We start from the raw sequence: 203,232 nt of genomic DNA on the forward strand, positions 1-203,232 counted from the left end.
CAGCTTTTAAACTGAGCTGGAATCTTGACTGAGCTCTGATTTCCCTGCAACTTAACTCGTTTAATTCAAGTGCAGTCGGTTTTCTACCCACACAAATCCACTGTGTTCACCATCCAATGTGTTCCTCCACATATGTTGTGCTGTTATGGACATCTTGTTTGTGTTCAGTGGCGCTTTCAACGAAACCTAGTTCATCTAAACCACTTCAGCGGTTGTCAGTTGAACGTCTGTGTGGTGGGTTAATTCCCCCCCAAGTTTCAGACAGGCCGTGAACGCAGCGCAGAGATAGCGCCGCTGCTCCCCCTGCTCTGACTGTTCCAGTCCGTATCCAGCCCGAGGTGTGCTCTCTCTCCCTCCGCGGAGCAGCACATGCCGGACTGGCTTTTGACAAGTTTTAAACTGGAACAGGCTTCGGTGGGCACCGGGGAAAGGCAGGACTTTGCTGCGAGTTGCTGGGTGTCGCTATGAATGGGATGAAACGAGGCGGAGGAGACGGCATTCCTGATTTTTTCCCCTCCTCCGAATAGCGACAGTAACTGACAGAAACCGCCGCCTGTCCGCCTTGTTGCCCCAGTGGAGCGAGCCTCTTCTTCCTTTTTTGTTTGGGGTGAAACTAAACTCGCTGTGAATGTGAGCCGTGGCGCGCTTTTTTTTTCTTTTCCTTTTTTTTTTAAATTATTCCTCGTTTTTGCCTCCCAGTCCGGAGACTTTCAGGGGAATATGCTCAGGCACTTTGCGCCTGTCGCGTTTTGGGCTAAGCCGTGATGACGAGGGACTTAAACAGCGGTGAAACGCCAGGCGGAGACAGCGAAAGCTAAACAGCTCATCACCCCACCAACAGCTCATCACCCCACGGCGGTAGAGCGACCGCAGCCCGGAGCGGACAATTCAAGGTACTCCGACCACGTTTCTCAACACCAGCCTCCCGCCGTGTGCTCTTGTCGTTCCTCTGTGACAAAATGATGCGAGAATCAGAGAGGAGTTAGCTAATGATACAGTGCACGTGCGTGTCAGGGAGGAACGGCCGAAGCCGGACTGGCTCGAGGGGAGGGAGGGGCTGTGGGGGGCTCCCGTTTCCCCAGAAACCAAAGAGAACGGCACACCGGTCCTCGGTTCAAAGGAGGATCGATTGACCGCTAATCGGCGCTTTTCTTTTAGCACAAGTTTATCCACGTGACGGTTGCAGGTGATGTTCAATGATTTCACTCTAAAATCTTGACTCGTCGTCCCAAACTAGTCGTGCCGCTTGCACAGGAGGTCGATTCTGGATGGGTTCACCGTGTCTTCGATCGTTTATCGTAACCGATTCTGATCCGTTTTGATGCATTTAAGGAGTGGGCGGGGTTGTCAATGTTTTTATGTTTGACCTGGGAGAACATTATGGCAAATCTGTGATCATCCACCTAGCCTAGCATCTCCAATCAACGCTTCAGGCGCACAGATATACTCATTCATTAGATTCGAATATTATCGAAAAGCACATTGACTTCAGGAACATTTGGTGAGTGAAACACAATCATATAGATTAATTACACCCAGATAGATGTTTGAAAGACTTTACTTTCAGCTAATAAGAACATAACACATAAAATAACATCAGACCAGTAGAAAAAAACCACAACCTTGTGCTTAGTGAAAAGTATGTTTGATGCCCGTTTAAAGGTTATTTTCGACATATACTTTTAATCTGACAAGACTCACCTGGATGTATATTCAAGTTTACCGTATATGACTGTACACCGACCTAGAACAGCAGGGAATTTTTCAGTTTTCCGACCGTGGTCCTCAATTCACACTGCCCCGCATGTTTTAGATGTTTTCCCAATCTCCAACTGATGAGTGATTAACATGTTGAACTGCAATCAGGATCAGATGTGTTACAGCAGGGAAACATCTGAAACACGCAGGGCGGTGTCCCTCAAGGACCAGTGATGGAGTGTGGAACTCGCAGTTAATACAATACCAAGGAAGAAATACAAAGGTATTACCTCCCTCTAGTGAGGGATAACAGATCATTTGTGAACCATTTGAAGGTCATCATTCAAGGAGATTTCCTTTTCAGATAAAAAGAAAAATAGTGGCTAATTTTTCTAGAAGTGAACCTCCTAGGAAATTAATCCCAAAATCAAAGTGCGTAACACTCCTTGAAATAATAATAATAGTAGTGAAAAAAAAAAGAAAACACCTCAGACTTTTCAGACCTCAGTTTGGATGTTAGATGTCAATTTATGTTAGGACACTTACAGGAAGCCTGAAGGAGTTTGACTTAATATGGAGGGGTAAAAAGAAAGCATGTCCCCTTAAGAAGAGCCATTTTCAGCTGTTTCTGTCAAATGCAATGAATCAGAGGATGCACTAAGTTCTTCTATTTTAGTTTCGTCTTTCTTCAGTCAATAATGACCGATGCATTTTGGATATTTGAGGCTGGATGAACTGCGAAAGGGGTCAGGCCATTTGCATAGCACCCACTTATAAAACCTATAGAGGGTGTACTTTCTTTCCTCCATACCTGTAAATAAAAACATTGTTTGGATTAACTGAGATTATTTACCTCCCAAGAGCTGGATCAGTCAGAAGTACCACGCTGATCTACTGGATCAGTTTGTTGTTCCGTTTCAAAATGATTTGATGTGAAGTGTTGGATTCCAGATGAGGTTTTAGCCACATGGGCGTGCCTGAAAGCTCTTTTCTTGTTATCTGAGCCACATTTCCCATGGTCTTTTAAAACCTGCCCTCCCTATATTGGTTTACATTGTAAGGATGCATGCATGGAAGGCTTAAATGCTTGTTTAACTACACAATCCGGCAGCTGACGGGGGAGAATATACACACACACAAGCTAGGTTTTTAGGTCAATGAGTGTTTATACTCAGACTCAACTGAAAACAGACTAGGCCCCAAAAAAAAAAATCTTTTACTGTCATTTGTTTTTACCAACTCTAAGCCACAATGCTCCCAGTTTAACTGATTGACTGCAGAGTTGTTGCAGGGTGGTCTGATGGTCCAGTCAAAGTCCAGTCCTCAACCTGGCAGGTGTTTTGGTGAAACTGAGGAGCTTTGGATAAGCATCTCAGCACTTGGGCCCAAGTTGCCTACTGAGCATCAGTTGCTGTGTTGCCATTTTGAGTGTGTGCAGATCTTTATCTGTATCCTGCCAATGGTAAAATAGACAATTTTGCACTTGAGGTGTTTCCATTAAATAAGAAACGCAATTAAAACCACAAATGAATGAACTTTTTCACGCGATAAGACACCAAACATAGCAGTGACGGATGTAAACAGAACATATAATTCAGCCATGGCGCTAGCACGCATCGTCTATCAGAAATCAGAGGAGTCTTATTCAGACGATGTAGTGACAAACTCCTTATTCTTGACAGCGGCTATGTATGACAGACTTGGGTTTGGGGGATTTTGTAGTCTGCAATTTTACAGAAGAGCCATGGATTCAACACTTTCGAATGACGCATAACTTCTTATGAACAGTGCAGTGCTGTGAGAGCTGAGGTGGAGACAGCTGCACATTGTCTGAAAAGAACAAAAACAAATCACCCTATTTACTAATTCGTCTTTGTCATTTCTGCCAGTAGTAACATTATCTAGCTGTTAATGTTGTGTGATGCAAAAAAAAAGTGTTTCCATTGCAGTTCTGGTGCGAGCACAAAAAACCTTTGAGTTTTTCTAAATTGACGTGTTTCCATTAAGTGAACTCACTTTCGTAATTCCAATCCACAGTTTTATGATTAATGGAACTAGTGAATGAATGTATCAGGGGTGCACTGATTGCAGTTTTCTGGCCAATCACTGATCTTAAAAAAGCCTAACTTGCCACGTCAATTTTTTGGGGGCCAATAGTGACTTTTTTTTTTTTGTCTGAAAAGTCCCTATAAATAGTGATAAAGTTGCAGCAGTGGGATTGACTGATAACTGCGCCGGAGCAGACATGATCTGGTGGGGAGTGAGCCCTCTCTCAGGGTGGAGATAAAGACAGTGACTGATTCTCAGACCTTTGCAGAGGCAGATAAAATCGGTTTGTTGTGTATCGGCTGATCACCACCCATAAATCGGGGCCGATTAATCGCTGCACCTTTAGAATGTTTACCTGTCTGTGAGTGAGATTAGGTGAATGTGGCTCAAAGTGTAAAATGCCTTCAGTGCAAAGTATGACTAAAAGCGCTATGCAGATTCAGTCCACTTACCGTTCAGAACTCAATGAAATTTCAACTGAATTTCTTTGACCAGCCAAGAAATAGTTTCTGAAGGCTGGGTTACAAGTTAGACACTTTCTACACTTCTTCTAATGCCATAACTACATGGTTTCCATCGGGTTCGCAGTGGGAACCGTGCACTTATTTCATCCATCATCCTCTAATCACTCAGAATGACTAGTTGGTTATTGTATAGACTCGTCTCTGGACCTGGAAGCCTGACAATATAGATCATCAACTATTTTTCCATCAGGGTCATAGGTCAGTTCTTGGTGGAACATGTGCCTGCATCAGGTTGTGTGTGTGCTTGTCTGGATTTGGAGAAACATCCCTAGCTTGCCTGCGTTTGTGCAACAGCCTCCACATTCCCAGCATGTTGTTGCTTGGTATGAGTCTCTACTCCAGCACTCTGCTCTCCAGATGAAGAAATAATGCAGCTGTTTTCTGCTTTTCTTCCTGCAACTTGTGCATTCATGATGCTCCACGGCAAACATTTACGGATCTCTGCAGGAACACTGCAGTGCAGTGTGTACGGACCTATTCTCTGCAATGTGATTCTTTGTAGCATCACTCAAGAAATCTGATAATCCTGAGTAATTTGACCGGAGGGGCTTTGGAAATGCTGATTTTTCTTTCTTTATCTGATGACAGATTTGTCTGTGCTGTGGATTATTCCCTCTCTGTTCGCATCCAGCAGAATAATCATGCCACATAAATAGTTTTATTTGTGGACAGGTAAAGTTGCAGCACAGTGCATGGAGTTGACACGGCGTCAGAAACATAATTGGCCTTCCTTGTTCTCGGATTATTCTGATTTCCGTCGGCTTGTTTATATCGGAGATAATCAAATGATGCATCTTGACGTTTTGTGTTTCTAGGTGTCACATCAGAACTGCTTCGACATTTTTGTGTGTTTTGACATTGAAACTTGTGTTCTGACTCCTGCAGAAGACATGAGGTGCACCAAAACATTTGCCCCAATTTCCTTCATTTTGGGAGCTTGACGATAGGTTGATACTTACAGGAGAAACTGATGTAATCAGCCACTGGCCCTTTTATTGAGCTCAAAGTCAGAAACCGTGTTGTTAATTTCAAGAGCTGAAAAATATTGTTAGCTCACAGGGTTTTTTTTTTCTTGTTTGCATTGAATAAAATAAAACCTAGTTTTCAGTTCCAGTGAGAGCTGAACAGGGAAGAGTCGACAGATTTGGATCTCTGCTGCTTCTCTGGAGTTTAGTTTGCCTAAAGTTAAACTTCGTATGGATTTTTTAAAAATCCCAGGTATTTTATTTTCTCCCTGCATTATATAAATTTTTTGGACTGTTGAAGAAATCTGGAGTACCAGGAAAGAAAGCTGCACATGCATGGAAAGAACATGCTGAGAGCTTGCAGAAAAAACACTAGCTTGAAATGCACTGATCTGATACTAATATCTGTGAATATATCTAAAAACATATATTCACAGGAATATTGCAGGTTAAAGTGAAAAACACATATCTAAAAACATTTCCAATGTTTTTAGATATGTGCATCGGAGGTGGAAAAAAGTGGAACACCTGGCCGGGGTTTGAACCAGGGACCTTGATGAACATATTTTCTCCTAAGAAAGGCAAAATTTCACCTCCACTTCCTCTGATGTTCAGGTCTTTTTTGGGGTTAACTGAGAGAATAAAATGCGTCCTCTGCAGTACAACTGACCTAATAACCACCCAGAGTGTAAACAGAGAACAATTGATCATACAGTGTGACAGCTCACCTTACCAGTCTAATTAATTCAGCATTTTGAATTTAAATCAGTGCGTGGATACACCGTCTGTGTTCAGCCCTCTGCTCTCATCTGTGCATAAAACATTAGTACTCTCAACAGTCTTTTTGTCTGTGTGCGTTTGCCAGTGACAAAGCCAGACACGACCTCTGACCTCTGCATCAGACACTGCCACATATATGTGAGGTTAGCCAGCCGTTGTTGTGTCTGCTTCTTGTCCCTTAATTCTGCCTGCCGGTTATCTCGCTGCTGCCGACTCCAGAAGCGCCTTGCTCCAGTCCCACTGCGGAGTCGCGGCGATGCCGCCGCGGCATTCCCAGAAGAGATTCCATTCCTGCGTAAACAATCCTGGCATTGACACCGCCGCCGATTAGCTGGTTGCCAGGGTATTTCCACTCCGACCTCACATCAGATCTGAGAAACGGGAGTTCTGTTTCAGGGTTGGTCTGGCGGCAGCTTTGTGTGAAGTCACTCTGGCGGATGTCAGGGAAACCAACGCTGTTGAACGCTGGGCTCGCTGCCTTGCCAAGACGAGTGGAAATTGAACTGGAGGTTTTCACAAGGCCGTGGAACTTCTGGAAACTGTCAGGATGGGGTTGAAATATTCCTCCCTCATGTTTTCATTCAGCAGTTTTACAGCGGTTGAAAAGTGTGTGTGCTGCCTCGGTTTTAGTTTTCCCCTTTTTATTGAATTGGATGAAAAATGTTAATGTCTCGATGCCTGAAGGGATCCTTCTTTCTTTGAATAATCAAGGAGGGAAAAAATCAGCGCCAAGAAGAGCCATTTCTCAACTATTAGAATAAAAGGCTTCAATAAAACCTAATGGATGGAAACGTTAAGAATGGAGCTGCGTTTAATCGGCTCATTTGCATTTTGCTAAAAGTTTTCAAAAGAAGAACCGAATGGGTCGTTCGAACACACACACACACACCATGACACACACTTCTGACCTGTGTGAATATGTGAACACAGAAACTGGACCAATAAAACCAGGTCACCATTTCTAATGATGCTGTGCCAGCACAGTGTGCTCCTTCTGATCAGCCGGTCTTCTACTCCCAACCCAAAGCAGCCAGATGCGTTCCTTTACAGAAACACATCTCCTTTGTGTGTCTGCTGTATGTGCTGGCTTATCGAAAAACACATTATTTGTGTCTGAAAGTAAAGAGATGCAATGGATTTTGTGGAACATAAACTCTGAAGAATGTGTCTCTCTTGCGCACCTCCTTTCTGAATAGTGACTGCACTGGGATCAGGGGTGTGCTTCATGGCAGGTGGAATAGTTTTGCACTGTGACTTCATCTTGTTTCCTTTTTTAAGAATCTGCTGATGGTGGCATTTCAGCGATAAGCGCGTAAAACATTCATATTTTGATGGCAAAAAAATGTTGTGTTCTACTTATGAAAGAGGAAAATGTGACAAATTATTTCTAATTATTTTTCTGTTGATTCTAATGTTTTTGTGATTAGTTAAAATTATAATACAAATTTTAGTAAATACTTGAGAGTTCCCCGTAAACCCGAGGTGTCCAAAGTGTGGCTGATTTTGTGCAGCTGCTGAATGAAAGAATAGATTCATTTTTATTTTTCAGTTTTCTTCAAGCGAGCCCAAAACAAATTAGTACAGTAGCTGGCATTTTTGTCAAAGGAAATATGAATAATCTAAAAAGATTTACATCCCTTTCCAGACTTTTTCATTTGTTTAGATGAAAATGTTTCATGCCAAGTTCATTGTTAAACTGGCCAAAAAAAAAAAAGTAATACTTTGTGATATTTGGCTTCTGGATGTTTTGAGAGAACTGGTTTAGGTTTCCACAGCTAGAAAAGCAGTTTGATGCCACATCTTCACTTTCATCCGGTAAATGTTTCAGGTTCTGTTGGATTCTCCATTTCTTACAGGATCATAGTTCAGTAAAATGAATTAAACGGAGTAATGAGATGTTTATATCAGTAGATTAGAATCTCCAGGCCTCAGCCATGTATCCAAAGGACAGAAACGATTGATCCGTCACCATCTCCTCTGTCTGGTGTAGGTACCGGTAACACATTTCCCTCTCAGCAAACATGTAGCCGTCTCAGTTTTAGAGGTCACCTAGTGATGACATCACTGCAGTCAATAATTGATACACTTGTAAAATGAGTATGTGTGCAGCTGGGATGTGCTGAGCTCAGGCCGGCGCTGACCTTTGTTACACGATAGCCCTGCGGCCCTCCGTCCAGCAGATGGGATGCAGGAGAGAAAATCGAAACACCAAAACGAGCTTTTTGGAGCTGGGATTTCAATTCTCACATGACATTTCACTAATCTCTGTTGCTTTTTCTTTTCGTTTCGTTTTTTTAAATCAGGTCTTCACCCAGCTGAAAAATGCTTTTTGTCTTTACCCAGTCATGGTGTTGTGCAGCCACGGTTTTAAATCCTAACTGTAACTCCCCTTAATAACACTTGGTACGGTTTTCAGTGCCATCATGGATTAGATATCAGTGCATGCAGCCCTACTCCAGGTCCTGGGGGGAGCCTGCTTAGTGGCCCCGTTTACAGCTACAAGACTCTTAAGCCTCGGGGCTCTTAGCGGCCCCCAGCTTCAGGTTGAATGGCAGGTCATACAAACCCACATTTCTTCACCTCCATGTTGTTAATTAGGTTGATGGATGCGATGTCTGTCTTCTTGCGTTTAGATCAAACACACCTGTCATGTCGTTGCTAAACTTCTGCCAGTCATTCTGCTTATGCATAAAAAAACGTTTTCTTGTTGTCACAGATTAATAGTCACAATCTTTAAGTCTTGTTACGCTGAGCACATTCAGACTGGAGGGACCGGCCTATCAGTGACATGGCTTCATCAGTACAGCCAATCACAGCTATGTTTAGCAGACTGACTCATCTGAGCAGCTGTTTAGCATTTATCTGCTCTATGTCCTCTGTGTGTTGATCTGAAGTGAATGTTTTCAACTTTTAAGAGTATTTGAAGTGGTAAAGCATGTTTCCTGATGCTAGGAATCTTTCAGCCTCAGTAAGAATGCTGTTACCTCTTGTTTAAAATCTTCCATACAAATTGTTTAGTTGAAGAAAAATATACTTTTAGTTTTTTTATTTACATTTTTTTTACTGGAACACATTAGATTTGCAGCAGGGTTTTATTTTTTTTGGCAGATTTAATGTGTGGACCGACTTTGTTTTCTGCTAAGGAATATTGGTAGTCGTGTCATGGTGGCTTCAAGGCGAGGGAAACGGCATTCATCACAATTACACTTTAAAAAACAGAAGTTGTTTTAAGAAAAGATGCACTCAGTGTGAGATTGAAATCAGAATGGTAATTAGCAAGCCAAATGTTTTGTTTTTCTCATAGTTAAATGTAGGGAATTTAAATACTCCTATTAGCATATTTGAGTTTTATAAATATTAGGAACATGTACATTGAGTTAATGGTGAGGGTCTTCTAAAGTGTTTTTTTTATTATTATTATTTTTATGAATTCAATACTCCTGCTCTCATCAAATAAGCTCAAGCACATTTCTCTCTAATGTGCTTGTATGTATTTGAATATTCCATTCAATGTATTATCTATTGATACTGATCATTGGTAATGTGATATGTATATCTATTGCTATTGATTTATTGTCAAGCCATTGGACTATTCCTTTGAAAATTAATTTATACGCTAAAGAATAAAGTTCCACATCCTATAGTTTTGGTGCTGATACAATTTGACAATGTCAGCAAAATCTTTTCCAAAGTGCGTGTTGTCAATATAGTTGTTAAAATGCTTCAGTGAGCAGCAGAGATTAAGTTACACTAAGAAACTCTCCAGTTTCTCAGTCAGAACTTGAGAGCTTTCGCCTCTCACACCGAACACTGCGTTGTGGCCGGGCTGTATTCATCTTATCAACAGAATTAACAAGGTCACTGCTGATGGCCGGTCCTCTGAGACTGGAGACAGGGGGCTTTGGAGAGGGCATCGAATGACTAGCATAACAAGGTAGATAAAAACACAACACTGAAGGAGAATCATAATGCCTGTGTCTCACTTTGATTATAGTCTCGAGTGGAACCTGCGACATCTAAGTGGCTCCTACTGAAACCAGCCGGCACGGACTGACGTGAACTGGATTTAAACACGCCTTCTCCAATGACCCGGGTCTTTTGTCCGCTTGAGTTATGGTTGAGAAATTGCTAGTATGAGTAAAGTAGCCTTCAATTCAGTTGATGTCTAATAGTATATGACCTTTCCTTTGCAGTCTGTTGGATTATACAACACAGCCCACATGATGTTAATGTCATTTAAACGGAGGCAGAACAAACTGCTTGGTCATGGCACCATTCTTGTTTTTGTTTTGTTTTTTTTCTTCATCAGCTCCCAATGAGTTTATGAAAAAAAAGCCCAACTGAAGTTGCTGGGGGTAGTGATTATACTACCAACCTCACTCCATGCAGGCTGGTTTACATTGACAACAACTAGAAAACTTCATGACATCATGAAATGGTTTCCAGAACAAACCCAGTAGGTGTTTATAGGTCATTCAGCAGGCAAGAAAGAAGACAAGTTGCGCTATCGTTTTATTATTTGTTACAGGACATTTATAGAATTGAAATGACTGATTTCATTTGCACCAGTAATGGTGGCAGAACTTTGGTTCTGTTATGATGGGGATGTACTGATGTACAATTTGGGCCGATATCAATCTCCAATATTAATATTGCTGTCATGGCCCATAACTGATATTTAATATATATATATATATATATAAATATAAGTATATATATAAATCAACCTGGCCTTATATATTCAACTAAGAGCGTAAATATGACTAATATCGGCTGCTGTTGACGCATATATTTTGTGCATCAGTAATCATGTTGGTTAAAGATGAAAAGCAGAGAGGAGGAATTTCTAACTGTAGCTGGGATTTGTAGACCATCAGAGATTCAAATGTTTGGCCAGTTACCTGATAATCAGGTGGTTCTCTGACGTGATCTAAATTTCTACTTGTATTCATAATTGCCACAAACAATTATTTATTGTTACTCCTAGGCAAAACCAGATTTGCACTGGCACAACAAAGCCATTTCTTCCATCAATCATATCCCCATCTCCAACGGCTCTCTGCCCGACTTTCTAGTCATGTGGCTGTACAGAGACTTGAAGATGAAACGCATCAAATGAGGTGGATTATCAGGATGATGCCATACAGTTCATGTTCCAGTGGAATATCTCTGCTGCTCAGACAGTGAGTTGTTAGAATGACATCATGGTTCTGAGAGCGCGATCCAGCAGTAATATTGAGTCAGTGGCTTCTTCAGGTTGATTGAAAGACTGACCTCTGTCAGAGATGCTTCCTGCCCACTGCATCACCATCCAACCTTGGCAAAAACCTTGAAGGCTAGACATACTACAGTAAAGTTACGCCATGGTGTTCTTTGCGCCTCTCTCTGATCGAATATACAGGGTGAGGAAATGATGGCAACCTTTTAGATATCTCGGAGATAAAGTGTTTCAGTTCTGTGGAGACTGATATTTAAAGTTGGTAATGCTAATCATGCTAATTCTGCTAATCCCGAAAGACGGTTTAAAATGTCAAGTCTGTTTTAATTTTATTTTAAAAGGGTAAAACTGTGTATCACATGGACTTTGCTCACACACATGGTGGGATGTTTCCTCTGCTCCTTGTATAAATAAGTAATGGCCACTCACAGCATGAAGACTTGAAAGAAATATTTTTGCAGGGTGTTAATTATAGTTCTAAAGAGAAACGTGAGTCAGTTTTGCAGGTCAAAGTTTTACTGCAGATTGTAACCGAGCCAAAAAATCTCTGGGTAAAATTAGAAATTTTGAGATCAGCTTCTTTACGTTTGAGAATAAATTACGGTTCAATAGCCGTGTTAGCTGAATGCAGTTAATCTCATTGAGGCTGCATGTTTTCTCCGGTGGAGAAGTGTAATCGGCAACAACACGTAACAAGTTGACTGTTGGAAATTAAGCAACCACATCAGTGATCATTTATTGGGCCTACAGCAGCACAAAGGTCTTTTTTCTGGTCTTTCAAGTCTCGTGTGCCAAAACCTCTTTCTTGCTGTGCGTGACTTGGTAAGTGTTAAATGCATTCCACAGGAAAACATGTAGTTTTGGACAATGCTGTGTCTGTAAAGGATAGTCATCAGTCTTAAAGTATTTTGGTGACAATGATCCAAATTAAATCAAATTAATGAGTGCTGTGCCGAAAGAGAGCTTCACAAAGACCATCTTATGCCCTGCGTGGCTGACACAATAGCTCATTGTGCACAGTAAAAGGAGTATAAAACGGATGGAAACCCACTTAAGTCATGGAATCTCAAAGATGGTTTGCTTGATTGAGGAACAATCTTTTCTTTTGCTTTGCCTCCAGAAACAGAAGTTAACAAGCTAAAGGCCACAAGCCAGAGGTAAACTTTGGGGGTAAAAGTGGGTTAATAGGTGCGTCTCTTGGCCAGCATATCTTTTGTCGGATGGAGTCCATTCTCTGAGCATTTGACCTGGTCAGTTTGAGATGATCTGAAAATGGAGAAACAAGGTTTAACTGAGAGCTGAATCAGTTAAACGGGGGTTTTTACCAACTTCTGTGCTGTTGGTACACATACTGTGTTCTATAGTTATAACGTTCGGTGGTGTGAAAAAGCCTTTACCGTTTTCCTGATTTCCTTTTTCATTGCATGTTTATCTCCCTTAAGAGTTTCAGAACATCAAACCAATTTAGATATCACTCAAAAACAACACAAGTTAACACAATACAATTTTTCAATAGTGTTTATGGGCCTGTGTTCTCTTTTGCTAAATGAAATCAGTTGCTTACGTGCCTCAAAACATAAATGAAAACAACTTTGTAAGACCTACATTTTCGGTTTGTATTCAGAGCTACTTAAAAGAAGAAGAAGAGGATCGGGTCAGATTTCAAAACTGGAGACCTGCATCGGTCAGGAAAAGCTGAGAAATCTTTAGTTTTTACAGGAAAACATTAAATTGAGGAACAACATGCTTTTCCTCTGTCGAACTGGAAGCTGTAGTTCATGAGAGCTAGGGACACCTTTCAGACTAAAACATGTTCAATTTGAAAAGCATGTTATTTACCTTGTTGAAGTAATTTTACAAAAGGTGCTCCAGATTCATTCAGTCTAGTTTCTTCTAGACCTTTGGCCAGGTTTAAACAAAGCAATCAGGTTTTACCAAACGAATACAGATGGATTTAGATTCACTTCATCTTACACAGAAGCTACAGTCAGGTCTTTAGAGGTATAAAGTGTTTGATGTTCTCCACATAACAGTTGATTATCACAGTGTGTATTCAGTCTGGCTCTGTCTATGGTAGAGACCGTGATATTCAACTTTAACACAACATCCATCTCATCTCTCTGATATTATTTACATCCGAACTGCACCACTAATAAATGTTTTGGTAATTGGTACTCCATTTCACCGTCCATGTATGGTCAGCTTCATTTAAACGACAGGAAGTTGTGAAGGCTTGTGTAATGAGTTTCCTGTCAGAGTGACTCAAGCTTTTGTTTGTTTAAACAGCTTTGGTGCCCTCAGTGATTTGCAAGATGTCCTGAGCTCTACCTGGATTTGTCCCGAAATCGTATTAAACAAATTAATACACAGTCGGCAGACACTGTACTTCTCTCAGTTCATGTTTTTCAGATTTTAAAAAGTTTGTGGAAACGAACCGCCTCGGGATGACTAACATACATATACATGGAAAATAGGCTATTTCCCTGTCCGTAGCTGACAGCCTGATGGTGTTGGACGTATGCTGGCAGCATGCAGCCCTCGTCATTAATCAGAGCCGCAAAAGGAAGTTAATGAAGCCGGTTTGTAGAGCGTCGGCATCCAGTCAGTGAACCATGAGTTGTCTCTTGCTTGTCTTTCAGTTTTAAATGCTGTCCAGGGTAACTGACAGGACAGATGCCTCATTTGGACAGAGGATTAGTTTCAGCTGAACCCACCCGCATTTTCAGCACAACTTTCTGGGAGATTTATGTCAAAGGTGCCCTGATAAATCACTTATTTATTAGTGAGTGTCAGTGTGAGTCAGCATGCTGTGCTGTGGGCCAGATGCAGTCGTGTCCTCTCCTCGGTGACACGGTGCTGGTGCCACGCCTCAGGAGAACACTTGTCACTCACCTGGAGTTATTCCCTGGAAGGCTGCTGCAGAAAGCGCCAACAATCTTTTTTTAGTGACAGCTGAATGATTTAATTAAGGGGAAAATTCTCGTTAAGAAAAATAAGTAGGTAAATCTGTAGGAATAGCTTATAAGAATCAAGTTGTGCTGACAAAATCAACATTTTTAGTTCGATAAGATGGAGTTTTCTTTACATTTTTAGAAAAATACTTTTAATACTTTTCTTTACATTTTTAGAAAAATACTTTTAATAAAATACTTTTCTCTTTTCGTTGCTCATACATCACTGTGTGTTTTATTTTCAGGTGTTTCAACATGCTTTGCTCAAAACATACCTGGGGTTTTGACTTGATTCTTTGCAAGTTTGAGAAATTCTTGAATTTCCCAGGGCAACCATTCAGGTGGGCAAAACGCCTGGGTGGACCGAGCTCGGGCGAAACTCCTCCGAGCTGCAGATCCCAGGTTTCTGAGTTTTCGCCCCACAGAGCAGCCCTCCTCCCACCCTCATCTCCTGCACACTAGCCAGCAACAGTCAGCAAACACCTGGTGGAACTGTGCACCTGCTCATTAAACAAGGTACTTATCAGCAGTTAAAATCATTGCTAAAAAGATTAATACAGCAGTGATGTCAGAAAGAGCATGAGCGTCTTCAAGAGACAGAGGTCCAATTTCAAGCCATTAATTTGCAAAGTTAGATTTTTTTTTTCTGCTGTTTGGCATGGACAGTATTTTTATAACAGGAAGTAACACAGTTCATTGACTGGACTATAAAATAGCACTATGCGGCTGGAAAATACATAATACTTCCCCATTAAAGTGAAACTATTTTAATTAACAATTTTCCTGGTAACTGCTGTGAATATATGACATTTGTAATAAATGATTTTACCCTGCATGCTCATTTATTATCCATAAATCTAAAATAATTTTTCACTTGGTTGTCTTTAGTATATATTTCACAGCATCTAGTTCAGTATTCATGAAACAGGGTGCAGTACTTCTAGACCCGTACAGTAATAACTTGTGAGTCTATTCATGTGATGCTAGTCTATTTTAAAGGCAGGTCTTATTGTCCAGCATAACTCTTGTATCTTCATCAGCTCAGATAAAATGGCTTCACAGAAACGGTGTTTGTGCCCAGTAGTGATTAGGGGGATTTGGTGGTCACTGTTGATGCTTCACACAGTGGATTGCAGATTTCTGGGCAATGGTTGATTTTTTTTATTTTTTTTAAGACCTCGTCCCAGAATAAGATCTGCTTCGGCTGATCACCGATCTCCCAGAATTAAGGAGAGTTCTGTTTCAGTGGTCAAGCATGTGGTCTGCTACTGTTGAGATTATTCAGTCTTGTTCATAAAATTCTCAGCTTAATATTAAGAGACGTGCACCAGCTCATAAAGCCAGCTGTTGTGACGAAAGGGCCATTCACACCAAGAACAGTGACTGTTACAATAAAATGATAATGATGGGAGCATTCAAACAGTTGAGTGCCAGCCTTTTGTAAGCTGTGATGGCAGCATCCTCTGCATGCTTCAGCTGTGCTGAGGCCTATAAAATGGGATTTAATGAGCATCTACTGCTGTTTGGTTGCACAGAGAAGGAGGAAAAAGTAGAGCAAGCCTCTTGAAAACTCACGCTGCGTAGGCTGACTGGAAATACAAATTAAACCATTAGTGCCTCACATAGCACTTGGTGTTTCCACAAGCAGTAAATTGTTTTTAGGGTTTCACAAGAACTAGGATTATTATTATTATTGTGGCCAGGGTCGGTAAGGCTAAAACTTGAGACAGTTCCAGTCACCAGCTAATTTTTTTATTTTATTTATTTTTTTGGTGCATTTCTTCTATTCACATGTACAACTTCATCATCTTTGGCGTTTTACTCTTTAGACCACTTCATTCTGATTCTCCACAACCATTTTCTGCTGTGGGTGACACTGACTGGTTGGATTGGGGTCACTCGGCCAGTCCATCAGCAGCCCACCGTGTTTTTGAGCAGACACAAAATGAATACATTTTGGGTGTGTGAGATGTAATTGCACGTGAGGTTGGGTTCACTGTTCACCAAAGTCTAAAAGCGTGACTATAACTCAGCCTTTATAGTGGCGCTCCCAGAGGTTTGCATTTACTGCACACAAGCCAGATTTTGTTTGGAAGTGAGACCCCCATTTCCCTTTATGAGAACAAATCCCACATTTTTTTTGTTTCATTTTTCTAAAATGACATAGTTCTCATTGGATTGTTCACCTTTTCTTCTCTGGATGATTTAGTTTCCAGATGTCCCACATAATTAGGAGGATTCATCAGGGAAAATAATTGTGCACCAGTCTTCTGCTGTCCGTCCTCGTACTTGATCATTTTTTTGTAATCTGTAGGCGAACTTTGTGATTTATGCATTGCAAATTACGAGGGGGATTTGTGCGTTTTGAAGACGCATTCCAGTACAAAACTAATCTGCACAACTATGAAGCTGTTAGCAGATGAGTTCAAGGTTGCTACCAGTGTTGATGCTGTACAAAGTGGGATTAGACAAAACTGGAGGAATGTTGAGTAGCTCCAGCCTCATTAAACACAACTCAGGGTGTCATTGTAAATGTCAGGGTCTCACAGAGCCATGGTCGAGCTGCAAGTAAGAATAAATTCAGGTGATTCCCCCACAATAGCCACAGAGGAGGGTTTCATCCAACTTAAACCGATAAATGTGCCTGAGAACATTTTTCTCAAAATGATTTATGAATAAGAATGAGGAGAAAATACTCTGACATGAGGAGCTATTACCAGCTATCCCTCCATTGTACTGCATACTGATCCAAGCAGGCTGCTCTCGCAGCGTTCCAATAAAATATAATTGCCTGTCCGGCTGGAATGATTGATGACTTAAAGGAGGAATGGGAGGGTTGTTGGTCTATGGCAGATATTTAAAAAGTCTCTTTGGATTGCAAAGTATATCTAACTGGTATGCACTGCCCATAAATGAATGAAAACAGAGATGGGATTGTAGTAGTATGAAAGTTGACACTAGAGGTACATCGATTGCAGGTTTCTAATCGATCGTAAAGAAGCCCGACCTGCTGGTTTTGATTTTGGCCAAGACCGAAGTTTTTTCCTGAAATGTCGATACATTTAGTGTTAAAGTCGCTAACTTGGGAGCAGTGGGATGACTATTGCTGGTGTGACGCCTGGGGGATTTGACATTTATCTCAAAGTAGGATTTAACGTATTGATACTCGCGAATGAGAAATTGATACTTTCTGAGGGGAAAATAATATTGATAAATTTTGTAGAATTGATCAAAATACGCAGCCCTAGTATTTTGCCATTTCACCAGAGAGCCTTTTTAAACTATCATTGCTATTACTGGTACTGTTTATGTATTAAAAAAAAACCCTATAATAAATAAACAAACAATGCTTAGCCTGGAGGGGGGCGCAAGCAAAGCCTGGTTGCCCGCCAGGCTCTGGGGGAAATCCTGCATTTTTTATTATGTCGTATAAGTTTTTTTTTTTTTTTCTCATGGCGGCTTTGGTGTGTGTTTTTATTTGAAACACCTTGATAATAATAAAAATATTCAGTAAGAATATTTAATGCTTCTGATGCTTTGTTCATCAGATTTTTCTTTTTGCATTTCTAACTAGCCATTCACCAGCCAGGGCCGATCGGGATGAAATTGCCTACTAGCTATTTTTATGCAAGTTTCTACCAGCAGAAAAACTGAGAATCGAACCCAATGCTGATCGTTTTGTTCTCTGGGTCCAATTTCCAAAGTGAAAGTCATTATTATAATATGATATTAATTCTTATCTCTTTTATTATAGAGCCTCAAGAGATGACTTTTAGGCAAGAATTTCTTCATATTGACAGTTTTGATCCAAAACCAAGAATTCCCTAAACATGCTCTCCCACCCTCAGTATGGAACCAGTGGGAGGAGTCCGTTTCTGGTTATCAGTTTTGAACTGGAATCCACTGTTCTGTTGCAATATGTTGCTTTATTTGCTGTAGAATGAACTTGTGCACAGAGTTGAGCTCACTGTCACATGTTGCCTGGTCATTATGAATCACTGACCTGGAAAATAAAGTTCAGCTTGTGGGCTTCTGTATGTCATTGTCAGGCTTTAGCCACAAAATCAGCAAAACCCCTGCATGACTTCACTTAAAGCTCGGGCTGCACATTTGAAAACAAGATATCTTTGTCAGATATAGTGAATGTGGCAAAGAAAGCAACTGTATTTTGTTGAACACAGTGGGGAAGCTGCTATGTGGGTTAATGCCTTTCAGTTTGGGGTTCCACTATCCATGGATACCCGAACTCTCGCTAAGACTTCCAGAAACAATGCAGAAAGAAGCGGGAGAGTGAATGCTGTTGCTTGGTCCTTCAGGATCTGCTTGACAAGTGCCCAGGTTGACGTCACCAGCTGATTTGCACATCAATATGTCGAGGCAGAGAGGCTGCGCTCAACACTTGTTTTTCAGTCGGATTGTTGGTGAGTTCAGTCCAAAGATCTCCGACTTTGTTCCCACCAAGGATGAGGAGCAATGGCTGATCCAGCTGGTTAGATTACCCAAGGTGGACATGAGCGTTTGTGATATACATTCGCGAGGTATTTGCTTGCTATGCCACACTGAGCAACAGCTTGATAGGTTTTGTGTCTCTTTCTCCCCGGCTATTCACAGAAAGCTGGAGTCACATTTTAAACAAACCTTAATTGGGTTTCTGTGGGGGGCAACCCCTGTCTACCACCCCCCTGGGCTTCAAGAACAGATTACTGTAATTACCACTATACATGCGTGCTCCAAATTTAGCCACAGCTAACTTAACTAAGCAGATGTTGCATCTGATTACTCAGCTGCTGTCTATTCACTGAGTAGCAGGATAAACGAGGCATGGCTGGGATTGGGAGAGTTGCATCTAAGGCAGCCTGGTGTCTCATGTAATGACAGTAAGTGAAAATAGATGTATAATTAAATAATGCACTATTATACAAAAGTCCTGCTCCTGTTGGTTTAGGTATTTTTTTGCAAGTATATAAGTAACAGATGTTCTAAAAGTATAGAAATGGTACATATGGGTATCTGTTCCTGCTTCAGTATTGCTGATTTTTCAAGGTTTTTATTATTCATGTAGTAGATTCACCCTATTCATATGGATGGCATGTACAGAGACGCTAACTTTTGTTTTAGAGAATATACTTGTGACTCCTAATAAACAAGTTTTTTTTAAAAATTTTTATGAAAGCCGGACTTTTATTGCTGTGAACTGCTGTTGCGGCTGTAGACTGTACCAGCTTAGCTCTAAATCTGTCACCAGAATACTTCTGCTGTGTGCTTGTAGAGTTTTGAATTAATTGCTGAGCGTAAACATTCAGCCATATTTTAAAGAAAGTACTCGCTCAGTTCTGATGTTTTAGTGGTCCGGTTCTCTGTGCCAGTTTCTGAACTTATTTTCTATCTAATCATGCATTCTTCAGGGTTCCCATCGAGGGGTTACGAGGCACCCCACCAAGCTGAAACTAGGTTTATAGTTTACGCGTTGAGCTGAGCGTGTGTTCTGATGCAGCATCCAGACCAGTGTGCATTGACCTCTCACCTTCAAATTTTTGCCAGTCAATGTTTTGGGGTGCCCTGATCGCAGTTTTCTGGGGCTTATCACCAATCTTTAAAAAGCATGACTTGCTGATTCGACTTTGGCCGACACCAACCTTTTTATTTTTTACTTATTGTTGTCCAAAAAGTCACAGAGTCAAGTCCGCTCAAGTCACAAAGTTGGCAACAGTGGGGAAACAATTATCGGTGCACTTTTTTTTTTTTTTTTTTTTTACTGAGGTCCGTCTTAAATGAACTCTGACTCAAAGTATTACTGTCCAATACAAGTGCTCACGTTAGTAAACTACATGCCCTCGTTGCTCCGTGCAGTCATTGTTTATTGATCTATAACATCCTCCTTGACTTGGCTATTGTCCCCGATATGGATAACTTGCTTGGAAATATCAAAACAAAACTTTTTGATTTTTATTAAAATTTTTTCAACATCAATTACAATTTTTTTTTCTCTCTCTGCTTTGCTCACATCAGAACCCCAAAATTATTCTTAGTCAGAGAATAATCTGTGTCATCTTAACTTTGAGCAACTGTCACTTAAATGTGTGTTTTGTTTGTTGTTGATTGAAAATCAATAGGTTCTGTTAGCGTACATTTTACACCACTTAGTTATTCAGAAATTATCTTAGAGCATAAAGTAGAAGAAACAGAGTTGTGTGCCGGCTTCTAGCAAACCCTGCAATAACACCCTTGTCTCACTTAACATTGTTAAGTGAGACAAGGGTGTAAATATATCACCCCAGCGTCTCCTCCGCTGTGCTGCCATTGTGATGATGGGGAGGATTTTTCCCTCGTGTGTCAAGACTTTTCAGTCCTGACTTTTAATCTCCTCTGAGATGAGCTGAGGCTGTGTCCTTTCACAAGGTCGGCCATTTTCTGTGTTTTCTGCTGCATCAGGTGATCGTGGGAAGCTCGGCCTGCTTTGTGCCGCGCGCTCGGCGCACGCGCAAACACACACCTTCTGTCCCGACTAATTCGCACACCTTATTCCCTGTTCCGTGCGTCCTACTTACGCAGGCGGACACTGACGCGATAAAAACATGGAGTTATGTCAGTGTGAGCTCGGTGTGTGTTGGTGTGTTCTCAGAGTAGCAGTCCAGAGCTACTCTTAGCTCATGTTTCAAACCTTTCTAAACAAATGAAGTGCCATCTTGTGCAGCTTTGGTGGGACTGGACTTAATCACAGCAAAGATGATGCCTTCATTTGTGAAGATCACCTCCCTTCTTTCTCTCCTTTTGGTGTCTCTCCTGTAGGATTACTTAATCTGCCCAGATGAACATGTTGTTGTTTTGGGTAATTTCTCCGGCAACGCTGTTGACTATTTGACCTGGGAGAAGTCATGTTGTTTTTGGTATTCCAGGTAAGGTCTGATTCCAGGCATAAGGATGATGAGAGATTGAGGAAAGATGACTCCATCCTCCTGTTTAAGCCAAGTGACTTGAACTTAATTGAGTTAATAATTGTGTGAATATAGTGCTCACTTGTGGTAAAAAGAGCAGGCTGCAGGTGAGTTTGAGTTCCAGAAATGGTACAAGTTTTAAACACTTGAACGTTTGTTGTTTAGCCATCCTGTGTTGTTCTTAGTTACATGTCTAAGAATCAGATTGGATGTCTCAACCTGAATATGACAACAAAATGTTTTACTAATATAAAGAAAGAAATTAACTCCTTTTCAGGCTTCTTGTCATTACTTTTAAATGCCTCTCACATACAGAAAATGTATATTTTTATTATCCAACTTCCTGTTTTAAACTGACATAAATATATTAAATGATAAAGATACAGATATTGATACTGGATCGATGCATCGCTACACATTTTGAGCTGCTGTAAGAATTTAATGTGTGTCAACCAATAATATTTATTGTGGTTTAAAACTCTGGCAGGATCTTCCTGTCCGTTTTATAGGAGTGATTTTCAACTCTTTTACTATGATTGCACCTGTGCCTGATGTGCAATCTCTGGCATCCGAAATTTGCTTTTCGGATCCATGTGAACACGAAAGCAAATTTAGATCCGTCATCACTTGTTACTGTTTAACAAACACTCTAAGCCTGGCAGTGCTTCGCTCATCTCCATCAGCCGGGAGCTAGCTGGGACAAACATGGAACCTTCTTAATTGAAGAAAAGCCAGTCCAAACAGTGTCTGCTTCATGGGATTTAACATGACATGGAATAAACTGCACATCTTTGGAGGCTAAAATAACTATTCTTTGTTGGGTTTTTTTGTTTTGTTTTTGTTCCAGAAAATCTGTCTGGCGGTGACTCAGTGTCTCTTGTTTGAAGAAATTAAAACTTGGGTCATTGATGCTTTCTTTCAGATAAATATCTGAAAACCTGGGGATCATCCCGGTCTGTTACTTTCTCAATGTTTGTAACGGCAAGTTGTCGAGCTCAACAACGAGCTCAACTTGTCGATTGACAAGCAGAGAGTCGATTCGTTTATACTTCCAGTGACATTGTCACTGCATAAACTTTTACTCTGGGGTTTCTTTTACTTTTCCTCTGTAAAACTTCTGAAGTATTCAGTTTTAGGAAACAAGTTGAGAGGTTTCATCGTGTCCTGAGAGGAAACTTGGTCTTAAAGGTATAAATAAGTAAAGATGCGCCGATACAGTTTCTCATTAGTGCTCATTAATTATTCACAGAAGAGAGGAGTAAACGCAGCATGTGTGAGGGCTTTTGCTATAAAACTATAAAGGTCACTTTTACTAGTTTACAGCGAAGACAAACTGATTTCAATTTGACTTTTTCTATGAAATATGTTTGAGATGAAAATTTTACATCCAAAGGATCATCCATAGTATGAAAGACTGACAGATTTACTTCATGTTTTCAATGTTGGGGAGGATTTTTGACAGTTTAACAGTTCTCTGGCTGACAGTGGCATGATCTGCTGTTTTTTCTTGTGCCTCCTAGTGGAGCAGTGTAATCATTTCTTGTGTTTGTCTTGTTTCAAAATATTTCAGCTCAGTTGTGTATGCTGCCCAATTCTTGTCGGTCATTTTCTTTTTTAACAACTTTGTTTACCCTCATCTGTCCAATTACAACCATCTGAGTTCTGCCTTCTGCATTCCTAAAACAAGGTTTATAAATAAACTGCAAGATAAGTTTTGACATTCATTAAACATTTAAAATCATTCATGTTGGCATTTCAAAGCCTCCAAAATTAGATTTATCCCTCACCTCCAGTTGAAAGCTTAAAAGAATAAAACCGAGCAACTTTGTTGGAATAGATTCCGACTTCCTGGTATGTGCTGAAAGTCTTGCTCTCGCTCTATGTCTTGCAGCCAGAATTAAACATGTTGAAAATGCGATCCATTTAATAACTTCTCTGTGCTTCTTCCAACTTCATCTTCAAAAGCACCACACTGAAACTTAAAGTGGCCAACTCTGTCTGTGTCAACTTCGGCTCCAAAAACATTGTTGTCAGAGCAACCTGGCAGCCCTTAGTTCTTTCACTGACAGGAAAAATATTGGATTTTCCCATTTTTTACCTTGCTTATCACCAGACATGGCCAGTCAAGCAGAAAATGTGCTTAACTGCATCCATACTAATGTGCATTTCCTCCACAATGTTCCACAATTTTGCATTTGTTTAGATTTTTTAAATTTTTAAATTTTGTTTTTTTTTTTTTTGCAACCAAAATCACAGATTTTGTGGTGATACTTTAGAAATTTTCACAAGGAAGTTTGCAATATTTTTTTCCTCATTAAGTCATTTTATTGCAAGGCCTGTAAAACAATTCCACCCTCCTGTCATGGAGAGCAGAGGGAAACCATTTTTCTCGGCTCGGTTCTTTGTGCTTATTTATAACAGTGAATATGGCTTCACTCATCATGTTGAACTGGAAGTATAACTTCAAATGAAGTAAGGCTGATGCAGGAAGAATAACTCCCACCCGCAGGTGTGAGTTAGCAGTCACTGTGCAGTAAACTCCATTATTCATTGGTACGGAAAAAAAATTCTGGGAATGTGGGAATTTTTGTGAATTTACGCAACTGCAGAAGGGCGAGAAACTCTAATGGACGTGTCTAAGTATTGTTGTATGTTTGACCTTAAACTTCAGTTTAATTCATATGTATTATTTTTGGGTGCAAGGCTCATGATGCAACTAAAGTACATTTAAAAGCTTTTTGTAAGAAGCAATTAATCACATAAAAAATTAAAATGAGCTCGATAATTTGTAATCTGAATAGTTTTCTAAGGGAAATTTTGGTTACACAGACTTGATCACCCATTTTATTTCTGGTTTTATTGGAATGAAGTTTTTATTTCCCTTTTCTCTCTTGTTTTTCGTTGTTGTGTTTTAGTTTTGATATTTAAATTTCTTGCAATTCTGGGGTGAATTTATATTATTGTGCCATTATTTTACTTGAAAACGATCTCCAAACGACAATATTATCGTTTATCGCAATAACTTGTGGGACAATTTACCGTCCTGTAAAATGGGTTTTTGTGACAGGCTTCTGCATGTACGTAGATCCTGTAATTAATGCCAGCTGTCTGATGTAGTGCAGTTGTAGCTTTGTTGTTACCTTGAAGGTGAAGAGCCCAATCAGTCCAGTCTGGGTTGGGAAGGGAACTTGAGAGCAGAGGATGGCAGCATGGCCCGTGTTGGCGTTCAACTGTTGATTCACACACGGTGTGTGTGCCAGAACCTCCATGTGTTTACACTGTGCTGAAATCCTGCTCATGATTTTCATGATTATTTTTCTCCCTCCTTCCTTCCCTCTCTTCCTCTCTCTTTTCATGTTCTCCTCATTCTTTCCTCTACAACACTCGTCTTTCCCTCAGCTCTGGGTTCCCTCTGATTCTCCCCTCTCCTCCTCCCCTCAATCCCCTCGTCGTCATCTCTCTTGCCTCTACATGTGATTCCTTCTGTCTCATTTGTCTTTTGCCTTCCTGATCTACCTCTTCACATCCTCTCCCTCTCTCTCCCGCTCGTCCCTCCCGCCCTCCCTCTCCTCTGGCAGGCTGCTCATTGCAGTGAGTCAGTATCATGGAGGCAGGCAGCGGGGCTGCCGCAGCGGTGGGGAGTGCAGCACTGGGACTGCTGGGAGCCACAGCCACGTCCAGCCATGACATCCTGGACAGGTAAGCAGCTGGCACTCACCCCCACCCTCAACGTTGACTCTATGCATTGTGTGTGTGAGAGAGAGAGATAGGGGTAAAGGACCACACCTCAGGTAGGGTTTTAGTGAGCATGCTAGTTTGTTTATAGTTATTGAAGGAGTGTGTGTTGAGGATTTAATCTTTGTGTCCGCTTTTGTCATGACTCCATGTTCCTTGGGTAACTAGCCTGCTTTACGACTGTTAAAAGATTTGGCGTGTGTGTGTGTGTGTGTGTGCGCACATGTAAATGTTGATGGGTGAGTTCCTCAAGGAGAAATGACACCAAGGTATGCGCAAGCAAGGGAGGGAGGGGATGTGGGGGGGATGTATAGCTGTGCCTCACTGCGAGAGCCGAACTGATAGGGTGAGTTTGCACAGTCACCACCCCACCCTGTATAAAGTCCCCCCCTCCACTCACCTCCCCACGACTCTACTCCCAAACACAGCCTATCGGCCCCCATAGCAACTGGAAGACGGCCGTCCCTAATGGTCTCTGCTGGAAGCCTCCATTCACATCTCCAGCAGCCCTGGTCATTCAGCTCCACCAACACCATGCAGCTTTCAGCCAATGACGTCATCGTTCCAGCTGCACGCCCACACCAGCATGCTCGTGCAGTGTCATTACACACACACACATACACACACATCCTCAACCATGCGTTAAACGCCAACAAGCACACATATGGACCTGCATCTAAAATCCTGCTTCTAATGCTGGAGGCTGTTTTACCATAAACACACACGACACTCCGGCGCATGGCGGCTCGTCTTAGCAGCCAGCAGGTGCTGTGGGGGATGTCACTTATTTCCTCCACATCACAGTTGTTAATCTTCGTTGGGCTAATCCCAAGCACTTCCTGGGAATCTCTTCTGGCGCGTTGAGCGATGAGACAGACATTAAGGCAGTGACGTGTTCAGCTTCCTGTTTGCCTTGCTGCTGTGGTCACCGTCTTTAAATGATTTGTATTCAGAAGTATTCAACACCTTGCACTTTGCCATATTCTGACATTACAGCCACAAACTACTGCGTATTTTTGTCTGATTTTAAGTGACCAGCACAAAGTAGTACATAAGTGTTAATTTGAAGAAAAATTAGGCAAACTTTTATTTTGATATTTTGGGGTGCTGTTGTGGTAACAAAAATAGTGTCAATCAGAACTGCTCCTTTTATAGGTGTGGCAGTGACTGCATGACGCAGCAACCATAGCCCCACAAACACAGATAGTTGTATTTTAAGCCATTTGTAATATGCTTCCTAAGGACACCGTTCACACAAAGTGTGATTTCTGTCACTAAACTGCACACAATAAATTCATTTAGTCATGTTTTTTAATTGACTGATGAACATTGATGAACTTATTGAACCAGCAGTGGAGAAAATACTAAAACTATCAATCCCAACAATAAAGGGTTTTCTTAAGCATTAATTTGAATTTATTGTGACGATAAAGCTAAATTCATGATTATCATAAGAAATTTATTTATTTATTTTTAAATGATAAACAGCATGATAAATGCCCACATCTGTTTCTCACTTTAGGGACTGTTTTAGATCAAAAAAATCTTATACAGATTTGAATCGACAGGTCAAAACAGCAATCTGTCCACCTCTTTCTTGAAGTGCAGCCAGTTTCCTATTGTAGCCTTTTCTTCCAGTCCTGCCAAGGGAGCTGGATGGTGGTTATTCCTCTGCTGGATCAACATTATGTTATGTGTTTTGGTTTGTTTTTTAGGATTAGGGATGACCAATAAATCTGCTCAGGCCCTCCACCTGCCCTCAGTCCATCTCTGCTCCTGAACTAGGTCTAAATCCTGCTCTGAGGTTACCATGGCAGCAGCAGCTTAGCATATATTAGACAGTAGTCCAACATGGCAACTGACGACAGTGTGGAGGAGAAAAAGAAAAAAAAAAAGAGGGAGAGAAAGGAAGGGCATTTTGCCAAGGCTAGTGATTTATAAAATTTGTCCGAGAAATCCTGCTGGGTGAGGCTGGATCAGAGGATCAGCAGCTTGGGATCAGGAGGGGGGAGAGAAGCCGGGGACGGGTTCCCCGAGATGACACTGAGAAATGGAGCTAAAAAGCTTTAGAACTGCATTCTGTAGTGACTCTGAAATCCTGCTAGTTAGAAGATTACTGCAGAAACAAATTCTGCTTCAGGATACGTTAAAAACCACACTTCATTCCCTATTCATGTACATGCTCTGGGTGTTATATGTAATATTTTCTATGCGGTCTGCATTTGCTATCCCCTTTTATACAGTGACACACTCATCACGTTTGCACACTGTAAACTTTAATGGACACAAAACGTACAAAGCAAATCGTTGCTTGATTTGTTTGAAGGAAAGAAAAATGACTGTAGGCAAACACATTATTCATGTGGTGTAAATCTTCCCTGAACTTTGACTTTTCTACAAAAGTTACAATTTACTCTTCCTAACTGTTGTCACAATACTGTCATGAAATATTTCATTAGTTGATCCCTAATCGAAATTTGATTAATTGGACATAAAGTTGAAATGGCATCCTTTTTTGTCTGAAAGCTACAGCACATAACTTTTACAAAATGAGTATTTTTACATATTTATTAAGCGTCACCATGTTGTGTCAGTATAATATGAGACAGACACTCTGTGAAAAGGCTTATCTCCTCCATATCTTCCATTAGCTACTACTGATATCTGACAAAATGCAGCGATCTCGACCAAAAGCAACCAGAGTCAATCTGGTTGCTCTCAATCATCCTCATGTTCTTGCTGGAAAGTGCAAATGGTAGAGAAACAGCTTAACATTCTGTTTATCATTGGAGGCCATGCTAACTAGCCTGACCATTTATGGCAGCCTCTGTTATCGCTATGGGGAGGGTATGAGCAGTACCTACACAAGCATGATTGACATGATTGTCTGGGAGCAGCACATTTGTTCAGATAACAGCAGGAACACAGGAAGAAGGCAGAGGAGTTTGTACCGAACTGTCACCATGTAGTGACGGTTTTAATAAAATTGTGAAAAACATATATTTTTTTCATGAAAGTTATACATTGCTGCTTTAAAGCTAACGACTTAATTCTTCATTTTCCTTCAACTAAACTTGACACGCATGCCATCTACAGGCAGCGTAGAAGGCTGGCTGTTCCATCCACAGAACCACAGTTCTGAGTTCTCAGGATGTTTTCAGTATCAGGTTGACGACTTTTGTTTACTCTCTTAAGATGTTTGCGTTTCTGCCAGGCCTGTGAGCAATGATGTCTGTTAATAATTCAGAACCATCGAACCAAAGGCAGGCGAAAGCGCTTGGAAACGACCATCAAGTCTGTGATTCCTGTCTAAAAACGTCTCATCCTAACTGGTTATCACAGGATCCCTAATGTCCCCTAAACTCTCCTAAAGCTTCAGCATGCTGGTCACGCAGGGTTTGTTCCCACCAAACAATCCGGTACAATCCCAGTTTGAATGGGGGCCAAATGCGACATTTCCTCCTTTGTCAGCTGGTGCATTTTGCTTGCACAATCTGCTGTGCCAAACAAACCAAACCCAGTGAAAAACCAGTTTACTCACTCGTCTATGGTGGCACTGCACCAGGAACCACTAAAGGAAATTACATGAAAACCCCAAGAAGAAGAAATGAGTGTAACTTCCTACTTTGAAAAATGTAAACAAAAATTAGATTTTAGTGGTTGTAGAAATGATCCTTTGTCTTTGGCAAAACACCACGAGCCATTTTGTTTTGGTTGTATTTACCCAGAATTCCCTGCGCTATATTCCGCTTCCCAGAATGTTTTAAGGATGCTTACTGGTCCCCTGAAAACAGTGAAACCCCGGGCGTTATCATTGATCAATAAAATCTCCACAGGCCGAACTTGAAAATCGGACGTTATACCGCTAACACTTAGCTTTCGTGAACAACTCAGAGGCGGAAGTCAGAGCTCCGCGCAACGCAAATAATGTCCCGGCTAGAAACGTTGCGCTAAATGATAAAACATGAATTGATGAATCTTCAAAGCAGGTGAATAATCGAGGTACTCGAATCATTCGAGGAAACTGTGCTCACAATTGTGATTCTAATGAAAATGTTTAATTACACATGTGATTATGTTTATGGTCTGAACCAGGATAGTACTGAGCTGTAAAACAGTCCAATGACTCAAACAGTGCAGTGCGCCAAATCAGATGAGTTGGACAGTTTTGTTTTTCTTTCTTTCTTCTTCTGGAGAGTTATTTGTATGGACACGTCGTCTGTGATGCCATATGTAGGCCAGATAGTCCGCCTCAGTGGGATAGGAGCTAAACTCCTGGCCAACTGGACCGATTTCCAGTCTGTGGAGAAGCTCCAGATTGTGCATAAGGTGATAATTGCATGCGTTGCTCACTAATAGCTTCTGCTGATTCGTCCCTCTCTGTTTGTTGTTTTGTTATTATTTTTCTCTGGTACAGGAGAAGTTTCCTCTAGCTAGAACAAGCCGTATACTTTAAAGGAGCATCAGTGAGGAATTCTGACATGATTAAATGTGGAGGGAGAAAAAAAAACGGCACAGATTTAAAAGCTATTAAATGGATAGCGTACTTGGCACGGTTGAAATAAACGGATCCAAACGTCAGCTGTGACCTCAGGCTGGCTGTTCTGATGTGCGACCGTCTGAGCCAACATGGACCTCTCACGCCGATGGGACGGACACGTTCTGAGTCACTGAGTTCCAGCGAGAACACAGACACACTGATATGTTGTGTATAAACTGGGAACATGGTGAGAACTCTCGGTGCCCACTGGAGCTGAAGCTGTCTTATTAATATCACAACCAACTGCTTTATTTTGAACGGGAAAAATACACAGTGACAGGTCTGCTTTCATTCAGAGTTGAGGATTATGCTTACTAAAATGTTTATTTTCTGCAGCTAGTGGGAACTGCTGACTCTGTGTAAAAACTTGAAATGCAACTTTTGTGACAGTTGCTTGTGTAATATAGATCTGTGAATCTTGGCTGAACTCAACAATAGATTCAGGTACAATACTTCAGCTCAGTGTTTGATATGTGTTACATTACAACAATGCTTATTGTAGCTGGGGTCTGAATTTTAAATAAACGTATACATTAGAGCTAACATAGATTTTCACACATTAAAAATTTTAATGCAATTTTTAAAATTTTTTGTAAAGAGCTGAGCAAGAACCTCTGTATTCCCGTTTCTGTTTGTAGTCGCAATTTGCGTTTTGAATAACCGATAGCAGATTTAGACAAATATATTTATTATTGATGTTATATGATTATTTAATGAATTGGCAGCAAAACAAGTTTTGAATTGAAAATTTTGCTTACTTTTTGTAGTTCACCTCTAATAAAAAACATTTCTCGATTTCACAGATTCATTTTAGAAACAAAAAGAAATGCTAAAGACTCCTAAAGACTATATATATATATATATACAAATATATATATATATATATATATATATATATATATATATTATATATATATATGTGTGTATATATATATATATTTTTTTTTTTTTTAGTAGTTTTACGGTTTTGTTCTGCTGTTTGCTGGATTCGTACCTTTCAATTCAGAGAAATCTTTGCTTTTGCTGCTAAAAAAAATTTGACCAGCGCTGCGAAATAATGTAGCTTATGAATATATTCTAAATTAAATATTTTAACTTTAACAAAAGCAATAAAGTTGTTTATTTTGTATAACGAACCCATTAGAAAATGAAGGTGGATTGACGACATAAAGATATAAAACGAATACATTAGAGCTAAAACTATTTACATTCTTTATATTTTTAAAGGCCTTGTATTATTGGTGCCATTCTATTTCAGATATTCTTCTGTAAATAATGCATAAACACCATCCAGAAGTAGGACTGTCACCACAACACATATTCCTGGTTGATAAATTGTCTCGGACATTATTGCGATAAACGATAATATTGTTGTGTTGAGACCATTTTCAAGTGATACTAATGTAAGAATATGTTCTTACAGATCATCAAACTTTAAATTGTGATGAGCAGAATTTATTGTGAATTTTAAAAATCCACAATAAAAAAAAAACAAAACGGAAGCAAAAACTAAAATTAATCATGAAGTCTCTGTAAACTAAAGTCTCTAGTTGGGACCAAATCACCAGGCTGAAGACTATCATCCAGTTTTTGGCAGAAAAAGAGAAAAGCAATAAATTATGCAGGTGTAAATAATTGAGTTTGTTTTAATTTGTCATGCGATTAATTGATTTATGGATTATTGTGACAGGCCTGTCCACAAGAACTGCTAACCCCCCTTTCTGCTACTGTTGTGTTTTCAGTCATTGGCTGAATTGATTAAAATATGAATTACAATCTTTGAATGAAGTGGCTTATAATAAATTTTCTAATTGCATAGCTCATAAAATTTTAATGCTCAGTTTTAATGTGAATGTTATTTCGCCTGTCTGTTTAAACCAACATGTGAAGCTGTTCATTTGCAGTAGAGCTGAGCTTGATGTCCAAGGAGCTCCCTGCAGCATTGGCTTTCCTTTCATCGGCGCAGAACAGTAATGTTCTCTAGAGGCTTGTATTGGCAGTTCTAAAAGTGGCTTGTATCCACGTGTTTTCCGTTAAGGCTCGGAAAACATGCTCTGCTCCAAAGACTTGTAGATATAAACAGTGATCACGTCCATCCAAGCTGGCACACTTGTTGCTCCGACTCTTCTGTGCTCGCGTTCCTCACGGGATCCCTTATCATGTTTGTTATTGACAAATCAGATTTCATTCTGAGCCGTTTCTGACTTGTTCCTATGCAGATGTAGATGAAGATATGATTACGTGACGCCTTCAATCTTGATCGTCTTTAGAGCACATTCCACGCATTGCTGCTCTCCCTCAAACACATCACTTTTGTTCTTTTTCTTTAACATTCATGAATACCTCTGTATTGCAGTGTCGATATGGTTGGTGGTCTTTATTACAATGGTATTGTATTTTATTAATATTCCTGTTAAAGGGAGTTTTTCTCTCCACTGTCGCTGCATGCATGTTCAATGTCAGGGATTACTGGTGAACTGAACTTTGACCTTGATTTTAATTTTTTTTTCCTTCAAATTACTCCTTTGCATTCAAAACCATTATGTCAACATGTTTGTTTTAAACCGAAAATGATGGAAATAAAACAAAAGTGTCATGATAATAACAAGGACAAATCAGAATTTATGTCATTTACTGCACATCTGTTAAGTGCCTTCAGGTGATATTTGTTGTGAACTGATGCTTTTTAAACAAACTAAAATAAAATAAAAAAAATCTTTTGTTCAATATCTTTTAAAGTAAATGTATGTATGAACATAACTTCCAGAAAAAAATGTCCCTCTTGCTTTATGAATTTAGCACCTAGTGCTTGTAGCAGCACTTTTTGTTTTTCCCACAAAGAGTTGTTTGCTTTTTGAAAAAGAGCTGCAGCTGAACACACACACCCATGCACACAAACACACACACACAAACACACACACACACACACACACACACACACACACACACACACAGAGGGGGAGCTGCAGCCTGCTACCAGTTGAATAGGGTTATACTTTCACCAATCTTCGACTGTAAATGTCATTGTAGAACATCACAATGCTTGATTGTTGGTGAAAACATAGACCTATATATGTGTGTGTTTATCTTTATTTTTTTTACCAATAATTGTTACTTGAAACTGTGAAAATAAAAAAAAGGCCGCGATTTTTAGATAACATGGCTGGCTGACTAACGGTATGATTCCAAGAAAAAGACGACATTAACAATATTGGTGAGAAGATTAATGAAAAACATATAATGGTATAAGCATTTCATATCAGTCTATCAAATTTAATTATTGATTAATTTTTGTTTTAAATATCCAAAATACTGCCAAACTAGTGAGGAGAATTTCATTATCGGCCATTGGTAACTGAAGAGTGAGTGAGTTAGTTGAGGCCACCGACATTTCTTAGCTCTGTCTTTCCTCTGCCTACATCCCCCAGAATGCCACGGTTGTGGATCAAAGTTCTGTGAAGTTATCAAAATTTCAAGCTATATTTTCTTTTGACATGGATCACATGTCTAACGCCCAGGTTAGAGTGTAGCAACCTGACCAGTGTCCACACGTATTGCAGACAACAAGGTTTGGCTTCTTTGATTCAGCTGTCTTTCTTCATGCTTTGTTTACAGCAGCTGCTGTCTCTCCAAGCTTGACTTTACGTGATGATGGGAAAGTGTTGGATAAGCTGTAGATTGAGCCAGAAAGACATCACTCATAGAACTCCTCCCAGCAGAGAGACTTCAAATTTTTAAGAAGTGAAAAAGAACAAGCTGCATCTCAGAAGACGATCTTTTTCAAACTCCAAGAGTTTTCTATATTAGGTCATTGAAAGAGGCAAATTGCCTGAGTGTTTCACATTCGCTGGCTAGCTTTCCCACTGGCTGATGATATAATGAAATGACATGATTACCCCCTCCAACATATTTTCAGGCAGACATGCAGTGGCTCCAGTGGTGAGGAGCAGTGGTTGAACAGAAATGCCCGGAGAGATTCATGTCTTTCATTTCAGAGCAAAAATTGAGCCGTTGTTCTTGTTATTGACCAAAATTGAGGCAAATGGAAATGTGCAGTCAGGACTAAATCGTCTCACCATTTTAAATGTGTGATTTTGCTGGTTGTTTACTTACATAGTGGACCAGTTTGAACTAAAGGCTGTAGCACGAGAGACTCTTAGATAAATACTGTCACATTTTCCTCATGTTTAGCCTCAACAAATGTAGAAAGAGACAAGAAAAGGGGGATGGAAGTGAGATTTTTGAGCCTTGCTGTGAAACTGTGCTGCAGGGGCTGAAGGAGCACTTCCTGTTTGCTGACATGCCTCTTCATCAGGGAATGTTGAATTGTGGGTCTGCAGTGCAGCTCTGAGCTGAGAGGCTGAGTATGTTGTTGAAGCCGGTTCCCCTGCTAGGTGGTCCTTAAAGCTTCTTGGTATTTTTGATGTTTTTTCTTTAGAGAGGGATACACAACGACTTGAGCATGTTGGCCTAGAACTGTTGATTTTTTATTTTTTTTATTAACTATATTAACACCTACGAAAGTCTGTATTGGGGTGAACTGACTCAAAGTTTTCATGAACAACCGTGATCAACTTGTGGCTTTCTGCTTACTATATTAACAAGAGCTAACACCATTAGAACATATTTCTATGTAATGAATGGATGTTTAGTGAAAATCAAGCATCTTTAAATCTTTGTAACACAATATATTTGATCCCGATGCTTACAGTAAGTAGCTTGAGTTAGAAACTAGAGCTCTTCGCTCTCATTTTTGGGTAGCATTTCCAAGCCCAGCTTTTTTCATTTGGTTCCCCTTCTTACTTCTACATTGCCTTCTTTTTCAACATGGTGTGGTGTAAAGTGAAGTTTGCTAAAGTAGCTCTAAGTTACTTTAGGTAGCACCTCACATACTTCGTCTACCCAGGATACTGCAGGGTACACATGGCAATGGCAGTGTGACAATATTTAAGTTTATAAAAACTAAACAGTAGATGGAAAATAATCCAAGCAGCTCAAACATGGCATGCAAAAACATCCAGCTTAAAATTATTCCTCGACATACTTTTAGGGATTAAGTGCTGGATTTTCACATTTATATTAAAGACGGCTCAAAACATTTTTGGTAAACACTGTTGAAACAAATGGGATGTTATGGTTTTGTTTGAATCAGACTGATAACAAATCACTAAAAGAAGGGAGAAATGAAACAAAAGATTTTTTTTCATTTTAATTTTGCTTGGATTTTTTAACCCAAGTTTCAACATCAGAATGAAATGAAATGAAATTTGTCTCATCTTTGCGACAAATATACAGTTATCAGTCTGACTTACCTTTCTGCTCTGCGTGTTATCCAGTATACATTTGACCATGCGTGGTCCTGTGTGTGTTGGCTGCAGGAGCCTGAGGCCGGGACGCCACATAGAGGACGATAACATCGTGCCTGAACTCGCTCACATCCATCCCAGAGAGAGACCCGACTGGGAGGAGACCATCAGCGCCATGGTGAGACGCGCCGTCACTCTCTACATGCTCTCCTCCTCAAACAGCTGTTAATCAGTCAGACATGCTTTACTTCATAAAAAACCCCCAAAAAATTCATAAAACACATGTGAACGTTGCAGTCCAAACATCCTGTCGCAATGTTGAGCATGCACAACCTACTATTGGAAAGAAACCCAAGCTCAGTTCTAGAACATAAATAAAACAATGTTATTTCAGTGTATTTAAAAATGCATCATTTCAACATCGATGTTCTCTAACAAACCACTGAGGCTTCACAGAACAGCTGGACTTATTCTCAGGTTAAATGGCACACAGCTGGGCTCTAATTACTTGTTAGGTGCCTGTGGCTGTTCTGGATTTTAATTTGGAGGGTCAGAATAAAGAGGGACAAATATGCCACACAAATACGTGACCCACAAATCAAGTTTTATTTAATTTGCATGTCATATTTATGCACTACTTTGCTCTGTCTGTCGAGTAAAGTCTAAATGAATAAAAAATGGGGAAAAGTTTCAGTAGTTTGGAAGTGTTGGCCAGGTATTGTAGTCATTAAAAAGTAAATTATTTCAAACCCATTTTTCATTCAGCTCAGTTCAGTTCATTGGGAATAGTTTTTCTATGTGAAACCCAAAATGAATCTCTTCCATCATCTGGCCGTGTTTCCCGGTTCTGACTCTGGCTCCCTGCTTGCTGCCAGTCATGACCTCCTCAGCATCTGTTTATAAATCAGCAGGCCGACGAGTTTAACTTCCACTCCTGAAACAGCCCCTCAGGTTCCTGATCAGCCCGACTCCGAACCGCTTCTGACTCTCTGCCGTCTTCCTGCAGCCCAACTTCAGCCCAACTCCGGTGTTGGTTCCATTCAGCACGCAGCATCATTCATTATTTCCTTTCCTCCCCTGGTTTTACCGCGGGCCTTGCATTTCGCATCAACAGCACAGTGAAAATGAGGCCGTCTCCATGGTAACACGCTGGAGACGGCGCGTGGAAAGAGCTTTCTCGCAAGTGTTCGCTTCGATCCAGCAACAGACAGGGAGACCGACGCCAACCTCACCAAGCTGATGAATATTGATCAGAGAGGCGGGGCTTTTAATTCTTCGTGTTGGCTCGTCTCTGGTCAACATTTGAGAGCACAGCGGCTATGAACTGGGCTGGCATAAAATTCTGGACGTCTCCAGTGGCTCCAGGAGGTGACATTAAGCAACTTGGTGCAAGCTGTTACACCAACACCCTGTTGCACCGGGGAGCAGAGAAATGGAGCAAAATGCTCCCAAAGCCCAGTGGGCTAATGGTGCAGAGCTTTACACCGAACATGGCACAGGGTGCGGTACTTTGATCTGAGCTCGCTGACGCCAATAGAATCTGCGACTTTCAGGCAAGATGCAAGTTCGAACTCTTGCTACTTGTTTTTATCAAAGAGGAGCAGTTCAAAAATCAGATTGGCACAACTCACACAAATGATTGATCAGAAACCCAAAACTAGATTATAATGACTCACTAGAGTGAAGCTTAAAGGGGCAGCATTATGTATTTTCAAGTACTATGTTCAGTTATTATACAAATGCTATGCATCAAACACAATTTTAAAGAAATTTGACTACATAATTTAAAGCCTTGAAATTGGGCCTCTGTTTCTTTAAGAACTCCTGGTCTTTCTGAAACTCGACCTTCAGGAGGAAGTCGTCACATTGCACATTTTACCAATGTTTCCCTGAGAAGTAGCTCTCAAGAGCTCAGCAGATGCACAGTTTCACCAGTTGTTTGCTAATTGCTTCTTGCTAGTCTGAAGGAGCTGAGTGGGAGAGGAGGAGGGCGGGTTGCTTTGTGAGCTGGAATTTAGATCCGAGGTGGACCGTTCTCTTGAAGGCGGCACTCGGTCCACCCAGGTGTTTTGCATGGCTGAATGGTTGCCACAGGAGATTAAAGGATTTCTCAAACATAACATAAAGTTAAGCTCAAAAAAGTCAATTTTACACAACAGTGCACCCTTAAGGTAAAAGTGTGTTTAGCATGAGCTGATTAGCAAGATGGACAAAATTCTTAAATTAAGTAAATCCATAAATTTACAGAAAAATTAAGTAGTTGTAGAAACAGATAGAAAAGAGACGACACTGCATGTGTTGTTTCATCATGTCGCTGAACTGCAGCAGTTACTGTATTAGATCTAATAGATGTAAAAATCAACAGTACCACTATTGACATATGTCAACATGACATGTCACTGACTCGACGCCAAATTTGACACCAAGTCAAATGGTGCGACGACGATGTATTCGTCGCCGCAATATCAGTGTGTATAATATTCATATACACAAAGGGATGTTTGGATTACAATAATTGCAGGCTAATATATGAATTATTCTTTGATGAAATGGAAATTGTTGAAGATGTACGTGGGCTTAGCTTTTTGCAAAAGATTGTTTTGACCTTTTTAAGTCGTTCTGATTGCTGTTGTCGTGCCAGGCACCAGGTGTTATTTTGTACCATCTAATATGGTCAAAAAATAGAAGTTACTAAGTGAATTGAGAGGAGATTTCAGTTACATGTTAAAGGAACTGCACAATGAACTCACCTCAGTTTACACCTTTGAACAGACGTAGGAAACACCATGAAGGAGGACACTGGGACAGATTACCGAACAGCAGGCTGAGATAATTTACAACAGTTGGTTTGTTTGACATTGCCCATTGTCCTTAAAGGGACCTGGTTGTCCACTGAAGAACTTCAGGGTAATGCTATGTGTGGACAGAAAGACTAATTGCATGCTGAAAAACACTGCAGTGCTGAAAACAGCCTGTTGGCTCTGTCAGCTTCATGCTGTGAAGACCTTGGGTAGAGCAGGTGCAGAAAGTTCCAGCTGACTTCATCTGCATACCACCTTCACTGTCACGCCGTCTGGATGTCGGATCACAAGCTGCTTACAAGAAACTTTCCTAAATAACAATCTCTGCTTTTTTAAGAGCTCACATAACATCTAGGGCTCAGTTTTCAGCTTGTTTTTCAAAAGCAAAATAGGAGATTACTTTTTCTGTTTCTATTTGTATTTCTTGTGGGGTTTTTTTTGTCTGGCCATCAGCGACTAAAAATCAATCACTGTCAGTTACACGATAAAAATCTACTGATATTTCTTGACTATGTATTTAAAACACAACGTTATGAGGATCTGCTGTATAAATTGCACAGATTACACCCGATACGGCTGAGTGTCAATCTGATTGGGATTGAATGAAGTTATTTAGGTTGAATTGGGCAGAACATTAATATCATATTCTGTAGTTGATGTCTTTGCTTTTTCTATATCATTCATTCTGATTAGCCATGGTTTATGCTTCTGTTTTTTGGACTAACTGGCTGATAAATTTGCTTCAGTGTCATCATATATAGCTTGCTTTTACGTTTCAGATTGCAGGATGGCAGTATGAACAGGTTACAGTTAAAAGTCCAGTTAACATTTAATTAATTTCCCTTTGGGATCAATAAGAGATCCTAAAGAGGATAAAATAAACTTTTGATCTTGAAGAGTTTTATCCTGGTTAAATAAAGATTTAAGAAGAATAAAGTAGATTTGAATTTGAACATCACATCCATTGCTTGAACTTTTTCTGCCTTAAAGAAGGTCTTTGTGAAGAGAAAAAAAAATAAAGATCAATACATCACTTTGCAAAATATTTAATGCACCTTGAACTTTTTTCTAATTTTTTCATGTTACGATCCCGAAACTGCAAACTGTTTCAGATATATTTTATTTCGTAGACCACAAAAGAATAATTCAATCTGATTTCAGTTTGCATTATGTGGAAGACGTGTTTCACCTTGAGAAGGCAAAAGAGAAACCATTTGGCCTCTAAACTTTTAAAATGTGCAAAGCAGGCAGAACCTCCATGAGGACTGTAACAGGAGAGAGAGATGGTTCTACAAATTACACTACAATTTTCAAATTTTACTTCTACAAACAATCATGTAAAGTTGTCACACTAAAAAAAACATTAATAGACACTTAAACACCTAGTTTTGTTTTGGGATTATAAATACTTTTACAGGTCACTCTAAAACTTCCACGTGTTTTTCTCTGGATGTGCTTCACCAAACAGAACGATGCATTCTGCAAAAAGTAACTTTGTTCCTCTTCAGTCAGATGACGTAACTGCTTATTCAAGCAGCTTTGAGACAACATCATAGGATGTATTTCTTCAGAGTTTACAGAAGTAACTTCCACGGCCTCTACAGCTGACCTCTTGACCTCCTGTGTTAACTGAGCGTACATATGGAAGTAGCGGATGATCCGTGCCAACCGACTCCCTCAACAAATCATTGTTTCAATAATCTCATTGGATCTGAATCTGCACCTTGCACACAATTCACTAGAAAAGTGTAGACCGTGTCTCGCAGCTGTAGTATGTCTGTACCAGATAAATGTTCATGCACACATATCGCTAATATTTGTGCTTCTGCTAGTTTGAACTTTTTATTTTCTTTTTCAGGCTCGTAGTGCAGAGATTCCTGAGCTAAGGGCAGAGCCCCTCATGCGCTCCAGCAGCAGCAGTACGGCCAGCATGAAGGTCAAAAATGTCAAGAAGTGAGTAATCACACACCCACATGCACGGGTTATATATTTTCCTGGATGTGTGCTCTATTATATCTTTGTCCACCATCTGGAAAGAACTAATTTCTTGCATGGCTTTTTCACAATAAATTAAAAGTATAACTCATTTCTGTAAAAGAACCAGTGTTTTAATTTGAGTGTTTCAACAGATCTTTGATGCAACGCTCAGAAGAAAAGTTGAGTTCTACCAAGCTACTTAAAGATAAAATCAAATTGTACTGTTTGGACATTATAGCTTGGAAGACTACTAATTTCTCCCCAAGATTTCTGCCAGCTTAAAGTTGAGAAAATGGCTACAGTAAATTTTGTCATCAACAGAGAGATGTAAAGCTGTACCAGTAACACTGACTTATAAAAGAACTTGTGCCACTGGTACAGAGCCTTGAGGAACACCTCATCCCTTGTTACCATGGCCGTTCTGTATCTAAACAATCCGTATTTCTGTTGTGTTTCCAGACTTTCCTTCACCAAGGGACACTTCCCAAAACTGGCCGAGTGTGCCCACTTCCACTATGAAAATGTTGATTTTGGAACAATCCAGGTACAGTCCTAACACTTCCATTGGAATTTCTTCACCATGCTTGTGACTCTTCTGATTGCATATGTCCTTACTGATGAATAGTGGGTGTTACTCATGCTGGTTCTGTTTTGGTTTCTGGATTGTTGAGCGTTTCCGTCTGCTGTACACTGCTTCTTTTATCTCTGATTCTTTTGCTTCGTTAATGGGAAGTGACTCAAAAGGGTTTAAGTGTTTCTTATAACCTGGACATGAATGATATTGTGTTCTGGTGGTATCTGTTTTGTTCCTGGCCTTGGTTCTTCCAAGAAACACTTTCATCTGTTTAGTTTAGATCATTCTTCAGCTTTTAATGTTTCCTTGTGTATTATGGGCTATTATCTCTTTTTATTTTTCTGTTCTCCACTGTTTGTGCTGCAGCTCTGATGTCATATTTAGAGCTGTAAGAGGACATCCGTGATGCATTTGGAACGCTGCATGTAAAATAGGGCAGAATAGGATAACATCCGTTGTCGACTAATTCCATGTTAGCATTCAGGAGGTAAAAAAGGAACGGCTTAGTCTTTTAAAATTAGCTGTTGTTCTCCAGCCTTAACAAAGTGCATCCTGGGATTGTTTCTTTTTCCAGCTCTGACAGAGAAAGCCAAAAAAAAAACAAAAAAAACAGTGACAGATATTGAGAGCATGCCCTAGTTCTCTGTCCCAACGCCGCTCCTTTCAGTGTGAAAGTGTTTTCTTTTTATCTGAATCTATCAGCCATATACTGACTGATCACACCACTGAGATTCGAACCATTTCCTGCTGTATTGTCATTACTTTAACAAACCAGTAGGGGTCAGCAGTGGGCTAGATTATGTGCAGTAAAGCAGGAGAGGAAAGTGGCTGCAGGTCATTCATTGCTGTGTGAAGATGTTAGAGCTGCAGGGTGTAACTGGTGTTCCTGTTAGTGTCCCAGCTGTGGCTGCTGATTGGTCGTCTCCACACCAGCAAAACTGCTGTCATGTATCTGTGCGTCTTTGCTTTACTACGTTGTCAATTTGCCTCCCTGATGAGCAAACGGAAGCTCGAGTCTGTAAAAAAAGATTAAACACTCTGTCTTGTTGGTTAGTTTCTGTGTTTCATATCTAATATTTCTCCAACCAAACACATTAGCTTGGTTAAATGCCTGATAACTGAAGCTGTGTGTTTTTGGAGTGATGACATGACACGAACAGCTCAACTCCTCTGCTGGATAAAAACATGGCTGCTGATCAGCCTCCAGGACGCAGTGGTGAAGTTTGATTTTCAGGGTTCAGTTTCTTCCGCCAGCCGTCAAAGCTGAACGACTGAAAGAAAATAAATCATCCGAAAAGGCCAGAGTGGACTTTGGACATACTTTTCAGCTGTAAAATCCACTTTAGTATTTTCACTCTGAGTCAAGACTTTCAGACTTGATGTGAGATCTGTCCTGGACGGCGTTTAGACTTTACCTCAGCTTTGGGTTTTGGCCCCTTTGTTGGAAGATTTTTTTAAAAAAATATTATTTCTGTCTGAAAAAATAAGTAATCAGAAGAGCTATGAGTCAGAGCAATACTTCCATGGAAAGCTCTTTTTACATTCAACTTAGAACTTTGTTTTGGTTGCAGTTAAAGTGGCTTCAAAAGTATTCAACTTTTCCACATTTGGTTTCAGGTTGAAACCAAGAACATTAATGTTGTTCATATTCTAGTACAAAATGCCTCATAACTGGAAGGAACAAGTCCGTCGGGGTGAAGCGATTAATCAAATTTACTAAATTAGTAATTATGTACAGTAAGTATACAGACTTTAATAAAAAGGATATTTGCTGAAAAACAACATTCTCAAAGCAGTAATTGAGACAAAACTCAACAAAAAAATATATATTTAGCTTTTAAGATAAAAAATAAATAAATAAAAAATTGTAAATATGTTCTACCCATATCTACTCAGGTAACAGTTTTAACTTTGTTGGTTCAAACTATGCAAAAAAGCACACCAAAAAAACACCTGAAGTACCTTTTGCTTTCCAATTATTAATTGGCTAATGCAAAAATTAATCTGTAGATGACCAAATGTACACAATGTTGTATTTTTGGCAATAAAATCTTCTTGTTTAAAAACAAGAAGATTTTCAAAAGAAGCTGAATTATTTGTTTATTTACCTCTTCTAACAAATTTCTAATATTGTCTAAAAAGGCTTAAATTGTCACATAAAAAATCTTCAATATGTTCCTATTTGTTTCTCCAATTAATCAATGAATCATCTGAATAATTGATGGATTGTTTGTTGCAGATTTTTCAAAATACAAATCTGATGAAATCTGAGGTTTGCCTTTTGACAGAGTTGAATCCCCTTGAATCGATGCGTGGTGAAACCTCCTCCTACTGCAGTTCCAGCTGCTGGTCTTGTTTTTTTTTTGTTTCTGAAATACATGATGATTGCATGTAGCTCATAATACAGTTCTGTCATAAAACCCCAGTATAATAGAAACAACCTGTGGTTGTAACATGAGCTAATGTGGAAAGATTCAGAGTTGTGAATGCTTTTGCAGGTTTTTCTTGTGTTACTAAATACTAAGCAGTGCAACATTTTGTGGTATTCCCTCCTTCTCTGATCTACTGCTTTCAGCTTTGCTCAGTTTTTTTTTGTTATTATAAATTTTATTCTTCCTGTCGTGTAATCTTTTCTCCAGCTGCAGCAGTAATTGTAAAATCTTGAACTGATTGGAGCCGGTTTTCTCCAGTGTAATTTTTGCATTTACCTGCAGCTGCACTCCTGGAGTAAATTGCATACTGCAGTCCTGTCATCTTAGCAGGGCCCGCTCCCACTCCCAGTGTGGCCGCCTTATTGAGTTGTAAACATGTTATTTCACATGCGGTTGGAGGTAAAGTGCACTCTCACTCTCACTGCACATGTGTGTTGCATTGTGCAATTGTTAATGCTTCTAGACCGACAGTACATTGATGCTGCAGCTTAGTCTTGCAGCATGTCAGAGACCTAGTTAAAGTCTCCTAGCTTCTTTCTGAAAATAAATTCAACCAATGTATTAATATAAGAAAAACCTGTGTTGCGTGTGCGTCAGATTCACAGGCGTACCACAAAGATTCAGGCTGGAACATTTGGATGTAAGCGATGACAAAGGAGATTAATTGCATTACAATTTTTCATGCGGTAATATCTAAATGATTTATTACTGCAAAATTAACGTGTTTAGCAGAAACACTAAATAAATTTTCTCACCGGAAATGTTTTCTTCTTTAAGATTCTAAGAATATTATCCATAAACATGTCCTTTAGAGCTCCATAGGAATCCTCCCTGCTCTTGTTTCGTCGACCTGGAGCAGTGACAACACTCCGGCTAATATGCTCAGCTTCCTGTCACTCTTCCAGGCCTGGGACTGCATTAAACCTGCTGATAGGCCTCCTCACAATAACTTTATTGACTTCAGTAACATCTCTCCTTGCCAGTCGGCTCTGCTCTTCCACGCAGCAAATCTGCAGCCGGACATTTTTCCCGTCCTGTTGCCGATGGCACACAGAGCTCAAAGCTTTCAAACATTTTATTACTAATGGACGCTACCTTGTAATCTGGTCCATTCATTCACTGTTTGCTCTGCCGAGCCAGCCTGTAGTCCTGACTTGTCCACAGATGAGAATATTGAGAGAATTTTGCTTTGCATCCTCACTTTTATAAGATCCTGGGAGAAGAAATATGAACTACTTTACATTCACATTTTCTGAAATGAAATCAGTTCTGATCATTTGCAGTCCGGCCCATCAGTTTTTTTCTGACTGAGTCTGATTACTGATTTTCTTCCAGGGCTGAACAGCCAATTCCAATTTTCTTAAGAGCCACAACATAGACCATCAAATTTACTTAAAATAGCTTTTAAATCCATAGCTGAAGTTAACTGCTAACAAAAGGATAGGGTAAGTTCCTTGATGGACCCAAATCCTGTTTAAATTCAATAGAAAATAAAGCGGATAAAAAATTTTTCCCAATTATGCATTCATGCTTATGTACCTATTTTTTTAAATCATTATTTATGGACTTTGTTGAGCTGATGCCTTTAACAAGCCTGATGGATTTATTGAACAGAGACTTATCTGTCTAGCTTATTAAGGAAAATTGGCTATCGCTCACCGATATCCAATCAACTGTCGGATCACGAGTAAATGACATTGAACGTGTCTGCCGAAAAAATATAGAACTATTTATGGTATTTTTATTCATTACCTATTGTAATATTTAATGTTTCACAGACAATCTTAATAGGGACATTGCTCTGCCCCTATTAAGGGGCCTGACTCTCTAAAATATGAAGAAAGCTGTAAAGACCATGGTGTCATCAGTGGGAGATATTTTGACACTTATTAACAACCTCATGTGATTCCAAGAACATAATTGGCTGAGATATTAAATCTTTAATGCGTGAGAACAAAGGGGTTGGAATTCAAGCCGACAGAAAACAATAATTATGACGGAGTTAACAGCTGTGGTTGAGTTTCCCCTCATGTTGACCGCAGTGCAGCGGTCAGAACGGGTGTCGGTCAGCCAGAGCAGCAGGTTGCGTGTACAGAAGCAGCCATCCATGTAATGAAGACTGGCACTCACAACCCCCTCACTCTTCTTTTCATGTACAGCTAACATGTCTTCTACCTTCTGATTTGTAACATAAAGTCCATTTTATACATCTTCAGCCATTATTTGCATTTGTGGAAGACCCCCCCCTAGTGGGACCCCTTTCATTATGTTTAATACCTCTTCATAGCAAACAGATATCAGCCTTCAAAAAAAGAACGAAGAATCTGATTTTGCAGCTATAGATATTAATATCTGGAGTTATTGGTGGGATTTTGTTTCTTGAGAGCCTCGTTCTCTCATGTTGAACCACGTGTCACATGTCCATCCAGAGGCCTGGGAGTGACGTAACTATTAGTCATTCAGCTCTCAGTGGGGGAAAACAAAAGCTTGGCCAGAGCTCGTTCTTTGTGCCTCATAGTCATTGTTGAAAGGTTCTTAAAGCTCCACTGCGGACAAAGCAGCACAAAACCCAGCACTCATTAGGCACTGTTGTGGTCGATGAAAACGGGCTCAGCGTTGATGTTTTTCAGTTTATGACATCTGTTCTACACAAACCTCTGTTCCTGGGTTTTAGGAGTTTATTCCATGACGGTGTTTAGTCAATCAACAATAAGCATGAGCTGCTCACTCCATTCCGTTTGCTCTGTCTCCTTTGTAACGTTTGCAGCCTGAGTAGACTGATTTATTACCACCAGCTCCGGTGGGAAACGTGCTTAAATGTTGGAATGTTTTAACTGCTGAGCCGGCTGCTTGGAGGAACTGCACTTCAGGGGGCTGATAAGTCATCTGGAAGGCCGCTACTCTGCTTTACCTGACTCATCAACATGATTTGTGGGTCAAGAAAATTACATTTAAAGTTTTTATTTTTAATTTATTATTATTTTTTTTTTGTGCTTTATCTGACACAATAGGATAATAATGGATGGGTACAACAGTGTGCAGAATGGCCTGAATTATCAGGATGCACATATTGACTGTATACTCTTTGCACTTAGGTGGAAATCCATTTCAGCCCCACTCAGTTCCCTTTGCAACAAAGGTTAATCTGTGTTAGATTGTGCTCCAGCTATCCTTACACAGAGCTGTGTATGCACACCTCAGTAATCAGATTTATTTTGTGTCCCTGCTCCAAGCTATGATCTCACCCCGCTTTCAGCAACTTCGCTCCGCTTAGATTCCATTGCACTCCCGAGCCCTATACCCAATCCATTTTTATAGCTTAAGTAATGATTTTAGATATAGCCCCTTCACACTTCCTTCTGCAGCTCCCATTCACTGCAGCAAAGGCCTGCAGGCAGCCTGATTCTACCGCCGCCTGCTCTGCTCTTCTGCAATCTGACAAACTGCCACCATTATTCTCCGTACTGCAAACTGCCTTCCACACAGCGTTACACTCAAGCCCCATGGTGTGTTCACAAGAAATTTTTTGTAGTAAATATTTTCTAATTGACTTCTTCAACCCAAAGACAAACTTTTAATCTACATGCAGAAAAGTAGATTGCTTAAAGCTGATGTATGTAACTTTTATTAAAAAAAAAACATGTTTCACATATTTATTAAAATTGTCAGCATGTCGTAACGGTTTGCTATAAGACAGTCTGTGACAAGATTGATTTTGTCTCTGAATTTCTACTGTTGTCTGAAGAAATGCACTGCTGCTGAGTCAAGTTGGCCGAATGATGACTGGGAGGGCCTTACCTCTCCCAATCATCCTCATGTACTTGCTGCTAAATGTGTCAATGATGGAGAAGCTACTTACTGTTGCAGAAAAGCAGTTCATCGGTGGTCATGCTAACTAGTCTGAGCAATTTGACAAGCTGTGCTAGCTACTGTTCCTGCTGTCCACTGTGTGTCTGTGACCAGTAAGCTTTACTTGTTGTGACCATCAGACACTCCAGTACTTGTCTGTCAACCTGTTTCACTCAGAGCGCTACGGATGGGGAGAAACTGATATAAAAATGCCCTTAATTGTTTTGTTTTTCTTTTAGCCTTCCTGCTAAAAGGAGAGGTGACAACATATTTTTGTGTGTAAGGAGTTGCTGTAGACTTAACTGTTTTAAAACAGAGAGACGATTATGGATTTGATACTTTACACTGCTTTAAGAATTTTCAATTAACGGTGTTTGGTGTTATAAATCGTAAAAATCCATCTCCCCGTGAATCTATTGGAGACGAGGTAGAACCTCTCCTTCATTGAGATCTCCAGCAAGCTGCCAGAATTTCTAACCAGTCCTGAATCAAACTCCATAATTTTCCAGACTGCATAGGAACTTTTTGCTAAGAAAAAATGCATCACAAATCCCAACTTGGACTGTACTCTTAAAGGGTTCTTTGCAAGTAAATCCCAAATCAGTACAAACATTTGAGTGTTTTTTCTTGTAAAAGTTTAGAAAAGTAGATTTAGTTTTAAATGTGCATTCTTATCTCTAGTTAAGACAGTTTATTTTGCACCCATTAGCAGCTTGGGTATTAGGTTTCCTGGACATCATCAGAGCGCGTCCTCTCCAACCTGCCTTGTGCCTTGTGTTTATTCAGCAGTGGGCTGAATAAACTGGGTCATCACTGGATTATCATTTGATTTTCATAAGCAGACGTATAGTAGTGAGATTCAAAGCTGTGCCGGGGCAGCTGGGGTGAGCGAAATCTCAGCTAATGGTAATGCACAGCTTGTGTTGGCCCGGCAACAAGTGCTGTCACTATGCCTGTTTTCCACTGCACATGTTGGGTTGCAGGCGGAGATCTTGGGGTTTCAGAGACTGAAGTGCAGACCAGCTGGGATGGTTTGCTGGTGTAAATTTAAAATAAATTTCAGGACTAAAGTATGGAGCTTTAAAAATTCTTCTGGAGGAGATGAGAGTTTTCTTAGCATTCAGGCAGTTTACACAACCCGCTGTGTGTAGATGGATGAGCATACAGCGAAAGTAATGTCAGGATTGAGGCAGAAGTGTAAAGCCTCTTGAGCTGCTGCAGTGGAGACAAGTTGGTGAGCAGTATGCTACGGTTATGGTGGAGCTACTGGCGTCACACAATACAGTTTATTTATTGGAGGACAGTAAACCATCACTGAAACAAGCAGAAGACATTACTGAGTCACTTTGTCCTGGCTTTCGTATGATGCCACGTTAGACGGTTGAGTTAAAACCCGTTTGCACAATCAGAGTCCAGCTGGCAGTGGAAAAGTTCTCCTGAATACATCGGACCATAAATTATCGTACCGAGACCAATGCTGTGCCATTCATGTCAAACAAGGCTAATATTCCTCATCTAATTTTTTAAAAAGAAATTTTTTAAGAATGTTTTAAAAGTTTCTTGTGATTTAAGACTTTACTAAATGTTTTATGAAGACGAAAAGAACATTTAATTAAAGATGGTTTACCTGAAACTGTTCATTGGGAAATATAAACTAGATAAAAGCTCAGTTTATTTTTTCTTGTTTCTTCCAAAAAGTCTTTAATTATCAGTTAAATGAACCTAATCCTCTATTGAACTCCAATGGAAACGTTTGATCGCACGAGTTATGTGATCAACAACCAGATGTTACTACAGGTGGAAATGATGAAGAGGCTGTCAGGAAGTTGTTGGAGGATGTATGTTTTAATGACTTGTTGCGTGAATACAGATGTTCCTGTGTGATTTTAATCATAATCACATCCATTAATTAATGGAAACATTGCAATTGAGGTGGAATATCAACTCTTTGCACACATTTTGCATAAAAACGCAGCATTTGTATTGTCTTGGACTTAAAATTCATTTGGTTGTTGAATCTATCAATGTTTATCTTGATTAGTTGAATAATGAACTTTTGTTTATTTCTAAGTCTCGTCTCAATGTTTCTCATTTTCCCTGTTGGATTTTAAATCGCCATCTGTAGAGTGAATGGCAGAAAGTGTTCAAGATTTAGGATCACAAACATTGTATGTATCCATATTAGTATACAGTTATGGTGGGAATCTTTAGGCTCTTGGTGTGTTGGTTCGATTATGACTCAGAAGGTTAAGATGCGATTATAAATAAATTGTTGACACTGACACCGTATGACTCATCCTACCCACTGAATATGTAAAGTTATGATGACATAAGAACTCGTGGGAATGGCTTCCCATGCATCCTGTTTTAGAGCTATTTTGTTTGCCTATATTTTTTTAGCTCTACATTGGTCCTTTAGTAAAATAGCTCTGAGGTGAAATTTTACATCTAGATTTGGGTCGCAATATGAAAATGTGGACCATTGTCGATATCCGGTATTAACTGTATCGCCATTATGACTGACTGATATTTGCCAATATTTTATATATATTTCACTAGCCTTTTGACATCTTGAAAAAACTCCCCATAATTCTGTCCTGTATCACTGCCACATGATATAAACAAATACCACAAGACCAACCTCCTCCATTACCCCTCCAGAACCAAACAGCAACAAGGAAATAAATATCCGTTGTTTATTTCCGTCCAGTTTTATCATGTTTTACTATGACTAATATTGACTGATGCCACAGAGCAAAGAACACGGGTATCGTTTTGTATAACTTTGCCAAAACAAACCTACAAAAACTTCCTTCAGTGGACTCTAAGGATGTATCTAATGAGCCATTTAAGTCATCGTTTATTGTATCAGTTACTCTGACAATCGATTAATCAAATTGGCCACTCAAGCCTCTTTTGCATTATATATACATTAAAAGATGAAAATAATTTAACATTCCTTCAGTAAATGCTTCATCATTTGTAACAAAGGATGTGTGTGCAGCTAAACAAATACTTTGACCGTTGGGAAAAGCTCCGGTCTTTCTGCTTGACTTAACATCAGTACAGTGTAGGGCTGATCTGTCGATTATATTTTTTATTAATATAGCAAAATATCTGCTCAGAGTATGTTCTTTCTTTAAGCAAATGGCTTTTTTTTTAGTCTGTGTACTTCAGTTAATGATTAGTTGATTACCAAATCAGTTGAAGATTATCTTGATAATCAGTTATTGCGATTAATCGTTTCAACTTTACTGTGTTTGTGCCGTTACTGCAAAGATTCAGAATGCAGGCTCAAATCCAACAATCTACTCCATATTGCATCCAAGGAGTTCTTTGCTTACATTACCTGCTCTGATATCATGATGGTGATTATTCAGCTGCAAGTCTGCAGTTGCTCCTTGTGATCTTGCTTGTAATTGGTTGAGATGTTGGACTGTGACCAGAGCAAAGGGCTGCTGAGGTCATATATTCTGTGGATGTTTGTCTCCATGGTTATTTTTTGCAGCAGCCTGCTCTCTTGGAGTCTGCAAAGGCAGCTGAAACTGAGGTTATGTAAAGTCTCAGTAATTAAAAAGGTAGTCCCTGGTCTGCAGATGTGGAAGGACAGAAAGCACCCCCTCCCTTCATGTCCCCTGCTTCTTTTTGGAGTCTCTCGCTTTTTCTACCTCCATCGTTCTTTGTCCTGCGAACACACAAACCGGAGAAGGGTTGAAGGGGGAGGAGTGGGAGGGGTTAGCCAGCATGTCAGAGACATGGGGGGGGGGGGTAGAAAAAGCGAGTGAATTGCATGTGGCAGAGGGACACAGAAAGCAGACGGTCAGGTCAGCCGGGAACAAAACTAAACAAAAACATTTCCTCTTTCTTTTTTCTCTCGAGTACGTGTAACCTCTTCTTCGCTGCTGCCGAGCAGATTGGGTGTCAAACTTGTGCTGGGTGCGAGCCATCAGAGAGAGGACGCCAGCTAGAAGGTGAACGTTTAAAGAAAAAAATAAAAATGAGGATGGGGTACCACAATGGTTGGATGGAGAAGAGGGGAAAATGGAGTAGATGAAAGCTGTCCCACTGAGGAATCCAGCAAACCGCTCCACCGGCGGTCGCCCTCCAACACCAGCTGCTGTCTCTGAATCGCACGCTAGGAGAGCCTGCACTGTAACGGGAAAGAGAGCGCAGAGCTGACAGTCGGACCCTGCTGCGGGAAAACAAGGCTCCTTCATGTCCGTCCTCTCTGTAGAGAAAGACGCAGTGGGAATGGTGCTGGAGCGACAAGAGCGATCAAACCGAGTGTGAAAGTGTTGACTTTGAAGGGAATGAGCACCCGCTAGGACTGCAACCTGACTCGACCTGCAGTAAGTGTGGCAGATGTTTGTGTTTGCGGCTTTGCCCTTTGGTTGTTCATGCAGGTTATTGTCGGCCTGCAGAAAGTGTAGGAACCGCTTGGCTTTTTTTTCTTTTTTTTTCCCACTAAAAATCACATCAGAAAAATCCAAATTCTTTTCTTATTACACAAGTCTGATGCAATTCAGTGGGCTCTCTCATCTGTGAGGATAAAAAAGTGTGAAACTGTGAGGTGGAGAAATTTGGTGGCATTCTGCAGATCTTTGCTCAACAGAATAATAAACAGCTGTGTTTAGCTTTAAAACAACTTCATTAGCACTTTGAGCAGTCAGTTGTTCTTCATTACCATTTATGAACTTGGCTAAGATTTCATCTGCTGAAACAGATGAATTTAAATGGTATTTAAATTGATAAGTATTTAAATACTTATCAATTTCTTCTCGAAATGTAAACATTGATGAAAAGGTTTGAGAGAATATCCTGAGAAAGCAATAAGGATGTGAAGTTATTGTTAACCCAAAGAGGTTTGTGGTGATTTAATTCTGTTTCCAGATGTGCAACTTGAACTACCGGAGTCCACAGAGGCCATTAGCCTTCCTAAATGTTTCAGGAACTGTATTATTATAGTCATAGGATATTCTAATTGTCTCTGAACAGTTATTTTTGAAAACCACATTTTCTATCTTCTATTTTGTATGCTGTTTTTCTTCTTAGCATTCCATAACTAAAGCTGCTCGTTATTGATGTCCAGTTTTTGGAAACCTTTAACCTGCTGGGTTTCAGCTGATCCTTTAACAAACAAATAATATTGAAATTCTGGGGCTTTTTTTTTTTTTTACATTATCATTCATGCTAGACATAAAAAAATCAGGTTTGCCATTTCTGGTAACGTAGAGAGAAACGAGGATGAAAGGTTAGCATCTTATGCTAGCAGTTGGCATGTTAACTTTAGAAAGTCCCCAGAGACTGAAGACCTTTACTTCAACTGTAAGATCGCCAAAAGACTCAGAACATTTCCAAATTCTGAGTTTTCTGAGACAGAGTGATGTTGAAAGGTCAGAAGATAAAACATCAGTTTTGTGGCCTTATCCTCTGTTAGCTTGCTAATCAAGTAGCAGCCTGAATGAAATGCCGTCATGTCATCAATAGTTTCCTTTTCAAAAGCTAGCGTGCTTGTGCTTCCTCTGATAAAGTGTCTGGTTGCTGGTGTCAGATTTCTTCTGAACATGACTCCTGGCATTAATGTCAGTAAGTTCAACCTTTGTTCTATCAGACCGGAGAATTTTAATCCTAATAATGTGAGAATCCTGCAGCTGTCTTTTGGTAAAGTTACTCCACGGAGCAATTGTGGAGCTCGAACAGAATGACCATTGGGTTCTTGGTCATTTCCCTTTTTAAGACCTTTCTTCCCTTTTTGGTGAGTTTAGTTTATCTTGGTGGTTCCAAATGTCTTCCATTTACGAATGATGGAGGTCACTAGGACCTTCAAAGCTGCAGGACATTTCTGCAGGCTTCCTTGCAAAAATCTCTCTTAATGCTGTTTCAGCAGATGAAAATCGAAGACCTGGAGTTGGAAGTGTGTTTGCCTTGAGTTCAACGATATCTGCTGTAATTTGGACAGATGGTTGACTTATTTATTGGTGGGAAACAGTCCCAACAGTCTCTATTGATGGAGACTGTTGCCATTTTTGAAAACCACATTTTCAAAAATGGCTGGAGCTGTTGGCAAAATGGTTGATTTGCTGTTCATGTTTCTCTCTATGCAAATACCTAAATGTCCTAGAGATTCAAAATTATATTTTGCATTTTTGATGGTTAAAATTGCACTTCTTTAAAATAGCATTTATTTTTCCCCTAGAGTTTCTGCTTTCAAAAACTCTTGTCAGCATAGTTGACCTAAAAGTCAGAGATGATGTTCAAAATGCTTCTGAGCTTTCTCTGTTTAGGCTGCATGAAGCACTTCCATAGGTGGTTCATAAAGAATAAGCCAAACATGCACTAATCCAAATTTTCTTTTATGATCTCTGACGGTTTGTTTTTGTAGAGCATTGTTCTGCCAAGCCTGGCTTTTTTTAAATATTAGATTTAAGAACAGCACCAGGTCTTTTTGTTGTAAGCAGTCATTATTTACGGACGGTGGTGTTCCCTTTGTGAAAACAGAGACGCTATAAAACATGATTTTATTAATCTTTTAATGTTTCAGATCATCCTTTTATTCTGTGAGCTACACTTGGTCAGGATTCTGTGTAAATAACATGAACATCGAGTTGTAAAGTGTAAAGCAGGACTGCAGAGGGAGGGTGATGTGACACAAATCAAATGGAGGACAGTAGCTCAGAACCAAGGTCTTGTATCGACCCCCCACTGTCCGTCTGGTTGGAGAAATATGTGCATCAGCAGAATCTGTTGCTGAAGATGACCCACTGCATCTTTGTTCGTAGGTAAAACCCTGAATCCATTCATCCCGCCTGCCTGAATTGAGATCTGGACACATGCACTGTGTGTGCACCTTATGGAAGATCCCTTGGTGGAGGAATGCTACTTTGTTAGCCGCTAACCTCCTCAATCTCTGCTGGTCAGCTTCATTCAACGTGCAGTTAATGTTTATGGTGGAAACATTGTCTGAAAAGGATTAAAGATTAAATAATTCTGGAGCCTCTCTGCCAGCATTTCTGGACCCACTATCTTGTATACAATGTTCACACTGAGGACTGATTGGTTTTGGCAATCTGGTATCACCTATGAGACGTTCACGGAGTGGAGAAAGATATATTTTCAGCTTCTGGTCGTCCAGCCACAGCATAGGGGGTCCAAGAGGGTAACACAGAGGACTAACTTTAGGACTGGTACAGTGTTGGGTCTGTACCAGTCCTTACATGGGTGACAGTGGAACAGGGCCTCAAATATAGGCTATTGGTTGTCACTTAAGGTCTTTGATGCTCTTTTTATGCTTTTTAACTTTTATTTTCTGCATCTCGGTATGACAATCTTGTGTTTGTCCTCAGATTGGTCCAGGTGGGACATGATGTTTAGGTGGGTCAGTATAAGCTTCTGGAGAAGCAACGTAGCAGTGTCTCCACATCGCGATGACTTCTTCTCTTTATTTCCATTCAAACCCAACATTCATTCTGATGAAATTAAGGACAGATGTGGTCAGATTTTCTTAAATGTCTCACAACTATCGGGCCATTTCTGTTGCTGCTTCACTATTTTCTCTGAAAACAGGAAGACTTTCAGTCATGTATGTAAAACTGAGATAATTGGCTCATTGCTGTCATGCTATGGTGTCAGAAAGCAGAGAAAGACCACAGAAAGGACATTATTGTTGTTATGTGAAGGCTCTATTCATTGCACATCTACCATAGACAACTGCGTCTGATTGAGGTTTGCTCAAATGAGAGCACAAACACACAGATGTCTTTTTCCTTCACTCACTTTGGAACCTCTCCCGCTTCTACCCCCAGCACACACAAACACAGATTCACACAACGTTAATAGTAAATGGACTGCATTTAGATGCAGCTTGTCCAGTCGCATGCAGTCGTTCACGCGCGCACACACACACTGACATGCAGAGGATCTGGGTCAATTCAACCCCTCGCTAATATGTGCTTTCATTTCAAGCATTCACATTTTATTCATTTCATCCCCCTGTACTTCAAGCACTTTATGTTAGTTTATTTCATCAGGTAGTTTTCACAGATGAAGAGTTGTAATTAGTCACAGAAATGCTCCAATTTCACCATTTTATTAAACTGTATTTTCTCTCAAAACTTAGTTTTAAATCCTACTTACATTCATTGTGAATGTGAGTATTTTTTTAAAAAATTACACCTTATGATGATACAGTCGCAGCTCAGTTCACTCAATTTACACGATCAGTTTTGTAAATTTTTTGAGTTGGTCTGAAACATCCTGCACCAGACGGCTTTAGGATGTTTTGACTGGTGTGACAGTACAAAATAATTTAAACTAGAAAGGGCAAAGAGGCAAAATGATGAGCATCCACCAGCAGATTGGTGGACAACATGACGTTCAGTGTCCTGCCAATAAACTCCTGGACGCAGGGCTAACAGAGTATGAAAGAGTAGGACGGGAAAGTGGGATCAAACTCACAGACTTGCTACTGACCACCCAGTTACCCTTCAAAGTTTTCTTGTTTAGAAAAATTTGAAATTTATACTTCACTCATACATTACCAATTATAATAGTTTAAACATTATTTTGAAATTTTCTACCCAACTCTTTTGGGCACAAAGTGGAGCCGTCTGGCAGTATGATCTGTTGCCACCATATCAGCTGCTTTTAAGATTTGGAGCCATTTTCTAGGGTCCGCTAGCGTGCAGTATGATAATTTGGTTTTGCTTATATTTTGAGCAACTTTTCTGGCAAAAAAAAAATCGGTATCAGCCAAAATCGGCATGTCAGGCGTTTTGAAGATCAGAAAACTGATGACAAACTGAGACCAAACTATTTAAGTACAGCCTAAAGATCAGCGTAGTCTTCAACCAGTAGTGGTGTATCCTGAGATCAGCAGGTATTTCTTACCAGATAAACTGAAATACCATCACAAACACTGTAATAAGATCATTTACTGCCTTCTGTATATCGATTAAATCCAGGTTCGTAGTTTCAGATCTGTTGAACATTGTGTGGCTCTAAATGATCCAGTTCTTGTGATCTGAATCTTTATTGTTCAGATGGAGACGTGTAACGTTTCCACCTGTGTGCATGTCTGATCTTTCAGCTGACCCTGGGAGATGAGCAGTGTGAAGTGACACGGAACGGTTACGAGTCCAAAGAGCTGGTGTACTTGGTTCATATCTACTGCCAGGTAAGACTGCAGACCTGACACTAGCTGCGCTTCTACTGGATTGCACAATTTGACGTTTCAAGTAAATTCTCGGTTTTTGACAAAATGTTTTGCCGAAAGCATTTTATCGGCAAACTGTGATGCAGTTTTACAAGCCGCATGATCAGCAACCGGATATTGCCGCTGGTGCAAACCACGAAGAAGAAGACAACGACGACAGGAAGAAGTTGGAGGATTCTTTTTTTTAATGAACAAACTCATTCACTTGTGATTTTGATTCTGTTTCTCAATCGGAAACACAGAAATAGCTAAATAGTCATTTTGACAGCAGAATATTGGCCATGTTTTGTACACACATCCTACTAATTCACAAATGCGCTGGTGTTTATTCAGCTACTGATCGTCATCACATTCTGTTCAGGTATCATACATCATTCCTTATTTATTCAACTCCTTGCAGCCCTTGGAAAACCTGTAAATCTGCCCCAGTTCTATTTGGAAAAGAGGAGAAAACGTCCTGCATAAACATGGCCTTGAGTCGAGCACTCTGAGCCCTTAATAGAGGAAGTAGCGCAGAGAGACGGGTCGAGTGCCACAAACCCAAAAAAGGAGGAGTAAGCAGGAGCACCGTCTCAAAAGTGGAGCAGAAAAGCCCACAGAGTCCTCCCTGTGGCGTCTCTCCCTGCCAACATTTTTAAAACGGCACCAGGATCAGTCGGCTGGGCTGCGTTCTGCAGCTCCAGTCCCACAAGTTCTGGGTTCACTTCAAATAGATACTTCTTTAGCAAATCAAAGCAAGAGGACATTTTCTACCTCGAGTTTGCCTGCATGGGGGTTTGGGGTTCTTTGACAGGATCAAACGGAACAAATCTCTGAAATCCTGGTTTTGTTTTGCCTAGAAATAGGTTAAACTGAATGGAGGGGATTTGAGGAAGGAACTCTGGGTTTGCGCCTAATCTGAGCCACTCCTAATGTTCTTTATTTGTGAAGACAATTCCTGAATCCCAGTACAAACTTCCACTAGAGAGCGTGAGCTGTTTGAGGTATGAGACTTCTACAACAGAAAAGAACTGAATGGTGACAACGGTGTGGTTCTGTGGAGAGGCTGCGTCATCTTCAGATCCTTCTGTGACCAACCAGATCCTCCAATCTAGATGTTTTAGATCTACAGGGCCAAGTCCAGCAGTTGTTGTCTGACTAGCTGTAGCAGAGGTTGAATAGATAGACTATATATTGAGGATCAGCTGTTGCCGTATATTTGATAAAAATGGTTACTACTGCACAATGTAGATAAATTGTGTCTTCACTGCAATATCAGTGTGAGTGGTGCTGGTATCACAAGGTACTGCTTGGAAGTGAATACTTTTTACAAATTCTTTGTTTTTTCAGATAATTTACAGCTAATGAAAACCCACTTTATCTTCAGTAAAAGTTCAATATTTTGTAGGTTCGAGTTAAAAATGGTTTTTACAAGCATGTCAGTGGAAAATCAAGGACAAAGTGTAGCGGCTAAAGGTGCACTAGCAATAAGTATGACTGCAACCCTGATATGAGGTTGAAAGGTCGGTTCAAGAGTTTGGGGCAGAATCACGGCTGGAGTCGGGAGCCACTACACACACGGTGCGCAGCAATTTGAGACCAGAGGTCAAAGTTACAGTGATTGTCAACAGATTCTTTATTATTTTTAGATCCTGAAACACAAAATATTGTTGAACTCAGATTTTGCCTTGACTGTGTTTTTCTTGTAACGCCATGGATCATCGTCTTCATTAGCATAAGAACTGCTGTGTGTGCGTGCGTGTGTGTGTTCTGTTCCTGAAGGGCCGGAGCTGGATTGTGAAGCGCAGCTATGAGGATTTTCGTGTCCTGGACAAACACCTGCATCTCTGCATCTACGACCGGCGCTTCTCCCAGCTGCCTGAGCTGCCCCGATTGGACAGTCTGACTGACCAATCAGAGGTGAGCTCGTCGGATCCATCTTTCGGTTTGGTGTGGTGTTGTAGAAAAAGACGCGTGTTCAGGTTAAAAAACGAATGACTCCATGTCACAGCCCACTTCCTCCAATTGAAATGAACCCTGAAGTGAAAGTTAAACTCTTTTATACCTTCTTACTCTCACAAGTTCTTCATTTTTCTTCACGCATCTCAGCTCCACTTTGAGCCAGATTAGAACTTCTCAGATAAAACCTCTCTTACAACACATGTTCATGTGTGACTTCAATTTCTTTACAGCTAAAAACAACCCAGTCGCGACAGAGACAGTTTCTGTTGAACACACACTCACACCCTGAGTAGTCAGCTGCTCTACTGGAAGGCGAAATAAGCATTTCTGCACTGTCACAACAATCGTTTTCTTTCATGTTGTAGATAAGTAGATAAGTACATGTTGTTCCTTTATTCTTAGTTTATTCCCTTAATTATGTTTTTAAACTTTGCCTGCATCCTATTGGCGCTTGAAACCCAAAGTCAGATTCCTTGTTTCTGCACACAGTCTGAGCCAGTGACGCTGTTTGTGATTGTGTTGAATTCTGAGAAAAGCGTCTCATTTACAGCGTGCTGGGAACGGCCTCTGGTCAGGGAGACTCGTGCTTTTACATCAGCGTTTCACTGTAAATATAAAAGCGCCTGAACCTCCAATCTTTTCACAAAAAGAGTTGAAATTGCTACGCTGTAATGCTGCCGCTTAGCATCACACGTGCCTTAATCTCGCAGGTTCGCCTTTCAACAGACGTCATGAAACAGGAAATTAAATTAACAAAGAGGTCCGAGGGGATTGGTCAATATTCTGTTTCAGTGATTGGTCAGAGAAAAGGAAATACAAAAAAACTTGTAGATGATTGGTCATATTTGCATAAAAGTGAAAATTGCAAGTTCAAATGAGTGAATCTGCATTAATAGTTGCGATTGCAACTTGGCAACCTTCTGGTTAGAGACCTGTAGGACCAACAGTTTGCTGCACCTTGAGAGGAAGCACCTTTCGCACCGAGCCGGTCACCCATTTCAGCTGAAGCGTTTATCACGCAGTAGTGGTCGTTACCTAGGCGACAGGGACGGTGAAATAATCAGCTGTTCTCTTCCATCTCCAGTCGGTTTCCCAGATGTTGTTGGCGTACCTCTCCCGACTCTCGTCCATCGCTGACAACAAGATTAACTGTGGCCCTGCCCTCACATGGATGGAGGTAACTCTGCCTTGTCTTAAAGGTTTACCTTTAGATTGTTTCTGAAATGTTATTCCAGTCATGGCCAAAACCTTTCTGCTTTGGTTTGTGTGATGTCAACAAGGATTAGACTCTTATTTATTCATTACAAAGAGAACATTCTGTGTCCCTGTATATCGCTTTTATATAAGGGATATACAATGTGAAGCTGTATATCACAGTGTGAAGTGAAGCCAATGTGAAGCTGAGAAAGTCTTTTTGAAACCACATGGAAGGGCTCGACCTCTAAGAACGTGCCACTTCATAAAGTAGTTTCTATCATGAGAGGTTTAATTCACAGAAAGTTTCAGGATGCATCAGAAAACACCAGAGACCCTTTATGTCTGTGAACAGACATAAAGGACTGCAAATCTAGTTATTCCAATAAATTTGCCTTCTGATAATTTTGGAGATCTGGAAAATTGTTTTATCAACAGAAAAAAACAGATGGTGTAGTTTCCCTGCTGGGTCATTCAAGTGAACAATTCTGCCAGGAAAAAAAGAGTGGGATCAAAACATTGTTCAATAGCTACTTCTTCCACCACTTCAGGCACAGGTTGGCGATCAACTGATGCTGCTGCAGCCTGATGCTGCTGCAGCCTGATGCTACTGCAGCCTGATGTTATGGGGTCTCATAACCTCACTGAGAAGCTGGGATCAGCTTTTTAAAAGTAGATAGAGTAACAGAAACCACGATCACTATCTGTTAGTATCTGGCCCAGAAGTTGATATTCCTGATGATCTAGTGCACTGTAAATGTGAAAGTGAGCATAAATTTTAATTTCGACAGGCCTCAGGAATATATTTTAAAAATCTGTAACTGTTGAACCTAAAGAAAGGTGTGTGTGTGTTTTAACCAGGTGGATAATAAGGGGAATCATCTGCTGGTTCATGAAGAGTCCTCCATCAACGTGCCGGCTATCGCTGCAGCTCACGTCATTAAGCGCTACATCGCTCAGGCCTCAGATGAGCTGTCGTTTGAGGTGACGATCAAAATTATTCGTAAACCAACAGTTTGTTTTTCTTTATTACCTTTGTAGATATGCATTTTCTGTTATGTGTTTAAAGATGTATCTGTGTGGATGGTTGGTTGATGTTGATGGTGTATTGACTTTTGAGAGAATTGGTGAAATTATTTTCTTCAAGCTACTCCTTTTCATTCAAAAATTTTGTTTGCGAGTATGTAGCATGCAAAACTGTAAATGAATTAAATAAATAAATGATCAAAAAAAACTAACTGATAGCATCAGTAAACTAGTTCTACATCTAGTGTTCTGCTGATTTGATAAGATTGATTAAATATTTAAACACACGACTTGTCTTGAAGCTTCTGTTTCTGTGGACCTGCAGAATCTCAAGAAGAAATGCTTCTCTAACCCTGGATTTAGTTGAGCATGAGAACAGAGAGGGAAAGATGACAGCAAGCATTAATAGGAACTGAAAAGATGTTTATATCTTCACAGTGTTGATCCCCTTCTTGTCTGTTGCTCTGTGCAGGTTGGGGACATCGTCTCTGTGATTGACATGCCCCCGAAGGAGGACACCACCTGGTGGAGGGGCAAGCATGGCTTTCAGGTACTTCTCAGACCACATGGCAGAAATCAAAAGAATCCACATTCACTTTCAGTCTGTGCCTCAGGCTTAAAAGCTCGAGGATTTTGGGAGACAAGAAAGAAGCATTGCGTTTCAAAGTAAATTTTTGATTAAAAAGAAGAAGAAGAAGACAAAGCAAGAAACAAATCCGCCTTGTGTGAGGCTTTGGAGAGATTACCGGTGCACCTGTTTCTCCTGTGACAGTATCACCAAGCTCTCTGTTCATGTCTGAAATGCACTGAAACAGGTGTTGCTCCGGCCTGACTTACATGAACAATGACCTGCTGCATAATTGACTAGATAGTCACACCTGCAGTTTAACAAATCTAATGTAAACTGTGCTGCATGCTTTTGTAAACTCCCCAAAAAAATAAAAATATCAGTTTGAACAGGTTCAGGTTCCCATATATATATATATATAAAATTCCCTTCTCACCCACCGCGGGTGGTTCTTATCCTCTGAGCTCGGGTCCTCTACCAGAGGCCTGGGAGCTTGAGGGTCCTGCAGTATCTTGGCTGTGCCAAGGACTGCACATTTCTGGACTGAGATGTCTGATGTTGTTCCTGGGATCTGTTGTAGCCACTGCTCCAGTTTGGGGGTTACTGCCCGAGGGCCCCGATGACCACAGGCACCACTGTGGTCTTCACCTTCCAGGCCCTCTCCAGTTCTTCCCTGAGGCCCTGGTATTTCTCCAGTTTCTCGTGCTCCTTTTTCCTGATGTTGCAATCACTTGGTATTGCTACATCTACCACAACGGCTTTCCTCTGATGTTTATCCACTACGACAATGTCTGGTTGGTTCGCCATTACCATTCTGTCTGTCTGGATCTGGAAGTCCCACAGGATCTTAGCTCTGGCGTTCTCCACCACCTTGGGGGTGTTTTCCATTTTGATCTTGGGGTTTCCAGTCCATATTCTGCACAGATGTTTCTGTACTATGCCTGCCACTTGGTTATGTCGTTCCATGTACGCTTTCCCTGCCAGTATCTTGCACCCTGCTGTGATGTGCTGGACTGTCTCAGGGGCCTCCTTGCACAACCTACACCTTGGGTCTTGTCTGGTGTGGTAGATCTGGGCCTCTATTGCTCTGGTGTTTAGGGCCTGTTCCTGAGCGGCCAGGATGAGGGCCTCTGTGCTGTCCTTGAGTCCAGCTTTTTCCAGCCATTGGTAGGATTTACTGATATCAGCCACTTGGGTTATTTGCTGGTGGTACATCCCATGTAGGGGTTTGTCCTCCCATGATGGTATCTCTGGCACCTCAACCTCCGTTCCCTGTTGTCTGAGACATTCACTGAGCACATTGTCTGTTGAGGCTTTGTCCCTGATGTATTTATGGATCTTAGTTGTTTCGTCCTGGACAGTGGTTCTCACACTCACTAGTCCTCTGCCTCCGTCCTTGCGGCTCGTGTACAGTCTCAGGGTGCTGGATTTGGGATGGAACCCTCCATGCATGGTTAGTAGCTTTCTAGTCTTAATATCTGTGGCTTTTATCCTCCTTTGGCCAGCTAATTATTCCAGCAGGGTATCTGATTACTGGCAGGGCGTAGCTGTTTATCGCACGGATTTTGTTCTTGCCATTGAGCTGGCTTCTCAGGACTTGCCTTATTCGTTGGAGGTATTTAGCTGTGGCTCCTTTCCTTGTGGCCTCATCGAGGTTGCCATTTGCTTGTGGTATACCTAGGTATTTGTAACTGTCCTCTATGTCTGCTATTGTTCCTTGTGGGAGTGAGACCCCTTCTGTGTGGATGACCTTCCCCCTCTTTGTGATCAGCCGACCACACTTCTCTAGTCCGAATGACATCCCAATGTCAGTGCTGTAGATCCTGGTGGTGTGGATCAGTGAGTCGATGTCTCGCTCACTCTTGGCATACAGCTTGATGTCATCCATGTAGAGGAGGTGACTGATGTTGGCCCCATTTTTGAGTCGGTATCCGTAGCCAGTCTTGTTGATAATTGGCTGAGCGGGTTCAGGCCTATGCAGAACAGTAGCGGGACAGAGCATCTCCTTGGTATATGCCACATTTGATGGACACTTGTGCAAGTGGTTTGCAGTTGGCTTCAAGGGTGGTTTTCCACAGCCTCATCGAGTTTGCAATGAAGGCTCTCAGAATCCTGTTGATGGATTCTGATGTTGATGGATTCTATATATATATATATATATATATATATATATATATATATATATATATATATATATATATATATATATATATATATATACATACACTATTCTGAAAATGTAAAAAGTGATGATAAGAACAATTTCTTGTTCTGCTTCTCTTTGTTTTTTTCCTTTTTTTTGTCATATTCTTCTTTAGGACACTAGTCACATAAAGAAAATGTGATTTGTATCACTAAACTGCACACAGTAACTGTATTTAATTATATTTTCACATTTATTGACATTCGTTGATGTTGTCATGGAACATGAATTTTTAATAATTGGGATTTGTCGTGACAGGGATAGATCAAAATTCTTTAAACAATATTTTATCACGATAAATGATAAACAATGCGATAAATTAACAATACGTAAGAGCTTCCTGCAGCTCACTGATCAGAGCCGGTCAAGATAAAATGTCTGTTATTTTGATCATCTCTTCTCTTATGTAAAAACACATCTTTAAAATCTGGATCTAATGAAGTTTTTTTTTAACGTCAGACCTGATTGACGACAGATGGTTGAAGGGAAGCAACTTCCCTGTCCCACCTGTTAACAGTATGTCTTCTTTTGCACTGAATCATTATGATCTTATATGTTTACCGTGTAACACTCCGCCCACTAAACTTAAAAACCTGCAGATTACCAGAGTAACGGCTGATGACTGAATGGGAACTGATTGAAACAGATGAGCTGCCCATGAAATGAGTTCTCTTGTGTTTCCAGTCCTCATGTTCTCTATCTAACTCCAGCTCTCTCTTCGCTTCCCTCCCTTCAGGTTGGCTTCTTTCCCAGCGAGTGTGTGGAGCTCATAAACGATAAAGTGCCACAGTCCATGACCAACTCTGTGCCAAAACCAGGTACTGCCGCAGCTCTGCATCCGTTGTGGACTGGGGGCTTCAGGGAGGGCTTGAGGTTTCCTTAATAATAAATCGATCTCCACTGACAACATTATAGAGCATAAACAGCCGTCTTATCACATCAGAGTGACTCAGATGTAGGAAATCCGTGCAGATCGTTGTATCGAGAACAAACAGACCCACTGTCCTTGGCACTCCCCCCGACCCCACCATCAGCTGCAGCTGTTTAGCATTAGATCGACCTAAAATGGAAGAGAGCGCCATCAAAGTGCCAAACCCATTCATGATCAAAGCTCAGTGTGTTTTATAAATCTGCCTCCTACCTTCCAAATCCATGACTGTGACTCACTGTCACAACCATCCACTGGGCTTTATGGTGGGTGACTGAATCCAAACCACCACAGACCCTCTAAGACGTTAGGGAATGATGAAATGGAACTGAAAACACTCCAAGTTCTCCAGCTAATGAGGTTCGAGGAATATCATCAGTGGTTAACTGGCCTTCTAGAGGTTAGGTTATCTGGTTTTACTAACCTCATCCACTTCAACTAAACCGGACTGCTGCTTTGCTTTTTAGCCGTCGCCGTGCACACCCACAGCTCCCTTCTTTCCCTCCTTGGGTTCCTGCTTTTAACTGTTTCAGAACCTGTTTGATTTTTGCAATTGTTTTGCCATAAAATAGTCACAGGTCAGTTGCATCATTTGCATACTTTAAAAGTTGCTTTCATTTATTTATTTTTTTTTTCATTTTAGTCATAGCTTTATGTCCGAGATACAACAGAGTATTAGGCTAAGAAAAAAAATACGAGAATGAAGTCATATTACAAGAAATAAGTCATAATATAGGAAGAAAAAAGCCGTACGAGAATTAAGTTATAATATAACGGGAATAAAGTTATACAACAGTTGAAGTCAAAATAATATGAGAACAAAGTGATATTATGAGAATAAGCTCATTATGAGAGTAAAGCCGTAAGAATGAGAAAAATGTCGTAATAATGCAGGAAAAATATAATAATAATAATACAAGAAAAATGTTGTAATAATGTTAGAAAAAAAGTTGTAATAATGACAGAAAAGTTATGACATTATCAGAGTAGTGGTGATAATATGGGAAAAAGTTGTAATACGAGAAAAAGTCCTATTACCAGACTTGTCAAAATTACACAAAAAAAGTCATATAGGAGATTAAAGTTGTAATATTAAAATAAAGTTGTATTACCAGAGTAAAGTCATAATCATACAAGAAAAAAGTCATGTGACAATAAGGTTGTAATATTTGAATGTAGTAGTAATTTTAGGTCTCCTGCACAAAAAATAATGAAAGATTAAAATAAGGAATGTTGAGCATCTTTAGTGTCGTTTTAGGACATAATCTTTTAACACGGCAGTATCAAATCAGCAGCAGCAGCAGAACTTTTAAAACAACTTTTTTCTGGTAATTTTATGACTCTCTTAGTCTGACCCTCCTCCTCTGCTGTACCTACATGAACAGCTTACTGCAGATTCAGTGTGAAAGCACCCACTGATGTGTTGAATGTCGCACTGTTTGCTCGGCGCTGCTTCACTGCGTTGTTTATAATGTTTGCTGGTTTGTTTTGAGCATGACTTAATTTGCTGCCTTTGACTGTGACTCCTCTGCCTCAGCCTCCCCCTCCTCTGGCCTGCAGCCTGCTTCATGGAGTCTCTTCCCCCCCTGTGCGTGTTGGTATACACACCTCACCTGCCTGTCTGAATATTCACCCTCACTCACCTGCATATAAACACACAGTTGTTCAAAAATGACTTTATTTGAAAACGTAGATCAGATTCCACTCGTTAGATCCAGCTAGTTTTTCCTTCGTACACACGAAAACGTACACGGCTGGTTTGTTATCTGACTTAAAGTGCTTTTCTCCCTCTGATTCTCTCATGCCTCCATCGTCCCACCATGCATCCATCCATCCATTCATCCATCCAAATGTCTGTTGGTCCATCCGTCCATGGGATTGCATGCAGACTTGGAGATGGAGAGTGTAATGCCGGACAGTGCATGGGTGGCCGACCCGCTAAACCACTACAACCTAAGTTCAGGTAGACCAAATCTCCCCTTCCGGTGTGTTGTCCCACCACCTCCTAACAGCAACACACACACACAAAAAAATAACTAACTCCTTCCTCCTGACTGATGTGTTTGCACTGTGTGTCTCTTAACATTCTTATTGGTTGCGGTACTTAAACTGGGTTTGGGCTCAACTCTTCACTTACGGGAAGGTTTTTGTAGTCTTTTGATGTGTTTTATTTGAAGAGAACATGAAAATAAAGAGCAGCACACCCGTAACTTTGCCCTTTCTTTTCTTTTTCTTCCTTTCTCTTTCATCACCAAATGACTCTGGATTGTGGGAGGAAGTTGAACGTTTTTAAGCAGAAATGCGAGTCTCTCTAACAGAACTCTAGAACTGTTTGTACGACGCGCAGCTTGTGGTAGCGCTCACCTTTCTGTTCCTTCTGGTGAAGGAATATCCTGACGTCCCAAGGAATGAGGAGCTGAACTTGGTTTTGGTTTTCTTCTCTCAGTCCTTCTACATCCTGAAAGTGTCTGTTTATCGTTGATCTTCCTAAGTGTGCAATCCTTGGCTTTTACACACCTGTGCATGCATAATATGATTTAAAAAAAAAGGACCGGAGTAAATAAGTGATAAGAGTGTGAATCCTGGTCTTGGAGAACCACACAGAGCTGATGGTTGTGTGTGTGTGTGTGTGTGTGTGTGTGTGTGTGTGTGTGTGTGTGTGTGTGTGTGTGTGTGTGTGTGTGTGTGTGTGTGTGTGTGTGTGTGTGTGTGGTGTGTGTGTGTGTGTGTGTGTGTGTGTGTGTGTGTGGTGGAGGGGTGTGATGATGGCCATCTGTGTGTGTCTGGTTGAAGGTGAAAGGCCGCAGCAGGAATGCCATGGTGCTAGTCTCCACCAGTCTTGATTTATTTAATCCGTTCACAATGAAGGGCCCTGTAAACCCATCCAAGCGACGTTAAGGCTTTGTCCTGCAGGAGTTGGAGTCTCTGTCTCCTTCTCCATGGCGACTGAAAGAGCACATTCCTGCAGGGAACCACACGCTACTGGAAAAATCTCCTTGCTCTGCCTGGACCCACTCTCCCCCGCCACCAACCAATGCTGGATGGAAACTGTTAGCACGCAACTGTCTCAGTTAAAATCAACACCATACAAGCTCAAGGCTGCTGATCCATTATTCTGGATGCTGGGGTTGCTTTGCTCTGAAACCTGGGATTAGACTGTCCAGCCCTGAACAGTAGAAATGAAGCTTTTGCTCGTTTTGTTTTGTTTTACGTAAACACGAAACCAGAAAGTTGGGTAACTGTAGTTGAAATAAATATCCGTTAGACGTCTTTCCTCCGCACACAGCCCAGTAGACCTGACCCAGATGCAGAGCCGGCTCTCGTCTGCTCCCCTCTTCATCATGTGTGGGGACCAACAATCTAGGCAGCTGTGAGCAAGTTGGAGCCAAGACAGCTGGTTATGTGAGGCAGAGAGGAAAGGGAACAGGGAGAGAATGTGCGAGACAGGGTTTGATTTGTCCTCCCGTTCCCAAGGATTATGGATCATTTCCTGCTGCTGTGAAACTATGCAAGCTGCTTTGTGCACTATGCTAAGCCTCAGGAAGGTTTGGTTGCAGGAACTTTCTCATGATCAAAAACAACTTTTTGTTGGTTTCCACTTCTATTTTATTGCCGTTATACGCAAAACAACAACAGAGTTGTAAAACTGTCAATCAAAGATTTTTAAAGTGCAAATTTGAACATTGATGAGTGAAAGGATTAGAGTAGAGTTACAACTAAGTAGTTAGAGGCATCAAACCTCTGACCTTATCCTGAAATCAGAGTTGGACCTTTAAACATTGAGTCCTGATGTAAAACATCCCTTAGTTTATAATTAAACATATTCAATCTAAAACACTCATTCACACACATAGTAATAAAATAATAGCTGTTACTATACAGTCAAATCTCCAACTGCAAATCAAAGAAATTCAAAACCTAGTCAAGTCAAAATAATTCACAAGTGTTGTATGAATCACTTATACAGTCCTACTCTTAAGATTTTTGTTGCAAATAAGCCATTTCAACTCTTCATAGCTTTACAAAAGAAAAAAAATAATAGCAAACACAGAATCAACAATTAAATCCAGACAACAGGAGGAAAAAAGGATTAAAAAGCAGATAAATTGCCATCAAGAAGATTTCGATCAGATTTGAGGAATTAAAACATAATGAGAATTAAAACTCATTTTGTTTTAATCTTCTTAAACTGTCATGTTTTTACGTTGTTTAAGATTGTCAGGCAAACTACTCCACTGTTTAGCCCCAGCATCTTAGCTCATACGTCTTTTCTTCATCCATGAACTATTTTTGAATCGTTTTAGAGAACATATTATTTTTTGTTTTGCATATTATTTGTGCAGACTTACATTTTACTAGCTCTACAAACTTGAACACTCCCCACTGGCTTAGCGAAGCCTTAGTGTGTTTGTTATATAATATTTGATTTACTCTCTGTATGACTTTTTTGTGTTGCTTTTGCAGAACATAAATATTTCCCCATATCTTTATACAACATGACAAACAAGGTAGTACGATCGAACTCTACCTCTACCGTTTGGTGGGTGATGCTGTCCTGCTTTGTTCTGCGTTATTATGAAGAATTGTGATGCATAGAGAAGGTTTAACTCAGGCATTCCTGTGCAGACATTCCCTCATTTTCACAAGCTGACATTGATCTGTAACAAAATGTTTAAAAAAAATGACATAAAATATGATTGTGGGTATGAATAGGCATGCCACGATAACAACAATTATCTGGATGATAAGTTGTTCCAGAGGTTATTACGATAAAAGATAATATTGTTGTTTCAAGACAATTTTTAAGTAATATAATGATAGCGGCAAAAATAATAATTCAAGAACGCGTTCTAAAAGATCTGTAAACTTTAAATTCTAATGAATATTTCACACTGGAACTGGAAGACATTTTGAATATCCAAAATAAATAAAACAATGACTAAAATGAACTTTGGAGTCTTTGTAAACAAAACTCCTTCAAAATAAGGGCTGGTTGATACCAAATCACCAAACCTAGGACTTTTGTCATCCAGTTTTGGTAGAAAGAGAGAAAAAAAATACATAAATGATAAATCATGCCAATGGAAACTATTGAGTTTATTTTAGTTTATCATGTGATTAATTGATTTATTGATTATTGTGACAGGGTTAGGTATGAATACTTTAGCAAGGCACTCTACTAACAAGTCAGGCGTTATGAACAAGTGACTGTTGAACTATTGCTTGTTTCACAGTAGGTGAATAATTACAATGACTGCAGTCATGTAAAAACGGAAAGCAAACCATGCATCAGTTTTGAGGTGATATGCATCGGGTCATAAAGTGTTGACTCAATTTATTACGTCATAATGTGCTGTGTGGTTTCAATCATTTCACTCACATTTTAGGACCTTATTAGGTGAGTTTTATGTTCTAAAATGTCAAACTTTAGCACTGAAGGAAGTTGTTCCTAATTTGTATCCTGACTCCATTACACCAGACTGACCCTGAGCCTTTACATGCTCTGCTGCTCGTTGTATAAACAACATTCTCACGGTTCCCCTGCAGCTGTAAAACATTGCTGCTAGGAATCCAGCAGGTAGGAATTCATATTTATGTTTTTAACAGCTTTTCCTCTGCTGCATCAAACTGAAAGCATGTTTTCTGTCTTTTCCCCAAACTTCAATACATTAGCCATATGCAGGTTACTGCACTTAGCACACAGCGCTTAAGGTGTTATGGAAAATATTAGGACAGCTAGGACACGTTAAATATTAGATTCAGTCTGCAGCTTATCTTATGACAATAAGATACTTTTATTGTACTGCAGTTGCTACTTATTGCTGAGGTATTCATACATTTTTTTCTTTAACTGCCAACGAGGCCACTGGTTAATTATTTAAAGACAATATAAAGCTAAATCTGAAGAAGTCACAAGACAAATGAGGCGAGTCAAAAAGAGACAAACTCTTAAACATCAACAGGAAGGAGATACTCAGACTGTTGAGGAAGAATCTGATTCTTGTGTTCGGCTACAGTTTTCAAATCAAAACCATAGACAGGTTGGCAGCTTGAAGGCTTATCAAGGTTTGAAAAATGCACAGGTTGAAAAGCCCTCTGGTTTTCCACTTTACGGGTTTTTTTATTGATTAAAGTTATTTTAATGAAATCCAAAAAAACATCTTCCTTTTTTGTTCCTGCTGTATGGAGAGTGGGTGCTGCACACTTCCAGTCATCTGGCTAATACGCTCTTCCTTGGCTATTTTTTAAATATTTCTTCTGACAGCAATTAGTATACAAGCTGTTCTTTCTACGGTTTTCTGTAAGTCAGTATATCAATATCAAAGTAATCGAAAGTGAACATTGTAACTAATCATTGTTGAATTATTTTTACAAGTCAAAATACTGTTGCTTTTCTGATTTAGGTAAAGTGATTAGACTTTTTGTCACACTTTTTTTTTCTTTAAAAAATGTTTTTACTGAAGGTCATTATAATTTTTTTTATTATTATTATTTTTTATGGCTGTTAGTGACTTTTTAAAGCCAGGACTAGAGAAGTTTCCTCTCAACCACTGTATGCTGTTTGGCTTCTCCCAGCAGCCACCAAGAGTCAAAAGTCAGGCCACAGGAAACAACAGCCACCCAGCAAAGAATTAACCACAATTCACAGCAACCTACCCTGCAGATGGTAGGCGTTTTATTTGAAACAAATAGCACCTTGAATGTTGTCGCGAATGTTTTTAATTACAATTAAACCGCAGAGGAGAGCGGAGCAGCGCATAGCCCCAGGGGAGGTATTTACAGTGACATTTCTCATTAAGTTCAACGATGCCTTCAATTGCACTTGTAAATATTTGCTGGAAGTGGATTCAGAGGCGAGAAAGTGAGCAAATGGAGCATCGAGGAACGTCGTTGCACTAATAAAGCTGGGGTATGTCTGGTTCACAATCGATTGTGCTAAATGAGAATATCTCCTTTAAAAATGTAATAGTTTATTTTAGGTTCTACAAGTTGTAAATAAAATCGGGTTGTTGTCTTTTTTTTTTACATTTAAGTTACATTATAAACGCTTAGTTTAAACGCCAGTTGTAAAGCGGCAGCATTTTCTCTTACGTGGTGAACCGTTTGAAAGTAGCATTTCCGGGCGCCCTTGAACGTAGCATGCCGTGGAGCCTTTTGAAGTCGGGGAGGGCAGGAGTCTGCGGCGCGCGCTCTCTCCGACCTTTAAACCGGTGCGGCCCTGCAGTCAGGAGGCAGCTCGCGCAGATTTAGCGGAACTAAAGCCAGTTGTGCTTTGGACTCGAGCTGCTTTCGGAGAAGCGTGACGGAAAAACCCCACGGTATGGAGAAGAGGTAGGATTCTGAACAAGTCGGGACGTTTTGTTTGTTTGTTTTTTCTTTTTGTAAACATCTTGCGCTATTCTCCGAAGGGTTGCGTTGTTTTAGAGAATGTCCTTAACGCCAAAACTTGTTCAACTTATTTAATTTAAATTAGTCAAGTATATGTAATTACTTGGTATCTTGTGTCGGCCATTGTAAGTCCTTCAAAATGACATTTAAGATACTGCTGACTCACTTTTCCTGAATAAGCTTTTGTTCTCTGTTTAGTAGGGTGTAATAAAAGCAGAGATAAGTCCCGGTGGAAAAATTTGAATAGTCAGACAGAACCTTGTAAGGAACATGCAGGAAATGGTTTGCAATGTAAATATCTCTTCCACCTTAATAAAGCTTATCGTTTGAAGCCTCTCTGAGTAAGGAGGCGGCTCCCATTTATGTTTCCCCACAGCAATAAAATTACAGGAGATAACAGGGCGGCCTTTGTTTTGCATTTGATTGTGCTGATGGTGTCCTGTTGTCTGTGTTTCTTGCCCAGTTATTTATGTTCTCCTCCTCTGTGGAGGGTTGGAGTGAACATATGGAGCACCGACAGGCCCCATCTCTAGAACAGTTGCCTCTTTCTGGTGTCATCTATCCTCAGGGAGATGAAAGCGTCAGACGTTGAGCTGACCTCGTCATCAAACACTTTGAGCGTCCGTCTAAGCAGGGGTCACTGACAGTCATGACTGCCATTTTATTAGTTAGACTCCGCACTGCTGTTTACACACGTAGCAGTGTGCGGATGTCACCCTGTCAGCAGCTGTAAGGTTTAAACACTGCCTGGCTTGCTGTTAATTCTGTCAATAAACAGCGATATGTTTGGTAATTTTCTAGACGTTTTGTTGTAAAGCTTTACCAAAAGAAAAAAACAACAACTTTGACTCGCAGTGGGAAAACAAACGTTTTTAATTTTTCTGTTGAAGTTATGCTTAGGCTGCCAGAAATCATATAAAATAGACTTCCACATTCCTGTATTTCCTAGAGGCAACAGTGAGAAGAGTCTAAATTTCCTGTTCAGCAGTCTTAGATATGCTTGAAGACTCAACAGACTTGCTGTCGGCGCATCAGATATTCCAGTCTGAAGTAGAAATGTACCAAAAAGAGGGGGGGAAAAGTCGCTGCCGCTTCTTTGGAAGAAATAGTTTTGAATCAAGCCGAATATGAAGAAGCATGTCGGTTAACATTTTCTCATTCACTTCCTGATCAGAAGTAATAAAGGAAACTTTGTCCTATTCCAAGCTCTGGCCATTTCACTAGTGTATTTCCAGCTGAGCCGGCCCAAGCCATATGAGAGTTGAGTGGCTTCGTAGGACCCGTACACGTCCAAGGGGCTTTCAAGAGCACCGAGCTTACATGAAAAAATATACATATACATATTCATAGAATAAAAATAAAGAATAAGTACAAACTAAATGAACATAGAAAATGATTTCCATGTTATTTTCATAGTAGTTACATGAATAATAGGTTAAGAAGTTATTAGATAACAAACTGTTTATCAGCTGGTGCTAAATTCAAACAGTTTGATTAATGTGACACACCTAAATACCATTTGCATTTCAAAGTCCAAGTACTTTATTTTTTTTAGTTTTCTACTGTTATATGGTTAACATCAACAGCCATAATAACACTGGTATGACCTAAGTTAATTACAAATGACGCTAGCGATGGTTGGTACGCCACACACATAGATAAACATTCATCTTCAAGATCTGGTGTTACCCTGCTGGTATGAGGGACCCCTAAATGAAAATCTGCTTAGGGCCCCAAAAAGCTTTGGACCGGCCCTGACCTCTCCTCCGGCTCTGCTTGCTTTGGTCTGGTCTCTGTTTTACAGATGTTGAGTTGTCCTTTAGTCTGACCGCTGCAGACTTCCAGGTCGTATGACGTAGTGAAATTAGGTTCGGAAAGAACATTATCATTCAGTCGAGTTTCTTAAGAGATGCTGGTGAGTCATCGTAAATGCTGATTCAGCATGCAGTGAGCTAAGAGCTTCATGTGTAATCTGCTCAACTTCTTCAGATTTTATAATCAGCGCCTTGTGTTTGGCTTCGTCTTGAAGAAATGGGTTCAGGCTGCTGGCTACCATGTCTCTTTCTGTAAATAAGCAAGTCCCCCCGGTACCTTCTGGAGTGTCACATTGCCAAAGTGATTTTACGATGTTTGCAAACAATAACCACTCTGTCCCACCGGTTTGTAATAAACCTGTATTAGCAGGAGAAAAAAAAAATCCTGCTCATGTTCTATTCACGGTAGATTTACACAATAAGACTACTTAGAATCTGTTACTTTGTAATTTGTACATACAACCTAGCAGAAATACCCTGTGTGTAAACACTGCATGCTGTAATTAATTGTTGCTCCCAGCCTTTCACCCTGCTGCCGTCTTGGACCTTTTATGACTGTCATCCTGTGTGACAACAAGCAGATGGGAGTCTCAGTCCAGCTTCTGAGGCATGTCTGTCACTGAACTCATCTCCGTGTCGCCCTCTCAGCCAGTGACACGTCAGCGTGAGCCCGTACAGTTTGCACCATCGGCTTCTCCTCCTGCCATATGTGGCAGTGAAACTGAAAGCCCTTTCTGATGCCTCCACAGTGAGTAGAGTTAGCTGCATCAGCAGTCCCCGGCTCATCCAGTAGCACAGAAGGAATTTCTTCCAGGGGGGAAACTTGGAGCTCCACGCTTCCCTGATGTGGGAGATATTGTTGTTTTTGTGTGTGAGGATGGCTGAAGAGTAGGAGCCGACTCTACTGCTTCGCAACACAATCAGGAGTCCGGAGGTTTTTGCAGATGTTACTTTTCTCATTGTGAGAAGGAAAGGAATTATATACTTTTTGGTCAACAGTAATTACTTTAAACATTTCAAATATTCAATAACTGAAGATTTTGCAATCATTTAATGAATTTTGTGTTTAAAAAAAGTTTTTATTGTAGTAATTGAGCATTTTCTTGTCACGGCTGTGGGCTGTTATTTTCTTCCTGATTATTCAATCTTGACTAGTTTTTTTTTTTTTTTTTCCCAAAATGTATAGAGACAGCAGATTTTATACAGCTCAGAACTCCTGATTCTAATTTCAGCTGATTCCAGTGTCTCTTTCAGTGCTATGTATAAACATAAAATGTTTGTTTCTGATTTTGATCAATTCAGAATTGGAGTCCTTGCCAACAGAATGTGTATAAATAATACAATAGTTTCAGAAAAACCAGGTCAGATGGTTTCTCTCCAAATCCCTAAATATCCACAGATCTAGTACAATCATTAAACAGAACAAGTATCTAAAAGTAAAACCACTGCTAATACATGTATTCTTTTACATCCTATTTAACATGTTAAAAGGATGAAGCTCAGAATTACTAAACCAGAAATCTGCAGTTAAAGAATTTGACAAACGTTTCAAAATGGAGAAAGAAAATGATTAGAGGTCTCACATTAAGTTATGCTTAGTTTTCCATATGAAAAGGAGCAAAGCTCAGTTTTTTTTTCTTCACATCGACATAGAAGACTAAACTAATGTCATTTCAGTTATATTAGGATTACCAACATTTCCATTTGTTAAATGGCAGAACAAAGAAACTGAGTTTTACTTTAAATTCAGAATTTCCTTACTATTCAGTAGTTTTGGGTCAAATGGGACATTTAGTGAATAGAATCCACTTTGGTAATCCCAGCTGACCTGAAACAAGAGCAGTTTAGTCTGCAGACAGTGAATAAATATCCTTCAAATGTAACTCATCAGGTTTCGGCTAATCGTTGTGGCTGCCTGAGGAAACAGCTGGCAGCTTCTTGTTCTCTTTGTGGTTTCCACATACACCTCACTAATCCTCAAACTAGCAATAACCTCATTAGCAGCTTCCACACACTGTTGTTGTCTGTAGTTCACAGGGAAGTGGAGCTATCGGATTCCAGTTTCAAAAAAAGTTCAGATAACACTTGTGTTCTTGCGCTAACTTAAAGCTTCCAGCCTAAGATGAAGAGCAAATGCAAACTTTACTTACACAAAGTCCTGTTTATCTGGACTCCGATGCAGACAGCAAGAGGAACTCCCACAATAGTCGACTTTTACGCGACTAGATTCCTCTGAAATGACAGCACAAGCAGTTGCAGTTTTTCTCTTAAAGACAGGAAATGGTGGCCAAAACTTATACAGCAGTTTCAGAATTACTTAGAATGAACACGTAATTTAATAACTTCCAGAATCCAGATGTTATAATCCTTTAACAGAACAGTAGAATAACAAAGACGGGATGATATCCGACATGAATGCCCTCTCTGAAACAGTGGCAAGTTACGCCGCATAGAACGCTCAGGCCAAAACGATTCTGCAGTTCTGGGGTCAAACAAACAGAACCAGAGTTTGCTACTGTCCTCTCACTGGTGGCTAACTGGAAGGTTTTGAAACCGTCTTGAGAAGTGGACGGATTTTTTGTTTGCTTCTCTAATTGACGAACTTGATAGCCTTTCCCACATTTCTCCAGAGACGAAGAACGAGCTCATGATGTTCCTCCGACAGGCTATCTGGTTTTCAGGAAGGTGTTCTGTGTTGAAGGGGCGAGGACGATGCCGCTGTTGGATGTAGAAGATTCCTTTGTTGTTGCCTGGGAGGCGGGATCCGAGACCACAAACGCATAAAGAGCGACTTAGCATGAGAATGGAAACTCAAACACACAATAGGGCAGCTTGACCAGTTTGGGGTTTCTCTCTCCTGCATGGATTAATATGAGAGTCTGTGTACAGCCCACAATAAACAACCATTCTGATCACCCTTTGTCTTTTTCCATCTTCCTTCCTGCCTGTCTCAGTATCTAAGAAGCACGGGAAACTGATCACCTTCTTGCGCTCCTTCATGAAGTCCAGGCCCACCAAGCAAAAGCTGAAGCAGCGAGGGATCCTCCGGGAAAGGGTGTTTGGTTGTGACCTGGGAGAACACCTCCTCAACTCGGGACATGATGGTAATGTTGTTTTTAATCGAACACTTCCAGTTTTTGCATTTAAATGGGTATTTCTGTGTTTTGGTTAACACAGAGGCACTGAGTGAATCAGCAGAGAGTATCCGTTCAGCTTTCAGCTAACAGTTAGGGTTAAGGGAGGCTTAACTGCGCAAAAATGCTCCCTGGGGATGGAGATGTCAACGTGCAGTTAATATAATACACATCAGCTTTCCTGTCTCTTTCTGCTTCAGGAGAATCAATATTTACATTCATTGGGCACAGACTGTTTGAGCTTTCCTCAGGTGAGCCAAGGAGCAAAATGGAGTCCAGTCTCTACTCACGTCATCAGAGCCTGGTTTAGGTTTGCTTTAACCTAAATTTAGTCAGTTTTGTCTTTCCAAATTAGGGCTGAATCGATTAATCAGATTAATTGTGACTAATTCATTATTAAAATAATCGTCAACTCTTTTAGCAATCGATTAATCGATTACTCAGCCATTTGCTGAGAAAACAACTCACAGAGTAATCAAGCCAAAACTGTACACAAATGTGTACACTTTGCATGTAAGATTAAAAAACAAACTTCCTTTGTAAATAGGAGTCTAAAGTGTTTCTCAAACATCCCAAATTGCAAAACGAGTCTGAGAAGAACCCACCGCACCCAGAAGAACCTGCTTCTGGTGCCCTAGTGCCAAACACCCCAGAGCTGTTGTGTTTTTGATTTTCTTTATGTTGTTGTCGTCGTCGTCTTTCGGCGAATGAGCTGAGCCCGTCCAGCCTCTGAAGAAACTCTTCCTGCTTTCATGTTTGCTCTGCAGCTGTGTGGAGTCAATCAGAACAGCTGCTCCCCTCGACATCTCATTCTGTCTTCCTCTGACTGGTGTGTGTTGGTGGGAGGTCTGGAAACTCTGCTGCACACATACACATTCTTACTTTATGTCTTCTATAAACAGGGAGCACATGTAGAAAACTTAACATGTCAGTATGATTCACAGAAGCAGAATGGAGGAACTTTTGTTGAAGGTTTATTTGTTCCCAATATGCAGACACACACGCTTTAACGCTGCGTGTGTGTTGGATTGTCTCAGTCACAGGCGTCTTATCTTACCATGGAAACATGTAACATTACATTACATGAGGATATTTTTTCATTTAGAAAGTGCTCTCCCCTTTTCTTTTCAAACTGCGTTACGTTAAGAAAGCCTGCAGACGTTTTCCACCAGCCTGATGATTCCCTACTCAACCCTCAACTGCAGGGCTCTCTGTTCATGGAACTGTAGCGCTCAAATCAGACAAAACTGATTGGAAATAGATGACATGCTGGTCTTCTATTCTGTGTTGGCAGTGCCCCAAGTCCTCAAGAGCTGCACGGAGTTCATCGAGAAGCATGGCGTGGTGGACGGCATTTACCGCCTCTCTGGGATCGCTTCAAATATCCAGAAATTGCGGTAAGGAGGCATTTCCTGGTGAACGGAGTTTGAGCTCAGAAATCGTTGCGAAGACCTCCAGGCTGCTCCAGAAAAGTTGTCACTTTCTAATCGCTACATAGACGGTGGTGTAAAATCTGTCATGCTGATAGGAAGCAGAGTTTCATGTCATTAAGTTTCCAGGAGCAAAGCTTTGCATGTAGAATGGATTCCTGCTTTAAGTTTGATGGTCCAGCTGCCAACGTTCAGTAAACTCACTTTATACTGGTTCACTCCTTGGTGTTTCCTTCTTATTGGCATCAACTCAAGAGTAACAATTGGACTTGTCTGAACAGTGGCAAGTTTGCATGTGCTCTTGTTTAGATTTTCATTTCTAATGTTTGTTATTGGACTGCTGAAAGCATGAGTGGATCTCCTTTGATTTTGCTCATTTTGAACAAATCCTTGTGGTGTTTGTGTTTTAATTCATTGTCTCTTTCATTTCCTGATGCCATAAACCGCACCCATAAGTGACGAGTAATTTTTCATCTGTGAACTATTCACAGGGCTTCTGCACATTAAGGTCTGAGTCTGATTAAAACATTCCTACATGTTTTGTGTCAATCGTTGAGGCTTAATCTGAATTTTCAACAAACTTATTGGTAACATCAGTTTGTGAAACCTATTTATTTTAGGACACTATTTTTTCTCCCCAGATTTTTTTTTTTTTTATTGCTTTTTACAGGTGTAGAGCTTCCTAAATCACAGTATGGTTCTTAACCCAGAAACCCAGTTTTTAAGTTAACTATTAAAAATATCAAACATGTACAAACTGCTTTAAGGAGCTGCTTCTAACAAATCTAAGTAGATAATTAAGCAGAGCTAATTTAGATAAAAAATGAACTACATTAATAATTTTTTTTTTTTTTTTTTAATCACATTCCTGGATTGGAAGGCGAGCTTTGTATTGTGTCGTTTCAGGATCTGTAGAGCAACTAGATACATTTCTTTGCTCTCAAACATCCAGACTATGTTTGAAATTTAAATTTGGGAAAGCATGAAATTCTGAAAAGGAGAGTGTGTTGCACTTTTTTCCTCCACAGATCCTCCCAGATTCATAAATGATTCACAGTTGCATTTTTCTGTCGTATTAGCGCCTTGACTGCTGCTATGTTATATGTCTTCTTCACCAGGCATGAGTTTGACTCGGAGCAGATACCTGACCTGACCAAAGATGTTTACATCCAGGACATCCACTGCGTCGGCTCGCTGTGCAAGCTGTACTTCAGAGAGCTGCCCAACCCGCTGCTCACCTACCAGCTCTACGAGAAATTCTCTGTAAGCAAAATCCCCCACGTAGATCACATATGGGTGCTTGGAAAGTTTACCTCTTGGTGCAAAGTTTTCTTCATCCAGGGTGTAACAGGAATGTTTTGGGCACTCCCTCTTGTCAGACTCGCTGTAACTGTTCTTGCTGCACAATTGTTTGTAATTTTTCTTTTTTTTAAAAAGTGAAATTCTTCAAAAGTGATGGCAATATAAGTCAGAGAAAACCCCCAAATATTAGCATTTTACCTGACACGCCCTGTCGTTAGAAATGCGGCCAGCCACACTTTGTGACTTGGAATACAAACCTCCTCCAAGCACAACAGAGCCGACCCTGAGGCCGAGGTAAATGTTTTCTGGTTGCCAGGGCTGCACAGGGCAGGATGGGGGCTTCGCTAGTTGCTAACTCCACTCAGGGGCTTTTATACCAGCAAAGAGTAACAATGTGTTTAATATTGTTCCCTCCTGCCATTCATCTCTGGCCTTGGTTTCATTGTGAAGGAGGCTGTATCAGCAGCAACGGACGAAGAGCGACTCATCAAAATTCATGACGTCATTCAGCAGCTTCCTCCACCTCATTACAGGTCAGTGTGGTAGCACACTGCCATCTGCTGGCAGTTTAAGAAACCTTGGTTAAAGCTACTTTGGACTTGTTCATGTTTGCTGATGTTAAAACTTAAAACACACTAAAAGGGAGTAACTTAGTCCAATACAGTTGATCCCTCCTGTTGTTTGTGTGACACAAATAAAAGTTACTCAACATACTCCAAAGGATTTATGGACTTATTAGTCCCTAAATCTAGTAGGTACAGTGGCTAGGAAATGACTCTGCAGGGATCATTAGTTTTAACATTACCAGCTGAATCTCTGGCGATTATTATTGGATTTCCAGGACCCTGGAGTTCCTCATGAGACACCTGTCCCGTCTGGCAGCATTCAGCTACATTACCAACATGCACACAAAGAACCTGGCCATTGTCTGGGCGCCCAACCTGCTGCGGTAAGAGTCATCATGGTCAATACCTTCTTCAGTTTTTAATACTGTGCTATTTACATGACAACCTAAAGTTTTTTTTTCTTCAGTTTCTTTTTGAGGATATTTAGTAACAGCGTTCATTCAGAAATCTGTTGGCTGCGTATTCTGTAAAATAGAGGGGATCTTGTGCTATATTTAACCATTTGTTGATTTTCTTCTCCATTGTGATACATGTAGACAGACCGTAACAACTGTACCACTAAACTGAGCTATTTTGTGTTGCAGATCTGTAATTAAATGTTGCGGCAGCAACAGCACAATCTCTTTTGATTGTGTACCCCGTAACGTATTTGCCAAGTCAGCCAGGAGTTTCAGCTAACAGTAATCAATCCAAACGAGGCTCTAACACTACATCAGGTTTAATTAGTTGAAGCGGAATTTAAAACATTTCATCATTTCAATACAGAATACAGTAATTATTTATTGATCTGTGGACAGGTACAAAATGTTTTTGGGTAGAGTAAACTTCAGTTCATTTTGACTCATTAAATGTACAGGATAAATATTGATTAGATTGTGTATGTTTACATTCTTCTGTTTACATTGTTCTGCACTTCTGTCTTTCAAAAGGTAATGCATGTCATTTCAAGGCCAGTCATATATACATTCCAGTTTATCCTTTTTATCAAACAATGCAGTTAAGTGTATCATTCAAATTGGTTATAGTTTTCTATCTTAGGATCCCAGCAGACTGTATCAAGTCATTGACTTGCAGCATTTACTACTCCTGGATGAACACATAGCAACAATAAACAATTGCCTGCGTTATGTCCTTATGTCACAATACGTAGAACAAATGGATACTTTTGAAAGGATGTGCTCAGGCTTCTTTTACTGTAATTCTTTATTAAAACAAGCCTGTTCTGTATTTTGTTGATTCAGGTCAAAGCAGATTGAATCTGCCTGCTTCAGCGGCACAGCAGCCTTCATGGAAGTACGAATACAGTCCGTAGTGGTGGAGTTCATCCTCAACCACGTCGATGTGCTGTTCAGCGCCAAACTCAGCTCCCTGATCAGAGAGGGCACAGGTACACACAAACATCTCACTGCTGCATGTACTGCAGGCTCCATGTCTACATTACTGCCATTCATTTCCTGGAACTGCATCACCAGGACACAACTCTCTATCTCGACCCAAATCCCTGCTGGTTTCCTCACCTTCCACCAAACTTCTGAGCTTGGAGGAGGCCCAGGCCAGGACTCAGGCTCAGATCAACTCTCCTGTGACTGAAGACAGCAAGTACATCGAGGTGGGCGAGGGTCCAGCCGCCCTGCAGGGGAAGTTCCACACGGTCATCGAGTTCCCCACTGAGAGGTTTGTCATGTCAGTGCTTCATGAAACAGTCATAATTTGGAAGGAAGTGATTAAAATCCTGTACTCTGTCTCTCTCTGCTGGAAGCTTTCTGAGTATTTAACAGCCACATTTCAATCTGTACAACCAGATTGTTTAGTTTTTTACCTTTATTTAAAGAGGTTGTATTAAGTAATATTAACTTTTTTGTGCTTTACATCATGTTATAATGTTATATTCTAATCAAAAACATACCTGGAGTGTTTCCTTGATTCTGTCATGCCTGTTTGAGAAATCCTTTAATCCTTAGCAGTCCCATTAAGCTGTGCAGAACGCCTGGGTGGATCAAGCACCACTTTCGAGTCACACCTCCTTCTCAGACCTGTAATTTCCAAGCTTCCGAGCTTTTGCCTTATAGAGCCCTGCTCCCCTGCTAATTTCCCACCCAGCTCCTTCAGACTAGCCAAAAGCAATTAGCAAATACTTGGGGGAACGGCTCAGCTGCTGAGCTCATTATACAAACTGCTTCTCAGTGAAACACTGGTAAAAATGTTGTTCACGGATTAATGGAGAGGTGATGTTGTCATGACTTCCTGAAGACGAAGTTTCAAAAGATCAGGAGTTGTTAAAGAGACATAGGCCTAATTTCATGGCGCTAAATTACCAAGTCAGATTTATTTTAAGTCATATTTGATATAAAAAGCATTTTTATAACAATTGAAGGTAGCATATTTACTTAATTGTACTATAAAATGGCACTATTTGTGTGAAAAATACATAATCCTCCCCCTGTTAAAACATACCTCGGAATGGGTTCTTTAAAAATCTGCAATCTTCTAATGTTTAGTGATGCTCTACAGGAAAAGGCCACCTATCAAATCCAAAAAGTCCCCTGTGGGAAGCTGGCGCTCTTTCTTCAACCTCGGCAAATCATCTTCTCTGTCCAAGCGGAAGCTGCAACGCAACCCCAGTGAACCCAGTGAGTTGAAAGCCATGGCTCTCCCCGGTGAGTCTGTAGTGCTTTAACTAAACAGCAGCTGTCTGTAGGAACCCAGAAATGTGCATTTAGAAACCTGTGTGACGTTTCAGGAGGCCGAGGCGACACGGCCACATTAAGGTCAGCTAAAAGCGAGGAGTCACTGAGTTCACTGCACAATGTTGAAGGTAATAATTTATAAGCCCTCTGGTGCATTTTGACTCAGAATCCTTGTGCTTGCAGAGATGCAGAAAAGAATTGATTTTATGCAGAATTACAATTCCTCATCATGGGAATTCTGATCCAAAGCGCTCAAAAATCGATTTTAGTCTCCATAATTTTTTATGTTTTGAATAAATTTAATTTGATATATTTTTGATTAAGAAAGTCAAAGACAGGGAGCTAAGCTAACACAATGCTGGTTATTTAATATTTTACTTTAAATATGAATTGATGAAATGTTATTCAGTATCGAACCTTGAAGAATTGTTTTAAATTAACTTTCTATTTGTCCTTGTCGGTTCATAATTTAAGCGGGATTTCTAGATTGTCCGAATCAAAAAGTTGTTTCTGAATCAAATTATGACTCTAAAAATCAGAATCAAATAGCGAGACACTGAAAGACTGACGTCTCTAATGTCGTCTCACTGTAACGTCTTGTCCTCCTCTAGGGGAGTCAAAGGTGTACCGTCCTCGCCGTCCTCGCTCCAGCAGCGACGCTCTATCCGCCTCCTTCAACGGAGAACTGCTGGACAGCCGACAGCAATGCAACTCCTACGATAACCTGGGCACCACGGAGGACAGCGACGGAGACGACGGGCCCATCTGCGTCCCCGCCCTGATCTCGCCGCCCCGCTCGGCGGGTGAAGATGTGGACCTGAGCCCGCCAGACATTGGCATGGCCTCGTTAGACTTCGACCCCATGTCTTTTCAGTGCAGCGTGCCAGACACCACCTTTGCCTTCCCCTTGGGTGACTCCTCCACTGGCGCCGAAGGCTCCACGTTAAAGAGAAGCCCCAAGAGCAACGGCTCAGACTTCATCACCGCCTCTTTCCCAGGCAGCGTGACCTCCCCGCTGTTGTCTGCAGACTGCAGCATGGCTGCTGCAGAGAAGGCAGAAAGCAAGAAGCTGACCACGTCTTTCTCCTACACTGAGAAGCCCATGCAGGCCGTGTCACCTATTAAATGTGGGAAAGCCATCAGTTTGACTCCGTTTGCTAAGTTAGACCTTTTCTCCCCAGAGATTCCTGACAGAAACGGAGCTGGACTGCCCGTCTCTAAGCAACCTTTATCTCCTCCTCCAATGCCTAAGGAGTCTCCTCCTCTGATGGGCAGTGTGCTGCTTAGGGGGGCCGAGCCGTCACTCACTGAAGCTTTCCAGAAGGAGCTGCACTCTAAGCTGGCGACCTTTGACACGTTGGACAGTAAGGACCTTATAGGAGAGGAAGCAGTGGAGCAGGAACCGGTAACCACCAGCCAGGAGCATCAAGGTAAGAAGAAGAAAAAGGATCTCTGTAGTCAGATGCTTCTGCTTGTACTGTTTCATCTTGTGTTCAGACCGAAAGCAATTTGAGCGTCAAGGGCGTCTGTTTACATGCAACTTCCATCTGGTGTCTCATCTGGCGCCGCGTGTTTTAAGAGTTTAAGAGTGCATCCAATACTGGAGTTACAAACTATGAACTTTTACATCTTGATTCAATGAGACGTAGCGGCTTGCAGTTGGTGTCCTGACAGGAGATGGAGCCAACAATGTGGGTCAGCAGGTTGTCAAACTGGGTTTGGGTGAGCAGCGCGCAGATAAGTCATGAAATTCACAGCTCCTCTGAATTATCTGGTGAAATTAAACATGGCGCAGAGGTGCCGACAACAACGTTCTCCTGCTTTCTCTAAATAAAGCCAAGGCTCTCAATAATTCATACACCATTGTGCAAAGAGACCAGGAGAGGGAAAAAGAGGCAAAAGTTAAAAGTCTGGACTCCCTCCCCAGCTTTGGTTCTAGAGCCATTTTGAGGCTCCATATAAAGCAACCAACTTGAGGTGTTGGGCACGTTTTTGACATGCAAAATACATTCGGTCTGAACACAGTATTAGTGTTGTTTAGTGGTTTAACCAGAATCTCTCGCTACCTTACCAAAGCCCCATGCTCAACATCCCCCACCTCCTTCCTGCTGCCACCATCAAACTCTGTTCTCTTGCTTCTTGATCATTAAGCTGCACATCCCTTCTGTTCTTGTCTTCCTGGTAGGAGTCCCCACTCCAGATTCTTCAAAAGACCTCCCCCCTCGTTCCCTCAGCTCTACTGCTCCCCCTCCCCCTCCCCCCCTAAAAACGCTGCCCGCATGTTGGCCCTGGCTCTGGCCGAATCGGCCCAGCAAGTCTCCGCTCAGTCTCAGCCCCAGGCCTCTGGGCCCCCCGCGCTGGTGTCCTCTGTCCAGCCGCAGGCCTCACACGTTCCAGAATCGACCCGTCCACCAGCTCCACCAACCCACGCTGCATCTGAGGAAGGAGAGAGAGCAATAAGTTCTCCGCCACCAAGCGTTACTTCTGATGCTGTTATCACCAGCTTACATGATCGAGCCACTTCCAGCCCACCAACCAGCCCGCCGCCATCACAGTTCACCAGCACCACCACCAAGCCATCAGACAGTTCTCCTACAGCCCAGTGCAGAACTCAGCCAGAGACTGAATCCACCCCGCCAAGCACTCCGCTTTATAAATGTGCCCAAGTTCCCACAGCAACCAGCCTGACCTCTCCAACCAGGAAGAGTCCTGAAAGGCGGCAGCAGGTCCCTAGACAGGCCCCTGGTCCCGGCAGCTCATCTGGTGCTGCTGCAGCCACGGCCCCAAGAGGCAGCAGCAAAGATGAAAGCCTTCTACAGCAATCTGATTCTGAGGTAAATGTTAGTTCCCCATGGAGATCAGAGCTCTGTCGCTCTGTCATGATCCCAAACTACAGCATATATGATTGACGATGTTGCATAATAGAGACTTGCTAACCAAAAAATGTAATGTCAGATTGCCTAAACAATAACTGAAAATAGACTGGCAGTTGACAGATGTTTACAGCTGGTGTGTTGAAGGTACAATGGAAACTTTTAGCTGACTTAAGTTTATTTGCGTAGCGCATCTCGGAAGAAAAGGAAGTTCAAAGAACTTGATAAAAGCATAACACAATAAACTGCTCAGACAATATATTTAGTCAGCTTTTTTGTCCCAGTACAGCGGCAGCTTGAAGTGTTTGTACCTGCAACAGCAAGTAAGAAGGAAATATCTAGTGGACTCTGTTTTTGTGATCTTTGCATGTCAGGGTCTGCTGAAGGGAAATAAATACCACAACAGGGAATACACATTAAAAGTGATTCTCTTTTCTCTTGCAAACTTCAGTTGATCCATACATGCAGGACGTGTCAAGGATCTACCTTTTATAAATCAATGTTCTCAGCAGAACATTCAAGGCATCAATGCTTCTTACAAAATGAAATCTGAACAGTTCATCTGTAGCCCAGGTCCAGTTCATTTGCAGACTCTTACAGGTTTTTCTCCAGGATTGCCCTCTAGTTAGGTGACAACTCAGGGCAGTGCAGTATATTGATGAGGTTTGTTTGACTTTTCCCAACTGGAACAAATCCTAACTTGTCTTTGTTTTCTGTTCTTTGAATCGTCAGATGAAAGCTGAGGATTGTGTATCGGCTAAGATCCTTCCCAAGCCATCAGAGCAACCTCTTCCAACAGCTCAGAAACCCATTAGGCAGCCAGTCTCGCTTCCTCAGAATCAGCCTCAGGCTTTGCTCCACAACCAAGTTCACACACAGCCTCGTCTTCCACCGCAGTCTTACTCAGCTTCCCAGACCCACACCCATCCCCAGGCTCACCCGTCTAAAGCCAGTGCCAGAATAGCACCCACCTCAGCGGAGCCTGTTGAGAAGCCGTGGGAAGCCATTAAACCCGTACAGCCGTGTAAAGAACCAGCCAAACACAATGATTCTTATGGACCCACTCCTCCTGTTCCCCCAGTTCGCACCTTGGAGAGCAAACTGGCCACAGCAGCACTTAGTCAGAGTGAAACTTCCTACGAGATGTTCAGGGAAGGCCCTTCGGCTAGCCGCCTGACAGAGGGTCTTCCTCATCATCCTTTGTCTCCACGTAAACCCTCCTCTCACCAGCCAGCCTACATTTACCATGTGAAAGGAGAGCCCATCCTTATCGAAGCCCCAGGAGCGGCGTACTACCACCAGAGGCCTGTTCCTCATCATTACCGCCCGGACAGTGTCACCCCGCACTCCTACGTGTCCAAGTCCGAGCCTCAGATAACCTACAGCGCCCGAGCAGACAACAGATACAGCACCTTAGGTCCCAGGTCCTACCACCACTCCATAAAGCTGAGAGGAACCCCCAGGGGTGTGCATGTCTCCCCGGGGCCGGAGCATCAGGGCTACAGCCATGACAGAACCCATGGCTATCCCACCATCCGCAGAGTCCACTCCTTCCATGTCCCTCCCACCATTCGCTCTGTCCCCATCCAGAGAACGGAAGTACCTCCCGAAGACGACATGTTCTTCCATCACCGGCCCGTTTATCAGTGCAAGGCGTACCAGCAGCCTCCGCAGCAGTCATCCCAGACCGACTACCACGTCACCCAGCTGCAGCCTTACTTTGAGAACGGCAGGGTGCAGTACCGCTACAGCCCGTACTCTGGCTCTGTCCCGTTGGAGTCACCTTTCTATGACATAGACCCTTACGGCACAATCCGAGTTAGGCACTTTCACTCCTACGGAGGCCGGGACGCCGGAGCTGCCGGAGGCCGGCCTGGTGGGAAGGCGGCTGGTTACCACTATGTCTCTCGCCATGGACTGCCCCCTGGCAAAGAGCATGGCTTTGTCAGCAGAGACATGCCTCCTGGTCACGGGAGCAAGGAATCTGCCTTGTTCCTACCATGGGACCCGGAGGAGGCAGAGAGGCTTCGCATGCACTCGATCCGCAGGGAGAGCAGGGCCAGGCTGAAGCTGAGAGGCCCTGTCCTCTCGCAGTACGACAACGTTGGCCTCTTTACACCAGCAGATATGTCAGGGTATGAAACCTTGCACCTACGGAGTAAGTCTGACCCTGGTAAAGCTGTGCTGCTTCCAGTGGAGAGCAAAGACGGACGCTACCTTCCCAGACACATGGTGTCTGACCCCGATGGGCTCGTCTACATGGAGACAGACAAGCATGTCCAAAGCAGCGGAGTGGGAGACAAGTCAGACATTTCTAAGCAAGGCATTTCCAAGAAATGCCAGTCATCTCACTCTCTTCCCACGTCTCACCAGTCAGACAGCAACCGGCACGAGCTCAAACACGAGAGCGGAGAGGACAAGCTGGGTGGCGACAGTGGCAGGTCCAAACACCGGCAGGAGCATCCCACCAAGAAGCCCTTCCAGCTACGGTACGAGTGTCCCGATTCTGACCACCACCACCATGACAAGCTGAAGTCATCCGGTGGTTACCACGGTACTGACGAGCCTCCGCCCCGGGACCAACTGACACGTTGCAAACCGGAGCGTTCACACAGCGTCCGAGAAGAGCATCTCAACCAGAGCAAAGCAGACCTGGACAGGGACTACAGCTACCAGAAACACAGCAACAAACCCACCCAGTCCCACTACGACAACCTGGATGATTATCACCCGGTACCTCAGCCTCAGGCCCCGGTCCAAAAACACGCAGGCTCCGGCTCCAGCTCATTCCCTGCCAACCCCAGCAGCAGGGCGTACTCCACGGCTCTGGGCCAGGGAGCCTTCATCCAGACTGAACTGGGCCTGCAGAGGCCCGAGACGGAACTCCGTACCGAATGAAGCGTTTGGGTGGGAAGGGGAAAAAACTGTTGACGTATGGGTGAGCAGACTCTGCAGGACAGTGGACTGCTAGAACCCTCATATTTTTTGCTTTTTCTGTATTTTTTATGAATTGTAAAGAATATTGCAAGGCTTTTTACTGAGTCCTGAATGTAGCTGAAATTATTGTCCATTAGGTCACAGTACTGTGACTGACTGAGACTGTAGCCAATTATAAATGTATATAAGAAAGACGTAAGGTACTTTTAGCAGGAACCCCAAAAATGTAAAATATATACTATATATAGAGATATAGATATATAAATATATGTTCTACAAATAAAATCACTAGTAAAAAGGGATTTTTAGTTGACTTTTTTTAGGTGTGGAGCTGGGCATGAGAATCAACTGGAAGTGAGTTTTGCATTTTAGTAATTCATGATCAGTTGTGTGTAGATCTCTTGTTGTGTTCTGTCTGGATGTTACAGCACAACGTAAAAGGACATCCCGCCCCCAGCCCCGGTACCAACATAAGAAGACGGTTCTGTGTGTCCATGTTGGCTCTGATGAGTGGAAGATGTGACATGGAGCTACTTGGGTTGTCGCAGTGGTTATCAATGTCTTTCTCTCTCTGTTACTGTGCCATTGTTTAAGGAAACGTTACTCTAAACTGTTTTCAGTGGCTTTTTTTTTTTAATCTTCAGTACTTGTGTGTTTTCTGTTGGAAGAGGGACCAAAGACTTGGCACAGTTGTTGCACATATTGAGGTAAAGATGGGAAAGTGGATGAAAATTGTAGCTTTTGAAATTTACAATGGTGTTTGTTTTTATTGGTTGTACTTTCAGGTACTAGACTAATTGATTAAAGCTGAAACAATGTCTTCTCATACAACATGATGAAAATGTTGCTGCTGCTTTGTGGGAAAACCAACTTGTCAATGAGCCTTAAAATTTTGTTCCTGGAGAATCATACATTGTTTACTGATACTGTTAACGACAGAAATGATGTTCACCACTTTCAAGCAGGCTTAGTTTTTAAGACATTTTAGTTGGTTTGGAATTTTAAATGGTGAGGGAATGTTTTTGTTTCTACTTTTCTTTTCTTCAGATAGTGTGTGAGTCCATGGTTTTCAGGCTAGAGATAGATGTGTAGTACATCCATCCATTAGTCTAATACAAGGCCCTCTGGGCCAGCGTAATGGATGGCATACCGTATAAACCCAATACGTTTAAATCCAGGTGTACTCTGTAACAGTTTAACTTCTATATTGCTTGCAGGTTTCGCCCCTCTTGCCTTATCTAAAGCCTGTACCTTCTCAGATGGGCTGTTACAATAAGGCACTGTGTACTTGAATGTGAAAAAACTCATTTCAAACTGGAGGAGTCTAAAGTCAGATATCAAATAAATAAAGGTGTTCAGGAATTGCTCATCTGGATGTTTTTTTTTTAAATTATGATGCATTCTGTGCTGTCATTCATTCAGAAGGAGAGTTCTAGCAAAAGGACAAAAAGCTTCATCAACGGTTCTGTTGTTTTCCACTGTCTCCAGTTGGGTTGGGGGTCTATCGGGTCCTGTCACCTAATACTCACCCCTCTCTACTAACACACTTCAGCTCATTCTTGGCGATACCAAGATGTTTCCAGACCAGATCAAATATGTACAGGTACATCTGAAAAAAATGTATATTAAAGGTGAAATAGTACTTGCCAGACATCACAAACATATATTATCTTGAATCATCACAAATGGAGCAATATATTCTAAGCGTTTCTTGTAATTTTACTGATTATGGCCTATAGATGCATCCATTCAATCAAACACCTGCAAAGGTTTCCATAACCGTTCAATGGTGAGTCAACTGCTTCCATGAGGAAGACTTCTGACTGGACAGGTGTCCAGGAAACGGGTATGGACACCCCCGACCCTTCAAAAGTCACTTGCTGAAGAAGCTCGTTTGTCACAGAGTTCTGCATCCAAGCATATAGACAGAAAATTGAAATCATTTTCCCAGAGTCTGAGGGAAAAGGGGGAGAGCCACAGAATTTATTTAGGATCCTTTTAAACAATATTGTTTTTCGTCATATCACTTAATGTAGTGGATCAAAACTCTGTGAAGTGCTTTGGAAATCTTAAGTCTGGAAAGAGTTTTAAAAATAAAATGAAAATCAGAGTTAATCGCTTTAAAAACAACTGTGATTCTGTAAACACTCTCCAGCATTAGGCCTGGGTTTCAGCCTGCTCCTGACCCAGGAGGTCATTTCAACTAGCAGGAATCTTTCGCAAATGAAAAGCCTTCATCAGAACAGCCACAGTATGATGCTCTACTGAGATCAACATTAATGTTGTGCAATGCTAATCTTCAGAGTTAAGAGTTTAAAATCACACGTAGACCATATAAAAAAAAAATACGAAACCCTTGAGTTAAAGCCGAGTCATTATGAACATCTTGTTACTCTGTAGATTTATTGAATCGTTCAGCTGCTTTAAATACCAACGTGTTAAATATGGAGGCAACCATTATTTCCTATTCTGCGTTTTAATTTGAGGTTGTTTTTTTATTTCTCTCAAAATGTCACAGACAGTCTGAGACTAAACTGCAAAAAAAAAAAACTTTTTTAAAACCATTTTTAAACTATTAAACCTTAAAAATGCCCAACCCATTTATTTTTTTTTACAATAGACCTCATTTTACTCTACTTTTCACTAAAAAGTTTACAATCTACTTATTTATTATCCCCATACTGTTAATATTGTTTTTGTTTTTATGAGCCTTTTATGTACTTCCTGTTGGGACCACATTTGAAATTGTGAAAAACGTCAGTCACGTAAATAACCACGTTTATCTTCTAAATTAAGCTTACTCTATTGAATTGTAACCCTATTTCCGCCCCCCACCCTCTCCGCCACGCTTTGGGTGGAAAAAGTTCCAGTGTTTACAAACGTTGGCGTTGCATTGTGGGAGTCCGATGATTGACACCGGCGCCATTTTGCTCCTGCTCGCTCCGCTTCCATTGTGTGAGAGATAGTAAATATCTGACACTGCCACACAACCACAACACACCGGAACGCTGCGAAGCAAAAGCCGAGAATTCAGCCCCGGTATGTAAACGTTTCCACATACTTGTTGAACGTTAGGATATAAGCCGTTGTTTTGTGTTAGAATCGGACGGCCGGGTGTGTTTTGGGAGCTTTTAAAGCGTTTAAATTCGACGCCGAGGTGAGGGCGAGAAGCAGCTGCCTCGATGCCCGGACTCGGAGGAAAACGGCTCGGTGCTTCCGCCGCCGAGCTAGCTGCTCCACTTTCAGCGTTCCTCTCTAATAGCGCGTCGCGCCCACGACTCTGCTGAGGTTCTGATACCTATGTGTCTATCCTGTAATTTGGTGGTAGTTTAATGCGCCCGTGTTTGTAGTTTCGGTGGAAAATCATTCAAGTTTCCATCCTGTTCGTTGACTACATTGGTAGGCTGGTTCGTTTCAGTCTGCGGCCATAATCTTGCGGAATTGGGCGGGGCTATAACTGTTGGTCCCGCCTTGAAACCATGCAGTCTGAAAGGCTATTGGTCCACAAAGACGGCTGCGCCTCACCGGATTGGTGTGTTTTCTTGCGTTCGCCCGTTTCAAACTGTGATTGGCTGTAGGGGTTTGGGTTTTAGTGTTTTGATTGGTTGGGTACGACGTTTTTGGGTAATTGCCAAAAAATTGTGCACCGAGGCTTCCTAGGAGACGTCGGAACTGAAAGGAGAAACAAACAAAACAGCGGAATTGGAGGAAATAAAAACACTGATGAACATGGTTTCACTCTGAGCTGCAGCTGCGTAGGTAAACGGGGATTTGGCAAAAACGAAACGCTTTACATTTAGGATCCAGCAGAGGTAAACAACCCAGAGAAACAATCCTGAAAAGTGTCTCACTGAGCTTTTGTTACCAGCATCCTCGCACAAAGGCCCATCATTTGCAATGACTTAAGAGTCTTGAGAAGATGTAACAAAATGGCGTGACATAGAGGGGGGCAAAAAAGCAAGATGATGCTTTCAAAGCATGTTTTAGCTATGTCTGTTGCGTGGTCTTTAAAAATAAAGAGAAAACTGTGGTACATTTCAGTATTAAAATGGAGGAAAATCACATTTAGACAGGAGTGGAGGGATCTGTCTATATGGGATTGTGTTGACCAAGTCCAGCCCGAAATGGCACCAACAAAGAAAAGGTGAGAAATGTCCTACAATAAGCCTGGAGAATTTCCTGAATGAAGTTCAGACAAGACTTCAGGCTTTGTTCAAAACTAAATGGTCACCACACTCACTGGAATATAAACGGGGAGTGTGTGAACACTACAAATATATAGATGGACGTCAATGATTGCCCCTAAATATATGGTGAAATTAACTCTGATTTCAATAAATGCCTGGTGGTGCTAATTAGCATCATACTTAAATTTCCACTAGCTGATGATGCAATGTTCGATTGAATCATTTCTATTGAACAACTGATTAATGCCAAAAAGAAAAAAGTTATTTTTTTTGTTACTATTGGACACAAATTCAGGCATTAAGAGTTAATGATCTTGGTATAGAACAATATATACCGCAGATAATAAGTGATTGATTCCATTATCCTTTGCAGGTGAAACTTTGTCGTCATGGCCCGTACCAAGCAGACCGCTCGTAAGTCCACTGGAGGAAAAGCTCCTCGTAAGCAGCTGGCCACCAAGGCCGCCCGCAAGAGCGCCCCCTCTACCGGGGGCGTCAAGAAACCCCATCGTTACAGGTGTGTGTATTCGCCTACAGGAAGAGGACGGCTTCCCAAAACTGGTGGCAATCACTGTTTGGCAGCATGCACTGAACCAGCAATCACTGTTTGGCAGCATGCACTGAACCAGCTTCACTTGGTCCTTTTAAATGACTGCCAATAAGTGTAGGTGATTTAATAAAACATGCAATATATACAGCTTTTGATTATTGACTTGTTACTGAAATACAGGTTGTGTGCAGCTAATAGAAACCAGGTCAGAGATCTGCGGCTGATTTTTCATCTGTAGTTTTGTGAAGAGTTTAGCTAACTTTGAGTCTTTATCGGTAACAACGTCGACACCGAAGAGTAAGGCCCGACACCCAAATGCAGGGGTGTGGTGCATGACCAAAATAAAATCAGATTTTTTTTTATCATCAGCTACAGACTCATTGCTTGTCTACCTTGCCTCCGTCATTAAGATGTATTTGTGTAGTTTATTATTTAGTTAGAAGGTAAAAATAAAAAATAATAGGTTTTTGTTTTAATTAAGGAGAAAAACAAAAATGTTTGGAGACGACCACTCTAATTAGAATTAAGCGCTTTGCCTGGGAGGCAGAGTAATGAATAAAGTTATTGTTTATCAGTCATATTTAGCGGTGGGAGGTCCAGACCCAGGCTTGGTTCTGATGGAGAACCCAGAAGACCAGACTAAAAATAACAAAACCCAGAACAGACAACTGGTTCTGCCTTAACTCCCCCAAGAACCAGCCGACTCTTCCTGACAAGCCTGCGTTGTCGTTTCAGACCCGGTACCGTGGCTCTCAGGGAGATCCGTCGGTACCAGAAGTCCACAGAGCTGCTGATCCGTAAGCTGCCGTTCCAGCGCCTGGTGAGGGAGATCGCTCAGGACTTCAAGACCGACCTGCGCTTCCAGAGCGCCGCCATCGGAGCCCTACAGGTGAGGGAGGCGACGGCGATAAACGCTGCGCGGTGGAAGTTGAGCCGCTGACCCGCGCTCTGGTTCTGTGTTCCTGCAGGAGGCCAGCGAGGCCTACCTGGTGGGTCTGTTCGAGGACACCAACCTGTGCGCCATCCACGCCAAGCGGGTCACCATCATGCCCAAAGACATCCAGCTGGCCCGCCGTATCCGCGGAGAGCGCGCTTAGACACTTCTCTGCACTCCTGTTTTTCTGTCCTCACTGCTTCCTCCCTCCCCCAAGACCCCCACTCACCTTTGACCCTCCAGCCCCGCCCAACCTCTTAGTAGACTTTAGGTTGATCCTGATCATGAGCAGATAGAAACACGTCAAAGTCTGGTCTCTCTTAGAAGTTTTTCATCCTCATAAAATGTTTTTAGGGTACCTTTCTTTTTTCTCTCTCTCTCTTTTTTTTTTTTTGTGCATGTAAAAAGTTTTGTGGATCAGATGCGCATGTGCACACACATACTCAAATGTGTATCACTGGATTTTCCTGGTGCTTCTCAACACGGAGCCCGCCTCTGAGCTCACCTGTTCTGTTGGAGGTCAGCTGGTGCAGCTTGTGGAGCAAACAGAGTCGGAGCGCAGGGACCTGGCCGAGGGGCTAGTCTGCTTAAGGGGAGCTGCAACTTCCACAGCAGGGTGCTATTAAAACTAGCCCCGGGGCCCCCTGAACACCCCCCTCACACCGCCCCTGACCCCCAGCTTGGGGGAGAGGCTGGACTGCTGCTCTGTTTGCGTGAACCCGCCAGCCCTGACCTTCCACACCAACTGCACTCGACAAATGTCAATCTCTCTCGGTTCTTTCAAATTAAGGATTATTGTGGTGGGTGTGGTGTCTGTGGTTTGTTTTTGTTTTTCTTCACATAAAATTCATAATTTACAGAGTATGTCTTATTTTACCACTTTCTAAATTATCAAAAAATAAAAGAGAAAATTGAGTTTTCTGCAGTGATTTGATTCGCTGTAGGACTTTTTTGAGGAGCTTCTGTTTTCCCAGGAAACTTTTATTCCCATCTCAACCGCACGGGGGCGTTAGATCACCGGTTTTTTTTTTTTCAGTTTGTCACTGCAGGTCTGTAATCACACTTGATGCTCCTGGCGCCCCCTGCCTCCATAGATCAACATTAGATTTGACATAGTGAAAGTTCTCTGCATGTTTCAGGTCTTCGTCTTTCCTGCCAGCTCTGAGCGTATAAACTGTCCCTTTTCTTGAAATTTCTGATACAGAATATAACCTCATAATTGTTTTCTTTTATATTTTTCTTATTCCTTGAGATTTTCAGACGTATAAATAAGCTGATCTTTGTATTTTCCAAATTTCTCATATTATGGTGGTAATAAATAGATGTTAAAACAAGTTTCACAGAGAGTGTGTGTGTGTGTGTTGTGTCCTTTACAGTATTTCACAAATGCGCCTTCATACACATAAAGCATTGATGCCGATAGATCAGGGGTGTTCAGAGTGCAGCTTTGGGAGTAGCTTTGTGGCCCTGTGGACAGTTTACTTGCAATTAAAATGAGATTTTTGATCACATTTATGTCTTAAATAGTAAAGGTACAAAGCAGGTGTTAGTCTTTTATTTGCTACATTTTATTTTTGCTTTCATTTCAAAGTCACAATAAGCATGACCACAAAGTTTTCAGGAATCCCTCATACTGAGCATGCATGTAGCGACAGTGAGAAGGAAAAACTCCCCTTTAACAGGAAGAAGCCTCCAGCCTCTTCGTGGCGAATGATGCGTCTGTCGCTGCCCCAAACGTTTGGCTTTGTGATGCTTCAGTCTGCTAATGTCTCCATTAGCAGACCTGGCTTGGATACGGTTCCTCAACACTTCCTGTCTGAATGACATTCCACTGCTGTGCATCACCATGGTGTAAAGCTAAAAACAAAATTAATTTTATACTATATTATGCTTCCCCTCTAAAGCTTGTAGAACCATTGCATCCAGACGTTGTTGCAGTGTGTCCTGGAACATACGCATAACAACTGTCACCCTAATGAAAGTCTCATCTTTATTGTTTCTCAGGGTTTGTCTGATGGAGACGGCTCAGCAAGGAGGTAAACGGCTACAACTTAGGAGAGATTTGGGAGCCAGGAGTGTGTTGATTCCCAAGATGGAAGCATGTTTTATAATATAAATGACCGTTTCTGATTTGTGCTGCTACCATCCTCATCCTTCGCCTCTGATTGGGCAGGAATCACCATAGTTCACACTCAGCAGGTGTTGGTCTGATTGGAGGCCTTCTAGCATCCATGATGGCTGTGGACATGGCTGATGTTGCCATTGCGTAATTTTAAACTTTTTTTTTTTTTTTTTTCAAATGCGCCTCCTTTTTATTTCTCCTCGTGTTTCATTTAGAGAGGAAACCTATTTAGGCTAAATGGAATCCCTAAAATCTAATGGAACAGTAATTATACGTCTATCTGTCGACGTTTTTCGCATTTCTCGCATTGCGGCTCTGAATGTTGACGTTTTATGTAACAGACCAGCACAAAGTGGAGCGTGGCAGGGAAGTGTGGGAACATTTCTACATTTCTTTTGCCATCAAAACTCTGAAAAGCGAAGGTGAACCTGTGAATCAGCCTCTGACTGGGTTTCTTCCAGGATCACAGAGTCTTCAGCTCCATCCCGCTTCCCTCAACAATTTCCCCAGTACAGCGCTGCCACCGCCGTGTTTCAGATTGGCGTTAGTGCAGTTAGAGGGATTTGCCACATTTGTTGTTTGGCATGTAAGTTAAAGAGATATATCTTGATCTGATCCGAAGGCCTTTATTTCTGTATGACGCTCTTTCATGAACACAGCAGCATGTATGCGACTCTTTCATCATTTACGTTGGTAAAACCTTAAGGAAACCATTCAGTTCCTAAAGTAAAAGGAAGTCAATACAAATTCCTTTTCTGGGTAGAAATACAAACGTGTGTGTGTGTGTGTGTAAAACTTTAGTACTTGTCAGTTAAAAATTGCTCAGTCACACTTTTTCCCCTTCACCTGCTGGTAAAATACTCCCAACTCATGAGAATCTGACTCTGTGAAAGGATATGGAAACGTCCCTGATTTCCTTCTGCATGTAACAAACACATCACCTTCATCAAGGTCTGCCGGCCGCGCCCCATCCCCCATCACATCTGCTCCTCCCTGGGATTACAGTTTGTCTGAAACACCCAGTGCTGAGAGGGGAGATTATGGCTGTACTGGCCTCTCCGAAGGGGGGGCAGAGGGGGTTGACCAATCGGAACAGGCAGACGCAGGGATTAACCAATCGTGCCACAGAGAGGGAGGGCAGAAGGGATTAAACAGAGCACAGAGTGGGATTAGGTCAGAAAAGTGCTTTGAAATGTACTTTGTTAAACACTCACTTCTGCCATCACGCATCAGATTTCTGACAGTTCAGCAGAACTACAAGAAGCTGCATTTCTCCATGTGTAATAAGTAAATTCGTTTCTACTGTAGTCCTGATCTTCCACAGTCCCAATCAAATCCGTTCACTGATTTTGTCAACGGAGACTGGCTTTAAATTTAAAAACACAAATCGATCCACGGCTGTGGACTAAAACGTGCACTACTCCAAAATCCTTCGGCATATTCGATGTCACCATAGCTCTGTTTATGTGGTATTCAGGTCACCGGCGGATTACCAACTCGTCCAAAGAGCCGCGGAGCGTCGTGGAGGACGGGGGACGTGGGGAACCTCAGAGCACCCCGACGGAGACACGCCCAAGTTTAACTCCGCCGCTGACCTTTCGCACATTTTCCACGGCGGAAAAGCCAAGAGCCCAGAATGGAAAAAAGTTCAACAGAAGAGGTGGGGAGATAAAAGGAGCGAGCCGCAGGTGGAGGAGGGGGAAAAGGTTGAGGTGGGTGAGAGACAGAGGGGGATAGGGCAATAATCCCAACTAATTCACTTAGGGCATTGCTGAAGGGAGGCTAAGAGGATTGGGACACTCCCAGAATCAGATCACCTAAAATAACCAAGACGGAGCAGAGCGAGGTGGAGGCCGAACCGCCAACCCAACGTCGTCTGCAGACCGGACAGGTCCACCTGCAGCTTGACCCCGTGACCTGAGAAACAAGGCTTCCAACTATACAACTCACCTCAATGAGCTCCAGCGCGCACACACACACACACACACACACACACACACACACACACACACACACACACACACACACACGCGTAAAGAATAAACCACTTTAATACATCGACACAGCTAAAACAGAACATGTTTTTTCATCCTATGGAACAGACTGAAACGCTACACACCAACACTGATAAACATAAATGCCCCAAAAATGGATAAAAGCAAAGGACAGAGCTAAACGTAGCATAAAGTGATGATAATAGTAATAATAAGTAGTTGAGAAAAACCTTAAAGGAGGTGCAGCCTACAGTTCCTTCATCACAATGTGAGTTTAAAACACAGTGAGTGTTACGTGCATGTGACCTTTGACCCTGCGAGCATCTGAAAGGCTGCAGGTTTTATATGAGCGTGAAGAGGACAGACTGTTGGACTCCATTCAAAAATACTTAATTGACCCCAAAGGGAAATTAAATGTGAATCATATTCATTCAAATTCTTCTGTTACTGCAGATGTTGATGGCTGTTGGCAGGAGGAATCTCCTGTAGCAGTCTGTGTTACAGTGACTTTGAAGAAGCCGCTGACTAAAGACACTGTTTTCTCCAGCAGGCCTTCCAGTTCTGTCCCTCCCTACAACACTCACACCCAGACAAAAAAATTAAAATAAAGATACAAACAGCCTAACAAACAGGAAACAGCAGAAACCTGCTAAGTCACACACACGCACACGCGCCCACACACTCACACACTCATGAAGGGACGCCCCTCCTCGCCTCCTAGAGGACCTGGAACTTCCAGGAGTTCTGGTCCTTGTGGTCCAGGCAGTCCATGGTAGTGAAGCCCAGTTTCCAGGCCTGCTGGTCCTTGTAGTCCAGGCAGTCCACGGAGGTGAAGCCCAGGGAGGAGGCGGTGCTGTAACCCTGCGAGGACAGTGAGGCCGGGGACTGGCTCAGAGAGCCCCCCATGGAGGGCACGGTGATGGGGCTCAGCGCGCCCCCTGTGCCCGACAGCTGCGAGTGCATGGGGGACAGGTAGGCGCTGCAGTCCAGGCCCGTGAAGTAGGAGGTGGTGCTGGCGTAGCCCTGGGTGTAGGCCGAGGGCTGGCCGTAGCTCATGGGGTAGGGCGAGGGCCGCTGCATGCAAGGGGCGGAGGAGGCCAACGGGTCGGGCAGCGGGGAGATGGCCGGGCTCCAGATGGACACGGCTGTGTTTCCTGTGCTGGAGCTGGGGGCCAGGCTGGGCCCGGCGGACTGAGCCGAGGAGGGGCTGTAGGAACCAGACGGGTTGGGGACTGGGTCGGGAGCGCTGGGCTCCTGCGCTGGGGAGGCCTTTTTCTTGGGAGGCCGGGGCTTGGACTGACCACTGCTCTGCTGCTGCTGCTGGCGGCATTTGGCACGACGGTTCTTAAACCACACCTGGAGACAGAAAAAGAAAGAGAGAGAGAGACATATTAGAGACAAGTTCTGACTGGGAACAGAGAGCAGAAAGCGGAGCTGCGCGTACCTGCACCCGGGACTCGGGCAGGTTGATCTTCAGGGCCACCTCCTCCCGCATGAAGATGTCCGGGTACCGGGTCTTGGAGAACAGCGCCTCCAGGATGTCCAGCTGTGTCCGAGTGAAGGTGGTGCGCTCTCGGCGCTGCTTCCGCGGGGTGGCTGCCGAAAACGGGAGACGCACACGAAAACGTGTTAACATCACATGAGGAGAGATGTGGGATCGAATGGCATCATAACGCAACAAACCATTAAATTTTTTTAAATGGTTTTTAATCGCGTTAGTTTGTCTTTGTCACTCAGTGCGACAAAGACATGTAGGCTAATAGTGACAAAAATGCCATTTACCAGGACAAACGCATCAGGTTAGATACTTTTATCTAAGTGTTTCCAAATTGTCCACATTTTATGAGAGGACTACGTCAAACGTCAGAGGATTTGTATTTTAAAATCAGCCCGTTTTCCACACTGTAGACTCCTAAAAATCCCAAGCCGCCAAACTCACCGGTGAAAGGATGTTTAGTATTCCGAACTCCGTGTTTTTCCAAATACAGTAATAAACCTTCCGCCAACACAAACAAAAAAGCAACTGTTTCTTTTCTGCTTTTCATCCTCGTTTCGGCTGAAGCGTTACGCGCCAACCTGCGCGCTTTTACGCATCACTTGTAGCGCGTTTAACACAAAGTAATACGGACAAATAGTCTTTTTTTCCCCCCTAGACATTATGAAATGTTTTGACAAAATAAAACTTCCAGGTCGTACTCACGGGGATAAGCGACCGTGGTGTGGAGCACGTCCATCCCGGGACCGGGCAGGTTCAGCCCGTTCATGGTGTAATGAGGTTGTTTTATGTAGGACATCATCCTTCCGGCAGCTTTCCCAAGCCCTGTCACTGACTTGGAGGTCGGACGCGCAGCGCGGCAGCTGTGGGACCCTCGGAGCGCAGCGGCACCAACCCGGTCGGCGCGTCTGCCGGGATCCGCGCGCGGAGCGACGCGGGAACGCGCAGGGGAAACGTGAACAGGGATTTCTGTTTTTCTTTTTTTGTTTTTTTTAAAGCGCTCTTTGAGCCGAGGGTGGGCTCAGCGGCGGAGGACGAAGGGGCGCGCAGAGCATCCGGACTGACAGGCACCGCGCAGCTGAAGTGGCCCCTGGGATCCCTCTGCGCCTCGGACGCGTTGCGGCTCTGAGGTTCTTCTCCAGGACGCGCTGCTAATTAGAGGGAGCAAGTGACAGCAGCAGAAGCAAACCCCTCCCACACTACACGCACACACGGTGGCACACAGGCTGCAGAACTGGATCAAGTGTTTTTAAGTCCCCGGAACCCAAGAGTCAGATTCAGACTCAGATTTGATATGAATAATCGATTAACCGCTTCGATACAGAGCTGCAGGGTTACATTTGCCGGCATATTTCGCAATAAGGTTAAAAAAAGTATTTTAAATTTAAATGAATCCTATTGCATCATAGAATAGAAGTTTGGATTTTTAATTTTCTTAGTTTGTCTTTTTAAAGTTGCTTCTAAAAAAACCTTTTATTAGCAAAGTGCAACTTCCTGTTTCCCTGGGATGTGATGCTCATATTGACACCATGAATAGTAAACAGGATGGCGAGGGTGGTAAAAGAAAATCTCCAAAACTTTCAGAGATCTGCAGCAAAGGGAGGCACCTGGGGACCACCAGTTCTCCAGAGCAACCAGGAAAACTGGTTGTGATCAGGACAAAGTGCAAAAGAGGGTTGTGCAAAGTATTAACTGTAAAATCCAGAAATCCTGCTAATAATTTTTTTTGCTCCTGATAGGGATGAACAGTTATCGTATCGTTTATCATTTATCATAATATGCTTCGTGTCGTGATAGGAATAAATTCCACAATAATTTCCTAATCGCATTTAGAAAATACTCTAAAACTCTGTTATTTTATTTTATTTTTTTACAGTTTTCTCCACTGTTTTGTTCAATGAGAGCATCTTTAATACTTCTTTATGTGACTTGGGCCCTAAAGAACCATATTAGAAATGGATATGTTTTTCAAGAACTCTATTTGTTTTTGTGGGAATAAATGTTCTTATGGTCACATTTATTGCTAAATACTATAATAACATTTTGAGTAAATATTGCCCTCTCCTAGTTCATGAGGGTTTTTTTTCTACTACCTACAGTAAATGTCCTTAACATAAATGTTTCCTAAATGTTTCAGACGATGCTGCAATAAAATCGGAACTTATATCAAAGCTTTCATCTTTAGCAGAATGTGGGATGCTTGACGTGTCACAAATACATCCTTAGAAGTTCAAATGAATTTCGGCTTACATCAATAATTCGGGGGTCGACATGAATGATTTTATTTGTACATCTGCATAAATAATGATCCAGTAAACTTCACACACACCTCACCACCAATATGGATCTCCAAAACAGCTGGACGTGCTAAATTCCCGCCCTCCACACACACACACATACGCACACACACCTACACACACACGCACAAACACCCAGATGCACCAAAGTGATAAAGCCCATTTGATTTATCATAATATGCTTTATCTGAAAACTAAGTATCTTATCTCCAGATAATAGAGAGGAAAGACGGAGCAATCCGTTCAGTTGGGACGACGGCAGCACCGGGATAACGGACGGGTCGCAGTGGAGAACGAACGGGAGGAACCGGAGAGAAAACCTGACGAGAAGAAAAGGATGCGAGGATGGGAGGAGATGTGTACAAAGGATTCAGGGTGAGGAAATGAAACGGGACAGGATAACGAACAGCTCAAGAGTGAGAAAATATGGCATTCATGTAAGTTTACTGCGTGTGTGTGTGTGCGCGAGATCCATGCATGTTCACGAACCAGATGTGTGCGATACTGCGTGTTTTGGAAATGATCTGACATCAAGTGAATACATCGGTATCAGTATCGGTACTGATACCAATACTTTCTGTTTAAGTTCTGACCTCCAGGTGTGTTTTCCCTTAATTACTTTGTTCCAACTTGCAATGTTTAGATAAAGTTTACAGGTGTCTACAAAAAAAATTTAATACCATATTAACGTGATTTGTGCACAATTTTTCTAAATGAACAAAGTTCAAAATATTATTGTTCCAAAGCAAATAAAAACTACAACAAAAAATGAGAGAGAGTTGAGAAAGTAAAATACAAAAATTCCAGATGGAATGTTATCATGCTGGTATTGATCTGATATTGATATTGACTTGGTATAAATATTGTTAATATTTTTGGAAGGATCTGCCCACCTCTAGCATGTACTGTTTTAAGATAGCATTTATTTAAAATGTGAGAACAGGTTTGCAGCAAACCTGTTGCAATGGGATTCAAAGAGCTGAAACTTTCTGACTCATTTCAATGTGATAAAAAAAATTACCCTGCGCACTTTGACTATACCAGTGAAATCTGCTTGATAGATCCTAACAGCAAACGGGGAAGCAGTCGAGGGGACAGAGTGGATTTAATCCCTTCCCCCCAGGAAGCTGGACTCAAACGGACACAATCAGGGTGATGCGACCGAACGATTCAGTTTTTCAGACCAAACTGAGGGGCTGAAAACGTCCAGAACCGGGCGGCACCAGGAGAGGAGGGAGAGATGGAGGAAAAGCAGAGTATGGTAGGGGTGGGGAGTGTGTGTGTGTGTGTGTGTGTGTGTGTGTGTGTGTGTGTGTGTGTGTGTGTGTGTGTGTGTGTGTGTGTGTGTGTGTGTGTGTGTGTGTGTAGGGAGGGGGGACTCTGGCCCTCGTCCCCACTGACACACTGCTGCAGTTAATCCAGATTAGAGCGTCTAAAACAGGTCGGCTAAATCTGCAGGCCAGCCAGCAATACAGAGGCTGCTGTCAGCCCCAATCACTCACACACGCACACACACACACACACACACACACACACACACACACACACACACACACACACACACACACCACACACACACACACACACATACACACACACACACACACACACACACACACACTTCAATAATCTCTTCTGTACCAGCCAGGTGCCACCCACAGCCTGCCAGTCCCCCCAGCTCCCCATCCAGCCGCACCAGTCAGACCTACTGCAGCAACCAGCTTTTTAACTCAAGACAGACCTGAGAGTCACAGTGAGATGAAGTGGATGATGATGATGATGATGAATATGTCCCATTGCATGTCTAATCTGATGAGTCATCAGAAATCTCCACATGACCTGTAGATTCCCCTCCATCAAGTGATCTGCTCCCACGAGGGGAGAAGCTGAAGCGGCAGCCGACACTGAAACGCCCGGCCCAGTCCACCTCAGAGACGGAGAGTTATCCTCACTACATCAGCCCAGTCCACCGAGCTGCCCATTCATTCTCAATCAGAAAAGTGAGCTCAGTTAATGACTCAAAGTACTTTAAAAAGTTTTCTGTCTACGGAAGCCCAGCAGGTTGCGTGGAGCGTTCTCTCCTCCTGGATCAGGGGTGTCAAACTCCAGTCCTCGATGGCCGCTGTCCTACAGTTTTCAGATGTGCCACAAGTTCCGAACACTGGAATGAATTGGCTCAATCTCCTCCTTCTTGTGAAGATCAGTTCACAGAGCCTTAAAGACCTAATTATTCTATTCAGGTGGTGCAGCAGAGGCACATCTAAAAGTTGCAGGCCAGTGGCCCTGCAGGACTGGATGAACACGTAGCATAAGTCACTTGCATTGTGTCAGTGACTTTATAGCAGTTCCTCACAGCAAGCATGCATGCAGCGACAGCGGAGAGGAAAAACTCCTCTTTAACAGGAGGAAATCTCCAGCAGAACCAGAACCAGATGAGATTTATTCTTTAGTTTATTAAAGCAAAACCAAAAAATGCAGCACGAGAAACAAAATATGGAAAGTTTATATAGATTTGGGACCAGTTCATTTTCTCCGTCACATATGAACAAGGCTGAGGTCTGGAATTACTTCGTCTAAATGACTGTTCTTTTCTATTTAAGCCTGTTGTTCCCTTAAAATCCTCAGTCGTCTCTATAAAGACTGAAGCGGCATTCAGTATCATTTGTATGCAAAGTCTAAAAATCATGAATGTCAAACTCATTTTGGGTTACATCAAGATCAAGACCATACGCTCAGTCATGTTAAAATATCAATAAATATCTGCCAATGCATTCGATAACTTCTTAAAGTCAAATCATACTGAGCATATTTTCACGTCGATGTATTTTGGCAGCACAGAGATTAAAATCGACTTGGATTTGACTGAAAATAATATTTAAGCACACAACTGTTATATTAATGCTTCCATTTATTTGCCCCTCGTGAGTGTAACGCCGGGGTCTGCAACTGCTACAGTCCAAAACACCATTCAATTAATTAGAACCATTTATAATTAGAACTGGAGAAATACACAGGAAATACAGCTATGTTTAATGAACCGCTTTTTTTTTTTTCTAATTTGAGGCTTTGCTTTTTGAACCAATTTGAATAACAAACAGTGAAACATGGTGGTGGCAGCATCATGCTGAGAAGAGACTTTTCCTCAATAGAGATGTAGCTATAAATCTGTCTCCAGCCGAAGCCTGGAGTTGTAACTGCATCAAACAGATCACATTTTTTAACACAATTTGTGGAAAGGAGAGATTTTTCCTTTCATTTTGCAGATTTTCTGTTAAAATAGAGTTTTCTTTTCCTAGCCTATACCTAAACTCAGGCGTTTTTCCACCTGAGTTTGTCCTTCGAGCCTGTTTGTCACATGTGACGGTTTTCCCACTCAGTCATGTTTTCTGTTTTTATTCTCCCTCCACTGCTTTCTGTAACTACGTTTTATAAGACAGGTTCTTCAGGAGCTTCTCCTGGTCAGAGCGTTAGCTGCCCTGATCGTATGGCGACCGCGCCGACACTGAGGCGGACGTTCTTCTTCAGACTGGCTGAGTTTTCCAAAGAACTCACAATGCCATTCCTGGGTCCAGATGGATCGCTCCGACACAGACGGCAGATTGAAACCAGTCCAGGTTCCTCAGTGGTGCATCTGTCCAAATCATTCCAGCTAGTATTCCACGAACACCCAATTCCACTATCAAAAGGGTTTTTGGCTTTCACGTTTCTTCTTTCATGTTTTTTGTCTATGAATATGTGCTTCATAGTCTGTAAAGGTTGGTAAAACCACTCACACCTGGTACAGTTGTTTAACTACGAACTGTGATGGATTCCTTGTATGAACCAACGCACAATAAACTTCTTCTGCGAGGTATTCTTGTGTATCAGTGTGTGTGTGCGTAATGACTCAGGGGCTGCACCGTGAGGTGAGGTGTGTCAGTATGGAGGATGACTGATTACAGTAGACAGTAATCCTGCAGATGGATTAGCAGGTGGAATTAGGAGAAGTGGGGGTGTAGCACACTGCCACCTTTGAACTGTAACAATATGGAGCAGCAGCGCACAGGGCCTGGCCTCCGTCTGCATCACCCCCCGGCCACACATGCACGAAGCGGGGTGACCCACGGCGTCGGAGGCCCCCAACCGGCACGGTACACGGGTTCTTATGATGACATTACCCCAGGTCTCGACTGTCAGAAGGTGACGTGACGAGTCCGCCAAGCGAGTTCCCACCATCGAGACTCGCAGACAAGAGAAAACGTGTCCAATGGAGAGAACGGTCCTGAAGTGTGACGTCAGACTCTGTGTTTTATTGAGATTAACTGCTTTTTCACTTCCTCATGTATTTGTAACTCGGTTCAATTCAAAAAATACTTTATTGATAAGCCTGAGGAATCATCAGCTCAGGCTGATGTTTTCAGTGATTCTGAGGAAAAACATCTGCTCTTAAAGCAACCCCAGAGCAAGGAGCTGCCACCCAGAACATCCCGAAACATTGGGACCTTACTCCAGTAGAGACACAACTCTACTTTCAAATTGTGCGGTTTTTTTTTTTTTTTTTTTGTACTGGGCTGTTTTTGTTGTATGGAACCTGGGAAAAGGATGAAAAACTAACTAATCTCGTTGTTTGTCTGTTGCATCGCGGCTTTAAACATCCTCTCATCCTCTCATGTTCAAAGTTCTCCACTCCTAAGCTTTTATGTTCCTCCTATTTTCATTTTTTTTTACAGTCATTAGCATCTACCTACATTTTCTCCAGTTTACAAATCCCCCAAAAAATAAATGTATACATCTATTGACGCCTCACCAAAAGTTAAATGAAACTTAAAATATGTTTGAGTAATGAATCTAATTTAAGTTAAATACTATACAATATATATCTATATATATATTTTCTCTTGTTGTGTTTATTTCTATATGCTACATATAATTAAATAAGATGTTGCTCCAGACAAGGCTTGCATTTGGCTGATAAGTACAGAATAATAAACAATATTTCATGTTGGAGTGATGCTTCCTTTAACAAGTAAATATAAGTGAAAAGTTTTTTTGCTGATTCTAAACATGTAAATATGCTCCATCCCCATCAGGGAAATAAAGATGTTTTTAATCCGACCTTGTTTTCCTAATTCTGAAGGTGAACAACGACCTTCTCCTTCTTCTCTGGTCAATTAAACGTTAAGAGTAGGTCACTGCTGACCCCTAGCGGACAAGCGTCAGATGACAGGATTGTAAGCAATGAAATGTGATTTCATCAGGAAACCCATTTATATTATTTCACATCTTAGTAACAGCTTTAACAGATAATCGGTTTCAAACGAATTAAAAAAAATTATAATAGAAGCCATGTTGGTCTTTAGCAATGAAAATTTAATAATGAAGATGTTAAAAAACAGGACACTTCTCTGCCTGAAGATCATGATCAGGAAGATTCCTTAAAGGAGATTTGCAAAGAGGAACCTGTGATCTCTACAGCACAACTGGTCACCGAAAAGATAAACATCTTCAAACCGCAGGAGACACTGGATAAAAAAGGGGAGAAATGTCCATCTATGGGTAAACCCAAGGACACCCAAACACAGAATTTAACTGAGGTTCCTGTTAGTCAAGCAGCAGAAAAGACAACAAGTCCAGCAAAGTGTGCGTGTCTTGCCAAATTTAAGGAGGCTGAATTGGAACATATCAAAGTACAGAAGTACTTTATGAAGCAACTAGATGAGATGTTCGATGTAAATCATAAACTAAATGCTGAACTTAAACAGCAGAAGGCTCTGGTGAGGAAACTACTCTCAGAGAGAAGACGAAGCCAGAATTCAAAGGTTTCTGTCCAAATTCAGACGGATTCACAAGACCACAGAAAACAGAAAACAGTCAGTTATCAATCTGCTTCAGTACAAACAGAGAAGGATCTACAGGAAACCAGCCATCAATTAAAGCCAGACCGTCGAACAACTTCAGCACAAACTGAGATGGATGTGCAGGGAACCAGATCTGACTTGAAACCAGTTTATCAAACACCTTCAACTAAAACTGGGTCCTTTTTAGTGCTAAGAAAAAAGCTCTCTGAAACACAACAGATTGGGCATCAGGAATGGCAGATCAAGCTATTCGAGACCTTTACAGGTAAGAACGAGAGAGAGTCAGCAATCAAAGCTTCCTCTGAATTGGACACCCTCAGAAATGAAAAGGTTTCTGGAGGTAACAGTAAACAAGACATTTCAGTGCCAGAAGAAATTGGGGATCAGACAGCTACCATTCAAAATGAGAATCACACAAATGAAACATTCATCGTTCAACCACAGCAGGCGCTCAAAAAAGAAACGGACTCCACAACACAACAAAATGGAGACAATGAAGGTGAAAAAAAGCAGTCAAGGACGTCTAAACGTAAGAACAAGAGAAAGGCAGCAAAAAAAGCTGCATCAGATTTGAAAAGTCTCAACAATAATAAAGTTTCTGTTGAAAATGCTGAACTAGAAGAAGTTTCTAAATCAGAATCAGTCAGGGATCAGTCAGCCACCATCATAACGGAGATTCAAAGAAATGTAACAATGATTGGAAAACCACAGCAGGCGACTGAAGACACGAAAAAGGCATTGACTAAATCTAAACGCAAGAACAAGAGAAAGATGGCAATCAAAGCTCAACTGGAAACTATTGTAAACCCAACAGAGACTGATCACAACTTGATCCAAAACACCAAGGGACCAAAAACTGGTGTAGAAATAATAGCAGAGATCCCACAGTCAGCTGTTGAGCAAACAGAGACCAAACCTTGCCAAGTTTCAGGAGACATAACAGGTAAGGCTCCTGTGGTTTCCACACAAGGGGAGAGTAATCTAATGGAAGAACAGAGAACATCCCCTCCACAGATAAAGGTTTCATTCAACAAAGATGTCATCCAAACAACACCTCAGGAACCAGAAACTCCAGCAGCTGAAGAGTTTCAGCAGAACAATGTCTCTGAACAGTTATGGTAGTTGTGTTACCACCCGTAGGCCACTAGAGGGAGCAGCAGGCCAGAAAAGTTGCGACTTAAGAGCAGATTTAGAAGTACCCAAAAGCTGCAGAACTTGTTAAAAACTGTGAACTGTTCTGAAATAAATAAAAAGGGGAAGTCCGAATACATGCTGAGAGCGAAAATCCTTCCTAAAGATGAATATTTATCACAGATTTAAAAAGAAAAGTAAAACGGGAGACCGCGGATGTCAGAGGAATTAGCGCCCCCTTCACTTCCGGAGTGCAATGACTCTGTGATTGTACTTGAGTTGTGTGAGGAAACGGCTGAAACATAAACAGCCGAGCCCCGTCAACCCCATGTTTTAGCATCGGAAGGGCTTGTTTTGGACCCGCGTGATGCTCCGGGAGTCCTACCCCTTCGTGGAAGACAGCTTCAGCCGCTTCCCGTCGCAGAGCAACATTTACGGGCTGTGTCAGGCCGGGGAGCAGGAGCTGCTCGCGGCCACTCTCAAAGGGAAGGTGGTCTGCTTCAGGTACCAGGAGCTGCAGCATAAAGTCCGCCCGGTGGCCAAGGAGGTCCAGTTCACCTACATACCAGGTACTGGTGACGACTAAAGAAGCATGAGTGTCCTACCAATGGCTGCTCGATGCTGCAGACTGAGTCCTCCCTTCTTTCTGCAGTCGATGCAGAAATCGTATCAATTGATGCATTCAACAAGTCTTCACCCAAAAGAGGCCTGGTGGTGGGGATCACCTTCATAAAGGTATGAAATGTTGGTATGCATCTTTCTCCCGGAGCAAGATGTATTGCTTTGTGTTCAGAATACAGTTTGTTCTCTAATAAACATCTGAGGACTTCAAAAAACATCCGTGTCTTTGAATTGAGATTCAGGATCACAATTCAGTTATTTCTGCAATAAAGTGACTTCTGAAGCATTTTTTATTGATTTGTGTTGTATTAATTGTGTCTCAGTTCAAAAGATTTTAATATTACTATGACGAATTAGGGCCATTGTAATTTTCATACAAAAACAAACAAAAAAAAAAGTCAGATTTTGAGATTATACTCGGAAATATTCTAGTGAAAACAATGACTTGGCTTCGTAAGTCCAAATTTTTTCTGTGAAAACTCAGAAATCTTCTAGGAAAAAAAAAAAGTGGAAAACTGAGTAATATTTTCAACTTTTAATCTCAAAATTATTTTAGTTTTTTTTTTTTTTCTAAAATTCTACTTTGGAAGTTTACAAATGTATTTGTTACTAGAATATTTCTGATATTTATGTAAAAATTTCTGCGTCTTTCACTAGAAACCTACTCCTCCTTTTTATTTTTTTATTTATAGTGCCCCTAAAACAGCGTCGCAAAATACACTTTCCATATTTTTATTTGTAATTTAAAAAAATGATGCAACTAAATGTTGGCTTGTCACATCACCTCTTAAGAAAGCCTTCTGAAGTTTGTAGTCGTCATGTCAGAAAACGTTCCAGTGGTTCGAACAGTTCCTGTATCTGATCTACCGCAGGACTCCGGAGACAAAGCCACGCCCTTCCTGAACATCTACTGCGACTATGAGCCCGGCTCCGAGTTCAACCTGGAGTCCATTGCGCGTGAGTGAAGCTGCGAACGTATGAAAGCGACACTCGTCCTGACGGTGCTGTGAACTTATGTGAACGTGTTCCTCTGATCAGAAAGCTGTCTGAATCTGGAGCTGCAGTTCACCCCATTCCAGCTCTACCACACAGAGTGAGTATATATATATATATATATATATATATATATATATATATATATATATAAGCTAAAGGCAGGATTATGTATTCACACCTAACAACATTTTTCTGTCCATGAATTGAACTAAATAGAAATTTGCTATCAGTTTGTGCTCTGTGATTGGGTGTCTGATGCTGAGTGTGTTTTTCTCTCTCTGTCAGAGTGCAGTGTCCTGATGAAGGCCCAGAGACAGTTTTTCTACTCAGCGGTCATGACCAGAGGATCCACCTGTACAAGGAGGTTGGCGCACATTTCATATCAAACTGGAAAACTTTTGCTTAGTGGTCCAATTTGACCCATTTCTTGAAAGAGGATGCATCTTACGATGCATTTCAGATAAATCCAAAGCAATTCACAAATAAAGGTTTTTTTAATTGATAAATTTTTTTATGGAGCCTGATAGCGAAAGCTGCAATACTCCCATTTGTGAAAGTAAAACTGTTTTGCTTCTCTTTGGCACTTGGACAATAAATTCAGTTGCCAAGGAGAATATTACACCAGACCAATTATAAAAACAGTTTTCATACTAAAGTGTAGGCTTAATGAAAAGTATGTGTGATACCTACTTTTAGGATGTTATTTTCTGACAAACGTGCCTCATCTGAACATGTATTCTAATGCAGTTATTGAGTGTGACTGTACGTGTTGAAGCCTGACTCCTGGTTCCTCCACAGAATGCCTCCCTGCACCAGTTTGAAGAGCAACCAGTAGAGAAACTGTTCCCTGAACTACAGCAGCTGCCCAGCAAGTTGGTTATTCTGAGCCTCTTCACCTCCAATACTACCTATGTCACGTTGCTTATTGTGTATATAATGCATGCACTGCTGCTGATCTATTCAGATTTCAGATATCTAGTTTATTTTATTCACTATTTGATAATTACATGCACCATTAGGCTTTTCTGGAAACAAATTTTTGACCTGTGGTTTCTGTCAAATCTGTAATTGATTAAGTTTTTTCCAGATAGTCTTACGCTCTCTTACTATTTTGCAACCTTAACAACTGAGCTAAAAAACAAGCTGATTCTGGTCACCGGGTGATTTTTACGTGCATCACTTTGAGTGTTTGTGTTTACTTTTTTCTTTTCTTCTCTCTCTCGCTGTGCAGTGTGTTGTGGTTGGATATGGTGAGTGTAGCTGATGGAAAGCGGCTCTCGGCGTACGGCTGTCAGAACGGCTGCATTGGACTGGCTTTGGTCAACCAGAATGGACCAGGTGAGAAGAAATGAGCCGTAAATGCAGATCAGAAAGTCCCGAAGGATCACTCTGTTATCTGGATCTACAATAAAACAGGCTCCTCCTTAAAGTGCTTCGTTAGGCACTTTGCAAATAGCACTCTGCGGTGAAGACACAGGGACACATCCACGATCCACATGTTGTGTTTCTGCTATATTCTGTGTGGCATCTGATTTACAAAGCAAATAGAACTAATGATATAACGGTGAAAACATGTCCAAGTCTAAAGCAGCAAATTCACAATTACCGTATTTTCTGGACTATAAATCGCTCCGGGGTATAAGTCGCATCAGCCATAAAATGCATGATAAAGAAGAAAAATATATATAAGTAGCATTTTTGAGGGAAACTTATTTGATAAAATCCAACACAAAGAACAGACATGTCATCTTGAAAGGTAATAAAAATAGAATAGATGCAACCACAGGCTGAATAATTGTACGATATGCTAACGTTACATGACAAACAACAAACTGAGAACGTGCCTGGTGTGTTAGCATAACATATTAAGAGTTATTCAAATAACTATTGCATGAATAACATGCTAACAAGTTTACCAAACCATTCGTGTCTCTCCAAGTCACTAAACGCAATGAAATATTCGTCCTCCTCGATGTTGCTTAACTAACTCTGTTAACTCTGATGGGAGAATAAGACAGTCCTAGAGCGCCCTCTTGTGGTTTAGTGTGAAAATAACGTGATATGATATAATGATGTGTTAATTTCCACACGTAAGTCTCTCCTGGAATATAAGTTGCACTCCTGGCCAAACTATGAAAAAAACTGCGACTTATAGTCCGGAAAATGCGGTACGTGACTCTCTACTAGAAATGTTCAGAAATGACAAAAGGAAATATGTTCCTGGTAGACCTAAATATGTACTTTGCTAATTTTTAATAAAGTGTTAGCTTTTTTTTTTAATTCTTTGTTTTATTATTATTAAATATTTTCACTTTTACATTTACACCCGACAATAGTGTTCGATTATTAAAAGACATGCATGAGATAATATAAACTTTAGGCAGTTCCACATAAACTTCAGTGTTTACTTGTACAGTCAGGTTGATTTAGTCTGGCTTCACTTGACATAATTATCTTTGCAGCATCACAAGTCTGACACACCTACGTGAAGCTGGGCTCAGTTGCTCATGAGTATTTTACTGTGTGTTTCCATAAGAGGTCCTGCAGAAATGGCAGGTTCAGTTTGACAGCCCGATTTCCACCGTGCTTCTGTTTCCACTCAGCTGCCAAACCAAGTCCAGAGAGGCCAGCGGCGAGAGAAGTATGGATTTAGTCTCGCCAAATCCACAGTGTGTCTCAGGGTTTCTTGCTGTTTATTTTATTTTATTGTTTCTCCCAGGTGAAGAAGTTGGTGGCCACAATCTTCTGATAACCAGCACCATAGAGATGGCAGTGGTCTACAGGTTTGTGTCAGGAAGCCTGGGATTTTCCTGAGCTCATCAGTTTTACTTAGACGATCCGCTATGTGTTTCATCAGAGACGTCCAGGAGTGTGGTTTGTCGCGCTCCACATGTCTCGCAGGGAGTGACCAGTGGGATGCCGTCCTCTGTGCTTTGGTCATTGACCTGGACTTTGACGGGCAGAAGGAGGTGCTGTTGGGAACATACGGACAGGTCAGAACCACTGAGAGCTGGTTTTCTGGTGGCCATTAAATACAGTCACTGCAGAATCACGATTATTTTGCTCGCTCCTTTCTTTTTACTTTCAACATTTCCAATGGCTTATTTGAAGTACCCACTCATACTTTATGTCTTTAGGCAAACAGCTTGACTGAATTATAGTTCTTGTAGTGATGAAGAACCATTTTAAACACTGCAATGGTTAATCAGCAATATGTAATTCTAGAACAGTGATCTTGTACAGTCTTTGTAATTTGCTCATTTAAAAACATTCCTCTCATTTTTCTGGTTGATTCATCTTCAAAATAGGTTCTTTTTTTTTAATTATTGTTATTTTAATTTGGATACTCAGCAGCTGAAAATATATTTTTTTCCTAGTACGTTTTATTTTGGACAGTTGTTGTGATATGTAACGCTATGAAACAAAGCAGAAGAGGTTCAAATAATGAATCCAGTGCAGACAGTGGAGATCTCACATTCCTAATAATTCATAATTGGGAATGTGAGATCTCCAGTATGAAAATGGATTAACTCCAAACGCTGACAAGCATCCAGACGGTGAATCAGGAGGACGTTTCACTGAGACGTGGCTGCAGAAAGATACTACAAACTCCAACGATGCTGAGGTTGGTTTTCCAACCATACAAGAAGAAAAAGATCTAAAGAAGTAGCAAAAGAAAACGAGGTGGATTATTGTGACGTCAGGTGATTTTAATCACACCTTACTTTCTCCCGTTGTTCGTGTTTCAATCGTTTCTCAGCTGCTATACCAGAAATAATGTGTTGGATTTGTTTTTCAAAACATCAGGGATGCATGCACCTCTGTTGCAAGACCTACTCTTGGCAAATCAGATCACAAATTTGTTTTCTCAAATTATTTTAGAGGCAACATGTAGTAAAAAAGAACTAAGAGAAAATGTCACAGGAAACTGAAGAAGCTCTGAGGGGATGTTTTTTTTACGCTACAGATCGGATTGCTCTGTGCCAGCCACACTGAGAGGCCCGAGTGTGTGACCGACCACATTATCTTTTATGTAGGCAACACCATCCCTACAACAAAATTGAGATGCTTTAATAACAAACCCTGTATCACCAGTGATCTAAAAGAACCTTCAGGACACCCGACAATGAATTATTGAAGAGTATTCAGCTCAAAGTTCATCCTCTGCATCCTCTTTTCCTGCTCCGAGCCAAACTGACATCCCACCCGCCCTTTGGCCCACTGCGTTCCTGTCACGCTTAAATCATGGTTGTAACTCAGTCTGAAGAGACCATTTCATCATAAAGTGAAAAGCACTTTCCTCTAAACTAGAAATACAAATAAGTAAATTAAGCAAGTTTCTTGAAGACCTATGATGATTGAATGTACATCAAAGGCTTGACCCTTGAGATCAAAGGGCTCTGTTTTTTGGGTGATGTTTTGACATTAAGAATCTGATTAATCTGAACAGTACGAGATAAAACGGGACATGTTATCAGCTCTTGTATTTTCCAGATAAGAACAGTGAGCTCCTAATTATAAAGCTGTCCATCTCTATCTTGAAGGAACTACTTTGTTACAAATTCCGGCCAGCAGGCAGGGGACAAGACGGAGAGTTCCAGCTGCAGTGGAGGCGGAGCTTCAAGAGTCCCTTGCTGTCCGTCATCTACCTCGACTTGACCGGGGACGGGTTGAGAGAGCTGGCTGTCCTCACTCTGAAAGGACTGCACATCCTACAGGTAGCACACTGTTGTCAAGGACACCGGCTCTGCTGTCAGGCTCTACATGACCATGGAGCTGAGTGTCAAAAATCTTGTTGCACAAGTGATAAGTGCTGACCTCTACTGTATGGATAGAGAAATTGCAGAATGGTTGAACAATATATATATATTTACATATATATGTGTGGTTTTTTTCTATTTGATCATATTTTTGCTAAAATACATATCTGCTTTTTACTTAGTATAAAATTTCTTAAAGATGAAGGAAGTCCTTTTGTTCTACCTTGAATTAATTGATCACCTTGATAGACTTTACACCACAAATGCTTAGCTTTCTCACCCTCGCTTGACCGAAAACTGTTATCCCCCTGCGTTATGGTTCTGACCTGTTGTTGTGGGTCATCTCTTCAGCACAGCCTCACCTGCACTGCTGGTTTGGTTCTGGAGAGGCTCACACAGAGGGTATCGGCGCTGGCTGCTAACCCTGAGCCAGATGAAGCTACAGACGCTGAGGACAGCAGTGCTCCAGCTCACAGCCAGGAAGGTGGCGATCAGACGTCTACATGATCCAGCATTTATTTGCCTGTTGGTCCCAGTGGACCGCACCGGAACGCTTCATCCTAATTAAAGTGCAGTTTAAAGGATTATCTCAGGGGTGTACTGCATTTAGGACTGATTAGATCATCGAACACCACATTGGTATTCAGTAGGCAAACCTTCAATATGGAAGTTTCTTTAGCTGCAGGTAGGCTGATAAACAAACAAGGGTGCTCTGTTTAAGTTGAATAAAGTGATGTGATCTTGAGATCATTAAAGTGTACATTTATTACAGAAAATAAATAACCTATTTGGATTGATGGATGTCTGGTCTTCTTTGTTTTGTGTGTTTTCTGTGAGAGCGCTGATTGTTGTTGGAGATAGAAAAATACCAAAATGAAACAACTAGCTGTAAGTATGCTTTACTAAAAGTGTAAGGTCAGACACCAATGTTGGAACAGGAAACGTTTATCCCCAGACTGTTCCCACAAAGTGCAGCACATTATTGTCTGGTGTGCTAAAGGTCTAAGGATTCACTTCACTGGAACTAAGGAGCTGAAACCAACTCCTGAAAAGCACACAATTTTCTTATCTGCGCCAAACATTACTCTGACAGCATAGCATAATTAAAGATAGGTATTTTGCATGGAATTAGATACAATCTGGAGAACTATAGAGTTACGATTAACCAAACTATTGTGGAATTAAATGTTTTTATGGGCGTGACTTCCTTTTTTTAATTGCTAATTTGTACGAACCATTATTATTATTAACCATTTCTTGCTATGTATTTCTTGTAATTCAGAGCACATAGCCTGCTATAAATGATATATTTTGTGTGTTCGTCCATTTTACTAATGGTGGTCTGTTAGGGCCAGCAGGGCCTTCACTGCTAGCACTAGTAAATAGAAAAAAGTGTAAATGTTTTAATCGTATTTAATTTTATCTGTGATTTAATTTTACTCTACAAACCAGTTGCTAGTTGGTGTTGTGGAGGTTTCACTGTAATTTCCTACTTTTGAAAAGTGCCTTTAACGCATCTGGCGAGCTGCTCCGCTTCACTACCTGCTGTACCCGTCAAAAATGCTGCGCAACATGCTATAATTGGCAGGACTGACAGAAATATCGGTTGAGGTTCTCAGTCAGAATTATAAGCCAATAATTCTGAAACGCCTGTCGTCTCAAAGGCCCCGCTGTAAGGCAAGAGCTTCCCCTGCAGTTGTCGCCGTAGTGATCTTGGTATTTACAAAATGGCGGCCGCATCCCGTTTTGACCGTTAGACCTTTTTGCTGCCTTATCAAAGTCGCCTTTTTTCAAGACGCTCTTTAACGGATAAAAAAAAGAAAGAAAAGAAATAACAAAAAATTGAAAATCCACACCAAATCTGGATTCACTAACACGGACTAGAAAGAAGTTTGCGAGGTATATTTTAGCTAGGAGTGGCTAACAGCTAGCACTGAGCACAGTAACCTGTGGATTCTATTTACAAATAATTGGGCGAGTGTTGCTTTTCTCTTATATTCTCATACAAACTTTTCTTAATGTTTTTTGTTCTTTTAATTGTTCACGTGTACTATTTGAGCAGTTAGGATTGATATTGAGCATAATTGGGAAACTAGCTAGCTGTTCAATTATGTTGCATGTGTATTTTTTTGAAATATTCATTAATATATTGCTTGTTCTATGCATGATTGCTTTTTTTGGCTTAATTTTACTTATTTCCTTGCTTTGTGATGAAAGTTGCTTGACGTTTTGCATTGTTTTTACAATATGTTGTTCAACGATAGTTGAGTACTTTTGAAGGCCCTGGTTGAATTACAGATGCGCTGGTGGCTAAATCTGGCATGTCTTCATGGTTGTACTCATGTTGATGATTAATATGGACTGTCCTTTATGAAACAAATTCAAACGTAAAATGGAGGTAGTGAACCTTGTTTCACAAACACCAAAAAGGTGCATGCACTGTGACTTCTTTTTCTTCAGATTTCTTCAGTTGTTATAAAAATATTTTATATAGGCCTATTAAATATGACTCAATATACATTTTAATTCATAATTTAACACATTAAAATTGGGCTTCTGTCTCCATAACCCTCCTATCCCTGCTCTTTCTGAAATGCCTCACAAGCTCTTCTGTCAACACTTTAGCAACAGTTTTACCAGTCGCACGGCGCAGTCAGCAAGATGCCTGCTAATTGCGACTGGCTAGTCTGAAGGAGACGAGTGAGGCAGTGGCCTTTGCACAGCTGAATGGTTTGCCAACAGCAGATTGAAGGAAATTTCTCATGCACGAAAGAATCAAAGCAACACTCCGGGTACGTTTTTGACGACGAAATAACTTCCTAACTTTTTTTTTTTTCAAGTCAATTTTACATAGAGTCCCCCCCTTTTAATGTTAAAAATAAACCGAAATAATTTATATCTGCTGATGAAAAAAAAAACTTACAGAATTAGTTTGTATAGTTTGATGCAGAGTTACAGCAGGTAATGGAGCTGGGTCAGTCTTGTTTTGGTTCTGTGGATAGTTTTGGTTCACTGTAGTATCTCTGGGTCCCCCCACCCCCTCTCCAAAAAACTATTTTCTCCCCTCTCTCACTACAAAGGCAACAATAATAGCAGCTGCGCTCATCACACCGGACTTACGAGGGAAATGTGTCGTGAAGAAGAGTTTAAAAAAGCTGTTGTTGTTCCCCCCTCCACTCTCTGCCCCTCGCTGCGTGGATCTCTTTCCCTCCTCCGCGCTTCTGCTTTATTTCACGTGAAGGCGCAACAATACGGGATCAGCGAGCGGCGCCTTGAACTCAATTGGCTTTTATATTTAGCCCCGTGAGGGGAGCAGCAGCGGCGGCGTGGCGGGGAGAGGAGACCCTGATCCCGGTGTTGTTTAACATCCGAACCCCCACAGAGACCTTAGCGCCCGGGGCCGCGGTGCAGCGGCCGGGGGTGGGGGGGTGTGTGGTGGTGAGATCGCTGCGTGTTCCGTCTGTGTCAGAGAGAGAGAGACGGAGAGAGAGGGAGAGGAAGAGAGCGAGAGAGGCAGGGGGAACAGTTTATCGGTGGAAACATGATGATGGCCGGTGGTGGAGATGGTGGTGGAGCAGCAGCGGCTATGGACCACAACGGGATATACTCGAACCCGAACCTCCACAGCCTGCAGCAGCAGCAGAGTCAAATGGAGGCGGACAACCCGGACTCCCGCAAGCGGCCGCTGGAAACTCCGGCTGAAGAGGCCGGCTGTACCAAGCGCACCAACACCGGAGGTAAGAGCGCCGCAACACGAAATCAGCCAGTCCTCCGCGTCTCATCCACGAGAAGCCGCAGGTTGGTGTCGGAATCCGTCCCAAGAAACAAACAAACAAAAAAACAAAACAAAACGGTGCGTCAGTATCGGCCGTCTGCGTGCAGCCAGAGCGCATGGAAGCCCAGCGAACCGGCTGTTGGCGTTTCCAGCGCAGCACCTGTGCGCTTTGGAAGGCTCCCCAGTGTTTATGGCTGTTACTTCATATCCCAACTGGGAGGGCAGGCTGCCTGACTCACTGAACGGCCTCCTCGGCTCAGGTCGGCTTTGAATGTGAATCCAAGAAAGCTCTCTGCTCCACATCTGGAGCTGGAGATACGCAGAGAAGCAGAGAGCTGATTGGTTTAACGTTCTAGCTTTGTTCATTTAGTCCGCTCTCTGTTATAGGCTCGGATTTATTGGACTAGTGGCCTCACAAAAATCTTTGTTGAACTTCGTTTTTTTTTTCTTTTCTTTTCTTTTTTCCACCCTCAGAGCAAGAAACATTAACGGTGTTTATGGCAGGGATAATTGGAACTGTAGAGAAAACAGATCACAGCCGATTGCAGGTACTTAGAAAGAGGCGGTTCTTGCACAGGAGCCCTCCACATAAATAAAAACACATCCAAGGAAGAGGCTAAAACCAAAACGTTCTCATTATGAAGCGTAGAACTAAAATAAAATTGACTAAACATAGGTCTTTGATGTCTATTAAGCCATTTAATGTTACTATTAAGGCATGTTTTGGCAATGCCGATACCGATTCAGAAACTTTTTTTATTCAGGTTTGATATGTCATCAGGCTTCTGATCGTTTGGGTTTGTATAAATTAGGATTTCTGATATTCATCTTCCTGATTTTCTGTTTGTGCTGCTGGAGGCGACAAACTGCGAGGTGATTGGTCAGATGTTTGACATGGCAGCAGAAATACGATAATCTCATTTTTCCATGAGACCATCGTGCTTTTGTTCATTTTCCTTTTATTTTCTTTTTCTTGTTAAAACCTAAAACAGAATTGGGCAAAGTTTGTAGGTTTATGCTTTAATAGAAAAACAAAATACACTTGTGAGAATCATTTTCTGCATAAACAAAACAGACAAAAAAATCATTTGTAAACAAATCAAGAGTCTTTTTTTGAGGTGGAGTTGAGAAACTCCATCACAAAATTAAAATAAAATTTTAGGAGAGATTCTTGAACTAAAGCAGCGATCGCACCACTGATACCAACTAATTGGTCTTATTGAACTTTGTTGTTACTGTACAAAAATCTCAGGATGTCTCTGTGTTGTGATAAATTTTTCATAGGAGCTCTGTGTGCAGGATTTTACTAAAATTTTAATACAAAGATTAAATTACAGAATTTACTTTTTGAATTGGTTTTAGCATTTTATTTTAGTGATTAGCATTGTCAACATTACTAATTACCTACCGTGGAGACAAGATCCATACCTTAACTGAATACTTTCCAAAGCACATCCAGCATGTTTTATGACAAAAATAATTCAACTCTTAAAAAAAAAATAAACACAGTGACTTTCTGTAATATCTTAAGAAAATACAGCTTCCTTTACTGAAGCTTCTTACTATTTTTGTACTTTCACTGACCCTGTGGATGGTGGAAGCATCTGAGTCAATGCAAAGAGTGTTATTGTCGGCGTGAAGAGGGAGAGCTCACCTGGCGTGTTCGCTGATTGGAAGAAGAGAAAAAAATTCTGCTCCCACCAGCATCTGTTTCAGAGTTGCTCACGGTGCTGTGGCGCTCTCAAAATGTTAAACGTAAATCATAAGCTCAGCTAAGCAGGAAAACTAATAGGTAAAATTTACACAAGCCTCCAGGGTGAACACTCATCGCCGGTCGTAGTGCAGATCTCTATCTTAACCACGTTTATTTATAGGTTTGCTGATGAGGCCAATCAGGCTGGAGGGTAAAATTCCAATCAGAAATCTAGGAACGCTCGTTAAAAAAGATGTGAGAGAAGACGTGTTACAAGATAAACATAGGATATTAAAAACGGGGAATTATTTGCTGCACTGTCAGGTAATGGTTGGGTTTAGTGGTGACAAAGAACCGCTGCATGAGTCCTAATTTTTCTGCAAGATGTTAGAGAGCTGCAGTCAGAAGATGATGGCTGACTCGAGCTACTGTATGTCTTACTCCAGCTTAGGGCTGTCGTGCTCTGCAGCTCACAGCGAACACTTACTCAACAACTTAATATTAATTAGATGTCTGCAGAGAAACACAGTGTTTTCTTTTTTTCGCCATATGTTACTAGAATTTCTCCCTTTGTGCACCAGCAGCACCTCATTCAATGGTGACGGCAGCATTATATCATATTTTCTGACAGCGTGAGCACATCCTTTCTGCACTTCGCTGCTCCTCAGAAATAAAATTTCAGCAAGGCACGAAGGGAGCCCTGATGGCACCAAGCAGTGTTTTAGAACATTTCCAAACCCCATATGTCATCCATTAACACCTCGAAAACAGCTGCAGAAGAAGAACTAATGTGGCAATCCTGCTTCTCGGAGGCAGTTTTTCACCGTTAACCTGCAAGCACCAACACCCGGCTCGGATTTTGTCATTCAATTACCGGCTGATGTGAGTGTTGGAGGAGTTTGGAGAACGTTTCAATTCGCACATATGTTATGTGCTTTTTAGTGCTGCCACTTTCATAATTTCACAACCTGATGCTGGATAATTATGATGTAGTGATTCAAGGGAAAGAGGAGCTTTGAGAACAGGGTTATATATCTTAAGTAATACAGGGTCAGTCAAGGAACCTGGCACCTGTCTCAGGGGACGCTCAGGGACAACAGGTATACTCTGGAAGATTCGCTAGTCCATCAAAAGACCATCCATTTTTAATTACGTGTAACAGAGATGTTCTAAGTCAAAACACCAGACAACTGGTTATTGATCTCATACCAGCTTAACATCACCTATTAACCCGCTTTGTGTGTTTTTGAAGTGTATGTAGGGGAAGAGGCACGGCTTAGTTACCCGCCTATTAATATTTTATGAAGCAACTGTTTCAAAACTGTCATTGTGACGCTGGGTGGCTCAGTCAGTAGAGACGAGGCTGCAGTCCTCGTTGCAGTTGTCCTGGGTTTCCCTTCTCTCTCCTTCCTGTGTCCTGTCCAGTTATTGTTAAGTAAAGGACATTAGTGCCCAATTGGTATTAAAAAAAAAAAACAAAAAGTTCCACCTTACCATTCCTACTATTTAATGTTTGCAATAAAAACTTTCAAGATTTCTCTGACTGTTGCCACCTCCCCAGCTATTGCTGTGTACTGTCAGTCAGCTGGCTGAAGGAAAATACTAGACTTACTCATTTACAAGAAAGACACATGTGGCTGTTTAAAACATGTTTTCAGTCACATAAATCACAGACGGTCATTGTGGAGCATCAGGCCAGTTACAGGATGGCTACCTGACTAGTCAGCCAGCTATCAGATTGTTATATTTGTGTCATATTAATTATTTTTGAAGGATTTTTTTGGCTCTAGTGGCCTCCATTTGAGAGGTAGTTGACAGGAAAGTGGACTGTGAGACATGCAGCAAAGGTTGACGGGCCTGGACTCAAACCCGTGACGGATGTGTCGTTCTGAGGCCTGCTTTGGGTTGCATGCTTTACTCCTGTGCCACTGCCATACCCATCCAGATTGTGCATTACTTGTAGCTCTGGCTGACACTGAAACTGGGGGAAAAAATGTAATTTGATATTCAACCTACAGAAGAAATTTGGTGCTTATGTAGGTTTTCCCCAGGTACTCCAGTTTCTTTTTGTTATCCAAAAACATGCGTGTGTGTTAGATCAGTGAGTCTAAATTGCCCCTAGGTGTGAATGGTTGTCTTGCATGTCCCTGCATTGCGCTGTGACAGACTAAAACCCGGTCTAGAGCCAGCTCCCCCCACCGTGGGCCCACTGTCTGCTACAGCCCCTCTGAGAAGCCAGTCTGGACAATGGGTGGACATTAGTTGGAATATAAATTTGGAAGAGATTCAGATTTCTAAAAAACTATTTAAACAGTCATTGATGAGTATTTATTTTTGCTTCAACTTGCTATTTATTGAGCAGGAAACGTATTTCTGGTGCTCAAGTGCCAGAAATTGATGAAACTTTATCCTGCTCTCTTTTAACATCTAAGCTAATTCATGTTTCAGGTGGTTGCCTAAATTTATGATTTGCATATAGTCTAAGGTTAACAGTACAGCAAGGAGGTATGCAGAACAGCCTCAAGGCCTTTCTGAAATGCATAATTATTTACTGGAATTTGATATTGAGGGAAAAATTGAAACAAATGCAGAAAAGCAAATCATTTCCATCCAGTGATCTTTGTATTGTCTCTTCTGCAGCCTGTCTTGACAACAGTGTTAGACAGCCTGCTAATCCTCAGCCAGCCCTGTAATCACCAGCCCCAAGACTACGTCTGATATTGATCACGTTATTCCAACCCAACTGATCATTAACATGACTGGCAGTTACAACAAAGGGAAGAAAGCCTTGGCTCTTTCAAAGCCGAGAGCCCCCCCTTGCTGTGCATTAGGAGTCGTGGACACTGAATGAGGGAAATGACTACTCTTTTATCAGCTACGCCCTTCTCTCCTCAAAATGAACCATCTTTCATTCACTCTTTTTCTTTCTAAATTATCCATACTGTGAGCCCACGTTGTTGGCAAGCACACACCTACCAAAAGATTGTTTGCTGGGGGTAGAGGGGGGTGGTTCTATGATCTTGTTATGTTGCTAATGGAAAGGCTGGCACAGGAATGTGAACCGTGTTTTTATTTGTTTATTTATTTGATTTTTTTATTTTTTTGGGGGGGGAAGGACACAGGTGCCCTTGCAGAGCGATGTGACGTGAGCGGACTGTGAATTTGCCAGGTGGCAGCGAAACAGAGAATAGGAGGAAGCGAAAGTAATGAGGAGACAGAGAGAAAAGAGGAGCCAGATAGACCCTGAGAGAAAGTGGAGTCTACAGGGAAGCTGAGGCTATACAGTGGAGCATATCTCTGCTAGAATCTTCTGGAAGTGGCTTGTTTCAACAGCAAAAAATAAAAAAAATAGGAAAAAATATTAGCGTTTGATCAAACTGATCAACATCGAGTAGGGAGAGAGTTCATTGTGTGCAGGTTTCCTGGAATGTGCCGTTAAATGAAGCTGGACCTTCGTGTCCACTAACAGGTACTTGCACACAAGAACACTGCAGTTTTCAACACTCATTCTGTCACTTAAGATACCTCTCGGTGTAAGATTTATAGGCGTAGTGATTGGCTTCATCACCCCCCTCCACCATTCTGCGGCACTGCCATTTGCAATGGTTGATGAGCCCCTCCGCCCTCTCAAACATGGCGGTTTCAGGGATTGGGGGTGGGGGAAAAGAGGAAAGGAGGGTGGGTGGCGTAAAGCGCGCCGTCTCCGATCACTCCTCCTCCACCTCCTCCATCATCTGGCTATGTTCTCCATGCACCTCTCCTGCCTCTACTGAAGGTCATTGTGCGAAGCTCTTCGTCCGGCGCTGCCGTCCGCTCCTTCAGCCACTTCACCTTTGTCACTTTTCTCTGAAAAGAGTGAGTGAATGGACTGCCGTACTTTATAGTGCTGCGTCAAAAGAGGCGGAGTAGAAGAGAAAATTCAATTTTTTGGGGACCGGCGTTGGAGGGGTGGGAACGTGACGTCCTGAGGAGAGGAGGCCGGCCATTGGCTGCGCCGGCTGCCAGTCCTGCGTGCTGCTGCAGACGGACAGGCCACTCGATGAATATGGATGAGAGCAGTGAAAAGGGTGATGCGGCAGGGAAGACCCCCCCCCCTTCAAACCGATGCAGGCTTGAACAATGCGTGCCGTCTTTCACTGAAAACACTCAGAGCCTGCATTAGCATTTTCTCAGACAATTGAGGCTCGGGCCAGCTGCAGGCATGGCTCGGATGCTGCGGTGAAATCTCTTTTTCTGCACCCCACTGATGAATAAGACCTCGGTGAAAAAAAAGGTCGACTGGCCGCATTCCTCAACACTACCGTTGCACCTATGCCTAGGCTAATGTCAAGAGCCCCTTTAGAGATTGCGCCCCGGCATTGATGGCGATCTGACAGAGGACTTGAGAAGCAGCAGATCTCAGAATGGGTAAGCTTCAAACTCTGATTGTCTGACTTGTTGAATTTATCCATCACGCTGCACCATGAGTACTTTCATACATCTTAAGGCGGATTTGCTCGTTGCGGCTCATTTTTGTTCCATCGTCCTTGCTCCCCTGTCAGGAGCAGGTTGGTCCATTGAAATGCAGAATGGGTACTTGGAATGGTTGTGAGAAGGAGGGGAGGACGGTCACAAGGCATTTCCTCCTGACCCACCCCCCTTGAGTGACTTAACTAAACGCATTTGGCTCAGAGACCATGTCTCTCCTCCAAGCCATCCTTCCAGTACTGGAAGCAAGGGTTTGAACTAACACCCCACTGGCTCAACCTCCCAATGTGCCCCACTGCTCCCGTTCCCTGGCGACAGATTGCCATGTTTACTCTACCACATGACGCCATTAAAACCTGTTACTGTGATCTCAGACACTTAGATGGAATTAATTATTGACTAATGACACCAAACGTGGCTGTGAGGGTGACAAGAGGGGAATCTTAGCGGCTTTCTCCCCTGCTGGGTTCACTCCCGGCTGAAGATGAGCAGAAAGTTACGCAGTGGGTTTGGGCTCGTCTGGCAACAACAGGTCTCGAAATATTGGGATCCAGTGAAAAGAAATCATTCTGTGAAATGTTTTCTTACTGGCACGCTGTCGGTTATGAGGCGGTAGGTAGTTTAGGGGCTCAGGAGGTTTTTGGCGACGGCGTTATTTAATTTTTTCCATCAAGGTCATTTTGTGTTTCACGTTAAGAGAAAAGCAGAGAGCTGACTGCAACCCTGCACAAGATTCAGATATCCAAAAAGGAGACGAAGGAGAATAAAGAGCACTGAATGTGATCAAACACATCCGTTTTTCTTTTTCCACTTAAAAGATACATCAGCTTTTATCCTCACTTGAAATATTCCGAAAACGTAGTGTTTTTTTTTTTAATTGTCAAAGTGAGATTAGTGAGTTTTAATAAATCCAAACTAAATTCGGTGCTACTAATAATGGCACCGAATATGTGGATGTTTGTCAGAGCCATTGGTTACGAGTGATATTGAGCAAACCGAGCCTATGTCTGAATGGAACATGAGGGGCATATTAATGCAACAAGAGGAAGAGCTACCAATTGGGCTGTGAAATTCCCCTATGTCACAGTGCCATGTTCATTCACATCTCAATCTAATGAGTGTATTATCGAGGCAACAGGTTGGTCTCAGTCCACCTGCAGCCCTCCTCCCCACCGCCCCGTCCTTTATGTCTTCGGCACGCAGGTCGCTTCTCCGCGTTCCTTGTCCTCAACAAAGTACAAGACACGGTGACAGGCTGCGACGGCTGACAGTCTGACGGCACACTTTAGAGAAAGGTAGAAGAACCGTGGCCAGAAAGGTTTTACGGCGCTTCGTAGCATCCCTGCCCGGCTCTACTGACGTCACCCCTATTGGCAGTTGAGAGGGATCGAACATGACGTCATTGCATCCGTATCAGCATACAGAAGAGATTGTTTGTGCCCGTGCTTAAGTTCAAGTGTGCACCTGTGTCAAATGTGCCATCATCACAACGTTGTCAGGTCAATCAATAACGCACGGGCACAAGCACCAAATGTGGCTGATTGCTCCGTCGCAGTTTGCACTCAGTGGCATGAGGGCTTTCTTGGTTTGGACTGCTTTCTAAGTAGAACTGCAGAAAATGGAGCTTCACCCAGCTAGGAGGAGAAACACATTCTGCTGCACAGTGACACTCTGTCAATCAGTGACTACTAAAAGCCACTTTAAACCACAAAAGCCCCTCCAAAATGGAGGAGATTTAAACCATTTTGGCTCCATACCCTTTGAACAAATCTGCAGGATTGCTTCCCATATGTTCTCCACACGTCGGTTAATTACGACGGATAATTCTTTGTGGCTATTCACGAGCTGCTTGGATGAAGAGTTGGATGTGATTGTGTTTTGTCCTGATAGTCTGCGTCTCGGGGTTCTTTTTTTTTTGTTTTGTTCTGATAGTCTGCGTCTCGGGGTTCTTTTTTTCCCCCCTTACATTCTGACTTGTTTTGATTTCTGGCATTTGGTTCCAGCGTGAAGCAGGATTACTTGACAGCGAGCATTGACGGGTATTTATTCAGAGTGTTGCTAAAACTCCTTGAAAATGGTTAAAATTAGACCTCTGCAAACTGGAAAGGAGGTCATCATTTACTCTACATGAAAATCTGGGCCAGGACACAGAACATGCCTCCAATCGCTAATAGAATGTGAAAGCTACAAATATTCCTACCCAAAATACCTGAAAATGTTTCCCCTTCAGAAAAATATCAGCAAAAATATATTACCAACCTTTCCCCTTGCTCTATCTTAAACACATATTAATGATGTTATGTTTGTATAATTTATTTCTTGAATATTTTGCTTTTTGAGATTATTCAGTGCATATACATATATATATAGTGTACATGATGTGTAGAGCTGCTGTACATGATGTGGCCTTTTTCCCACTTTGTGTGTCTTTCCCCCAGAGGAGGGTGAGTACTTCCTGAAGGTGCTGATCCCCAGCTATGCAGCCGGCTCTATAATTGGCAAGGGTGGCCAGACCATCGTACAACTGCAGAAAGAGACGGGTGCCACCATTAAGCTGTCCAAATCCAAAGACTTCTACCCCGGTAAGAAGGGACACTCACTCACTCAATCAGACTGAGAAATCAGAACCGCTCATAAACATCATCAGGCAGCTAGGCGAGAGATGCTTTGGCGAAAAAAGGGTCTATCTTTTCTTTTTATTCCCTCCCATTTAGCTTCTCAGAAATATTTTTTATCCACGCGGTGAACTCAAGCATCTTCGACAATAAAACCGGATCAGGATGCGTTGCTTGTCCAAGGCACGTCTACTCTCTAGTAATCTGGTGTCAACTCAACATGTTGGTGTCAGTCCAAGAATTTGCAATTGCGATCTGACCTGATGGAACCTTGACGCAAATATGTGTCGCTTTCAAAATGGCTGCTCTCTGAGCTGCTGCGGTAACATTACCGGACCCACAGCAGAGGTTGGTTAATTTGACTTCTAATCAGCTGCTCAGGGGGAATCTGACAGGTCGCTTCATCCTGCTCTCTTTGCTTCCACTGGTGACAGTTTGTTGCGGCGCCGGGGCGTTTTTCTAGCATCTGAGCTAAATGAAGGAGAGGAAACTGATTGAAAGTCTGGAGCTGAGCTTCACTTCTTTCTCTCATTACATATTGATATTTCTAACTTCTTCCATCCACCGCTGTGTTGCGAAATCCTTCTGAGCTTTAACAGACATTATAGAGTAACAATAACAGGCTTTAATATAGTAAGCAGTCATTCTGAAAGATCTGACAGAGTTTGACTTGGTTGCCATATGGTGGTGACAGAGGACATGTGCGTATGTTGCCCTCAGGCGAAATAACAGATATATCGACACTATTTTGGTGTCATTTAGTGATCTGTTCTGGAAGAATAAGTGGAGAGGTGATTATTTCAATTGAGCCAGTTGTCCAAAAATTACAGTTTACATGTAATAGCCGTACTTGGAAAGGAGAAATTCAAATTCTTTGGCTAATGTTGCGAAATTGACATCTGGACTTTGTATAGTAAAAGATTCTCCAAGTATGATTACTTTAGATCAGGGCTGTCAGTCATTTTTATTTTGAGCCAAATTAAATATCTGAATGTTCTGAAAGGGCCGGTTGTGCCACAATATATTGTTAAAACTAATTCAATAGTTAAATTATCAATAAATCGCTGTTCCCAGAAGTTTAATTATTTTGTGTGTGTTTTTTGCAAACAAAATTACAGATTCTGTGGTGTCAATTTAGAAATACTTGTAGGAATTTTTTATATTTGCGCTAATGTATGATGTGAAATGTGACTTTTTATCACAGACAACATTTATGTTTTTGAACAGTCGGAACATTGAACCCACAAACTCCATGCAGGCTGAAATTTGAACCATGCAGCCCAGTGATAAATATCACAACTATTTCACTTTTTCTTCTTATTACTGCTGTTTGTGAGGTAATTATTTAGCTGAGTTATCTATTTGTTTAACCAGTCAGTAGATATAAAATAGCATTGTCTTAGTAATAGTGATAAGTGGCAAATCTTTATTTTGCACACACTGACTGTGCATGTTTTTGTCCGTGTCTGCAAGTATTTTTAAGCTGCCATCTTTTTTTTTTCTGTCAGAAAAAAATGTGGACACCAGGGCTGTTATAAACAAATATTTCAGTAATTGAATAATCTGCTGATTATTCATACAATTAATCGAGTAATTGGATTTTAAAAAATTGAGAAAATAAAAATATTGGTAAATCTGGCATAACACCAGTGTTACTATCGGATATCAATATCAGTCCAGTTTTTCATTTTTGAGCTTCCCTAGCAGTTACTTCCCTGTATTTTAGAGAATTATCTCATAACAATAATATTTCATGTTCTAAGTTAACCTGAAGAAAAGTTATACAAAGATCTGAAATTATATTCAATTTAATAATAAAGAGGCAGGCTCACAAATACACTTATTAAAAACATCTATGCTCCAGTTTATGGTTTATGTATTTATCTCCAGTTAGTTTAATAGATGAACTCTCACCTTACCCCATACCTGTCAAGCTTCGGGTTGAAAATACGTGAAATGCCACCTGGAGTGGGGAGTGGGAGGAGGTGAACGAACTAACGTAAGTTGGGGGTGGAGGGGAGGAAATGTACAAGGACTCAGATGTACATAAGTCTGGGAACCGGTAGACCAGGGGACAATACTAAGAGTGGGGGGATATTTACGGCACCTTCGTTCGTCACACTCAGAAACTCATCTACCGGCCATGTGCATACACGATGATTTCCGCCACCCCGTTTGTTGAGACCAGGATGACATAAAATTTATTGTGGTTTGTCCGTCAAGCTACACTTATACTATAACCATCAACTACTCAGCTGCCCACAGGGTTCGATCAATCTGCTCACCTGTATAAATACTTCTGCAGCTTTCTTCCCGTCGTTCACTTTCAACCAGCAGCTCGCAGAGGAGGAAGGCTGTAGTACCCCAGGCATCGGTTCAAGTAATGGACCCTGATTTTATAAAGTGGATCTGGAAGGCTGCGCATGTTTGGAAGTTAGATACCTACCTCATTGCTAGCCTGCAGGAAGTTGGATATTTGACAGACACACTATGTTTGTCGCTCGCATGTGTTCAAGAATGTTTTACAAGATGGAGTCGTGTCAACAGTTGAAATATCAGCCACTCGGATTTTTCTTTAAACGAGGTAAATCTTTGGAGATATGAGCTCACCATGGGGGAGGGGGAACATGCCCCACTGCTACATTCAACCAAAAACACTCATATGTTCTACTCAAACAAGAACAAAATGTAAAACATAGTTTTTATTTAAAACAGAAAACAACAATTGTTCCCTAGGTGGCGTTACCATTTGATTATTACTGATAACTGTGATCTCTATAACATACATATGTTACTTGGATTTATTGACGACTGAAGCTGAAAGCTGTAATTAAGACCTGCTAAAATTAGACGTATACACACACACACACAAAAACATTTTCCATAGAGTGACAGAAGCATAACAAGCTGATGTTAGCTAGATAATTAATTGGGCTTCTCAGTGAGGTAGACAGACTGCAGTCGACAGCCTCATACATGTGCCTCTTGTACCTCACCAGGATTGTTTGTGTATTTTGCGACCAGAAATATCTCAGAACTGTGTTGCTGTTAGGAAGGGAAAAGTTCAGGAGCCATCCTTCAGCCTATTGACTGGCAGTGAGCAGCAACTATATATAAATAACAAAAGCTTGTTATATGTATATATACATTTCTTTTGTAATTTAATGCCTTGAAATTGGGCCTCTGCCTCTTTAAAAACTCCTGCTCTGTCTGAAACTCCGCCTTCAAGAAGCCATCCCAACATTGCTCCTCTACGAACCTTTAAAAAACATTTTTACCAGCATTTTCCTGAGAAGTAGCTTGTACATAGAGCTCAGCAGATGCACATTTCCAGCAGGTGTTTGCTAATTGCTGCCGGCTAGTCTGAAGGAGCTGAGTCGTGGGGGAGGGATGCTCTGTGAGGCGAAAGATTGGAAGCTTGGAAACTGCAACTCTGAGGAGGAGCTGTATCTTGAAGGCGGCGCTCAGTCCAACCAGGCGTTTTGCTATGGGAGATTAAAAGACTTCTCAAACATGCATAAAAGAATCAAAGCAACACTCCAGGTATGTTTTTGATGAGGGAATAACATTATGACATGACTTAAAGCTCAAAGAAGTTGCTTTTATATAATCAACTTTAATAATTTCCCAGAAAGGTTGCAGATTGTATTTCAAAAGCTGCCTGATAATCCCCACAAAAGTCTACACCTGGCTGCCGTTGCGCACTTCTCCCCTAAAATAATAGTCCCTGTTTGGATATGCAGAGGTGTACAGCATTCATTTTACCAGAGAGTATCGCTCAAATATGGCAACAGGAGAACGTTGCACATGCAGCTCAGTGACCCCTGTCAGTGTGGAGGTCAGCGCCGATACATCTTGCCGTCCAAACACCAAACGCCTGATTCATAGAGGAGGCTGCCGCTTTGTCCTTCATGCTTCAGAGGAGGTTTGCGCGCAGGCTGCAAATAACAGGTGCTAGGCGTCTCTCTGCTTATTAGGTACAGATGTTCTCCGTAGAACCAATGCGAGCAAATAATCCTTATGTTGTTGTAGACATTTGATTAACTATAGGTACATTTAGAAAGAAAGATTGGTGCTTAAAGTAATAAATAAGCAGTTGTAATTTGTTAGCATGCTCACAAATTAACTATTTATTCAGGTGATAATCCAGATGTTTTCATATTTTGACTTTGTGTTTTGTCACAAAGGCAGAAAACACTGTTTCCCAGAATGCAATCCAAGTTATAAATGACTGCAATGAGCCTCTGTAGTAGGACGAGACTGGCATGAGGTCCTTATTGTATGATATTAAGCAGGCAAGCAGCAGCAATTATTCCCATTAAAAACAAATAGCACATTAATTATTACATTAAAAATAAAACTATCCTTTAAATTCAATAAACGTTGTGGAACCTTAGTAAATATGCTGATGCGATAGAGAGGCCTGTTCAATAGATTAAATTATTTTTGAAAAGTCTATTTATTTTAGGAGCTTGATCACTCAGTGAAACATATAACATAGATTAATTATACGCAGATGGGTGTTTGATAGCTTTTATTTTTGTTTATAATAATGATTTTTCCACTTACAGCCATTAGTTTGAAATTACGATATTGCACTGTAACAATAAAAAAAAAAATTAATAGAAATGTGGACTTAATAAAAAAGTATGTTTAATGCCTGCTTGAAGGATGTTGTTTTCAAGAGGTACTTTTGATATGACATATCGGTCTCATCAGAATGTTGAATGTAATTTACTGAATATTACTCACTTAATTTCCACTATTTGTGTTATTTGTGACCATACTAATTCACAAACAAAATAATTTGTCTGTATTATCTCTCCTTTGCTGCCTCCTTTCAGAGAGCTGACTGGCAGTGTGCATCATCATCATGACTTTAGCTGTGGCACTTTCTCTTTCATTTCTAAAAAATGACTTTTTACTGTCAGGACAATAGGAAATGATATACATCGGCCCATCCCCACTGAGTAGTAACATTTGCAGGAAAAGAAAATAACAGTACTTGTTGGATAAAAAACAAAACATAGAACATATTCTTTCAGAAATGTGTGTTATCTGTTCAACTGAACTGCAGCACGGAATCGCTGAGGGGAGGACAGGAAGGCCATGTGCTGGCAAATATTTTTCAAAAAATTTATCTCCCACCTTGTTACTGCGAGCCGTGATGAAGGGCGCTGCGAGCATGGGAGGACGGCTATGTTTGAGGGAATGCTCTGCGGATACCGAACACATGAAACGAGTCATGTATCTTTATTTCTCACTTTAAGCCATGGATGTGTTCATAGGCCACCACCTGCTCGCCACCATCCCCCCCACTTATTATTGTGATGAGTGAGAAGAGGAGTTCAGGCAGAGGGTGCTGGCAGGAATTTGATTGGGTGGTCACTCTGGCCCACACAAGTAAAACGAAGCAGCTGCTGTTGTACAGTAAAGCCCCACTTTGTGGAAGTCGGTGCAGCCGAAACTTTTTTTGTCTCAAGTATCGACAGATTAAAAAGTCTGTGATGACAAAGCAATACAAATTTAAGAGTTTAAAGAATGGTCAAAGGGATAGTTCTGGGTTTTTTAAATGAGTTTCTGTGAAAGCGTTTGAATCTTACTCGCAGCCGGTAGCTCTCTGTGTTTAGTGTAAATACGGATTACTTACAGGCTAAAGCCAAAGGTTAGTCTAAGAGTGACTAAGAACATGAGAGACCACCACCCAGTTTACATCAATATGCAGCATTTACGAAAAACACATGGTTGAGGTTTTTTTAAGGCGAATTTGAATGCAACAGAATATTAACAAATACAAGAAAATCCAACAAACACATTTCCTTCACCATTATCTGATTTTTTTAAATTTAACTTTAAAAAGTGCATCTAAATAGATGCTGTTATTTGGTGTCTTAAAAGACTGGACAGTGTGAGAGTTCTGTCTTTATCAGCCCATCACCTCAGTGCATTCATTTCCATTTATTAATGAGATAATTTAAAATTAATCGCATTTAGTTTTAATATGCAAAAGTTCATGCCAGAACCCTTGTATCCGTGCGTTTCTGGTACATCCTGTTAATCTGACGCACAAGCGACATTCGTGACCAATAGCGACGCACAACGAAGTAGCAATCTGATGCTGTAAAAAACTATTGTTTTGTGCAAGTTGTGCTAAAACCAGTGAGCTCACCAGCGAAGCTCTTCAGACCTAAAATAGCATCTCGATGATAAACATGTTGCAGGAGTACAGACGTCCTCCAACACTAATGTTGCATGACTTTGTGTTTTAGTGTTTATGATGTAAAGCACTTTGCAATGCCTTGCTGCTGAAATGTGCTATACAAATAAAATTTGATTTGATTTGATTTTGATTTAATGTCACTGTCCACGTTTCTAAATAAGGGTTTTTTCAAAGAATTTATCAATGAGCAGAGATTGCAGAAAACCTTGATTGCTGAATGATTATAATAGCACTCTGTACCAATCTGATTATTAAATAACTGAGTAAGAATATTTAATATCTTTGCTGTGGAGCTCACACGTGTAGTAACTCAATAAATTAGCAGCAAAAAGTGTTTTTGAGCTGAAAATGTTGCTTATTTTGTGGATATACAGTTTTTTTTAATAAACTGTGTTTAATTTAGTTAATTACAAAACCTGTAATTAACTCAGTTAAAATTAATTTAAAATTTCAACTGAGTCCCACTTGTGATTAAAAAAAAAATAAACAGAAATTGAATATTTATATATGAACATTCTGCTGATTAACGAATATCAAGGGAACATATTCCAATAGGACGGGTGCATCTCCAGCCTTAAAACAACTCATTCTAACAAAGTTCCAGTGAGTTCATACCGCAGACCAGTCACAGTCATGAAAGCAGACCAAACCAATCAAGGGTCAATAAGCAATGCAGCCATTTTGTCCTAAAATCTCTCCTTGATAGCTCACAGTTAGCCTCCCACCCTCTTTGCATTACCCAGCCGCCCAGCAGAAGAAATCAAGCCTGCATTAAATGTCATAATGAGGAAGTGTACAACTGGGTCCTGCAGTTACTGAGATGGATGAGTGAAAGCGTTTGAAGGGAGTGAAGGGAGTGGATGATGCATGATTGCAGGAGAGTAAGGGAACAAGGGGCAGGCCCAGAAATAGCCTCTCCCAGCTGTACTCAAGCTGCTCGAAAACACGCCAAGTTTCCTCTTTCCTCCTTGCCGATTGTTGTTGTGCTTAGATTTGGTTCCTGGTAGTTAGGAGAGTTTGGGCCAAGTGCGATGATGTCATGCTTCATTTTTATCTATTTCTTTTTTGTTTTCTGGATGGTTTCACTCTGCAGCTAGCTGCTGATTTTGATTTCTTCTCATTCTCTGGCTTGAGCCCATGTTCTCTGGTGCATTGTGGAGTTGCTAGAGATATGATAAACATGACACACTACGCATTCACCCACTTGCACTTTGCGTTTTGCTCATGCAGGCGCCTACACACACCTACTAGCACACATCCGCATATTTAAGTAGCTGCAAAAAGGGCGACTGTGGGAGTTTTCTGTTTGGACTTGAACTTAGAAACAAAACTTCGGCCTTTTGCTTTCTGCAGCTTGCTACCAGCCAAATACATGCACACTCTGTTGGAATGTCATAAAAAAACACTCAATTAAACAGTGAAGTTCTGTGAAAGAAAACAGAGTAAACGGAAATGTCAGCAAGCGCAGATACAGGGGTTTTTCCAAACGCTTTGTGTCTCGATGGTGATTTCAGTGCAGTATCCCTTCTAAGATGACGTCATGGGTGGGATTGAAACTCAAGCTTTTACTTCCCCACATTTGTCTGGGCCTCTCTGGTGAATCACGGCTCAACTTTGATCTGAAACAGTCATGTTGTTGCTTCGTTCTATTGTTGATCTGATATACACTAACATCTTGTTACTATTGATTGTCTGCTGACCTGGCGTACGAGCCTGATGTTGTACTCGGCACGGCAACAACTGCTGGGATTTCTTTAGGCCTTGATATTTGTAAAGGTGATTAGAGCAACACAACACCAATGTTTCTGAAACAATAATGGGCAGAATATTAATATCACATACTAACTCATGTGTTTGCATAGCAACAGGCAGGTTAAATAACCATAAATTGACTACTTCTATATTTTGCCTTTTCAATGATGCCATCTTGTAGCACTCCCCCACACACAAAGCCTCAAATGCGTGAAATATATTTTTTTTTAATGATGCAGCTATTTGCCATAAGTGTGAGGTAAATCAATAAATTATTAGTTGGCTTTTACTATAACAGTGACTTCCAAGAAAGATAATTGAATCTTTAATTGCAATAATTTGCACGAGAATTAATTGTCTACTAAAAATGATATGATTGCCACAGGCTTAAGTAGAGGCAGCTGTAATCCCCCTGGGAAATTATTCAGCTGCGACCTGAAGATGTTAGAACATTTCTGAAAAGACCTGGAATGGACATTAACTTAAATCTGAAGTTCGAACATCTTGACTATTGCTGCTTTAGTCCTGTTTCCCAATAAGACTTTCAGAAAGGCTCGTTTACGATTAGCTGCTCTGCTGAAGGCAGAAGAAAAGATGTGGGGAAGTGATTGTTTAGTAAATAATACAGCCTTATTTACCTGGTTTTTACTATGTTTGCTTTGCAGAAGAAGTTGGAACCCAGGTCACAGAGTGACTCCATTTAACCATGTCAGGAAGCCTGTGGGATTTGCTAGCATTTGTAATCAGTGAGCCAGCTGTTAGCAACACAAACCCTTGGCCTTGTTTTGGAAAAACCAAAGCAAGGCCAATATATTTACCGATAAATATATTTACCGTGATCTGGTACGTGATTTTGTGCAGCCCTACCTGCACAAAATTACGTACCAGATCACTGATTCTCTTGAGACCTCGGTGAGCACCACCATGAGGAGGCTGATAAAAGACGCTCCGGCCTTGTGAGGGTCTTCTTCTTAGATCACTAAATAGTTTTGCAAGAAATAAAAGTAAGAGCGACACAGATAATTATTAAATCTGTGTTTTATAAAACCTGCAGCTGTATTGTACTGAGGACCTTCTTGCTTCTCATGTTAGACTGAAATCATCAGGTTGAATTCCAGTTTGGTGTTGGGAGAGAATTTCAGTCACACTCACTGAATATACCTTATTTCTTGTTCTGTGCTCCAAGTGAGAAACATGAACTCACACAGCATTCAGAACTAGTTCAGGCAAAAACTAAAGCAGTTGCATATTTGCAGAGATCTGTGGCCAATTTCTGATCCCTGTTTTTGTCAAATTTTGACCTGCTGGTGTCTATTTAACTCATTTCTGTTTGTTCTGGGAAACCAATTAACAGCAATCAACATGCTTTTATTGTAGCCCTCCTGTCACAAGAGGTCACTGATTATTTATGCAAGGAGCAGAGATGATGTTGCACTGCGTGTGGGGGGGAGGAGTCACTGTTAAATTGCGTTTAATTCACTTAAAACAATGACATTATGATTTGAAGTTTTGAAATGTTAGCATGGTGTATAAGCAATTAGCACGGTGGGTATCTTCTGCTGTCACTGAGGTCAGTCTCTGTGTCTATTCCCAAGGGAATCTACATTCCTACCTTAACTCTGAGTTTTCCAGAAGACTGACAGAACTCCCTCCATGTTTCACGCCATAAAAGAAAGCAGCTCTGCTCTAAGATGTTCAGCCTTTGCAGTATCTCCTCCGGATCTCCTCCGGGCTCACTAATCTTTTGCAAATTCAACGCACTCTCCAAAAACTGGAATGAATTGATATCTTGATATCATGTGGAAGACAGCTCTCTTCTGAACCTGAAAAAGTCAGGTACAAAATGACCAAAACTGCAAAGGTATAAAATGGCAAAGGGATGGGAAGCCGTCAAAGTCTGACTGCCTGTTGTAGCAGTCTGAAAGAGCAGCTACTGACAAGCGTCGGTAGATAGGACAGATTCATTTAAGAGAGTTTACATAACTTAATGAACAGTTTGCTGCACTGCATGGCTTACTGTGGAGATGTTTTAATTGCTTTATGCTTAGACCAAACAAATACAAGGCAGAAGGTTTCGCACAGTGACAAGAGCCATGATTGCAACATCAACTATACAGGCATACAGACGATACTAAGATAGAGGATTAGGATTCACTTGTTTCATTCGCTACCTGTAAAAATACAAACGACCTGCGCAGACCTCCAGGTCAGTTAATCGCATCGTTAAATGTTTGTGCAGTTAATTCAGGGTTGGTTCTCAGCCCAGTTTGGAGAGAGCCTCAGCAGACAAGCAGAAGTAGTTTTTACTTTTGTGCTTTCCTCTGTCTATCATGGAATATGCAGGATCTGGAAATATCAGTTTGTTTATAAGACAAAAAGGTTTTAAAAGGTCAAATTCAAGACCTAGCGAGGAGAGTCTGCTGCGACTAGTGATGCTAGCAGCCCTAATAGCCCTAATCACTAATAAAGTTATCTTAAATATTTTTTTTAATGATGTCTGTGGCTTTATGTTTGTAATCTTACACCTCTGTGATGTGATGCCGTTTTCTGAAGTTTGTTGTGCCTGTAAGAAGCAAAGCGTACAACAGGAGGCTGGTTTTTACCAGGCTGGTGCACTTCTTGACCAGACATCATTATCTGTCTTGGAGGGTCAAAGTCCACCAAAGTGGAACCTGGACAATTTCCTTACCATTTATGGAGGAAAACATTTGACATAGAGCAAATCCATCTGTGCTTTAGAGACCTATCTCACTAGACCACATGACTGCAAATGTTCACGACAAGCATGATGTGATGTGCTTGATTTTCATACAAGGTCACACGGATTGTGCAAACCTCTGGCTGGGATGTGATGTAATCCACAACTGTTTCTGGTTAGCTTGGTGAAAATGGAAGATTACAATAAGGTTTCACGTTTTGAAGTGACTGCTTACATTTTACAGACATCCCATGTGGCAACAATGTGACATGATAAATATATTCAGCTTTGACATTTGCAATAAAAATGTTTCAGCTCAGTTTGTAGCGTGGATAATATCATCGGAAAGCTGCTGATGTGTTGACAGTAATTATGGGGCTGTTCTACGTGTGGCACTGTGAACAGTCCTAATAAATCAAACCAAGCTCATTCTGTGCTAGATTTTCATCTCGGAAACCATCTGCCAGCTGCCTGAGAAGTGCTGGAACTTTTGCACTTTGTTATCAAGATGGAGAACGTGAGAGGCTTTGGTCTTGTGGGGAAAGCTGGAGCCAGAGATGTGTGCTCTCCGGGGCCCTGACACATTTTTTTTCCTCCCCTCATGACAGCAGTAGGACGAGCAAACTCTGAGCGGGACTCAATGTGCACACCTATCACCACAAAACTCCTCACTCTTGCAGACAAAAGCAAGGCAAAAGCTGATGCAAACATTTCAGGAAGTGAAAAAACGGACAGAGATTATTGTGAGATCCAGAGAGTTTCATCTCCTCTTTGTGTGTCTCATCAACAGCAAGAGGTCTCTGCTTCAGCATTTAAACACCTTTGCTGTCCGGTGAGATGTAATGTCAGTCTTTTGAAAGCCTTTGGGTTGCGTAGATGTGTAACTCAAAATTACTGTTCCAAGCATAGCAACTTCCTCACTCAGCATTTAGTGTTGGAAAACCGAGAGAAAAAAAAAAGCAATAAGCAAGATTACTCAGGGCTATGCATCTTCTAAGTGCATTCTGCTTAGTTGAAGATGACCCAATTCATATACTTCTGCATCAAAGGCAGCATGGAGAGAGGCCGTCTTTATGCATTTTGTTTTTACCTACAACAATGGAGGCTGTGAAAGTGATTCTTAAACAAGAATATACCATTTTCTGCATAATTCCTTTAAAATAAACAGCCTCCATAGTGGAACAGTTATTAGCACTGGTGCCTTTCAGTAAGTAGGTCCTGGGTTCAAATCCTAGCCCGGGGTCTTTCTGCATGGAGTTTGCGTGTTCTCAATGTGCTTTCGTGAGTTCTTTTCTAGTACTCTGGCTTTGTCCAGAAACATCCCAGGTTAATTGGTCTGTGTAAACTGCCCTTAGATATGACAGTACAAGCATAGTCCTGTGTGTCTTTCTTTGTGATGTACTGGTCACCTTTCAAGGGTGTACCTCTCACCCAACCACCAGTGAGAACAGACACATCCTGCTCAACCCTGCAAGGACAGGCGCGTATCGACAATAGATCGAACTCCATTCCTTTTTCCAAAAATAACATCCACACTTTCCTTTAGCACTTTAAAACCTAGATCTCTTACCATGTTTAACAGGTTAATGTTAAAGAAAAGGCCAGATTTAAAGAGATTCCTGTGTAGGAATTTAGAGGATGAACATGAAAATCTCCAATTTTTGACTGTAGTGACAGAAAGGCAGAGATATGTAAAAGTGTGCAAGCCTGCTTGTTTCATAAAGCTCCAAAAGAACGCTAGAACACAAACCGAAAAAAATATCGTGGCAGTCAGTAAGTATTCTGGATTTATTTTAACCCGCTTGTGTTTGCTTCTGGATATAGAAGCTGCGCTTATCTGAAACTCTACACTTAAATAAAACAGCAGTGAGCAACACGACAGTTATATCCAGATATTTACTTGCCTGAAGGTGCCATATCCACCAGTATTATTAAGAAGTAGAGTGGAAAGATCATGGGAATGTCAAACTGTTCAGGAAGGAGAGGGGTTCTCTGTCCCAGGTATAAGTATGTTTTAGTGCAATATGTGAATATCAACCTCAAAACAAATGCAAAATACCTTATGAAGATGCTGGTTGAGAGTCATTATGAGTGCTGCATTGATATGTGGTGGCAGGGAGATGTTGCTTTTAAAGTTACGTGAAACATCAGATTACAATTTGCAAATGCATGTAAGAACAAAGTTTTGAAGTGTTTGACCATAAAGACCAAGCAAACCTAAGAATAATATGAAGTACGAGGATGACATCGTCATGTTGCGTGTATTTTACTTCAAAAAGCACTGTGTACTTCATAAAACCCATGACTCCATGATGAAAGGACATCATGGATGGAAGTAATGAAACACCATCTTGAGACATCAAGTCAAGCTTGCGCATATGTGAGTCTTCCAAATATCCAACGACCTTAAGCAAAGCAGTAAATTAGTTTCAAAGACATCGAAGTCGATGTTTAGGGGTGGTTGTGCAAAAGTCCTGATCTCAATCCCGCTAAAAAATTGTGGAGAAGAGTTGAAAAGATGTGTGTGTCAGGAAGGTAACCTATAAACTTGACTAATTGCACAAGTTCTGACTGGAGGAAAAATGGGCCAATATTCGAGCAAACTGTTGTGAAAAGCTTATGGAGTGAAATCCAAAATATTTTATCCAAATTCTTCCAAAAGCTAAGGAAATATATGTTGTCTTTTATGTCATCCTCTCTCTCAACATTCAAGCCTTTAGAAACAGACTTTTGTAAGGAGACCCTTACAAAGCTAAAACAGAAAAAGTCCAGTCTGATAGACAGTTTTTATGCAGTATGTGTCTATTCTTGCTAACACGACGGAAAACAGATCTCCATTTTCTGCTTATATGACAGCCAACATTATCACTGCAGCTCTGCCACAAGAAGTTAGAAAAGTTTTAAAACTTCCACAAGCCATTGCATTGTGACTCTTACATGTGTTCAGCCATGCATATTGAGTTCTCCAAGGTAAACGTTTGCCAGATAATTATTGTACGCAGCATATTCATTGGTGTTGCTGAGGATGTTGTGTGTAAATTGGCTATTCATTTCCTCTGTGATAAATGTTTCTTTGGTAAGGAGTCCTAAGCTCCCAGTGAGCCGGCGTATTGAAAATCAAGTCTACTTTCAGTATGTGAGAGAAAGAAATAGAAAAGGCTCTCCACAGATCCGACAGGAAGGATTATTTTAAGAAATATAATGTTCTTCTTGTCATCTAGAACAGAACGAGGAAATAAACTCAAATACGCCTTGTGCTGTTTCCAATTTTGAACAGAGAATTTCTTCTCAGTTCTTGTGATCCTTAAACCGATCAACAGTCTGTCCACATCCATTATTCAACATTTCTGTAGCATAACACAAATTACATCTGACAAATGCATTTTCTCTCTATTTGTTTTAGGCTGTCCTGAGTGCATGTAAATCTATAGACGATAAATACAGACTTGTACAGCAAACCTGTTAAATATTATCTCGTCAGGTGGTCTTTCTACAGATTTTACTCAATCAGAGTAGGAATCCAAACATTTCTCTCGGGTTGCACACAGATATATGTCAAGCTGACACACACACACACACACACACACACACACACACACACACACACACACACACACACACACACACAAAAAAAAAAATCTGTAGACGTCCTCCATTCTTCCAAAGGACAGGCAAATGTTGCCAAGAGCAAGATGGATACATAAAAAGGAGAGTGTTGTAAAAATCGTGCAAGCCGGTATAAAAGACTCGGTGTTGCATCACCTGTTTCCACGGCTTGGGCCCTTTACCATGGCAACAGAATGCCAGTTGGGTCGTCAGTGTGGGTGTAGAAAGAAGCCTGGAGGAAGAACAAATGTGTGTTTAGTCTATTAACGCTGCAAGGCAAGGACAGGATTACAGCACTGTAAGTGTTACATCACCGAAGAGGAATCCTTCTCCCCCCCGTGGCTCGCTAACTAAGCAGTGTTCACTCTTTCAGCTGTTTCTCAGTTGATTGTGTAAATGGAGAGAGTGAAGAATAGCTCTGTTTAAAGTAGAGGACCATTCATTGTGTCCAAGACTTCTCATTATAAATGTAGATCTTAGTTTAGCCACAAGCCAATCCCTCAAATCTGCTTGCCAAATGTCCACTCAGAGGACTGTAATTGTTGCCCATTGATCATGTTTGTCCTCTTCTGCCTCTTTTATCACAGGAACAACTGAAAGAGTCTGTCTGATACAGGGTACTGTCGAAGCCCTCAATAGTGTCCACAACTTCATTGCGGAGAAAGTCCGTGAGATGCCCCAGAGTGCCCAGAAACCAGAACCTGTCAGCATATTGCAACCACAGACGACGGTTAACCCTGACCGCGTCAAACAGGTAAGAGTCTGTTGAGTTAGCAACTAGATTCTTGAAAAGAAACCAACAGTTGTGAACATAATCTGGTATCTCCGATGCTTTAGTTGTCTATAGTTTAGTTGAGGAGCACAAATGAAGTTTTTAGAGCAGCTCTGTCCAGGGTTTCAATGCTTAATGTCTCTTTAACAAGTAGGAGCATTAAAGTGCGAAGCGGCTCCTGAACACTTTGGTTGTTACCTATCCTACTTGTTCTGTGGTCTGTGACCTACAGTGTGGTAGGGTCAGGAAAATGTGAGCGTATGGGGTTATTTTTACCTGCAGTCTTCCATAGCTAGACAGAACCATGTGGCAGTGTGGCAGCTGCAGCCCAAACCCCAGGGATTAACAAACTGCTGAGTAGAGTGAGGGCTGGTGTAGTACTCTGACTCAGTTAGAGAAACTCCTCTTATCTGTTTACCATTAATGCTGTGGAATCTTCCTCATATTGTCTGCTTTTGCTACCACAATCTTTCTATTTCTCTGCAGGCCAAATTGATTGTACCCAATAGTACCGCTGGGCTGATCATTGGTAAGGGTGGTGCCACAGTGAAAGCAGTGATGGAGCAGTCGGGAGCTTGGGTGCAGCTCTCTCAGAAGCCGGAGGGCATCAACTTGCAGGAGCGGGTGGTGACCATCAGCGGAGAACCAGAACAGAACCGTAAGGCTGTGGAAATCATTGTACAGAAAATCCAGGAGGACCCTCAGAGCAGCAGTTGCCTGAATATCAGCTACTCCAACGTCTCGGGCCCAGTGGCCAACTCCAACCCCACCGGCTCCCCTTACGCCAACACAGCCGAGGTGCTGCCCAACGCAGCCGCAGCAGCAGCCACTGCCTCCAGCCTTCTGGGACAGGCCGGATTGACAGGAATGGGTGCCTTCCCTGCCGCCATGTCCAGTTTCTCTGGCAACGATCTGCTGGCCATCACCTCAGCCCTGAATACACTGGCCAGCTACGGCTACAACACTAACACCCTGGGTCTGGGTCTCAACCCCGCAGCTGCCTCTGGAGTCCTCGCTGCAGTGGCAGCGAGTGCCAACCCAGCTGCTGCTGCTGCAGCTAACCTATTGGCCTCCTACGCTAATGATGCCTCCAGCAGTGCCGGCCACCCCGCTACAGGCCTCGGTGGGTTCTCCCTGGGCTCACTAGCAGCTGCTACTGGAGCTTCCAACGGTTACCTAAATGCTTCATCCCCATTGATGGCTTCCTCCCTGTTGGCAACAGAAAAGTTGGCAGACGGAGCCAAGGACGTGGTTGAAATTGCTGTGCCCGAGAATCTGGTGGGTGCCATTTTGGGGAAAGGAGGGAAAACACTGGTAGAGTACCAGGAGCTGACAGGAGCCCGCATCCAGATCTCCAAAAAAGGAGAGTTCATTCCAGGTACTCGGAACCGTAAAGTTACAATAACAGGGTCGCCGGCCGCTACACAAGCAGCGCAGTATCTGATCAGCCAGCGGATCACGTACGAGCAGGGCGTGCGCGCTACCAACCCACAGAAGGTGGGCTAAAACGAAAATGAAGACAGAAGAGGGAAAGGATGAAGACGGAGATAGAAAGAAATTAAGAGAGTCAAGAAGAATAGAAAAAAAGAAATGTCCAAATATATGTTCAATATTTCAGTATCAAACGAGAGAATTACAAAGGAGGAGGCGGGGGAGACAACCAAGATAAGTGTGTGTGATTTGTGAGTGTGTTTTTAGGACAGAAGTCCTGATGTTTTTTAAAAGTTTGTGTCAAGTCCTTTTGACAATGGTGATCAGAGTAAGCTGAACTGGTCCACTGCCAAGTTGCAGATTCAGGAGTGAGGCTGCGGAGTCTCACCCTCCTCTAAAACCTCATTACTGTTTTCATTTTGGTCTTTTTTTGTTGTTGTTGTTTTTGTTGGATTTAAGTCGGTTTGAGACTTCAGCTCCGGGTGAGCTGAGTGTATCAGATGAAGATCCGGCCAGCTAATCGAGCTGTTTTATAAACCTTGCTCTTTGTGTTCAATGCAGAAGGCATTGTTAACAGGGGAGAGGTTTTATGACAAGCACCTGAGCTCATCTCAGCTATTTAGGGCAGCAATCCAAGTATAATTTCTTTACAGGCAAACAAAAGCGCATCTATGTTGACGTGTGTCGAATTCTAGCTCATTTCATAATTGAAATGACAAAATTTGGGTAACTTATATTTTCATCCTTTAACTTATTGACATAGTCTCATTCAAACACAAGTAGATTATTTAAACCTGTGAACGCAGGTTGATCTGAATGTAAAAACAATTTTAGCCTGTTGCTATTTTTTTTTTCTTTCCAGGGATCAAACATTGTGTTGCAGTGAAAGAAATGTATAACTCAAACCCAGGCTGAACTGTGCGCTTGCCGTCTTGCAGGTGTAGTTCAGGGGTTGAAGAATCAATGTGAGAGGACAGAGGAGACACACAGGAATGTATATCTATATTTTAACACAGACACACATAGAGAACGCTCCCACAAACGCACAAACACTAGAACATCATTTCATATTCAGCCACTGCTACAAACACAAAGAAATATGTTGTTGACAAACCCTTTCTTGGTGCTATAGGCTTAGATTTGTACCTCCTGTACCGTGGAATTCAAACGTTTCCATGACTTGAGTTTTTACTTGATTTGAAGTAGCTGACGTGTCATCCAGCCATTGGTAGCCCACTGGATCTGACCCGGCTTCTTACCTAATGACAATTGATTGATTTCAGAATTCTGTGAATAAATGCAGTTCTAATATGAGTCCGTTGTTTTATAATCCAAGCCGAACATCCTGCAGTAGATAACACCAGACATACTTTTTTGCCTTAGCCAGACATTTGTGACACCCAAGAATTATCTTAAGACTCAAGACTTCCTCAAAGCAGGGGCAGTTCGCGAAGAGAACAAAAGCACTACAAAGCATTTTTGATAAGAAGAGCTGTAAGAACCTATATCTGTGAACAAAGAAGCTATTGCCTTTTCTGTAAGGGTACCAAATAGTCCAACGTGGATCAGAAAACGTATTTTGGAGTCACTTTTCTGTGAGAAATGCTTCCTAATTGACATGATGACAAACAAGAAATTTCTGCAGTTCAGTTAAGCAGAATATTATTGTTCCCAACGTACGTTAATGCTCGATTGGAGCACATAATAAAACAGGACATGTTTTTGGATGGTTGTTTTTATTTATTTATTTTTTGCCGCTTGTTTGTCTTGACAGTGGCAGGCCAAATGTCTGAAGCACTCCAAGATTACCTTGCGTCCCCCTGTGTGCTGCTATCCATAGCGTTCATCCCGAGTCTGCTGGCTCTCTAAAGACTGCACTGTGAGGCATTTAGACCACAATGTAAAGTGTGTCTGTCCTGCTAGGGGTGTGAATACATCTTTATATGCACATTTATGTCACAAGATCAAAACCAATCTGCAGAGCCGGCCCAACGCTCCAAACACGACCATCTTTTACGGTTGTCTTTATTAGGTTAGCATATCAAGGACATGTCAACTTTTAAAAAAAAACGTTAGCATATAACTTCCATCTCAAGTTTCTTTGACAACCTTTTATCCAAGGGCATAGCATAAGTAATCTACATAGAGCTCCAAGGCCAGCAGGGGGCCCCAGAGAGCACTTGACTTCTCAAAGCGTCAAATATGTATCAGTGTTTCGAAAGCATAAGTTTATCTTTAACGTCGCTCAGAAGATTTTGTTTTTAAGTAGCAATTTCTAAACGAGTTTTAAATTCTTTAAAAATTAAATGTCTTTAAAAATAATTCTATTTTTAAGATCTGACAAATGTAGTAATTTAAGTCATGCAGAGAGAAATGTTTGACTGATTCTAACAGTAGTTGTGGAATCCAATTATTCAAATTCATTGGATGTTTTCTAATTAATATTGATTCATCTATTTTTTTAATCACTTGGCAAGTTTGTCAGTTCTAATTAATTTTGACTTATGACTGAATCAGTGAGTAGATTTCTACATGACCAGCTTAGATATAGAGTTGCTTTATTTGGCTCTGAAGTCGAGGTGGAGGCGGCAGGTTGCACACAACCATGATTTTATTTCAGCTGCCTTGTGCTGTTGCAAAAAAAAAACAAAAAAAAAAAAACATTTTCACCCAACAAACCAAGCCAAGTCCTCCATCACTGTTCACCAAGCTCACACAACATGTCCTGTTCATTGACTTTAGACTTAAGGTGCATTACTGCCTCCTACTGGCTGGAGGGTGTGCAACAGTGTTACCAATGTGCCAAAAACTTAAGAGAACGTTTAAATCTGCAATTAATGCATTGTCATTGTTTTTCACCCACAATTTTATCTACATTTAATTAATCAGAATTAATATGATTGAGTTCTAGTCAATGGTCTTGATGCCAGTTTTTTTTTTTTGTCTATTTCTTTCTTTGTCCTGCTTTTGTCTACGCTGGTGCCTAACAGACAAATAAAGATGTGAATAAAGTAAATAATTTGAAGGTCGAGTGAAACACACTCTGTGATTAAGAAGTAATTGTTGTCTTATTACTAAAGAATGAACAAGAAAACAATCAAGCTTGGGCAGTTTCAAGAGGTGTTATTGGTGCCTTGGTGGATGGGCTTAACTGGAATTGGGCCCCAAATGCAATTCTGCTCGGGGCCCCATACGGTCTTGGGCCGGCTCTGCCTGACTGTACCAACAGAGAGGATTTCTCCACACATGTATTTATTACATCTGCGTCTTTTGACTTTTTCCCTTTACGAAATTTACCCATCTACTGACCCAAACAGAACGTCCCCGGTCCTCGTACGTCCACCTCCCTGTTGCTCTATGGGACATTTTCAATATAGTCACCATCAACCCAAGCTCTATGACCAGCTTCCTTAATGCAAAGCTGTGAGGGTTGGTGCTGAGTTGTGTGAAAGACATTCAGACGCTCCCAGTTTTCAGGAGAATCGTTTTGTTTTTGACGAATTGTGTGTCAAAAAAAAAAAGAAAAAAAGAGAGAGAAGTAAGCAGATTTCAAACTACTTTCAAGCAACTCTTTGTGTGTCAACATTCTGTGTGGCAATACAAGCAGTGGGCCTTTCTTCCCAGCTCCAGTCTCTTCCTTTCACTCTGTGCTTGGAAGGCCTCACAGTCATCCATAACTACAATCTGGCCACCTGTGAAATCATTGCATAAGAGAACCTTTTACTGCCCAAGATTTTAGCATATAATAAGATAAAAGCACAAAACAAGGGGGTGTTTTATCAATGCAACTGGACTGTTGGACTCCAGAGAGCTTCTCCTTCAGAACTCCCTGATCCATACATTGTGCCAAAATCTGTTTCCTCTCCCTCCCATTAACGTTCCTCTTCCTCCCGATGTTTTTGTTCCCCTGCATGTCCTCTGTCTGCGTTCTGAGACTCCTCCTGCGTCCCCAAGCTCCTCCGTCTGTCCTCCTTCCCTCCTACGCCGTGTTCTCCCCCTCTTTCTCCTTCCTCTTGTCTTGTCGTCTCATGGGCGATGTGTGTGTGGGTGGGAGTTATGCACTACGAGTCGTAGGGGTACGAAAATGTTTTCCCGGGCCGCAGAGTTCACAAGGCTAAAAATGCACAGAAAACACCTGCCTCCAAAACTGTGACACCCACCGAGACCAACCAGCAAACGTTAGCTCAAAAGTGTCAAATTTTTCCTCAGCGGGAAGAATGAAGGAAGATTTGGGGGATAGGTTTGGCCTTTTAAAAGGAAGGAAAAAAAATTTTGTTTGTTGTTTTTCATTGTTGTTATTATTTTTTTAAAACTAAAAGGCAAATCTTGGCAGAACGAATTTTAACCCGATGGCCGACCTCGAGCTCTAAACAAAATATTTCGGACAGAATGCATAAGACACATGAGAGAGAGCAACGTGGGAACTTGTTTGTGACCTCAAGCCGAAACAGTGACATCCTTTATGCATATCCTGTTATCTGAAAAATGACTAGAGCTCATTTCTGTGGAATACAATATGTCACGTCATATGATCTATATGTACTTTATTGTAGCTATTCTAGTTTGTAGTCCAAATGCAGTCCAGCGTTGTCAGTACAATGTGAAACTATGTTATATTTGTGTGGATGATGAGAGTGCCAACTAAGCCTGACTAAGATTAGCTTCGCAGTTTGTTTGTGCATTATGATGCCTCATCATCGAGCGGTGGTGTCCATATTTCTGTCACTGATGATTTAGTTTGACAGTAAGAAAAATGTTAAGAATATTGGAAGCAATATAGTAGCATGTTGTCCTGTTTTGTGTTTTATGTCTGTTGTATGAACCTTTGAAATTACTAAGATTTTGAATGAATAGGTTTACATGTACTTCTTTTTGTAAGTTATGAAAATGCTGCTATTTGATAAGTAAACTATACAAAAAATATTTTAGTGGAAAAGATGTCTGGTCTGTTGATTAGAGACGCGCTCCAACGGGGTGGAGCATTAAGCCGAGGTGTATCGAGCGCTATACAGTATTGGTAAGATAGTAGAAGTAATAAATAATAGACTCCATAGTATGACCTGTGCCAAACTAGACCTCCGCAGCTTCTGAATTTGTAGATGTGCGATCAAATGTTAGATATCAATAACTTGTTTAGAAGTGCTGATCAAGTGCCAATTACCTTTTAAGTTAAGAAAAGATAATCAAACACATTACTTAAGAAAACAAAGGACAAAGAACTTTTTTGTGCATTGTTTTATCCCATAGGTACATAGAGTAAGAGTTAAAGATTGTGATTTTTATGGATCCATGTTGTTTTACACTCCATGCATCCCTTGTGTGTTTGTTTGACCTGTGGCTTAAGTACCGCTGTTTTCTCACAAATGTCTCTATAGGCCAGCATGGACTAAGCATAACATGTTATAAGCATCCATAACATAGCCATTAACAATCAAAACGATGTGTTTGTGGAGTTCGGTGTTATCTTTTTGCACGTCTTCTATTGCATGGTATCAAAGTAAAAATTACGGAGGAAAAAAAAAATGGGGAAAAAAAAAAAGTCTAAAAATCTTGCGAGGAGTCTCGCAAACATTCAGAGACATAAACGCTGCATGCAGTCAAAATGTATATCTCTTTGAGTTGAACTCACCTCATGTTAAAACTGTTGATCTTTACATTGTGAGTTGGGAGGGAGCTCATTATCGTCATGTTGGCCCGAAAAGAACAAAAAAAAAAGAAAAAAAAACCAAACACGAACACGCATCTGAGATCGGATTTCTCATGGGTCGAATTCATCTCTCTAACGTCACCGAGAAGATTTTTGTTTTTTTGTAATTTTTTTTCTGTCTTTCTTTCTTAGATCCAGAGGAGGATTACAAATGTGAAACAAGCAAACGTGAAAATGTTACTCAGTGCATTGGCTCTTTGTGTTTTCAGGATCCACTTTCTTTGTTTTTTTTGTTTTGTTTTTTCATTTTATTTTATTTTATCACAGCTTGAAAGCCCAGATCTAATCTAATGAATGTACTCATTTCTTGTTTCCTTTTGATTTATTTTTGTAAAGAAAAAAATCTCTATCTATGTTTGGGGTTTTTTTTGGGTTTTGTTGAATGTCTAACTGTCTTTAATGTAAATTCACGGCAGGAATGTCAGCTACATGTAAAGTTAATGCGTTTAAACAGCTCCAGTCAGGTAGGCCCCAGACGGCCGCAGTCATGAACCAGATATGCGAACACAACTTCCGATTCGCTGTCAACATTTTCCAGTTTGTTTGGTGTTGCATAAATGCACTTTATTGAAGGGGCGGGCGGGAAATGAGGCAAACCGTGTTGGCTTTCCACAACCATGTTGTTCTCATCCTTTGTTCTGATTTCAACTTTTTTTATTTCTTTCTTTCTTTCTTTTTCCGTGTTGGGTCTCGAGAATGACGGGAAGGGCTGGAATCTCAGACAAAATAGAAAAGTAGCACCTGTTTCCTCTCTCTAAGGCTTCTCTGCCACATTCCCGGAGGACTGATTTGTACACTCGTGTCCACTTTTGGTTTTAAATCTCAAATCAGGATTTTTTTCTTAAATTTTGTTTTAGGGTTGTTGTTGATTTTTTTGTTGTTGTTTTGCCAAAAGATTCGAAGTGAAGGGTAAAGCATCTTAGCTGATGTCACAATCAGATCTGAGAGACATCTTTGGCACCAGCAACACGAAGAGCGACTCTTGCCTCCCCAATCGGAGGAAAACCACAAAGGAAAAGCTGTGATTGGTTAAGGCCTGCTCTCATCAGTGATTTATCCGTTTCATCGTTGCGTGTTAAGCATCCGAGCGCCAGACCAATTGGCAGCGTCATTCCAAAGGTGATTATTTTTATCTTTTATTTTTTGGCGGTTTTGATTTTCACTCCAAACGTGTCCTGGACATTCATCCCCCTTCACAAGGAGGCTAGGACTGATCTTGAAACGCTACAAAACTGGCTACGGCTGCTCACTCCTCTCTTTGAACCAATTCTACCTGAGTCTCTCTCTCTCGGTCTGCACGATACCACGACTTGTTTCATTACTACGAGAACCTGCAACTGTGTCCACCCTTTAAACGGGTTAAGGCTTTTCTGGGGGAAAAAAATAAATAAAATAAAGGATTCTTTGCCAACCAGACATGAGGCCATTTCTGTGTTTGACCCTCAGAACCTCCCATGGACTTTGTTGACCTTCTACATCCTCAGAACTCATGTGTGTGTTGGAGATTGAACTCTCAAACTCTGGAAGACTGTTCTGTTCTGTTTTTTTATTTTCCTTTGACTGAACGCTTGCTTATGTGTCAACGTAAGGGAAGCACATTTGTACTTTGCAAAAGTTCTCATGTCTTTAGGTTTCGGGATTTGCTTTTGACGTTTAACCTCCGTTCGCTCCATCTCAGACAAAAATGGGCTGACAGCATAAGATCAAATATTTCCGGCTTGAGCAGAGTGATGTTTCCTTCATTGGGTACATTTCTCTTCCGATACCACAAGCGAGAACGGTTCCGTCTTTGTTCTGTTGTGACAAACGAGGAGAATATGTGAAAGTCCGCAGTGTAAGACTACCTAAAGGGCTTTCTCTGAGAGCATTTATACGAGTCTGTTGAACGTGATTTGGAAAGAAAATGCCTTCCTGTGCCATTTTAAAACAAACAAACAACGAGAAAGCTTTTTGTCAATAAGAGTGCCAAATAATTCCACACTGAGCCAAAAGGCAGCCAGCCGTCGTAACTGTTGGATCTGCGGGGACGATCCCGTCCCGGTTCCTCTCCCCTATAAAAAGAAAAAGAAAAAAAAAACATCACCCTATTTGTGCAATGTTGGAGCTCACATACCATTATTGTTATGCTGCCAGTCTGTTTTCTGCTTCGGTCAGAAACATCTCAGAAGCGGGATATTTTCTATAAAAAGACAACAGCTACTACGGTGAGGGAATGAGAGGATTAATTACTCGTCATTGTTTCTGTTTGTTTCTTTGAGCATCACTCATAATAGATTTAACGGTAATGACTATTTAATGTAACTGTAGTACTGTGTTTGTAAAAGAAATTCAGTGAGTTGTGTTCTATGACTCGTGGACTACCAGTGAAGTCAGCATTTCAGTGTTAATAATTGAATTGTTTTTTAAAGATTATTTTTGCGACGGCAACAAAGAGTCATTATAAATGTTCATTTTAACATCACTTGTCTTCTGCTTCCTTTTTTCCTCCACCAGTCAGAGCGACCAACACGTTTTATGCAACGCCGCTCTGACGCCAGCGCTGCCGACATGACAAAATGAAAGGAGAGGGCAAAAATCTAAATGGCAAACATTTATTTTATACCTGGTTTTTACACAGTGCCTTGGAGAAAGGATGCACATGCATGTCACAGTTTTTGCACCATCTCACCTTTGCCAATTTTGCTGGACGATAAATTGTCCTGGAAGTTATCGCAATAAACGATACTATTGTTTCCAGACCTTTATCGAGTAACATAGTGGTGATAATTAAAAAATAAGCATCTAACACTGGAACATTTCAAATATCCAAAATAAATGAACAAAAAAACTGAACCGACACAATGAATTACGCAGTTTCTGTGAACAAAACTAATAAGGGCGAGTTGAGGTGAATGCACCAGACCAAAGGCTTTGTTACAAATCTGGTTTTTGCTAGAAGGAGCAAGAGGAAAGAGAAAAATGATAAATTATGCAAATGAAAATTCTCAAGCTTGTTTTAATTTATCATGCGGTTAATTAATTTGTTGTTTACTATGACAACCCTAGTAGCAACTAAAGGTTTAATGGCATTTATTTGGGTTTTTTAATCAACACAAAATGGCTCATAATTCTGAAGAACATAAGTTGCTTTTATTTATTTATTTTACATAAATCAAAAAACTAGTTTGCATGTGTAAAACCAGACTTTCTGGGGATACAGTTACAGTTGGATTTGACTAGGCCATCTTAACAGATGTGGCCCTTAAAATAAACTTGATCAGTCCACCAAGTCAAAAACAGTAAAAATGTGGCCAACAAAACAGAAAACAACTGACGACCCTAAACATGGAAATTGTTTTCCTTTTAGTAAGGCAGCAGTTTGAAGCCTTTTTGGTGTTTTTTTATACTTCAGAGTTAATTGACCAAGTTAAACAAACTCAGTACGCTCAATTTTGGATCTTTAATTTTATAATTTTTTTGTTTGTTTCACCATGGTGGTGGTGGTGGTGTGCTCCGGGCAGATGCGTCATGGCTACCCAGACCACCCTGTCTGCTGTGTACGCGGCCATATACAACAAACTGCCCTACATTATTTCCTGCTGTCTCCTAATTGCGACCCACATAAACCCCGTCTGTAATCTGAGCTGTCTTCACTCTTTTATTAGTTGGACCAGCACCAGCCAGGGCTTTGCTTCCCACCTACACCGTGAGGCTGAGCTGCCCATAAGTTTAGCACAATTTTAATAGTTTTTCTATTCTTACCTCTGGAAGTCCTGGCGGCCGAGGGGGCAGCTGCACCGCCAGAACTGCAGCTGTGGAGGTTCTGTGATTGAGGCGTCTGATCACCTCCCGAGTCGTGATTAGACGCCTCAGCTCGCCCAGTCTCTCAACGCACCCGGCAGAACTTCAGCTGGCTCTGGAAAAGCAGTTAGGTTTGAGACGTTTCCAAAAATGTATCAATCAACGTGATTTAGAAGAGTGAACATTTTGTGCATTCATGTCAGCTTGGAGGCAAATACTTTTTTTTTTTAAGAGTTTAATGTTCTAGTTGGAAGATTAAAGCTTTATATAACCCCAAAACATTGATGCCATCCTCTCAGACGCAATGTGATAACGGGAAGAACTCCAAGAACTACATCTGCAGAGCATAAATCTCGTGAGTGAGATCTCCTCAAACTCTCAAGCAGCACCCTGCAGGGTAAAGACACATGTTGATGTAAAACAAATGGGTTATCCACTTAAAAATAAACCTTTATTGTCTTAATCAAGGTGAAACATTCCACAGTGCAGCAGTTTGGCTATAGTTGCAATTGCAAGTCAATACTGGCGCAGTAAATCTTAGCCTGACTAGATTTGGTAGCAATAAATTGAACATTAATGTGAGGATCAGTGGAGAACAACAATGCTGGCAGACATTCAGTTGATTTCTCACTATATTTCCCCTATTTTAGACGGTTAGGTTAGCTTTAGGTAGCTTACTTTTTCTTATACCTGTAAGGCATGCACATCCATGCAAACGCACGCTGTAAAATGGCGTGTTTCGCATTGACATATTTATTTCAGATCAGGTTTTTATCAACTAAACAGAACGAGTAAGTGCACACATAACCAAGAGCAAAATCACCAGCTTGCACCTACTTCTCTGTTTGAACACTAATTCAATGAAATGTATCTATTACATTGATCAGTAATGATCAGAAATGTGTGATTAGAAACATGTTGTGTTCATAGTTTACTTACAAATGAGTTACACTACATAAAACACAAATGATTACAGGTTACCTCTCAAAACAGGACAGAAAAATTGACTGACCCATAATAATAATAATGACAACTGTAAATGGCAACTGGACATTCAGCATCAGCACCTCAAACATACTATAACAAACAAATAAAATAATAAATGATAGTAAAATAACAATAATTTACTAATAATGGTAAAAGTAACACAGAAAGAAGGAAGGAAGAAACACATTATCATAACTTCTTCCCTCTACAGAGTGCGTAGTTCAGCTTCGTATTTATCTTTGAAGAGGTTGATGCTTGAACATTGACAGAACCGGAACCTTTCACATTCAACGGCGCTCAATCCGTAACAATTCAAATTCACATCAAAGCAGGGCATAAAACAGTGGAGTAAACTGAAGCGCTGATGTCACTTCATCAACGCTTCATTTCAAAAACAGCAGTAGGAAAAACACTGTTTTTAAAAGTGTCTTGTCCTACATTGTTAGGTCTCCAATCATGGATCGTTTCATCCTTATTGAGTCCATGAGGATGAAACGGACTCAATAAAATCCTGGTGAAACTTGGTCGTTATGATTCAGTCGATATTGAAGTTATATCAACGTTTCCTTCGACTTTTTGCACAAAGTGTTGAAATTGGTTTCAAAGTTTAGATGACCTGAATATGACTCAGAGTAAAACCAACACATTCACCGTGACATGAATTATTCAGCGTCTGAAATAACACTGTGCGTGTGTGTGGGTGCGTGTGTGTAGGTGCGTGTGTGGGTGTGTGTGTGTGCGCGCACAAAGATTTCCTGCTGCGACGCTACATCTGGATCGATTTGTAAGGAGCGGACATGAGAGGACGCCAGGAGGGCACGTGTGGCCCCATAGTCAGTACAGGCAGCTGCTGGAGCAACCGACAGTCAATCCAAACAGTGACAGAAAGTCACCAGGCAAAGATAGACTGTGTGTGACTGTGTGTGACTGTGTGTGACTGTGTGTGACTGTGTGTGACTGTGTGTGACTGTGTGTGACTGTGTGTGACTGTGTGTGACTGTGTGTGACTGCCTGACCTGCGGGCTGCAGAAATGTCACTGGAACCAGTCCTGAGTGCATGACTTACAGTCAGTCAGATACATGATCCCGGTTGTCAAACAATACAGTCAGGCTCACCTTCCTATTCAAACTGGCTCAAAGTTTTCCACCTGAGGAAGAACGCAACGTGTCTAACTATCTGGAGCAGCTGCACCATGTGCTTTCACAAACTGTAATCAGTCTTCTGACGTCGCTGACGTTTGGATGCCTTCTTCCCATCGGAGCGTCGCTTCAGCCCATGTTGGAAGTCTTTACACAGTGGACAACAGCGCTCTCTTGGTGGCCTCAGCTAGTATCTAAGCAAAGCTCTGTTGCTTATATCATCTCCAGGACACTATGGGACTTGTATGTGGGCCTAAATGTTTAAACAAATAAACCTGATGCCTTCAGGCATTTCAGGTTTTTACCCTTGATTGAGCCAGACTTATGAAATTGTCTTGTGTCTTCGTGGTTGAGTTGTTGCCCTGAAATACATTCAGTGATGTGTCTTCATTCAGCTCCGATGACATCAGAAATACCCCATATATCTACTAATCCTACTCTGGGTTGTAATAGATTTGGGTATTTCATTGTAGTTCATTTTTATCAAACTAAACTAACTGAATTAGACACTTGTTTGTCTAATTCAAACATCCCAGTTCGGTTTTTTATGAGTTATAGTCGTAGTTGTTTCACACTTTGGTCAATATTTTATGTGTTGAATTCAGAAAGGTCAAAGTATTATTGTGTTGTAATTATGTATAGTGAGCGGGTAATGAAGACTCAACACATGATATCATCCACAAAAAATTTATTCAATTATGCGACTGATTGGTGTTTCTGCCAGGAGGAACAAAGTTTGTTTGCATGTTGTAGTCAGTTTTACAAACAGTAAGTTCTAGTTGCTGCCGTTCAATATTGCTTTTATTTATTTCGGCTGAATGCAAAAATGCGTTCTAAATCTCAGTTTTTGTTATCCCGCTAGTTTTAGTTCACCACAACAAACTTCTGAATTTGAATATCGAGAAGAAAATGTGGTCTTGCTTATTATTCGGGGCGTTTGGCAACTGGAAGTTTTGTTGGTGACGTCGGCTGACGGTGAGGAATAAAAGGTTCATCTGGTTTCAGCAACACAATGGAAATGACTTCATAACTACATCCTGATCTCACTCCAAGCTCCACTCAAAACTGAGCAACTCCAAGTCCTCTTTTGTGCCAAAACAGCATGTAAATCTAACCATCTTGCCTGGATACTAATGTTTTAGTCACAACGTATACACATGGAGAGTTTTAAATCCTCTGACCATTAGAAATGTGTCTGTTCGACACACTGACATTTAAACAGCCGGATTTGCTAAAACATGTTCAGTAAAATTCCTCTGGCAGCCAGAGATGTTTGTTTGCAGCCACAGGCGTGCTTCTGTGTGGGGAGCTTGGGTCGAAATCTAACAGGGCACGTTCCCAGTGCGGCTGAGCTGGTCCAGTTCAAGTTTGTCTACACGGCTCTCGCATGCCGACAGCAATGAGCCATCCTGCACCCAACTCTTCCTCCCACACGCTTTGACCTCGTTCATTATCGAATGCGTTCCTAATCCTCCGAGCTCGGCTGCACAAGCCACGAGGAGCGCTTATAAAGAGTCGGCGACGGCCTTGGTGTTGCTGCTTTCGCAATTATGATATTGTCTCAAAGAAAAACAACAGTGGGATCTGAATTCTGATGCTGATTTACAGGAAGGACAGGAAATAAAAACAGGTTCTGGCTGGAATCGGTGCTGAAAACATCTTTTATTAATCAGAGTATCCAGTTCCCATTAACATCTATAGCATTATCTACACCTTTTTTTAGTTCCTTTCTGTTTGCTTGTGAAATCCTACATGAGAGAAGGCGTGGCACTTGGACTTGGAGACAAAACACTTTGCATGTCCAGCTGCCTGCATGACAGCTATTAAAAATAATCATTAAATACAAACTGGTGTTTCCATATAACTGGGTGAAAAAGTGACCAGAAACAGCAGCAAACCTGAGATGACTGTTGTCTAATGAATGACCGGACCTGTTGATCTATTTGCTACTTTGCAATTTTATAATCCTAAGTGTTTTCCAGCCACCCCCACCAGAGTTTGTTCATGTCACTTAATCCACAGATTAAAAGGTCAAAACTCGAGGCCTGAGGCTACAGATCGGCTGATACCGAAGGATATAAAATAGGGTGGCCCCCTATTTTAACCAACCCCACTTTTTTTTTATTTCACCTCCCATTCCATACTGCAAGCCAGTAGATGACAGAAACTGACATTAAAATGTTTTGTTGCTGTTAATTGTCTCAAGGTCTTTTTTTTAAAAAAAACATGCAGATACATAAGTTTATAGCCAAGTGGCTAATTTTCATCTCCAGTCCTATTGGCAGGTTGATGTGTATAATGTTAAGTAATAATAATAAAAAGTGAAAAAAAAAAAAGTCTTCATAAAGGAGATGAGGAGGTAAGTGAACAGTTGTTTGCAATTTAATTCAAGATGGGTCAAAAATGTAGCAACCGGCATCTTTTGTGTGACAGCACAAAAAATAGAGTTATACTAAACATATTATTATTAAACTAAACAGACTCATCGCACAATTGAGAAAAATTAGCCAAACAAATCTACTGGATAGTCCCTCACAGCAGATCCAGGATGTGTGTTTTTTGTTGTTTTGTTTCTTTCAAGATTGAATCTAAGACTGCAGTGCATTCGGATGAAATGTATTTCCAGTGTTTCTCTTGTGAAGGCAGCAGGTTGTGATGTGTATCAGAAAGAATTGAAAACAAATGGACACCACAGTTTCTTTAAAACAAGAAAAGAAACTAAACAAACAAAAAGAAAAACAGAACATTTCTGAAACTGCACAATTTTCTTTCCACATCACAATATTATGCTGCTTTGTATTTGGAAAGGGACAAATATCAAACATCATAAAAAAACTTTATCAGTTGTTTTTTTTATTTATTTTCTAAATGCATATTTTCCCGGCTGCACAGTAGCGCAGTTGGTAGCACTGTTGCCTTGCAGTAAGACGGTCCTGGGTTCGATTCCCGGCCCGGGGTCTTTCTGCACATGCGTGCGCTCTCTCTGTGCGTGCGTGGGATCTCTCTGGATACTCTGGCTTCCTCCCGCAGTCCAAAAAACATGACTGTCAGGTTATTTGGTTTCTCTCAATTTCTCCTAGAGAGGGTGGATGGACATAGTCTCCCTGCTGCTCACGTTTTAGGGGTTTAGTGAAATATCAGCGTCTGTATCAAGTTTACCTTTCAGAATCTGACAAAAAAATAAATAAAATCTCATCTGATTCAATGTTTTATGAGTTTCCTCCCACGGAAAAATAGAAACAAAAACCCACACACACAAGGCAAGTCTTTTACAGGACAAAAGCAATAATAATTACAGAACTCTGACTGTGCAGCATTGGGTCAGGATCTGTCCTCTGTCCTCCCTTGAAACGATGATTTTAAAAAAAACCAGAACAAAACCCTGCAGCAGTATACGTTTAAGGCACATTTGATTCCTGCTGTGAGAGAAGGTAGCAGTGGGCTTGAATGATAAAATTGCGTTGTCAAGGTAACAGGTTGTTCTGAAGACTGCAAATATGTCATGTTGGTGGTTGGTGATGCTCCCATACGATGTCCCCCCCCACCACCACCACCACCACCTGCAGCTCCCCAACTGCAGGAGCGAACCGCACGGGCGCTGCTGCCTCACAGCCAGCCAGGTGACTGCAGATGTAATGTCCTTTGCATTCATAATTCACAGCTTTCCAATAGCCGCTCCATCTTCATCAGCATTGCTGAACTTATTCTCTGCAGATCTCATTTGCAAAAGCCAAATTGTGGCTGTCGGAAAAACCTTCAGGTGGCTCGGCGATTTCTCTCGAGTGATGAATGAGAGAAGAGGTGGAAAGTGCTGGAGAATAGAGATGCACCGAGGCACCCTTTAACATGGCTCCTGAAGTAACCATGGATACCTCTATTTCATGGATGGAGTAATTTTAGCTGGAGTGGGATCTGAGGGAAACGTATCACTGTTCTCTCCATGTCAGCTATTATCATGCCTTTCAGATCGACGTCATGTCGCATGCTGTATGTTTTTTTTGGGGGGGTGGGGGGGTTTGTTGTTGTTTTGTTGTTGTTTTTTCCAGCACAAACATTCTGTCACAGTTTGCTCCCGTGCATTGTGTTGTAAAAGCAGACTGCACCTGCAACAGACACGCACGCTCGTATCTGAGGTCGCGTTGTTCCGCAGACGCAAAAGTGAGATTTGGGGGTGAAGAAGGAAGGAAATCCCAGCCGTAGCGGCCAGTCGTTTTGCATGCAAAACGCTGTCCGACAGCCATGTTTCTGTGTGGAGTTTGAGGCGTTTTTTCACAAGAGAGGGGAGACGAGGATGCGACCATCACATCATCAAGAGAGAGGAGTCAAGAGGGGATGCATACATATCTGATCAAAATTTTTATTTTTTTTTAACAGAGCTGTTCTCCTTCAAAGCACAAGAGGCTTGACTTTTAGTGACTGAAAGACAGAACACTTATCTAGATAAATGCTGCAGACTGATAAATACTGCTGAATTTTTGTTGTTGTTGTTAGTTTTATTGGAGATGGGATTCAAAAAGTGAGATGAACAGTGATGCCACTGCTCAGGACTAATGAACTCCCAATTCTGGTACATTTGGAAGGTTTACTTATTTAAAAAAAACAAAAACAAAAAAACAAAAGTAATACAAATACATGTAGTTTGTTTCTTTTGAATTTTAATTTTATATTCCAGAACCCAATAAATAAATAAATAAATAATAATACAAAAGGTCTGTGTTGTTTTGAAATATTTAAATGCTCATGTTTTCAGGCGTGTGTGTGTGTGTGTGTGTGTGTGTGTGTGTGTGTGTGTGTGTGTGTGTGTGTGTGTGTGTGTGTGTGTGTGTGTGTGTGTGTGTGTATGTTAATGTACGGGCGCATCTGCATTCCTACTGCACAAAGTATTTACATAAGCGGATGATGAACGTCTCCTTCTGCCACAACTCAGCCCTGTCAGATGCTCTCTGGCTCCATCTACCGGCTAAACTCAGCACCTACACGCGCAAACAAGGTTCACGTGTGAAACTGCAGCACCTAGCAGCCTCTGATCTGGACCGTGTGGATCCTCTGACATTCAGTTTGATCTCATATTTGAGGATGTTTTTTTTTTTTTTTTTTTCCTGCCTCCCACTGATAAAGAAGCGCAAAAAATCAAACACACGCCGACTGGAAGAAGAAACCCAATTCAGAGGCAGAGTCTTGTTAGCACCATCTGTATGTTGCATTTACTGTGCTTACAACTGGAAGATTCTAACATTTTCTTCATGGTTTGACCAAAAAATAAAAAATAAATAAAAAGAATAAATAAGGAGGCAGAGATACTTGCCCTACTCTTGATGTCGTCTCCATGTTTCCATCAAGTTATCTGAGTGAGGTGAGCGAAATGAGAGGGAAAAAAGAGAGAGAGACTCCAAAGGTCCAAAGTTTTTCTCAGGAATAGATGCTGAAGTTTATGTGGGCGAGAAGCTGTAGCCGTTTGTGTCAGTGTCATTTTTCAGAGCAATTTTCCCAGAATATCCAAGAAGTCCACTGTGCACTAATCACTGCTTCTGTAATCCAATTAACAGAGAATGAGATTTTGTCAAACTAATTGAGAACCCAATTTTCTCTCCTGCCTCGTTAAGATGTGGTGAACTGCTGAGTGTGAGGTGCAGTCATTTTTTAAAACATGTTCTGCAGGGACTTATGAACTGACTGCCAAATCCTTCGAAATGGTAACAAACAAAAAAAAAAAAAATACAGGAGCTGACACCCTGAACAATGAGCTGCAGATGATTGTTTCTGAAGAAGCTGGCAGATCACAGAGTGCTTTGCAAATCTGGACAAAATCAGCTTCTCCCGGCTGTAAAAACGATGGCATAACAAGGCATTACCATGTTATGAGGCCTTGGTAATGCCTCATAACAGCTGTCCAAAAGTGGAAAAGTTGGAGCGAAAATCCTTCCAGCTGCACTGAGGAGGTGTCTTAAAAAAACCTGAAAACAATCTGCAAAGAGAGAAAATAAGAACAAACACAAAAGAGCTTTTCTAGATGGCAGAGTACCTATGTCAATTTGTTTTGTTCTTTTTAAAAACCTTTTTTTCCTCTCTTTCTGACTAAAACTATCACTGTGTTGGATCAGCGTTCTCTGGTTTTGAATGCTGCGCAGCTTGAAGAATTTTTGCTGATACTTTTTTTCGATTTTGGGCTTTTGATGCATCACAAGGGCAACCAGGTGGTTTACAACTGGGAGCTGGTCGATGTCACAAAAGCTCAAACGGTACCTGCACCCATGAACCTCAGGTGAGCTGAAAAGGTTGCGCTGCGAATCCGGAGCAGGAATAAAGAGGAGAGAAAGACGAAGGGGGAAATTCAAACTGTGTCTTCTGATGCAAGAATGTTTATTTATTTATTATTCAATATAAACATTATAATCGTGCGGTAGAAACTAACAATTATATAGAAGGTCGCACAGGGTTAACTGGGTAGGTTGTTGCTGTCATGACGCGTGTTCTAATAACTTCAAGTGGCTCCTTTGTGTTGTTGTTACATCAATTTATTTTATATATCAGCTTAAATACTTAAGAACTGACACATGCTGACCAGGCTAAATCATAATGATACTAACAATAAACAATATTTAACACGGTCAACAGAAATTATGACTCTCCACCCGGTGCACCCGTTTCCTTCTACATAGTGACCAGCGCGTCAGTACGGCTCTCATTCATACTAAGTGACAGTCACGCCCACTTACGACACACCCACCATTAACTGTCACAGCTGTGCCACAAATAATGCTCATTTAGGTCATTTGGCTCTTACATACCGGCCCCTAATTATTATAAAGATAATTATCCATCATATTAATATTATAAGAGCCAAGCCTCGGCAATAAATGACCATAAATTTACTCAATATCAAATTCATCCTAATCTATTCTTCTTGAGTAAGCAATCGATTAGAAAGAAAGTCACTAACAATCCTAAAAAGGGAGAGAAAAGGTTATTAAAATGTTCATGGTATCTCCGCCTCCTGAAGCAGACACAACTTGGTAATGGGTCTTTCCAGGTAGTTTGTCTTAGTCTTGATGCGAACTGATCGCACAAGTCCTCCTTTATCAGGAACAATGTTCACACTCTTCCCATTAACCAAGAGTTGCGTGGAGCAGAGTCGTCCACGATGAGGACAACATCTCCAGGAATGAAGTTCCGTCTCGTTCTTTGCCACTTCTGTCGCTCTTGTAGTTGAGGCAAGTACTCCTTTGACCAACTTTCCAGAAGAGATCCGCCATATATTGCACCTGTCTCCATCTTCGTCGAGCGTATACATCATTCTTGGAAAACACTCCTGGTGGTAATGAAGGTGTAGTCTTTAGAAGAAGAAGATGATTTGGAGTTAGTGCTTCCAGGTCTTGAACATCAGTTGATGCTTTGGTTATAGGTCGACTATTGATAATGGCCTCAACTTCGCAGAAAACTGTATGAAGACTTTCTTCATCAAGACTCTGCGTCCTTAAAACAGAATTTAACACCTTTCGCACAGACTTAATAAGACTTTCCCATGCACCTCCATGGTGTGAGCCAGTAGGAGGATTGAAAGACCATTTTATTCCTTTCTGAAGGAGAGTGTTACTGATCAGAGTTTGATTCCATCTTTCAATTTCTTCCCTTAATTCCCGTTCAGCTCCTACAAAGTTGGTTCCATTGTCTGAACGCAGCTCCAACACTTGACCACGTCTGGCAATAAATCTTCGTAGACCATTGATGAAAGAATCAGTATCCAGTGATGACAACATCTCAAGGTGAACCGCTCTTATTGCCATACACGTAAAATGACTCCATATCGTTTTAACAGGCTCCTGCCACGCTTAATTTCAAAGGGACCAAAACAATCCACACCCACACAAGTAAATGGGGGTTTGTCTGGATACACTCGTTCCTGTGGAAGGTCTGCCATCCTTTGAATTCCTGGTGTGGCATGGAGTCGTCGACAAGTTATGCACCTTGATAGAGTCTTTCTGATTGCAACACTGGCACCTGGGATCCAATACTTTTGACGTAGTTCAGCGAGCATATGATTACGTCCACCATGGCCTGTCTGATGATGTATATGGCGCAGTAAGATTTCAGAGATGTGAAGATCTTTAGACAATATGGCTGGATATTTGGCTTCAGCTGGCATAGCTGCTTTGCTTAGCCTTCCACCAACTCTCAATACACCACTTTCAAGAATAGGATTAAGCTTGTAGAGCTGACTTGTTTTCTTCACTTTCATGTTTTTGCAAACTTGTTATTTCTTCTGGATATCGCTGTCTTTGACAATAACAAATGATGGCACTCTCAGCTTCTCAAACTCCTCTACTGTTAAGGCTCCCAATGCAACATCTTTCTTGTAGACATTCATTTCTTTCGTAAGCCTTTCTTGAAAATTTTCATCATCAAGATTGGAGTCTGCAAGTTCCAACTTCAGTTGTGCTCTCTTTTTAGCCAGTTTGGAAAGCAATTGTTTGAACCTGAGTAGCCACCCAACCATTGTTTTTAGTTTGTTCCAAGAGGAAAATGTATGAATAAAATTCATAATTGGATCCACTTGCTCATTAAGGCATGTTGCATTAACAGAAACCAATGTCTTGACCTCTGGTCTTCTGGATCCTCCTGAGCAAAACGACTTATGCACTCAGGATTTGTAGGCCATTTCCATTCAGGATTATGAAGAAACTTTGGTCCAGACATCCAGGTATTTGTCTTGAGGAAAGACTCCACACTTGTTCCTCTGGATGCCAAATCTGCTGGGTTCATACTGGTAGCAACGTACCTCCACTGCAAGGGATTTGACAAATTGAGTATCTCTCCAACTCGATTTGTCACAAAGGTCTTGAACCTCAATCTTTCATTGTTGATGTACTTCAAAACTGAAGTACTATCAGTCCAAAACACTGAGTCTTTCAGTTCCATTCTTAACTCCTTCTTCAACAGCTTATCCATACGGCTGGCAACCACTGCAGCAGTCAACTCCATCCGAGGGATGGTGATTGGTTTCAGTGGAGCTACACGAGCTTTACCCATTACAAATGCACAATGCACCTGTCCATCAGCATTATACTGCAACAAGTAGCTCACTGTTCCATATCCATTCTCACTTGCATCACTGAAATGATGAAGCTGCAAATTTGTGGCTTGTCCAAAGTCCTGTGGTTTCAAACATCTGTTAACTTCAAATTGTTCAAGCTGATGAAGTTCTTCCAACCAGTTTTTCCACTTCTGTAACACATCATGCGGCAAAGAATCATCCCAGCCAACATGTCTTCTGCTTAGGTCTTGTAAAATCCCCTTTGCGACCAAACAACTGGTGCCAAAAAGCCAAGAGGATCGTAGATGGAACTTATGATGGACAAGATTCCTCGTCTTGTCAGAGGTCTATTTTTGAGAATGATCTTGAATTTTAGCAGGTCTGATTGTACACACCACTGTACACCCAACACACGTTCCACAGGTAGATCATCATTTTCCATATCCAGGTTCTTCACCTCAATGGATCTTTCATGCTGTGGTATTGCAGTAAGAACACTGCGTCGGTTGCTTATCCATTTGAGAAGTTGAAATCCACCTTTCTTGCACAAATCACGAAGTCCTTGATATAATGACACAGCTTCTTCTTCTGTGCTCACAGAAACCAAACAGTCATCCACATAAAAATTGTGAAGCACAGCATCTATAACATTAGATGGAAACAGTTGTATGTTATCCTCTGCACACCTTCTCAATGCAAAACATGCACAGTTTGGAGATGATGTAGCTCCAAAAGGATGTGCAACCATTCGGTATTCCACCAGCTGCTGCTCATACTCTCCATTCGGCCACCAGAGAAATCTCAACAGATCCGAGTCAGATGGTGGTACTCGGACCTGATGAAACATGGCCTCAATGTCTGCTGTTATAACAACAGGTTCCTTTCTGAATCTGATGATGACACCAACCAATGAACTGGTGAGGTTTGGACCTTGTAAGAGTTGAGTGTTTAAAGATGTTCCTCCAAATGTAGCACCACAATCAAACACAACTCTTATCTTCTTCTTGTGAGGATGATATACTCCATGATGTGGTATATGCCAAACCTTCTCATCACACCGTTCAAGATTTTCAACTGGTACTTTCTCAGCATAGCCCTTGGAAATTATATCATTCATGAAGTTGGTATAGTCAGAAAGAAATTGATGGTTTTTAGTAAACTTCCTTCTGAGATTCAAAATGCGTTGTTCTGCCATTTTCCTGTTATTAGGCATTTTCAGATCTTTCTGTCTCAGAGGTAGAGCAATGGTGTAACGTCCATCTTTCAGCTCAATTGATTCTGTAACCCGCTCCATGAACTGAATATCTTCTCTGGACCATCCAGGTTGTTCATCTTGAGGACATTCAGGAAAATCGACCTTCAGTTGTTGTTGCCACAAGTCCTCCAGTCTTGTCACCGAAATCCTGTTAACAGTAACAGTTGTTTGTAGCTCTCTTGTGTCAACATCACAGTCTCCTCTGAGAGGTCCATTTACTGTCCATCCAAGAATCGTTTTAACTGCATATGGTCCTCCATTTTGACTCCGAATGACATCCCATGGCTCAAGTACTTTAGGCACATTGGTTCCAATGAGCAAATCAACTCCTGAATTTATTTCAGTGATCTTCAAATTTTTCAGATGTGGCCATCTTTCGATGTCTTCTTGGTGAGGAATGTTGTTATAATGAACAGGCATGTTTCTCTGTGTGAATAAATCAGGTAATTCACAAAAGATGTCTTCATTCAGCCCAGCAATCTCCAAATCTGACACAATGTTGCTTTCAACCACCTTTTCTTGACCCATTGTTCGTAAAAGGATGCTTGTATGTCTCCCAGTGACATATAATTTGTTCATCAATTCTTCAGTACAGAATGATGCAGAGCTTCCAGGATCCAAAAAAGCATATGTTATTATTGTCTTTTGGCTTTTTGTAGACTTCACTCTGACTGGTAAAATAGAGAGAGTACAACTGAGATCACCGGCCCCAGTTAGACCACTGGATTGGGCAGAAACGGAGGCACTTCCACTTGTTGTCTCCACTTCCTTCTTCTTATGAACTGGAACAATTTCCTTTTCTTTAGAAAAGACATGTAACATGGTGGGATGTCTTAAGCTACACACTTTACAGTAGTGTCGCCTTTTACAATCTTTGCTGATGTGCCCAGTGCATAAACAGCCAAAACACACCCCATTTTCTTTCAAAAATGTCAATTTCTCCACATTTGTCCTCCTTTCCAGTAGAGGGCATGTGTCCAAGGAATGTCCAGCTTCACAAAACAAACAACTCCTTTTAACAGTTGTCTCCTGTCTTTTCTTTACTTCAAGGTCAGCTTTCTTCTGCATATCTCCAACAATAGTAGCGAAACTACTTCCTTTTATCTTTGATCGCTGTTGTGATTTATAGATTCCAACATCCTTCTTTGGTCGAGATAAAGAATCTTGAATATCACCAAAAAGTGGATCACTGGCAATCTTCACTTGCCTTTCTACAAACTGAACAATGTCACTGAAAATTACTCTTCTATTAAACTTCTCCTGTAAATCACACACATCATTTCTCCATCTGTCCCGCAGTTTAAAGGGCAGTTTTTTGATAATTGTTTGCATATTAGCAGGAACGTCCAACTCATGCATACATCCATTGTTTTCCATCACATTGCAGCATTCCCTGAGCAGAAAGCTGAATGCTTGTAAAGCCTTTGCATCCTCTGCTTGCAAAGCAGGCCATGATAAGACCTTATTCATGTATGCAGCAATTATCTTCAATGAACAACCGAAATGCTCTTGAAGCAAAGCTTTAGCTTTAGCATATCCAGAATCATCAGGCATATGAACACAGCTTCTTACTAAGTCATGAGGCTGACCTCTGGTATACTGCTCCAAGAAGTATAAACAGTCTTTGGCACTGTGCGCCTTTGTTTCAATACTGTGTTCAAACGCTGTCATGAATGTCTTAAATTGGAGTGGATCACCATCAAATATTGGTATGTCCCGTTTTGGCAGAAAAAATAAAGATTGTTGATTTACAAGCAAGCTTGTAATTTCATTCTGTCTCTCCAAAACACTTAACAGTTGTTTATTTTCATCAACTGGCAATACATTTTTATATTGTGATGGTTGTAACTGTACTTGATGAAACATTTCTTGTGTTGGAACTTCAACTGGTGCTGTTTTTATCTTCACCTGGTCAGTCAATGTGTCTGAAATTTGTTTAACCTTTGTGTCTTTAGGTCGTGCACCCAAATAAGAATATAACTGAAAGTCTGGAGCTTTATTATGACAATCAGTTCCAGCTGCTGTAGGTACAAATGTATCTGCATCAACATTCAACATTGGAGATCTTTTATTTTCATGCTCCAAATATGAATTCATGCCATCAGACTTATTCTGTGCAGCACTAGATACTTGAGAACAGACAGAGCCCTGGAACACTTTAACTTTAGCCATTGAGGCTGCAATTTCAATCTCCAAATCCAGTTCTTCTTTCTTTTTTCTTAGCTGTTCCTCCTGTTCCTCTAAAGCATGTTTCTGTTTCAACAGTTTGTGTCGTGCCTTTAATGCAGCCATATCTGCTTCTGCTTTAACACGAGCTGAAGCTGTAGAAGACAGAGAGGACTTAATTCTTGATGAACGACTTCCTCTAGACTTTCTGCTATCAACATTAGAAACACTGTCACTTGGCTTGATATCATCCACATCATCAGCATTGTCAACACACTGTAAATGCTGAGAAACTAAAGGTGCATTAAGCTCATTATTCACACAAGGTTCAAAACTGGACAATTGAGCCTGATTGAAATCAGCTTCTCCACCCATTTGAGCTGCATTGTTGATTCCTGCACCTGAGAGCCACTTTTCAACTTCTTGTACAAATACAGAATTATATTTACACAGGCTTAAAAACCAAGTGTTTGTCTTTCTTGTTCTTCAGCAGGAAACAATGGAATAACAGACTCATACAGCTGATTTGCATTTTCAAGCAATAGTTTTAAATCATCACAATGAGACTGAACACTCTCAAGATTTCCTTCATTTCTCATAAGTTCTTTTATAATGTTTATTTCTCCTTTAATTTTATGAACCTTTGTCTTGAGATCCTTTTGAAGTTTCTCAATTTTATTTTGTAATGCTTTGACAGTTAATTTTGATGGTCTTTTTTCATCTTTACCGCTGACAACTGAACTTGTTTTAGATCCAGTTGACTCCATTTCTCGTTGCTTGTCTTTAACAATTCTTCTTCAGACAACGATACTCAGTGTGTGTATGTGTCCATACCTCAGTTCCAGCGGACTTGATTGCGCTGCAATGAAGGAATCTCATTCAGTTAATTGATGACGCTGATCTGCGCTTCATGCGCCATTACCGTTCCAAACTGTTCCAAGCAGAAGCGAAGAATCCAAACTTTCTTTCCATAAGCCGCTCATTCAATTGTCATTTTCTGTTGACGATAATCGTGCGGTAGAAACTAACAATTATATAGAAGGTCGCACAGGGTTAACTGGGTAGGTTGTTGCTGTCATGACGCGTGTTCTAATAACTTCAAGTGGCTCCTTTGTGTTGTTGTTACCATCAATTTATTTTATATATCAGCTTAAATACTTAAGAACTGACACATGCTGACCAGGCTAAATCATAATGATACTAACAATAAACAATATTTAACACGGTCAACAGAAATTATGACTCTCCACCCGGTGCACCCGTTTCCTTCTACATAGTGACCAGCGCGTCAGTACGGCTCTCATTCATACTAAGTGACAGTCACGCCCACTTACGACACACCCACCATTAACTGTCACAGCTGTGCCACAAATAATGCTCATTTAGGTCATTTGGCTCTTACACATTAATTAAAAATATTAAGACGAGAGCATTTTTTTTCTTTTGTCCATAAAATAATGATCTATACATACATTATCAAACATGCATTATTGTAGAAACAAATCACTTCATGGTGAAATTGTGTGTTTTTGATATTATATGAATAAAAAATTAAAGGTGGGGGGGGGGACCGAGTTGGGCCCCTTGGGGGCCCAAAGAGTCTGCTTAGTTTGCTCATGCCTGGGGCCGGCCCTGATTCAATCCAATCTAATATATTAAGAGTAAATAAAAAGAGTAACGGCAATTCCCTCTCTGCTGCATTTTATTTTGTAAGAAGGAAAGCGGAAGTTGCTTGGAACGTTTCCTGTCCCCTCCCTTATCCTCATCCTCGCTGCGTCAGTTAAGGCGTGTTCACGGATCCTGGTTCTTACTGACATTGCTGGAAGTCACGCAAAGGCTCGGACACAGGACGCGTTTGTAAACCTCTCCAGCCGCACGGTAACTACAACTTAAACGCGGAGCGCTAGGAGGGGTTGCTAACTTCCCGCTAGCTGTCGGAGTTGGTGCGTTTTAGCTGAAGCCAAACTTAATTAGCTGCTTTGACTCGGAACGCCGTGTCTTAAACTTACGGCTTCTCATTTGCAACTGTTTTTCCTTGACTTTAGACGGTTACGTAAACCCCCTTGAAGTTGGCTGCAGCTAAAAAGCAGCGTCAAGTCCGGCAATGTTTAACTTTTAGCCCAAACAAAACGTAACGCCGTGTACATGTTAAACTTGTGTGTGTGTAAGAGGCTTGTTTGATTGCATTCCCCCCTCCCTCTGCGTTGCTTCCATAACAGGAAGTGTTTGAAGGGGGCCGTGGGGCGTGTCTGTGGCTAATTGGCTCTGAGTAAGGCAGAGGAAATTCTGGTTGTGATTAACAAGACCAACTGGTAGGACTAAGAAGCCCAAACTGGTTACTGTTCGGCTGGCATTCTGTACAGCGAAAATGTCCAAACAAGCACAGGAGTTGATTTGCTGGGGGTTTTGTGGGTGGGGCGGGGCGGGGCGGGGGGGCTTTAATGAATCGATCATTGATTACTTCACTCACTCCTTGGTTTTCAAGCCCAACCGAGGCCTTGAGTTGATCTGCTGTGTTTGTTTCATTGTCGACAGAAGATGTTCTTTCTCAAAAAGGTTGTCGGTGGCATCGTTGACGTTGTCAGGTGAGAATCTGAAGGATGTGGACTTGAGAGCTGTTTGCGGTGCTGACAGTCATGTTCTTCTCTGGTCTTTTTGCAGCAACATTGACCCCGAGCAGTTTGCGCCCTCAAATCCTGTAAGTGAATCATCCACATCTGCTGGGGATGCACCCAACAATTTCCATGCGTTTCCTCATGCTTAAGGACTTTAATGTATAAAAGATGAATATAAGAGGTTTGTGCATCAAAATGTGCAAAACCTTTGCGTGATTTTATTTTATTTTTTTAAGTTTTTTTTTTTTTTTTTTACTCAAATTACACAATGTTGATAAAAATTGTGAGTTTTAGCTCTCAAACTGAAGAAGATAATTATTCAGCATTTGACCTGCTGGTCACTGATCAGAGCCAATCAAGGGAGTCTGTTTCTGGCTGCCCGATTGGCGCTTTTCTAACCTGCGCCGTGTCTCCGTCCCACAGCCACCTCCGCGCCGGCCAGCCGTGTACGCAGAGCAGCATGAAAACGATGAGGAGAAACAGTTCCGCAGAGTCTTCCAGCAGCTCGCTGGAGACGTGAGCGTCTCTTCTTTCTTTCTTTTCTATTTTCTTTGTTACACCTCGACAACACCGTCTGCTTCTGTTTCTCGCAGGACATGGAGGTGAGCCCAAATGAGCTGATGAACATCCTGAACCGGATCATCTCAAAGCGTAAGCGCCGCTCCCATTCGTTGCATGCAAAGCTCTCATCTCTCTCTCTCTGTGTTCACTTTGGCTCTCCAGACCTCTCTTGTAACGATGGTCTAAACAGTTCATTTGTGCGTCAGAGAATCCGTCCCTTAAAAGATTTTTGTCCAACGATCATTTACTCTTGTTTCAGATGGAGACCTGAAGACGGATGGCTTCAGCATCGAATCCTGCAGGAGCATGGTGGCTGTCATGGACGTATCCTTTCTGTCACGTGTCATCTGTAAATATTAACGGATGTAGTTGGTTTTCTAGAAATACAACTTGGACTAATAAGAAGTCGCAAGGTTGAAGCTAGAGAACTTTGGGACTTTCTGCTTGATTTTCTTAACACCTTTTCAGTCGGACAGCACCGGGAAACTTGGCTTCCATGAATTCAAACACCTGTGGAACAACATAAAGAAATGGCAGGTAGGTGCAGCACAGTTTGTTGGACACAAAGGAATGCAGCAGAGATGCACTCTGTGTCAGCTAATTTGAATGAACGGCGTGCCAAAGTCCTCGTTGATTTAAATTCGTTTTGAATACAGATCTGAGATGATCCCAGCTACCAGAGCAGATGGCTGCTTTTCCTAGACATGTCTGGATTAAAGCCAGACATGTCTCATTCCGTTTTGGTTCCGAGACGTCTTTCTACTCTTTCTAGGTTGAGCCGACTAACCAGGGAACCCCTCTGGCATAACTGCTCTGAATATTTGTGTTGTTCCCGTTTAGGGCGTGTACAAGCAGTATGACGCAGACCACTCGGGTGTCATCGGTGCAGATGAGCTGCCGAACGCGTTCAGAGCTGCAGGTGAGGATTCTCCTTCCCTGTCCATGAAAACATGCATACGCCCTATTGCTTTCCTCCATGTTGGGATTTTATTTTTGTCCCTTCCTGGGGCATAAATGTGTGACACTTTTTAGACTTAAAAATAACTTTCATAAATACAATATGAAGACGTATTTTAAAATGTTAATTTAGTTTGGTTTATATGTTGCTGAACGCATGTTTCAAAGAAATTTGATGGTGGTTGGAGATCCTCTGCTTTCTCCCAGTGCTATCTAGAATCAACCAATCAGAGCCAGGAGGAGGGTCTCAGCACTGTCTATAATGCTTGTGCAGTGCTGCTCACCAATGCTGATGCATGAAATATATAAAACAAATGAACAGCAGAGGCTTCATGTGAAATTCCCGTGCGTTGGTCTAATCTATGCGTCTCCTCCTGCAGGGTTCCCCCTCAACGACCAGCTGTTCCAGATGATCATCCGCAGGTATAGCGACGAAAGCGGCAACATGGACTTTGACAACTACATCGGCTGCCTCGTGAGGCTGGATGCGATGTGTCGTAAGTGGATCGGAGCCGATCGTCTGAGGGTTAGTGGCTTTGAGTCGTCATGTTGAAGCTTTATTTGCTCTGCTGCAGGGGCCTTCCAAACCCTGGACAAAGACAAAAACGGGACTATCAAAGTGAACGTTCAAGAGGTAATGGAATCAAAAATATCAGTGGATTCAAGTGTTGTAGTTCATTGACTTCATTACATGTTTGTTATTGCAGTGGCTTCAGTTGACCATGTACTCCTGAGTCCTGGTGATGCCGCCCTCTTCCTCCCCGACTGGTTTTTCCTGAAATGACTCCACTCTTTATCTAAGCAATCCAAAAATATTTTATCTACACGTTCCCACAGCTTCCTGTGTTCCTCAGACGTTAGGAGCGCATGCATGCAGCTTTTTCTCTGAGTAACGCATGTAGGTCAAACCTGCGAGCAGAAAGGTCTCCATACCTAAAATGAATTGTTCTGAGACGGTCAGACGTGTGGTAGAAGGTTGGCAGTCATGCTATGAAAAATGTACATTTTGCAAGATAACTGTGCACTTTTTATTTTTTCCTTGCAATCAAATTTCCTTTTTTATATCCATAAAAGCTTTTTATCACGTCTCTGGTGCTGTTGGTGAAAATAAGTGAGCAAAGTGAAGTGACTGCTTGGTTCAGCTTTGCCTGCTTATTTCTACAAGTTTCACCTGTTTGGATTTTTCTTTGAGCTCTCTGGGCGTGTTTCAGCCTGAGTGACAACCCCGTGTCTGCTGCTGCCACTACTGCTTCGCTTTTGTTTTTTTTGTTGGACCTGCTGGGTGTGGGAGGTTGAATGAATACTGCAACCTTGACCTGACAAATTCCTGAAAATGCTCTATTGAACCTCACCCTCGCCACCATAGCTAACAACATCCACTACTAAGTCGGTGTGTACAGCATGCAGGTCTCTAAGAACACTGGTGTAGTCAGATTTTTTCGACTTTGCATTTGCGAAACCGGCTTTAAGTGTAGTAACCACCAGTTTGTAGTTAGACAACAGTGAGGTGATGAAATTAAACTCTTTTAATCTATGCCAAACTTACTTTAATACCCCTCAACCCATTGACTGTTTTTTAGTCCAACAGTTCAACTTTTTATTGTAAATATCTGCTGCAACTGTCCTCTTATGTCACTAAGGAATGAGACAATCTGTGAAAAAAAAAAATCAAGCTCCTCTATCTGCTCCCAGTACAATCTAAAAACCAATCAGAGCCAGGAGGAGAGTCTTAGCGCCATCTATCACCGCTCTCATTATGCTGCAAACTAGCGCATGCTGTTCTTAAAGCTTATGTCAACTAGCATGGCCACCAATCTTTCTCATAATGCACGGTCACGCCATGGTGACAGTTTTAACATTTTTCATAATTTACATACAGAACCTAAAAGAAATTGGTGAAAGCTAACACATTCTTAATGTGACATTCTAATTGTTTTGCACAGCCCCTGTCAAGATGACCTCAAACTTTCCTCTAAAGTGAGATAATCTAGTATCGCATGCCTTGGTACGCAGGAGTTTAAATGTCAGTTCGGTTGAAACGGCTCATTAACGGCATACTTCCTTTCTGCTTCCTCTCACTTTACACATTACTACAACTGTAGTCAAATGTGCACCAGGTTTTGTCAGCACAAGGAATTATGCGAGTCAATTATGTGCCTCTAATGCATGCTAAAAGGTTGTTGCCATGTGGTTAGAATCCCACTCATTTAACTGTTACTGAATGTGCTGATGTCAAATAAATGCCTGTGCCATGTTTGGAATAAAACTTGCGTCCCATAGTCTTCTTTCTTTATGGCGGTTAAGTGTGTTGTAGATTGAATTATAACATTTCAAAATAAGCATTATTGAATTGGTACTCTGTTTGCCTTTATATAATGTTTATAATATTCTGGGCAGTTGACGCTTTTTCTTAATTAGATGTTTATATAAAATTAACAAATCATCGACAAACTTCAACTATACTACAAATTTTAATTAACCCCCTCCCAGAGTATCCATGGCCAACAGGAAGCTCAGTTGAATTCTGGGCGCTCCTTCAAAATAAAACACTCAAAAGCAGTGGATAAAATAGATTTTACTTGACAAAAAGACACAATTAGAAACAATAACAATACATAATCAAAGTCACAGTGAATGATAGAACATTGTCGGGTTATGTTAGAATTTCAGAAAGCTTTACTTTGGAAGCCGCTGATGTTAACCGGAAGTAATCTACAACGTTCGTGTCACGCAGACTAGCTTGACTTCCTATCCAGCAGAAAAGGAAGTTTTTTTTCCTCACGTTTCTCAATAAACTGCCTTCTTTATCTTGAAGGTAAGTCCACCGCTCAGTTAGTTGTGCTTGCGATAAGAATACGACGCGTAGACTGCGGATGCGTGCGGAAACCACGTCATTAGCTGTCAAGTAAGGAAGCTAGCCTCCAGTGCAGGGAGCTAGCTTCATGGGTTGTTGTGCAACAGAAAACGAACGCCTGCTATGTGTTTATTGTTTGTTTTGGAAGCTGCTCGGTAAGCCTCGGCGCTTCTAATCACGGAAAATAAAGACGTTTTCTTGAAACCAACCTGAGGTCCGGACGGAAAGCACACCGCCCATTGTTCCGAGCTAACGACAACGTTCAACACCCCCGTGGTTTATTCGTGCTGTCCATTAATGCATGGGAGCTTATTTAGTTAGCTGTCTGCTTTTTCACCGAGCATTTCAGCGGTCGTCGGCTTCTTTGCCGTGCAATCCACGCATGACTGCAGCTCTGCAGGATGGTTGCTCCATAAAGCTGCCCTGAAAACCAGCCAACCGTTTCTGCCTCTTCAATCCAGTCACAAAGCCGTTTCTTTGCTGTTTCACAAAAAAAACAAACATAGTCTCTAGATACACGACATTTAATGTAACATGCAGCCTGCAAGAGGAAAAAAACACGTCTGCCTGGGAAATGTTCTATAACCTGACTGTGGCATGTTGAAGCACCTTTTTAGCCTGCTCGCCTTTGAGTTACCCTCCCGCCACCATTCTGGTGACTCCGAAGACTACAAATCGCTCCTTTCACTAGTCAAGAGCGTAGTTTACAAAAGGCTCACAAAGGAGAACTTTCCCCTTTAATGCTGCGTTCCGGTTCCCTCGGAAGTCGGAACTCTCGCAGCTGGGGTTTGACGTCACACCCGAAGTAACAACGTCCCGGTTAAAGAGTCGGGATTCCGACATGGCGACGCCCGTGCGTCGTTCGCAATAACTCTTACGAGCATTATTCAATAAACAAGTAGTTGTTCATTGTAGGACCTACACGTATGCGTACTCTTACAAGAGAGAAACGCTCGTTTCAAGACGCGACCCACCGTAGTAAACGCATCACCTGTCACTTCTGTGGATCCGAGGAGCGGCCATATTGAAACGCGAAGCTGGACTGACAAGTGGTATTTGTGGTTTTACTGACGTTTGAGTTGCTCCCACTTTCCCAGTGGGAAGTCTTTCAACTTTAGAGGGTGTTACAGTTGAATTTTCTGACTTTGAAATGCAACTGGAACGCAACATTAGAAATGGATTTGTATGGAAGACAATAAAAGTCAATAAAAGAAAGAAAATAATTCTGACTTTAACTTCATAATATTAATCCTGATGAAAATTGACACTTTGGAGCAACCGGTGACAGAGATTTGAGTTGTGCAGGAGGAGAAATGGCTTTCTGGTCAGAATTGATTTTCTTTTATTGGCCCTATTTGTTTTCCGTACTTCTGTTACCACAGTATAAACAGGACAATGATGCTTTTAGGTATGGGGGATTTCTCTCACTGTATGTAACCACACGTCTAGACTGGAGCAACTGTGGCACAAAAACAACTCTTAGTAGGCAGCATCATGCTCTGGGATTTGTTCAGCTGGAGCAGGGATTGAAATTACAAACAGTTCAAAGGTGATGTCAGTTTTTGTAAGAAACTTTCAGCTGTGTCTTAGAATGCTGAAGATAATGGGACACCGAAATGTTTCGTTGTCACAATGAGTCGAAGCTTTATGCATCCAAACCCAGAGACAGATTTTGACAGTTTTTGTTTTTAAGTGTGAATTGTTCAGAATATGTCACATGAAAGGTTTGTCATTTTATATAAATCACAAATTGGCATTTTCTTCTCCTTGGCTGTCCAGCAGACTGTAGCCGCTGGGGAAGCCTTACATAGGCCAAGCAGCAGCTGGAGTTATTAGGACGGGGTGGACAGGATGTCTTCTCCGGTGTACTACAACCACGACAGCGCTGTCCGCTTCAAGAAGAGAAAAGCTCGTTTTTCTTTCAGCGAAGTCCACGTCCTGCTGGACGAAGTGAGGAAGAACCGCTCGGTTGTCGTGGGTAGGTCCGTGTTGTGTCGAGGGCGTGTTTTTAGGTTCTGAAACGGCTTCCGAGCTCACGCGAATCTGTTGCTATTTTTTCTCTTTTTTCAAAGGCAAATTCAACCGAGGAATACCGACCGACTCAAAGAAGCGCACCTGGGCGGAGATTACGGCACGCGTCAACGACATTGGGGAGTGCCAACGGGAGGTCATAGAGGTCATCAAGAAATGGTCCGACCTGAAGTGCGACACCAAACGCAAAGTGGCGGCCATGCGGTCGGGGACCGTGCCCAACAGGGGACTCAACTCGCGTCTCTCCCGAGACCTCACTCAGACGGAGAAGATAGTCCTTCAGATACTGGAGATGGACGAAGACGCCCAGAGCACCGGAGAGTGCGGCCCGCTGGGGGACGACGACGACGTTCCCGAGGAAGAGGAGGAGATGGAAGAGGAGGACATGATGGGAATGCAGAGTTCTCCTAACGGCGGGGGGGACGCGTCGTCCATGCCGCCGCCAACTTCCTACGGTATGAACGACCTCAGGAGTTCATCTGGAAAAGATTAAATTTAAGCAGAGAGAGAAAAAAAAAGAAAAGTCAAAACTTTTTCACGTCACCTTCATCAGAAAGCGTTCAAGTCACAGCTGAAGGGTTTGGCAGACGCACAAATGCTTTGTGATTTGAGGTTTTCAGGAAATTTTTAAAATCTCAAAAAAGATTTGAGATTTTAAAATCTCAAATTTTAACAATATGTAGTTCCTCAGATCTAACTGAGGAACGATTAAAGCATTTAAAAAAAGTAGAAACTTTTAACAACACATCAAAGTTACGAGAGCAGTGAACAATTAAAATATGATTAATTTATGCATATTTGATTCTAATCTTTGCAAATCTCTCTATTATGTTTAATGGTGACCAATATTTGTTATTTTGATACTTGGAATCTGATGAGTTTATTGGTTTCTCGTTCTCCATGTCATTAACTAGAGATTATTTTAGTAATTCATTCCTCTAGTGACTAATCAGATAAAAAAATTTGCACATTTTGCAGATTTTTCTTTTAGCCACTTTTTAAAATGCAACTTTCCAAATATATTAAAACACACTTTACATCAGACAAGTAATTTTATTTGTTTTTTCAATAAGAAAAGTAATATTTTACTGCCAAAAATGCAACAACACATAATTGCTTTACAGTGTAGTGCTGATCTGTTGATTATTTTTCCTATCAACTAATTAGTAATAGTTAGGAGTAGAAGTAGATTCTTTTTTTTTCTATTTGCAAAATTTGAATTGATTGAAGCTAAAACTGCCACCTGAGTTCTGGATAGAATATATTTACAGAAAGGTCTCTTTTTTTAAATGATTTTAAATACAAAATGTATGTATTTGTACAGTTTTGGCTTATTTACTACTCTGGGTGTGTTGTTCTTTCAGCAAATGGCTTTGTTTTTTATCTGATTACCAAATTAGTTGATTATTTCAATAAAGTTAATACAATTAATCGTTTCAGCAATAGTTTATTGTGGATTCTCTCAGTGAAGGTAGAGGAGCGATGCTGCGATGACGTCCTGACGCCGGAGTTTCAGAAAGAGCGGGAGTTTTTTAAAGAGACAGAGGCCCAATTTCAAGGCATTAAATTGAGAAGTAAAATTTCTTCAAAGCCGTGCATGAGATGCAGCAATATTATAATAGCTGAAGATAGCGGAGTTACTTGGTTGTGCTGCTATAAAGTCGCACTGTGTGTCTGGAGAACGCATAACGCTGCCCCTTTAAGGCAAGCTGTCAGCACAAAACCTTCAACAGTGACTGCCATAACTCTTGTCCATGACTTTACTTCTTTGTGAAGACGGGACTTGTTATTGGATTTTCAGCTGCTTGTTTTAAAATGCATGACAGCTGCTTTAAACCTTCTAGGGGACTCATCACAGCCAGCTTATGATATGCAGTATGAGATTCCCCCAACAGACGGTGATTAGGATTTCTCTCTTCTCTTAAACATTTAGACAACATTCAAATACAGTTTCATAATCTCCCGCTAATGAAAGGACTAACATTTCCCTTTTTTTTTTGTTTCGTTTGCAATCAAGATACCGAAACCCCATTCGGAGATTCGGATGACGACCAGAAAGAAGACGTGCTTCCCTCCAATCAGCCAGGAAAATCCGCCGAAGTGCACCAAGTGAACAACGGCGTCCACAAACACGTCCAGCCGCCGATGTCTGCCAGCGCTCCAGCTCTGGCCCCGGCTCCGGCTTCGTCGCCAGCGGCCGCGCTCCCCGCAGCAGCGCACAACTCCAGGGACAGCCTGCTGCAGACCGCCGCCCTGAGCCTGCAGGAGCAGCACGCCACCAACATGCTGCTGGAGACGGTGTCGCGCTCCCTGGAGCTGCTGGCCGAGTCGGTGCAGCAGCTGGCGGAGACGCAGCAGGAGTTTGTGCGCGAGTCGCTGCAGCTGCAGCGGGAGACGGTGCAGGTGCTCAGAGACTTCACGGGCGGAGCCATCGCCCTCATGCATGACAAACTGAATGGACGGCCGGCTTTATAACACAACCCGGAGAGGTCGGCGAGCCGCCGACACTGACTTTGTGCTTGGCCCTCAGGTGCAGGAACATGAAGTTCTGTTGGTTGGCAGGTCTGCTTACTGTACTTTATTTTGAAACTTTATTGGTGCGAACAGAAATAGGACCATAGAGTTTTTTGGGTTGTTTTGTTTTTCTTTTTAATTTGCTACTGAAGGTGGGATTCCTCTTGCCTCGTTTTTCTAAATTAAGCCTCTCTTTTGAAACTTTTACTTTAACATGATAATGGTTAAAAAAAATAAATAAAGACACTTTTAAAAGGTGGACTTTTAAGAAAAATCTTCTCGTCTTTTTGTGTGCTGTTTTTGCTGTAACCTTCCTTTGCCTCAGTGTCTGGAGATTACCACATGTACTGTAATGGTTGAGTGGCCGTCTGCACCTGACCATCATATGGTCCTTATGTCTTGGAGCTGAATAAGCTGGAATTATATGTTAAGAGTTTGTGGTTGTCTGTTTTTTTTTTATATTACACAAACACTTGAATTGAAAAGTTCCGATGAGTTCTTTTAAATATGAAATAAACCCAACATGTAGAAAACTGAACCGTGCTTGATTTTTTTTCTTCTTCTTGTTCATTTCAGGTGTGTTGACACAGGAACATCTCAAACAAACTTTCTGTTGCTGCACTCAGATAAAACCGTCCACAACACAAAACTTTCACATCATTCTCTATCAAAATGCGACATGAAATACAGAGTGAGGATGAGTATGGAAGTAAGAAGAAGAACTAAATAGATTTAGAAACGTGTAGGCCTTCAAACAGATCTATAATGTCACATATATGCCAGTAGGGGGGGCTGCAGCTCAGCTTTCTTGGCATGAAAGTCCTCATGTGGTTTGATAAGTCAGGCCATGAATCTGTTGCTTCTTGCAGATTTAGTTTCTCTTTCACCAGAGATGCTGAAGTTGGAAAGATCGCGGAGGAATTACGATCCTGTTTAAGCTTGTGCTGGGCGTCTGGGATGTGTTACGTGATTAAGCTCGACTGATGTTAAAGACCGCAGGACTGCATACAAAGATGTGATATGGAGTGGTTTAAAGTAGAAAACCGTTATGCATTCACACCGCAGACAATGTGAGCTCGGTTCTACTTTCACTGCTGTAATTTTAAGCCTGCAACACAATTTTTTGGATCCTAAAATAACTTTAGGGAAACTTATTCTGACCGTGTGAGTAGGGCTTGGGCATCATATTGTAACTATGATAACACAATAATTAAACAATGACGCTAAGTAAGCTTGCCAGTTCCTTCAAATCTTATATTTAACCTTCAAATCAGGTTTGATAGTGTTATCATTGTGAATAATCAATGTATCGATCAAATGTATCAATTGTTTAAGTTAAAATTTCAGCATTCATAGGAGGCTCCTGATTGGTCAGGGGCCCAAAGCAGCAGCTTTGTTCACGTTTGCCTTGAGCAAGCTTTGCATTTAGTGTAAACCCAGATCGATTTGGGTAAAGTTAATAAATATTCCAAAAAACACCAAGATCAATTAAAACACATCCGGGCTTATGGCATTCATGAATGCCACATTTTCATAGTTATATACAGAGAACGGTGAAGGTAAAGGGTTTCTGATTAGAGTAACTGATAGAAAAGTAAAGTGACGCAGCAAAAAAATCGATAAAACAAGGTTCACTCAAACTGCTGTAAGGTTGTTGCTTTTGACATCACTTAAGTTTTATATCAATGTTATATCAACAGTAGTTGTGATCTGATGCAGTTGAATGCCGCAGCAGTGTGTTCACTGAACAGCTCGACGAACAACCTTATCTTGAGCTGCACTCATATTCTTCTCCCAGAGGATGAGACGCAAAATAATGTCTAAATAAATATCAGAAAACGTGAAAAGCAAATCCTGGGTTTGAGTCTTTCTGCTCGTAAAACTGATAGGAAATGCTCCACCTTTGCTTGGAGTGATCAAAACAGAGCAGAAACCAGAAAACTAAGTGAAAACACACATACACACCCGCTCACGCACGCATGCAGGAAAGAAAGAGGCACAGTTAAATTGAATTGCATTGTCCATCTGCAGCCCCTTCTGCCTCTGTTAGTTAAACAGCTGTCAGGGTTGGGTCGGCGTGCCGCAGCAGGGGAGGGCGTGGGGGTCTCTAGCAGAAGTTCAACAATCTGCTGGGGTTTCCTCTGAGGCTCAGAGGCAGGAGGCTGCATTATAGTGTCTGGGCTGCAGGGGGGGTTCCGGGGGCCCAAAATGGCAGCTGTATTCACATTGTGAGCAGGTCTTTTACCTTCAATTCTTTCCGCAGCCCTTAAACCTGATCCTGAAGCCTTTCTGAAAGGGCCTTCTTCTCTGGGACTGCCTGTAAATCTCTCATCCTCTGTTCAGATTAAAATGAACTGTGCTTCGAAAATGAAATCTGAACCACTCACACTGAAATGCCTTTATATGCTGAGGTTCTGTGGCCTGTTTCACGTTATAATAAAACACAAGCTGTTGCTGACAGGCCAAATATTAAAAGTCTCTCTTCAGTCCGACCCAGATAAAGTTAGATGGCTCAGTGGAAATACTGTTCCTCCTCCATCTTGCTTACATTTTATTACGTTCCTTTAGGACTAACGCGCATATGGTGAAAAGTGGAAGGCTTTAGACACACAATGAAAGGGGGAAAAATCGATCCATCGATCTTTTCCTCAACAAGTCTGCATGGACGTTTCGTCCCCCTTCCTACTGACCTCCTGACCCCTGTGGCCTTTCATTTCTTCAGTTTTCACCCCCACCTGTTCCCATTCCCTCGTTCCTCCAGCTCCCTCTTTTATATCCCATCTGCCACTGGGGCTGCAGGAGGATAGAGCCCCGGAAAGGTGGACTGAAAGCGAGGCAATCAACTTGGACGGGATTAAATTATTGTTACGGCTCCTTTAGTGCCGCAGCAGCAGCAGCGGAGTGAATGTGTGTCTGCTGTCCAGGCAGTGAATTCAGATTAACTTACCTCATTGTTTCAGGATCAAAACAATGGAAAAGAAACATATTTGCTAAAACATTGATCATTTTGGACCTCACAGAAAACTACCAAGAAATCAGCATATATGTTCTCTAAAAGAGACAGGAAGTATTATTGTCCAGGACTTCATTGTGGTTTGCTAACAGAAAATGCTTCACAGTAGGATGATGTTCACTTGTGCTGCTCTGTGAGTGATGAGACAAACAAAACCATCTGGCTAGTCTGAAGGAGCAGGGAGGATGAGTCGCGGTGGTGGGCTTCTCTCCGAATATTCATGTACGTCGTCGCCGTGATTTTCAATGACTTATCGCGTGGACAAACTTATTGATGTGTGATCTTAATTTCTTTTTTTATGTATATATATTTAATGTAAATTTGCGCACATTTGTAGCAAAAACCCAACCGCAGCCTTGTTTGTGCTCTTTTTACTGTTAGCTTTTATAGATGACTGTGTAATTAAGACAGAAATACATAAAAACATGCTACCGATCTAAAAAGGTTTAGAACAGATTTGTTTAGGTGCTAAAGGCAGAAAAGAGGTCAAAGTTGCAGTTTCCACGCTAATATTGTTTGTGAATGATTTAGATGGAAGCATCCAGAATCTTAATGAGACAAACCAATCAACCAAATTGCCTGCATAAATTATTTGTGTCTCTACATCCGCACCCACCACCCGCACCAGACACCCACTCCACCCACCCCGCACCTCCTTTTGTCCCACAAGGCAGACGGCCGGCCCAGCCTACAGAAGCCCGACTTCTCCCCCAGGGGACCAGCGGGGGTCAGATCTGCAGCAGATACCCCTCTCATTCTGCCCCGGGGTCCTTGGGGAGAAGGATCTCCAAGCTGCCGTGCGGCTGCGGAGGAGGCAGATGCCGGCCGGTCAAAGTGATGGAAGGTCGGGGGAGAGTGTGTGGTGGGGGGCGTGGGGACGACACGACTCTTCTTAGGTTCCCATGCCCCGTGGCACACGCGTGTCACACTCACGCAGACAACAGCAGCAGTGTCCATCTGCTCCCCTCGCACAAAACCAGACACACCGCAGACCACGAGGCTCACCACGAGTTTAAAGTTGGTGTTTTTATGCGCCGCTCATGGTGAGTGAGATACATATCGGGATGAAGAATTATGACTTGTGGATCTAATGCACCACGCAGGCCTGCGAGCCTTGGTTCAGAGCTGCAAAGTGTTACAAGTGTCAGAATGACACTGCACGACATTTTCAGACCAGGAGAAAAATAGAGAAACGCATAGCTACAATATACATAAAACATACAACAATCCATGAATATCGGTTTATTATTGAAATGAGTTCAAAAAGTTTTCAGGAAACCCAAGATGTTGCACTGAGTCATTGACAGAAGAACTGAACGCTGCAAGTAAAAAAAGATAATAAAACTGACAGCAATCCCTCATACTGAGCGACAGTGGAGAGGAAGTTGCTTTTTTTTCATAGTGGGTTAATTATACTATTCTAGTATTTTATCTCAGCTATTGAGGTAGACAGGGTGTCTGCCTCACAGAGAAAAATCTACACATTTAGGCGAGGTGCATAAAATTAATCCGACTACATAAAATTTATTCTATTTAATTAATTCGTTTCCAGTTTTAATAAATTAATCACACAGTTAAAGAATGACTCCATATTGTGATTTGGCACTCTTTGCTCTCCATACAACTCAAAGACATGAAGAGTTTTTTACATGATGAAGCTGAGGAAACAAACAAATGGGTGGGTCGTCATCTAAGAGACCGTCTTGCGTCTCACTGCAGAGACATCGTGCAGCCGGCCCGGCTTTGTGCCGCAGAGCACTTCCTGGCGTTCCCCAATGACCTTTAGTCCCGCTTTCATCCCAGGACTCCCGCTCCACACGGAGCCTGAACGTTTGGCGTGTCCGAGGTGTCACTTCTCTCACGTCTCCAGCAAGTGTTGTAACTTTCTTCGCATGTGCGCGTGATGGAGGTTTTATTGTTTCTGCAGAGAAGCGTGCCAGGCTGTGAGTGGAGGAGTTGCTGGTGCGGTGGGAGGGAAGGGGAGGGCTTACTTCAGGCACGCGTCCCTTTTGACTCATTGTAACAGGAGTGGGTCCCCACACCCCACGCTCACCCAGGCGCCGCACCAAGCAAAAAAAAAAAACAAACAAAAAAAAACACCCACCATAAGGAAGGTAGAAAACACAACTTACTCTGTCAGAAATCTGGTTGCACTCCGATAAACATGACTTATTTATATATATATTTTTTTACATTATAATTTGGATCAGTTTTTTTTTCTTTATTTTTTTTACCACAGCTAATATTTCAAACTGTTCACGTGAAACATTAACTTCTCGCTTTCTATCAGCTGCCATCTTGGCGGCGCGTCAGGTCGGTGTGTTTTTGTCACATCAGGTGTGTTTACTCTGCCGCGATTCCCCCCGCGCGACAGGTGCTGCACCCGGCGAGCCCACCGCAACTCCTCCTCGGCCAATGAGAGCGCAGGCCGCCGCTGCTCTGCGGGCTCCGCTGCGCGAGACAATAGCCGAGGGGAGGGAGCCTCCAAAGCTCGAGCATGTGCCGACGATTACCATACAGCTGTTCGCTCGCGCTCCAAAACAAAGCTCCCACACCCACCCTCCGCGTCGCGCCCCTTCACCGAGCCGAGGAGGCCCGAATCACTGCGAGAGGCTTTAATAAAGTCTGATCCTGGACCTGCCCTCCCTTTGTCACCCCACACGCGCCGGAGCAATTACAGATGGGGGGGAAAGAGAGAATAAAGAAAAAGAAGCCCCCCCTCTCTCTCTCTTTCTGTTGATTGGAGCCCACTGTAACCATGGTTTTCATCTCTCATAATCCACAGCTTTCATGTCTTACATTTCTTAATCTGTGAGTTAGTGAAAGTTGTGGTTGTTTGATAAAACCAGGATTCACTAGTGGAACATTTTAAAGTCACTATATATATATATATATATATATATATATATATATATATATATATATATATATATATATATATATATATATATATATATATATATATATATATATATATATATATATATATATATATATTATATATATATATATATATATATAAAAAATATAAAAATTTTTTCCCTTCTCACCCACCGCGGGTGGTTCTTATCCTCTGAGCTCGGGTCCTCTACCAGAGGCCTGGGAGCTTGAGGGTTCTGCGCAGTATCTTGGCTGTGCCAAGGACTGCACATTTCTGGACTGAGATGTCTGATGTTGTTCCTGGGATCTGTTGTAGCCACTGCTCCAGTTTGGGGGTTACTGCCCCGAGGGCCCCGATGACCACAGGCACCACTGTGGTCTTCACCTTCCAGGCCCTCTCCAGTTCTTCCCTGAGGCCCTGGTATTTCTCCAGTTTCTCGTGCTCCTTTTTCCTGATGTTGCAATCACTTGGTATTGCTACATCAACCACAACGGCTTTCCTCTGATGTTTATCCACTACGACAATGTCTGGTTGGTTCGCCATTACCATTTTGTCTGTCTGGATCTGGAAGTCCCACAGGATCTTAGCTCTGGCGTTCTCCACCACCTTTGGGGGTGTTTCCCACTTTGATCTCGGGGTTTCCAGTCCATATTCTGCACGGATGTTTCTGTACACTATGCCTGCCACTTGGTTATGTCGTTCCATGTACGCTTTCCCTGCCAGTATCTTGCACCCTGCTGTGATGTGCTGGACTGTCTCAGGGGCCTCCTTGCACAACCTACACCTTGGGTCTTGTCTGGTGTGGTAGATCTGGTGTTCGATTCGCGACTGATTTGCTGTTGGGGCGTCAGGACGCTGACAGATCACCTCCACCACGTCGACTTTACGTTGCCAATTATCGCTGGAACAGCGTAATAACGCTATTCCAGCGTTATTACTCCCACAAAATAAGCCTCGGCGGTTTAATGTCGACAGTGAGACAGGTCGGTGAAGACCCCTCCACATTCTAACAGTGGGTCGTCATCTAAGAGACCGTCTTGCGTCTCACTGCTTAGTCATCACACCGCCGGCCCGGCTTTGTGCCGCAGAGCACTTCCTGGCGTTCCCCAATGACCTTTAGTCCCGCTTTCATCCCAGGACTCCCGCTTCACACGGAGCCTGAACGTTTGGCGTGTCCGAGGTGTCACTTCTCTCACGTCTCCAGCAACTTTCTTCACATGTGCACGTGATGGAGGTTTTATTGCTCTGCAGAGAAGCGTGCCAGAAAGAGAGACGAGAATAAAGAAAAAGGAGCCCCCGCACCGCCCCGGCCCCCACCTCTTTCTGTTGATTGGAGCCCACTGTATCCATGGTTTCCTTCTCTCATAATCCACAGCTTTCATATCTTAAATTCAGAAAACTTCTTAATCGGTCAGTTTAGAGAAGGTGGTCCGATAAAACCGGGAAACTGAAAGCTGAGATCCTCGCGTAACATTTGATTGGTTTAAAGAGAAATTTAAGCTTCATTCGAACATGTTTCCATGTTAAAGTCTCTTTTTTTCTGTTTTTATTTTCTCCTGACTTGCTGTTGAAACGTTCAGCACGGTGACAGATGACCTCCGCCGCCACTTTGATTTCGCGTGGCTTAATGAACGCGATGAGAAAACTGGATGTGCTCCGCACCAGCTTCTAATGAATATTCCTCAGATTTCCACTCCAGATGTAACGTGGGTCGCCCGATTCCCCGAGCGCACCCCCCCCCCCCCATCCCTCGCCCTCCCCGCGCTCCCCTGAGATGCGCGCGCTCCACCTCCTTGCCAGTGACGCGCCGGGACGCGCGGGTATAAAAGCCCTTTGCGTCTTTACGCACCAGAACCGAACCAAGATAGCGCCAGCTTCCTCACGGGACCCAACGTGGAGAGCAGCAGAGGGGAACTGGAAGCACTGGACGGATATCCCACTTCATAGGGATGAAACTTTAAGAGATTTTACTGTTTTTTTTTTTTTATACACCGAATGCTTTCGACGTCTGCTGTTACTTTTGGAATATTATTGCGAACAAGGAACCCAAGGAACCGGGCTTCACCGAATACAATGACGCACTCACACCTGAGATACCTCGTGGCTTTGGCCTTGGTGCACGTGGTGAGTTGACTCGTTTCGCGTTAACGTAAATGGCCTCCTCCGCAGAGCCTGTTGCCTCACGATGACCCCCCCGTCGCCCTGTCGCAGGTTTGGTCCTCCGGGGTCTTCGAGCTGAAGATCCACTCCTTCCATACGGCGCAGCGCATCTGCAGGAGACACAGAGACTGTCACATCTTCTTCAGGATCTGCCTGAAACACCCGGAGGACGTGATCTCAGCCGAGCCGCCCTGCACCTTCGGCACCGGCCACACCAACGTGATCCGGGCGGATCACACCTCGATCTCCAGCAGCGCTCCCATCCGAGTCCCCTTCCACTTTAAATGGCCGGTGAGTACAAAAATCACAAAACTACTACTAATACTAGTACTAGTACTACTACTATTACTACTACTACTACTACTACTACTAATAATAATAATAATAATAATAATAATAATCATATCACTTGCTATTTCGTTCATTCGAATTTTTCATTTAATGTGTTTTACAGCCCACGTTCGACTTGCACCGCGTGATTGCAGTTGGCCACAGCTAATGGGCCTTGACCAGGCCAAACTCACTCAACACTTTGTTGATGGTCGTATGTCACGGACATGTCAGCTCATTTCTGTGTCAGTCGTCTGAGCAGATCGCCGGATTACTTTAATTAATTGACCAGTCAGAAGTACTGCGATCAAACCTAAAGAAAAGTGATATTACTTGTTGCTGTGGCTCATAGTTCAATAATAACGTGCCGTCATCTTTAGAATATGAATTAATAAACACTTGGTGTGTTTCTCAGGGGACTTTTTCATTGATCATCGAAGCCTGGAACGCAGAATCTCCCACAGAGTACACAGGTAGGCTTTCTTTTTCTTCTTCTTCTTCTTTTTACTCCATGACTTTATTTATGACCAGGACAAAAAACCCAATCGCATCTCTTGCTCTCAGACAACCAGAACAACCTCGTGAGCCGCCTGGCGACCAGGAGGAGGCTGGCTATCGGCGAGGATTGGTCCCAGGACGTGCACTTCGGCGAGCAGAGCGAGCTGCGCTACTCCTACCACGTCTACTGCGACGAGTACTACTTCGGGGAAGGCTGCGCGGACTACTGCAGGCCGCGGGACGACACGCTGGGCCACTACACCTGCGACGAGGAGGGCAACCGCATCTGCCTGGAGGGCTGGAAAGGAAACTACTGCTCTGAGCGTGAGTGGAGATGACTGGTGAAGTTCCCAGGCAAAGGCAGCCAAAAATGAATTGGGGCCCGCATTTCAGTTCATATTACTTTACAGTAATCAGTGATTGTCCTTTCCAATTAATATAGTATTATAAATGTTAGGAATTCAAATTGTTAATCAAAATAATAATTGCAGTGAATTAATAATTAACTTTATAGATGAATAGAGGAAGTAGAACTTTTACACTTGGTGGTCAGTAAACTTTGAAGGACATTTAAATGTCCTTAGCTCACCGAGTGGAAACTGTAAAACTACGTGATTCACATGAGTCAATGGTGCTGTGCTCCTGGGGGGGCCCCTCCTGGCCAGGGGACGCTAAGCAGCAGCTTTATTTGCTCCTGCTGGCTATGATCCCAGTAACGAGATGTTCACTTGTTTTTTAACTTCCATGTGATTTAACCCTTTTGAATCTGACACAAAACGCAGCCAAAGTTCTAAAGTTATGCAAAATACTTAAAAGCTCCGCCCTGTTTTCAAACACTGACTAAAACTCTCAAAATTGAATATTGCGGGTGAAAAAAAATTGTGTATTTTTAGTGCTTAAAGATAAACTCCAGAGTTTTCAGAGCCAATGGGTCTTTTGTGCTGGTACAGTCTGATGATGATGATGATGATGATGATGATGATGATGATGGTGATGGTGATTATGTCCCATCTGCCATTTGTTCTCTTACAATAAGAGAAAGAGTTGTGGCCCCCTTTGGACACGTTTTTCAAGGTGACCTGGGAAACAATGTGTGCGTGCATGCGTGTGTGTGTGGAGGTGTGTGTGTGTGTGTGGAGGTGTGTGTATGTGTGTGTGTGAGAGACAGTGACAGTTTGCGTGTGTGCGTGTGTGTAATGGAAAGGACATAAAAGAAAGCATCTTTCTTCGGCTGTGTGCCTGCCAGCTGCTTGGATTAATACTTAACTAACAGTGAAGTCTGAGACAAGGGTGGGTTCAGACTTGGAGGGGGGATCTGTGTGTGTGTGTGTTTGAGAAGGCGTGCCCATTGTAATCACACCTCCTCCCCTTCCTTTCTTTCTCCAGCCATCTGCTCGGCGGACTGCAGCGAGAAGCACGGCTACTGCGAGGCCCCAGGGGGCTGTACATGCCGCATGGGCTGGCAGGGCCCCTCCTGTAATGAATGCGTGCGTTACCCAGGCTGTCTCCATGGGACATGTAGCCAGCCGTGGCAGTGTAACTGTCAGGAGGGCTGGGGGGGCCTCTTCTGCGACCAGGACCTCAACTACTGCACCAATCACAAGCCATGCACCAACGGGGCCACCTGCACCAACACGGGGCAGGGCAGCTACACCTGTACGTGTCGGCCCGGCTTTGGAGGCACCAACTGTGAGCTGGAAACCAACGAGTGTGACAGCAACCCTGCAAAAACGGAGGCAGCTGCAATGTGAGTGTCCGCAACCGTTGGCCCTACCTGCGTGCTTTGCAGGGATGCGGTGTCTCATTTGGCTTGCGGATCAAGGGGATTAAGATTTCACATAGTGGTCCCCAACATTGTTGCATGAGGGATAGATTACTTTTAGTTAATTCATAAAAGAAATTAGGCACTCTGCCTCTTCAAAATGAGTTATTCTTCTCCACCTTAGGCTGTGGAGTCACAAAGGCTTATTGTCCAGGGGATCTCTGCTAATCTTCTTCTGGTCTGAAGTCAAAGCATGTGCAGAATATTAATATCTGCAATCTGTCTCCAGGACCTGGAGAACGACTACTCCTGCACCTGTCCACAGGGGTTCTACGGAAAGAACTGTGAGATTATTGCCATGACCTGCGCAGACGGTCCCTGCTTTAATGGCGGAACCTGCGTGGAGACGATGACAGGAGGCTACACGTGCCGCTGCCCTCCCAGCTACACCGGCTCCAACTGTGAGAAGAAGTTGGACCGCTGCAGCAACAGGCCTTGTCTGAACGGTGAGTTCTGCCGTTAGAGTCTTCTCTGGCGACATCTTGTGGCTGAAGTGTGAACGAGGACGCTTCTTTTTAGTAAGCATGATCATCTTGTTCACCATCACTCCTGCGTGCTGAGCTGAGTGTTTCACTCTTCTCCAGGTGGCGACTGTCTGGACCTCGGCCAGAGTATCTTGTGCCGCTGTCAGCCAGGTTTCACCGGTGCCAACTGCCAGGTCAACATTGACGACTGCACCTCAAATCCCTGCCAAAATGCTGGAACATGCCAGGATGGTGTGAATGGCTACACTTGCTCCTGTACCTTAGGGTACACTGGCAAGAACTGCAGCATCCGCTCTGATGCCTGCGGGGCTCGCCCGTGCCAAAACGGAGGCACTTGCTTCACCCACTTCACTGGGCCTGTATGCCAGTGTCCAAAAGGCTTCATGGGTCCAAGTTGCGAGTTCACACTTCAGCCCAGTTTCAAGCCCGCTTTGCGCCAAGCCTCCCAGCCCTCCTCCACCACCACCGTCACCATCTCCTGCTTCCTGGCGGTCCTGGTACTGGTTCTGGTCGCAGGCATCCTTTTCCTGAGGCGGAGGAGAAGAAGGATGGAGGGAAGGAAGCACCTGAGCGACATTGCGGTCTACAACGACTTGGAGGCGGTCAACAACCTGGGAGGCAGCGAGAGAGATGCTTTCCTCAGTCCTAACAGCCTCTTCAAGATCAGCAACAGCACAGCTCACCTCAGCCTGACGCTGTGTCCCGACGGCAGACCCGGGTACAGGCACAACCCGGTGGAGAGCAGCCTGGCCAGAGCGGAGCATCAGGACTTCATGTGGAGGGACGACGGCATGCTGGGCTCTGCATCCGGGCTGAGATAAAGCCAGGACAAAAAACACACACGTCGAAACAGGGGCAAAGAGCATTTTAGCACTCGTTGCTTTTCTCCCTTTTTGAAGAGAGGAGCAGAGGCATCAACAGATAGAAATGTCAAGATGAAAAGTTATGTTCCAACACAAGAAATAATGATGATTCTCAAGACTTTTGGAGACTTGTAAAAGATTGTGCTCTTTAGTGTTCAAGACCCAAAGAGACAAATGATGTAACCTGCCACTGATAGGACCTACAATACAAACCAAATGCAGGATGAAGCAATATATTTTCAACACATTTATGTTGTTTTGTTAAAAAAAAAAAAAAAAAAAACTTTTATTTTGCTTTTCAATCTTCCTTTTACCATTTTTTCCTTATTGTGAGCACCATCATTTTTTTCCTCCCCTCCTCTTCTTTATATTATTTATTTATTTGAAAACCTGTGTTTTATGGCTTCACTTTGATTGTCGCAGATGTAGAAATATATTTATACACCGCCGAGTGTAGACTGACGTTTTGTTGCATCTGGATATGTAAAATATCCCAAAGATAAATGTGTGGGGCCAACTGGAGCCATTTCCTCAAAAGACATTACAAGGTCAACCGAATACAGATACTGGTCACGTCGCGCTCATGTGCCATTTTAAGTTCATGCCAAAGTTTGTGTTCTGTTGCGTATTTTCACTCATATTATTTAAGTTCATGTTGTGCGTGTGATGTGGAATAAAAGATTTGATATGAAACGCTTGATTTGCAGCTCCTTGGATTGCACCTCGGGATTATATAATCTGCTTGGCAGGGGGCAAAAGTAACATTTTGTGCAGACAAGAGTGTTTAGAAAAGTGCATTTTAGGGCCTTAGTGTCCACTCTAATTAATAATTCACTTCTCCATAGGCTTTTCATTGAAAAAGTTTACTTTTCAAAACTAAATTTGTGACCAATTTTGAGGGGAAAAAAAGTATTTGTTGTGGTTATTTGGGCCAGGTGGAGCGCGTGCGCCAATCACACAGGCGGAAGTCGGCGGTCTGCACGTCATCTCCCCATGTCTACGATTCAATAAATTAGAACCTAAATAATATTTTAAAAATGCAACACTATGAATTTTTTTAGCTGAAAAAAAGAGGAAAAGGAATAATAATAATAAATAATAATAATAATAATAATAGTTTTGTTTTTCATGAATTCTGTATGGCAGCAGAATCCGCAGAGTTAGCTAGTGGCCCCAAACCGAGATAAAATCAAATACCTCAACAATTACCCCACCTCCCCCACATCAACATCCGGACAGCGGGGACTGTCGCCTCCCAGCGCCTCCCAGCAGAAAGGCGAGCGAGCAGCGAGGCTCACAGCAGCAGCGATGGCCACCGAGGGCAGCGGGACGCCGCTCCGGGAAGACGACGAGCCGGTTCTGTCGGACCCGGAGCTCAGCGGGAACATCCCGAAGAGGCACGCCCGGGTCACGGTGAAGTACAACAGGAAGGAGCTGCAGAGGCGGCTGGACGTGGAGAAGTGGATCGACGAGAGCCTGGACCAGCTGTACAGGGGCCAGGTGGGTCCGCTGCCACTTTATCACCTCGCTGTTTGATCAGAACGTAAAACCCAACGCGCAGTCCCTTAGAATGAGTTTGTTGAGTTGCTGTAAAAGGGCCGGGGAGTCCCCCAGGCTCTAGTGGTCTCTGATGTGTTGAAAGGGGGGAGAGGAGGTCCCATCTCCTTACATGGCCAGACTCTGTGTATAAGGGCTGGGTCCCTCTCATAGATCTGTATCTGACTTGGGGCTTTCTGTCCTTACATGGACATCATGGGACAACAGAGTGAGGGTTTACTGAGGAGGGGAAGGGGATCTGAGGCGAGGAGTGTCCCAGGAAGTCAACTGTGTGTACCAGATGCTGACAGGGGGATGGAGCACATCACCAGATGTGGGTGTTTTTGGATGCAACTCGGTGGGTTTGCGTTGCGAGAGCGGATTTAGTTGATTTTCAGGCAACAGAATTTAGATGGCAGTGATAAAAGCAAAGGACCAAACAGGTTTTTGCACCTGCATTCCTTAACCGTCGCAGCCCGAGCTGTTTTTTCCTGGTGTGCCAGCAGTGCAAAAGTTGTTTCTGTTTGGAACAAGGGTGCGCGAGATTGTCGCTTATCGCAGAAATAATAATAATAAAAAAAGTCTTTTCCACAAAGAACAGACTGGGTGTACCGTAGAGCCGCAGTCCCGCTTGTGCCAAGATCCCGATCAAACGGAGAAGCTCAGTCCAGTGATGTGGATGGCTGGGTCCTCTGCTTGTACAATGGCTGCTTGTTTCAGCAGAACAGGCCTTTGTTACTGTTATGCAAACTTCACTATTCCGCCTCCTGCGTCTACAGATGGTTGCGGTACGAGGACTTTACCCGGTTCTCAGAAAATGGCTCTCAAGCAAGAGAGTTGTGTTCAAAGGTCAAAGTTCCGGCTGCTCTGACAGAAAAATCCATACGACTAATGTATCGATTGGCCAAAGTGTTTCGGACTTTGTGCTTCGTCGGTGTCATCGCTGAGGACACACTGTGAAATTGAATCGGTTGTCTTCATTTAAAAGACATGCGAACTTGTTGCCTCAAAATCTTTTTAGTTTCCATCAAATCTGTCATCATCAGTACCAGCTTCACTCGTGGACGCGTCACCAAGAGACGTAGACTCACCTGATTGAGGCAGAGACTGAAGGGGACAAAAGTTAAAATAAATTGGTGCAGTGCAGTGGATGGGAGGGGAAACCCAGACGAAAGCCCTTATTCATTCCTCAGACCATGAAAGTAATGTCAAAGAATAGAAAACAGTGAAATATGAATTCATTTTCTTTAAGAAAGCATTTTAACCACCAGGTTTTGTGTTGCAGCTGGCAGGAAGAGCAACAGATAGAATTTAATGTTCACATTTTTTTCCGTCTGTGTGTCTTTCGCTTTGACGCGCATCTTTGCCTCCCTGTCCTGCTTGACGACGTCAGGAGGCCGACATGCCGGAGGAGGTGAACATTGACGACTTGCTTGACCTTCGTACCGACGAGGAGCGAATCGTGAAGTTAAAGGTAACGTGACGAGTTTGGTGGCTTTATTTACTCAAAAACAGTTTGTATTGTTTAACATGATTAGGTTTAAGAACACATTCCTGTAACATCATCGTGCCTCAAATCTGAGGATAAATGTGTAATTTTCATTGTAAATTTGTGATGTTATTTGTTTTGTTTTTGTTTTCTTTTGTACAGGAACTCCTCCATGGCTGCAACAACAACACTGAGGTGAGATTCAATAAGAATTTTTTTTTTGTCCAGAAAATTTTTTAATTATATTATTTCTTCCGAAGTCCCTGTTTGGCCTCAAAACCAGCCGATTGAATTAAATTCAATTGATTTTACGTTTACTGTGCTTACAGTAAACGGGGAAAGAATTCTAAATATGTGTGGATTTTATGTACCGTCAGATAAAATGGAACATAGACGATACAGGATCATGTATGTGTACGGTCATGAAACAGCTTATTATATTTCATTTTTCTACATTTTATGCTCACCGGCTGAACGGGGAGCCACAAGAAACTCAAAAGTCTGTGTAATGTGCAAGGCGGCCGAGTGTCGGATTTTATTAATAGCTTGGCCGCTTTTCTCCTGTGTCCGTTCGCACCGTTGCCACAACACAAGGCATGTGTGTCCTTTGTTTCTCAGCAGGCTGTAATCTTCCAATTTAGCCCCCAACGGACGGCAGACCAAGGGACGAGTTTGACTGATTGTCTTATTTAACAGAGAAATGCAGAAAAAAAAAGCAGCCATGTTGACAAAGCCCCGCGTTGGTCCGTCGTATTCGGTCTCTGGACCTTCCTGTGTTCTTGAAAGGATCGGTGTTGTGATTTACGTCAGTCAACGGAAACGATTTGTATTTTTTTCAACCTGCACACGTAAATAGATTTAGCAAAGCTAATATTCTAATATTCTCAGGGATGTTAGCTTCACAAGGCTACAGCAGTGGAGGTGGAGCAATGCTGCTGCCCATCGATGTGGGACGGGTTAAGAGGCAGATAGGACAACTGTTGATAAGGGAAAAGTATTTATCAAAGTTTCCAGTTTCTCCCTCCCAGTACCCATTTTTCTCACTGTGTGAAGTTTAATCGGATCAAACTTCTCTTGTTTTACATCAGCTGGAAGCACTGAAAACATTTCTATTTGCCAAACTTCACAGCAATGAGACTAAGAGAATGAGAATTGTGTCAGAGATTGGAATAGCAGTCCTCGTCTTTGAATCGGGAATGGAGAGCTTAAGGGGGCGTTCGCGCCCGTCTCGTTTACTTTGATCGAACTCTTGGTGTGAATGCGGAATAGAAAATCTGATGCTGACCTAAAAAGCAAACTCTGGTTTGTCTAAAAAAAAAAAAAAACAAACCTAGGTCTTTGTTCGGTTGACTTCCTCTCTGGTCTGCTTCGACGGACTACAACCAAAACCAACCTCAGAGTCCAGCGCATGAGAAATGGCTTATGGTCTTTTACCAAAGACGAAAGAGAAACCCTACCACCACCAGAAAATATAACAAATGTTGCAACTTTGGTCCCTAATCGAACCGAGTGTACCGGGTTTGCTGGAGAACTGAGTGGGCGTGCGATTTGATGTGCCCACCTCCGCTGTCAATCAATCAATCAATCAAATTTTATTTGTATAGCACATTTCAGCAACAAGGCATGTCAAAGCGCTTTACATCATAAACACAAAAAAACACAAAGTCACGAGCGGCGGGTAAAGACTGAAACAATGAGGTCGCAAACCAAGCAGCTGAAATGAGCAGCTGAGCTGGAGCCTCCCTTGGGGGAACGGTGATGTGTTTGTAGACTTTTGGGGACAGTCTCAGAGGAGAGGCAGGAGCAAACACAGCCGTCAGGCGGGGTTTGGACATCTGCTTGGGTCGGGCCTGAATGCCAGGACTTTCTGTTGAAATTACATGTTACAATTGTCCGGGGATCGACCCAGAGTTATGGTACCAGAAGCCTATTCTCTCCCGATCGAATCTGATTGGTTCAGAAGACAGGAAGTCTGACATCAAGTCACCCTGAAGTTCTAGAGCGTAAGATAAGCAGTAGACATCATTACCAAGCCATCCTCCTGCTTTTTTTGTCAGTGTGATTTATGTCTGCTCGCCAGTCGGGTTGGAATATAGACACGGGGACACAAAACACATCCACAGCTCCAGAATGACATAATGCTGAATGTTAACAGCGTCCTGCTTTGTATGGAGAACCAGACGTCCATAATTCGATGTTCTAGAAACAGAATTTTTAATAGAAACAAAACATTTTGAGTGTTAACTGAGTCTGCAGCATTCCTCGTGTCATGTGTGTCTCATACCCTGCAAGAGTCAAATGGATGCAATTTGATTCTTTTGTCGGGATTTGCCAAACTACAGGAAAGATGGCCCCCAAACGTGTGCATGTACAAGGACCCTACATGTATCAGGATGCCAGACATGTGGGGCTCCTTCAGTATTGTTCAGATTAAAAAAGAAATGTACGGATTTATATGAAATGGATTAAATTATAGAGTCATACCATATGGACTGTAATTTTAAACTCCAAGATGAAAAAGAGAAAACCAGATCTAATTTCATTACATTTTCATAGGGCAGTTGTGAAGAACGTCGGGGAGAAATATAAAAATTATTAATATCATTCTCTGACTGCTCTGGTGGGATGGTTGGGGTCACTTTTCTGCTGCCAATGTCTCAATTCTTATATAAAACTTCCCCGCAGAATGACGCTGCCAACGCCATGTTTTACCATACAGATGATGTGTTTTTGCAACGTAGGAGTTTCTGTGTGGTGCAAAGAAGTTCTGTTTTGGTTTGTTCTGGTCCGGTTCCAGCCGTTCTGCTTTTAGATGATGGATTGAAGAAATGTGCAGTGTTTAGTTTTGGATGGTGTTTTATAACTCAGCCCCATCCGGTAATTTTTTTCCCTTCTACAAACCTCTGAGGCAGATTATATTATACACCGGTGAACATTTTATACAAGGCATTCGACATAGAAGGGCACTGGACTTTTTTAAGGTCACTGGAGCAGAAGGTGATGAATAAAATAAAAAGTATTCCAGAATGGTAGCACATTGGACTGTTAGGTTTGCTCTGATGGTAGTGTTTTGGTCACATACATATATTCTTTAGGCTGAAGCATTTTTTGAACAGCTCTTCCCTCTGGCTTGTTTTTTTTCTTTCACTCTTTTACTTCCGAACACCTGTTATAATGTTTAACCATGGCAGCAAGGTTTTGTTTTTACAACCAGGATCAGCTGATGAGCATCCAAAAAAGCTGAAATAGTACCTGAACTACGACCCCCTGCAGATTCTGCTCTGCCTCGCTGCGGCAGAGCAGAAAGAGACGGAGGAAGTTCAAACCACTAATGACACGGCCAGGATTATATCCCCGACTCCAACATCTTTCCACACAGCTTTCTAAGTTGATACTTGGGACGATATGAATTACAACAACATTTAGTTCAGCAGTATTTTCTTAGTACAAATCCATATCACACTCTCAGTTGTTTAGGAAAACCACATACCCTTAACTTCTACTTCATGTTTGTCGGTCACATCAGATCTCAGCAAAATACATTAATGGTGTATAAATACTATAAATCCTGAAGACACTGTCTACCAGTTCCTGAATTTCACTCCTTAAACGTCAAACGTCAACGGGTCGCAAGGCCAAATTTGAACGACGTGCCCGATCGCGAAATTTCAGCGGATCTGTGTGTGAGAACGGCTCTGGGTTCTGTGCTCTTCCTCAGACCTTCATCCGGGAGCTGGTGGCGAAGCTGGTGGGGGTTCACAAGCAGGAGGATCTGCAGAGCGAAGGCATCGAGCATCCCGTCATCTGCCACAGCCTCCACCGCCACGAGCCCTACCACTTCCACAGCCCGCAGCACCATTGCCACCACACGCGAGGCCACAACCAGAGCCTCTGATGAGAACCGGATCCATCGGCGCGTAGACAAACCGACGCACAAGGTTGGCCGCGTTGGACTGAAAGCTTCAGGGATCGACAGAGCATCAAATGTACTGACACACTTCAAATGTAAGGCTCTCCTGCTGAGAGTTAGAGGTAGTGACTCTGTTCACAAATGGCTCTCAGTTAAAGCATGAAGGAATGCAAAGAGAAACCTTCATTCTGCCTGAGTTGGGAGGCAAACAGAATCTAATCTACTACCAGTTAATGTTTCACCTGCTGCAAAGCCAGTCGATCTGGTAGAGTCTGGTAGAGAGGCTCCGGCAGGTTTCCACTTTGGTTCGCGACTTAGTCCACAATTTTAATTTGCAGGGGATTAACGCCAGATGTGTTATCTGTTATCAAAGAGATGCTTATAGTTTCTGTTTGATCCTTCACTTTGAATGTGGTTCTTTTCGGTTCTCTTGAAAGAGTTGTTGATGCGCGCGAAAAGTAATTTTACTTATTGACATAAAAATTTGAGAAGCTTTCTGCAGATTCGGTCAGGCTATCTTTGTTTGATATTAAAACTTGTTTTGGATGATCTGAAATGTTTAACTATGACGAAAAAAACAAAACAAGAAGTCCATTAGGAGACATTTCACTGAACTGTATCCACATGATGTGACGCTGGGAATAAAACCTCTGTGATCACTGAAACGTTGTCGCTTTTCAATGATGCATCTCTGCAGAGAACTGTTAAAAAGTCAACTTAATAAAATAATTTATGCAACTATTTGCTATTTGTTTTGCTTCATGTTTGCAAGGCCGCTGCAGAGCAGTTGAGGTTAGCGCATGTTTCTGGAAGTGGTATTTCATTAAAAAGGGTTTAATTAAAAAGGGTTTTATTTATATCACCACAGCAGACGGTGCATTTCTATATTTTTATTTCACAATGTCTCTCTAGGTGTTGACATAACAAGAGTTTGCTGCCATGCGACAAATAAGATTAGAGACAACGCCACAGTAATCCCTGTAGCTTTCACTCACCACAAAATGCATTTGCTTGATAAAATCATTTCCGAATTTGATTTAATTGAAACCAAATCACTGGTTTCCTTCTGTGTAATTTCTTGAAATGAAACATCACAAAGTTGGGAAGCAAGACCTGGAGAAGCTGACCAAAACAACAGCCCATCCAGAGTACCACACAAAACACAAACACTCGCATGGCTGCATCACGCAGGAACCATAAACAGGGAGGATGTTGGAACACCAGTTTTTATATCAGCACGGACCAAGAGGGTGCAGGCCAGGCCGAGCTCAACAAACGACACCGTCAGTATCGACTGACAGCCAAAGTGTGTTGAAATCAAAAACGGTAAAGAGATTAAGTAGCATCTTCTGCATGTGGCGGAATTATCACACCATGGGTTGTTTTGCGGCCAGTGTTATGCAAGAATTAAATGGCAAAATGAAAAAGAACTGGAAAAGGTGTATTTAAATACACCTTTTAGAAACAGCTAGAAGGTTAAGACCTGAGGACAACTGAATGATCCAACAGGACAATAAAGCTGAACACACATGAAACTGGTTTTGGTTGTATTAGGAAGAAACAACTTTATTTTCTGCATTTGAATTGGCTGAAAGACAGCTGAAGAAGGAGGGAGGTACAAGCTTACATTAATGAACTTCACTACAATGATGTCTGACAGTTAGAGCAAATAAATAAACAGAAAAATAACAATATGAGATGAGTTGCATGCTTAGATTTATCAAAGCCATCAGCCCTAATGAAAGTTAATTGGGAACATTACTTGATCTGTCCAGCAGAGAGCAGTGAAAACTTGATTTTTTTAAAATACTGTAAGTAATCACATCCAGAAGATACTTACTGTGAAGCTACATGTATGTAACTTAAATATTTATATGCATACATATATCCAGTTCACAAAATTTAAAAAAATGATTCGATGTTACAGTAATTATACATATCAACTAATCATTTTGTATTACAAATCTGTCACATTTAGTCGACCACGAAATGCCAAATAGAAATGAGTTGTTACACCTGGAGACTGAATGAGAGCGAGAAGAAACCTCCAGCTTTAGAGTGTCCCAGTTTTGTTGTCTGTTTTCTTAATTAGCTAAAATGTTTCTGTTTTGCATTTAAAACTTTTTAGCTTGCTTTTTTAACAAAGCCAGCCTTTCATCGTGTTGTGTAAAAATGCCCACAGGTCTTCATAGAAAAAAAATGGGGCCCTGTCAATTACAAAAATTATATTAAGGAAAGAGAGTCAATTTGTAATCCAGTTTTTCTCCAAGAGAGGTGGGTGAGATTATCAATTAGCATTGTTAGCTTAGCTACAGACTGCCTCCATTTCACCAGCGTCTAATAAATTAAGGAAAATCACCAAGATATTAATATATTAACTTGTCTCTTATACCTTTTACCATAACAACAGGTGTGTTAGTCAGCAGCAGCTCTTGTCCTTCCTGACTGAAATTATAGCTGCAGAATGTAACTTTTAAATATATATTTTGAGAAATAATGGTTTCTCAACCATTATTTCTCAATGGTTGAGAAATAACATTGACATATATATTTATATATATATATATATATATATATATATATATATATATATATATATATATATATATATATATATATTTAACTTGATTAAATGATATATATTTAACTTGATTAAATTATATATATATATATATATATATATATATATATATATATATATATATATATATATATATATATAATACATACATATATATATATATATATATATATATATATATATATTATATATATATATATATATATATATATATATATATATATATATATATATATATATATATATATATATATATATAGCCTATATATATATATATATATATATATATATATAGAGTCATTTAAAATATTCAAATATTTTAAAATGTCTAATTAACCTGTCATATATATATATATATATATATATATATATATATATATATATATATATATATATATATATATATATATATATATATATATGACAGCCTGTCATATATATATATATATATATATATATATATATTATATATATATATATATATATATATGACAGGTTAATTTTATCAGCACAATTTAGATATAGTTTATATTACTATTTCTTTTTTACTGCCAGCATTATTATTTTTAACTTGATTAAATGATTAGAAAAATAAAATCAATGTTCATCATGAAGGTCAACAGTCTTGCAGAACTGATATCGTTTCCATAGCGATGACCAGAGGCAATACCTTGCCCTTGAAGTCCAGTGAGGTCACTGATGAGGTCATCAATGACAAAGAAATTCTAAAGTAGGAATCTCAGTGCTTCAGTCAGGATTCAGACAGCTTTCAGAGAAGATTTGCGAACAACGATGTCTTGTTTGAACGCACTCGTGCCTTTCTTGATACCACTGGGTTGGGGCGTAGGATACGCCGTTTGCACCGCAATGAATAATTTATTTGATTATCGTCTTCCTGAGGAGGACGAAGGAGGTTGTCAGGACTTGCCTGATTCTAAGGAGTCACAGGACGTTGAGGATTTTGAGGAGGAACAAACCAACCCGGCTGGGGAGGTTTGTTCCAAACCAACGGACATCTTAGGGACTGTAGAATTAGACCCAATCGTGACCCTACCAGAGAGTACCGCAAAAAACGGTACTGTCTCCAGACAAACTGACCCGGCTGGGCAGGATTGTCATGAACCGACGGCTCCGTGTGCTGTTTGTGAGACAGCAGACGGAGCCGACTTTGAGCAAACCGACCCGGCGGGGGAGGTTTGCTCAAAGTTGACAGAAGACCTTGTGTCCCAGAGACGAGCCGCAGAAGCATCTGCCCCGGCTGGGGAAGATGTAACTGCGGCCAACCTTGCAGCCCAGGTTTTTGCTGAATTCACAGCAGAAGCCTTGGCTTCAGTGGTCCCAGCTCTTAGATCATCACCGGGGTCTCTGAAAGGCACCGCTACCAGAGTCATTGAGGTACCAAGTTCCCTGGCTAGGAAACTTCGTACTTCAGAGGCACAAAACAGGTCTTTCAAGGGTAGGGTCATGATTTCTTTCGAAATTAACAGTTTACCGGACGAGGATCATAATTCATAAGAGAGGGTCGGGTTAGACATGCTAGATTGAGGGAAGTGTTGAGGCGCTTACCAAGCTCAAATACACATATGCTTCTACACACATTACACTCTCATACTTTCACACAAAGGCCTTTGTATTTGTAACAGATACAGAAACTGAATCATCTCCTCACTCCCATCTCCAAGCAAATAGAGATTTAGATGACGCAGGACATCGGATTACCACTGGGCGTGTTCTTGGATCATAAGCAACGAATCTTCCCGTTTTTAAACACATTCTGTATAGACTCGGGGCCTCCTGCTTTTCACTTCTAGTCTGTGATGGTAAGCGTCTCTTTTTTAGCGCTAAAAAAGAACAAAAAACGTAAAGTCTGATTGCTTTGTGTTGGCTGATTTACTGCTCCTTCGCTTGCACGTTTTTGGTCTATCGGGTTTAGAATACATGATGGTTTTTCACAACAGAAGACAGAGGCTTTTTCTCACGAGGCGGACCAGGACACATCCAGTGACGCCCTACCAGACTGTGGATGTGCCCGCATAGTCTGCCTGCGGGACGGAGCGGTTCTGTCAGGGTCCAGAGCCGACCCAGTTTTATACCTATTTAATGGGAGAACATCAAATTGTGAAGGCAGAAAATGATCATGTCTTCACTGCAGATAACCACTGCAGTGAAGACATGAATCAAATGGGAGTTTTATACGTTTACGAAAAGGTAAGGAAACATCAGTTAGTCACTGATGTTTCAAGTTCTCCAGCCCCTCCTCTCCGAGACGACCAAGGCTCATTTGGAGAGGAGCCAAACTTAACTCATTTGGATTATAAGGAAATTGAAAAAGACACAATTAGTGATCATTTGGAGGCTGGAGAAATCTGACCGGGTCTTATCTAAATTCATGTACTAAAAAGATTAAGACAGGTTTCCTGTTTGCAGGTTTCTCTCCGGGCGATCCGGCTTCCTGCCACAGTCTGAAATTACGACTGTTAGTTAATTTGGCTCTAAATTCTGCTTAGTGTGATTAA

The 203,232-nt window shown here is 41.8% G+C and overlaps 9 protein-coding genes and 1 long non-coding RNA gene across 15 annotated transcripts; 9 read left to right on the plus strand and 1 right to left on the minus strand.

Annotated features, from left to right (window-relative positions):
- Positions 1 to 303: 303 nt before the first annotated feature.
- On the plus strand, positions 304 to 88,966 carry LOC129370586 (rho GTPase-activating protein 32-like). Its single transcript, XM_055046666.1, is given in 26 exon segments — positions 304 to 893; positions 24,520 to 24,819; positions 34,774 to 34,879; positions 39,361 to 39,455; positions 39,939 to 40,023; positions 55,420 to 55,506; positions 57,307 to 57,444; positions 58,571 to 58,663; positions 59,542 to 59,664; positions 60,179 to 60,256; positions 63,214 to 63,295; positions 64,943 to 64,993; positions 65,294 to 65,368; positions 75,563 to 75,712; positions 77,037 to 77,139; positions 78,291 to 78,435; positions 78,925 to 79,007; positions 79,316 to 79,423; positions 80,342 to 80,487; positions 80,573 to 80,774; positions 81,612 to 81,757; positions 81,841 to 81,915; positions 82,399 to 83,217; positions 83,973 to 84,041; positions 84,044 to 84,621; positions 85,393 to 88,966. Coding segments are annotated over 25 exon segments (5,898 nt in total). The 5' UTR covers positions 304 to 893; positions 24,520 to 24,724; the 3' UTR covers positions 87,559 to 88,966.
- Positions 88,967 to 90,504: 1,538 nt separating this feature from the next.
- On the plus strand, positions 90,505 to 94,602 carry h3f3c (H3 histone, family 3C). Its single transcript, XM_055046774.1, has 4 exons — positions 90,505 to 90,636; positions 92,158 to 92,301; positions 93,070 to 93,223; positions 93,303 to 94,602. Exons 2-4 carry the CDS (start codon positions 92,174 to 92,176, stop codon positions 93,429 to 93,431), a joined length of 411 nt encoding a protein of 136 aa, XP_054902749.1. The 5' UTR covers positions 90,505 to 90,636; positions 92,158 to 92,173; the 3' UTR covers positions 93,432 to 94,602.
- Positions 94,603 to 97,423: 2,821 nt separating this feature from the next.
- Positions 97,424 to 100,062, minus strand: crx (cone-rod homeobox). The gene is made up of 3 exons (XM_055046861.1): positions 99,585 to 100,062; positions 98,829 to 98,980; positions 97,424 to 98,740 (listed from the first exon to the last, which is right to left on the minus strand). The coding sequence occupies exons 1-3, from the start codon at positions 99,679 to 99,681 to the stop codon at positions 98,102 to 98,104; spliced, it is 888 nt and encodes a 295-aa protein (XP_054902836.1). The 5' UTR covers positions 99,682 to 100,062; the 3' UTR covers positions 97,424 to 98,101.
- An 832-nt stretch (positions 100,063 to 100,894) lies between these two features.
- Positions 100,895 to 105,690, plus strand: LOC129370744 (uncharacterized). The gene is made up of 4 exons (XR_008607086.1): positions 100,895 to 101,613; positions 102,238 to 102,437; positions 102,821 to 103,176; positions 104,614 to 105,690. It is a non-coding gene; the product is annotated as an uncharacterized LOC129370744 (long non-coding RNA).
- Positions 105,691 to 108,404: 2,714 nt separating this feature from the next.
- On the plus strand, positions 108,405 to 115,318 carry kptn (kaptin (actin binding protein)). The gene is made up of 12 exons (XM_055046577.1): positions 108,405 to 108,713; positions 108,797 to 108,879; positions 109,638 to 109,722; positions 109,804 to 109,858; positions 110,047 to 110,125; positions 110,560 to 110,633; positions 110,993 to 111,099; positions 112,298 to 112,402; positions 112,481 to 112,544; positions 112,619 to 112,754; positions 114,306 to 114,479; positions 114,873 to 115,318. Exons 1-12 carry the CDS (start codon positions 108,512 to 108,514, stop codon positions 115,026 to 115,028), a joined length of 1,320 nt encoding a protein of 439 aa, XP_054902552.1. The 5' UTR covers positions 108,405 to 108,511; the 3' UTR covers positions 115,029 to 115,318.
- Positions 115,319 to 116,037: 719 nt separating this feature from the next.
- nova1 (NOVA alternative splicing regulator 1) lies at positions 116,038 to 151,718 on the plus strand. 2 transcript variants are annotated; one of them, XM_055046578.1, is made up of 4 exons: positions 116,038 to 118,258; positions 126,895 to 127,038; positions 141,935 to 142,101; positions 142,606 to 151,718. In XM_055046578.1, exons 1-4 carry the CDS (start codon positions 118,063 to 118,065, stop codon positions 143,623 to 143,625), a joined length of 1,527 nt encoding a protein of 508 aa, XP_054902553.1. In that variant the 5' UTR covers positions 116,038 to 118,062; the 3' UTR covers positions 143,626 to 151,718. The 2 variants fall into 2 exon arrangements, with proteins under 2 accessions (XP_054902553.1, XP_054902555.1); XM_055046580.1 differs by lacking the exon at positions 116,038 to 118,258 and adding an exon at positions 123,736 to 124,396.
- A 17,659-nt stretch (positions 151,719 to 169,377) lies between these two features.
- Positions 169,378 to 174,015, plus strand: capns1a (calpain, small subunit 1 a). Of its 2 annotated transcripts, none has more exons than XM_055046867.1 (11): positions 169,378 to 169,494; positions 170,152 to 170,201; positions 170,278 to 170,314; positions 170,655 to 170,747; positions 170,825 to 170,882; positions 171,052 to 171,116; positions 171,261 to 171,329; positions 171,633 to 171,711; positions 172,130 to 172,246; positions 172,325 to 172,383; positions 172,457 to 174,015. In XM_055046867.1, exons 2-11 carry the CDS (start codon positions 170,155 to 170,157, stop codon positions 172,481 to 172,483), a joined length of 651 nt encoding a protein of 216 aa, XP_054902842.1. In that variant the 5' UTR covers positions 169,378 to 169,494; positions 170,152 to 170,154; the 3' UTR covers positions 172,484 to 174,015. The 2 variants fall into 2 exon arrangements, with proteins under 2 accessions (XP_054902842.1, XP_054902843.1); XM_055046868.1 differs by having other exon boundaries at positions 170,155 to 170,201.
- Positions 174,016 to 174,300: 285 nt separating this feature from the next.
- Positions 174,301 to 179,686, plus strand: zgc:153990 (uncharacterized protein LOC768125 homolog). Of its 4 annotated transcripts, none has more exons than XM_055046914.1 (5): positions 174,301 to 174,564; positions 176,383 to 176,581; positions 176,676 to 177,089; positions 178,479 to 178,532; positions 178,652 to 179,686. In XM_055046914.1, exons 2-5 carry the CDS (start codon positions 176,455 to 176,457, stop codon positions 179,107 to 179,109), a joined length of 1,053 nt encoding a protein of 350 aa, XP_054902889.1. In that variant the 5' UTR covers positions 174,301 to 174,564; positions 176,383 to 176,454; the 3' UTR covers positions 179,110 to 179,686. The 4 variants fall into 4 exon arrangements, with proteins under 4 accessions (XP_054902889.1, XP_054902888.1, XP_054902891.1 ...); XM_055046913.1 differs by having other exon boundaries at positions 174,302 to 174,564; positions 176,386 to 176,581; XM_055046915.1 differs by lacking the exon at positions 174,301 to 174,564 and adding an exon at positions 175,181 to 175,655.
- Positions 179,687 to 186,916: 7,230 nt separating this feature from the next.
- On the plus strand, positions 186,917 to 191,898 carry dlb (deltaB). The gene is given in 8 exon segments (XM_055046477.1): positions 186,917 to 187,166; positions 187,254 to 187,493; positions 187,948 to 188,005; positions 188,097 to 188,354; positions 189,417 to 189,743; positions 189,746 to 189,777; positions 190,082 to 190,298; positions 190,437 to 191,898. Coding segments are annotated over 8 exon segments (1,983 nt in total). The 5' UTR covers positions 186,917 to 187,037; the 3' UTR covers positions 191,159 to 191,898.
- Positions 191,899 to 192,431: 533 nt separating this feature from the next.
- ppp1r14aa (protein phosphatase 1, regulatory (inhibitor) subunit 14Aa) lies at positions 192,432 to 198,878 on the plus strand. The gene is made up of 4 exons (XM_055046908.1): positions 192,432 to 192,700; positions 194,130 to 194,210; positions 194,388 to 194,420; positions 197,944 to 198,878. Exons 1-4 carry the CDS (start codon positions 192,509 to 192,511, stop codon positions 198,118 to 198,120), a joined length of 483 nt encoding a protein of 160 aa, XP_054902883.1. The 5' UTR covers positions 192,432 to 192,508; the 3' UTR covers positions 198,121 to 198,878.
- The last annotated feature ends 4,354 nt before the right edge of the window (positions 198,879 to 203,232 follow it).

This window comes from Poeciliopsis prolifica, unplaced genomic scaffold (genome assembly GCF_027474105.1).
Source record: "Poeciliopsis prolifica strain line A6 unplaced genomic scaffold, Auburn_PproV2 SCAFFOLD024, whole genome shotgun sequence".
NCBI lineage: Eukaryota > Metazoa > Chordata > Actinopteri > Cyprinodontiformes > Poeciliidae > Poeciliopsis > Poeciliopsis prolifica.

Coding starts and splice junctions, on each gene's coding strand:
- h3f3c (XM_055046774.1), top strand. CDS start 92,174: ATGGCCCGTACCAAGCAGACCGCTCGTAAGTCCACTGGAGGAAAAGCT. Junction 92,302..93,069: donor AAGAAACCCCATCGTTACAG/GTGTGTGTATTC, acceptor TTGTCGTTTCAG/ACCCGGTACCGTGGCTCTCA. Junction 93,224..93,302: donor CCGCCATCGGAGCCCTACAG/GTGAGGGAGGCG, acceptor GTGTTCCTGCAG/GAGGCCAGCGAGGCCTACCT.
- crx (XM_055046861.1), bottom strand. CDS start 99,681: ATGATGTCCTACATAAAACAACCTCATTACACCATGAACGGGCTGAAC. Junction 98,981..99,584: donor CACCACGGTCGCTTATCCCC/GTGAGTACGACC, acceptor CGTTTTCGGCAG/CCACCCCGCGGAAGCAGCGC. Junction 98,741..98,828: donor TGCCCGAGTCCCGGGTGCAG/GTACGCGCAGCT, acceptor TTCTGTCTCCAG/GTGTGGTTTAAGAACCGTCG.
- kptn (XM_055046577.1), top strand. CDS start 108,512: ATGCTCCGGGAGTCCTACCCCTTCGTGGAAGACAGCTTCAGCCGCTTC. Junction 111,100..112,297: donor GGTCAACCAGAATGGACCAG/GTGAGAAGAAAT, acceptor TGTTTCCATAAG/AGGTCCTGCAGAAATGGCAG. Junction 112,545..112,618: donor GAGATGGCAGTGGTCTACAG/GTTTGTGTCAGG, acceptor GTGTTTCATCAG/AGACGTCCAGGAGTGTGGTT.
- nova1 (XM_055046578.1), top strand. CDS start 118,063: ATGATGATGGCCGGTGGTGGAGATGGTGGTGGAGCAGCAGCGGCTATG. Junction 127,039..141,934: donor ATCCAAAGACTTCTACCCCG/GTAAGAAGGGAC, acceptor CTTTTATCACAG/GAACAACTGAAAGAGTCTGT. Junction 142,102..142,605: donor ACCCTGACCGCGTCAAACAG/GTAAGAGTCTGT, acceptor ATTTCTCTGCAG/GCCAAATTGATTGTACCCAA.
- capns1a (XM_055046867.1), top strand. CDS start 170,155: ATGTTCTTTCTCAAAAAGGTTGTCGGTGGCATCGTTGACGTTGTCAG. Junction 170,748..170,824: donor TCCAGCAGCTCGCTGGAGAC/GTGAGCGTCTCT, acceptor TGTTTCTCGCAG/GACATGGAGGTGAGCCCAAA. Junction 171,117..171,260: donor GCATGGTGGCTGTCATGGAC/GTATCCTTTCTG, acceptor ACACCTTTTCAG/TCGGACAGCACCGGGAAACT.
- zgc:153990 (XM_055046914.1), top strand. CDS start 176,455: ATGTCTTCTCCGGTGTACTACAACCACGACAGCGCTGTCCGCTTCAAG. Junction 176,582..176,675: donor GAACCGCTCGGTTGTCGTGG/GTAGGTCCGTGT, acceptor CTTTTTTCAAAG/GCAAATTCAACCGAGGAATA. Junction 177,090..178,478: donor GCCGCCGCCAACTTCCTACG/GTATGAACGACC, acceptor TAAACCTTCTAG/GGGACTCATCACAGCCAGCT.
- ppp1r14aa (XM_055046908.1), top strand. CDS start 192,509: ATGGCCACCGAGGGCAGCGGGACGCCGCTCCGGGAAGACGACGAGCCG. Junction 192,701..194,129: donor ACCAGCTGTACAGGGGCCAG/GTGGGTCCGCTG, acceptor TGACGACGTCAG/GAGGCCGACATGCCGGAGGA. Junction 194,421..197,943: donor GCTGCAACAACAACACTGAG/GTGAGATTCAAT, acceptor GCTCTTCCTCAG/ACCTTCATCCGGGAGCTGGT.